At 35.8% G+C, this 260,558-nt stretch overlaps 10 protein-coding genes and 2 long non-coding RNA genes across 13 annotated transcripts in view; 6 read left to right on the forward strand and 6 right to left on the reverse strand.

Annotated features, from left to right (window-relative positions):
• Positions 1-7,589: 7,589 nt before the first annotated feature.
• LOC121429086 (28S ribosomal protein S28, mitochondrial-like) lies at positions 7,590-9,368 on the reverse strand. Its single transcript, XM_041625991.1, has 2 exons — positions 8,893-9,368; positions 7,590-7,887 (listed from the first exon to the last, which is right to left on the reverse strand). The coding sequence occupies exons 1-2, from the start codon at positions 9,330-9,332 to the stop codon at positions 7,755-7,757; spliced, it is 573 nt and encodes a 190-aa protein (XP_041481925.1). The 5' UTR covers positions 9,333-9,368; the 3' UTR covers positions 7,590-7,754.
• A 32-nt stretch (positions 9,369-9,400) lies between these two features.
• Positions 9,401-17,385, forward strand: LOC121429076 (5'-deoxynucleotidase HDDC2-like). Its single transcript, XM_041625982.1, has 6 exons — positions 9,401-9,527; positions 11,844-11,965; positions 13,786-13,888; positions 14,667-14,735; positions 15,921-16,059; positions 16,625-17,385. The coding sequence occupies exons 1-6, from the start codon at positions 9,471-9,473 to the stop codon at positions 16,720-16,722; spliced, it is 588 nt and encodes a 195-aa protein (XP_041481916.1). The 5' UTR covers positions 9,401-9,470; the 3' UTR covers positions 16,723-17,385.
• Positions 17,386-26,267: 8,882 nt separating this feature from the next.
• Positions 26,268-43,562, reverse strand: LOC121429094 (dolichyl-diphosphooligosaccharide--protein glycosyltransferase subunit 2-like). The gene is made up of 16 exons (XM_041626000.1): positions 43,460-43,562; positions 40,980-41,173; positions 39,412-39,507; positions 38,409-38,517; positions 37,945-38,008; positions 37,621-37,741; positions 36,049-36,135; positions 35,620-35,727; positions 34,653-34,846; positions 33,465-33,674; positions 32,944-33,055; positions 31,413-31,610; positions 30,976-31,158; positions 28,594-28,669; positions 27,536-27,676; positions 26,268-26,588 (listed from the first exon to the last, which is right to left on the reverse strand). Exons 1-15 carry the CDS (start codon positions 43,467-43,469, stop codon positions 27,540-27,542), a joined length of 1,899 nt encoding a protein of 632 aa, XP_041481934.1. The 5' UTR covers positions 43,470-43,562; the 3' UTR covers positions 26,268-26,588; positions 27,536-27,539.
• A 4,805-nt stretch (positions 43,563-48,367) lies between these two features.
• On the forward strand, positions 48,368-65,100 carry LOC121429104 (hyalin-like). Its single transcript, XM_041626011.1, has 10 exons — positions 48,368-49,060; positions 52,425-52,646; positions 53,061-53,330; positions 54,000-54,248; positions 55,073-55,345; positions 55,646-55,876; positions 57,741-57,770; positions 59,983-60,018; positions 61,258-61,436; positions 61,999-65,100. Exons 1-10 carry the CDS (start codon positions 48,967-48,969, stop codon positions 62,194-62,196), a joined length of 1,782 nt encoding a protein of 593 aa, XP_041481945.1. The 5' UTR covers positions 48,368-48,966; the 3' UTR covers positions 62,197-65,100.
• Positions 65,101-82,368: 17,268 nt separating this feature from the next.
• On the forward strand, positions 82,369-84,380 carry LOC121406595. Its single transcript, XR_005968831.1, has 3 exons — positions 82,369-82,786; positions 83,828-83,989; positions 84,275-84,380. It is a non-coding gene; the product is annotated as an uncharacterized LOC121406595 (long non-coding RNA).
• Positions 84,381-88,400: 4,020 nt separating this feature from the next.
• On the forward strand, positions 88,401-95,984 carry LOC121429110. Its single transcript, XM_041626022.1, has 3 exons — positions 88,401-88,857; positions 91,650-93,829; positions 94,933-95,984. Exons 1-3 carry the CDS (start codon positions 88,776-88,778, stop codon positions 95,191-95,193), a joined length of 2,523 nt encoding a protein of 840 aa, XP_041481956.1. The 5' UTR covers positions 88,401-88,775; the 3' UTR covers positions 95,194-95,984.
• Positions 95,985-113,394: 17,410 nt separating this feature from the next.
• Positions 113,395-127,850, reverse strand: LOC121429119. Its single transcript, XM_041626035.1, has 2 exons — positions 127,298-127,850; positions 113,395-114,727 (listed from the first exon to the last, which is right to left on the reverse strand). Exons 1-2 carry the CDS (start codon positions 127,597-127,599, stop codon positions 114,097-114,099), a joined length of 933 nt encoding a protein of 310 aa, XP_041481969.1. The 5' UTR covers positions 127,600-127,850; the 3' UTR covers positions 113,395-114,096.
• A 3,232-nt stretch (positions 127,851-131,082) lies between these two features.
• Positions 131,083-169,486, forward strand: LOC121429128 (germinal-center associated nuclear protein-like). Its single transcript, XM_041626047.1, has 32 exons — positions 131,083-131,274; positions 138,266-138,428; positions 139,469-140,335; positions 141,550-141,752; positions 145,876-145,984; positions 147,520-147,615; positions 148,655-148,732; positions 150,112-150,248; positions 151,174-151,248; positions 151,650-151,858; positions 152,383-152,589; positions 152,994-153,107; positions 153,518-153,680; positions 154,121-154,270; positions 155,150-155,258; positions 155,864-156,048; positions 156,401-156,618; positions 157,141-157,278; positions 157,855-158,058; positions 158,735-158,944; positions 159,490-159,799; positions 160,114-160,266; positions 160,618-160,848; positions 161,474-161,635; positions 162,364-162,487; positions 163,082-163,183; positions 165,445-165,529; positions 165,675-165,838; positions 166,608-166,734; positions 166,978-167,196; positions 167,780-167,894; positions 168,396-169,486. Exons 1-32 carry the CDS (start codon positions 131,242-131,244, stop codon positions 168,573-168,575), a joined length of 5,640 nt encoding a protein of 1,879 aa, XP_041481981.1. The 5' UTR covers positions 131,083-131,241; the 3' UTR covers positions 168,576-169,486.
• A 1,206-nt stretch (positions 169,487-170,692) lies between these two features.
• LOC121429137 lies at positions 170,693-175,497 on the reverse strand. The gene is made up of 2 exons (XR_005971872.1): positions 172,291-175,497; positions 170,693-172,147 (listed from the first exon to the last, which is right to left on the reverse strand). It is a non-coding gene; the product is annotated as an uncharacterized LOC121429137 (long non-coding RNA).
• A 993-nt stretch (positions 175,498-176,490) lies between these two features.
• On the reverse strand, positions 176,491-212,722 carry LOC121406596 (carbonic anhydrase 2-like). Its single transcript, XM_041597606.1, has 8 exons — positions 212,515-212,722; positions 191,060-191,098; positions 190,514-190,681; positions 188,596-188,756; positions 187,546-187,638; positions 184,579-184,645; positions 179,408-179,565; positions 176,491-176,847 (listed from the first exon to the last, which is right to left on the reverse strand). The coding sequence occupies exons 1-8, from the start codon at positions 212,627-212,629 to the stop codon at positions 176,599-176,601; spliced, it is 1,050 nt and encodes a 349-aa protein (XP_041453540.1). The 5' UTR covers positions 212,630-212,722; the 3' UTR covers positions 176,491-176,598.
• Positions 212,723-219,183: 6,461 nt separating this feature from the next.
• LOC121429140 (lysophospholipid acyltransferase 2-like) lies at positions 219,184-235,273 on the forward strand. Its single transcript, XM_041626067.1, has 12 exons — positions 219,184-219,386; positions 223,816-223,961; positions 225,218-225,388; positions 226,126-226,181; positions 227,280-227,334; positions 228,040-228,217; positions 229,027-229,117; positions 229,767-229,868; positions 230,185-230,288; positions 231,910-232,107; positions 232,932-233,083; positions 233,766-235,273. The coding sequence occupies exons 1-12, from the start codon at positions 219,330-219,332 to the stop codon at positions 233,944-233,946; spliced, it is 1,491 nt and encodes a 496-aa protein (XP_041482001.1). The 5' UTR covers positions 219,184-219,329; the 3' UTR covers positions 233,947-235,273.
• Positions 235,274-240,985: 5,712 nt separating this feature from the next.
• The window catches only part of LOC121429148 (alpha-2-macroglobulin-like), a 35,207-nt gene continuing 15,634 nt past the window's right edge, over positions 240,986-260,558 (reverse strand). For both annotated transcript variants that reach the window (XM_041626079.1, XM_041626087.1), the window contains 21 exons: positions 259,059-259,251; positions 258,483-258,664; positions 257,944-258,096; positions 257,070-257,186; positions 256,488-256,563; positions 254,689-254,938; positions 253,445-253,673; positions 252,940-253,081; positions 252,346-252,437; positions 251,562-251,613; positions 251,139-251,231; positions 250,261-250,437; positions 249,298-249,542; positions 248,829-248,903; positions 248,211-248,382; positions 247,088-247,323; positions 246,396-246,632; positions 244,853-244,992; positions 244,251-244,428; positions 243,179-243,281; positions 240,986-241,754 (listed from right to left, as the gene is read on the reverse strand). In XM_041626079.1, coding sequence (XP_041482013.1) covers positions 241,702-241,754; positions 243,179-243,281; positions 244,251-244,428; positions 244,853-244,992; positions 246,396-246,632; positions 247,088-247,323; positions 248,211-248,382; positions 248,829-248,903; positions 249,298-249,542; positions 250,261-250,437; positions 251,139-251,231; positions 251,562-251,613; positions 252,346-252,437; positions 252,940-253,081; positions 253,445-253,673; positions 254,689-254,938; positions 256,488-256,563; positions 257,070-257,186; positions 257,944-258,096; positions 258,483-258,664; positions 259,059-259,251 — 3,195 coding nt within the window. In that variant the 3' untranslated portion in view covers positions 240,986-241,701. The remainder of the gene's footprint in view (positions 241,755-243,178; positions 243,282-244,250; positions 244,429-244,852; positions 244,993-246,395; positions 246,633-247,087; positions 247,324-248,210; positions 248,383-248,828; positions 248,904-249,297; positions 249,543-250,260; positions 250,438-251,138; positions 251,232-251,561; positions 251,614-252,345; positions 252,438-252,939; positions 253,082-253,444; positions 253,674-254,688; positions 254,939-256,487; positions 256,564-257,069; positions 257,187-257,943; positions 258,097-258,482; positions 258,665-259,058; positions 259,252-260,558) is intronic.

Raw genomic sequence — 260,558 nt, forward strand, 5'->3', positions numbered from 1 at the left:
ACGTCTTCATGGCTAACTGCAAGCAGTCCTTAATCATGTTAACAGGTACCCTTTTGATTTCAAAACGTATATTGAAAATTTCTGCTCGCAGTAATTATTTTGTTGCATACACTTTCAACAACAATAAAAAATGGCTCGCACTTTTTTAAATAAGGAGGATAGGATTTATAAGAATAAAGCCAAGAAGTGACTATTAGGACTACCCCTCTAAAGAAACAATCGAAAATCAACTTCGAGCGGCCGATCGGGGAAAATATGGCTGAAAAAAAAATCCGCCCCCCCCCCCCCCTATTGGCGAAGGCTGGATCCACCCCTGTTCATTACATATCAACTATAGGATGTGTATATAAAACTGTTCTGAGAAAATATGCGAAATGTTAAATTGTTACATTTTTCTTATTTTAAAAATTTGATTTTGATGAAATTTGAGCGTTATGCTAGTTGGAGTTTCCTCTTTTTATGAAATCAAGTTAATAGTTGTGGGAGACATTCCCTATGAAAGCAATACTATTTTCTGTTGCAAATTCGATTCAAAGGTTTGGTAATCAATCCAAAATAATAATACACTCCCTACGTATAATTAAGATAGAGCCTAATGTAAAAACATAGTATAACTCATTTTATTTCGTCTTTACAATATCGATCATTAGTAAATCGTTAGGTATATAGTTTGCGGTAGCGCTCACTTCAGGCAGGATGTCAATAATGGTTGTTAACAAGTCATAATTATGAATGCTCTCTCAACCTTGGATGTTCATCTAAACCGTATCGCAATTCACAGAACACTCGCGTGTAGAAATATTGCTCATTGATTTCTAGTGACTGGTCTATGCCAATTTAACCTCATTTTTATTTGTCATCATGTCTTTGCAAACCACCAAAATTTATTTATCTTCCCACGATTTCAATCTCACATCATCTGCGATTATCATCCGTAAACATCATTCTTTACGATGTATGTACTCTGCTTGTATCTCTCCCTCACCTCCTCGCCTTTTTGACTCGTGGAACCCACGAACGAGATGTTGAAGGCATGTCTCCCCATCCTCGCTCGCCTACTCCAAGACAAAAGACTTGCTAACTTTCCCACGCTTCAGCCACGCGTCTGTGGCTATTCATTGGCCCCTTCGTAACGGCTTCCCTCAGCCAGTCCCGAGCCGTGAGAAAAACTCAACGTCCCCCATTGTTAGCACAACGGAAAAAAAATCATAGTTTCGCCTATACTGTTCATTTCATTTTTACACTTAATGCTCCGCTTAATTGTTTTATTTCTCCATGCTTTCCCACCGATCTACCGCTATGGACCCCCGTAAACCACATAGTTGGACAATGCAAATATGCATGAATTAAAAAACCAGTGATGGGAAAATTTGATCAATGGCAAAAGGAAAGAGAAAACAGAAAATAGACAAATAACGAGTTGGGATCACGTTATGATAAAACTACGAATGCATCGATCAGCTGTCTCCATCCAACCAGTCATGCATTGATTTAAAATTACACATATCAAACTTCACAGAAATATGTTGTTGTGGATTGCCATGGAAACAATGCTGATAATAGGTGCAGGTGCGTTCCAGGTCTGTCAAATAATGTGTGTGAAAATATGACGGGCGGGTATTCTTTTGACTTACAATGTCCCATTCCAATATGCAAAATATAAATATGGTTGGTAATAATAATTATCTTAAAGTATGTCTTGATGAATATCCATTTGATTTTCAACCGATTTTTTTTCTATGGATTTTTATTTTGGATCAGGCGGCGGTGGAGCGTTTATCTAAGTGGGAGACGCACTTATATCTTGATCACTCCAATCTTTTGTAAATAGTAAGATTCATCATTCATTTGCTTATGTAATCGTTTATAGTGAACTTTGATGTAAACGATTTGTAAAGTGACGATTTATTAATAAAAGCATAAATAAACAAAATCAAATGATACAGGGATAAATGGGGAACATTGCTATTTTAAGAACTACTGCAATTGATTTATTCATTATCGAAAATGATTTTCGATGCTTAGTTAAAGGTCAAGTCCACCTTAGAAAAATGTTGATTTGAATCAATAGAGAAAAATCAGACAAGCAAAATGCTGAAGATTTCATCAACATCGGATGTAAAAAAAGAAAGTTATGACATTTCAAAGTTTCGCTTATTTTTAACAAAATAGTTATATGAACGAGCCAGCTACATCCAGATGAGTGAGTTGATGATGTCACTCACTCACTATTTCTTTTGTTTTTTATTGTTTGAATTATACAATATTTCAATTTTTACGAATTTGACGATTAGGACCTCCTTGCCTGAAGCACAAAATGTTAAAATAATGGAATTCCACGTGTTCAGGGAGGAATGAAACTTCATTTCACATGACAATGACGAGAAAATCAAAATATTTCATATTTCAAACAATAAAAAACAAAAGAAATAGTGAGTGAATGACATCATCGACTCTCTCATTTGGATGTAGCTGGCTCGTTCATATAACTGTTTTTGTGAAATGAAGTGAAATTTTGAAATGTCATAACTTTCTTATTTTACATCCGATTTTGATGAAATTTTCAGTGTTATGCTTGTTGAATTTTTCTCTTTTTATTCAAATCAAGTTTTTGTTGGGGTGGACTTGTCCTTTAAATAACCTGCATGTTAACTGACTTATGTATCAAACAATAAAACTAATCCAAAAAGTGATTAGGGTAGGGGAGTGGCTAAACGAATAGTTACCTAGCCCCCCAACACTGGCGTAGCTATGGAGGGGGGCCTGGAGGCACGTGCCCCCCCTCCCCTGAGATTGGTGTGCCCCCCCCCCAGAAAAAAAAAATTGGCAGAGCAAAAAAAAAGGAGAAGAAAAAAAAGGAAAAGAAGAAAGACAGAAGAAAAAAAGAAGAGGAAAATAAGAGGAAGACGAGTGAATGAAATAATGTGAGGGGAAGACTTGCAAAAAAAAAAGAATTCTTTCATGTTACTATACATTTTTTTTTGCTTGCGCTTCGCGCCAGAATTGCCTGTTCGATGAGATTAATATCTTGCTCAATAGGCTGATATGGAGCAAGTTTTGAAGTCAATATACAAAACATATTTTAGCCCGGACATCGAGCTTTCATTTTTTTTTTCATTTACAAACTTAAGTGCTCTGTAAAATGTCTGTTTTATGGAATGACCAGATTCCAGGTCTAAATCTAAAACATGCGCGATAGCCTACATGTCCTTTATTTAAAATGTACTTAAATTATCCAGTTTCACATCAGAATATCAATTATTGTTTGCTCACGCTTCACGATCGCATTATTAATGATACCCAATTAACTATATCCTATTTATGATTTACAAAATATGAATAGAGTGTCCTGTTTTAGGTCTAAAATCTCAATTTTCTTCATCTCGCTCGCATCAATTGCTTCGTTACATACCTATCCCCTTTAATAATACAAAAAGTGCTTAGAATGACCATTTTTTAGGTCGGAATGTCAAAAAAAAACTTGCTCGCGCTTCGCGCTCGCATTATTGAAATATATACCGTCTTCGTGGGTAACTGTTAGCAGTCCTTAACAGGTCCCTTTTCGATAATGCTAGAACCGTTAATACAAAATTTTGCTCGTGCTTGGCGTTCGCAGTAACCATCTAGTTACATACGAATCTTGTTCAGGATCACACATAACATTGCCCAGAATATTAAATTTTCAGAACAAAATACATGAAAGTAAAAAAAAATAGCTCGCGCTTCGCGCTTGCACATTTTATAAGGCTTATGAGATTATTTCATGTTTATGTTGTTTTATAAGAATAGAACTAAGAAGTGACTGACCATGGAAAATATAGGTGAAGATAATTTCGGGCCCCGTTCCCTATTGGCGAAAGTGACACATACACACACACCGGAAAAAATGGCCGGTGCCCCCCCCCCCCTGATAAAGCAAGGACCCCCCAGTGCCCCCCAGGAAAAAAAATCATAGCTACGCCACTGCCCCCCCCAAAAAAAAAAAAACCCGGAAGGAAACAACAGGAGACGAGGAGGAGGCAGTAAAAGTAGTATAGTAGAAGAAGAAAAAGAAGAGAAAAAAAAAAATGAAGAAAGCGGAGTGAGCAAATGATAACAAGAAAATTTTCTCCGAAATATGATTCGTTTAAAACATAAATAAAATAGTAAACCTATATAATTCGTTACTTGAATTATTTCTATAACATGTATAATATGCATTTCAATGTATTATTTCTTTATGGTCAGGCCTTGATGCCCATGTATTGCTGATAATCAACAACTAGTTAGTACACCAACGGCTGCATGAAACTATCATGAAATAGCAAGCGAGATATTAATAGAATATCATGCTGCCTTCTATTGAATAATAATTGCTTTCGCAATTATTATTCAATAGATTAATTCAATTATTCTCTCAATTATTATGCTGACTTTGTACACTTTCATTTTGATTGTGGAAATACAATAAAGTCAATTCAATTCAATTCAAAACACTCCATAGAAAAGCGACTGGTAATTAGCGTGATTAGTGCAGAATTAAAAATCGAAAAGGGTGTTTCCTTTGTCTCTGGTTTAAGTCATATGGTACAACGAGCTCTTACATAGGTGAAATTTAAAAAGTTGTATTTTATTGAAAATTTTCACCAAATTCACCAAAAGTGTCCACAAAATCGTTCAATTTTCACTTACAAAGGTACCCATGACAAGAACAGGAAATAATTTCTGCGTACGGTCATCTACCGTCGTGCTCTGAGGAAATATTGATAAGCAAAGCTTTCCAAAATCAAGCCGTAAAAAAAATAAAAACTTTCTGTAGTGAAAAAGTGTCGTCTCACAATGAATATACTGGCAATACATATAGCTTGGTAAATCTGCCTGCTGTAAAGTGGAATACAAGTGAGCACAGCGAAGAAGGAAAAGCAAACAGAAAAAGACTACTAGTATTACTCTCACAAAACATTCCTCGTTTTTTACCATCCCCCCCTCATTTAGTTGTTGTTTTTGATTCCCTTGTTCCCATTTATCATCAAATCTCCTTTTCAAAGCTGCAGAGTCTGATATGAGAAAATGAAATGATATAAACAATATTATATTGATTTAGGAGATTGCGCCGTCCACACGACCCTTTTTCTTATTGTCATCTTGTATTGTCTCACTGTAGACTATTTACATTTGGAATAATATCATTGTGATCGTGCGTTCACTGAATAAACACAATAAACTATAAGGACAGTGCTTGTTCACCTGTGCACAAGCGTCAAATAAAACATTTTTAAGTTGTTTGCTAACAAGTTGTGTGTTTGAAAGATCTATTTGAAATCCGTATTACGTGGTGGAAATAGCAAAAACAAATTTTGAAAAATATGTTAAGGGGCTTTCACACCAAGTTCTGCTACGTCTCCTTCATCTGTCATCTTTCAATAAGTTTTTAACAATAGGTTCACAGCGAAAGATACATTAATTCATGCAGATTCTCATTCCTAAATAGTCTCAAAAGATTTGATGGCGATGTATGATGCAATGAGTTTCATGGGAAAACTGGAAAAAAATTCGAGTTGAAAATAGTTGATCGGGAATATTTCCTATTATTTTTTAGTACAAAACCTGGATATATTACCGTGACGAAATATATTTCACAGCTAAATTGTGATCTGAAATTCTGCTAAATATTGTATAACAATAAATAGTGAGGTGTTTGAAAATACCTTATAATTTGACAATAAAAAGTATTTTACGGAACTTCCAACAGATAAAAATTGAAGATTAGATTGTTGGAATACATGTCTTCATTTAAAATGCTATACCCTCGTTGCGGCCACATACAGCCAGTCGAGTATTTCAAGATATATTTATTTTTGCTTGCCCCTGTAAAAATGAGCAACGTGACAGCTCAAGTTATTCGACCTGGGGTATAGCGGAAAGTAATCATCATCTAAAACACATTTCCTTTGTAACTTATCATCAGGTCTGTAGTCAGGCAGGAACCTGCTGCTATCTCAAAATAAATGTGCAAGAAAAATCTATTGAAGCCTATCATGCCCAAGATACTTGCGGTATTAAACATGGTTTCGAAGTGAATGGGTTGTATGATAATCCATGATCTGTTACAATTATTTGGTTCTTTCTACTTTCTTCATACATGTATAGGCCTACACATTATCTTCTCCAGTCTTCCCGTTCCCGGGGAACATTTTCATCAAGATTTTGTATCAATTTCCCTTTCATCCTGTTTAAACACATTTCACTTCTTTTTTTCTAATACGGAGGGAAGACGATGGCACCTTCGCCCCACCCCCAGACCGCACCTGAAACCCATAGAGAATTTATCAATGGTACAACCATCGAATCCAGTGGAACATACAGATGGCGCCCTTTACACCCAGTAACTAGAGTACCTACATACCAGTGCCGTATTTACAGAAACTACACAGAGCTGCTGGACAGGAACTAACAATGAATAAGATTGGTTTACTTTCTGGTCCATCGCATCAATAAATTCAGAGTCAGAGTGGAAAGAGAATGTCAAACAGCAAGTTTACCTATTATGTTACTGTGATCATAAATGAAATTACCGCACTTTTCACAAGATTTTTCCTTTTCAAATTATGTGATGTTCATTTTATTTCATTACAACAATATAGGATATTGTTCACAGCACAAACGGATATTTTTTCCTTCTTTTCTAGTAATGATTCATCAACTGGTTACAGTATTGTGACACTATTTGTGTATTCTTACTGTACACATTGCATCAGTCTTTAGCACGGGCGAATGAAAAAATTGAAAATAATAGAATCATTTGGTTAATACACAGGACATAATACATTCATTTTAAGTAAAGTTTGAATCACCAGAACAACATCAAACAAACTGTTAGATTTTGTTGTTCCACCCTTCAAACCTCCAAGAAGTGGCATACATGTAGCCGCATATCTATCAGGAGGGAAGGGGAGGACACATATCCTGCATAGTCCTGGGTTGAACTTTCAGGGGGGGGGGACAAAGGGACCAGAAGTTTGATTAACACTTGTCTCATGACAAGTTTCTAGATCTGACAACTTTCTTGGTTACGATTGGCCGAGAAGCACTTGTGAGTAAAACCACATCTTTTTTCAATTTGATATCACACTCACAGTGCTCTCATTTTTTTTTCACAAGTCAAAAATAAAGGATACATATGTCCGTAAAGGGCCTGTTGCACATTTGTGCTACATAAACAGAGCCCTTATTGGATCATGTGCTTTATATTACAACAGGCTATCATTTTCAATCTGGGAACCATGCACAAAATAAATTCAATATACATGCACAGTATGTGGAAAAGATAATGGAAATACAGTCATGTTATTTGAGTACATTAAGTTCCACAAGAGAGAAAGGAAACAAAAATGTTACTTGCTATTCATATGAACTTATGCTCATATACTGTATAAACAGTATTTTATACTCCGTTTAAAATAACTTGTATTTAATATTTTGATATACCTTGTTTTGCCTTCTGTTTATTATCATATGATTCATATGTTTTATATTGTTTATATCTAAGTTTTAAACAGAAAATTGACAGGGTCAAAGACATTCAAATCAATTTAATCAAATTTAATTCATAATATATATATTTGCATCATAGGCAGAAATTGATTTTTTTTGTGAATGAACTTACAAAGATGTAGGCCTACATGAAACTTCAACTTCTGCTCTTAAATTTGACCCATATAAGTTTTAAAGCAAATAATTAACACTGAACATAGCAGGGGGAAAATTCACTTCAATTATTGCTTTGCCAGTCCTAAAAGCTCTGCATCAGCCTCAAGCAGTGTCAGATCTCTTGAAGCACCTACAAAATGATCAGTCAATTCCAAGTCTTTCAATCTCAATCGAACACGAGCACCCCTGTGATATTTTCTGTAAAGATTGAGAAAAGAAAACATAAATTATTCAAATGAGCTGGAGAGAGAAACTGTGTTATATAATACTTGGTTATTTTATCAAGTGATCATCTACACGTACATTGCCTATGTAGGCTTGTTACAATAAATTTTAGGCTTACATGCATGTACCAAACGACATGCAACTTAACATTGACATATTTTCTTTTGGCCTCCCTTTTCCCATTTTTTTTTCTCCTTTAATTTTAGATCTAGAATACTTGATTTCACTTTTCTTTTTTTCTCTCTCTTTCTCTTCTTCTTCTAGTCCAAGCTTTGCATGTGTCCAGACCATACTTCACGGATAGTCATTATCACAAAATAATTCAATATTTTTGGTTCATTTATTTATCAACAAGATTTAATATATAAACTTGGAAAGCCTGTAAGATTTGCTGTCTTCTCATTCTCTTATTTCCTTTCAATTTAGATCTAATTGTGCTATAAGCCACTTGATGTTATCAGTTATAAATATATTTATGCATGTACATGTACTGTACACTTGGTCTAACACGATGAAAATCCCATCCCTATCAGGGGCGGATCCAGGATTTTTTCCAAAGGGGGGGGCCACATTTTCCCGAGGAAAGATTTGACAAGCTTCTCCCCCACAAAACAAACAAGCATTTTAACAAAAAATTAAGGGGATTTTGTCTGTTTTAAAAGCATTTTTTATTACATTTTATTGTGCCTCTCAGAAGGGGGGGGCATGGGCCGGCTTAGACCAAAAGCTTTGGTCTCTGTTATATTGGAACTCCGTTGGCTCCGCAAATAAAAAAATCAAAATGTTTAAAAACTCCTTGATACAGATGACTGCCAGCTGTCTAGGCCTAGGGCCGGCTGGCTGAGCTGTGCCATGCCCCCCCCCCCCTGGATCCGCCAGTGATCTCTATATAGGGGTCTATCTAGATTTTTTTGAATGACTCCTGACTTTACTTTTTTAGCTCATTTTGCTTTGCTTTTTTTTAAATATCACACTCACTCTGAATTCTCTGCTGGCCTTTTACAAACACAATGGAATTTTCCTCCAAAGTCAATGTACAAATCGTCTTCAACAATGTGAAATACATTTCCATACACAATCTGATTGGGAGCGGCACCAAGATGAACATGTGTCGAGTTCCTGAATAATTCTTCAAAGGAGAGGTGGTCATCGTCCGGGAGCGTGCTGCGAACATCCCCCGAAGGTTCGGCGTCGCTCACATGCGCGTGTCTGACAAACGCCTCAGCAAAACCTGTGAGTTTGGAACCTCCTGGAGAGCTTTTGTCGGTCTCAGTTTCTACATTTTTTGAAATTTCTCCTTCAGTCGTGCACGGAGTATCAGAATAGTGTCTTCTTCGGCTTAATAAAATCCTTTGAGATCTGTAACTCAGCAATGAGAAGGCACGTTTACAAATCATTGCTGTCAAGGGCGCCGCCATCTTGAATTGCTCTATGCGCCAATGAAATCGCTCGTTTTAAGAGAGATTGGGTACTGATATCACTTAAGATTGTTTTCATTGGTTAATCAAGCTGGCTAAGTGCCGAGCTAGGGCACCGTGTTGCCCGCGTGAGACGAGATGTCCTCAATAACTCAAGACTCACTAAAATTTCTGCAAATTGTTAACGACATTAAGGTAAATTTATCTATCATCATGGGTGGTAAATGACCCGAACCATATTGCAAAATATTGCATAATTTATGTTACTATTACTTTGTTTCTTGATTATGATTGTCCGTGTTCAACTTCTCGATGTGGGACTGGAGCAGGGAGGGCCGAGGGGAGCCATCGGATCGCAGCATCGCGCCAGGCCTAGGCTAGGGGGTACCGGTGATCTCGGTCAACTCGTCGCCGTCGGCTGCGCAAGACTCTCGTTTTTTTTTAGCTCTGCAGCTGCATGCGAACCCTGACATGCGTGCACTTGCATATCAACGTGTAGCATGCATACAGTGGCTAGGCCAAGGCCAGGCATCAACAACAACCCTGGCCTATCGATCTGTCTGGCCTGTGAATGAATATGATGGCCTTGATCCCTTATCCTGAATACATGTAAGTCCCCTCTCGTGTGTGTCAGTGTGTGCGCGCTCATTGTGTACAAAGTAAATGGGAGAGAAAAGAAGACACCGCTGCTGACAAAATGAACGGCAGTGAATGGAGTGGTGACTTCAACAAGGAAAATGCACTTTTATTAAGTGTCTGATATTTGTGCACTTTACTCAATAACTTTTGAGAGGCAAATGAATAAGTTTAAGAGTCTAGAAGACAAGTGCCCAAATATCAGACACTTTAAAAGCGTAATAGCCTACATGTAAGGCCCCAAACAAAACTGCCATTGAATCAAATAAAAATCATATTTTCGTAGTACAAATGTTGAATATTTTATAATAATGTGATGCAGAGTGACCAGACATCGCATATTTCCTGGGATCGTCCCTCATTACCTCTGGCTCTGCTATTTTTACTTCTGCCATTTACATGTGCCATTTTTTACCTTCACCATTTTTCCTTTGCCACTTTACCTCTGCCATTGATTAATACTTCTGCCATTATTACCTCTGCCATTTTTACCTCTGCCATTATTACCTCTTCCATTTTTACCTGAAGGTTAAGTTTTTGAAATTACAGCATAACTTAGAAAGAATATGTACCTAGTTCATGAAACTTGGCCATAAGGTTAATCACGTATTACTTAACATCATGCCTGAGATTCAGGTCACATGACCGAGGTCAAAGTCAACAAACTTAGGCCATGTTGGGGGTTCAAAATCATAACCTGGGGTTAAGTTTTTGAAATGTCATAACTTTAAAAATATATGGACCTAGTTCATGAAACTGAGGGTATACATGTAAGGTTAATCAAGTATTACTGAACATCCTTCCAGAGTTTCAGGTCACATGACCAAGGTCATTTAGGGTCAATGAACTTAGACCATGTTGGGGAATCAACATAAAAAATCTTAACCTGAAGTTAAGTTTTTAAAATGTCATAACTTCAAAAAATATATGGAACTAGTTCATGAAACTTGTACATAAGCTTAATCAAGTATTACCGAACATCCTGCCTGAGTTTCAGGTCACATGACCAAGGTCAAAGGTCATTTAGGGTCAATGAACTTAGACCATGTTGGGGGAATCAAAATCATAACCTGGGGTTAAGTTTTTTAAATGTCATCATAACTTTAAAAATATATGGAGCTAGTTCATCGAAACTTAGACATAATAGCAATCAAATATCCTTGAACATCATGTGCTAGTTTCAGGTCACATGACCAAGGTCAAATATCATTTAGGGTCCACAAACTTTGATAATGTTGGGGGTATTTGTGGAATTGTCATAACTTTAAAAGTCCATGGATCTAGTTCATGAAACTTGGACATGAGAGCAGCAATGTATCCCTGAATGCCCTGTGTGCATTTCAGGAACATGTCCAAGATCAAAGGTCATTGAAGGTCAGTGAACTCTGGCCGTGTTGGGAGTATGTACATGTATGTGAAAATGGCATCATAACTTGGGAAGATCTAGCTCATGAAACAAACATCAACATAAGGGTAATCAAGTATGAATGATAGGTTACATTATCTTTTATTATCATATTAGTGTTTTCTTCTGTGAAAAAATAATTATTCATTAGCTGTTTTCAAAGAAAGCACTGCTGCAATATTGAATTGTGTAATGCATGTGAGACTGCCAGAGGCATTCCACTTGTTTCTTTTTGATTTGTACTTTTTTCTGTTAGAAAGTATTGGAGTTTTTTTCTCTTAGTTTCCTTTCTACTTTTTATAGATGAAACCGGTATTTTTTTCTTTATTTCTTTTCTTCCTCTTTCAGTCTTCTATGTAACTGGGCCCACCACATTGAAAATAAAATTTTATAGGATTGTTGTTGCTATCTTTCATGAAATTTCACTCCGTTTTACATGTTCATATCTCCCTTTAATTTGTTTAATGCAGAGTCAACCCCGTAGAGGATGGCAGTTAAGAGGATTGACCAATGTAGAGAGTGTATCAGATCACATGTATCAGATGGCTATTATGGCTATGATCATCACAGATAAGAGTTTGGATAAAAACAGGTAATTTTATGATAATTGTACTTGCTTATATAGCGCTTAATACTTTGTCAGAAGTCTCTAAGCGCTCTACAGTATATGCAGCATAATTACCCTGGCTTTAGCAGTGCAGCTGTTGCGCTGCGTAAACAAAGCTGAACTAAATACCAGAGCTGAAACTGTAAATAACTAAACTATAAAAGGAAACTAAATGTCAAAATAACAGTCCTATATGTACATGTATGTACACAAAAAACTCCCAGAGTACAGTATGCCAATTCATATGTTCGGTTGACATGCCTTAAAGACCCAGACCGGACCCAAATAAGAAATTGACAAATTATATACCAATCGAAAGCTTATAAGCTACTAAATACAGCAATGTATGCTTTATGCATTTTCACCGTTTCCCAGCTGAGTATTTTGCTTAAGAATATTCCAATTATCGGGCTTCGAATCCGGCTTAGAAAATAGGCTTTATTGTGCTTTTCACCTGCCTCAAGACCGTGACGTCACGTTGTGTAAGAAGCGTCGTGATTCCATTGGTTTGTACACAGAAAAACTGGGTGATTTTTTTGCTTTCCAGATAACGCATTTCATTCTCTTCAACTCTATCACAGAGGGATATCAGGTATATTTTTCCCACAATCTTGAATTTATGAAATCTACAGTTTAGAACTAGTTTTTGCCATATTTTATTTCCTGCTTATTTGGCGCAGATTTCAATTCTATCTGCATTTAGATTATGTATAACAACTTTTCCTGACATAGCAATTTAGGCCCAATAAGAGCCAAACACAAAAATTATAAAAAAAATGGTAGTGAATAGTTGTAGGTTTACATCAATTTGAACAGTGAATAATTTTGAGTGCCATTTTCATCTGAAAACGAAAACAAAATGGATTCATAAGATGGAAATGGAAGAAAATACCCAATGCTTTTGTACACAAACCTATGGAATCACAACCCTCCAGACACAACGTGACGTCATTTCCAGGCGACGTGGGGGTGCTCAATCGAAGCGTACTTTGGGGGAGAAGTTTCTTTGATTTTTATTTAATATTTTTAAGAAATGGAAGGAGATATGTGTAATATTTTTGGTGTATTTGTATTCTATGAGTCATTATCTTTCTTTTGATATATGATTGTTTTTATACCGGTCAGGGTCTTTAAATAATAGTGATAATAGCTGGATTATATAAAGGGCTTTTTCCAGAGGATACAAAGCGCTTCTATTATTACCCCGGCTTTAGCTCGAGCTACCATCACCGGCGCTCAGTGCATGCAAGGAATTACTCCTACCGGGTACCCTTTTACCTCACCTGGGTCGAGTGCAGTACAGTGTGGATAGATTTCTTGCTGAAGGAAAATACGCCATGGCTACGATTCGAACTCACGACCCTCTGTTTCAAAGGCAAGAGTCAGAACCACTAGACCACGACGCACCCACTTAAAGTGCCTATGTCAAATATCTTTGGACCACAGATTTTTTTACAAGGGCTACTTATCACAACATACTGCCCAAATGTGCTACATTGGATATAAAAGTTTTAACATGGCAGTAAATTGGGATTTTCTAGAGCTCTATTTTCATTTCCTGGACTGATTTTTTAAGCATTAAACTTCAATTAAATACTTTTTCCCTGGTTCAACATAGGTGAAATTTTGCTTAGGAGATGTTATGTTTTACATATGCTGGTCTGAAATAATACTTTAAATTAGCTGATTATTCTACTTACATGTATGAAAGGCTCGACTTTCTTTTGTGTGGTTGATCTAACTTTAAGTACAATTCTATCAATTTTGATATTCAAGTTGTCTGTTTCATATTCATGTACATGTAGGTGTGTACAAATTGCTCTTGTACACGACATGGCCGAGTGCATTGTTGGAGATATAACCCCTGTCGATGGAATAAGTAAGGAGGAAAAACATCGAAGAGAAAAAGTAAGTCTTACTATAAAGGCACCTTCTTTCTTTAGATTAAATCTTGAAGTTTTATTTCATTCTGTAGTTAAGCAAGTTAGAGACTGCAAATTCTTGTAATTCTACTCTATTGACAATGACTACTGGTTTTACTAGCTTTGGGGATTATCTTCAAGTAAAAAATCCACTCATCTCAATGATGTGAAGTGGTGTGGACCATGTAAATAAGAATGATTTGGTTAAATTGAGTTGTGATAATGTAGGCCTTCTCTTCCTTTTGATCTAACTTGTCATGTCTTCCTGTTGATGCCTTGCATATCAACAAATTGAATAAGGTAGACAAGACAAAAAATATCTTTTAAATTTTGAGGGGCTACTTTTCATAACTTACTGCCTAAATCTGCAACATTGGAATGAATAGGGATTTCCAGGGCCCCTTTTTTTAGTTTCCAGAGCTCTTTTGAGTATTTCAGGGGCTAAATCGCCCCCAGCTCCCATGTGATTTTTTCCCTCTGAGTTAGACCAGTGAAAACACACATCTGTCCAGCAATGTGTCACATTCAAGCCAGATCTCTTGCACTATCCTGCTTTTATTATTATTGTTGTCATCAATTTTGTCATCATTAGTATATTATTAATATTATAGTTTTTATGTCTGTCTGTTGCCAGAACAGATGGATATGCCTATTTTTTTAAGTTTAGAACTGATTGTGACAATTGCCTATTGTGTATATGATGCTCTTAGGAATAATTTCAAACTATTAGAAGAGTTAAGGTTTGAGAAATAATCTCTTTTCAGGAAACTATGGAGAAGTTATCAAAATTGGCTGGTCCTGAATCGGGTCATGATCTGTATCAATTATGGAAGGTGGGTAACACTGGTAGCTCTATAGGGGACAGTGATTTTTGCGATTGCGGAAAACGGACAAAATTTACGGAAACGGCCTTTCAATACAGAGAGTGGCTTTTCAATCGGAAAAAAAAACATGTTTTTCCTCAAAATGTACAGAACAGAAACAGAAGTACTCCAAAATCTCAACGAAATATGAATACAAGGGCCACAAAACACGATCTCACTTTGCTGCAGTCATGACAATCCACACATCGTGACTGCACTCGACTCCATCACTTGATAATATCGATAAACATTCACAAGGCAAGCTGAAATAACCAAATATCATTTGATAACAACCAACAAATGCAGAAGGCCGCAACACGGCCGTCTTTTGCTGCCCTCTATGTTCGATGATGTAACAGCATGATCGCAGTACTCCTCAAATCCAAAATGGAGGATAGGCGGAAGTCGTCGACTGATCAAAAAGTCCCCAAATTATCAAAATTTCATTCAACCCTAAAATAATGTGAAGGTTTAGGATATATTTATGTTAAATGTGTTTCTTAAAATATTTTGTGTGCTCATATAGATCTGATTAGAGTGGGTTCTAAAGCGTTGTTAGTACAGTGGCAGATACAAAATTGACCAAAGCGAGTATTATTGTGACATCGCTACTCCATGCGTATTGATTTTCTATGAAACTAAATTGTCATTTTTTCATGTACACAAATTCTATGGGGAAGCAGAACTTCCAATTTTCAGACATGCTGAAACCCAATTTAAGATTTTCTGAAATGGAAAAGGCCATTTTATAAAAATCATTGTCCCTACTCCGTAGAGGTACAAGGCTTTTCTGCAATATCTATTCTGCTTATCTTTCTTTTCACAAGTACTAAATTTACAAATATGCATGCTTGTCTACTTGTACACTGTATATCTTCTTGTGATTCAATCTCAAAATATCTCTTTAGAAAATCAAATCTACATGTATCTTTAGATTTTTGGTCTTGTTTGTCATCATAGAACTGCTTATTATAGTATCATTTTTGTTAGCAGTCCAAGATATATCATATATTACTTGTTCTGCCTCAATTTTTTGGTTCTAGTTATATTTACCAAAATGAGTAAATTTAAAATGGAAGCTTTTTATGGGATCATCTGACCTACCAAATGCTTTACAGATGAAAGATTGAAAACATATTTTTATCTGATATGCAGGAGTATGAAGAACAGTCATCAGCAGAGGCTAGGTTTGTAAAAGACCTTGACCGCTTTGAGATGATCTCACAGGCATTCCAATATGAAAAGAGGGAAAATAAACCAGGTCTTCTACAAGAGTTCTTTGATTCTACACAAGGTGAGTTCTGTCTCAAGTCTTTCCCTTTTCTTACCACCCCTACCCTCAAAAGGAGTACTGTTGCATGAAAAAATGGAAGGAAAATGTTCTCTGTTTTCATTCTCATCCAATATTAACAGTCATTCATGCAGACTCCTCTAGTAAATAGAGGCTTAACTTCCCTTGCCTCTTGTATGGCTGCCCCTAAGATTCCCTGAGTAAGACAAGCTCTCACTTTCATGTATGACAAGGTAACTTAATGACCACTTCTAGGAGAATTTTAGTTCAGTCACCTTTGCACAAAAATGTGAGGGTTAAGTGAGTGTTCATCGACTTCAGTTTTAATCCCTCTCTCAAAAATATTATATGGAAGTGAACATCCTTCTCTTTGTAATAAGGGATAGGATTATCCAACAGTAGCCTTAATCATTTTAATGTTGAGAGTCCCCTTTTCAGGAGGGATATTTAAATGACGTTTCATTTCTGGCGACTTTTTGTGAGTTTTGCCATGCATCGTGACATATTGTTATTGTACTTGAGGCCATCCCCAACATTAGATATTTTTTCTTTCCTTATCTTATTGCAGGCAAATTCAGCCATCCATTGGTGATAGAATGGGTAGAAGAACTGAATAAACAGAGAGACAACATGATCAAGGAACATCAAGATCAGAGCTCTAGTTGACATTAGCTGAACTCCCTGTCATACTCAGGTCTATAGCAAAGTATATTATAAAGATGGGTCATATTTCATAAAATCTGTCATCTGTTTTAAATACTAGAAGTACAAGAACTAGAACTGGTTCCTACAAGATTTCGCAAATACTGACAAAAGCGGTCATAATTGGCTCCTAGTGCGCAATGGCACTAGTAGAAATATGACCAAAATGTGATTCATGAGTTCTTTAAAGTACTCAAACACTGATTTGTTTGTATGTTATTTACTGGACTTTTTCTATCAGTGTGCAGTTTTGCTATTAAGTCGTTAATCAGATCCCAATAAAATTAAGGGTTCTCACTTTGAAGATTGTCTAGCTTGACAATTATATGATTTCTCTTGTTCCATAAAACTTCTCTTAACCTTCTTTTTAACCTTTTCCTCGGTGTAATATTGCTCGCTTTTCATTGCATTTATGGATCAGCATCCCAATACCATCAATCCTTACATACCAACTAGGTCTGTGCTTTTCAACATCTGGTTCACTTGTGGTTCCAAAAGATAAAACAAAACTAGGGGAAAAGATCCTTTGGTCATGCATGTCTCACTGTGGAATAGACTTCCTGAAGACATCCAAAATTGTATCTATGTTGACTCCTTCAAAAATGTTCTTTTTAAAACCTTTCTATTCTCCCAATTTCTTTATTTTTTTTTTTTTTTTCATTAAGTTTTTATTGATCGATAAAATGATTACACAAATATCAAAATACAATCGAAATCAAACACAATAATAATAAAAAAAAATAACATAATCATAATGAATCAAAACAAAGCAGTATTACATGGAATAAAGGAGCTCAGCTAGTAAACAAGTACATCTAATATACAAGCAGTTTCTTACACAAGTACAGTGTACATCAGAACACATATTTCCACTTCCTAAAGTGGAGTGCAAGAGTACCTTTCTTTTTGGCAATGCGATATTCTGTTTCCTTACAAGTTTTCAAATAGATTTTAAAACCCTGAAATGAAGGAATGTTATTTTTGAATTTACATAAGTAAATATAATATTTGAATATCAGGAAAATATAAGTGATAAATTTGTCATCTTTAACTCCAAAAATCTTTTCAAAGGGGGACGGATTAAAAACCTTCTTGGTATGTCGAGAAATTTCAAGAACTATTTCGTTCCAAATGATTTTCACAATGTCACAATCAATAAATACATGGATAATGGTTTCTGATAGGGAGTGACAGAATGTACAATTCGGAGAATCCTTCCTTTTAATTTTATGTAAGAAGTCGTTTAAGGAGATAGCTTTATGAAAGAGTTTAAAATAGAAAGAACGTATACGCGAGTCTATTGAACATTTGAAATTTCTCAAATGAATCTTATCCCACTCTTCAGAGTTTGGGGACAAAGACAGTTCTTCCCAGAAATCAGTGTGTTTTGTTGGACTAAAAATCCCGAGCAAGATAGGGTAAACATACTTTGGGACCTTCTTTGCTTGACATAGATTGTTTACTATTCTATGAAAAATTTCTTCATTGTCCCAATCTGACATATTTAACCAAGAATTTGGAATATTTTTCATTAGAAAGTTGAAGTTTTTCCTTCCCCTTGGAGAAATGTCAAAGTCAAGAATTAGTTCTTCAAAAAGCTTGCTTCCTGGGAGTGGGGGGTTCAATAAATCGCTAACAAAATTTATTCCGCATTCAAACCACTCTTGGTTAAAAAAATACTGCTTTGTCTTGGATCTAATATGTTTGTTATACCATAAACATTGGCATGACCCCATATGTGAAAATACTGTATTAAACTCCTTCTTCACTGCTTCCTCCCTGTAAATATACCATGTTCTAATACACTCTGACAGTTGAGAACAACGAAGACTTTTCAAAATGGAATCAGGAGCATGGGATTTCCACAAAATATCTTTGTTTTGATTAAAGTTTTCTAGTACTGACAATTCAATTGTCTTCCACAGACTAACATATTCTTTATCAAGAAGAAGTTTCACCCATGCCATTTTCTGAGACAAAGCAAAAACATAAGGGTCAATCATTCTCAATCCACCTGAACAATAATCATTATAAAAACATTTTCTTTTTACCCTATCTCTCCCACCACTCCAAATAAACTTAAAGAAAATCCTTTCTAATTCCTTGAACAGCTTGGTTGGAGTTTGTATACATAGCACAGAAAAAAGATACAATAGCTGAGGTAATAATAATGTTTTAACGACACAAACTTTACCAACTAAGGATAAGTTTCTACAACGCCAACAGTTAAGGGTTGCCTCTATAGACTTCAGTTTAGGTTTATAATTAAGATCAAACATTGTCCTGGTATCTAATGAAAAAACAATTCCAAGAGTTTTGAATGTATCGGTTTTCCAATTAAGACCGTTTTCAGAATAGGGATTCACTTGTGAGCCCCTTTTAGCCCCCACCCAAACAGCCTCAGATTTAGATATATTAAGTTTGCAACCAGAACAAGCTGCAAATTTCTTAAGCAAATCAAAAAGATTGTTAAAAGAGTCAAGTGAACCATCAAGAAAGCAGGTAGAATCATCAGCTAATAAGGATATTTTTACCTCTTGACCTTCTACAGGGATCCCTTTTATGTTTACATCTTGTCTTACACTAAGAGCCATTGTTTCAATAACTAATAAAAACAAATAGGGGGAGATTGGACATCCTTGGAAAATTCCTCTTTCCATCATAACAGCTTTAGTAAAAAATCCATTATTAGCAACATAACTCTTGCGGTTACAATATAGAGTTTTAATCCAACCAATGAACTTATCCCCAAAATTAAATTTTTTTAAAACTTTCAACAAAAATTCATGATCCACACTATCAAATGCTTTCTGAATGTCTAATAAAAGAATGGCACCTGGAATGTCATGAAGTTCTGTGTATTCTATCAAATCCATAATCAACCTTATATTATTCCCAATATTGCGACCCTTTAAAAAGCCAGACTGGTCTGGGTGAACAAGATCATTGAGACATTTCTTTAGTCTATTTGCCAGTGTTTTTGCTAAAATCTTATAATCCACAGTTAACAATGATATGGGCCTATAATTTTTCAAATAAAACTGGTCCTTATCTTTCTTGGGAAGTAAAGTAATAATACCATTTCTTTGTGATGTAGACAAAAGGCCATTTTCTAAAGAAAAATTGAATGAATCCAATAACAGATCAGATATATCTTTCCAAAAAACAATGTAAAACTCTACCGGTAAACCATCATACCCTGGGGTTTTGTTATGCTTCATAGAGGTGATTGTCTCATATAATTCTTTTTTAGTAAGAGGATGCTCCAAAAATGATTTGTCATTATCGTTTAATTTTGGCGTTTCAAAAGACTCCAAGAAGGTGTCTGTACTGTACAAATTTTGTGTATCTTGTTTTCTATACAAGTTTTGGTAAAAGTCATTAATTTCATCTAATATGGATTGGGGATTTGAAATTATTTCATCATCAACATTTTTGATTCTATGAATGGATTTTTTCTCACCGTGTCTTTTCTCTAAATTGCAAAAATATTTGGAGCTTTTTTCTCCTTCTTCTACCCAGCGCAATTTTGATCGAATAATTAAGCCTTGAGTTTCATATTCTAATATCTTGTCCAAATCACTATGCAAACTTTCTAGGTGCTCAATATGAATCACATTATCTGGGTCATTGTTTATTTGCATTTTTACATTGTCTATTTCTTTGAACAATTTATCTTTGGCAGCTTTCCTCTCTCTCTTCTTTCTGGAACTATACTCTATACAAGTACCTGTTATTGTACATTTGAGGGCATCCCACATAATATGTGGGTTGCACATACTGTTACAATTATCTGTTTTAAAATAATTAATTGTCTCTTTCATTGTTTTTACAAAATCAGCATCATTATGCAAATAATTACAGTTGAGTTTCCAAAACCCGGGTCCCTTCTGAGGATGAGCATCTTTAAAATTCAAGGTAACTACAGAATGATCTGATTGAATCCCAGGAATTATTTTTGATTGCAAGCAATTGTTAACAAAATTTTCAGAAACAAGAATAAAATCTAATCTGGAGAGAACCTTTGGGTTAATTTGATGCCTAGTGTATTGTTTTAAATGAGGATGAAAGTTTCTCCAAATATCACATAAATTGTATTCTTCCATCAATACTTGAATAATTTCACTAGCTTTTTCATTAGCATGTCTTTGTCTACCACCTCGGTAATCGAGAGGACCCAACACTGCATTGAAATCACCAGCACAGATTAATGAAGTATAATTAAACTGCTCTATTTTAGCAAAAACATCTAGAAAAAAATCTGGATCATCGTTATTGGGGCCGTAAATATTTGCAAGTAAAAGAGATAAACCGTTTATGGTTACAGAATAAATCAAAAATCTTCCATTTGGATCGGCGAACGAGGAGTGAATTACCAGCGAAACATGATTACGAATCAAAATAGCGACACCACGACTATTGGAAGTATGGCTTGAGAACCAAGCATGTTCCCCCCATTGCTGTTTCCAAAATGATTCGTCTTCTGGGGAGGAATGTATCTCCTGAAGAAAAATAATATCACTGTCAATTGACCTCAAGTAATGAAATATTTTTCTTCTTTTTACATAATCTTGGATACCCCGACAGTTAAATGTGCTAAGTTTTAATGACATAAATGAAATTCTACAATATCACTGGTTCCATACCACTCTTTGAAGTATCTGCATTGCACGATAAATTGAAATAAGAAAAAACACTGTAAAAGGCACATGACTGCTTGCCACCATGTAAAATCACAAGATACCATATCTAGCAAATAAGAGCTTGTATACAAACAAAGTGAGCAATTAACTGCTTTGAATTTAAACATATTACAAATAGGGGAGGGGGACAACAACAACAAATTAGGTAAAATCGAAAGGAGGGTGCAAATGGCACCAAGAATAGTGGCCAGTGACTTCAAATCAGTCTCAGCCCTGGTCCAAAGGTGCATACAACGAGAAATATGAAACAGCCTTGAGCAAAATCCACCGTGTAACCACAAAAACAAACAAAATGGACTCTCTGAATCACATATAAATCATGATCTACATAGGGGCATAATAAAAAAAAAAACACACAATATATCATCAGCAATAGTCAGTAGCCAATACAGAAATCAAAACACTCGTACATGTATGGTTTACAAGTAAATCGGAATAACAGAGTCAATATATAAAAAATGCTCACAAATGCCTAGAGTACATGTAGCTTTATGGGGGAAAAAACATCTCTTGGGAACACACTGTAAACAAAAAAGAAAACAGTGCAAAAAAAAAAAAAAAAACTCTTCAGATCCCCATCACAAAGGAGTAAAGCCAAGGGGTAGTAACTTGAAAATATATCAAAGTGTACATTAAAACATGTGCACATTAATTTCAAAAGATATGAAAAAATCATTACCTTATAAATGTAATAAAAAAATGTCACTATGGAAGGGAGATAAAAACTAGAATTAAGCTTCACTGATACACGTAGTATCTACACATGAGATAAAGAAGTGTCTGTACAGGTAAACTTCAAAAAATATATATCAATACAACAATAAAGTTCACTCCTGTGCACAGATAGATGAGAGATAATCAGTATCAAAAATAAGTCAGTTAAACAGCCTGTATTCAAAGACATAAACAAATAAGACGAGCCATAACAACAGCTGTTCTCACTCTACTTGTTAAAAGGTAAAAAATTATGAAATATCATACAAGATTAAACAATTTCAGAGTCCATAAATATCACTTAAAAAAGATAACGCATGTCCATTCAGTTCAACCTTTAAACATGTAGAACTACGTGGAAGAGTGTTCATGAGATCCATTAGTAGATGTTTTCATTTGAAAAAGACATTCTGTAATACAATAGGATCAATCTGCTGAAAACACTTTCCCAGTGGTTGGGTCTCTGTACCGAATTTTGTCTGGGTATGCGAAAAAAGGCTTTTTTCCTTCTGATCGTAGATGCTTGAACTTCTCCTGCTTCTTCTGGCGTAATTGAAGGACTCTCTTTGATAGATCCTCAGCAACGAAGACCTTTCGATCCCGATATTTGGAATTGGACTCCTTCAGCTTCTTCACGCACGCTTTCCTCACCCGTTCTTTGGTTGTGAAGGAAGAAAAGGCAATGTGGATTCTTCTCGGCTGCCTAGAGCTGGTCTCAGATCGATATGTGGGGGTACGGTGACACCTTTCTATCTGCGAACAATCATCCTTCGAGACATCGGCATGTTGTAAGAAATCGGTGACAGTTTTCAAACAATCTTCATGATCTTGGTTTGGATGTTCAGGAATCCCAAACAGAACAATGTTCTTTCTCCTTCCCCTATTCTCTAGGTCATCCAATTTGGCAATGAGCACCTCCTTCTCCTTCTCTAACTGCTTGACAGAATCCTTCAGGGACCCCATATCAAACTCAATGCTCTTGAATCTTTCATCATGATCAGACACCTTTAAAGAAATGTCGCTCAATTTTTTATCCAACAAAGCTTCAATGCGCGAGTCAAATCTTGATTCAAAGTCATTAAAAAAGGTGACAAACCAGGTAGGAGGAGCATCTGTGGACTCTAAACCAAGAGAACGCCTGGCGCTAGTGTTAGACGAAGCCAAATGCGTAGCCGAATCATTTCTGTACTGACCTTTGGGAACAGCGTCCGCGTTCGTTACCATACGGCTTTGGGAAGCGGTGGGACTAGAGTCAACAATTTTCGGCTTCTTGGAGAGCGGGGATGATTTGTTTGGAGTGTTTTCCAGCTGACGTGTACTCTTTGAAGGATCCATTGTTATATAAGGATAGTGTATATTATATCAAAAGAACATTCTGTAAATCCAGGAGATTCGATCACAAATCCACACGGCGAAATTTTGCTTCAAAGCAAGGGATACAAAAATTACATCTTGAAAGACATTGTACAAACAGCGCCCTCCTCCCAATTTCTTTATGTGGCTTGGGGTATGTTGCACAAAGAATTGTGTTTAAGTCCCAAATGCGCGCTGTTGATTGGTAGAAAATTAAGTTACGCATGATTTTTAGAGTTGCGACTGGTTGTGCAATGGGCCCCAGAACACTCTACAGAGTGGATTCAGCACTTTGTAAGTTACATGTATCATCTTTAAATAAAAAGATCTGTTCTTGGTGTATCATGTAAAGGTGGGTTCCTAATTGCCAAATTAATTTCCCTTGGATGGAAATCTCATGTTTGAGACTATTGTATCGTATTACATTCCTGGGCCCATCTTACAAAGAGTTACGATCGATCCGATCAATCCAATCAATAGTTTTATGGAAATCCATCAGTGTCATAATTTCTTCTACAGGAATTTGTAAAATGTCCTTTGTAAAGAAAGGAGAACACACCAAATTGTCAAGAAATCAATGAATTTATGGATATACATTCATATCTAGAAAAAATGTTGAACAAACAAGCATTTTTTATGTTGACGTTGCAGGCCTAAATCATGCATTTCTTTAGTTGGTTTTGATGACGTAAATGCTTATGTAATGATTGGTAAAAACTAATTTATCAGATGAAGCCTAGTAATGGTCCCCTGGTACCAATAGGTCAACATTTTCCTTGTGTAGGATATTAAAGACAATAAATTGTTATATTGTTTCATGGAGCTTGGTTGATTGTTTTCTCTGTGTAGTAACTAGTCTCTATCTCCTTTGCCTGGGCCCCGTTGTAAAAAGTTATCATTGTAACTTTGCCATCCAACATCCAATCAAAATCAAGGATTTCATGGAAGTTACCATTGCATGGCAAAGTTACCATAATAGTAACTTGTGCAACAGGGCCCTGATCCTATTAGAGATGAGAGGGGGGGGGGGGGGAGAGATTTGAAGAGAAAGGTTGAGGAGAGAGACCAATGTGATAGAGAGATAATGTGAATAGAAGTGCAATAAGAGATAGGTAGAATGGGTATACAGTTGGATTAGAATGTAACTGTCGATTCCCTCGTTTCTCACAGCCAGAGCCTCTCTGGATGTTTCTTACACTTTCTCTCACCATCCTCAACCTGTTCCCCCAGAAGGATTAAACTCACAGGTGTTTGGGGTCCATTCTCAATTCTATCCACCTTTCTATCCATCTTTTTCCCAGTCAGTCTGCAGTCCAAAGTTTTCAATCTATTTTGTCCCCATTGACTGGGATGGTCGGATTTACCTCGTACTCACAGCGATGACCCTTTCCTCTACTTTGCATGATTATTTGCATCTGTTATCCTGGACTCAATCTTCCCTCTCTCTTCCACTATGCTGCTGGCATGTCTTCTTTGTTCGTCCCCTCCTCTCACCACCTACCTTTAACTCAAAAGCTTTTCTCACACAATTTTCTTATAACCCTTATTCATACTCGTACACTACATACATACTGTCCTTGTCACTTGACAGACTCTGTCTCCAATCCCCAAATGTTCCTTAATCCAATCCAAATGATGTATCTGAAAAATTCTTGGTCAATCTTCCCACACTCTTGTATATCAGATCAGGTTTGGCCACACATAATAAAGATAAAATGGTTTAACAATAATTCATTATTTTTGTCATTTTTGTTCTAGTGAATGTTCAAGCACTGATAGTACACAGATAAAGTTATAACTTCATGTATCAGTACTGTACCAAAACACACAATGCATTGCTCAGAGACTCGTATTTGTGTAAAACTTTTAGTTTTTATTGCTGGAAAACAGCAGGATGGTGTCAAAATTTTCTTTTGGTAAAACATTTTTCAGTCAAAATAACAAACCACAAGTATTGAAGGAAAAAGAAATTGTACACTGAGGGCAGTTTATACTTGATTCATACTAGACATATTTTACAATCTTTTAAATGAAGAAGACATATTGTTTATACTTCAGTATCATTGCAATTAAAATATCAGCAAGATACATAATCATTACTTCCTGTGGTTTTGTATGGCAATTGGCTCCTAAATAACAATAAGATTCAGAAAAACTTGATGATAAATCTATGTGTTACGGCATATTTGAAACAGGACAGGTTTTATTTAGGTTTAAAAGAAATTCAAATTCCACATGATTTAATCATTTGGTCAAGAAAATAGCATGGAGAACAAACATTACACAATGGCACACAGCAATGTCCGCTGGACGAATCTGAATTTTCTTACATAAGACAGGCACAACTTTTGACTTATCAAATCAAAACATAAATAATACTACCTGGAAAACATTCCAACTTGAACATATGTGGTTTGAGAACAATCAACATACACAGACAGAAGCAAGGTATAAAGAGACACAAAATGGTAAGTACTAATATTAGTCATATTACCCATAGCTTCATCATACCAAGCATCAATGCCCCTGTACAGACCATAATGTAACAAATATTACAAAGTTCAAATAATTATAAATTGTGTAAATCCACGCAAATTGACAAATAAAGTTTGCAAAAATTGCAAAGATGTTGTATACTACAATAGTTCTAGTCTATGACAAAATCTAGTATCCTTCAATTAAAGTTCAGTGGCATCCTCTTTTTATTGTTCATAAAACTATGAATAAGAAACATGATTTTTCTACATTTCTATCTACATGAAACAGAAGTTCTTTAATACTATCCTCCGTGAAATGTCCAAAAGCGGAAGCTACAAAAAAATGCTGAGCCCTTCACCAGTAATTTAATAAAGATAAACTATGCTTAGATTCACTAATAAATTTAGTGATTTTCAAAAATTTACAAAAACAGTATATTTTAGTTGTAATGACAGAACCTTTGTATTTCAAATTCCCATTGAACGAACAACGAGGTAAATTATGGTTCCAATCAAATTGCATCATTCTCCTGTTTCTTGGTCGTAACATATTGATGACCTTCCATTCATGAATGTGTGAAACCTGCAGGGAGGGAAGAAAAACACAGAAAAAAAGGAGAAAACTTAGTTTGTATGATAATTCTAGTTGCAGATTGTACAAGAATAAATTATTTTACTCTCACTGTAACAGGGAAGGAGACCTCAAGAGGCCATCTTAACGTTTCACAGAACATGGTCACAGAATAATAGCATTTTACAAGGGTGTGTTTTTTTCCTTTGATTCTTCACAAAATCAACATTCGGGCTTCTGGTTACAAAGTTAAAAATCATTTCTTAATCGCCCTGAAGATCAAAGATTGTTCTGAAACAGTGATTCATGCACAAATATAATACAGAAAGATACCAGTGTATAGTCTCTATGGAGGTCAGCGCCAATCAGAACCTTACAACACTCAAAATGTCTAACCTTGATACAATATTGCACCCTCCAGACAGGTCCTATTTCCCCACTGATACTGAAGATGATAAAAACCGACCCCCCCCCTTGATCCTCAATGGCAGAGTATTGGGTGATTTTCCTCCCACCACTAAAAAGTGACCAGTTTTTTTAAGGCAAATTTCAAGAGATCTTTCTGTCTATATCTTTCAGTAGAAAATCTTCCATATTTTTTATTTCTAATTTTCGAGTTGCTTAGACAATGATAGAATGAAGGATTAGAAGGTTGGAGATACTGAGCACAATTCTTGCTGAGAGATATGGGCAACAATAGTCATAACCTTAATTTGTTGTGTCAATGCAAGAACACCCTTAATATCACACTTCCACGCATCACATGCGCAAAGAAACGCCCTTAGCAGCCTGCATAAGAACATTGCATAAGGGTGTTTCTGCACCGATGGGCGCACAAAAATATTTTGCTAATGGTGTTCTTGCACCAACATGACAAATGTGAGTGAAATAGTAGCAATGGGGCTGAAGACCATGGTAAAGAATGATAAAATGGAAGGGTATTGGAAAGTTTTACTCACTATGTTACTTTTTTTGCTTTGCGATGCCACTGAGAAGACGGTTACCAAAGAAGAATGTGATGCCCCCCAAGATGGTCAGATACTGAAGGGTAGCAAACATGTTGAGATGGGTCCAGTAGCAGTAGTACAAGGCAAAGATACCTTTATGAAGAGAATAGAAAAGGCAGGTTTTGTGAAGAATTGCTCTGAACCGCTGTCCACAAAAGGGGAATTCAAAGACAGCAAGACAGTTGAGATGAGACAAACACATTCATCATGTTGGGTTAATGCAAGTCATGTGATCTGAAGAGAATCACATGAGGAATCTTGCACATGGCTATCACTGATGTTCTTATTAACCAATAAGAATTTCACTGCAAGACAATTCATGACACACTCCTCTCAGGCTCATAAGTTTCCCAAAATATTATGTTGATATTCCAAATTACAGCTAGATGAAAATTCTTAGAAAATCTTTTTGCACAAAAGAATTCCAAGTAGGTTACATTTTTCTTTATAAATACTTTGGCCTGTATTCTGAAGTCGGGTTTAACTTAAACTCAGGTTTAAAGTTGTGGTTTAAGTATGGCGAGCCAATTGTTACATAAATCACTAACAGTAGAGATATCATACTCCAGCTCATTTGGCTCTCAAATCATTCATAATTGTCTAGGAAGTATAAAAAGATTATTACTTCACCATCGATGAATCAGGAAAGAGCACAGTAAACATAAGAAATATACAACTTAATAACAAATTTGATACTTTTGGCTTCCCACACTTAAACCACAACTTTAAACCTGAGTTCAACTTAAACCCAACATCAGAATACGGGCCTTAATAATCAGATACTTCAATTCATTGTTAAAAATTGTGCCAAAGGAAATAGTAAGAACAATAACCCAACTGAACAAATTCAACAAATAGGCTCTAAAACATGTATAAAGGACAAGAAATTAAAAACATTCACTTTGATGACCATAGTCTTAAGTTCACAAGTTTATTTATTTTTACTAAGTCAACATGAATTTTACAAGTATTTATGAACAAATGAATTTGAGCATAAGAATATAGCTTACCTCCTAAACCAAGATGAAAGCCCAAGGCACTGGGGGATGGTGAAAAGTTCTTCATGTTGGCTCCAAGCTTGGCCCACTACAATAACAAACATATAGAGACTAACAGTATAATAGGTATACAGGGAGATACCTAACAGTATGATGTAACAACTGCAGGCCTCTACAAAAATTTTTTTCATCACTTGCCCTGTTGGGCAAGTGATGAAAAAATTTGCTTGCCCGATAGAAAAAACTGCTTGCCCAATTTTTAAAATAATTTTTTCATTATGACGGCACTACTCTTATTTTTATTAAGGTATACAAAATAACAAATGAGAATCATGTCCAGTATAAAAGAACACACATTGAAAAGGATATTTTCAGCAACGTAGGCCTGAGTCTTTACGTTTATTTTGTAGATAAAAAAATCGATATTTTATGGGCATTTAAGGTTTTAAAAAACCCTTCAACAAAAGTTGCTAAAATTTCATATTTTGCATCTTTAAATCCACGAAATGGCTACCTGCTTAGCATATTTCCTTAGAATTGCATTCATTTACCGTAGTTGGAAACTATAAAGAAAGCCAGTGAAAAATGTTCAGCTCTTTATTGACTCGGAAAAAATTGTTTTATCATCAAAAGTGGAGTGGCTAAAATTTCACATTTTGCATCTTTAAATCCATGAAATGGTCATTTATTTTCCATATTTCCTTGATTTAAAAAAAAAAAAATTAGTTGGAAACCATCAAGTCTTTTCTTCATAATTTTATGATGTTGCACTCGGTCAATAATTTTTATCTACATGTTTTCACATGCTACTTTTTTTTCTATTTTGAGGAATACCTGTTCACTTATTAATGAATTATTACTAACATTGTTTGATATTGTATGATTTTTAAGTAATTTTTTTCACTATGCTTAGAATCTTGGGTGTGTGTGTGTGTGTGTGGGTGTGTTTGTGTGGGTGTGACTGTGAGTTGAACTTTGATATAAATGAATTCAATATCTAATTTCTACTTCGCCTATTCCAGTACAATAACCTGTACTCGGCCATGTAATAATGGCCCACATACCCTAACTTTTCCTGAAGTTCTTTGAAAACGCAGACTTCTACGAAAATTGCATTTCTCTATGGGGGAGTCTAAATTCGGTGAGAATGTATTCATTAATAACTTAAATATACATGACAATGAAGAAATCATCAAACTTTATTGGAAGTTTTGAATAATATACCCGAAATGTAAACTCTGTCTGAAACAGAAAATCACCATCATTGAGGCCTTTACTGAGCGAATTGTCCCCCAGAGCTCTGGCAGAGAGACAGAGCTCAGACTGGCTAGCTAGTATGCGCACGTGTGTGAGCCTTCCGCCGGCCTTGTAAAATAGATGGAGCTTTGTTTGATGATTTATTGTCTGATATTTACCTCATCCCCTCAAAAAGGGAAACAAATGAATTTTAAGTTATAATTAACAAATACGGCAAGTTATTTTGGATGTTAATAGGCCGTTTTGAAAAGCAAAGCCGAATGACAACTCACCAACGCGAGGTTACTAGACTCTGTGATTTATTTCCTGTGTAATTCTAATTATTTTATCACAGAATTGTGATATCGGAAGGGGGAAAATGTGCATTAGAAATTGCACATGGCGGTAGTCATAATGGACCCCTATACTACATTCAACTGTTTCCCGGCCATTGCGTTGATTTTTTTCATACCCGGTACCGTACCATGTATGGAAATACGTGGTACAGAAAAAATAACGCAATTTCGGAATTTGAAACTGCGCTACTCGCTATTTTTTAAGGCTTATTCATGATTTTGAGTGTGGATTTTGGATGATTTATGGAAAAACGAGGTACGGTACAGAAAAAAAGACGCAACAACCACTTGCCCGATCGGGCAATTGACTTTGAGAAGTGCTTGCCCGCACGTCATTTTCACTTGCCCCGGGCAAGCGGGTTTGTCGCGCCCTGCAACTGTATAACCTGCCTATCACAAATGAGTCAATCAGATTTCACTTCAACTCAATAACCATCTTAATGTAACATTCATAGTTTCAGAGAAATATCAAAGTTTCTTTGCCAGTTTTTTTTTGTAGTTTTTACAGATCATTAGTATTAATAATCACTCCAAAATTGTTTTGATCCAGCTCTTAAGGCTATACATCAGGTATATCAATTTAAAGAGACACCTGTCACAAAAAGTCTGTACCCCCCCCCATCTCCACCCCCCCCCCTCACACACACAAAAAAAGTTTTTTCCATAACTATTTTGAGGTACAAACTGGTAGTGATTAAAATAAACTCATTGAAATAATACATAGAAAAATTAGGCTAAAAAATAAAGATGGCTTGTGGGGCATACCTAAAAGTGCATGAAAAATGCATGATGGGTTTCTTACCAAGATGAATAGAAGTACGAGAGGAGCCAATACAAGGGCTGTGAAGGCATTAGAGACAATAGATGGAGGGCGCTTCTCAGCTACACGGAACATATGCTCAATCTCAGGTAACTGTTTGTACTGGCTTCCAGATGGAGAGGATGGCTTAGCTTCAGACTCAGGAAATTTCAAAGACACTACGGCCTATGGTAAAATACATGTATGAGAAAAAAAGACAATGTGTAATTCAAATGTGTATTATATATCAAATGAGTATTGAAAGATTCTAGCGTTTGGAGCATCCAATCAAATATAATGAAAAAAATTATTTCCAATCATATTTTTAGTCAACAGTGAAAGGTTTTATTCCACCCTCACCCCCCCCCCCAAAAAAAGAAAATGGGTTGAGAATTAACAAGTTTAAAATAACAACAATAAAAAAGAAAACAGAAACATACCAAGTTCCAGAAGAATGGATTCTGAATGACAGCATCTCCAATGATGAGGTCAACAGAGTAGCGACCAGAAAGATCCTTGAAATATTCCTTGCCGCTGTCCGCGACATCCAAGGTAAACTTGTAAGCCTTGCCGGAATCTGCCTCGGCAGTAAAGATGACTTCTTGCTTGGTCTTTACATTTGTGATGCGGACAAAGGTCTGAGAGAAAAAGAATGGGTGAAACTTGATAAACCAGGTAGAATATTGCATGAATTATGGAGGATCGTCATATCCACTCTAGTTAGGTATAGCATACCTTTAGAATCAATGGAAAATAAGTCACTGAAGAATAACCCAAGAAAATCAAACAGAATCTTCAAAGAATATATGAAATAAACTATAGACACGACTGGAGCTGTTATCACAATATGTTACAAAGTATCAAAAGCATATTGATGGATAGATAGTGTACCTCTTGCTCCCATAAACTCCCTCCAAGAGTTGGAAGTGGTTAGAATGAAGAACAGAAGGATTTTACTCTCCAATGTCATGGAAAAGACATACCCACAATGTCAGAGTAGTCTCATGGTTACATTGGCTAAGGCCGTGTTTATGCTTCCACTTTTCAGTCCAGAATCAGCGTTTCCAAACGTTATTAGTCCAAAACACGGTTGCGTCCATGCTTACTTTCATTTAAACGCTGTTTCAAAATGCCGATTGTAAACTCACAGAAAGGTGCGTTTGTAAATGTCGTTTGACCAGAATCAGGCTTTCTGGGGAAGTATAAACAGAACCACTATCGTAAACGTGTTTAAATGACGTCATTTCGTCCATGCTTCCGGTGAGATGAAAATCCGCGGGCAAATACAGTCGCATTGCTCCATGTTATCTCCACGTAATAACACTCGGAAAAAACTTTCGAAAAAAAGGCGCGCCCAATTTGACCTCGCTTTCCTGCGAAGCCAGCTGGAGATCGTGATTTAGCCTCTGAAAAGTAAGCATAAACAGCACTCCCAGAACCACGTTTACGATCGGCGTTTTGAATCGACGTTTGAAAACGCTGATTCTATCCTCGCAATGGAAGCATAAACACACCCTAATCTCTTTAAACCTCATTGTGTGGATGAAACCACTGCTGTCTTAATAACACTTGTAAATGTGTCACAAATGAGATGTTGGTCACATTGGTCAATTCTTATTAAACCTCTATGAGTGGATGAAACTATCAACCACTTCTGTCATATAAACACTTGTAAATGTATCGCAAATATGGGTTAGGAAAGAAAAACTAAGAAAAACAATTTTGTACGACCCCCCTGCCTGCTACATACAACATTAAACTTCCTAGTATATAAATGAATATATCTCTCATGCATTGTACAGTAATCTGATCACAAATGACTGGTTGTCAATCTCTTACAGTAACCTAAATAACATCCAGAAACATGTCATTCTCATCCAATCAAAACCAACAATCTCACTCATATTATCAGAGCTGACAATTCATTTCTGACAATGAAACATCCCTTAGATTACACCTGAGCATTCATACCTGATGAGCCTCAATGGGTTGTCCAGACTTGTCCTTGAGACTAAATTTGATGACCAGGTTCTGATGATGGTCAGCCTCTAGACCCTTCTCGACCTTCTCAGGGTACTTGACCCTACAAAAAGAAACAAATGAGTGAATTAATACAGACCATAACTCCATGAACAGCACATCAAAACCTGTAAATGGCTGGCATATAATTCAAAACAATAACTTTAATACTTTTTTCTTCTTTCCTTTTTTTTTTCATCTTATATGGAATACAGAAAAAGATTGAAATTATTTTACTGCAATGTCGCAATTTATAGCAACTTCTATGGAAATCTAAATACCATCGACTGCTGAATTTTGTAACCATGGTATTTTCAAATTATTGCACAGTTACAAAAAAAAAAGCAAGACAAAGAAAAAATAGAATGCTCCTTGACAAAATTGTTGTGAAATGTTGCAAATGAGAGGGCAACATAATACAGAACATAGAATAATTCTCCATCATCATCCTCATGAGCAGTTACTTCACTGACCTCATGGTCTTGGCTGTGATTGACTGGTCTTTATCAACCACATTGATCTCTGCAGCTTCAAGGGTGACCTGGGTAGTGACCTTGACAGTGACCTCACCCTCGGCCAGACCAATGAGGCGAGTGTCTTCCTGGGAGGGCGTGGCATCTAAGGTCACACGGTAGAAGTCAGGTGACAGCTTGGATTCCATCAGGTTTACTTGGTAGATTGCTCTAAAATATGTGAAAAATGACAAACCATAGATATGGAATGAAGTGATGGCACAAACAATGTGAATATTGAAAGACACATGAGAGTAGTGAATAATAACATTTTATCTTGCAACAAGTTACAACTATCAAAGCGAAGTGTTGAATGTAATAACAAAAACATGAAAACATGGAATTGGAAGCAGGTGTATAAAAAACTAATTTGAAAGATTTTAATAAATCTGCGTTATATTAAACTATTTAATGATCATATCATTAGAATCCTTTTGGGCCCTGTCTGACAATGAGTTGCAATTGATCCAATTAATTTCAACTACATAGATAGCTGAATGTGGAAATAGTGAAGTTCATACTGAAAGTACATTAAATCCTTTTGGAAACAATGAGCACACTGATTTGTTACAACAATACATGTATGACCATACTTTATATTTATAAAGTACCAGAGATGCCAACTTTTAGAAATCAGAATTAGGGAGGATTTGCAACCGACACCAAATTATGTGCGCATAGCGCACATGTCGAGCGCGGAGGGCTCGACCCTTCTGGCCAGGGCCCGCCTTAGGGCCCTGGAAGCTCTGGGTTTCTAGATGCTCTCTGGTGCAATCTGACCCTTATTTTGGAGCATTTCACATGTTTTTAAAAAAAACCTTGTTCCCACTTTTTTAACATAAAAATTAAAGAAAAATATGCATTTTTACATAAAAAAAAATGAGGGGACAATAGAAGAAAAGTACCTGTTCAACAATAATGAGGAATTATAATAATCCAGTAAAGAAAAGCTCAGCACGGGTAAATTGTAAGGGCGGGAGTTGGGATGAATTTTTGGGAGCCTCCCGATTTCATCGGGAGGGTTGGCATCTCTGAAGTACTTTGAATGGCTACGCCTTCTAGATACTGGCTTTCCATAGTTGTGAATGATCGGATAAATCACAACTTTTTGTAAGGGCGGGCCAACATGACAGAATGAATATATCTTACGGGTCACTGGTGGCGGAAAGGGGAAGGTTGCTAGCAGCGGTGTCGCCCTCGCTTTTGGATTCGACTGAAGTTGCCACAACAATCAGCTTTCCAAGGGTAGAGGAAAGAAGGTTGGATACTCGTACACGAATGCTAGGCTCTGCTGAGGTGACGGCCATGGGTCCAGCAAGGGAAAATGCTACTGGAATTTGGAACTGAAGAAAAGAGACACTGTCATTTAGAAGTAAAATATGACAAACAACAGAGGGGTAACATGTCAGGACATACGGCATGCATAATCAAAAGTCCATCACGCAGAAAATGTCGATTTGGACAAAAAGAGAAAATCAAGCAAGCATCGTGCTGGAAATTTCATAATAGAATGTTAGGTACAGACAAAAATTGTGCATTACACTAAAGCACTACTGTCATTTCATTTTCACTTAGTTATTTAGTTCTGAAATATTAATACATATTGAATATATTGGCCCGTATTCTGAAATCGGGTTTAACTTAAACTCAGGTTTAAAGTTGTGGTTTAAGTATGGCGAGCCAATTGTAACATAAATCACTAACAGCAGAGATATCATACTTCAGCTCATTTGGCACTCAAATCATTCATAATTGTCTAGGAAGTATAAAACGATTATTGGCTTCACCATCGATGAATCAGGAAAGAGCACAGTAAACATAAGAAACATACAACTTAATAACAAATTTGATACTTTTGGCTTCCCATACTTAAACCACAACTTTAAACCTGAGTTTAACTTAAACCCGACTTCAGAATACGGGCCATAGTGTCAATACAGAAATTGGCAGGTACATGTAGCTGATATCAGTGTGTATCAGACTATCACTATTTCTTAATTTCTTCTCCATGCAAGACAAACCTTGATTTACTAGAAAGCTAAACAACTCTCAGTAAGCATAAAATCACCTACGATCAATCACTAAGCTTCATATTAGGAGCCTGAAATCAACTTACCTTGTTGTCTGAGAGGGCTTTGGTCCCACTGAGGACGTAGTATGCATTACGGACACTCTGTGTTGATTGCCTGCTAACAATGTAATTTCCTAATAGCACTACTTGCTCCTAGAAATAAGGAAACAAAATAATTATCAGCAAGGTCATTTCAAGGATAACTGATATAAGAAACATTTTGCAATGACAGAACAAAGACACAAAACATCTGAAATAATGACAATCACAATATTAAGTAAATTTGTATGGCAAACTTGCCTCATTTCTTGAAAAGTATTATTAAAGTAATACGTTGGCTATTTGCTAATTCCCTCGTTGAAAAGGATCTACTTTAATCAAAATGCTGTATTGAACATTCCCAATATTATAAAATATTTAATGAGCAAAACTGGAAAACAGATCTTTGCTAAATGTGACAATTATAAAGTTTACCTCACTAATAACTGGTGCTTTATTGACTACTCCAGAAAGTTTATATGCTCCTTCTATGAAAATAGATGTCTGCTGTAATGAGTCAAACTGAAAGAAAAACAAAAACACAGAATCTTATTAACATCACAACAATCGTAATTAAATACAACTTCAAAACAAATTTAATCAAAATTTGAAGTTATTAAAACTTGGGTAATTTTACAGAAATGGGGAAAGAGATTAAAAAATAATTATGTACTGCACTAATGTATTATGTTTTAAAGGTAGAGCTACAAACTGACATGCAACAGTGTGGATTAGGCTATCACCCCCCCCCCCCCCCCTCCCTGCCACCTTTCTTCTCCTATACAAGTCAGAACTACCTGGGACAGAGCTATCTCTTCAAAATGTAGTATTATGATATATACTTGCTACAAAGATGAATAATTTCTTTCTAGTCTCACAACATTCATACAAAAAATACTTGCCAACAGATAAAACGTTTCTGGGCATTCCCATTTTTTAACAGAGGTCAAATGATCTTAATATCAAACCAAAATTAACATTTCGTCTTGTTTGATGAGAGGGTACATGTATATGTACAGTCCTGCCTCTCTTATCCGAATCTAGCTATTATCTGAAAGCACACTTGCCGAGATTTTTTTTTTTGCAATATAGTACTTATGGAAATGAGATATCAATCTAAAATCTATAATTCCTATGCGAACTCACTTTGATTACATACATTTTCCAATATAATGTACCTACAACCAAATTATTTTTTATGAAGACATCTTACCCAAATGACCAAAAAAAACTTAGACAGGATAATTTTCCAGTAAATCAGGGCACAGCACAACCATTTATCTTGTTCTCTCTTTTTTTTCTTGGGGGGGGACGTCTCGCGTGCTCAGGCCTCTTGCATTACGGACAGCGCAATCTATCATGTTTGAGCCTACAGCCATTCTAACAATGATCGTCTTTGAGAAGCTGTGATGATCCAATTTTTCAAAGTCAGTTTCATGAAGTCATTCTCGTTCTTTTGAGGTAAGCTCAATTTCAGCAGGTAAATTGTCCAAAAGATTTGGCAACCAATCTATTTCATTTCCGTAAAAAAATGCCTATGATTTGCAGACAGCAGTGAAATAATGTCTATGTGCGCCCACTACAATACATTACGTGTAGCTACCATTGGGGAGTCAGCTGCGTGTATTTAAGATGGGGTCTCCCAGATCCATATAAGTGTGTGTATTTGAGTTTTGTCAGACGTGTATCAATCAGATATGATTATTTACGTCTGGGACCGACCTTTAACGTCACCATCCGAAAAACGTGACCAGGGCTCGAACCTCTGCATCAATTTGTAACTTCCCCACAGCTTGGATTACAGGCGCACGCCACAATGCCCAGTTGTTGGGATTTATTGGTGCTAGTCTCAACATGTCCGGATAAGAGAGGTCGGACTGTATAAACAAAATACCCCAATAGGCAAATTGGAGGACATTAACTGGATTCTAAGTTCAATGACTCTAGATCTTGTTGGTGTCCAACAATTTATCATTGAACATATGAGTAAGAACAAGCAATCCTCACCTGCAAATATTTTTCTCCTACTTCATCAGCTTGTGCTACAATATCTTCTATAAGATCATGATATTTGTCTACATTGGTTTCATTTGAAAGCATGGATGCCACATGGAGAGCAAGACTGGAACTGCAACAAGAAAAAGATATTCAAAATAGTTTAAAGAAACTGCCCACTGATTAACAATAATTCACAAACAAAAATACAATGTAAGACTCTTAGGAAATTAAAGAGCAATATGAAACCACTTAGGACTAACATCTCATTCAGAAGAGATGAAAGGAAGAAATGAATTACATATGATGTATATATGAGACCCAAATATAAGTTACCTTAAAACACTGTCATCTTTCTTCAGTCCAGCATCCAAAGCCTTTACCACTTCAGCAGAATTAACTAGAGAGAGAGAGAAAGACACAAGAAGATGTAAATGTAGCACTTAGAAACAAAGTATGAAGCACTGCATAAATTGAATATTATTGTTATCATTATGACATAATGATAGAATGTCCAGAGAGTGAATTTGCCAAATCTATGCGGACATCATATTAACTTCTTACCAAATCCATGGTGTTTCTAATTTATAGATAATAATTTTCCTCTAAGCACTTTATACATATGTGAGATATTCATATTAATTTTCAAGCACATTTTTTTGTATTTTGGGGGTGCTTTGCGAAAAAGTTATTTAGCCAAATCACAAATGGAGGTCAAGCTGTTTAGAACGGAATAAAGATGTGGCGAATAGAGGTAGGTGAATAGAGGACATCAAAATACAAGGATTCCGTATACTTACTAGTGAGGCCAAGAGCAGTCAAGGCTGTGACAGCATAGAAAACTGTTGCTACATCTGAGCTATCAGTAACAGCAGCATTCAAAACTTGCTGTCCATTGCTCAATGGCACCTACAAGCAAAGTAAAGAAACATTCATGTCTGGTGATATTTAACTACACTAAGGCAGCTGGTACAACAAAACGACTCTACACACTCAAGAATATCTCCCTAACAGTTGTAAATTAAGTAAATTAAACATTGTACTTTTAACATAAATTAGTGCATCAGGGGCAGATCCAGGATTTTGCAAAAGGGGGGACATTTTTGTACAGGAAAACAATTGACGAGCAAAAAATAAGAATAATAAAAGAATAATTTCACTTCCAAATTGAGGTCATTTTGTTCCAAGAAAAATTTGACAAGCTACATCAATAAAAACCAGAGACATGTGGGGAGCATATGACTGACATTTTCCAACAATTTATTGCCATATGTAATTACCATGTCGACGCAGTAAGATTGGCAATGGATATATCAAACAACAATCTGTACACCTATTCCTATATGCCCACTTATAACTTTGTTCGACAGGGGTATACTAATTTGCATGATAAGATAAAAGTAATGCACATCTACAAGTACCTGGCTACACTAAAGTGATGCTCCAGGTTGAAAATATTTATAGTTAAATAGAGTGAAATTCACAGAGCTAAATGCTATAAATTTCATCAAAATGGGATAACAAAGAACAAAGTTATCAAATTTTAAAGATTTGCATTATTCCGGTGAAACAGTTCTAGGCATGTCCCATGAATATTCATTTTATTAGTTGGGCTGATGATGTCACATCCCCACTTTCCCTTTTCTTATGTTATTACATAAAATCATAACTGTTTTATTTTTCATAAATGTGTAAATGATGTGTCATCATTATTATTATTCTGAAATAAATTGCAGCAAGAAATAACAAATGCACTCAATCAGTTGTCAATCCAATTCTTTAAGTTCTTGGTAGGAAACTAACCTTGCAGTTGCCTAGTGCTTTGGCACCAGTAGTGGCATGGTAGATGGACTGGATACTATTCACATCCAGGTGCTCCTTCAAAAAGTTGCAGGCCTCCTGGGGGGGGGGGGGGGTCATGAGACAAATCAGTGCAGTTAGAACTGTGGCAGCAGTATCTCAGTGATACATAAAGGAAGCCATCTTACTGACTCGCATCGTATGCTAGTATTGGGGCATATTTCATTGCTCAGCTTGTCAGTGTTATCCAAACAAAACTTGGATGCAACACAGCAATCTACCTTGCCAATTTCCTTGTGGCAATGTCACACAAAAATGAGCAATGTGAGGCATTGAGGCAAAACCAATAAATTGATCTTAAGGCCTGCTCACACTGCCCGAGCGTTGTTGGAGCGGTCGTGGAGCGGAGAGAAAAAGTCATCACTGCTCACTACCGTTCACCATTTTCGATTTTGATTGTTTTTGTTTTGTTTTCGATTTTTTCCCCCAATTTTGTGTGCGAAATTCGACCCTCTCTCCCTACCGTTCCACGACCGCTCCAACAACGCTCGGGCGGTGTGACCAGGCCTTTACGGTCAGTAGGCAGGTCCCCAAAAAGTGGCTTCTTTTATCCAATTGATATTCATGACTCGAGAGATTTTGCATATTTACTGAGCTTGATGCGGACCAAAACACCTCCCCATGTGGTAAATTCCTCAAATTACCCTCACTTGATTTGAAGCCTTATCCAGCCAATCAGAACTCTAGATGTCATGCTACTCCAAAATCTTAGAAATCTTGTCTTGTACCTTGGTGGGAAAAGTGTGATCTTGACCCGATTAAAAGGTGCCACATATTAAGAGTGACATAGTGAAAAAGTACAGAAATTCAGCTTTCTGGTGCTATAGATATCTTTGAGGCTCAAAATAAAATATTTTGCACAATTTGCAAAAGAAAACAGAGGAAGAAACTTCAGCTTTGATGCACATTTCCAGGCTTGAAATTCACTTATTTATCAAAATATTTTATCCAAAATAATCACTCATATTAATGCAATATGAAAGAAACATTTACTCTGTCCAAATGTACAAAGATTTTTAATTTGACTTGAGGATAAAGTAGTTCTTAGAGAAAGAAAATCTCACGATTCACAAGATTTTGCAGGGAGGAGGATTCAGACATCAGAGGATTTGGATGAATCTGGCCTATTTGCTCATTAGCATAGGGACCTACGGTCTGACTTCTTAATGCAAATACACAAGTTCCTTCTAAGTCATATATTCAAGCAGTTAATGCATAAGCAGTTCACCATCAGGACTGTTGATTGCCATTCTTCTCGTCAACTTCCAATATTATTGGATTTCCACCAAACTTTTTACATACTTCAATAGCAGTAGTGACTTTACTTTGTGAATTATTCTTTAAGAGGTAGTATAAAAAATCAACAGTTATTGTTAAGATTACATATAACTTGTAATTTAGTTACAGACCAATCTTAGATAAATGTGTTTTCTAAAGTTTTTTGTTTGGGGAAAAATGCAAAATATGAAACCTTTCTAAAAATCCACTGTGAGGAAATGAAGTTGACTTACCTGGGCCTGAGGGATAGGAGCATCAAGAAGCTTCAGCCCCAAGATAGCATAGTGGGCTGTGCTCAAATCAGCATAGGGCCTGGCCTGTTCAAAGATGGTCTTGAACCTGGCTTGGCTGTCCCCTGATAGGGTAGATATAGGACTTAGGGCCTGTCCCACAACTGTGAAGACCAGCACCAGTAGAAATACCAAGCCTATAAAAAGGGGAAGGGGATTAAATTAATATTTGGTTTATGTATGGTATGTTTTAAGAAAGCAAGTAACTGTTGCGCAAATGTTGATGTACAGATGCATAAATGTTGAATGTGATTTATTTTCTTACAATTTGCAGGCCCATGCGATGGCCACACATGGAAAACTAATTTGACAGTTACACAAGTTCTCATAATTAATCAAAATGTATTATCACTGGAACACTGATAAACATGCACTAATTGATTTATCATTGATTTGTTCAATGATTATGAGTGATTTTAAACCAAACTAATGTAGTTGCAGCAAACGATAGACTCCTAACAAAAATCTTTCAAATCAACTTAAATTGTCACCATGTCATAACATAAATAAACCCAACTAAAAAACTTTGCGATATCAATGAAATCTAAGGTGAAAGTGACCAAACAGACGATCGGCATCATAAACACACATCACATGATAATCAAACTGGATTGAAGAATGTCAGGAGGGTCTCAATTTATGGTTGTTTTAAAATTGCATTCAGACTTCAGAACAAAGTCAAAGATTACAGCTCAAGTTCTTGACTTCACCTTAATAATAAATTGCATTGTTGTCCCAATTGTGTAAGGTGGAAGAAAGGTTAAATCGGGGAAGGGGAGGGGGCACTTCCATTGATGAGTGGATACCAGGTGTGACAATGTGGTTTCGAAAAGCACCCTAAACATGCATTTTTCATATTCTGAAAATGCACCCCTTAACAAGCATTGGCGTGCGCAAGCCTGGGCGTGTGAATCCCTACCCTTAACCACTCATTCAATGAACAAGGTTATAATATAACCTTGTTCTCAGTTATATCTCCATGTGTGACAAAATAAAGGTGGCAATGTTTGGCTTATTTTCTCTTTTTCTTTGGGGCAAATGCTTGATTTTTTTACACTGACAGTTTCTATTAGACCTTGTAATTCATACCGCTTGGCTCTTATTTAAATTTGATTCTTTATATCATTTTTTCTTAATTAAAAATAGAAATCAAAAAATGAAAATTTTCTTGCCATATTACTTTCCACCAAAAGAGGACATACACAAAAATATGCCCAAAATTCAAGTTTTTGAGCGCTCTGGTGAATACAAAAATCATTCCCACATTACTAATGATAAATAAATTAAAACTATATGGAAATTAGTAATTTTGGTCACAAAAGTGATATTTTAATGATTTTTTAAAGTGTGTGCTCTATACAGCATTGGCATACTGTACCATAGTCCTACCTGTAGATTCTCCACAGGCTAGATGGTAGCAGTGAACAAGTGCCCTTAACAAGTATTGGAGACCTCCGACAAGTATTCCCTGAATTGAACTCCTATACAGTGACATGATAAAAATTGTCGGCCTTACCTTTACTTACATGTACATACATTGGGTTTATTACCAACCAATCAGTCCTCCCACACCTTGCTCAAATTGGACCCTTAAGTAGGCCTTCATCCTGGCTTAAATAAGATCTTTTACATGTAAAGCATCTTTTTTTAAACCCTCGCAAAATTTGACTGTACATGTAGCTGTAAAGACATAGCTTTCCTTGCAAAATATACACCCTTTTTTTCAGTATTTTTGACACCCAATCTTGAAAAACAGATTCTGTATGCGCGTTTCTTTGGTCGCGCCTGGTATCCTTTCATCAATGGAAATGCCCCCCCCCCCCTTGATAAAGATTTCTAAATATTTGGGGTGATTTTTCAAAATGGATTGAATTATGCCGGGTTGAATACTAGTGCCCATACGGTATTGTAATAGTGTTACTGACAGTGGAATTAGAAAATCTCCAGTATACCGGTATAAGGCAGTACCATCTAATCAGCATCAGTGCAGTTTGTGTTTGATGTAGACTCTAAGGCTAAGCTATTTTCAATTCATCAATTACCAATCTTGAGAGATCAGTTAATAAGCACTAGGCAGTCTACAGAATACACAAACTTGAGTTGGTCGGGCTACGCTACGTGTCCACTGCTGCCTGAGCTGCGCTCGCCACCCGCGCCCCTTGGCTCTGCCGCTGTAAATCCTACACGTGGCAACACTTCCTTCACGTCACTCGCTCTCGCGTCCCGATATCTCTCGCACACAAATTAACTCGGTTCTAGGCAAAATACGCTCTAAAAATATATTAATTTTGAGATTTTCACAACCGATTTCTCTCTCATATTTAAACACAAGCATCCTGGGATCTATACTTATGTTACAAAAAATAAAAAAGGAGTACAAAATTCTTATTAAGATGAAATCAAATATTTTAGGCAAACTTTACCTCTTGCCATTTCGCCGCTCCTCTTGAACAAAATGTAAAGGTGCAATTACTCAAAATGGTCGATAAGGGACAGATGTCGAAATGACAGACCTGTATAATTCAAATATCTCGAGTGACAACAATTCGCTCTTTTTGGAATAGTTATACTTTCTGGTAAAGCCCACATCGAGGGTGAATTTAAATAAATATTATAAACAAAATGTTATTAGGGAATCTGATTATAATATTACTCCAGAAAAAATAGGAAACAGAGGCGTGGTGGAATATGGGAGGGGGTTTATTCGCAAGGTATGATGGACCTATTTTTTTTTAAATCCTTGACAGGGAAGTCCTCCAACGGGGTCCTTACTAGAAATTGATGACATATTATATCTACAAGCTACGTCATACAAATCTTTGCAATGAGCGCTAAATTAATAAGATAAAAAAAACTTATAGGAAAACAAGAAAGAGAGGAATATGTTTGAAATTAAAATGCAAAAATCCTAACCGATTTCATTGTACTTAAAAGAAAATGTCAGTTAAACCGACTATTGTTTTTTCAGTAGTCATGTCCAAGACACTTTTTTATGACGGAGTCATATTATTTGATATAGTTATCATGCCATCCGTTTCAGCTGTTTTTTAGACCCTGGGTTTGATAAGATGGTATTTCGTTCTCGTGAATAATTATAATTTTATTGTAATAAATCTCGCTTTAAAAATCAAATTTCACGTAGTCATGACGAGCATGGTATATTTGTCGATCGGACATTCTAAGAACTTTTTGCAACCGTAAATATGATGGGTAAACCTTTGTCTTTATTCATTTTTATTCACTGTTTTTATTTCTGTATATGTCATGCTTAATATGTATACTTGTAAAACCAGGCCAATTGGCTTGGACGGGACAAACCTGTCTAAATAAATATCTAAACAATTATTGATGAGAGCTGATTTTTTTTTTAATATTCTGACCTCGAATTTTGAAAACCTATAAGCACTTTTAGTAATCATGAAAAGGATGGGAGCTGATGGGTGTCTATCTAAATCAATGATGCGGCGCGAAGCGCGAGCTTAATTTTTTTATATTCAGACCCAAAACTGGATATTCTAAGCACAATAGAATGGGTATCTAGGCAATTGATGCAAGCGCATAGCGTGAGCTGAAAAAAATGGACATTCTGACTGAAAGAGCGCGAACTGAAAAAAATTGTTTTCTAACCTAAAATTTTGACATTCTAAGCACTTTTGGTAATCATGAACAGGATAGTCATTTAACTAAGCAAATAATGCCTTAAAATTTGGATATATAAGCACTTTATGTAATCATGAATAGGATGGGCATCTAATTAATCTATGTGAGCGCGAATTCGGCACCCAGCTATATTAAACATCAAGTTGTCACCCCCCTATGTCGAACATCAATTCGGCGCCCCTAGGTCGAACATCAATTCGGCACTCCCCTAGGTCGAACATCAGTTCGGCGCCGCTCTCCCCCTTCCCTCGTCTTCTTGTTCGCCTTTTTCTTAATTTCCCTCCTTTTTTCTCTATCTCTTCTTCTTTCCCTCCTTTTTTCTCCCCCTCTCTTTTATTACCCTTTTGGTGCGCCCTTTTTCGCCTACCCGACCCCCAGAATACGCGCTTGGAATCTACGACACTGAAGGCTGTTTTTAAATTCCTGAGAGTAATGAAACAGACTTGATTACCAGCGTTTTGTTCACTTTTATTGTATGAACATGGACATTGAATAAACTAACATTCTGCACGGATAAACAGAAGCATGCAAATTTAGTTGTGATCTTGACTTTTGGACAAGTTATAAATTGTTCAGTAAGATGAAAGATGCATGATATAAAAAAACACTTTTTTTCATTTTTTTACACCCACTCATACCCTCACATCCGAGAGGCTGACGTCACACACTATTTCTTTTGTATTCTCTTACATTCAATACATTCAATTCAATTCAATCTATTTATTTTCTCTTTCAATCTTTTTACATCTACATGATAGTTCAATTGACATATTTACAAAATATAATATATAAATCATTTCTATAATACAATAATGCTATGAAATCGAAAGAGAAGGAGACCAACTAAAAAGCAGAGCTTGTAGGGTGAATTCCCCCTTTCATAAGTACATTTTATGAATAAAAATAAGATAAAATAAAGAAAAATAAACCAAAATAAAAATAAAAATTAATGAATCAGTATACACTGTATACAGATATCATAAAACGATTAAACATATATACAAAGAGAAATTAACAAACACATTTACATATTAAGTTCTGAATTACATAACTTTGTGAAAAAAAACGATAATCTAATATGAATCCAGAAGATATTTTTTTCAGTTTTCCTTTGAAATTTTGTATTGAATTACATTGTATAATATCCTTTGAAAAAGAATTCCATAATTTTGGACCAGTAAAAAAACAAATGTCTTCTGTGCAAACGATAATCTATTCAAAGGTAAATGAAAGGAACTCGCCTGGCGAGTGAAGTGCTTTTGAATTGTATCATTTTTTAAAAGCATATTATTAAAAGGTAACGGTAATTGTTTATTAATAAACTTGTACATGAACTGTCCGAGTTGAAAAGAATATAAATCTTTAACCTTCAAGACTTTATTTTTCAAAAACAGAATATTTGTATGTGCCCTGAATTCTGCATGACTAATAATACGAATCGCTCTTTTTTGTAATATAAAAAGTCTATTAATTTGAGAATTCGCTGCGTTACCCCATGCAACAACTCCGTAATTCAGATAAGGTAAAATTAACGTTGAATATAATGATAACAAAATAAAATGGGGTAAGAAGTGACTTAATTTTCCAATATTGCGAGCAATTATTTTACAAATATTATCAATATGTGTTTTCCAAGAAAGTTTATCGTCAAGGAACAGTCCCAAAAATTTAGTAGATCGCACTCTTTGAATAACAGTATCATTTAAAATTACATCTTTTGGTACAGTCGTAATCTTGTTGCTAAATAGCATGTAGCTAGTTTTTGCTAGGTTAAGAGAGAGTTTGTTAGCTGTTATCCAATTAGAAACATTTTTAGTTCGTCAATGAATATTTGCGTCAATTGATCTGGGTCGGGGTGCAACAGAAATATATTAGAGTCATCAGCGAAAAGTATTAATTGAAGCAATCTTGATGACATATCAATATCATTTATATAAGTAATGAACAAAAGTGGGCCAAGAATGCTGCCCTGTGGAACTCCGCAAAGAACAGGCTTACGTTCAGAAATATTACCATCAAGTGAAACGAACTGGGAACGCCCGGTTAGATAATTCTTGAACCACTTTAGTGGTTCCCCTCCAATTCCATAATGAGAAAGTTTATAAAGGAGAATATTATGATCAACTGTATCGAATGCTTTTGAAAAATCTAAGAACATTCGAAGACTTGTCATAAGCTTTGGCAACTGTTTGAACTAAAGAAAGTATTGCATGGGAAGTGCTACTCTTTTCTCGGAACCAAATTGAGTATCGGATAGGATGTTGTGCTTTTCAAAAAAAACATATGGTTCGTATGTGAACCAATTTTTCAAGAATTTTAGATAAGTTTGTAAGCAATGAAATGGATCTGTAGTTACTTGCTAAAGAAATATCACCCTTTTTGAAGACTGGTATTATCTTAGAAATTTTCATTGATTTTGGAATATTTCCCGATGATAATGACAAATTGAATATATAAATAAGAGGGTCAATTATATAATTCATAGTTTTCTGTAGAAGGATGCTATCAATGTTATCGAATCTTGCACTTTTATTTAATTTTAGGCTAGATATAATTTTAATTATCACCTGTGCGTTCGTAGGAGAAAAAAACATAGAACTTTGATTTCTATCTCCCAGATATTGATGAAATGAATTGGAATTTGTTGGTATACTTCAAGAGAGCTCAAATCCAACTTGTGAAAATAATTATTGAAAATATTTGCCATCTCAGCTTTATCTTCAATAATAGAATCATTATGCATAAGCTTAGTTATTTTTGAAAACTTTGGTCCATTATTGATGATAGAATTGATCAATTTCCATGTTTTTTTAAGATCATTCTTGCATTGATTAAATTGATCATGGTAATATGCCTTTTTAGCAGTACGGATGACCCTTGTTAGTATATTCTTATAATTGGTGTATTGGCTCCGAGTATTTTCAGTTAGTCTTGATATATATTTATAGTATAATCGATTTTTTTATTTATCGAACGAAGAATTGAATTCGTTATCCAATGTAATCTAGGTGATCTTTTATAATTTTTTGACTTGGGCTTTGCAAAAGGAATATTTTCATTAACATGACTCATGAAGATATCAATAACTGTTTCGTAGGACTCGTCAACACATTCTGTACTAAATACATCATCCCAAGTTTCTTCTTCTAAACTCTGTTTCAAACGAGATATATTTAGATCACTATATACACGCCTCTTTGGTACATAATTGGGAAAGTTGTTTGGCTGATATTGATTAGAACAATACATGAAAATTGGGAAATGATCAGACATGTCTGAGATAATTATACCAGCTTTAAATTCTGAACGAATATTGGAGAAAAAATTGTCAATCAGAGTTGCGGAAGTATTAGTAATTCTAGTGGGTCTAGAAATAAGTGGCAAAAAGGAGGCAGAAAGGAATGTCTCTAAAAATATACATGAAATATATCAAAGATTTATGTGTTTAAAAATCATTATCACAATGAATTATGAATAAATTAATTCTTAAGCAGAATTCCTTGTCATCGAGTCTGAAAAACTAAATTATTTGATATTTTCAATATCATAAAATACAAAAGAAATAGTGAGTGGGTGGTGACGTCATCCCAATCTCTCCTCCATCTTTCAAGAATTATGGAGAATCAAGTTAATTTTTCCCGCTATATGATGTGAAGGCTTGCCCTTATTTGGATTAGAGATCACTCAAGTGTGAGTGTGGGTGGGCTGAATGATATGACTAGGAACACAATACATTGTAACAATAGGCATTTCTTTTTCCGAAATCAGAAGACAGGTGTGATATCTACCGACGATACATGTTTTCTTTCCATAGTCTACACCTATATTGTTTGAAACCATCGGGGAGTATATATACATCTTGAGCGATGATCTTGGAGTCAATAAGAACTGCAAGCTTCTCGTATCATAAAGTTATATTGGATTTCACTCGGACTTGGTTAAAGTATACCTGAGCTAGTTTCTGATTGATCCAGATTGGATATTTACAAAACAGTTCTACCAATTTCAACCTTAAAACATGCGAGTATAATTTTCTCCTTCCTTGTCTGTATAGTGGACGCTTTCTTCACTTCAGATAACAAATTTGAATTGTCAAACTTTGCACGGTGATCTATACAGAATACGTTTATATCCGCATTTAAGGATCTGCAATAAATAATATAGAAAGGAAACTTGATAACTTCTTTGTTTTTTGTTTGTTTGCGCTTTTGTGAATAAGGAACTTTGTGATTTTGGAATTTTGGTCAAGATTAGAAATATTGTTTTAATTATGGAGTTTCATCGCCATCTTTCAAGACCATCAATAATTAGAATTTTAAATTGTGTAATTTTCTTCATTTTATGCAGTGGGGCAAATAGTCAGGGTAAGTGAATTAAATTTATATTGTGAGTTGTGACAAAATTCATTCATTTTTATTATATTTGATTTGTTTAATTCATTCATTCATTAATTATAATAACCCTTTCCAATTACAAATGTATATTATTATTAGTTTATTATTCATGATTGGTAGAATACACATAATTGTGTTTTTTTTTTAGACTAAACAATTTGTAAATAAATTATTATATTACAAATTCAGATTTATTTAGATTCGTACTGATATTTTTATTGATTAAAACTAGTGAGAAATCAAAAGAGCATATGACATACTTTAACATTTGCGCATTAATTATTCCTTATAGTTATTACATTTTACTTCCGATGAAGATTGTACTTTTTCAATTATTTTCTCCTCTGGTTCAAGTGAAATGATCGTTTCATTTTCATAAACAATGATTGAGTGCAAATAAAACAGAACAAAACTATCAAAGTAAAAGCGAGAGGTGGTAAAGTTCACAATATTGATTGCAAATCTTTACAAGTTTGTGAATAATATAGTAAGGGGAAAGAAAAAATGGTATACACACACTTTCATTGTTACTATTTTTTTCATCCACAAAATAGACTTTAAAAAACCCGATGGAAGGCAATTCAAGGAAAGATCTTACCACTTCTTGATAAAGGTTTGAGGCATTTTACGTTTAGTGGAACCGACATTTTGATACACATTAATATATTTTCAATGAAATGATTAATATAAAGATACTGAACGAATATTATATTCTTCCTTTTCTGCCTTTTCAATCAGGTTCTTTCATTTTATTTTAGGCTTGTTAGATGAGTCAAATAAAATTATTCATTCTCAGGGCCATGGCAACCAAAACTATTCCAAAATAATTCAGAACCTGACAAATTACGTCACCAAATCAAACACTTGAGATGAGTTATAATTTCAATAGACCTATTCAATGATTTGTGTTATTCTTGGCTCACCACTGAAGGACTAAATTTTCTTTACTATTCATCCAATATTGCTAAAATAATACCACGGTCGATTGGTTTTCCTCTTTGAACAACATTCCTTTAGGTTTCATGTCCCTCTAAAGCATATCCTATTGGAACTTTGACAAGGTCAATGAATAAATTAAAGTAAAAGAAAATAACAAAGATGACGCGACATTGCTGGGATTCCATGAGAATTCCCAAATACAATGGTTAGGATCTACTTCCACCGGAAATTAAAATCTAGTCCTTAAGGTTTAATGTAAAGAATGTTATTCTTTCAATATGTGAACATAATTGATCTATAGTTTAAGGATTTGGAAAGTGAGATGTATATGAGGAGAAAATCATATTGTTGCAAAGCATCATCTGCACTTGTTCCCTTTTGATATCATTCTTTATGAACCCCAATAAGTGGCGTCCAAGTGCTATTCATTCTCAAAGAAGGTAACGCGTGCTGGCGATTAAGCAGATTCGTAAAGTGGACAACAAATAATTATCTGGACATAAGAGATAATTTTGTTTGAAGTGAACTTTCACAGTGTATTGTGTATGGAAATAAGAACATGGCAAATATTGAGAAAGTGTTAGTCATTAAATGGCACAAGGCAGTCATGTAATTTCGATTGACGACCATCCTTTTTTTCTATCATGCCCATGAACTTGCGAAGCCTTTAAACAAAATGAATAATACTTGTTTACAATGTATTTTTTTTGCATTGATTTGTATGGTTATTTTATATATGTGTAATCATTTCCTCTGTTTTATAATTGAGTTTAATTTTGATTTTAATTTAATTTGTTATTATCTTCAACAACTGTGGGGGGACCGGGGTTGGTTTGGGCGTGGGGTGGGTTGGAGCATTGTGATATTTCTTTGACGCCTGTGAAATAGATTTGTACGGTGCTGCCCTCATTTTGTTGCAATGATACTTTAACACTGTTGTATTGTTAATAGGGATAGATTGAGGGTAGTGTTGCATGAATTAGTGTTGCAGGCTTTGGAGGGGGTTGCAGTGTTTCGGCTTGCCCCATGTTCCAACTGGCCCCGGTCTCCCCTACAGTTGTATTTTACAATTTCTGTGTTACATGCATGTTGTCTTTGTAAAGTCACATGGATTGGAAAGGAAGACCTTCGGGTTATAGTTATTTAGTTAATCTTTTTCCTTTCCCGGCATCCATATGACTCTCCTTATCCTATTGTTTGTACATGTTGTATTATGTTTGATTATGCCGAATAAATAATAGTAATAGTTGACTCGAAATAAATTAAACCAAACTTAATATTGAACTTGAAAAATACATATTTTCATGATTATCATGCTAATTACAATAAATCATTCATTTCAAATCGAAATAAAAGCATAGAGGATTTAATAATTTACATGAAATATTACTGAAATCAAATAAAATGAATTTGTAAACCAACAAATGTAAAGAACTTGCATTGACCAAAACATTTTTTTTCATAGTTAGTTCTGGTCATGGTCGGAAACAACAAAGATCATTTATCTTGCGCAGTATATGGTTAAGAATACAGCACAGTTCGGATGGAAACAAACTTTCAAAATCACTTTTTTCTTTTGGTTTGAATTTTAAAGTGTATTCTCGTTAAGAAGAATGGGAAAAATAGAGGTGTGTCATAGCTATTTAGATAAACGAATTCGTCATAGGACATTGCATTTCACAAAAGATTAAATTTTATGACCATGATGACTATAAGATTATGAATGACCGCATCGTGATTATGTGAGACACAAAATGGATACTCATTTTACTCCATTCCTTCTAACACATGTAATTAAATTTTATATAGAAAATGTTATCATGGATATAGGCCTAATATACTAATCAGCAAAGTTTTCATGGAAATAATATTTCAATAGAAAGACTTTCAATCTTATCGATATTCACCATCATCGGATCATTAGTGAGTCAATTTATAGGGAAATGGGAGAGCAACCAAAGAGTAATTACTGTACAATTTATTCTAAGTAAAAAAAAAAAATCGCCAACTTTTCAGAGTCATCTCGCTGATGAATTATCATTGAATCACGTGTTGACATTCGTTTCATTCGTTCGTACTGTATTATTGATTTTGGGGTACTGAAGTACCTCAAGATTTTCCCTGCATGGGTTTGTTGCGTGTATTCTTCTCCATAGGCAGTAGGTGTAAAAAAAATTAAGAAATTTATATGAATTGACTTATATTTTGCAGTGGACCCCCTTTTTTTTGCTTGACAAATTTTCGGAGTCCAATAACCTTTATTTTTGTCGAAAAACTAGAATTTTTCAAAGTTTCAACATTTTGTTCACACAATGTTTTTGTTTCTTCAATTCAAGTAGCATAAAATCATGGTGATTTTTTTAAGTAAAGCTTTTCTATTTTATTTAAATTACAGATGTGATCTGCAATTCTGCGGATTCGGCTACATCCAACACCTTTAACACATACAACGTTACTGTTCCTGGGACTGACAGCCCAATATTGATCTATGACCCCGCAAAATACGGTCCAAACATGAGGTTACCGGTTGGAACTACCGAGGTTACAGTGACCGCTTACATGACGTCATCGTTATCGACTCCTATTGGAAACTGTACATTTAACGTTACTGTTAGCTGTAAGTAATATCATCTTTAGTCACACCTACGCTTTGGCCTGTATGGGCATATTTTTCAGTAGTAAGTATCTTGACCATTAGATTTAGATTCAAGTAACTTTCTACGCAGGAAAAGGCATTCAGTTTCTTAAAGGTTAGCGTGATGACAAAATGGATGTTCCGTCGAGTCAGTGAAGAAAAAGAATTTACAGCTTTTAAGATAAGTTTTGAAGTTTTGATAACAAATTTGTAGAACAGGTATGCTCCCTTTGCCATACAAACACAATAAATGTTCGCCCTAATCACTTCTGGTATTTTGAATTACAACATATAATGCTATTCAAAATCGTCCATATTTAGTCCTTGAATAATCAAAAGGCTTCAATACTTTTGACCAATGTATATTTCATTCTATATATTTGATGAATATGACAGTGGATGAGCTTCCTATTGCTTGTCCTTCAACAAATGACATCGAGAAAACGGATCCAGGCGAATCAACTTTTCAGTTCCAGATCAACTCTCTAGACACTCTTCCGGGTTTCGACTACGGTTCCATTTCGCCAAATTTTGTACAAAAACAACTATCGACGAACACGAGCGGAGTGGTCAATGACCGTTTTCCTGTCGGCATCCACGCTGTCAGCTTACTCTTCTTTGATAATTACCTAACTAAACAGTGCAACTTTACTCTTTCAGTCGTCGGTGAGTATTAAAATATATCTTTCCTTTTATTTTTCTTTCTCCTTTCTCACGCCCTCACGCATTGTCGATTAAAGTGCTCAAGGGCATAGGTGCCGCGGCCGGGGATCGAACTCTGGACTTTCCATGTATAGCCAGGCGCCTTAGACCACTCGGCCACGGCACCTCCACTTTTGACTACACCGATCATGATCGATCTTTCTATTCCGCAATCCGTGGCTCCTTGCCTTCTATGAAAGCCACACCCAATTCTTTCATTCATCTCCCTCTTCGATTTCTGAGAACTATCCATCGAAAGACTCGTTCCTCTCTCTTTCTTTACCTGGAGAACCTTACTTTGATTGAGGGAAGGAAGAAAAAGAGAATTGTATTCTAGATTAGAAAATAGCAGCGGGAGAAGAATAAGAAATTTATATTAAAAATATAATTTAAAGACTTCCTCGTTGCTTCAGTCCAAGGGATCTTCATCATTCTTTCTTTCCGTGTTTCGCTACTTTCAAAAGACCTTTTTTTAGTGTCAGATACTAAAGTCTACGTTTCACTAACACTACCAGGTCCTATATGAATCATTGGTTATTAGGAATTTGCCAAAATTAAGATGCAGACTTAGCCATAGCAATCCTTCTCCTTCAAATATCTTACCGTTCATTAATTTTCTTTGACTAAAACCAGATGTAGAACCACCAACAGTCACTTGTCCAGACGATATCTTAGCTAACACCACGAACGTCATCACGTACACACCTAGAGGAATAACAGACAACGTTCCCGATCCCGATACTCTACAGAGCTCCATCACCTTTAGTCCCGTCACTCTATCACCTGGCTCCCGATTCCCGATCGGGAATTCTACCGTTACTATTTCCGTTACCGATGGAGCTGGTAATCGGGGCAATTGCAGTTTCAACGTCAATGTAGCATGTGAGTGAAAGCTCTGTCAAATATCAGATATGTATTATCAGATATGTATTTTTGAAGCCTCTAAAGTGAAAGTAATATCGATATTCAGTGGTGACAATGATTAGATATTCACAAAAAAGTATGCATTCCCCTTCCAAATGGTTCATAATTTTTCAAATCCATTCTATCATACCAGAATAGACTTATATAAATTCCTCCATATTGTATAGGGCCTAAATGATAATCCCCATTCTCGATCGTTAAAGTTATGCTTTGTACTGTTAACCAAACGCTTTTGGCATTAGATAGTCACACAAACTGTTGAGTAATTAAAGAAATAATATTACAACCAAAGTATTACTGAACAAGCAAGAACCAGAACAAACTGGATTATTTTTTCGAGCTCATGTTCAACGATCAGGCATATATCACCCTTTCATGCAGTTTATTAGAAACGTTTGATTTGGTTGCATGAACTAAATTGATTGAAAGGGGGGGGGGCGACCCGAGACGCAACTTTAATCTCAATTTACATCCGTATTACAACTTCCAATCCATAGTTTGGCACATTAATTGATGTTTTATCACAATCAAAGTTCACATCTGTTTGGTGTTAAACATGTTAAAGTGTTTTTATAAAGATATTTTTTTCTCAAGAAAAGAAAACTTTCAGATACTAACTGATATACAACTTTGTATTTTCTCTGCCTCTTGCAGGTGTTTGAAATATAAATTCTAAATCTAGTATATTTAAAAGCTCTTTAAGACATAGCCCTGCTTACTGTGTGTCAAATACTTTATCAGTAATATTTAAAGTTCTTTTAAAACTACTTTATGTTTTTCAGTAAAAGAGCTACCAATCACCTGTCCTGCTCAATTGGATCTAACAGTGGAGACTGATCCAGGTCAATCTTACTTCACATACCATGATCCACAATTCAACATATCTTATTCTACTACCTATATACCATATGAGAATATTACCATGGTCAGAAATTACGGTGGAAGTGTGAACAGTCCTCAGCTGGCCATCTCAACTCAAGATCAATATGTCTTTCTTACGATATCAGACGGGATGTTATCAAAGACTTGTATAGAAGCAAGGGTTCAGGTGGAAGGTAACATTTCAAATAAAATTGAATTAAAGTCGTACAAAAAAAGAAATCAGTCAAAGTACTAATTCCAAGAAGAAAATTAGCATAATAAATACAGGTATGTTTTAAAATGGATTGAAACAGTAACAAGAAATCTAGGACTGTACTATAACATGGGCTTATTGAAAAAAATATCGGTGTATAGATGTTTTTATTTTAACAAATTGACAAGCAATACGCATATCATCACTGCGTGATCAGTTTTGATTTAGGTAAAAATTTATCGGTTGTAATGAGATTTCTTTGATGCTTTCTTCCTCACAGATCGAGAACCTCCTGTGATTGTTTGTCCGGATGACATCTACCAAACTAACACTTCAATTGGTTCTAATTTCCAACCAACCATTTTTGATAATTCTGGTAGTTCTTTAGATATTGCGATCATTCCCTTACCACAAAGCATATTTTCAGTGGGAACAACAAACTATACCTTTATTGTATCCGATAGAAGTGGAAACAATGCGTCATGTTCGTTCAACGTTACTGTCGAAATAGGTAAGAGTTTTTTTTTTCTTTTTGAAGATGGGTGCTCATGAATTCATTAGTCAGGCGCGGATCCAGGAGGGGGCCGAGCCGGCCCCCCCCCATTTTTGACAACCTGCAGAAAAAAGTGTACTCTTTACCTTGATAGAAACTACGAAAAACAGAAAGAAAAGTAAGAAAGAGGTATTTTACCCATGTTGTGTAATTTACAGCCTCGTAACGACCGGCCCGATCCCGAAAGGAAACCAAAAAAAAAGGTGAGGGGAAGAATTGGAAAATAGACTTTATATAAAAAATTTCGCTCGCGCTTCGCGCTCGCATTGCCTGTGTAATGAATCCCATTCAAGAGGGTTAAATGACACTAATATATAACCAGTATATATACAATATATCCAGTTCTGATATCAATTTGCACACAATTCTCTAGCACATCATGCATTTATTATTTTGTTTGATTTACACAAATTGTTAATGTGTATCAAAATGTTCGGCTCGCGCTGCGCGCTCGCATTGTTTAATTTGTGAGATACCTATGCTCTTTGGAAATTCTTACCAAAATTTGTCAAAATGCTCCTTTATCATGTCAGTATATAAAAAAAATTAAGCTCATGCTTCGCGCTCGCATTTAATTGCTTGAGCACAGCTTGTTTATTTAAATAAAAACGCGCTTAGACTGTTCATTTTTTTTCAGGTCGGAATATCAGAAATTTTGAGCTCGCGCTTCGCACTCTCATTATTTATTTGGTGATACTTGTATCCTCTTCAATAATCACTAAAAACAGTCCTAATTGAGTCACTTTTCACGTTACTATATGATAAAATTTCGGCTCGCGCTTCGCGCTCGCATTGTTTAGTTGGATACTTATCTTTGTTCATGATTATAAAGACTGCTCTGAATCTTCAGTTCTAAGGACATAAAATATCAAAGATTTTTAGCTCGCGCTTCTCGCTCGCATTATATATTAAGACCACATGAGATACCTAATATTTATAGCAATAAAAACTAACATATACTTAAAACTTCAGTCTTTAGTTAGGACTACCCCGTAAAAAACCAACAAAAAAAAGGCAGATTTTAGCGGCCAATCGAGAAAAATGTTGATCAAAATATTTTTCGGCCCCCCCCCCCCCTATTGGCGGAAGCTGGATCCGCCCCTGTTAGTATAGCAGTGCAATATCTATCTGAAACCAAGGAAGATTCGGTTGAATAAATAATGTTTATAATGTTTAGTCTATACTCCTTATAACATTGGAAAAATACTTTTTGGACATTTTGATCTTCGCTATACATTATATAGCACTGGCGTAAAGATAGGAAAGGCTTGGGACCATAGCTCCTAAAAAGTTTCACGACACAAACACGAACAAAAAAACGGAAGGCAGAAAGGGAAAGGTGAAATGTAAGGTTTTTGGATTATATTGGTCTAAATTTTTGCTAGCTCACAGCCTTTAATTTGTTTGTCACATACGCCATGTCTGCATGCCCCCTATTTGTTTTAATCACCCTACTGCGCTGTAATTCACCCTTTAATGTAGGGCTATCGTGTTATGTATTCATTTTTCTTCTGTCAGACTCCTCTATTTGCAAAAAAATATATATATTCACAAACATTATAATGATGATAATAATAATAATAGCTGGATTTATAAAGCGCTTTTTGCCAGAGGATACAAGGCGCTGCTATTATTACCCCGGCTTTAGTTCGAGCTACCATCACCGGCGCTCAGTGCATGCAAGGAATCATGTTAATCTATTTATCAGTGTTATTGCATTCAGCATTTCTGTTTCGAATCTTCATGGATGAAATGAACACAAATTTCAAATATATGAAAAAATAGGACTATAAATGTGTTTTTTATTTCTCTTCAATTATAGTCCCGGATCCAACGACTGTCTCAACTGAAGGTAAGGAACTTTCTTGCCTAATTATACACTGCAAATACTGCGGTGTATATCATTAATGATTTGCATCAGGACGAAGAACGCTTTCATGAACATATACAAATTTATTGGAAATGCCAGTCAAATGACAATGAACAGCAGGAAGATCTTTGTCGAAAATTGATAAACTGGAACAGTAGTTTTGTTCTAAGTTTGGGAGTTACAGAAAAATTGCAAATAATATGTCGTTTGTCCAGAGTCCAGGAGGAAACTGTTGTTTTGATTTACCAATTTTCGACAAAGACTTTTTAGGTTGATCTTTGTCACGAAGGGTTCTGCGTCCTTGTGCGAAAAGTCTCTAGTTGCATGCAATAATTAAGAACTGCACCATTTTCCACTTGGGGATATCAAACAGTGTCCTATCATTTTAATGATGTTTTCATTTCTGTATGTATTTATTCGTTTATTTATTAATCAATGTATTTATTTATTCATTTATTTTCCTGCAAATCACAATAATGTTATTAACCGTGTATTCAGCGATAAAATCTATCTATCATTCCGACATGTTATAATCACTTTCATTATGCCAGTACAATCGGCTTTCAGCGTTAATACAAAAAAAATGCTGTCATCTTAAATACTTTAAGGACAACTATTGTTAAGACAAAAAGGGACACTGATTCACATAAGACGTTAGCATTGACAAAATTGTCAGTCCCGAGTCTCTCTTCAGAAATACTTTGTAATTGGCTTAGAAGCACCGATATAGCTGGTCAATGATGACAACTTTTATGAAATGGTGTCCAGACTTTCCTCAAGGAGAGTGGACTGGTTGATCGTTCTTGACCTTATAGTCACGGACAGAACTAACCCTCTTTTAACACTTCTATCGTCGTGAAAACCATTATTCTATTTTCCACAGCTAGTGCATCATCACCTTCCATTTCTGTTGCCATGGTTTCATCAATGACTTCCATCTCATCATCTTCTATAACACCATCACCTATGACATCCATATCTTCCACTCCTACCTCAACTCCTTCCATCCCAATCTCATCCCGGGTCTCATCAATCACATCAGCACCTACTATGATTACATCATCATCTTCATCCTTCATAAGACCTACGAGCTCGAATCCTACCATGGTTACGGTAACGAATCCTGTTGCAATAAATCCCTCACCGGTCACTTCCATGAGCGCCAATCCAGTCACGTCAGTGTCTTCAACTGAAACAACATCACAGCCTGGAACTGTGAGCTCTGGTAAATTATGACCTTGTGATAAGTTCCATCCTTTAGGTGTGTTCCATGTCACAATATTAACTGCGCATGATTCAAAGAATGAATGTATGCGCTCATATACCACACAAATTAACATTTTACGGATTTAAAACAAAGTATGGACGTAAGTTTATTATGTACGTTCGAACATAATAATAATAATAATAATGAGACTTGTAAAGCGCCAAATCCTCTCTGTAGAGTGCTCAAGGCGCATAAAGAGCTAAGAATTAAATAGCAAAGTTTTTAGAAGATTTTTGAAAGTTTCGACAGAGGTACATATTTTTATGTCTTCAGGAAGGCTATTCCACAAAGTGGGGCATGCAAAAGCAAATGATCTTTCCCCCCAATTGCGAATTGTTTAACAGTATAGGCCTATATTGTCATTGTTCTGTTTTCTTTTTCATTATCCAACTTTCTGCTCTTTTTATTTGGGTCCATCCAAGAAACTAATCAATGCATCACATTTATTGTAAAAAAAAATGACTTACACACTGATGTAATATTAAATTTAATCATTTCATTCTCATACATTTTAATTTTCATGGCAGACGTGACTGTGCGTCGATATCTAAAATATTATTCTCATTTTTCATTTAACAATTGATGATTTGATATTAATGTTTTATTGCAATATCTCTTATTTATATTACTTATCCCTCCACTTTGTCAATATTTGATCATGACACGTCCAACATTAGAGATATCTATTTATAATTCTTTTGAGGATGTTCTAAACTCCTTAAGCACGATTCCGTTATTCATTATTTTTAACTAAATACGAAACTTTTAATAAAAATATTCTAGGAATTCTTCATCAATCACTTTTAAATGTTGAAGATAACTTTTCTTGACGCTTTCATTGGTTTAAGTGCTTTCAAGTAGACGATAGAATGTTGTTTGGAAATAAAATATCTTTATATCATGGCGTGTTTTATTTTTGTATTTCAGGGTCTACTAATGGGATGGAAACAACAGTCGGTAACGGTAAAAATCTAACTATAGGCCCTACATCAAATTAAAGAAAGTTCCCCCTCAATTAGAAAAGTAAATTGTGTCACTTAAATAACAAAAAAAGTGTTGATAACGAAAAACCCGTTAAGAGTATTCCTAAATAAACATATTGACTTACTTATGGATACAAAATAAGGACCCGTCAATACATAAAAGTAAGTGAGCATGCACTACAAAAAAACCTGTCTTACTATTCAAAGTTCATAGGAACCAGTTTAATACCATTACAAATGTTACATTAGGATAACATTATAGGGATTTGAAAATTTTCGAGTTTTTGTCAATAATCCGTGTGGTTTTAGTCAATGTAATGCAGGAGGGATAAACATGTGAAATATTATCATCAAGTGATGGATAATAAAAAAACCCACTTGGATATGAACTTGAAGAAAAAGAAATGACAAGGTGAAGAAAGGAAATGACTTGTGATTAAAAAAAGTGTTACTAGGAATGCTTATTCAGGAGTGACTAATTGGATAAATCTAAGTTTTACATAAAAGTAAGAGCGGAAAAACTCTGATTTATAGATTTTTCCCAAAGGTCTTTCAGTTTAAAAATTCTGAATCTGGAGAATTACCTGTTTGTATTAGTTGTCTTATATACTGTTATAAGTGACTCGCATATCTTGTTTCTAGTCGATTTATTTATTGGTTGGTTTGTTAGTTGCAATGTAACAACCTTTTTTTTCAAATACTTACACACTTTTAATCATGATAATAAATAAGATTGAAATAAAGTTGCTCGATTGTGATTAGCTTATTAATGTCACACAAATATATCATAACATCATTTAAAATATTGAAAATTAATACAAATTAGTAGAGAAATGAAATTTAAAGCATTGTAGCAACTCTCTTCCTTAATCAGTGCCATATCCATGAGATTTCGAGCCTGGAGCAAACACTAAAATTTCGTCTCGTTCAAACTTTTGACACCAGTATTTCCTTTAGTTTTTCATCAGATATACCGCTTTCATTGTCACCTTTTTGTACGCCCCCTGACAGTGCCCCCCCCCCTCCCCGGGTGCATGTCCCATGCACTTCCTAGATACGTCACTGCAAACTGAAAGCAATATTACTTCATCTTTACTGGAAGCGCTTGTAAGATGCTTAGTATTATTAATTCATTGCATCCAAGGTGTTTTGTCTTATTACGACTACGGTACATGTCCAGTGCTCTCTAAATGTCAAATATGTATTACGTATCATTCAGATGACCAGAGGATGACCAATTATTTACCCATTATCATCGGGTGCTCCGTAGCAGCTGGTGTCATTCTCATCATCATCATCATTCTAGGTGTCATCTGCAGTACTCCAAGTAGACGAAGAATATTTGGGATTGGACCTAAGGAACCCAGTAAGATAAAACACGTTGGGGCGAGCAGACATGTAAGTAATAATGAAAAAATATATAACAAATAAGACAACGATGTATATCTTATAATGCTAAAGGGTTGGTAGTGAATGGAATGAGGATCTCGTCAATAGTTTAACCTTTGGACATGTAATTTTATAATTATAATTACCATTCGACCTCAATATCTAAACGTATCTGTAAAGCAAGTTGTTATACGGCATAAATATTTAACGTCGTGTTGCCAATCGAATTACAAGAAGATGCATTAATTCTGCGCAGAAACGATGTCCTCTTGACATTCCTGTTATATTTCGATTTACAAACAATGTAAATATTTCATTTTGTGTTATGAGTGAACCGATTACATGACGTTACAACGTCATGTTACAAATCGAATCATAATGCGACTTACATGTTGACGTCATTTCGTGATTATAATTGCAACACGAACAAACAAACGATATAAATAACATTAATTAACAACAGCCTGGCCAGTACAATGTTTGTGATCGTATAATTGTTTCGTTGATAATATTGAACCCCCCAAAAAATGAGGTGAACATTTCTTTTCAATTTGTGCTTGATGTACTGCAGGGTGTCGCGACTGATTCTGTTCTATTAAATGATCACCTCGAGCGAAGTAAAAGTAACATCTATGAAAGCACTGATATCGATGTCGAAATGGTAGATACTCCAAATGGAGATGGATTGCAAGAAATGACCGAAACCAATGGAACACACCTCAACCACGCTTACATGACGGACGAGATGATGGGGAGGTCGAGCTTATGAGTCTTGGACATCGAAGACGATATCATCCTCCCCATAGTCCATTCAATTAGCATTTATTGTCCAAAGAGCATTCGGCCCGAAAGACGTGATGATATATATAGAGTGACCATTTAGCAAGATATTGTCGTGATAATATATATCTATTTATTAATTTATTATTACTTTACAGAATGGCACATCATCACTAGATTTTTCTTATTAAGCATGCATGATAATTTTCATAATTACCATTGAGGTACGAGCTTGACAAAAAAAGATCGATAAAACCTTAAAACAATAACAATATAGTCTTGACTACAAAATACAATTTGTGATTTGAACATTAAATCCGCAGATAGCATAATTTTTAGAGTGTTTTGTCGATTGTTGGTAGAACATTCTGTAATTCCATAATTTAAAGGATTGTACCTCCGTTCTAATAATTGCATGTAACTATTAATTTAGGACGGACGCATACAAATCCCTTAAACATTTATGTCTTGCATTGCGATCGTGCAGTGAGCTGACATAAATCTTGTTTATGTCAAGCATTGATCATCACTGCACATCCAAACTGGAGACCTGTCTAAATGGACATCCAACCTAACTTATTATTTTATACAACAAATATCCCGAATGCAATCGCAGCTTCTTCTTCTTCTTTAAATCTTAATTATAATTTAATTGTTTTTCTTTAAAATCCCACAGAAGAAACTATATGGTATTACAAAAGAGATTTAACCATCAAGGATACTCATGATACTGCCAAACAAAGGGAAAGGGGTCTGCCCACATAAAGTTCCACGGCCAAGAAAAAAAAATGGAAGAAATGGGGGAAAGGAGATGAAATAGTTGTTGAACATTATATAAAAATCTATTATAAAATTGAATTTTCATTTTCACATATGTTGTGTGTCCCTAAAATTGTTGGCTCAAATACGGCACTGATGTAGGTGAAACGTGAAATTTCGCTACATGGCATGTTTTTGAGCGATCACCAATTCCATACGTTCCATCCATCGCAACTCCCCTTCAGTCATGAATCCAATGTACTTAGCCACTTCAGCTCTTTTTAGACGACTGTCATTTAGTGTGACAAATGAAAACCTTTCCTCCATTAAGGATTAATTGATAAACCCCACAAAAGTCCATTTCACTATTCTAATTCATTACTAGATTATAATAATGGTCTGCCTTGTTATGATGGGAAGAAAATAAAATAAAAATGTGTTTTATTTGATGAATGAACAGACTTTACTATCAAAATTAATTTTGATCGTGTGCCAGTGTATTTTTCTGTTGTTTATATAACATCCCTTTTAAAAATAGGGAGGACTTAAAATATTAGGATCCTTGACAATATATTTCTCATAATTAAAAAAAAATTGTTTAGAAGGTTATTTTTTAATTTAAAAAAAGCATTACCGAGAGAGGGTACCAGATACCAATTTTTTAGTATAACGGCTGAAAAACATATTGATCACTATATATTCTAAGATGGGAATATTAGATAATATCAAATTTATTTCTTGATACTCTAATCTAAAGAACTACATGATCCTTTGTAATATGTTTAGGCAGGGTTTTAACCTTAAACATTGCAATCTAGCTCAACTCATCTTCTATTGTCATAACAGTACGTGTTTACAGCTAGGTTTTGTTTTACCACTCTCAGTGTAGCTCCTATATTTGTATATCGTTCGTACAAGTTTATGAACAAAAATGTATGACTGCAAAGACTCGGGATGAATGCATTTATGTCAATGTTCCTGATGGTCGTGATGTGTGTACAAATCAAAACAGAAAATGTCTGTTTGTAAAATTCTGTTTTCATATTTTATTTTCAAACCTTTCTGCTCAATGCTTAGTCCAGTCGGCATGTACAATCTATATCATCCATTTAATTAGTATTTTGTTGATCAATATATATATTTTTTTCAAACATATAGTCAATGATAAATAAATTGTATGATAAATAATTCGACGTGTACTATAGTAATGTATGTTATTTTTTTATTCATTGTATATTATCATGATTATAATACCAGACTAACATGAGAGAGAGAGAGAGAGAGAGGGGGGGGGGAGTACCAAGAAAGTGATATTGTAGAAGATATGAGCCTGAAGTTGATGATTGTTTTCGCCTACCATTCGTATTCATACTCCTTCTTCATACGTCATTGTACAGTAGGTCCATGGTTTAAACATTGTCATTTTACTAATAAAGTATGCACGCCAATCCTTTGGTTTCAAATGACGTTGTCTGTTCAGGGGATTTTTTTAAACTGCGGTCTGGCTTGAAATGCATGCAATTAACTCTTTGCTATTGAAAGTTACAAAATAATGTCTTTTTCTATTTACTGAAAGGCTATGACTATCAATTCTTTATTCAAGTACAAAAAGGTTAACCTATTATTTTGTTGCTATAATTATTGAAATTTTGATGCTGTTTTCGTTTCCTTAATATATCCAGATAAATGTGATATGTATAATCCTGGCTATGACTCTTCCCTGATTCCATATTTTCTTTGTTGCCTCCGATGCTTTTTGTTTGTATAATTTTATTCTGGAACTTATGATATCTGTAATCCAAAGTTTATCTGTGAGTTATTTATATTGATCGTCATGCATCTAAATAATTTGAACATGATTAACTGCATTAAAGTGTAAAATTTTTAAATTCTACTCATTATTATATTTGATATCGATTCGATTTATAATTGGCAGCTGTAAAATTTTGTATGTTTTTTATTTTTTGATATATAGGATATATAGGCCTACATGTATATTGAGGTATGTGCATGCATATTTTAGCCCTAGATGCTAACAATGTGAATTCTTAATAAAATATTACTCTTTGTATACCTTTCTTTTATGTTTATATCTCTTTTTTATTGATATGATCAAAACATGTTTGTTATGGTGTAGGCCTAATATGCAAGCAAGAACGTATATTAGGTGTATAAAAGAGATAATTTTCATAACATAGTTCAGTATTAAAATGTCATGCCCGTACTCTATTCACATGGATACTACCCCTCGGATCTTGCTCGGATATAACCCGTACACATAAAAAACTGTGGTGTTAACCGGTGTTCATAGAGGACCACACCAGTTATTTTACACCGGTGTTAAATTGGTGGTGTTAGTTTTACACCTATAGGTGTTATTACAACACCTTTTGTTACATTTACACTCTTTGGTGTTATGTTTAATCTCTAGGGGTGTAATTTTAACACCTCAGGGTGTGGTCCTCTATTAACCCCAATTGGTGTCAGTTTTAACACCACAGTTTTTACAGTGTATAAAAGAGATAATTTTCATAATATAGTTCAGTATTAAAATGTCATGCCCCTTCACCTGGATACTATCCCTCGGATATAACCCGTCATGCCCGTGGATATCCACTTTCTTGTGCAATATACTCGATACTCTCCCGCCCGAGCGTTGTTGGAGCGGTCGTGGAGCGGAGAGAAAAAATCATCACCGCTCGTTACCGTTCACCATTTTCGATTTCGATGTTTTTTTTTCGATTTATGTTTTTGATTCTTTCCCCAATTTTGTGAGCGAAATTCGGCCCTCTTTCCCTACCGCTCCACGACCGCTCCAACATGCCTTAAGGAACAATCATTAAGATCAACCTCCAAGGAGATGACCCCCATACGTCATAAGTACCCATATTGTAGCAGTGTCAATATAAATAAATATATATATATATTATCATACAAGATCTCTCCATTTTACCCTTCTTCCTCCTTTTCTCACTGGTTACTCTAATTTTCCGTTTCCCCTTTTTTAAAAACTATTTGAAATTCATAAAGGAAGCGGTCGCCAAACTGCACCACCCATCCACCGTTCCACCTCCTCTTCTTCAATGAGAATACATAAAGTATTGATAAGAACTTAGTACTTGAAGATTGAGGAAAAACAGTGAGGCGACAACCTCGCCATCTGTATTTTCTTTACTCTTTTCCTAATGACACCTTTCCAGTAAATTACACAGTATTTCACAACTACAGGGGCGGATCCAGCCTTCGCCAATAGGGGAAGGGCCGTATTTTTTATCAGCCACATTTTCCCCAATCAACCGCTCGAACTTGAGTATTGTTTGTTTCTTTGAAGGAGTAGTCCTAAAGAATCCATGACACATGCTCCGGCGACGATTGCTCCGGTAACAAATGCTCCCCAAAATGCGACATTTGCTCCTCGACATTTGCTCCGCCGACAATTGCTCCGCCGATATTTGCTCCGCCGATATTTGCTCCGCCGACTATTGCTCCGCCGAAATTTGCTCCGCCGACTGTTGCTCCGCCGACAGTTACTCCGCCGACAGTTGCTCCACCGACAATTGCTCCACATTTAGCGACAAATGCTCCGGCGACAAATGCTACCCGAATGACACATGCTCCGGCGACAATTGCTCCGCCAATATTTGCCCCGCATGTACCGTTGCTCCACCGACATTTGCTCCGCATGTAGGGACAAATGCTCCGCCAATAATTGTTCCGTCCACAATTGCTCCATCGACAGTTTCTCGGCATGTTGCTTTAAAAAAATAAATATAAGACCTAAATAAAATACCTGCGACAAATGCTCCTCGAATAACAATAATTGCTCTGCTCACGATTGTTCTACCGACAGTTACTAGGCCTAAAGGAAGACAAGACACTTGCTCTGGCGAGAATATTTGTTACATCCTTTTGCGTTACATACTTTTTTTGTATTGTTTTGTTTTACCATTCAAGTTGTTGTGCCACTTTATATCATAGGCGGATCCAGCTAGGGGGCGAGGGGCCCGGGTACCCTCTATTGGCGGAGCAAAAAAAAGAGAAAAAGAAGATGAGGAAGTCAAGTGAAAGACTTGGAAAATAAAAAGAATCTTTCATATTTCACTATATAAAATTTTCGCTCGCACTTCGTGCTCGCATTGCCTGTTAGTTGATTTACATATCTTGTTCAATATGGAGCTTAAATACAGGGGCGTAGATAGCGGGGGGGATGGGGGGATGCATCCCCCCAGAATTTTAGGTGGGGGTGGTGTGTACAATCATCCCCCCAGGTTTCTGTGGGGGAAGAAGCAAAACTATACAGTAATAAAGCAATGAATGCTAGTTAAAATCAATCAATAATAATAGCAGTAATAATCATAACGTACAGCAATGACAAACGTGATCAAATTTGGACTTTTATTCAGAGTCAATCATCTTATATGCATTTACAACTTGCAAGTTTTAAGTAATAACAACTGTCTTGCGTCGTCATATACATTTAAGGATCGTTATTCAGAGTTTCACCAAGTACATTTCCTTATAATAATTATGTATTTGCAAAGGAGATAAGTTCAAAATATTTCATTACAGATTTAAGAAAGTGTCGCTTAATCACTCCCTTTCAGAGCAATTGCTTTCATAACACATTAACACTGTTCAAACGAATTAATAAGAAATTACCTATACACATACACTGACCCTTTCCCTGTTTGCCATGTCCTCAACCCTTACTTTGCAAAGGATTGATTGATTGATTGATTAGGGTTTAACGACACTACCAACACAATGTGTCATATAAGTGTCAAGCTAGATATTACTTTAATGCGTATACTGAGTTAAGGTGAACATTTTCATGAGGAGCGAAAATGAATGATTTTGGAATGAAATAACCCTTTACTGTTAAGGACTGTTTTGCATAACTATATTGGGTGAAAATAAACGTCTTCCAGTTTCAAGAAGAAGTAAGTCGAGGCGCAATGTATTTTGGAATTACTTATACCAGTGATTTACTTATACCGTGCGCAGTCTTCTAGGTTTGAAGGTTATAAACTGTTACATTTCCTTACCTATGTTTTTATCATAATCATCATAACAAGGTACATAATAAGAAATGAATCGAAATTATAACAAGTTACTATCTATACAGTTTACTTCCGACAACCCGGTGAGGTTTATTTCATTTCCATACTCAATTCAATCAAGCCTTTGTAATCATGGTAATTTTAAACAGAGTGTGCTTATCATTTTAGTGTCCGCATATCTGCACGTGGATAAGAAATATAATGTTGAGCTTTTATTTTACCCCTATTACTATAATTGTAATTGATATTTTTTTTAGTTATTTGGCTGTTTATTTGTTTATTCCCTTAGTTGTTGATTCATTCGTTTGATCATTAACAATATCGCTACTTTTAAAAAAGTATACTACTATACTAGTAAAATAAGGAATACTAGTTATTCCAGATCATGTTTAGCAGGACTGTCATGACCAAGATGATAACTAGACATCCGACAAATGACATTTCTCTTATGATCATCTTTACTCATTGTCATTAATCAAGCAAAAGATTACTGCCATGAAAAATGTGCAAGGAAGTTTGTTTATTACTGGATGCCCTGTTTATTGCTGAAAGCAAAGTGATTAAAAGAAACACGAGATAATCCATGAGGCAGATCGTGTTATTTTGTTATCTTTAACTCGTCTGCTTTGGCCCATGATATTTTGTTTTTATCGAGTACGTTATCTCCTTCATTCTTTATATTTATATATTAAGTATATATAAAGTATGACCCAGCTAGGGATCATCCCCCCCCCCCGGTCTAAGGACCTGTCTACGCCACTGCTTAAATATCAAGTTTGGAAGTTAATATGCAAAAAATATTTCGCCGCGGAAATCGAACTTTCATTATTTTGTTTGATTTACAAATTGATTGTTTTAAAGTGATTTTTAAAAATGTTAGTTTTACGATCTGAACATTAATATTTTCTGCTCGTGCTGCACGCTTGCAAATGTTAACTTATCAGTTACCTTTATTATTTTCGTGTATTCAATAAGTTTTCAAAATATCCATTTGCAGATCCCGGGGGGTACTTCCATTGACGAGTGGATGCGCGACCATGATGGGGTCTCGAAAAGCACCCTAAACACGCATTTCAATGTAAGTGGCCCCCCGGGTTGCAGATCTGATTGTCAAAACGTATCAGCTAGCGCTGCACGCTCGCATTTTGATTGGCAAGTAATGTATGTCTCAATATTGATAATACAACAAACTTCTTAAAATCCACATTTCGTGACAGTCTATCAAAAGTTTCGGCTCGCGATTTGCGCTTGCATTAATTGTTAAAAATGTATTTACTCATGCATCTTATTCATAATTACCAAACTTCTTGAAATGTCCAGTTTTCAGGCCATGATTTCGTGCCCTACTTAGGCATATTAGCTTAATAAATAAGATAAATAATTTTATAATTAAATTGTCCCTTTTGTTTCATCTCGCACTTAGCAAGAGGAATAGGAAGATCATGTGATGACTTGTCCTAATGATGTCCTGGTCTCTTGTCAAAACCTAAATAATAATAATGAAAAGTATTAGCTGGTTTTTAAGTACGATCCATATCCACCTCACAATTTTCCTAAAAATTGCTTGAAATATAGAGCTGAAATACACCTTTTTTATTGATTTTCATGATAAAAGATATTTTTAGAATGCCTAGTTTCTAGGTCTAAATATGAAACACACGCGAGCATATTTCATCAGATACGCAACTTGTTCTCTATATAAAAATCATTATCGAGTTTCAGATTACAATATCAACAATTTTCTGCTCTTGCTCTGTTCTTGCATTATTAATATACAAAGATCCCCTATTACTCATCCTATTCATGATTTACAAAACATGAATAGAGTGTCCCGTTTTTAGGACTAAATTTCGAATTTTGTCGCTCGCGCTTCGCGCTCGCATCAATCGTTTAGTTATATAGCTATCCTGTTCACGATTAAAGAAATTGATTGAATTTTTTTTTCATTCTTTATGTGGAAAGGTAAAAATGTTCAGCTCGCGCTTCGCGCTCGCATTATTTGATTGTTAAATTGAGTCGAACTATTTCTTTCCGCTGAGCAATTCAAATTAGGAATGTTAAAAATATATAGAATAATGATAATGACCATACAGCTTTGGAGAAGAAGCGTTGTTAGTTTAACAAAAAAGAAAAACAATAATTTTTCGGTGGATGGCATTTTTGGCGGAGCTCTTATCAGCGGAGCATTTGTCGTTACATGCGGCGCAAATTTCGGCGGAGCAACTATCCCTACATGCGGAGCAAATATTGGCGGAGCAATTGTCGCCGGAGCATGTGTCGTTCGGGTAGCATTTGTCGCTAAATGTGGAGCAATTGTCGGTGGAGCAACTGTCGGCGGAGTAACTTTCGGCGGAGCAATTGTCGGCGGAGCAACTGTCGGTGGAGCAACAGTCGGTGGAGCAAATATCGGTGGAGCAAATGTCGGCGGAGTAAATGTCGGCGGAGCAAATGTCGAGGAGCAAATGTCGCGGAGCAAATGTCGCATTTTGGGAAGCATTTGTCACCGGAGTAATCGTCGCTGGAGCATGTGTCGGGTTACCGTCCTAATAGGCACTTCTAAGCTTCATTCTTTTAAATCAGCATAAACATATAATAATCCCATAAGCCTTATTTTGATAGTGTGTGCGCGAAGCGCGAGCTATTCTTTTATTTCATGTATCTTGTTCTAAAATTTAACCATTCTGGGCAATGTTTGTGACCCTAAACGAGATGTGTATCCAACTAAATAATTACTGCGATCTGAAATCTTTAATATACGTTTTGATCTGATCAAAGAGGGATATGTTAACGGCTGCTTGCTGTTAGCCGTGAAGACGTTACATATTTCAACAATCAAATAATTCGAGCGCGAAGCGTGAGTTGAAAATTTTGACATTTCTACCTAAAGAATTGAAATTCTAAGCAATTTTTGTAATCGTGAAAAGGATAATTAAATAACTAGACAACTGATGCGAGCGGAAAAATTCAAAATTCACAGCTAAAAATGGGACACCGGCTATTCATGTTTTGTAAATCATGAAAAGATGTGTAATTGGAAATCTTCCTGCATTAATAACCATGATAACGTGAGCACAAAGCGCCAACAGAAAATGTTTGAAATTGTGATCTGAAACTGGATATTGAGTTGGATAGAGAACAAGCTGCGTATCAGAATAAACATGAGCGCGCGTGTTTCAGATTTCGACGTAGAATCTGGGCATTCTACAAATACATTATTTATCATGAAAATCAATAAAGCGAAGCGCGAGCTTAAAATATTTGATATTTGAAACCCTAAAAATAGGGATATTTTGATATACAGGAAAATAATAGGTACCTGACAATTCAAATTTTGCGAGGGGCAGCGCTAGCAGAAAATTTTAATATTTAGACCATAAAACATACATTTTTACAGAACACTTTTTTCAAAATCAATTTGTAAATCAAACAAAATAATGAAAGTTCGATTTTCGAGCTGAAATATGTTGTCTATATTGACTTCAAAAATTTGATATGTTAAGCTTTGTATCAGGCAAGATATGTAAATCTCCTCTTACATGTATGTTTCCCTTTTTTCACTTCCCTCTTTCCCCTTCTTTTTCTTTCTTTCTATCCCTCTCAATAGGGGTGGGGGGCAGCCCCTCGGCCCCCTGGATCCGCCTATGCAACTATACTTAATTTTCAAAGAATATACAGTATTCGATAAAAACATCCGAACGCATTAAAATCTTCTTGACTAAAGCCATTGAATTAGTCAGAATGGCAGTGCGTGGGTGACGGTGTAATGAGTTTCATCATGTTCATGTTAGTCTAGACATCTCCATTCACGACTTGTGATTTTGTAGTCTCATTGTCTGAGTAAATTGCTAATTTAAAAAAATGGACAATACTTGATACAACATCCACGCGTTTATTTATTAATGATAATGACATGAGCTGGAATCGGTGATGGTGATGTTTCCACGATTTTCTTATCAGTCCAGACACGCTATAAAAGTGCCCGTTTTTAATAATTTATGTTCATTGCATTTGATGGAAGTTTCGATCAATTTATAATGGAAACTAGTTCCAACTAATCCGATTAAAATGATACGTACAGTATGCGATCAAATTTTATTGTTTATTTTTATTAAAACTTAATTAGTGTACAGACATCATTTTGATGGAAGATCCATTTTTGGTGTTTAATTCGTTGAACGAGAATGAAACTTTTCTGTAAAGATGTTTTTAAAGTGCCGATTTAAATTGATTCAAGCCTGGTCGATTACGATGAAGACGTTATGATGAAGATATTGTGACTTGTTATGATTTTTATATCAGCTGAATGACCAAACATTAATATCATGGGTTTAATGAATCAAATATTGTTAAATGAGCGAAAAATCTTTACTTTCAAGAGCGACATTTCATTTTTTTAAAGATCTTGCAATGTAATACGGTATATGATAGAATATGGCAAGGAATGAGATTTAGGTAAAAATTACGAAGGTTCTTTATTCCAAACTAAGGTTCTTTATTCCAAACTAAGGTTCTTTATTCCAAAGGTTTAGTAATCCAAATCAAGGTTCTTTATCCCGACGCTTCGCAATTCCGAAACACGTATATTGCCCATACCTCGATGTTCGTTAATCTGAAAACGAAAAAGGGTTCATTAATCCGAAAATTTGTGGCGTTATTCCGAAGGGTCGTAATTCCGAATGTTCATTTATCCAAAAACAAAACTGGGTTCGTTATTCCGAAAACGAAATAAGGTTCGTTGTTCCAACTGGTTCGTTAGTCCGAAAACGAAATAAGGTTGTTATTCCAACGGTGGTTAAAGGACAAGTCCGTCCAAACTAAGAGTTTATTTGAATAAAAAGAGGAAAATCCAACAAGCATAACGGTGAAAAGTTCATCAAAATCGGATGTGAAATAAGAAAGTTATGACATATTATAGTTTCGCTTAATTTCACAAAACAGTACTTTGCGGTTTGTATGCAAATGAGGAGACTGATGATGTCATCAACTCACTATTTTGTGTTTTATTAAATGAAATATGAAATATTCTAATTTCCTCCTCATTGTCAAGTGAAATAACAGTTACTGTTCATTTTCTTTATGAGGATGGGAAGGCAGGGGCGGTGGAACGATTTTTGTTTAGGGGACAAAGCCAAAAAGGGCACTATGTCAAAATGGGCATTTCGGTGCAAACGGGTATTTTCAACATGAAATTATCATCTGCGTGAAATCGTTATGTGTTTGGTAGTAATTAATTTTAGCAAAGCTGGTGGATATTTTACCCCGCCCCAGACAAAAAAGGGATCAATGTCCGTGTTTGAGGTCTTGATCACTCCTATTCTGGTCCAAATAGTCCCCATCCCCACCCCCATGCACCTACCGACAAGACGTCCTTTCATAAAAGGCTCCACAGATATACTATTAAGCGCGCTATCGTGGTCGATACTCGTCACGCGCTGTTCAACGGGGGGGGGGGGGTCGAGTCCCCAAAGCCCCCCCCCCTTTCTTCCAAAAAGCCCAACGAAGCTTTCGATCACAAAAAAGGAATATAAATAGATAATTATCTCGGCCCTATATACGAAATGTAGATGAAGCGCTCCCCTGTTTGAATAAAACAGGCTATAGTTTAATTCCAAATGCGATTCATTAATCACATTGAATTATTAATCTCTAATCATGATAAGAGGTTGTTTGAGTATCGTTTTATATTTGAGGCATGTATTTTCCGGTTAACCGTGCAATGTAACCATGATAATTATGGATTCTAATATTCTAAAATACTCTTATACCTGATCTCAATTATACTTAGACAAATACTAATAGTTCGCCTCCATTATCTAATTGAATACTTAAAACTATTCACTTTTAATAGAACATTTATCGGCCCTATAAAACACAAAACAAATTATCGATGCAGATAGTAATTATTTTGCATTGTTGGTGTTTTTAACTCAGTGTCACGTGGGAAGTGACTTTTTTTTAAAATTATTTATCTACTGCTGCTTGACACCAAAGAAGGAATACGTAAAAAACTGAGGATTACAGTTATGAAAGATTTAATCAAACCTTTTTAATATTTCTTTTGATTTCTTTGACAATGATTGTACAAGAAAATATACATAGATGTGGATTATGGATAACAGAATATAACTTAACTTAAACGGTATTCGTTGATGTGAGCCCCCATCATCCTATCTGGTCTGACACGCCCCACTTGGCCCTGGTGGTCGGTCCAGTTCCTGGCCTCCGCAGGTTGCGATGTCTCCTCGATGAGTAGCCCCCAGATAAGAGATATGTGGCTTCAACGAATTAGTGGACGGGATCGAGCCCCCAATGATGACATGATTTTTGACCAGTCATGTCGGTGGAGAACCGGCGGCAGCTGGGGTCGTTATCTCGTCACCGACGTAGTCCTCAGTTATAACTTAGACTGCGTACACAAACATCTGTAGTCTATTCTAGCTCACATGGCTTAGGTGGTTCTCCCCGAATTACCGAAATTAACCTCCTAATATACCCTACCGTTACTAGGTCTGACTGTAAAATTTATATAAAGTAATTCAAAGGATTTCGATAACAGATGAGTGCATAAAGCAACACATTCTCATTAATAAAAGACACTTCCTGTGTATTCTATACACTTACATTCATCAATACTAGAGCACTGTTTGCTATGCATGACACCTGTATGAAAATGTTTACATAGAATAAAATATGACATCAACCTGGTACAAAAAGGGGGTATCAAGCGTTTCCAATGCTTGCTTTTAAAATATTCAAAACATATGTTCCTACTTGTCTACAAGACAACCCTCACTTGGATGAAGTAAAAGAATGTTAACTGAAACATTCTATAATTAAATTTCTTTCCTGACACTCAGTCATTTGAATTAACCATATCATCATTAACAGGATTAAAGTTGATATAAGCCCTTTGTTGTGATTATGCCGATTGGCCCCTACAATCAGAATTTGTTTGATTAGCTACAAGTAGATGATAAAATACTTCAATGCAGAGTTGTAATTAAAAAAAAGACAAAAACATTTTTATTTTTTTCAAACTTAACAAAAACTTTTTTAAAGGATTAATGCAATTTCCTTTATTCGTTTAAGCTATACTCATTTTTGTTTTGTTGTTTGTTCAATTTTCATTTCTGCGTTGAAAATAATACATTATCAAAAGTATTTAAATTGTTTGCAATATACAAAATAATCCATAACTGATACAATAAAACCATGATGTACAATCAGAACAAAAAACAATGATGTGAGCATATACTTCACTTTTTTAATAAAAATCAACATTAATGAACGCAGGATACGGCCATTGTGAGCGGTTAAGCTTAGAATTGATGGCTGCCTCATAAAGAAGGGTTCGTGACCAAGTTTGATATTTACTGATCAAGTAGGTGCAATACAGGTGCATGTGCGGGTGCTGTAGACAGCAGTAGAATTAATTCTAATAAATCAAATTCTTGTTCCAATTTGAACTAAGACTTTATTTTTCTAAGTGAAAAATTCTTGAAAAATTTCCATGGACTAAATTTTATTAGCACCGGTAACAAAGGTTTAACCGATAAAAAAGCTGTTAAATTTTATGAGAGCCAAAAGAAAAAATATTCGTGAGGAGAAGCGAAGCGACCAAACTCAAGAAAATTGTGGTATTTTAAGTCCTCACAGGCTTATTTGTATTGTAGTTATCTATTATAAAACCCCTCAAAAAAAGTTTTGCAACTCAGTTTTGGGGGATGATATCTCTTTGGTTAATGAAGTATAAAAGATGAAATTGGTTTCATTGGAAAGCTGAATTATTCCTCTTTACAATGACATGCCATTTGCTGTGATTATGTAATCATGGAATATGCAGTCACCATGAACATTGAGAAAAGTCAGAAGTGAAATGTTGCAAAGTGCATTGATTTCTAACAAGAGTCTCCATTTCTATAGAATTTCCACCATGCTGGCGCTGGCCGGCCGGCGACAGTGAATGCACTCGGTCCATCCTCAAAACAATTGGAAATTCGCTATTGGAAACGACGCATTTTGCAACATTTCATTTCTAACATTGCTGCGTATTATCATGTCTGTGTATTACATGATAACACTAGCATTACAAATGACACATGATTGTAAAGGAGAATAATCATGCTTTCTAAAGATATCACTTTTACACATGATGATGGCACATTAAGAAATTTATTGGCACTCAAACTTGCAGTTTGAGTTGCAGAACTCAAACATGAAATGGCAACGAATTTGCAACATTTCATTTTTTACATTGCTGCATATTTATCATGTCTTGTGTATTTCATGATAACACTAGCATTACAAATGACACATGATTGTAAAGAGGAATAATCATGCTTTCCATTGATACCACTTTAACATATGATGATGGCACACTAAGAAATTTATTAGCACTCAAACTTGAGTTGCGGAACTTTTTTTGAGGGGTTTTATATATATAGGCCTATCTAGTATTTATAAACATTCCGATTTATCTTCGTTTCCTCCCGTTTCTCTTTCTCTTTTTTCATTTTCTGCGCCCCTAAAATTGGCGCTTAAAGAGGGTAGACTTTTTTATGTCATGCCTACATTATAGGTGTGTAAAGAAACTATGAAAGGGGCGCGAAATAATCCGATTCTGAGAGGAATAATGCGAGGAATCAAAACGACTGAGCTTTGATCTATTTTGATGCACTCCTCGTCTCTCTCTTTTTTTTTGGTCTTTTACGTTTTAACACCACCTCAAAATACTGTATACATGCTGCTAGTTGGATGGTTTTCACATTCTCATTAATCATGTTTATTTACTAGTTTTGTTTTCATCTACACTCGAGTGTTTAATTCACACCAACGAAACCGAATCAGACCGATGCTAATATCATTCGAAATATCTTTAATCTGGGTCAGTTTCGTCGGAGTGAAAGCGGAAGCATTATGGACGTAGCAACATAAAAATACACACCTCGTCAAGACTAATTGCATCATTTGCATTTTTGTATGAACCTAACGACCTAACACTGAACAGATGATATCATGGCGCCTGGATCAAGTACATAATGACCTTAAAAAAACAATTTAATATTAGCGGGTTACCTTGAAATCGTTGTGGGGGGCATTTAAATTTATGGTACAAAGAGGCAAAGCGGCACTTGTACTGTATATACAACAACAGAAGTAAAAAAAAAAATTAAAAAAAGTAAGTACCCCTAACTCAAAATGCTGTAACTTTTGAACGGAATAATTTTGAGATATAATATGTCATAGTTGTTTTTTACACTCATTATGCAACCCCTGGGGGAAAACGAGATTGATCGGTTGAGTCATGCAAGAGTAATCAAAGATTGAATAAAAAAATGACCATTTTTAAAGTCACAAGAGAGTCCATGAAATGAGTCTGTGATATTGAAAATGCCCCTTTCCCCCCTTTGAATGCGTGCTCACTGGTCCATAAAAAACAAATCGATTTAATTTTTGCACAGAATTTTCTGTCCATAGGTGGATTTCAATATGGTGGAACTTTTTTTTCAAACCTGTCTTTAGCAATGATTGCTAAAGACAGGTTTGAAAAAAGTTCCACCATATTGAAGGGTTATTTATTCTTAAACTTATATTGAAGGGTTATTTATTCTTAAAGGACAAGTCCACCCCAACAAAAAATTGATTTGAATAAAAAGAGAAAAAATCAACAAGAATAACACTGAAAATTTCATCAAAATCGGATGTAAAATAAGAAAGTTATGGCATTTTAAAGTTTCGCTTCATTTCACAAAACAGTTATATACGCACATCTCGGTCGGTATGCAAATGAGGAACTGATGACATCACTCACTCACTATTTCTTTTGTATTTTATTATATGAAATATGAAATATTTTGATTTTCTCGTCATTATCATGTGAAATGAAGTTTCATTCCAAAACGTGGAATTCCATTATTTTAATATTTTGTGCTTCAGGCAAGGAGGTCCTAATCGTCAAATTCGTAAAAATTGAAATATTGTATAATTCAAACAATAAAAAACAAAAGAAATAGTGAGTGAGTGACATCATCGACTCTTTCATTTGGATGTAACTGGCTAGTTCATATAACTATTTTGTTAAAAATAAGCGAAACTTTGAAATGTCATAACTTATTTTACATCCGATTTGGATGAAATTTTCAGCATTGTGCTTGTCTGATTTTTCTCTAATGATTCAAATCAACATTTTTCTGAGGTGGACTTGACCTTTAAACATATCCACCAGTAGTGTAACTGTAACACGATGTCTATAGGAGAGGAAATCAAACGTAAAATGAGGGTTTGTTTCATGGACGGTTTTTCTTACTTCTGCCAACAGTTTTTTCATGAATCTTCGCACATGGCTTCAGAGTGACACTACCCAAAATGAAACAATACTTGCCTATATTTGAAAATCATATTTTTTGTTTTCATTCAATGTTCATTGAACCGTGAAATGATGAATGTTGTTTGATAATGTTTATCGATAGATATGTGTGAAAAAAAGATCCTATTACAGGAAGCACATTTTGACTTAATTTTATTCAACCGTGAAATTTAGCAAAATAAAAGTTATATCGTCTTTTAGAAAATAATTTTCAAAAATTAAAAAATAAAAATGTTGTGTATGGATGAAAATTACATTTTCAAGAAAAAGGGAAGAGAACTATGTTACATGTATATCAAAACCAGAAAATGAGAATGAAACTATCTGACCATGGAAAGCTCCATGATGATATTGACAGTCATTTACTAATTAACAGCGAGATGAATCGTTATATCAATATTTTGCATTTTCATAGAATTATTATCATTATAATAATGTGTGGGTTATTATTTTGTACATGACTTTTGTATGTGTGTGTTGGGGATATTATTCCTGGAAATTATCCGCCCACGTGCGTGTGTATATTGTTTAACATTTCTGTGTATATGCTATTTGTCACAACAACTAGGACCGGAATCTCGATCTGTTTATGGAATACGTTCATTTAAGCATTGAGCTATTATAGCTCCATGGTTTAAGTGGTCAAATTTGTTAAAAGCATGCCTGTGAAGTAAAATACGTTCCAATCGAATATCATAGCAAAAAATATGGAACAATTCAAAAATCTATTTCCAAGTAGCCATGGTTAGATGTTGAATGCGATTTAAGACAATATTATCTGAATTGAATAATTGAATTGGATTATAGATGGTTTCATTTTTTCAAAAGAGCAAAAGAAAAATGATTCTCTTTTCATCTGTCTTTTATTTTTCTATTTCACGTTCACTTTGTTGTAATCATTATTTTTATACCCTCTTCCATTTGGATGAAAAACTAAGAATGGTATTTGTAGATATGAATATCATGTATATTAACCTATTTACGCGATAATAACAGAAATACGTAAGGCCCACACATACATATGACATTCATTTTTCATAAATGACGATCGAACTTCAATAATCATTTCAATCATACTATCATGAATTACAGCCAAATCGCATATTGAAAATTCATTGATTTCATTATAGCGCAATTGACTTGGTGAAAGCCGGTCCATACTTGACTGGATTCGACTTTACCCCTATAGGCAATCTTGGACGACAAAATAATTTTTTTCAATTTCTTTTTCAGACATGTTATTATGACGATTTTTGGTTGCATGTGGTAAGAGTGTGAATGTGTGGGTGTGTGTGTTTCTCGGTAGTTCACATACTCATAAAGTTAATATTATAATCCGTTCCTCAAATATATTCTATTGTAGTTGATTATTTAGCATTGACGAATCTAATATCAACAATAGGCCAAATATGGAATGATAATAACATTCCACGGGGGAGGCACTTCCATTGACGATTGGATACCATGCACGACCATGGGATCTCGAAAAGCATCCTAAACAAGTATTTTCCATATTCTGAAAATACACCCCTTAACCCTTGAAGTATTGGCATGTGAAACCCTACCTTAACAAAAATTGAAAGCAAAACGTTACCCTCGGCAAGTATTCTTTGAATTGAACCCCTAAACAAGTACAGCGATATATTAATTGTTATACATGTGTATATAATTTTTTCACGGACTTCCGCGGTCGACGGTTTTACCTTGTACTTAAACCATTGGGTTTAGTACGGCCGAACATCCCACTCCTCGCGAAAATAGGGCTCTAAACACGACCGTAGTGTTGACTGTTGGGGCAAAACGTACATCCTTTATAAAATATTGATGTCTTGTATACCCTCGCAAATCTGACCCTTAACACGTAGCTTTCCGAGCAAAATAAATATCTTTTTTTTAAATTATTTTAGTGGTTCTAACACCCTTATTACGTTACGTACGTAACGTGCCCTATCATGAAAAATACATCCTTTTTACGTGTTTTTTTTTGTCGCGCATGGTATCCACTCGTCAATGCAAGTGCCCCCCCCCCGGGTAACATTCACGTCATACTTTGCAGAGATCAAAGCACCGCGAAAGGAAAGTAGCAACGCAAATAACGATCACTAACGATTCCCTGTCCTACATCAATAGAATCAAACACCATGAACACCAGCTCTTTCTCAGTGGGGGTGTGCATATCAGACAGGGGGTATTATCTCACTCATAATAAACACAAATGCCATAAAATACTGAACTTCTGCGCCCTTCCATTTTAACTCCATACTCCCTGATTTTATTGAACTTCAAGCACATTACTTTCAAGGAGTAGTAAAGCATGTGTAGCGAAATTGCCAAAATGTTCATTCTTTATCATCTTAACATTTCGAATGTTTGCACTGTTGTTGCATAATTAAAGGGATGGTCCGGGCTGAAAATATTTATAGCTTGATATAGGGTAGAATTCACTGAGCAAAATGCCGAAAATTTCATCAAAATCGGTTAGCAAATAACAAAGTTATTGAATTTTAAAGTTTAGCAATATTTTGTGAAAACAGTCGTCATGAATATTCAATAGGAGTGCGGATGATGTCACATCTCCACTTGTTCTTTTGCATTCTATTATATGAAATTAGATTTATTCATTTTTTTCCTCCAAGAACTGGAAAACTGGAACTGGATTGACAACTGATTTAGTGCATTACATATTTATTGCTGCAACTTATTTCATTATAAGGGAGACATATTATTCACACAAGTATGAAATAATGAAAAAATATATGACTTTATGTAATAACATAAGAAAACGGAAAGTGGGGGTGTGACATCATCAGCCCACCCAATGAATATTCATGGCGATTTTTTTTCACAAAATATTGCTAAACTTTAAACTTCAATAACTTTATTATTTGTTATCCGATTTTGAAGAAAATTTTCGGCATTTTGCCAAGTAGAATTCTACTCTATGTCTTAAGACATAAATATTTTCAGCCCGGACCATCCGTTTAAGTTAAGTGTATTTGTGTGTGTTTTCGGGTGCTTAGAAGTACACTGAAAACCTAAACTAGTCCAGCGGAGGCTCGACTAGGCTTTAACTAGTCTGGCATGTTAGTCGAGGCTGCTGGACTAGGAAAAACCTGCATTTTAAACTAGTCCAGCCTCTAAGACAAGCTTTCGGCCTGCTGGACTAGCTTGAAATTAGTCGAAATTGCTCGACTAATGTCCTTTTCTGTGCTGGACTAGTTTAGGGACGGACTAGCTTCTGGTTTGTCAAGCAGGACGGACTAGTTTATCGCTTGTCAATCGAGACAGACTAGCTTTAAGCTTGTCAGACAGGACGAACTAGCGTGTAACTTGTCAAGCCAGATTGACTAGCTTCTGACTTGTCAAGCAGGACTGACTAGTTCAAGGCTTGTCATTCGAGACAGACTAGCATTTAGCTTGTCAAACAGGACGGACTAGCTTGTAGCTTGTCAAGCCAGACTGACTAGCTTCGGGCTTGTCAAGCAGGGAGGACTAGTTTATGACTTGTCAATCTAGACAGACTAGCTTTTAGCTTGTCAAGCAGTACAGTCTAGTTTGAGTTATGTAAATCGAGATAGGTTGTCAGGCAAGGTTTCCTGCTTGTCTTAATAGTGAATCCAGCCTGGGTTGTCGAATTTGAGGCAAGGCAAGTCAGATGCTGAAAATAAAATAGCTTTTACATTTTTTTAAACTAAAGTATGTTTGGCTCCACCACAAAAAAAGAAGAAAGCTCTTGGATATACCATTGTCCTCTATTGTAATTTATGTATTATGATTAGTACGCCTAAAAAAATATTTATTAGAAAAGATTAGGTATTTTAGCACTTTCACAGAATCATGATTATAGTGAATAACCTGCGGCTCAAAGTACGACACGGATCTTGATTCAAGACATCTGTTGAATAATGAAGAAAGTTCTAACAAAAATCAATGATTATCATGAAGTGCATGAAAGCAAAAAAAAAAAAAAGATCGGATGAAAGATGAGCAACATGCAATTAATGTTCTGATTCTTTCAAGATGTTGCCTATAGGCACATTTAACCCATGTCCCACAATCAGTGTTTACAGGTAGGCCTAACTGGAATCTGAGCCTGTGCATTGAATAACCCGAAAAGCAAACACATGCATTACTGTCAACATGCAGTAGCACTGAGCACTACAAAGAAGTTGCTTATTTGGATACAAAGACCAATCCTAAGCCAGCTTTTGTTTCAGTTGGAAATTGCCCGCTCAAATTAACGCTTTCACAAACAATGCATCATTTGGGTCATCATTTCGCTGTGTGATTCGTGTGTGATACGATCAGGGAAGCAAGTCTGAAGTTCTTCTACTGAAAGCCTGTATCTTTTGCCTGTTTTCTAGAATCAGTCGAACCATATCGAAAAATTCAAAGTAAGTACAATTTTCCTCCTTTTTAAAGATTAAAATCGATATAATGCATGCATGATCCTAAAGAGACAAATCTGGGAGAGGACGAAGAGCATATTTCACACAGCAACGGCACAAATATGTCACTGCATGCCCGTTAAGTGTTTCCAATAATTATAAGTGAAGTGTGTGAGAGGAGTGTGAGAATTTTCGTATTCTTATATAGGAGAGTATAGTGCCGATAACTTCGGCTGGGGGTTTTCGGTTATATTTTTTGACTCTTCACTAGCAAATACGCATTAAATTGATTTGTGGAACTTTTGAAATTAACTAAAGTATCAGAAATGCATCTTTTTTGAAGGAAATTCAAAAATATGTCATACATACTCGTAGCCCAAGTTATTTGAGATTGTTGTCTTTTCTACATGCATGTAGGAAAGGAAATTCTTTGTGTTTCTTTCTGAATTTTGTAAGATTAGATATGGTATTGTGAAAATAATTATAATTGTTCAGTAGCTATCATTAGTTTTATATTTTATTTGTGATATCTGGAATATTAGGTAGGCTTATATAATTTTTTATTAAGTTTCCATTAGCTGGATCTTTGTATTTGGAAAGCAGTCTTTGAATGGAATGTTTTACGCGTTCCCCCATTGTCAGTTGGATTGTGTTGGGTTTGATACTTTTATACTTGTACCACTTATGGAAAGGAAAGAAAAATTCTTTATTCAGAATCTCACCAAAAAAAATTGAAATTGGAGCCTACTGTAGGCAGTTTTTAGAATAATCTATGTCCATTATTAGGCAAATGTTCACGAAGAAGTGGCTTATATAAATGAACTGATGCAAGTAGATGAAAATCGATAGGTTTATCCCTTTTTACATAACCCACGAGTGATTTAAAAGACCCATAAGCATAAAATCAATGTTTATATGTTACAAATGACGATGGCGAACTGCAGGAGCTAGTTAATTATTTTGTTTATCACATAAGAAACAACAACCCAATGAGACGCACTGATTCTGTAGTAAAACGATGATGATGATTTTTTTTCTTTTACACAGTTATCTACAGAGATGGGTCGTCTACAGAATAAAGAAATATCGTATATGCCGATCATTGAAAATGGGTTCGCAAAAACGTCTAACTCATCAATTAAATTTGGGAATGGCAAGAAGAAGCATACCAATCATCTATAGACGATAGAGGTCTGGGAGGAAGAGAAGGTGAGGAAGCACTTCTATGCTTATCTGCTGCTTACAAACGATTTACATTTTAAAAGAATAGGCAGAATAAAAAAAACATTATAAATGATTAATTACTGACAAGTTGACCATCATCATATACCACTGAAGATACTGTACAAAACAATGTTTCACTGTTGTTCTTAATGGTGTAAAGGAGTTGTCATGAAATGTTTTTATTGTTTATTGTACCTGACATATTCTGCGTCGATTGATAAAAAGAAATAAAATGAATATAATAATTGAACATCTGTTCTTCGTTTTCAGTTAAGCATTCTAGAAGCAATGACATAAGCAGTGGACCCATCCTTGGCAACAACATGACTTCTTCAGCATGTTCATGGAAATTTAATGATCTCTTTGTGTCACTAGAACTGAGGTTAGTTAAATTTCTATGTGTAATGTTTTGCTTTCCTTCACATTTCCTTAATATTGATATGATTTAACGAAAATGAAACATTGTGAAATTTCTGATGAAGTTCCTTCCACATTTAACATCTAACTCCCATGTTCTCTTCAATTTTAATAAACACATTCTTATGGAAACATTAGTTACATTAGTCTTTAGGATTTGGTATGTTTATAATGTGATAGCTAGCTATGAGGCAATTGTTTTAAGGGGATTTCTGCACAAGTATCAGACTGTATGAAAACTATTCATAGTCCATGTAATTATGACGTAAGATACAGGGGTCATCTCTTTCTATATATGACAATTGCGATTTTTTATGACAAAAAAGATACATGTATATACTATTACTATGATTTTCGTAGTGGTGCCTTCCTCGTCAGCACATGCTGCTAACTCTGAATAATATCGATTTCATCTTTCTGATTTTCCAATTGTTTCTATCACTCTAATTGTCATTTCCATCGTCTGTTATATCATTTATCTGAACAGTCACAGAATCCCTTACACCTCCAGACGGACACGGAACACAATCCTCACAATCACCAAATCGCTCGACCTTCTGTCAGAGGCCACGATGTCGATCTGTTCGTTTTATATCGTCTATTTTCAATATCCCACTTGCCTAAGTAAGACTCTCATATTTATGCAAAGATCTTATTAGATATTCAGGATGGAGACAACAGTCCACGGCCCATATTTACATTAACAATAAATCAATCATGCAGTGAGTTAAGATAATTAACCTTCTATATCTATTTGTGTTAATTCTTTATTGCTGAAATCTAGTATAATCAAACACTCTAGTGTCCTAATAATTTTGGTTAAGGTTTATACCATACAATAATAATAATTTAAGATAAATCTGATATTCCAAACAATATCAGATTTATTTTAAATCTGTATTATAAAATGTTGGTTTTCACAAATTCAAATCTAAATAGTGTTTTCTTAATCAGACGCCAAGTTTATTGTGGGATGCTCTGGGTATATGACTAAGTTTGAAAAGGTTTACTTTTGCGTAATAAACAAATGCAAATGTTTGTGTTATGACATTACAGAGCAAAACATTAGTTCTTTTTTATTTATTTGGACAGCAACAGTTTGTACATACCAAATTCTGTAATTTGTATTATCTACATTTTATCACCCTTTTCACAAAGGAATTCATCTGACTATTAATTTGTATTATGTATTTTTTCATAATTCTGTCACTCGAGTACAAAACCAAAATTGTCCTTCTATACCTTGAATTTGTATCAAAATTATTTTGTTGATATTTTCATGAGGAGCATGATAACATACTGCAATGTACAAAACTCATGTTTACAGAAACACATCGAACAAAAGTAAGCAAGTAAACTTCCAGAAATAATAAAGTTTTCATATGTATATTTTCATATTTGAAGTCCTTCAATTGAATATCAACCTTTGAGTCATTTTCCTACTGCCATATTTTTCAACAATATATACATATTCCCTGTATCGAGACTGAAATCTAATTAATGATTATAATTACAACTTTACAAATTTTATTTGATTTTTTATTCGAATTCATTTTGATTTACTTTTTTTTGCAATGATTGTATTTAATGTATATAAATATGCAATATTTTTAACGCTTTTCTAATGTTTTCAAGTTTACGCCTGTCTAGAGTGGGGATTCCACTAATGTACATGCAAACTATGCTCGGTGTATCGATTTTGAATATTTAGTATTTAATACTTTATTTATTTCTTTCCTCTGTTACGTTTTTACCGTGTTTTTTTTAATCTACGATTAATTCTACAATATGTACATTTTATTTTACTTTCTTTTGCTATATATTTTGTAAAGATTTTTTCAATCTCATTATTTAAATTGAAAGAAAGAATTTGAATATGATGGTTTACATAACCTTGTTAAAAGAAAAACAAATCGTCAAATAATCGTAGTATGTAGTGCGCATTAAACTGCACGTCCTAATAATATATGTTTAAATCTAGAAGGAACATCTTCATTTGGAAAAGTAAATAGGTTAGATTTTGCATATATGTTTGGAAGTTTAATTTCATTGGCAGTCAGATGATATGGGGTTGATATTATTTTCTTGTGAACAAATAACAAATTCAAAAGAATTTATTGTAAAGAATGCATTGATTAATTAATACTGTCAAGGAGGTATTTTTTCTACTTTAATAGTGAGAAATAATTTGTCTAAAATATGGTATATGCTCTAGCCCATCTGGATGCCATTATTTTGATGATGTGATATTACTTTAATGTCTTGGAAATATATGATATTTGGATAATAAAACTGTATTGTTACTGTAAATAAATTTACAAATTTTCTTGATTTCTTATTTTGTTCCTCGAAAATATTTTCATTCTTATTTTAGCGATGTCTAGCAACGTGGTGGGAACGTCTGAAGGCGCGGCTAGGTTTTCTGGCTCATTCATGGCTAGTCCGTCAAGTTAGTCCGTCATGCTAGTAATGCAACCTAGTCCAGCTTGACGCATCGAAACATGCTAGTTCAGCAACCTAGTCCAGCTTGGTGGACTAACATCATGTTAGTCCAGCAGCAAGACTAACTTGAAGTTAGTCCAAGTGGGCACCATTTGGACCAACTTAAAACTAGTCAATAACTAGTCGAGCGACTAGCTGTATGTTAGTCCAGCTCGCTGGACTAACCAATAACTAGTCGCTGGACTAGCATCAAACTAGTCAGGCTTGCATGACTAACGTTAAACTGGTCGCTTGACTAGGAACATGCTAGTCAACCGACTAATGAAAGGCTAGTCTAGCAAGATGGACTAAGCAAAACTAGTCCATCATGCTAGTCCAGCAAAGCAGACTAACTTATAGCTAGTCCAGGTGGGCACCATCTGGACTAACTTTAAACTAGTCTGGCGACCAATTTTGGTTTTCAGTGTAAGTTACAAAGATATTAATGTTAAGAACAACCAATACTTTGAAAAAAAAGGAAACTACCCAACAAATTAGTTCAAAGAGACAGACCAGATGCGAGGGATGATGACGAGTGGTGTGGGCCCCCATGCAAGCGTCAGATAGTCAGAGCATGTCAGAGGGTGTCCCTGCAACATCCGTAACTGTCCGTACGGCGGACTTGTGGAAAATCGCCGTGAATGTTTATGATCTCCATCCAAGCTACGAATAATCTAGTTTTGTAATGGTTAGGCCTGCTTGCATAAGTCTGTTTTCGTCACGACTCCCAGCAGAAGTCTTGGTAGCGTATTGTTTTTTTTTTTTTTTTTTTTTTTTGGGGGGAGGGGTTCACTACGGATCAGTTACGGATAGTTATTGCTATTAACGACCCAGGTTCTGTGGATACTTGTGTCTGTCCATCAACTTTCTGTCCGTATGGTGGTGGATGTAACTCAAGATGTGACTGTTGCTTAAGTCGATTAAGTATAGTAGCTCTAAAACAGATTTTTTTAAATCTATTTTAGTTAACCGTTTGTCTGTTTGTCTCATTCACTAGTAAAGCAAAATATTTTATATTGGAGTGAGCAAGAATTATAAGCAGAAATATGGGAGAGGCTGTGTATCAATTTCCGGTGGAAAGACGATATAGCTTTTATATAGCATGGTGTTGGTTGATTTCACAGACAAATTTGCTCTAAGCCAACCATTTGCAAGATTTCAATAGCTTATAACAGATAGCTCGAGAAAATCGCCAACCATTTCTTTCATGAAACGCACCCACTATTTATTTCATGAATTGCTTCCAAGGTTTCTGATTGGCTTAAAGCGAGACTGTTTCCAAATGCAATTTGAAGTAGCCCTACCTGCTCAGCGCATTTCTCCGCATTTACTGGCAGTACTTTTAGTAAAGGTTCGGCTTCCTCGCGTTCAGTTGTATTATCATAGTGAACGCACAATCAAATGCCTTTGTCATGTTTATTATCGTTCGCAGGTCTCTGGTCTTAGACCCTTTCAAGATCAAGGCTATGACCTCCTTCCTCTGAAATCCGCGTGTATATACGTATTGATTACTTATACATTCGATCATTCTGAGTTGGACCATGGACCTATCCAGATGGAGGAAGTGGTGATGATGTACGTCATAGTATAAACAGATGCTTCTGATCAGCAAAGGGAAATAAGACAGACTTTTACTACACATTATACTTCATCTATTAAAGCAGTTACTTGTTTTCTATAGCCTAAATTATTTATCCGGCCATATTGAGAGGCACCCTTACGAACAAAATTGTTTCAACATCCCATGCACGCAGCGTATCATCGAGTATTGCGAGAACGGTGAACAATTTCCAGTTTAATCGATACGCGTATTTTCTGTGCTGGATATGATTTATTAAAAGGTCTGGCCAAACTTTTACATCATATTGCAAGAATGGAACATTATTTTATGCTTATTGTGGGCCTGATTGCTTCAACGGGTATACCAACATTTGCAGAGACCCTGGAATTTCAAGGTAAAATAATTTTAAAATGTATTTTTACAATCATGCAGGGCCGGGCCTTTAATATCATCCAATAGGCATTGATTAGTAACGCGTCCATGATTAACCTAAAATGATGGATTATTGTGAATGAAAATTCATTCTGAACCTTGATCAATTTTCGTGGGATATTACTGATAAGCCACTCAACTACTGAAGTGAAAGATTGATTGATTGAAGGGGTATGATGTGCTCCTTTTCCAGATAGATAGATGAAAAGGTCAAGAAACTTAAGTGAATATTCAAGAAAATTAGGATATTGAATTAGATTTTTTTTAATCTTGAGCATACATTTAGATTCATAAAATATTCTCAGATAAAATTATGAAGTATTGATGGTACGCATTCATTTTCTTTATAGGCCATGTATTTTGTTAAATTGGATGTCGAACCGGTTCAATTTCAAACAGATAATAATCTTAATCTCTTGCTTTTTAGTTCTTTTATAACATTATTGAAGACGGTAAACAGCAATAGCGAATACCTAGCTCCATTGTTGTTGTTGTGTGCTTTTCTTTGTCAACTTTTAGCATCATTTTCTCCTATAATATAAACCATTACATGTCATTACACTTCATGATTTTTATGTAAATTATCACTAAGTGAAAAGGAAAAAAAATGGGTTATGGTTATTTAGTTCATTTTTTTTCTCGGCATTAAGTGACTTCCCTTTATTTCTTGAATTTTCTAATTGCGTCTGTTGATTAATAATGGGTCCAAATTTAAAGGCCAAGTCCACCTCAGAAAAATGTTGATTTGAATCAAAAGAGAGAAATCAGACAAGCACAATGTTGAAGATTTCATCAAAATCGGATGTAAAATAAGAAAGTTACGACATTTCAAAAATTCGCTTATTTTTTTAACAAAATAGTTAAATGAACGAGCCAGTTACATCAAAATGAGAGAGTTGATGATGTCACTCATTCACTATTTCTTTTGTTTTTTATTGTTTGAATTATACAATATTTCAATTTTTACGAATTTGACGATTAGGACCTCCTTGCCTGAAGCACAAAATGTTAAAATAATGGAATTCCACGTGTTCAGGGAAGAATGAAACTTCATTTCACATGACAATGACGAGAAAATCAAAATATTTCATATTTCAAACAATAAAAAACAAAAGAAATAGTGAGTGAATGAAATCATCGACTTTCTCATTTGGATGTAGATGGCTCGTTCATAATTATAACTGATTTTGTGAAATGAAGCGAAATTTTGAAATGTCATAACTTTCTTATTTTACATCCGATTTTGATGAAATTTTCAGTGTTATGCTTGTTGAATTTTTCTCTTTTTATTCAAATCAAGTTTTTGTTGGGGTGGACTTGTCCTTTAAACGAATAATATAAATCACAATAATATTCATATGCTGTAATCAGCTGCTGCAGTTATTTAGTTAATCCTTTTCATTTCTCTACATTAAGTGACTCTCGATCCTCATATTGCTTGCATTTTGATAAGTCTGTTGATTATGCAGAATAAAAGCACAGTAATGTCTCCATTCCCAATCCATGTTACTTAATATAACAAAATATTTGATAAAAACAACTTCACAATGGTTAAAGATCATCTGATCACAGGAGAACGGAATCAAATGATAACATGCAAGATATGTTCCTTATTGCAAGGTGTATTTGCCCAAGGTGTCAGATATTTTGGAAATGTAATTATGTATAATATGATTTATCAGCTGATTACTTTGGCAATTTTTATTCCTACATGTCACTGAAGTACACGAAAACAATGCTATGCAAGACGTAATCTTGCACTTGTCTTCAAAGTGTAGGATTGAATACCGTATCATAAGCATGCATTTTGTTATGACGGCCCTTCTGGCGGCCCGGATGAGCTTATGCCGTAGCGTGGCCTCCATTGCCCGTCGTCTGTCATCCGTCCACAATTTCAAAATGCTTCTTCTTCGTCAATTCAAGTCCGATTTTAATTCTGTTTGCTTTATACCGATTATACCGATTTTGATTTATTCTTCCATCTGGTAGAGCTTCATGAGGTTCACCAAACTTCTACACAGGATTTTGAAATCTTGACTTGAAAACTATTTATGCTAATGTATGCGAATTTTAACCATAATCACAAAAAAATGCTTCTTCTTTATTTGTTGACCAATTTGTTTTATCTATCTGGTATAGAGGTGCATGAGGATCACCAAACTTCCACACAGAATTTTGAATTTTTGTCTAGAAAATTATTTATGCTAGTTTATGCAAAAATATATTCATTAATCACAAAAAAATGAAAATGTAATGTGTTTTTAATTATACACGGACGTTCTGGAGAACAGCCATTGGGTGATATACGTGCATCGTGTCTAAATAAATTAAATTAAATGAAATTACATAAATATGCATATGCTATGAGATTATTAAATCGATAATCGTTTGTGTATTTTCACGATAATACCCACTTCCGTGTATAGACATCCGCGTCGCCTGTCTGAATATGGTGCGTACAAAAAAGCAAGACTGTGACAAAATATGTAACGCTGTCAGTCACTTTTACGTGTATACATGCTGATCTGTTATTTGAAACATGCCAGTGTACCGGCAGTACCTGATATACATAAATTGAATTAAGCTTCTCTTATGTGTAAAGCATAAAATGCATAATACAGAGCTGGATGGTTCTTATTTTTTTAATAAATCAATACATGTACCTTGATTGATATCCAACATGCAGCTATCTTTGGGAAAGTTGTATGCCTACGTGTATATTTTGAATATTTCGTTTAAATTATCCCCCCACAGATATCTTAACTTGTGAGCATGGAGACGGGAATCACACCTCACCCCTCGACCTGACATGTCCGAATCGTGATCATCCCTTCAGCTGCAAGACGGAGGAGAAGACTTGCCGATGCGATTCAAACTGTTTCTTCTTTGAAGATTGTTGTCCAGACATTGAAGGAAACGCCCCTATAAGTAACCGTAGTAACTTGTTCAACAAATTATTCAAGCCTTATATAACATGCAGTGGTGTAATTGTAACATACTACAGTGATGTACCTCCAACTAACTCATCATATATGTATTACTTAATCTCAAAATGCCCTGAATACGTTTCATCGGAAAGTACGGTTAAACAGAACTGCGAATTGTCATCTGATGCAGGTTCTGATGTCATGATCACCCCAATATACGTGAGAGGCGTTGGTCACTTTAAGAATATATATTGTGTTGTATGCCATGGAATTAAACCTCAACCTAGTGATTTACATGTATGGAGGTGGAATTGGGATTGTGAGCGCGATGTTATTGTTGGAGACGGAAGTGAATACAGTACGACCGATACTGAGTTTGATGAACCTGAGATTCCACCCAACTTTGACTTCAAAGGGGCAGGATGCAAACATTATTTGAAATACACGGAAAACTTTTCTGCGCAAGAATGTGTAAGAGTTGATGTTTCCATGTGTTCATCTAGCTTTTCCTCCAAGTACAGAGCGCAAGTCAAATGTCCACCTTATCTTGCTCCCATCAAATATCATGGTACTACATACAAGAACTTAGCATGCCTCTATTGCAATGTCAAAGAAGATGAGGTGGATATATGTACAGAGAAAGAACTTTTATGTAGGTCAGTAGAACCACCTCAAAGAGTGTCAGGTGAGAAGACTGGAATAGGAAGTTTATCAGATTATTTCGTATTCGGAAACAATGCTGCCTTTCGAAGATGTTTGTGCAAACCAGATCAATTTTTCAATGAAGAAACAAGGCAATGTCAGGATATCCACTGTCCGCACCCCTTTTCTGAGTACAGCACTAAAAGTAAGGTTTGTGAAGATTTGGCCCAAGGATTTAATACACGTTTGTCATTTAATGCATGTGGTAACCCTCAAACAAGCTTACTTTCATTGGAAGATACAACAGTCCTCTGGGAGATAGTAGACTCTCTCATTCTGGATGTTCCATATAACACACTATCCGTTATCCGCCATGATCGGAGCAGAATTTACTGCAACAATATCGATGGACACATCGACAGTATTGGTTGTATTAGTGGTGCAAAGGAGATCGAGTGTCGTGTCTATTTTCAGTATGAAAAGGACTCTTTACCTGATACGAAAATAAACCACAGTGAACATTGTTCTTCTGACGGACTATTGATCGGCAATTCATCCTACCAACATTTACCATCATTTGGCAACATCTGTGTGACAAGTATAGCTTTAAGAGTAGAACTAGGCTGTGAGATTATGTTTTCTACCGAGAACGAATGTTCTTCAGAACTTTTTCAAAGAACGAACGCTACCCGGGACTCTACCATGTCTAGTGAAATACTTAGTATCGTATCATTGATAGGAAGTATTTTCTCAATGATTGCTTTGCTCTTTGTCATCATCACGTATTCTATGTTTTCGAAACTCCGCACCCTAGCAGGAAAATCACTCCTTTGCCTGTGTTCCGCACTCTTCGTATCATATTTATTGATAGCTTTAGGAAATGTTAGCAGGAACATCCGTACCCTCTGCATCGTCGTGGCCGTCTTCAATCACTTCTTCTTGCTCTCATTTTTCTTCTGGATGAACGCTCTTGCTCTCGACTTCTGCCGGACTTTTGGCACATGCGCCACATTAAAAAGGAGGAGTTACTCCCAAAAGTCGTTCATCAAATTTTCTCTTTATGCCTGGGGCACGCCAGCAGCTATTGTTGGTGTTGGCCTCTTCATCGATAAGTTTACCAGCCTTGACTATGCGTACGGAAGCAGCAACCATGGTGGTGGTGAAATATGTTGGTTGAACGCTAATTGGTATTCAGTTTTATTTGGCGTTGGCCTACCTATGGCAGGACTCTTAATCATGAATGTGGCTTTGTTCATTGATACTGTAATAGGAATAAAACAACAAAAGAAGGCAGGTGAGATGGCAAGGAAGTCAGAAAGTTCTGCTGTACAGAAAACTGCCAAGGAGGTTTTGCTTTTCATTAAGGTAGGCAAACACAATTTTTCTGGTTTTATACACCTTTTGATAGCTTTGTACATTATTAAATATAATTTAAACAATGCTGTTATTGTGTGAATCGCACAGTAGTTCACATTTTAAACAAGAGTTTAAAATCTTAAACAACAAAGTTTAAATTCAAATATTTAATTATCAATAATTTAAGTATGGTTGTTTAAGATTTGAAAAACTTGTTTAAACTGTTTAAACAATTACTGTGCAATTCATATAGTAAACAGCGTTGTTTAAATCTGAATTATTCTTAACAGTGTAATAGTGCATGTGATCATTAAAGGACAAGTCCAGCCCAACAAAACGTTGATTTGAATAAAAAGAAAAATCGAAAAAAAATAACACTGAAAATGTAATCAAAATCATGCAGTTGAAAAATAAGAGAGTTGGGAACAATTTCAAGTTTTGCTTAATTTCACAGAACAGTTATATGCTCATCCTGGTCGGTATGCAAATAAGATGACTGTTGGCATCATCCCGACACTCACTATTTCTTTTGTATTTTGTTATATGAAATATGAAATTTTCTCCTCATTATCAAATGAAACAATGATTACTTCCTCCCTGAACCTGTGGAATTAGATTGTTTAATACTACACTGTAAAAATGAATTGCTAATTTAGCACTTACAGTGCAGTCACTATAAAAATGGATTGAAAAAGATTAAATGCATAAGATATACCCATTAACATGCGTCCTTAGTGTCCAAATCTGCAACTTAATTTTGTTGCAAGAGAGACGCGTCATACACGCAATATCATAACAAAAAGGAAAGTGAGGAAAATGACATCATCAACTCACCTACTGAATTATTCATGACGGCATTGATGTAACTCTTCACAAAATGAATAATGCTAACCTTCAAAATTAAGTAAATTCGTTATTTGTTATCCTATATTGATGGAATTTTCAGCGTTTTGCTCAGTGAATTTTACCCTATTTTTTGTAGGTATAGGAGTTCACATTTAAAAAGTGCTTACCATGCAAGGCGTTTTTAAAAGTGCATAATGTGGAATTGTGGATAAATTTTTACTTGTTTTCTGATTAATTTTGTCTTGTTTGTATCTTTCCATTTTCAGATTTGTAGCGTGATGGGACTGACCTGGCTTTTAGTCTTTATTAAAGGCTTTGTTGATAATATCTGGCTCTCTTATTTCTTTGTTGTCGTCAACTCTCTTCAGGGTGTCTACATACTAATAACGTTCGGTCGGAGTAGAAAAATCAACACCCTTTGGAAAGAAAAATTGGGTATTAAAACATGCAGCCCCAAATCAAGTAACCGGACAACTAACTATACAAGGTTCTTTAAATCTAGTTCAAGCAAGGATGAAAGCTTATGAAATGGGGGAAAATTTTGGTGAAAAAGTAACCTGGGCCATATTTGCCTGATTTAAATTTGCAACGATCATCGTAATAATTTTCAGCCTATGAAGTACACATTAAAGTGCTTAATTCCTTTGATTTTTGGTAGGGAATGTTAATATCCCCCTAGGCTTCTTATTATGATAATATTGTAATGTAATAAGTGCTATATTGTATATAAAGCGCATTGAAATATTAATGGAATGCGCTATATAAATCTTACTTGTATTGTATTGAAGGGACATTGTAAATATATATAAGAATATAAAAGTGTTATTTATTTGTCCATGAAATGGAAATTCGTATTGTTTACATGTGGTTGTTAGAAACATAATTAGATGCAATTTATTGTATGGAATTATAGAAATGCAAAAACAAAAATAAACATGTATATTATATGATTATAAGAGAATAATTATAGCCTTCAAAAATATGCTTCATAAGAATATTTGACAAAATGATTTGATTGCAATTATGGGGATATTTTGGTCTTTATTAGATTGATTTAATTATAAAGGTGATATAGATAACATTTCAATAAATCCCTATCGTTTCAGATTTTGAATTATGATTTCAATTTGATTCGTAAATTATCTAATTCGAAATTGCTACGGACAGAGCGCTTACGCATACGATGGTGTATGTTAGATGTCGTAGAGGGACCAGAAATCGCAATTACACTGTCATGACTGTCCTGGTCGTACATCTGTCTTTAAGGTGAACCTTAAAGGACAAGTCCACCCCAACAAAAACTTGATTTGAATAAAAAGAGAAAAATTCAACAAACATAACACTGAAAATTTCATCAAAATCGGATGTAAAATAAGAAAGTTATGGCATTTTAAACTTTCGCTTCATTTCACAAAACAGTTATATGCACATCTCGGTCGGTATGCAAATGAGGAACTGATGACATCGCTCACTCACTATTTCTTTTGTATTTTATTACTTGAAATGTGAAATATTTTTATTTTCTCGTCATTGGCATGTGAAATGAAGTTTAATTCCTCTTGAACACGTGGAATTCCATTTTTTAAACATTTTGTGCTTCAGGCAAAGAGGTCCTAATCATCAAATTCGTAAAAACAAAAGAAAAAGTGAGTGACACCATCGACTCTCTCATTTGGATGCAACTGGCTCGTTCACATAACTATTTTGTTAAAAACAAGCGAAACTTTGAAATGTCATAACTTTCTTATTTTACATCCGACTTTGATGAAATTTTCAGCATTGTGCTTGCCTGATTTTTCTCTATTGATTCAACTCAACAGTTTTCTGAGTTGGACTTGACCTTTAATATGATTTGTAAAAAATTGTATTACTCCACGCTTAACAAAATTGTAGAGGCTACGAAATAATTTCCGTACGATAATCAGCACACAGGTACCGGGATGTTATAGCGGTTTTTGTCTCACCTGCGAAGCAAAGTGAGACTATAGGCGCCGCTTTTCCGACGGCGACGGCGGCGGCGGTGGCGGCGGCGGCGTCAACATCAAATCTTTACCTGAGGTTAAGTTTTTGAAATGACGTCATAACTTAGAAAGTATATGGACCTAGTTAATAAAACTTGGCCATAAGGTTAATCAAGTATCACTGAACATCCTGCATGAGTTTCACGTCACATGACCAAGGTCAAAGGTCATTTAGGGTCAATGAACTTTGGCCGAATTGGGGATATCTGTTGAATTCCCATCATAACTTTGAAAGTTTATGGATCTGATTCATGAAACTTGGACATAATAGTAATCAAGCATCACTGAAAATTTTGTGCAAGTTTCAGGTCTCATGATTAAGGTCAAAGGTCATTTAGGGTCAATGAACTTTGGGCGAATCGGGGTATTTGTTGAATTACCATCATAACTTTGAAAGTTTATTGGTCTAGTTCATTAAACTTGGACATTAGAGTAATCAAGTATCACTGAACATCCTGTGCGCGTTTCAGGTCACATGACCAAGGTCAAAGGTCAATGAACTTTGGCCGAATTGGGTGTATCTGTTGAATTACCATCATAACTTTGAAAGTTTATGGATCTGATTCATGAAACGTGTACATAAGAGTAATCAAGTATCACTGAACATCCTGTTCGAGTTTCAGGTCACATGATCAAGGTCAAAGGTCATGTAAGGTCAATGAACTTTGGCCATGTTGGGTTTTTTTGTTGAATAACCATCATATCTCTGTAAGTTTATTGGTCTAGTTCATAAAAAGTGGACATAAGAGTACCATGTATCACTGAACATCTTGTGCGAGTTAGAGTAGTATTCAAAGTCAGCACTGCTGCTATATTGAACCGCGTGATGCAGGTGAGACGGCCAGAGGCATTCCACTTGTTTTTTTACTGAACGATTCATAAGGTAATAAAATATGCTAATGTATGCGTACATTTTATTGATTGATTGATTGATTTTATTTCTTCATTCAATGCATGAGATGTAAGCTTACAAGGTGATATGTACAAACAATGTAATATATAACGAATTGATTGTAGTTGTAGTATAGACATTAATACCGTGTTCACACTTCATCGGCTTTTGAATCGGCTCGCGGTTCAGAACCGCGACATGCGCGAGCTGTAACAACGTGTAAACGCAAACCAAAAGCCAATTTTGCATCGGCTTTTGGTTCTGAACCAATTGCCGATTAAGTGTAAACACGGTATAATTTGATCAATAGTATTTTTTAATGTATTACTCATTCAACAAAAAGACAGCTTAAAAGAGACTGCCATCGTAAGTGATTAGGCTTGATATTGATGACATCCTCGGATATAAGATACATGTATTTCTTCATTGATCAAGTGGATGCAATGCAGGCGCAGTACTTAGGGAGCATTAACCTAAGAGAGTGATGCATAAGATTAAATGGTGTTTATTTTAAGATAAGCTTTCAAGGAGTATATTGTTGAGAATGATTCAAAATTGTTTGGAAAATTGTTCAAAATATCAGGACCAGTTTTATGGGTTATATGCAGGTTGGATAGGGGTGGACAGATCTGTTAAACCTAAACTTGATTACCAAAGAATGAAGGGAGTTGATTATTGATGTACTTGAAGATATAGATTGATATTTTTTATTTTAATCTATTTTTATGAAAAAAATAAAGATACTCTTTTTAACTTGATGAAACAGGGGATCAATGTTAGCTGAGTAATGTGACCCTGTACACAAACGGATAGCTCTCTTTTGTAGTTTTAAGATAGAATTGAGTTTAAAAGAACCACAATTTATAGCCCAAACGGTATCAAGGGGGGACTAAATAATTATTGTAAAATGAAAATAATGTTTAATAATACATGAGGTTTGTATAGCGCACTTTCCATCTTGATTAGATGTTCACGGCGCTTCAGAACAAGAACAACAAAAAATGAACAATAAGTCAATGTCATTCAAAAAGCACTATACAGGTATGTTTTCAGGTTGCCTTTGAAGGTGGTCACTGAAGTTTGGGTTTTCACACTCTAATGAGGAAGAAGGAATTTTAACTTGGAAATTATCCCAGTACTTTTTGAAACACACCTTCTAACATGATGTATGTTTTCCAGGTCAAAAATTCATCTATGATTACACCTAAAAAATGTATTTATCTGCTCTAACGGTGTGCCGTCAAATGCTAATGTAAATCGATGTATTATTGTAATTATGTATAAAAAAATAAATATGCCTTGTATTCAGGGGAAGTTTATTGGTTTTGAACCAATTTGATACGTTGTTGATTTGTCATATTTTTTATAATTTGTTTTATAATGAATTAAGGTCTTTGTGAGAATAAGATATATGTGTGTCGTCAGTAAATGGGCCGGGGAAAGGGACAAGTGAGAGGAGGTTTAGATAATGTAATTAACATGGAGTAGAAATAAAAGCGGGCATAAAATGAAACCCTGAGGAACACCGCAACGAATAAAAAGGAATCAGAGGCATAATTGTTAAAAATTACATATTGACTTCGATTATTCAAGTAATCTTGAAACTATGAAAGAGATTTACCACTTATTCCATAATTGAGTTCATCGTGGTGAAGGGTTAACCAAGTACCCAATATTAAAATGTTACCTTTTATCCTCTGTATATCCGTATGTTATGGAGTTGCAATATAAATTTCTGCTATATCATATACTATTTTCAATTTCGTGTCAATGACTATTGTGTGAATATTTTTTATTTATATATTTGATGTAAATATTTCTTAAGGGAATACAGGGCTCTCTGTCAGAGCTTGGGCTCCGTTTGCCAATATGGCGACGACTAACGGACATCAGCAGCCAATCACAATCAAGGCTTTCACGGCAAAGTTTCCATAGATTGGCCGTAATCGAACTGACGCTACTCTGTTCAAATAAAAGTGAAATATTAAAAAGCAAACAGATTTGCATTAAAATTTCATTTATCGTTTTATTCTTCATCTTTATCTTTTTTTCTGTTTTTCTCTCCTGTCCTTCCTTTTCTTCTTTTACCCCCCCCCCTTTAGTACCGCGAAGAGGGGGGTTCGCGGTCCCTTCGGCAACCCTCCTTGGGTCCATAGGATCAAACGAGCATAACAATTCCATAAAATAAGATATTAAATAAACAGGCTAATGAAATTTTAATTTTGCATTATTTCGGTGATACAAATCCATGTTTGTAAATCCCAGCCATTACCTGTTTTCCTTCAGCAAGAAATTTACCGTTATTGTGCTGCACTATGGATGGGTACCCGGTAGTATATATTCCTTGAATGCTTTTTAGCCCTATCATGGTAATGTTACCAAGTATCAATAGCTGCGTTGTATAAATGGACCAAAGGACCCCCTTGGAAATAAGCCATCTCGACTTATATGGGCTATCCTGTCAAGGTAATTTTTTTATACTTCGCATTATTCATGTAATTGTTATCTTTTACCTGACAAAATCAATCAAATTATTACAATAAAGTCACTCGCAAATCGCCCAATCTACTCTGTAGTGCAAAAGGCAGAGCTACCTGAGAAGGCATCGATGCCACTTTGATTTTTTCGGACAGGCTTTTCCACAGATTTGGACTTGCAAAGTGAAAAGGATCACCAAGTTATTTTTTCACTTTTGGAATTACAGGGACCCCCAAAGGTCGGTAGTGATATTGACAAATAGAAATGCATTGCGGTGCTGTTACCTGATGAAAAAGCGCATCGAAAGTGGGTGCTATAGAGAAAATTTGAAAAAGGCGTACGAGCACATTTATCGACATGATTGGCAATGTGATTATACCAGCAGCAGCATTTTGAAGAATTTGAAGCTAATGGACTGATTCCGGGGTAAAATGCAAAATGAGAAAATTACACCATCACGTAAATTAACTTGTCATTTTTTTAAGCTTTCGCTTTGTCAGACCGTGCGTTTTTCTCATGTCTACACACCAATCAGATAAACCTTTTTAGAAATAAATACTTAAACAGCGTGAAAGATCATGTGTAAGGGGGTCGTATCGCAATATAATTAGGTATAACTTTCAAAGTAACTAGATAAATAAGCAACAACATAATTGATCCTCCACCTCCCCCCCCCCCCCCCCCCTCCCAGGCTCAAGTAAGGGGTGACGCCCAGGTATTAATGTATAGTAAAGAAGAATGAGTAAAGATATTTAGAAACAATAGACAAGCAGAGCGCCGTGAGAGGCTATCCATCCATCACCAGGCGAGCGCATCCACAAAAAGTGATTATAACTTACACCTTAAATTGGTAGTTAGTCATATTTCTTGGAATAGAAGGGCAATTTAAGGGGAATAATATTTTGTTGTTGCTAAATTGTATTTTTGATTTTAAAAAACTTGGCATTTTGCATCCTTACATTTCATGCATAGAAATAACTGTTAAACGATAATGCAAAAATACCATAACTTTGATATTTTGATCCAATTTAGATGAATTTTCAGTGCTTTGATAGTTTTTTTATTTTGATCCATACAATGAAAGACGGGTGACAGATACACAGAACAGAAAAACTGAATGATATTCCACTAAATGATAACATCGGCATTTATATGCCCTTCGCGATTCCATGTATGGTTGTTTTGACCCTCTTTTTGTATAGCTGTACATATTTCAAATCCACTCTTGAGTTCTTAGAATATTGTTAATGGAGTTTCACTTAAAGCTCCAAAGGAAGCTGATAACCATGACAATTATTACGCCAGGGGCGGATCGAGGATTTTTTCAGATGAAAATTTTGACTAGCCAAAAATAGGGGTTTTCAACCACAAATTAAGGGCAGTTCGTACCAAAAAAATTGACAAGCCCCCCCTCCAAAAAAAGAAAGGTTTTCAATCTCACAAATAAAGGATATTTCGTACCCGAAAATATTTGACAAGCAAAAAAAAGCCCCCCCCCCCTCTGGATCCGCGGCTGTATATATTACGCTATAATCACATCATCGATATCAACGCCAGGGCCCTGTCTTACAAAGAGTTATGAGTGATGCGATCAACCTCAACTATTATACATGGCAATCCACCAATGTCATAACTTTTTTTCTTCAGGAAATTTGCACTTTTTAAAGAAAAAAATGTCCTATGTACAAAAGGAAAAGCACACTAAATTATCAAGAAAACGATGAATGTATGAATATACATGTCTAGATTTTTTTTGGAAGAAATTAACATGCAATTTAGAAGTTGATGTTCCATCGTAGTGGCGGATCTAGGTAGCACAGCCTATCCGTGCCTCCCCCCTTAAGAGGGACAATTAAAATTAGTAATGTAAAAATGTCGTTAAAACAGAAGTGTGTCCCCCCCCCCTTCGAAAGTGAAGACTTTTTTTCTATGCTTGTCAATTTATTTCGTGGATGAAATCTCCTTAATTCCCCTTTCCTCGGAAAAAAAGTGCCCCCTTTCGAAAAATCATGGATCCGCCCCTAAGAACAATGTTTTTTGGTTCTGTATAAAAAGACATTATGTACACTCAAAATTGTCATTTGAAAGACTAAATACATAATAACTTTCAATCAAGGATGGATCTTATCGTAGATTTAAAAATATACAGCGTAAATCTATTAAGAAATTGAAGCAACCGAAGAATTATAACTACAATCAAAACATAACGAATATCGATGAAACGTTAACACAAAAACCCCAAGAATATTCAACTAAAGTTTCATGTGGGCAAAATAAAACACCGAATACTATAAAGTAAAAATGGAATATATTATAACCATGGCAGGCATTGAAAAACAATCAAAGCATAGAAGTATGCTGTGCTTTATGAATTAAAAATTACTACTATCCCGTCCTCTAGTTGTACTATAATATCTTGTGCAAATACTATCATATATCTTTAGATACCACAGTATACTATTATTGATATGCCATTTGTAAAGACTATTCGATATAACCAAATCTCAAGCTTAAAGAATTCTTCTAGTTCTTTGATGTGGTAATAAAGTAGAACCCTGTTTTTTTTTTAACAAAATATTATCAAAGGGAAAATGTTTGATTGTGCAAAATGACACTGACCTAGGGTGAAGCATGAAAATAACTTTGACACGAGTAATAATTCATCGACAGTAGTGCACACGGAATTCATAAAAGAATAAAATTTTGTCAGAGGGGCATCGAATAGAATATTATTCAAATAAAGAATACTAGATTCGTATGAAAATGAATGGAATCTCTCAAACATAACGATATTCTTTTTCAAATGCCAATATTCTTGTCAAAATAACAAAAAGCTTTACTTTTCTTAATGGACAATCTATTCAGAGCCCCTTATGATAAAGTGTCTTTTAAAATTGGAGTAGATCGTTTGATATTTCAGTGTACCTTCATATTGCCAATCTGATCAAATTTAATCCTCAATGTGGATGTAATAAACATTTTTAAAGAAGTGTGGCGGAAGAACCTCAATATAAATTATATATAATACCTCAAAGCCAGGCTACCGTATGCAGCGGGAGACACCCCCCCCCCTCTTTCTCTCTCTCTCAGACAAATTACATATGCTGAGGGCTGAAAAAAGACCATAAATGTGTTTAGAACAGTTGCTATTAAATCATTGGGGTATTAGTTAAAACAACATATATGCACTTTTATGTAAAAGCTTTAAATTTCAAATAAATTTAGGTTTAAAAAATATCATAAGATTAATATAACGCCTTTTTTCATCATAGCATGCTCATTGAAATCGGCCTAAAATTTACATCATATGGACGACTTTCTTTAGCATCTTCGTGATCAAAATTATCTTCATCGCTTTATATTTGGATAAACCAAAGTTGTATGGCATGATAGAAATCATCAATCATTACAGCGATACCACCAAGCTCCATCTCCAGTCTATTGGGTCACAGTTATCTGACCTCCGCCCCCCCCCCCAAAAAAAAAAAATGTTCCGTGAACTTTGCCTTTAAGATAAACACTTCAGATGCGGAGGTATAGGGGATGATTTTCACTATACATGTAAATGTTGTGAAAAAGAGGAAAGGAAAACCGAAGAAATATGCGGATCGACAGTATAATATCAAAAAGACAGGTAGGCCTATACATGTAGTATTCATCAGATAGAAGTATGTCTTATGATTTACATGTGTACACTTATACCTTTTTTTCGAATTTGGACAGAGAATAGATAGATAAATTCTCCCGATGACGACAAGATACTTTTCCAGACCAACATAATATGCCCACGAAAGAATGGTGCACCGTGAAACCACCATAGAAACCGTCATGAGTTACAACAACACAACGAGTTTGGTTATTCATTTGGCCTATTTCACGAGGAGAATGAATAAGTCTTCCTCTTTTATTCATTTAATTGAATAGAGGAACTGACAAGGAACAAATCCATGGATATAAACCTACTACCCGATACAGCAAACAGCAACAGGATTGCCAATGTTTGCAAAATAAAATTTAAAAAAAGAGGAAAACTTGAGTATAATTATTCATCTCCACAAAGCTGCCTGGATGAAGAAGGTTCTATAAACTTAATTACAGTAGTATTTGTTTTCATAGATGAGCATCAATTCGTTATCGGAGATGACATCAAATATGTATAGGGTAATAAGGCATAGTAGAGGTTTATGCTGTCTAGAGGCAAATCAATTACCGACCCCATACGAACAGGATGGTGATTATAATGATGTGTACCAAGTGTACCAAATATTCTTATATAAGGGGAGCGAGTAAGCCATTATGTTGTGAAATAGGTGTCTTTTTTATCCAGGATATAACCTTCGATGACTCAGTATACATGTATTGAATATTAAAGGTCATGTCCATCTCAGAAAAATGTTGACTTGAATCAATAGAGAAAAAGCAGCCAAGCACAATGCTGAAAATTTCATCAAAATCGGATGTAAAATAAGTTATGACATTTCAAAGTTTCGCTTATTTTTATCAAAATAGTTATATGAACGAGCCAGTTACATCCAAATGAGAGAGTCGATGCTGTCACTCACTATTTTTTTGTTTTTTATTGTTTGAATTATACAATATTTCAATGTTTACGAATTTGACGATTAGGACCTCCTTGCCTGAAGCACAAAATGTTAAAATAATGAATTCCACGTGTTCAGGGAGGAATGAAACTTCATTTCACATGACAATGACGAGAAAATTAAAATATTTCATATTTCATATAATAAAATACAAAAGAAATAGTGAGTGAGTTATGTCATCAGTTCCTCATTTGCGTACCGACCGAGATGTGCATATAATTGTTTTGTGAAATGAAGCGAAACTTTCAAATGCCACAACTTTCTTATTTTACATCCGATTTTGATGAAATTTTCAGCGTTATGCTTGTAGAATTTTTCTCTTTTATTCAAATCAAGTTTGTGTTGGGGTGGACTTGTCCTTTAAGAGCATATGAGAAACTGAACCAAATTAACAACAAGAATGAGGGTAAATCCTCAATAAATTGAAAGTATTTCCAGATTGCTTGGGAATGGTGGCCAACCGAGCGCTGGATTTAGATGAAATGCGTATAGATATTTGAATTTAAGTTAAGAATAGAAATTCTTTGAGATTTGAAAATGAATCTTGAATAAAAGATTCATATCATAAATATCCAGGGCTACACTGGACACTATTTCTATCCATGAAATTTAAATCTAGAGCTGTTATATTGTCATCAATATACAAAATAATTCAAACACAATAAACTGATTAGAGGTATGGTATCATTATTAATTCGTCAGCTTTGCGAGCGTTCAAAGCATTCGAACGAGATTATTAAACACAAAAAATTATTTGCCAGGACAGTAATGATAGAAAAATACAAAATATAGGTACATTTGCATAATTTACAAGACAGAGAATATTAAAAAATACATGCAAATGACAGATAATAGACTTCCCTTTTACCTGTCTTGTCTCCTGCACTGACTATCAAAATAAGTCCGCGTGATTATTAATTATTCAAACCTTCACTTAAAATCATCTCTGATCATAAATCTCTCTATATAAAACCATTTCAATACATGGAAATGAGATGATCCTTCTATCTATTCGGTGTATTGACCAATGCTACCGATTATATCCATTCATCTATCTTCATTAGTTGTGGGGGTTATACAAAATTTTACGAGTTATTTAATTACACTGAAGCTGAGGTGGAAGCGATCTTTAAATGATTGTGACAGCATTAAACAAAGCTGATTAACCAAAAAAGGGAGTGGAAAAACGCTCGGAGCAAAGAATTGCATTTAAATTGAGCAGTGTCATAATTAGGGGGTTCTCATAAACTTTGAAGCAGCAAACTTTTCATCAGGTTTTTAGATATGGGCCTATATAATATTTTGCCGATATTGTTGTTGTCGAACAAGTCCATATTGTCAATTGATTTTACACAAGTCATCAAATGGGGAAAAATCGGAGATGAGTTTGATAATCCTTAGTTACACCATGTGCACATTATTGATGGTATGAAAATGAAGCAACTGATGTTTCACATATATTTCTCTTTTTACATCCATGCAGATTTTCATATTACAATTCAAGGAAATATTGTAAGCAAAATTGTCAGCTCCGCATTGAATAGAAATGTCATTATTTTTCTTACTTATTTACCGTATAACTTAAAACATATCGCTTTTTACTCATCGCACATTATAACAAGAATTCCAGATATTGAGACACACAAGGCAAGCATGGCAAGTTAAAGAGTGTTTCATCATGAGCTTACTGCATGTCACTGTTTACTGACACATTATTTTAAATGAAATAATGAATGGTATGCTTCCTTATCACCTTCGATTTTTCTCTCTTTATTCTAAAAGGACAAGTCCATCCCAACAAAACAAATTATTTGAATAAAAGGAGAAAAATCCAACTAGCATAACACTGAAAATTTCATCAAAATCGGATGTAAAATAAGAAAGTTATGACATTTTGAAGTTTCGCTTAATTTCACAAAATAGTTATATGCACATCCTGGTCGGTATGCAAATGAGGAGACTGATGACATGACATCATCCACTCACTATTTCTTTTGTATTTTATTATATAAAATATAAAGTATTCAATTTTTCTCCTCATTGTCAAGTGAAACAGTGATTAATTCCTCCCTATACATGTGGAATTTGCATTGTTTAATACTATATGGTTCAGTCAAGTCGGTCCCTATGGTCAAATCTGTAAAAAAATGAAATATTGTATAATTCAAACAATAAAAAACAAAAGAAATAGTGAGTAATCAACATCATCACGTGACTCATTTGCATGTCACTGAGTTGTGCATATTACTGTTTTGTGAAAAATAAGCGAAACTTTAAAATGCCATAACTTTCTTATTTTACATCCGATTTTGATGAAATTTTCAGTGTTATGCTAGTTTGATTTTCTCTATTCATTCAAATCAACATTTTGCTGGGGTGGACTTGACCTTAAATAATTGATGGTGGCTTTGTCTCTAAAATAATCAGGACGGAAAACTGCATTCTAGGAATCTCTGCTTGCTAATCAATCGATTCTATTACTAAAATATGATTTTCAGCACTGGTTTCAACACACGAGTAAGACTTACATGCATAATAAAGTACTACATACCAAGTTTTGTCATTTTGCAAATTTTAATTTTACCAATTTCAATTTCTATTCAGGCTTCTATCGTTAGATTATTGTAGAAAACACAATTTACCTGGAAATGATTTAGGGTTAATAACGTTAACAGGTTAGTGATGATTAATATGAGGGGGAAGATAGCGGTAAGGTAAACATGTATGAAGATGCCGAAAGAAGACGGTTTTCTGATGAACTCATTATATTCAAATTATACATGAAAGAGATAACCATCCCATTGGCCTTACCAAGTCATTGAAAATAACATCGAAGTCTCAAAGGGTGAAAGATAGCAGGCAGTATTGTGAATTCATGATTATTTAATTCTTAATGTTAATTTCTGTGACGAATTCACCTAATATCTACTGTATTTTAATCGTTTGACTTGAAATAAGATTGAAATGGAAACCGATCATGTTCCCTTTGTAGGAAATTTCTTTCGCATTTTAGTTGCTGCATGATTCCAAGTCATTTGTATAAAGTAGTAGTAGTAGTAGTAGTTGTAGTAGTAGTAGTAGTAGTAGTAGTAGTAGTAGTAGTAGTAGTAGTAGTAGTAGTAGTAGTAGTAGTAGTAGTAGTAGTAGTAGTAGTAGTAGTAGTAGTAGTAGTAGTAGTAGTAGTAGTAGTAGTAGTAGTAGTAGTAGTAGTAGTAGTAGTAGTAGTAGTAGTAGTAATAGTAGAAGTAGTAGCAGCAGCAGCATGCAATAGCAGCATTAGTTGTAGTAGAAGAAGTAGTAGTAGTGGTAGTGGTGGTAGTAGTAGTAGTAGTAAGTAGTAGTAGTAGTGGTGGTAGTAGTAGTAGTAGTAGTAGTAGTAGTAGTAGTAATAGTAGAAGTAGTAGCAGCAGCAGCATGCAATAGCAGCATTAGTTGTAGTAGAAGTAGTAGTAGTAGTAGTAGTAGTAGTAGTAGTAGTAGTAGTATTAATAGTGGAAGTAGTAACAGCAGCAGTAGTAGTAGTAGTAGTAGCATAGGCGGCGGAAGCGGGGGGATGGGGGGACAGATCCCCCTAAATTTGAGGTGGGGGGACGATCCCCCTCTAAAATTTTAGTTGATAAGCTTTTTCTATTTTTTTTTGCTTGTCAATTTTGTTTCCTGCGTCCCCCCTAAATTCATATGGACCCTCCCAAAATGTGTTTGCCCCCTAAAATTCTAAAATTTAGGTTGATGACCTTTTTTTTTTTTTTGCTTGTCAAATTTTTTACCTGTGTCCATCACAAAATTTTAGGTGGACTCCTCCTAATTTTTTTGGCTTCCGCCGCCAATGAGTAGTAGAAGTAGTAGTAGTATCATCAGCAGTTGTGGCATTATTGGGGGAAAAGTCATTTTATAAGCTCTTTTGCATTTCTAAAAGAGAAATTGAAGGATTTCGGCTGGGGGGCTGATTTATACGGCTTGGTGGATAAATTAAACCTGGAAACTTAAAAAAAATTGATTTACTCTTTGGCAAGATGTGACTTCTACTAAACTTGAATTATCAAAATCTCTCATCAAATACAATCATTAATTCTCCCAATAAATACAATATCTCGAATATCCTCAGATTTATATTCTCTTCAAGTATAGCCTGACTCAAAATGATGATGTTTATGCTAATTATTCATGCCTTTTTAAATCGAAATCATTGTGAGAATAGCACCTGCCACCACTTGAATAAATGAATAATCGAATAAACGAATAATCGAAATGAATGAATGCATGAATAAATATACAAATACAATAATTAATATAATCAATATCTGAATAAATGAATGAAAATAAATAAGTAAAAAACAATAATAAGGAATCACTTAATAAGTAAATAAACAAAAGGTAGGTAGGTAGGTAAGTAGGTAGATAGATAGATAGATAGATAGATAGATAGATAGATGGATAAGTAAATAGATAAATAAGTAGACAAATGCATAAATTAATTAATAAATAGAATAAAATGAAATGAAATGAAAATAAAGTGAAAATGAAAAGGGGTGATATGTGATATAATCTTTTTAAACTTTTCAGAAGAGTCGCCCCACGTGGTATATGCATCGTTTAACACCCATGTTTCATTACGTTTGACTGTCCTCCTTACAATAATTCAAATTGATTATATCAATTCAATTCGGCGTATTATGTGAAAGAGATTGTAAAAGCAGTCCAGAGACTGGTACATACAAATACATTCAATGAATATAATAATGTACGAGATGAAACACAAAGAATGGTGCATAACAGGAGCAATTAACCCAAATTTGTCTATATTCGTCATCAATTCACATCTTTTTTCTTTTGGGCATGAACATTCTACATCTACATCCATCATGCTTTCATAGTGATTGTTTTATTCAGTTTTGCATGGAATCGAGTGTCATGCATATTCCATGCATTTCAAACTGTCAAACCGGTTTCTTAAGTTTTCGTGTCTAACGAATAGATCACGAGATGGCAGTACACTAGTATGCCAGTTAGAAATATTAATTTCATGCGTCTCAAATTTGACAGATCTTTAAGAGAAATCTACAATGTGCGAGCTGAAATTGTTAATTAAAATGACCTAAAATTAGTCAAAATAAGACCCGTTTGTAGGAACTCTAACATAAAAATTAGAGATTAATCGTTAATTTGACAGAACAATTCTGACTGGTTCCCGGTCAGTTTACTAAGCAAATGTGCATGCACCGATGATTGTGATAGGTTATTTCATTCAGAAATTAATCGCTAACCCTTTGTGTTACGGACCATGAACCCTAGCATTAAGAACCATGAAAGTTCAAGTCCACCCCATAAAATGTTGATTTAAATGAATAGAGGAAAATCAAACTAGCATAATACTGAAAATTTCATCAAAATCGGAGGTAGAGTAAGAAAACTTAAAAACAGTTATTTATGTACAGCTCAGTGAATTGCAAACGGGACAGTCGATGATGTCCCTCACTATTTTTTTTTAATTGTTTGAATTATGGAATATTTAATTTTTTATAGATTTGACAATAAGGGCCAACTTGACTTGAACCATACAGTATCAAAATAACGCTACATAATTCCACATGTTCAGGAAGGAATTAATCTTTGTTTCATTAGACAATAAGGAGAAAATTTGACTTTTTCATATTTCATATAATGAAATACAAAAGAAATAGAGAGTGGATGACGTCACCAGTCTCCTTATTTGCATACCGACCAGGATATGTATATAACAGTTTTATGAAATTGTGGGAAATTTCAATATGTCATAACTTTCTTAGTTTACATCCGATTTTTCATTAAATTTTGTGTGTTGTGCTCGTTGATTATTCAAATCAACTTTTTGTTGGGGGTAAACTTGCCCTTTAGTAAAGAGAGTTCAGCTAACTCAGTTTCAAGGGGCTACCAACATGCATGGCGCAATTCAAAAGAAGTTGTGCAATATTGGTAACCCATTGAAACCGGGTTGGCCGAACTCTCTCTATTAATGGCTCTGCTAGAGCATTTTGTATTTTAGAGCACCACCTATTAACAAAAATAAGCACAGCAGAGGCGTCAATCCGGGGGGGGGCAGGGGGGCGATCACCCCACCAATGAAAATGTTGGGGGCAAACATATCATTTTGTCCCCCCAATAATTCCAAATGTGTGCAAAAATAAAATAAGATTGTATTGTTTCACAGAAATCAGCAAGTGAGATTGATATACACAACTTGTTCTTTATTTAAAATCGTCCGCTTTTTAGATTGAAATATAAAAATTTTCAGCTCGCGCTTCGCGCTCGCATGATATCTATAGCAAAAATCCATACTTTTCTGATTAAATAGGTGAATACAATGTCTAATTCTCAGTTCTAAACCACAAAAGAACTCCCACTTCGATTTGCAATAATCTTTTGATGGATATTTATCTTGTTCTTTATTAAAAACCTCCATAAACTGTCAATTTGTTTTAGATCGAAATATCAAAATTTTCAGCTCGCGCTTCGCGCTCCCATATATTGCTATTTTAGACACCCATCTTAATCATTGGTACCAAATATGCTTAGAATATCAAGCTTTCAGGTCAGAATATAAAGACATTTCATCTCGCTCTCGGCACTCGCATTATCTGTGATGTGAGATATGTATCCTCCTCATGAGTTACTACAAAACAGGTTTTCAGTTCAGTATACTAAAAGATTTAGGGGGGAGGGGAGGTGCAAAATCATGACTCACCCACACACACACACACACACACACACACATATGGGTGTGTGTGTGTGAGGGTGTGATGGTGTGTGTGTGGGTGAGTCATGATTTTGCACCTCCCCCCAATCTGGAAAATGGATCGACACCCCTGAAGCACAGGGGTACCTAAAGTCGGGATTATTCCCCCTCCAAAATAAAGAGGGAAGAGAAATGACAAGGAAAATGCTTCCCTTGTCTCGCTTCGTTTCTTCAAAGTTCTAAGGCAGGGTACTTTGGGATCCCATGACATTTTTTTTAACGAATTAAAAAAGGGTTCTTTTTCGTGGGGACGCTTCCCATATGAATCGAATCAAATCTTTTCGTCTCTTAAAGCCAGGGTTATACCAAAACCGAATTCGGACTGAATCTGGTGAATTTGGTGGCTCGTATGAAAGTTGTTGTCGGGAGTTTTCTATTCTCCCTCCGCGAATGTGAGAAAATTCGGTAAGGAATCAGGAGCATTCCCGAAGGAATTCGACTCGTTTTGAAATGTGCAAAACCAGCTGCTGAATACCCTCAAAAATACTCCCGAATGTGGTCACACACTGGATGTATTCGGATGAGATTCGGTTGGATTAAGGGTGGCATTTGGGGTATTCTGTGCTGAATCAGGACCTACTCGAGACCAATTCGTCTCTATTCGGGGAGCTCCCCGAACCAGCTACGAATATGTTCCTAATCCACCAGATCTATTCGGATCAGGCCGTCTTCGGGCAAAATCGGTACGAATTTATTCGGGAGAATTCGGAACTAGTGTGACTCTACATAGTTTTATCTGTAATCGTATCTATTACTGTAATTGAATTAAATTCTCATCTCAAATCGAATCTGTATATTTGAATTGCATTAATATTCAATCACAGGTCAAAGAGTAGATTTATGAATAAAATACATAATTCGTTATAGTAATAAATTTGTTAACGGATAAAAGTCGAAAGAAACCATTAATTTTAATTTTAGGTATTCCTCTCTCAGACAAAGAAAAATGTTCTATTTGCATGCTTTTTAAAATTATCATTAAACGAATATAGAAATCTACTATTAATCATTCCAATCTGCTTTTTTTTATAATATCAACCGTGAGCATATAGTAATTTCACTTATCATGATTAAAGTGTTTCGAAACGCCTTTTTGGCAGCCCCAAGGTCTTATTGCCGCTAATATCACAGAGTGAATCAAATCTTAAGAGACACACATAATCATCTTCCAATTTGAATAAAATTTTGTTTACAATACCGCATTTAATGAAATAGGAATCAATTAGCGCGAACAAAAAAGTCGCAAAAATTACAATTTAAAACATAATTCATATATACATATATATATATACACATATGCTTTTTCTTGTATATTGATTTCATTAAAACAATATGATAAAACGATATACAGACAAAAAACAAGAACAAATAAAACATATCACTGGAAAATTATTAAAAATTAAACAAGTTATAATAATAGTTGAGTTGGTATATATTTATAGCACTACGGTCGAAAGAGAAATAACAGAAATAAAACACACACTAAAAGGCTATAAAAGTAGGCGTGAAGCACCGACCATTTTTTACATTTTGCAAATTCAATTAAATTTAATTTGATCGATAGTTTAAAAAAGAATTATTGGCCTATAGGTCTTATATACACATCAACAAACGCAGTTCAGAATAAAATATTATCCCTTACGGGCATACAATAATAATAATAGTAATGATAATAATAATAGTATAATCCTTATACTAAGCTTTATACTCAGCACAAATTACATCTTAGTATGTAAGCTTTCTAAGAGTAATAATAGATACTTATAGCGCCCAGGTCTACCTTTCGGCGCTCATAGTTTCTGGCACTTCAATATAATATACATGAACAGTAATTGAAATAAGAAGAAAAAGAAGAGAATAGAACTTTTAATTCTCCTGAACACAACACACTATCTCATATTAATGGGAGAGGAACAAATTAAGTTTTTTGTTTGACCTTGAATGTTTTTATTTTTAATTTGACGTAATTTGATATTGTCAGTTGATTCCATAGCTTGGTCCTATGACTAAAGGCGACCGCATACCTTGCGATTGGTCTGCGACCCGATTTCAGAATAAATTATAGTAGAATTTGATGCCAATATTCAGACTTGGAATATATTAATGTGTATGTTCTAAATCATCGTACGAATACCTATGTAGAAATCTGTGACTAAGCTATCAACCTTCTTGGAATAAAAGCGAATTTAAAATCTAGTCGTAATGACGTCATAGCAGTCGTACGATTGGCAACGATTTTAAACTAATTTGGCATTTACTCCAAAATAAAGGCTTGCAATCTTTCAAAATGGTTATTTTAGTATTCTTTTAATTTTAACCTCAAATAAAATGATATGTTCCATTCACATTTTCAGAAAATGAGCAAAATGCGATTTTCAGAAAATGAGCAAAATGGGGGGTCATGCGAAAGCATGATCCCCCCCATCGGTGTTTTCTTCTGGGTGTCCAGAGCAGTCAATTGGCAGCCAGTGTGAGGAATGAAGGATCGGGAAGATGGAGTCGTATTTTGTTACTTTACATGGCGTAAATAAATAGATAACAAACGTGATTTTATTATCATCACCATAGCCTAGGATAAGGCAATTGAGAAAAACACAAAAATCGAGGTCACAATCTAAAGAAAACATCCTTGACTAATACACCAAATTTCAGAAACAAGCCTAAGTTTATTCAGGTACAAAACGATGTGGGTACATTTCATTATAGCTATCCACACACTGAGCTATTATACGGAAGACATCTTGGGTTAGATTTTGAGGAAGCGGTTTAGGGTCTGTCTGTGCAAATCCTGAGCTCTCATAAGCTCGCTTGAATGTCTGAGACTGTGACATCCTTTCGCTAGTGTATGCATCGGGGCAGCCATTTTTCCAGGTCTTGATAACGTCTGTGGATGCATCCCATTCTAGGAGTCCATCTCGATACTCGACATCCATTACCTCACAGATCTTCTTGATGAATGGTTTTGGGTTGGCCAAGAAGTCTTCAGTATCAATGATCAATGGGTTTATTCCGACTTTGGTGAAGTGCTTCCACAGGGCATGCATCTCCCCAAACCAGTGATGAGTTGGATACGTAGGATGGACCTTCTCAAGGTCGGCGTCGGGTGGTAGATCGATTCTATTTTTCATGACCATTTTCCTAAACGACGATATCACCCTTGTTGGATCCCTGATCACTAAGATATGTCGGTATCCCTTAGGAATGTAATCGTAAGAATCATAGCTTGCCACAGCCATCTCTTTAACAACCACAGTACGTCTTTCAGACTCGTCAAGGGCATCCCTCACACCTCCATATCTGCAAAGTAACCAGAAGAAGAATAGCATTTTAAACATCGTATTCCAATTTTTAATGTTTCGATTTCAAATTTATCTATGGTATTAAACGGACAACAAGAGTTTCGCTAAGGCGAGCACAATCATAATACGCCCGCCAGTAACGCGGAAAATGGAGTTATTGGTCAAGGGTGGTCAAGTAAAAAAAGTGGAAGGAGGCGACTTCACCTTTGACTTTCTGGCCTCAAAATCAAAAGAATTCCTGGGATCCGTGCTAGTATCATACACAAATTGAGCTTAGGTTATGTTAAACTAAAGTTATCGCGTTTAGAAGGACTTCAGAAGGGTAAGATGAAAACATGTCACTGTGACCTGGACCTTTGACCCTTTGACCTCAAAATCGATAGAATACCTGGAATTCATGCTAGTATCTTAAACCCCAAATCTTATATATATGAGCCTAGGTTAAGTTAAACTGAAGTTATCGTGTTTAGAAGGAAAAGTTAACGGACGGACGGACACCGAGCGTGATACCATCAAAATACGTCCCGTATACGTCTCGTCAGGGACGGGCGTACTGCAAGCCGTTTTAACATTTATTAACACTTTCTGATAACAAGAATTAGATTTCAATTATTGATGTTAAATAATCCATTTATTAAACACATAAAATCATTTTTTTATGTCAAGAATTCAATTCTTGATATCAAGAATTCATTTCTTGATATCAAGAATTCATTTTCTTGATATCAAGAAATGAATTCTTGATATCAAGAAATGAATTTTTGATATCAAGAAATGAATTCTTGACATCAAGAAATCTAATTCCTGATATCAGAAAATGTGAATAAATGTTAAAACGGCTTGCCATACGGGCATATAAAAAGTAAATCATTGCAAAGACCTAACTTGTAAGTTCAAAATAAGAAGTGTCACGGTTAAATAGGTTTTCACGTTTGATCGCAACGCTTTCTCGGAAATTCTCGATATTTCTGGGATGCTATCACATTCATTCTGGCTCTTTTTCTCATCTCATTAGTCTAATAATAATTTCACATGACAAAATAGGTGCAGGGCTCAAATTTTCGTTCACTAAATAGGAACTTTGCCCTAGCTTATAGAACATGTAGCAGAACAAATAAAAAGAAACATTATTACAGATTACAGAAGGAATTTTATGCCAGTTGTGATAAAGATTTCAAAATGACTTCGTACAGGATCAAAATTACCACCCAAGAGCCCCCCCTCCCAATTCGAGATATCTTCATCATAATAGATGCATTATTTTGTAAAGAACAATATACAAGTCTATATAGCTGCCTTATTTCATTTCCCATCAGTAAGAAATTGATTTAGGATTAAGTAACCTACTTGCAAAATACAACACCTATACTGAACGAAAATATTTGAGCTCTTGATCGATATTCATTAGACTGAACTACACGCAGCCTGACTGTCTGCGTACGGCCAAACTGTTAAATTCATTATATTACGGGTCTTTGATAATTATTTTCAGTTGAACACCTATGAGGAAATCATTTTTCATTCTTTCATTTTTTATGATACTGAGTGTTGCTGGGTTACTATTCTCTGAAAACAATACGCAAGATATTTTATAGGGCCATGTGTATTTGTTTTTTGTAAGCGTGTTATTTTGATTGGGTCTGCAGCTTTGGTCTGCAGTCAACCCAACTCCCTTGTATTGCGTTTGTACCTCAATAGGCGGGGGTGTTTTTTCTGTTTTCTTCTTTTTCCAATCACCGCGTCGCACATTTCACTTCTTCATATTATTCTTCATCAGTTTATTTTTATCTAAAATAAAATATTTTTATCTGAAATAAACTCGTTAACTAGCTGTGAAGTCCCTGTTTCGAAAACACATTCCACTGTTTGATTTACAAGATTGTACTGTCATGCCTTATTTAAAATCATAATAAAATTTAAGGTTGATTGATATACGTGTATATAATAAGGCAATGTTATATTACATAGACTTCCTTTGCTATAAACAAAATGCGATGTCTCTTTGTACACACAAGGAGGGGCATATTACGTAACAGTTTTCGTGCATCGTGTTTGCACTGCCTTTATTCATCACCCTCGACATAATTTGTTCATCTTCTTTTGTATGGCATCTTGTTGAGTTGTGCTCCTGTGGGCTTTGGACAGTATGAGCTGAATCATGCTCGTTATTTTTTTAGCTAGTGCAGGTCATTTGAATGGGGGGGGGCAAAAGTCCCAAAGTTCAATATTGCATAATCCGAACGCCCTTCCCCTTATAGTCTAAAAATTAAATATCTAACGATGCTGCATTTCTGCGAGAGGTCAGCTTGCGCTTCGCGATTATTTACATAGCAGTTTTCCAAAGGCATTTTATTTTTACAGAACATGCATATCGATTCGTTGTTCGGGTGCATAGGGGTGGGGGACTGTCATGACATCCCTTTATGAAACTCAATTTCAGTTGCGGCTTATTGCGAGGGATCGAGCATTGATTCCAAGCGAGAGGATTTTTGTCTTCCACTCCCGTTTCTACAATATAGCCTCATTGCCCCACATGCATCTACTTACCTAAGTATAAAGATAGATACTTCCTTTTAAAGAAGGGGATCAATAAAGATTTAAGTCATCCTTGCAGATTACAGATTCGTAAAATTCAAATTTACAAGAGTATAATTTTTGGCCTATATGACGCTTCTCCATAGTATCTAAACCATCCACACAGTAAAAACGCTGTTCAAGATTTTTGCAACGCAATTTACTATATGAACCTTACAGTATTTGTTTAACCGTTTAAACAATCATGTTTAATTTCATTGAAAATTAGATATTGAGGATTAAACTTTGTTGCTTAAACAATTACGGTAAGGTTCATATAGTAAACAGCGTTGTAATTTTGTTTTACTGTGCAGGCCCGGGAAGGGGGGGGGGAGCAGTCAAATGTATTACAGTACAAATGCGTGACCAAATTATTTCCAAACAAACCCTAAACGAGTTTTGTTTTTCTGTGTGCAAAATAACCCCGGGGGGGGGCCACTTCCATTCACGAATGGATACCATGCGCGACCATGGGGTCTCGAAAAGCACCCTAAACACGTAATTTTCATATTCTGAAAATGCACCCCTTAACAAGTATTGGCGTGTGAAACCCTACCCTTAACAAGTCTTGGAAACAAAACAATACTCTAGGCAAATATTCCCTGAAACGAACCCCTAAACAAGTACAGGAATGTTTTATTGTTACGGGTCCTTCGGTCGTCGGCTTTACCTTATTTGGTTTAGTACGACCCCACCTTCTATACCTCGCGCTAATCGGACTCTAAACACGTAGTGTTGGGGCAGAAAGGACATCCTTTATAATTATAAAACATTTAATTTTGTTTTATCATCCCCGCAAAGTCGACCCTAAACACGTAATTTTCCTAGCGAAATAGATACCCTTTTTTCATTATTTTTGTGTTTTTGACACCCTTATCACGTTACGTACGTAACGTGCCCTATCGTGAAAAAGACATCCTTTTTACGTGTTTTTTTGGTCGCGCATGGTATCCACTCGTCAATGTAAGTGGCCCCCCCGGGAAAATAACCCCCTAAACAAGTTTTTCCGCGCTTTATTTACACATTTTTGCTCCTAAACAAGCTGTCGCCAGACCCCGGGGAAAAAACATACCCTAAACACGTTTGGCTGGTCTAACTTTTTTTTTGGGGGGGGAATGCGGATTCATTCGTAATTCCGAAGCTTCGTTATTCCGAAGGTTCGGATATTCCGAAGGTTCGATATTCCGAAGGTTCGTAATTCCGAAAGTTCGTTAGTCCGAAAACGAAATGATTAACGAACCTTATTTCGTTTTCGGATTAACGAACCTTCGGAACAACGAACCTAATTTCGTTTTCGGAATACCGAACCTTCGGAATAACGCCACAAATGTTCGGATTAACGAACATCGAGGTATAGGCAATTTACGTGTTTCGGAATAAAGAACCTTCGGAATTACGAAGTGTAACAAAAAAATGAATACGCTTGACCCCGCGGCTGACCATTTTTTTTATTGGGGGTCGGGGTCATGTAATGTGTACAGCAATATATTTGACTGTCCCCCCCCCCCCCGATCCAGGGAAGTCAGCCAGTTGGGCTGGAGGGGGGGGGGGGTGAGATTCAATACTGGCGGTGTACTATATCCCATGGCACCGCTGAGAGAAGGACACGGGAAACATACAGGAAACAGTAGGCTACAGGAAACCCACATGATAAATAATCAGTCAGGTTAAAAAAATTATTGTAGACCGCGGCAGAACGGATAATAATGATGGCGCGGTTTCTTATCACATGGCCCTGAACTAGATCATGACAGTAATCAATATACATATTTCTAACCTAAGTACGGTACTATACTTCTCATGACAGGACCAAAGTGGTGGAAAGGGCCATGGAGCTATAGGCCAAGCCCGGAGGCCAAGGAGTGACAGTCCATACCATGGGCCTACAACTGCACGGACTCCTCGCCTCGGATATTTCAAGCTTGATTTACCCCTTTCCAAACTGTATGTATTACTGAGTCTATTACCGAATGAAATACCTCCCAAACATAATTCTTTCAGTTTACCCTGGCCTTTTCTATTCTAAAATTGTGAAATACCTCACAGTACAACTGAGAACTTGACCGAAAGAGACGTTTTTTGCCAAATCATGGAATGATAATCATTACGAGGTGAGAAAGGATCCCCTGACCATTTCTCAAATATTAGCTATAAAGATTACTTCTTCGTCACTGAGTTGTTTGCTCAAATCAAATCCTTTTCTTACATTGATTCCCAGAGGGGCCACTTCCATTGACGAGTGGATACCATGCGCGAACACGGGGTCTTGAAAAGCACCCTAAACACGTATTTTCCATATTCTGAAAATGCACCCCTTAACAAGTATTGGCGTGTGAAACCCTACCTTTAACAAGTATTGAAAACAAATACTATTGGCAAGTATTCCAAGAACTGAGCCCCTAAACAAGTACAGCGATGTATTTTCCATATTCTGAAAATGCACCCCTTAACAAGTATTGGAAACAAAACGATACTCTTGGCAAGTATTCCCTAAAATGAACTCCTAAACAAGTACAGCGATACTTTGTTATGTCAGGGTCCGTCGGTCGTCGGTTTTACTTTGACACACCATTATTTTGGTATAGTACGGCCCCACCTTCCACACCTCGCGCAAACATGGCAAATCAGACTCTAAACAGGGCAAAAAGGACATCCTTTATAAAACATTTTTATTTTGTTTTATCATTCCCGCATATTTGACCCTAAACACGTATATTTTTCCGAGCGAAATAGATACCCTTTTTTCAATATTTTTGTGTTTTTGACACCCTTATCACGTTACGTACGTAACGTGCCCTATCTTGAAAAAGACATCCTTCTTACGTGTTTTTTGGTCGCGCATGGTATCCACTCGTCAATGTAAGTGGCCCCCGGGCATTAATTGCCATAAAAGGCGTCGCTGATCCTTGAAAATGCATCTTCTTGAGGATCGTTTTACTTTGACGAGATTCGTTGAAATTTCGATGTCTATAATAAGAGTGACGATTATGGGCTGTTTCTTATGTTGAGTTTTTAATGAAATAGTTTTGATCAGGATGAGAGCATTTTACAGGAAAAAGGAAAGGTTTTGATCGTTCCCTTAAAGTTTGGGACATGATTCACCGCAAAAATGACATGTGCAAAGTTTTATCACGAAATTATTTGTGTCTTGCAAATATGCATTTATTGCCAATTAAGGCAACATGATGAGAACATCGAGCGCAATAGAGAAAGAGAGAGAGAGAGAGGGGTGGGGCTTGTGGGGAGAAAGATCATGGGTCACATGACCCTCGATCTCAGAAATCCCCTGAATTTATGTACATATTGGCTTGTATACCTGGCAACCTTTACGGAGAGAACGGTGGTTGTATTATTTCATGGAGTTATTATGGAACCCTACATGGTTATTTATACGTAGGTCCATGTTTTAATATAATCAAACGTTTCAACAAGCCTTTTTATTTATGCTTTGTTTAATTCATGCCCCAATTTCATTCATTTGATTCAACTCTCTTGTCATAACTATTCATCGTTACTTCTGTTTGTATTGTTCTGTTGAAATGCTTAATCTTTTCAATGAGTTTTTTGCTTGAATACACTTTTTGTTCATGTTGTGTTTCTTAATGAATTTGGAAATAAACCCTTAAATGGAATTAAATCGACTTATATTAAATTAAATTTAATATGAACATGTCTGTACAGAACTGATTTTATTACAAGACCATTAAGCTTATAATATATCAAGTAATTTCAAATTGAGAAGCAAAGGTTTAGTGGGGTTATGGAAATCAGATAATTACTCTCTGTTTGTCTAACTTTGATGGATATACAGGTCTATTTCCACAGTGTTTCCACAGACAATATATCCATCAACTTTGCAAAAAACAAGACAAGTGTATCATAATAATATAACTCAGGAACAGAGTTATTTTGTGAGTAAATAAAAATTAACACCTCACAAGTCCCCAATTAAAGAACAAAGTATGACATGAGCACATTATTATGACCGGAAAGAGTATAATTCTTTGGTACCATTATGTGAATTAACTTCACGCTTGGATAATCGTAATTATTTGCAGTGATGTAAATTTTGATTTGCGCCAAGTTGAGGCATGAATCCAGAAGTCAATGATGCCAATTATTATCATCATCAGATCATCATTATCATCATCACCATCATCGTCATCATCATCATCATTATTATTATTATCATCATCATCGTTATCAAAGTTATCATCATTATAGTAGTAGTAGTTGTGATGTGACGAGCACAATAAAAGATACGTCTTGACTCCAAGAGATACGGTTGCAGAGTGACTTTATTAAGGTGCCAATTAACAAACACAAATGTATTACATCTCAACAGTAGATGGCGCTATACAAGTATCCAGTATACGTACATACATTACATCCCCCTTCCCCTGGTTTAAAAGACAGTGTTACAATAATTATATCAAAACGTATCAAAAGCGATTTATAAGCACAAAAAGACAGTCAATGTAAATCTTGCTTTGTTCGTATAGTAAACATAAACAATAATATTACACTTTCACTTGAAGTTTGAAGACATGACAAAACTGTTGTTATGCAGTAAGATTTGTTGCCCTCTTTACCCATAACTGTAAAGAATTATGGTCCTCTTAATTCGTTTATCTATTTATTTACTAGTATAATTTATCCGCATAATATTGGAAGATATGGCTCTATCAATTGCTGCTGTCAAATATGATACTTAAAATGGTATACTTATACACATGCTACTAATACTAAATTGTTGAGCAAGTTACATGAACACAACTTATCATACATATATACATTAGGCTGGTTCCGCAAGGAGGGAAGAGAGAGATTGAGAATGTGTGTATATAGAGAAAAAATGAGAAATCTCAAAGGAAACAATACATTGCTGGTCGTACTGATATAATTAATCATGTTCGAGATAATCACAGACAAGGGAAATAACAGCATTAATTTGCCTTGCATAAAAAAGTAACAGTAGGCATTAACGTGAACAGTTTATCAAGTGAATATTTAACTCTTCAGCCCAACTCATTTATCTACATTTTATTTACATAGTCAAGCGATCGGGAGGCCTAGATACCCGGCCACTCCTAGTAGTGTATGGTTCGGTGTGGGTGTGAGTTGGATTTGGGTGTGGACGAGCTTCGCTTGGGATTGGCTGCGGTTGGTGGGCAGATAACGCTTCCGCGATTGGTCTTGCCCGACGCTCCATATTTTCGCGCTCTTTCGAGATTCGGATATCTCGCCTGTTCCTCCGAAACTCGCCACGTGGTGAGTTGATGAGGTAGCTCCTCGGTGACTCATGAGCATCGATAACGCGACCCTGGATCCACTCGCTTGGGCGCGCCTTAAATCGTACCAGCTGGTCTGGCTCGAGATGTGGGAGGTCTTTGTTTCTCGACTTGGCATCATGATACATCGCCTGTTTACGCTGTCTTTCGGCCAGCAGCTGTCCCGCCGGAGGGACAGTGTGAGGCTTTAGCAGCTCGATGGGACATGGGAGCTTGCTCTGCAATAGCCGACTGTTTAACAGCTGTGCGGGAGCATGGCCGTCAGTCCCATCGATGGGCGTGTTCCTATACTCAAGTATGGAGTAGAACGGGTCTTGTTTGCCTAGCTTTGCTTTTTTCATGAGGTTCTTCACTGTCTGAACGGTTCTTTCCGCTTGGCCATTGCTTTGCGGGTACATTGGACTTGATGTAATATGGGTAAATTCCCACTGGCGTTCGAACTCTTTGAATTCTGAGCATTTGAATTGCCGCGCATTGTCAGTCATCAAGATGTCGGGAATACCATTTCTAGAGAATATTGCCTTCATCTCTTGAACGACTTTATGCGCTGTCAGATCCTGAATTGGTTGTACTTCCGGAAACTTCGAGTAATAATCAACTACCAGTAAAAAATTCTTTCCGGCCAGATGGAATATGTCAGCCCCTAACTTAGCCCACGGACGATTTGGGATTTCATGTGGCTTTAAGGGCTCGCTGCTTTGTGCATTCCGATTGGCCTGGCATACCGAGCACATTGCTACAGCCTCCTCTATTTGCGCGTTCATACCAGGCCACGCAAACAAATTTCTCGCTCTTTGCTTTATCTTCACTATGCCCAGATGGGATTCATGAAGAGCCCCCAATATCTCCCTACGCATGCTTGATGGAACCACGATTCTATTGCTTCTAAGAATTACGTCATCTATGATAACCAGCTCATCGTGATAGGCATGGTATGGCGCAATTTCTGCAGGGAGATCGCGCTTGTCATTGGGCCACCCGCGTAGAATGTATCTACCTAGTGTTTGAAGGGTGGTATCCCCCTTTGTTTCTTCTTTCAGACGTTGCAGTTTTTCTGCTGACATGTGCAGAACACCTTCGATCAAATACACTTCCTCAAGCACCTTTTCCGAAGGCGCGTTCACACTCGGCAAGCGACTGAGTGCGTCGGGTATGAACATTTCACGTCCCGGTTTCCAAGATAGCTCAATGTCATAGCGCAGAAGATGCATTCTCATGCGCTGGATTCGCGGACTCAGCTTGTACAGTGGCTTCGCGAATATTCCGATCAGTGGTTTATGATCGGTGTAGATTTTTGTTTTCTGGCCCACTATGTAATCATGGAATTTCCGACAAGCATAAAGTATGGCGCATAGCTCCTTCTCAATCGGGGCGTAGTTCCGTTCGGCACTTGTTACGCGGCGCAATGCATATGCTATTGGTTTCTCCCTTTGGGTGAGAACAGCCCCAAAGCCCTGATTTGATGCATCTGTTGCTAGGACCACTTCCTCGCGAGGATTATATAATCCTAGAACAGGCGCCGCTGTGATAACACTTTTCAGTTTGTTTATGGCCTGGGTGTGTATCTCGTCCCAGTGCCAAACAATATCTTTCTCAGTTAACTGCCTGAGGGGGGCTGTTATTTGAGAGAGATTGGGAATGAATTTTCCCATGTATGTTATCATCCCCAAGAATGTTTCGACTTCCTTCCGACAGCTGGGGTTTGGCATGTCCACCACTGATTTGACACGGTCTGGGCTGGGCACTATTCCCGCGCCAGATATCACATGTCCTACATACTCGATGCGGCGCGTTCCCACTACCGACTTATTCTTGTTCAGTTTAAGGCCAGATTCTCTAACTTTGTCATAGAACGCATTTAGTCTCTTATCATGTTGTTGTTTGTTCTCTCCCCATACCAGAATATCATCCGCTACCACCTCTACCCCTTCTAATTCCCCAAATTCATCAATCATGGCTCTCTGCCAGATTTCGCTAGCAGAAGAGATGCCAAAAGGGAGGACTTTATAACGATACCTGCCAAAAGGGGTGTTGAAAGTGGTCAGAAAAGAACTTCTATCTGTTAAGGGTAACTGCCAATAGCCACTGGTTGCGTCAAACTTCGAAAACATGCACGCATTAGGCATTCTAGCTGAGACTTGCTCAAATGTTGGCATTGGGTAATGTTCTCGCTGTATAGCTTCGTTTAGGTTACGGGGGTCTAGGCATATGCGAACAGCGCCGTTGGGCTTCCTAACATAAGTCATACTGTTAACCCAGTCTGTGGGCTCGTCCACACGGGTGATAACACCTAGCCCTTCCATGCGCTCTAGCTCTCTCTTTATTTCGTCTCGCAGCTTATGGGGAACTGTGCGCGGCGGATTACGCACAGGCTGAACATCGCTCCTAATCTTAATGTCATACTCATGTGAACGCAGCCTACCAAGACCAAACAAATCATCGTTTTTCGCACTACCCTTGTTGTTAGTGTTAGCGTTATCAGCCTCGCGCTTATCCACACCGCCATCAATCACATCCACACTTTTCCGTTCAATTAAACCTAAACTCGTACATGATTCTCTACCTAAAATAGCTTTAACGTTCCCTCTCACAACTTGAAACTTAGCTACATGGGTATTCTTACCAGCCTTGACTCTGGTTGTTATTTCTCCTAATGGGACCATCCTATGTCCTGAAAATGAGCATAACACATACCTGCTACATTTCAATTGATTTCTAATGGCAGGTTCAAGCTTATTAAACACATACTCTGGAATGATATCTACTTGAGATCCACAATCTAGCTTAAAGTCAATGTCAATATCTCCAATCTGACATGATTGCGTCCATTTGTCATCTTTTTCTTCTCCGATCGATATCTCATCGATATATAGTGTCTCAAAATCCTCATTAAGGCGTTCAGTCTCTTGATCTTGCACCTGATACGAGTTCTCATACATCTCCGCTCTCACTTCGCGAACGTCCGCGTCTCGGCGTTGTCGTTGTCTTCTCCCGGTGGGGCGGTCATCGTCACGGCGGCGATCGTCGTCGCGGCGGCTGTCATTCCGTCTGTGTTGATTGTTCTGGCACAACATGGATCGTGAAAAGTGTCCTTCTCGTCCACAGGATTTGCACTTTTCAAATTCGGCTGGACATCTGTCGGCATCTGCGTGTCGATATGTGCAATATTTACAGTTTGCCTGTGTCGGGCGTTTATCTTCAGGATAACGTCGACCACGTTCATGACGTTGATCTCGCCTGAATGATTTCGAGCTGTGGTCTCCGTCCCTTCCATTTCCATTTCGCTGCCCTCCTCTAGCGCTTTCACGTCCTCGGCGCCTTGCGTCGATGGCATCCACGGCTCCTTTCTCGACGCCGTCGGTGTGCGAGGAAAGCTGTCTCACTTGCTCGGCGCTGGCTTCCGCCAAAGTACACATATCTGTGCACTGCTTTAAAGTTAAGTTCTCTATCTGTAGGAGTTTCTCCCGGAGCGCTTGATCCCTTATTCCGCAGACGATGCGATCCTTCAGAAGGGATTCTTCAAGTTGCTCAAACTCACAGTCGTTTGCGAGTCTTTTGATCTCCGTCAGGAACTTAGCAAAAGGCTCACCGTCATGCTGCTTGCGGGTATTGAACAAATACCTGTTCACTGTTGTGTTCTTTTTAGGTTCACAATAGTTTCTGAATTTCTGCTTCAAGACATTTATCCTGTTCCTCTCATCATCCGCGAATTGGAAAGTTTGGCATATAGCCTGAGCATGTGGCCCTGCCACGTGGAGAAAAGTTGCACACCGGACAATCTCCGGCTTCTCCGTCAGTTGAGTAGCAATCTCATAGACGTTAAATTCCCGTATCCAATCATTGAAATTCTTGGACAAGTTCCCTTCAAAGGACAGTTGTCCAGGAGGTCGCAGACCCGACATAGTTAGAAATATTCAAGAAAGCGCTGGTTCGTAAAAACCTTCTGACACCATGTGATGTGACGAGCACAATAAAAGATACGTCTTGACTCCAAGAGATACGGTTGCAGAGTGACTTTATTAAGGTGCCAATTAACTAACACAAATGTATTACATCTCAACAGTAGATGGCGCTATACAAGTATCCAGTATACGTACATACATTACAGTAGTAGTAGTAGTAGTAGTAGTAGTAGTAGTAGTAGTAGTAGTAGTACTAGTACTATACTACTACTACTACTACTACTACTACTACGACTTGTGGTAGAAGTGGTGGTGGTGGTAGTAGTAGTAGTAGTAGTAATAGTAGTAGTAGTAGTACTACTACTACTACTACTACTACTACTACTACTACTACGACTAGTGGTAGAAGTGGTGGTGGTGGTAGTAGAAGTAGTAGTAGTAGTAGTAGTAGTAGTAGTAGTAGTAGAAGAAGTAGTAGTAGTAGTAGTAGTAGTAGTAGTAGCAGTAGTAGCAGTAGTAGCAGTAGCAGTAGTAGCAGTAGTAGTAGTAGTAGTAGTAGTAGTAGTAGTAGTAGTAGTAGTAGTAGTAGTAGTAGTAGTAGTAGTAGTAGTAGTAGTAATAGTAGTAGTAGTAGTAGTAGTAGTAGTAGTAGTAGTAGTAGTAGTAGTAGTAGTAGTAGTAGTAGTAGTAGTAGTAGTAGTAGTAGTAGTAGTAGTAGTAGTAGTAGTAGTAGTAGTAGTAGTAGTAGTAGTAGTAGTAGTGGTAGTATCATCATTATAATTATCCTTTAATTTTACTTACGTGAGGAGCTTTGGATCTACTTTCATCGGTGGGGAGTCATTTTTCTGTTCTGAACTTTCATTCTGTATCTTCTTCAAGAGTTCTTCATTGGGCTCCTTAGGCATGGCATGACCAGTTTCTTTCTTAACCTTAATACTGGCCAAACGACAGAGGTTGTAAGGTTCAAACCATACTTGGGTATCTTCATCAAGGAAACTAAGACATTTGGCTAAGACAGTTGATCCAGTTCGAGGGAGACACCATAGTATCAATCTCCTTGGCCTACCCTGCATCACATCACTGCTATTTGTTGACGAAGTCATGTTGTAAGAGGTTTTCTTCACTGAGTCGAGCCAGTACAACTGCTTCCCGAAGAGCTTGTGCGTTTGTACACTGATGCCTTCAAGTTCAGTTGTACAAGTAACGGTTTGAGTATGGAGCTATATATAGAGGGATGACTGATCGAGATAAGGTATCAGAGCGTGAATTGTGTCCTATTGATCGACCAATAATAGGCGTTTCAAACCAAGGGCGTGCGTGTTCGGATGGATAGGAACGTATGCTTGCACAGGGTGTTTATTTGGCGACAGTTTCTAGGGGCGTAGCTCCAGGTGGCCCGACCCCCAGATCTGGTGTACCCCCTCCCCAGGTGCCCCCTGAAAAAAAAAAATTCTGCTGGGAAAAGAAAATGGTAGGGCCTTAGTTACATCGCATCATTTACATTTTCATTATGAAAAATACGAGACATTTGACTTCCTCCTGCTCGTACGCACGGGCGTGCGTCGATATAGTGATATTTTTATGAAAATATGCACCTTTTTTCTTAAAAGTTAATGGAGAGGGGGAAAAATTAATCGTATCAAGTCGGGGTATTCAGTAATGAGTACAGGAGAAACTATATTTCACTGATTTTCATGATTCATCCCATTTGATTAACTCATCTATTCGTGTTTTGGGGCTAATCTTTCCCTTACGCCCCGGGGAGGGGGCACTCGACCAAAAAAAAGTGGTGGGGGTGTGCCGCGGGCGAGACAAAAAACGGGGGCCTTGGAGCGGGCTTATTGTAAAAAGGAGGGTCCTCGGAACGGGCTTCGGAACGACAAATGTTTGTAAAAACGGGGGTCCTAGGCCTTGGAACGGATCGCCAGCGTGTGAGCGCGTCTGCATCCCTACGGAACGGTCATGCGTGCATGATGCAGCTAGCGCGGCCTCCGCCGGGGAGCTCTGCGGCCGCTTTTCACCAAAATTGCAGCTCATTCAACGCGATCGGAGCGGCGTAACGAAAAATATGCGAAGCTTTGGAGCGGATTTCTCTCTTCTTTTTTCTCGATAAGAAGAAAATGCTATGCCTTGGAGCGGCTTCTTTGTTCTTTTTCTCAACAAGGCAAAAATGCTATGCCTTGGAACGGAAATTTGAGTGTAAAAATGGGGGTCCCCTCCGCGGCACATACCCACTATGCATTATATACTGAGTGCCCCCCCCCCCCCCGGGCCTTACGCATTGCTCTTTGGCAGAAGTTCTATGGAAAATGCACCTTTTTTCACACAAACTTTGAGACACTCTGTATTCATTCCCCCAATGCTCGAGAATGAATGGGCAGTTAACGACGGGGTTAAAGATTTATTGAAGAATGGAATGTATATTTTTAATGAAAATGAAAGCCATTTCCCCATTGGATGTTATCTTCAATACGTGTTTTTTTAGATGAAGTTAGTTATCGAATAGGCTCTCCTGGCATTTGAGGTCTCTATTGGTGACGTCACTCAGGATCGTCATCATGCCTGGACCATCGGTCAGGCAGGGGTCGCAATGGTATATGATTTATGCATATAATGCACTCGATATATACAATAATCTTGTCCTCCCGTTCAAATGAATGTGAAACTCATATAATTTTCATCAGAGCATTCAACAGGAGTACTGTAGTACACATTTCTTTGTTATAAGTGAATTAAAGTCCCTCCAGTGAGTTTGATCACCCCTATTGTGAAAATGCACCCCTAAGTTGTAACACAGTCAGCTGTTTGCACTTAGGGTCACTCCGTGACCTGTGTGTGCGTTCAAGAGTTGTACACGATTTTCTGTCTCATTTAGGCAGAAATCTTTCATAATGGGTTAAGTATTATCATAGAGCTACTACAGTAATAGCTCTGCTAATTTCTCTGACAATGAGAGCACAGATTTGAAACGAAAAAATCATACAATCACTATACCTATATCATGCTTTATCACACATAGGCGGATCCAGGGGGTCGAGGGGCCCAGCCCCCCTCTATTGGCGGAGCAACAAAAAAGGGGGAAATAATTAAGAAAAGGGGGGAGAGAGAAGAGGAAAATGAGAGGAGGAAGACGAGTGAATGAAATAAGATGAGGGGAAGACGTGCCCCCCCCAAAAAAAAAAAAAATCTTTCATGCTTGTTCGATGATACATATCTTCTTTATACGCTGATATTGACCTTGAAATTAGTTTGAAGTCAATATACAAAACATGTATTCACCTCGGACATCGAACAAATTTACAAAATTTATGTCTTAAATAAGTTCGTTTTGTGGTCTGAATATCAAACTTTCAGCTCACGCTGCGAGTTCGTATTATCATTTACCAAATTCCTGTTGTCTTTGTGTATTCCATTAATCTTTCATATCCCTTTTTAGATCGGAATTCGGAAGTATTTTTCAGCTCGCGCTTTGCGTTCGGATTCATGATTTTCAAGAATGCCAAGATAAATCTCGCGCACACATGTTTATTGTTCTTTTTGTTTAAAACATGCTTATTGCCCAATTTTAGATCAGAATATTAAAAGAATAAAATCTGCTCGCACTTCGAGCTGGCATATCAATGTAAGAACATACCCAAATTACCAGTCCTTTTCTTGATTTATAAAACATGAGTGTCCCGCTCCCCCCCCCCCTCGCGCTTCGTGCTCGTATTGTTTAGTTATATACCTATCCTGTTCATGATAGCAAAAAACAATTGCTTAGAATGTCCATTCTTTTAATTCGGGATGTCAAAAATTTTCAGCTCGCGCTTCGCGCTCACATTATTTGATTGTTCAAATAAGTATCGTATTCATGGCTGACTGCTAACAGTCCTTAACTGGTCCCTTTTCGATCAGACCAGAACGTATATGAGAAATTTCTGCTCGGCTCTTCGCGCTCGCAGTAATTATATAGTTACATACATATCTTGCTCAGGATCATAAGCATTGCCAAGAATGTTCAATTTTTAGGAAAAAATACATGAAATTAAAAAAAATAAAATAGCACTTCGCGCTCGCATACCGGTAGGGCTCATAAGATTATTATATATTATGCTATTTTATATTGCTAAGAAGTGGCTGTTAGGACTACGACTTACGAGCCAAACAAAACCCAACTTTGAGTCGCCAATCTGGGAAAATATGGGTAAAATGTTCCCCCCCCCCCTCCATTGGCGAAAGCTGGATCTGCCCCTGCGAGTATGAGTCATGTTCATGTTGTTCGTCCGTAAATCATTGGGAATGATAACACAGGACATTGATCCTCCCACTTCACACATATTGGGAGGGGGGGTAATGAGCATGAGATGAGTACACCCCCCACACCCACACACACACACAGCCTCAAGAGCTAACTTTGTTTTGGACTTTGGTCAGACTATAAATCCTAGACTTGTATTATTTCATTCTTGCCTCAATATCTGATATGAATAATTAATAATTCAAATTAATAACCATTTATGCCAATGATAAAATACACCCCCTCCCCATCCCCACCCATGTTTCTAATACTTTTCTGCCCTCTACGTTTGTTGTCGGTTAACTATATTTTATCACAATTCCCGCAACGCAAATTTTGCTCTCGTCAGGGTCACGTCGCCTCGAAATCTTGCTTTTTGCATGGTGTTTTGAATTATTTGACTTGGACAATTAAGTTTTCAATGGCTCAATATTTAACGTACCGTACATTTTGAAACGGAATCGCCATGAGCAGCAGGGGGAGCTACAGTCAGAAAAAGGTGAGGACTTTCTCATTTTCCCCCAAACACACAGTCACTACCGTACCGCCAGTACAAATCTCGCCAGCAGTTCCGGGGCTCGCGGCGGCCAGGGCCGGGTTAGCCAGGTGGCTTCTTGAGACTCATGAGAGTAACTAAAAATCATATAGGGGGGGGGCCTAGGCCTACCGGTACTGACGTAGGCTTACTCTCAATGAAGCCAGGGGCCCGTTTCTCAACACCGTCATAAGTCTAACTTCTTGAGTACTTGACTAAATCGGAGATAGTGATTAGTGAGCTACTTGTCCGCTAACCGTTTCACGAAAGCCCTCTTTACCACTCCTAGACCTAGTACCAATGAGGTCCAAACATTACATGTATGGACCTCATAGGCGACATCAGTGCTAAAATTGGGTTAGAGATTTATGTGGATCTAAATTTATTGTAATTTCAACAAAAGTACTAGCTAAATTTGAGGCTTTTGTTGAAATTTTGCTTTAATGATACATTTATGCTTCAATAAGTAACAAAAAATTGAAAGAAATGAAGGGGAACTTACATTTTGACGACTTTTTCCTGATTTTCTTGGCAGTTGTCCTTCACTTCTGACTCTCGATCGGACCTGATATGCAGATCACGTATACGCGTTCTCGTCAGGTGATCGGTCGGTTATTCTTTTCGCCAGATGTTGATAATTATATATTTCATAACGCAGCGTTCATCGCAAATTTAGCTGAAAGAGATTGAAGTTGAACAGCGCAAGCTTTAATTTATTCAGAAATAACGTTTGATTGCACAAGTTTCGCCTCGGACATTTAGGATCATTTGGTCCCATATTGGCGTAACTACGGGGGGGGGGGTGTCCCTACCACCGTCCACACCGGGCGTCCACAAGCCAGCAATTATCTTTTTTCTCTCTTTTTAACCAAAATGCTTCCCCCCAGAAAAAAAAGAACCAGGGTTAAAGAGAAAGACAATTATGATAGAGGAACACAAAATACTTTATTTTTTCAGCTTTTAATGCATCGACTTATAATCAAATATTAAATGGGGCTTAGAACATTTTTTTAAAAAGTCAATTAATAAAAATATTCCGCTCTTCGGGATTTGAGCTTTCATGAAATATCAATCTTTTTCATGATTACCGAAAATACTTCAAATGTCCAAAAAAAAATTATCGGTGTATTAGCTGATACCTTGCGCCCGCCTTAATTATTTTAATGTTGAGATACTTTGCTTTAATTTAATGAATTCCTAAAAGCATTAATTCTCAGATCATTTGTCGCAATCGAATGATTCGATTGGTAAGCTAGTTGTATAATTATTATGATTCATGAATTGTTTAAAATGTGTCTCTCTATCAGTTTTGAATATTTAAAAAAATGTCAGCACGTGCTTTTTGCTCGCAATATTTTGATTAGTAAGAAATTCTTGTGTATGCGAGTTTGATACATAAATAACTAGAGAGAGAGAGGGGGGGGGGGGGTGTCCCTCAGCTACTTGTCCTTGCTTATTCCATATTTTTTTATTATGCTCGTGTTGTGAGTATTTCAAAGTCTTTTCTTTTTCTCACCCTTTTTATTGTCTCGGAGCTTCCCTCTATTTCTTTGCTACGATGTATAGCCCATCTTACTTGTTTCATTTTTTTATGTTCTCATTTCATTGAAAACATAATTATTAAACTGACGTAGAAGACTTTACAACAAAATTTTGATATTGTTTTTTCTTGTTTGTTTGGCTTTCTTTTTTCTTCTTCTCAGTCCTTTTTCTAATTAGTTTCCCTTTCCTTATTTTATATTATTTCATTTCATGAGGCATCCGCCAACTTATATACAACAACAAACGTTAGAGGCGGATATCCAGTAAGGGGGTGTGGTGGTGTGCCCTCTAAAAAGAGGAAAATAGGAAGGAAAAAAAGCAGGAAGGAGAAAAAATAAGAAAAAAAGACGATGATGGCAATGATGATAATGATGATGAAAATTATCTTGGTGAAGATGATAGTGGTGGTGATGGTGGCGGTGATGATGATGATGATGATGATAATAATGATGGTGGTAGTGGTGATAAAGATGAGAATGAAGTTGGTGACGATGATATGATGATGATGTAATTTTGTCTTTAAAAAAATAATAGTGCAAAGGCGAAATCATTTAAAGTTTATTATGAAAATAGCAGAAAAAAATAATTTGAAAAATTGTACGTATGCGTATGGAAAATCTATCCCCCACCAAAAAAGAAAAAAAGTGAGATTTTGTTTTGTTATTTGTGACGGCGTAGGCCTATGCGAACAGCTGTGTGATATAATTATGGTAAAAAAAGTAAATGAAATGCCAAGAAATACATGATAATGACTTTTATTGTACATTCAGTATATCAGTAGATAAATTCATACTCGTTCCAAAAAAGAAGAAAGTGGGTATATTATGGACCATTAAAAATGGGCAGTTGCTCTATATATTATATTACATAGAATATATAGAGCAACTGCTCGTGTGTAGCGGTAAGTTATTCACCTGATCTACATAATTCATGCGGCGCACGGCGCGTGCGCAATGTTTAATAATTATTGTTGTGAATACAATGAATGTCATCAAAAACATAATAACACAGATCAAATAGTGCCAGCTCGACGCGCAAAATGAGAAAAAAATATATATGTTCTGCCCTGATAATTTGATAACCCTAACCTAACCCAATTTCTAAGTATTTTTATCATAAACAGGATAACTATATACAATGATTGAAATTAACTTTATATTCTTTTGCGAACAAAATGAATATGAAAGACAGCTTTTTGATAAAGAACACAGTTTTAGAGCGTTAGAGCGCGATTTATACCTACAACCGCTAACATAGGCGGATCCAGGGGGGCCGAGGGGCCCGGGCCCCCCTATTGGCGGAGCAAAAAAAGAAAAAAAAAGAAAGGAAAAAAGAAAAGGAAGGGAAAAGAGAGGAAAAAAGAAGAAAGGCAAACATAAGAGGAGGAACATGATTAAATGAAATAACATTAGGGGAAGACTCTGAAAATAATTTTTTTTTAAATCTATTTGTTAGGATAAAAAATTTTCGCTCGCGCTTCGCGCCTTATTGTCTTTTAGGGTATTTGCATATCTTGCTCAATATGGAGCTTGAAAAATCAAACTTTGAAGTCATTATACAAAACATATTTCAGCTGGGAAATTGAACTTTCATTATTTTGTTTCATTTACAAATTGATTTTTAAAAAGTGCTCTGTAAAAATGTCTGTGTTATCATCTGAACATTATCATTTTCTGCTTGCGCTGCGCGCTCGCAAAATTTGAATTTTCAGGTACGTATTATTTTCCTGTATTCCATAAAGTTCTCAAAAAGTTCCCTATTCAGGTCAGATTGTTAAAACGTATCAGCTAGCGCCGCACGCTATAGCATTTGGATTAGTCGGTTATGTATATCCCAATATTAATTCTAAATCAAACTAATTTGATGACAGTTTATCAAAAAATTCGACTCGCGATTTCTGCTCGCATTGATAGATATATAATGCCTCTTATGCATAATTACAAAGTGCTTTAAATGTCCAGTTTTCAGGCCATAAAATTAACACATTTCGCGCTCCCATGCGAGAGAAATAGGAAGATGGTCATCAATTTCATATGATGACATAATGCCCTCATAGCATGTTCCGGTCCTATGTAAAAACTCAAAGTAATAAAAATAAAATACATCAGCTCTTTTTTAACTGTGATCCATCACAATTCACAATTTTCCCACAAAGTGTTTGCATTACAGAGCTTAAATTCACCCTTTGTTATATCATATATTTTTAGCTCGCGCTTTGCGCTCTCTTTATTGATTTTCATGATAAGAAAGTTACTTAGAATACCCAAATTCTAGGTCGAAATCTAAAACACACGTTAATTCAGATACGCAGATTGTTCTCTATTTAAATCATTATCCAGTTTCAGATCACAATATCAAAAAGTGTCTGCTCGCGGATAAATAACTTATCCTTTTCATGATAAAACATGAATAGTGCGTCCAGAATCTTTCCCCATAATTTTGTTAACCCATCACATTTCTCCTATTTTCTCCTCCCTTTTATTTTCCATTAATTTTTCTTTCGTTCACTTTTTTTCTGTCCTCTTTTCCCATAATTTATTTTACCCATCACATTTCTCCCTATTTACTCTTCCCTTTTATTTTCCATTAATTTTTCTTTCGTTCACTTTTTTTCTGTCGCCTTTTCCCTTCTAAGTTCTATTTTTTTTCTCGTCTCACCGCTTTTCCTCATCCCCAGCCCTCGATCGACGCCCGTGCAGATTCGCAAACAATATCAAGAGTATGTCTACTTGCAAGGGCGGAAATCTCTCCCCAAAGGTAGGGGGACCAGGGGCTGGAAAATTTGACAAGTAAAAAACAAACAAAAAAAGAAGGTTTATCACCCTCTAAAGAAGGTCATCTTGACCAAAAGAAATTTGACAAGCAAACAAGCAAAAAAAAGGGGGCATGCCAAAAGTAAGATCGTCTCTTCCAAAATACATTTCGAATTTGAACGACATGACCAAAAATAGTAGGGGGACATTTCATAATGTGCCCCCTACTATTTTGGGTGAGGGGACATGTCCCCCGGCCCTGGGGTTTGCGCCCATGTGGGTGGGGGTGTTGCGCCTCCCTATCGGGATCATATCACAGCGAGTATACACTCTTCCATATTGGAAGAGTGTATACTCGCTGAGATTTCGATCTCACACATAATTTTATAAAAAAATAGAACAGCTACGCCTTGAACACAGGCCAAAATGCCTAACGATTTCTCCGCGGCATTAACAACTCTCGTAAAGGGCGCTCCATTTATAAATAACGTTGCATGAACAGCTCTCTATGGCGACAAAATTTACCGCGGAATTGCAGCCAGCAGCGTGGGAAATTGGCAGAAAATTCAAGAAGAGAACCGGTGAGTACCGATTTAACAGTATTCATGTATTAATTAATATTTATTTAATCATAAGAATAATTTTTTTTTACGGAAAGAAAGCTTAGTTCTAAGCTAGGGCGGCCCAAATGCGCGTGAGTGGAGTCCCAGTTTCTTAACACGGGTAAGTATTGCGGTGTCGCCTAGAGTGCTCTTTACCAAGATCGGGCACAACAACCTCACTAAATTATATTTATGACACCTCCGAACCTGTCATAACTTCTTTCTTAATGACGTAGTGGCATCACGTGGGTAGACTATGACATGCAAAAGTGCCGAGAAATTTGAAAATTATAATCTTACGTAATCAATCATAGAGGTGATCCCAAAATATGAAAGTGGGATAATGCATTCAATGATCATTGTAATACAAAGTAACCATGAAAACTGTTGGTAAAACGCCACAAAACCATTCATTTTGAAATAGTAAAATAATCTAATCGATTAAAATTCTACCACGTCAGGCCATCCATAACTGGACTTGTATTTGTCGTTTTCAGACCCATTGACATTTGGATAAATTCTAATCTCTAATTTATGCATAGAATTTGTCAAATCGTAAGATCGGTATCAAGGATTTATAAAAAAAAAAGAATGTTAAACTATATTTCGATGATGTTTGGAATCGTAAAACATTGTATAATTATCATAATTTTACGAAAAAAACATTTTGGTTTACTTTCGTAAACTATCAAAATTGGATATCCCGGGGGTACCCATCTCAACGTAAACATGTGATTTTTTAGTCATGAAATAAATTATTCATAATTCCATTTTTCAGCAATTGAATGCCCCAGTCTTCATGGTATAAGTATGTATGATGCATAATTTACCTGTGCTATTATTTTTAAAAGATGTAATTCCCAATTCATCACAATATTTGCAATTTCTTCATAATCTTTCTTTTTGAAAATTATGCTATTTTGTGACTAAGGCTACGTCTCGTCTGCTCTTTTTACCGATAGTACCGATATCAAGGTATTTTAGTGAGAAGCCTTTCGTGAAACAGGTTTAGTAAGATTGGAACTAACTCCGTGGTTTGTGGATAAAGATATGACTAACTTGTCCAGGTGTTGAGAAACGGGCCCCAGGTGTTCCTTCCCATTCATGTGCGTCAGTCCTTCACGTTTATAATTTCGCTCTCCTTATTTTTTTTTGAGGAGCTCAACCTCAATTGAGCTCCTCAGAATCGCTCACCGTGAGCTCCATAAAAGGCTTGGCAAGGGTCATAACAATCATTGGAAGACAAAATTATGGATTTTACTCTGGATTTAAACCCTGGAATATTTTTTTTGAGCTGCAACCTAGATCTAGATCTACTGCTTGTGCAATTCAATAGCAGGTATGATGGTGGGCCCCAAGTCTGCGCGCCAATTTGAGTTAAGATTTAACATGAATTTCTTCTTATTTCACATAATTTTTTGGTTAATAGTGTTCCTTATATCATTAAGAGTAAGTGTACCAAATTTTCATTAAAAAATGAAAGAAAGTATAAGATTTTCTTGAAAAAACTTTCGGGCAGTCATTTTCAGATTGAAAAAAAATGGTACCCCATGTCTTCGCACTCATTCACTTTGCACACGATTTGGGGATTTTGATGAGAAAGGCTGCATTTTGAGGCCGTCACATGAAGTGCCCTGAATTCATTATTTTTCCACCATTTTGAGTCGAATTTTTTATTAATACCTGTTTATGTATTGCATGTGTAAAGTTCGTGCTCGTTGCGTATCTTCTTTTACTAGAATCGCGCAGATACGCGGGTGCGCAGACTTGGGAGACCGCACAGACATGGGGGAACTGACCATATATTATCTCATGCATGCAAGTCCCCTGCCATTGCGGGTTCCTGTAGTTGTGGGGAGGCAGATGAAGTCATTTTCATCAGATATTTTGAACCGTCCAATGTTTTGGGTTTTTTTCTCTAGATCTATGTATATTCTAACATGGTCATTTACTCTGGTTATATTATTTTTAAGATTAAAAAGTCATATTTGAAACTCTGACAGTTTGCACTTCTCGTTTGTCATAAATATTGTTGGGATGGTTCAAACTTAATTATAGAAAAAGGAAGCAGTTCGTCGACTCAGCCAGCAGCATTCCCGTCATGCATCTAGAGCAGGACCTTCTAGTGGACTCCATGATGCTGAAAGGAGGAGGAGGAGTCTGGAGAAGAGACGAAGGTCAGATGAAGATCCTGATCACAGTGATCGGCTTAGAAAAAGAGGTACATACATCAACTTTTTTAAAGGGCATGAAAAATTAATATAGGGAAGAAAAATAATTTTTTCATCTCACAAAGAAGAATCTGTCCTGTAAAGTAGATCAAATAGAAATAGATTAATTGCAACCTCATGTTATAAAGGTGAAACTGTGTGATTCCTTTACTCAAACTTACCAGAAAGGGGGGGGGGGGCTGGAAAGGTCAATACTTTTCATGATAGATCTGCCACATAAAAATTCAATACTGTACCAAATAATAATAATAATAATAATATTCCGCATTTATATAGCGCTTAATACATCGGAACGATGTCTCTAAGCGCTTTACAGACATATTATTACCCCGGTCATCGGATCCTTGCATGCCCGCATACAATGTATGCACCTTCTCCACTCCCTGGGGAGCATTCAAACAAGAGTTCCAAGACTCAATTGCTAGGCATACTACATATAGGCTTTCACATCCTACCGGGTACCCATTTAACACCTAGGTCGAGAGTGGCAAATTGTGGATTAACGCCTTGCCAAAGGACGCTAGGCCATGGTGGGATTCAAACACACGACCCTCTGATTATAAGGCGAGAGTCAGAACCGCTACACCACGGCGCTTCCAAATATTTGACACCTGGGTGCTCTTTTTAGAAATTAATCGGCATTATGTATTAAGTGTATGTCAGATGGCTCAAATAGCACAGAAATATGGTTTCATCTACAAAGACAATACAAAATGTGTTTCAGCTAAAATTCATTAATTTGTGATCGTTTTTACTTTCATTTATGGCATTCATATGATTTGTTGCTATTTATGACCCCAAAATATGTGCAAATTTTTATCCAAAAACAACAATAAAAGTAAAAAGGAAGAATACAAAGAAATGAATAGATTTTATAAAAAAGATTACAAAAGAAAGGTTTAATGACCTAATATCTAGTAAATTTACCTGTGTAAAACCGATTAAAGAATGGAAGTCAATATCCCATGCTAATATTTTACAAAGCTCTGCTACCTGAAATGCATCATTTGTTTTATTGTTGTGAATTCAGATCCTGGAAAGCGATTTATCAGTCCAATGAACAACCCAGACCTGGCTCCAACTACTTCAGTTTCAGACACTTCAAAGGATGGACTGTTTGGAAAGTCAAGCAGCATTCCCTCTGACTCTGTGACATCAGATCTTGCCACAGAGGGAAACATTGAATCCATGCCTGGATCTTCTCTTTTTTCTCAAGCATCGTCTTCTGGAACTTCCCTGTTTGGTCAAGACTCCTCCTCTGGGAGTGCGCCATCTGGCTTGTTTGGTAAACCAAGTGTCTCCACATCACCTTCTGTGTTTGGATCTCAGTCAAGCACATTTGGATCTTTTGGTACAGAACTAAAACCATCCATCTTTGGACAGGGTATTGATTCCGATTCTTCCATTGAGGATGTAGGAATCAAACAACCCTCTTTCCAGGTAGTATTTGGTTCTGTTGGTGATGATGAAGCTGGTACTGGTAGAACTGTTGAGGCCCAAGATGCTCCTTTATCGAACCGACGTGTTCTCTCCAGAGATTCAGCTTCAAAGGAGACTACAAGAACCAGTGGTTCCTTTGGACATGTATCCCCTCTCAAGAATGAAGGTGTCTTTCAGCAGTCTAGGAGAACCTCTCTCAAGAGAGACCTCTCACCTTCCAAACCATCTTCGGTATCTCAGCGTCCGCTTACTTCTCATGATGATGTCTTTGGGTCGGACATATCAGATATGGAAAGCTTTGGATCGGCGCCCTCAAAGCCGAAGATTGAAAAGGAGAGCATGCAGGGGAGGGCATCAGTCAAGAGGAGTGGTCTGTTTGGCAGGGCTATAGAGGATGCAAGTGGACACAGGGAGACTGATTCCAAGAAACAAAGAAATCAAGAAACATCACCAAAAGGTAAGAGTATAAGGTTTTTATCTATTGGTACATACGATACCAACATTAATCTTGCAGAAATTTAGTTTGGGCGTCGTGGTCTAATGTTTAAGACTCTCTTCTTTCAATCTTAGGGACGTGGGTTCAATTCCCAACAGCGGCGTGTTGTCCTTCAGCAAGAAATTTACACACGTTCTGATGCATTCAACCCAGGTTAGGTGAATTTGCCTGTGTTAGTGGATTGTTGAATTGGCATCATAACTTTATGTTTATGGATCTAGTTCATGAAAAATAGACATAAGGGTAATCAAGTATGAGTGATTGTCTTGCACACATCTTTAGGTCAAATGATCATGGTCAAAGGTCAGTTTGGGTCAATGGACATATTTCATTATCGTATTAGTGATTTATTTTGTGAATAATTATTTAATAGCTGTTTTCAAAGGCAGCACTGTTGCTTTATCGAATTGCGTAATGCAGGCAATGCTGCATTCAAAATTTTTATTTTGAGATGCTGCTGGGTTTGTGCACCTGGCCAAGTGCACTGGGCTGTGAGCTCTTGTCTATGATTAAAATCTGTGCTTAGGAACTGACTCAAATACTACACAAACAGGAATCCATTTGACCCTGGCCTTATTTACCCCACTCTCCCCTATTGGTTTTGCAAGATAAGCTGGATTTTATTGCCTTGATTTCAATTGCTCTGCGTAGATATGAAGGGTTTCTTCATGTTTGGATGATAAAATGTTGATAATTCTTTTGAGTAAAAAAAAACCTCCACAAAAAAAAGTCATTAATCATTTGTACATGTTTCAATGGAAGTGATTTAAATAGTTGATTAAAAAAATATAGTAATTTAAATCGCAATTAATATCAACATTGGCCAACCCTGTGTTCTAAGGAAGTGATCTTGATATTGATAGCCATAGATTTCATCATACTGTAGTTTTTTTTATGATTAGCAATTTGCCAACTACATGTACATGTACTATTGTAAGTGAGTGAAATGGTGCAAGTTGATAGCTGAGAGCAAACCTCGAATATCATAAAGAGATAACTTAAGTTTAGTTGATAGCATGCCATTCACATCTCGAGGGACTCTCTATTTGGACAGTCAAGTTTCCGGTCATTTTTTACCCAAACCATTTTGTTTGCAAGCAGTAGCATTGTAAAAACCTTTCTTCTTTTTCATTGTTATTCTTATTAACTTTTTTTTTTGCTGCTCCCATTTTCAGATTCTTTGACAAAGAGGAAAGAGACTTCAGTGTTTGTGAGTAGCAGAGATATCAAACATCTTAATACCATCATTGTTAAAGACGTACCAGATGAGCTGAACAATCGTATTTACATCAACAATTTCTTCTCCATGTTTGGGAAGGTAAAGAAAGTTCTTGTGAACCCTAGGAAGACAATGGCCACAGTCTACTTTGAAGACCATGTGAGTTTTTTTTAATTATATAACCAGAGAATTCAAAGTGATTTTATCCTCTTTTTCAGTTGATTTCTTTTTGTCTTGCCCACCAGAAGTGAAACTCTTTAAATAACATCATCTGTTGATGCATGAATTGTCTAAAAAACTCTAACACTATTGATGGGGATAAAGAAATGATTAAAGGAACTAGAATTTTAATTCGTCATGAGGACGAATTAGGTGATCTGTCTCTGATTCTCTTGATCATGAATATTACCACCAATATGATAATCATGATGAAAATCAAAATATGTTGATAGCTCTTGCAATTCAGGAAATGAGGTGAAGCGGGGGTTGGTTATAATTATGAAATGGTAATAAGCCAAGGTAATAATCTCAACTTACCGACAGACATCATCCAATATATCAAGTGTTTCAATTATTGTATGATCCCAATACTTGACACAATATATGCAAAATCGCACAGATATTATTACAAACCTAATTTGGCTAGCACAAACGGTATCTTGGATTTTCTCTAGGTGATATGACAGAGAAATGGGGTAGTACGGACTTAAATATGAGATGACGTAGAAGACACAATGTATGAAGTTTGCTTCAGGTGAGATGATACCAGCCCACATAAGTAGTCATTTGAAGACGTTCTCAAAACATGTGCCTCCTACATGTAGAGTAGAAAACTTTGATAAGTGTGTCAGAAAGTCTTGTGATGATGTAAAATAAAAAAAGAGATAGGGCAGAGAGGGAGAGAGAGAGGTAGAGAGAGAGCTAGTACCAAATCGGAGACTTTATATATAGTGAGTCACAGGTCAAAGGTGAGTGTGCTGTCTTAGATCAAATACTGACCACTTTGACATATATTGCCAAGGACTCTTTACACATAAGCAAATTAAGAGGATCTCTAATCCAATTTTGCAAGTGAAATTAAGGCATAACGCTGGCATCTGATCGGAAAATAAAGACAACTTAGCGATAGCTTAGAATCTCAGTTACATTATACTCAAAGCTCAGAGAAAACAACCAACAAATAGTGGAGATATGGCTCGCGAAATAGAGGAATGTAAAATCCGGTTTTGAGAAAAAGTCATTTCCCATAGAGATTGCACACAAAATGAGCGAAAATGACATGCCTCTATAACTTGCCATTTTTCAGGATGATCCATTCCTTTAAAAGTGAATAAAGGCAGCAAATTAGAAAGAGTGTGTCCTTAGCTACAACATATTGAAAACTAAGCGAAAATTGACCAATATTTACAGAGTTAAAGTCAAATTTGCATAATTATAATGACGTCATAAGTAGCAAAATGGGAATTTTTAGTTCCGACGCCATTTTGATGACGTCATGATAAAATTTTGGGTCAAATGTGACATGAAATCACATCTCCCATCCATACTCTATTCGAATATGAAAACAAAACTGGGGGTCAACGGACTACTTTAAGAGCTATAATGAATTTTGTATAGGCATGTTTTTGCACATATATTGTCTATGTTTAGTGCGCGCGCGCGCGCGTGCTGTAAACTTTGATGGAGGCTAATTCCTTTATTACTTGTCGTAGAAGGTTGATCAAGGTATCAAATTGTTCAGAATTATATTACGGATGCATTGATATGAAAAAAATGGTGATCCTATGTTGTATAGTGCCGTTATGCGCGGAAACGCGCGCGGAACCGTGCGCGCGCGCAAATTTTTGAAATGCTTAAAATGACCTGATTCATACTCTACTTTGGTCAAAAAGTGATTTTGAGCATTTTAAAATTTTGACGCGCGCGTACGCGCACGTCATGACCTTTACATGACCTTTGATGACATGGACAGTTGACCCTTGACCTGAAGTTAATGTGATGTAAATATTGTTAATTTTCGATAATTGATAATGAAGATATGATTGATAATGTGATTTTACAAAATGGCGTCTAGATGACGTCATGATGACCTTTTGACCTTGAACTTGCTTTATACACATCACATGATAAGTCCCCATATCTGATGATATTTTGAAGATAATTGATAATGTAGATTTTGAGATTTAGTACTAACAAGAAAAGGGCGGAAAAATAAAATTAAAACTAGAATTTTAATTCGTCTTACGGACGAATTAGGTGATCTGTCTGTGAATCTCATGATTATGATCTATTTTTTTATAATGATCACCATGTCAATGCAGATCAATATGAGCATCATGATATTAAGCGCAGTTTTATTAATGAAAGGACATGTTGAATACTGTTGAAAGACATTATTTGAAAGAAAAAGTTGTAAAAAAAACTTGCTTTTCTAAAGAATGACAATTCAAATTTAGCAAGTGATAACACGAAATATTGAGCAGTGGTGATGAAAGCAAGAATCCAGTTTTGAAAAATTTAAATCAGTATCCATAGACTAGATTTTTGGTTACCTCATGAACAATCATGACCAAATGACCTTTCATTTCTTACATTACGATAGGTAGATTTCATTGCAAGATATTATGCAAGCATGTCTTACATAGCAGGATGGAGAAATTGCATAGACCAAGTGAATAGAAAGCAAAGCAATGAACACTGATGGAGGTATTTGGAATGCGTTCAGCATGTTCTTATAACAATACTTGGCCAACTCTGAAATACCAGTTGCTAGTACACGCATTGTTGTTTTTATGCGTGTATTGAAACGCACAATTCAAAAGAAAAATCAAGACATCAAGGTTGTTGCTAATATCTCATTAAATATAAAACAATCATGTCACTTTAGTACGAATGAACTTCTTATCATGCGCAGAATGGAACCACAAACGGGCTTATGCGGGTTACACGCAAAATGAGACAAAATTTAATAAATAAAAAAAATAGATCCTGATGGGTTTCGATCCAGGGACCCTCGCATTGCAAGGCAGATGCACTAACCATTCGACCACAGTAACTGCCATACACTTTCAAGGCAACGATGAAATATAACCTCAAATTGAATTTTTCAAGTGCAAGTTTTATCATAATGATATACTTTTATACATTGTTAATATTTATGATGATGTCTTGCTTAAAATGATAAGATTGTAAAATAATTTGGAAGAATATAAAACCAGCTACAATATGTAGAAAACTGGGCCAAAAACGACCAATGATTACGGAGTTATAGTCATATTTCCAAAATTATTAAAACGTCATAAAACAAAAATGGAAAACTTTAGTTCTGACGCAAATTTGATGACGTTATGATAAAATTTATTGTCAAATGTGACATGAAATCACATCTACAAGTCCTATTCTATCCGAATATAAAAGAAAATTTGGGGGTTAACGGACTATCTGAAGAGTTATATAGAATTTTGTAAAAGCATGTTTTTGCACATTTTTGGCCTATTGTGAACGCGCGCTTGCGCGCGTAATTCAAACTTTGACGGAGGCGCATTCCTTTATTACTGGTCGTAGAAGGTCGGTTAAGGTATCAAATTATTGGGAATTTCATAAAGAATGCATTGATGTAAAATAAAGTGCAGTTGTGCGTTGCGTAAGGACGTTACGCGCGTAAACGCGCGCGAAAATCCTTGAGCGCGCAAATTCCTGAAATGCTTAGAATGACCCGAAACGTACTCTACTTTGATCAAAAAGTGATTTTGAGCATTTTAAAATTTTGACGCGCGCGTACATGCGCGTCGTGACCTGTACATGACCTTTGATGACATGGACAGTTGACCCTTGATCTGAAGTTAATTTGATGTTAATATTGTTAATTTTTGATGATTGATAATGGAGATATTGTTGATAATGTGATTTTACAAAATGGCGCGTAGATGACGTCACGATGACCATTTGACGTTGAACTTGTTTCGTACACATTGTATGATAACTGTCCATAATTGATTATATTTTGATGAAAATTGATTGAATAGTTTTGATGATTTTGGTGGAACAAGAAAAGGGTGGAAAAAGAAAAATAAATAAAAAGAATAAATAAAGAAATAAATAAAAAAGAAAATTCGTAGAAACATAAGAGGTGATCTGTCAAACTTGACAGATCACCTAATTAATTTCAAAGTTTTATATATTAATACAATATGTATTAGTAATAGAAGTCTTGATATTTGCATTCCTTTTCTTTCATTACTTTCTCCAATATTTTGACTGTTTATTATTTTATTTTCTCCAGGAATCAGCAGCGAAAGCAAAGCGTCGTGTCAAAACTTTGAAGGATGGAACCAGACCAGTTGCAATCTTTTGGACACAGAAAGATAAAGGCAAAGAAAAGAGAAAGAGTGGTGAGTTTTGTGATTTTGTTAAATCTTCTTGGTCATGATATGGCTGCTTCAATTTAACCCTAAAAAGACTGGGCTATTTTGGAGGCTAGAAAAACCTTTTGGGCCCCCCCCCTAAGATCTCGGCCGTTGGTCGTCCGATCGCAACCAAATTTGGCACACACATCCTTTGTCATGTCCTCTAAAAGAAAACATAGTCAAAATACTGATATTCATTGTATTTTTTAATATATGCATAATTAATTATGCGAATATGCAAATTTTTATCAAAAAATTGAATTTTTCATACTTTGGTACCTATTGCGGTCCATAAATTCCCGTTTCAAGGTTTTCAGCTGTAAGAAGAGGTTGTTTATCATGGAATTGTGTTATTTCGTGCTTGAATTATTAGATATGCTTATGCAAATTAGTAATTACTAAATATGCAAATAAGTACTCTGCATGCGTTATGTAGAGAAATACAATAATTGGCATGTTTTATTGCATTACACTCTCTTGCAATGAGACAAAGCAATCTTGGAAGATACACAAGTGATGTGTTACATGTACACTAGCTGGTGAAAACAAAGCATAGGAGATATCACATAATTTATGCAAATTATATTCATAATTAATTATGCGAATATGCAAATTTTTATCAAAAAATTGAATTTTTCATATTTTGGTACCTATTGTGGTCCATAAATTCCTGTTTGCAAATTCTTGAGTATTCTAGATATATTTTGGGTTTGTGTAATATATAACTTCTTCAATATCAATTATAGCATAATCAACTAAAGTGTGACATTACTTGTCTATTCAGTGTTTCCTGCACCCAAGAATATAGTTGTGCAAGCAATTCTGGTATTTTGCACTACTTTTCTTATGTTTTTCTTTGATTTTAATTTCTTATGTATTTCTTTATTTTGCATTTCTTATGTATTTCTTTATTTTTTTATGCAATGTTTTTCATTATTTTCATATCCTAGAACTGCTACTTGAATTCACAAGTGACATAATATAGGAAGAAACAAATAAAAATGTAGTTAGAAAACAATGTGTATAACATTCATTCAAATACCATACACTTTACACACAAACGAATACAAATTTCAATTTCTTACGTGACATGTGATACGAAAATGTTACGTAACTCCGCAACCGCGGCATGGGGGTATACAAATTTGGTATCAAAAGTTGCGCAAAACTCAAGAGAAAAAAGTCATGAAATGGCGGCGTGAATGCTTCATGCACAAAAAAAGTTATCGCGATTTATGTACAGGGGGGGGCCTAAAAGGCCCCCCCCCCCAGTCTTTTTAGGGTTAAAGAAAGAGGCCTTTTCAAGAGCATTTTCCTAATGTGTATACCTACATCTGTTGCTTGCTTTGGATCATTTACCAGGTCATATAGGTTAATTTCTTCTCAAATCTCCAGAAAAAAAATGAAAGAAATGTGAAAGCCAGTCAAATAGAAGTTTAACTGACACACTTCTGAGTGGAAGGTATTTATCCAGTTCAAGACATCATTGCTATTTTATTGTCAATATTCAATTTTCCTAGATGAAAATGTACCTCCGTCAACTATTGAGATAAAGAGAGAGACTGAGCCGGTACAGAAGAGAGAAAAGCCTCCTCCTCCTCGTCCATCAGTCATTGGTTAGTATACAAATTTATATAAATGATTGATACAGTATAGTCATTTTCAAACAGTGTACTCAGTTTTTAAATTGTGATGATAACATGGTGTTAATCTGATATAGATGCACTCAATATCTTTACAAGAAGTTTGAGAATTTGGACTTGATATTGACAAATGAAAAAGTTAGTTTCACAGTGCAACCTAGACTTATTTATACTGGGATCATTGTGGTTGTGTAATAATCATCAAGTGAGATTTCTTGCTTTAAAGTCAAATTTCTAGGAAAACATGTTAGGAATTATTATAGTTGACGGGGTAGGGTTGTATCCATCCAACAAGGTAAGCCAAATTAAAAAGAACTTTCGCTTTCACTGAATGCCAAATTCTACCACTTCAGGGTTGTGCTGTAAACAGCCTTTGATTTTTGGATGTGTCATAACAGTCAGGAAAAATATGACTTGCAATGCTCTTTACCTAATCCAAGGTTCGAATTTAGCAGTAACCTGGAGGCCTGGGGCTTCCAACAGTTTACGTCAGGCAACCACTATTGCAAAGTGCTAAGTTTTGCTGGCATGAACTAGGCAACCAGTTTTATTTCAGGTGTGCTTCCCCCCCCTGCACTCATTTTACCAACTTTTTTCACCAAACTCACATTTTAAACTTCACAGAAGGTCTCACCCTTGTAAAACTAACCACCAAGTAACACAAAAGACACTAATACAATGCAACTGACCGTGGAATTGCCATGCATACTTTTAGCACAAAGCACTGAATATGGAGCAATCTTATTTTTGGATTTATTTTTGTCTATTTTATATCAGTAAATTTTATATTGCATTGTAAAGATAAAGATTAATATTGTTTCTTTTATTTTGGGATTAAGCTGTGCATATGGATGTAATGATTACTTCAAAATTTCTTTTTGTGACAGTCTTATATTTTAGAGTTAAGATTGTGAAGTCAGCCATGAAAGGTATTTGACTTTGTATTCATTGCATGGCAGTACTGGTATATCACTCAATAATATATTGAAATATTTCCTTTTCTATTGAACAGGAAGAAGCATTAAAGGATACCATACTGCCTCTGAGAGATATGAAGCTTTGGAAGAAAGAGATAAACAGAGCAGAAAAGGTAAGACTTAAACAGGATGTATGCTTACACCTTGATTACAAATGCACTTACAGTTTCATATATGGTGTTGGTTTTGCGACTGGTAAATACGTCTGTAAGAATGATGACGTCATCCAAGATGGCAACTTACGTTGACCGACGGAAGGATCGAAGATGACGATGTTTCGATCATCATTTGAAAGGAATTAGCAGTAACTGCGGTCTAAGGTACGATATTTCTGAATTTCATACATTTTTCCGTAAATATGGATGCAATTTCTTTTTCATAATGTGACATTTTATGATTTTATGTGCAAAAAACGATCAGAAAAAAAATCAGGTTTCCGTCGAATGTTAGATCTAACATTACTGCTAATATGTTTTCTGTACGTACGGGCCTCCAAATTCTTCAGTCTATCATTGGTGAGTGAGCCAACGCAGTTCAGCGGAACAACCAAAATCTAGACTGAAGCTTTTGGTCTCGTGTGCGACGGTGTGGGGTGCAAAATAATGTAAGAAGTGATCGAACTTTGCCATTATGCATGCATATTTATCTCAATGTAAAAATACGGACTCTTTTGTCAAAAAACTGATTTTGGGGGATAAGAATACTGAAAATGCAAAATACAACTTGGCAGCTGTGCACTAGATAATCACCAATGAAGATTTAATGGTATCACTTACCACAAGAAACGATCACCAGTCATTCTTAAAGTCGCTTTTAACTTATGAACAGCCTTGTGAAACATTTCCCTGGGAGATGAAAAGCAAATAGAGGAAAGTTCACAAAATATTTGATCTTTTTTGTTCCTCCAACCCCCATTTTTCTCCTTTCTTACTTCACTTTATAAACTGCTCAAACCATGGCTATTTGAGATCATAACAGCTTTTCATATGAACTACAAAATGGAGACAAATTCTTTCAGGATGGTCCTGTCAGGGGAAGAAACATCCATATTTTATGGATTTAGCCCTAGGTATAATTGGGGATGGACCACTACACTGGGTTTCTCCTGCCTTCATGTGTATAGTATGGTGGGTTGTTAACATGGAAAGATGGTGAATCTCCTCTACAAAAACAGAGCTGCCAACAAGTACTGATCTTCAGTACTGAGTACTGAAAAATGAGGAGAATACTGATGGTTTCATATAAAATAATGTTTTTTTTTAGTATCAGTGTTATGTGTTATTTGTTATTTCTTTGAAAATAATGATTTCCTCACCTAAAGACTGTTCTCCTTCTAATTTGCAGGTCTGTAAAATGACCTCCATTTATTAACGTCCGAATGGCAATTGCCAGTCATGTCTGCTTATTACACATATTAAAATGAACTGTTTGTTCTCTCCTGCTAACAGGGCTATTTTCATGTTCACATGTTTTGTTTTTGTTTTTCTTACAGGATTGACCAAACAAAGTGACCTGGCTACAGCCAAGAAGATGACCGGTACATGTCCAGACATGTGTCCAGAGAAAGAAAGATACATGAGAGAGGTTCAGAGAAGACTCAGTCCGTTTGAGATATTACATGGGGATAAGGTGAGTGAGTGACATTTGACCTACAGTCATATAGTTACAGTTGGATTCACATTGAGTATAACATCTGCAATTTTTCATCTTTTAGGGGAAGGAACTTTTAGATCCCATAGTATATATTTTAAACATTATTTTTCTTCCTTACCTTGTATGTCATTATTGTTGTCGATACATAACCATGCAATGTTTGGTTGACCCAGTGTAGAGAATGAATGAGATTCATGTCTCTGCTTACCCTAGGTGATTAATGGAGACCTTTTTTCTGGTTGTTTGTCTGTCAAATTTTCATTCTATCAATGATATAGCGAACAAGATAATTGATCAATTTCTTATCTGGTCCCAATATGAATATAGGAGTGTATGACCATGATCTGTTTTGGGTATCTATGTCAGAGATCTTTGGTCACAGAGGTCATTACATTCCTTGAGATACCTTATTTTCACTATAACCGATGAAGTGTTTGAGGGATCAACTTCCAACTTTGGTCATGTGTGCATTTGAGAGTAGCTGTGATCTGATTTGATTTTGGGTAACAGAAGTCAATGGTTACAGAGTTTGGGTCATCACAATAACTAATAGATCCAATAAATAAATCAGAATTATAAAATGTTCATGAACTGGTATGATGATGATGATCTTATGAGATTATTAAACTCTGAAGATTTTGGAAGTTAAAGTGTGCAAATATTTCAGGTCTGGCATAGGAGGAGACATAATTATTGACTGGAGAAGTTGAGAATCCATCTAGTTTTCAAACTGAAAAATAATAAATTGCAATATGTATTTATTGTTGGGGAAACAGTTTGTTGCAATGATTGATTTTTCCTGGCTGGTAAGATTGTCAAGGAATGTTTTTCACATATATTTTATTTCTGGTGATAGACTTTAATGATTAGTCCTGTTTTCCCATTTATCTTTCATGTACAGATTGAGAAAGGAGAGAATCCTCATGTTTGCCATGAGAGGGCGGTAAAGGAATACAGCAGATCATCTGCAGACCAGGTAAAGTAGAATCATGTATAGTAGTAATGGAATAACATCTACCAGTGTATAAGCTTCAAAAAGAATTATACGCTATAACCCAAGCTTAAGCCTTGCAGCCTTTTACAGCACACAGGCATTTCAAGGAACTGATAAAGTTTGTGACAGTAATTATGTACATTCACCAGAAATTACAAATATATGGACATTTTTACATGTATTATTGCTACCAAAAACAATGTGTGCATGTGTTGGAAAAACATGTGTATAGGATGTTTATTTTGCAGAAATGTACTGTTTGGGGGCTTTCTAAATAATAAATTTGTGTTTTGAAATGCTAGTATTTTTTAAATGTTACTAGAAATCTTAGTAGTAGATAATATTTGTTACACTGTAACACAATCTTGATACCTTATTAACAGGAAGAGCCATTGCCCTCTGAACTTCGACCTCCGGCTGTTCTTGACCTGACCATGAATTATCTAATGAGAGAGATCATGAATAGAGATCCAAGGAGCTGGGCTGACTGGTTTGATTTCTTATGGAACAGGACAAGGAGTATCCGCAAGGAGATTACACAACAGCAGCTGTGTGGGACTACAGCTGTTAGTCTAATGGAGAAATGTGCAAGGTATTGAAAAGAACAGGAGATATCTAATGAAATTGAAAGAGTAATCTATGTACCTGCGCATGCTGTGGTTCTTAAGATGTATAAAGATTTCAGGTTCAACTTGTAACTGCTTCTATACTCTAGTGTATAAAACTAGAAACATGTTCAAATTTCACAAATCTTTCTTGTATTTTTTCTTGTGAAAACATCATCATGTTTTATTGTAGCACATAGCTGTCAAAAAGTAGAATGTCATATGAAATGTTTATTCATTAGGGTCCCATATTACAATCACAATCTAGGAACTGGTCTTAGGATTTATTTTACATGTACATTTATGATCAATGCCATAGTAAAACATTCTTCTATGACCTGTTGCTAAGGGTTGTGTTACATTCCCCAGATGATTATTTGATGATGTGGGAATTATAATATAAAAATTTGATTTAAATAAGTACATATTATGCTGTTTGATATCAAGAATTTCACAAAATACAAAGGATTTTTTATGATTAACCTCAAGTATTATATAAATGTAATTTCAGGTTTCACATATACTGCTCATATCGACTGTGTGAAGAAGGCCACATGGCCTTTGATCCTAAGATCAACAACGAGAACTTGACAAAGTGCCTTCAGAGTTTGAAGCAGTTTTACCATGATCTAGCTAATGAGGGTGTCTTCTGTCCTAACGAAGCAGAGTTCAGAGCATATGAGGTCTTGCTCAACCTCACCGGTGGAGATATCTTAAGGTCAGTGTGGAGGGAAAATCTTTCTTTTAAGTCAATTCAAAAGTAAGCAATCTACTCTTATCAAAATGCATTATTTTCTTACTCCTTACCTTCCTTTAAAAGAAATTTGATTCCCCTTTCTTTCAGATGGGAAAATATTTTCCCCATTGTCTATCAGGGATTTTTGTTAGTTTTTAAATGTGCTAAGCCTGTCAAGAATAATGGGAACAACCTACATGTAAGACCATTGATAGTACCTTTGCTCAACTTTCTATACTATCATAAAAAAATGACTTCAGTGCAAGTCTCATCCAGTTTTCTAGTGAGAGGTGCCATTGAATGAAAGGTATGATTGGTGATAGGTAAGATTTCAGCAACACATTTGAAATTTTATTTTGTCATGTGTTGTTTGTCTTTGTTTTCAGAGAGGTCCAGCAGTATCGACCTGAAGTAAGAAACTCTGAGGCTGTGGTTTTTGCTATCAAGGTCTCTGCAGCTTTCAGTAGTAACAACTATTGCAGATTCTTCAAACTCATCAGGTAATCTCATTTAGCATTTCAGTAGAAACAACTATTGCAGATTTTATAAACTTATCAGGAAATCCGGAATCTGCCCCCTCCCCCCAGCCATTTGGTGTTTAGGTAGATTCACTTTAGCATTTCAGTTGTACCAACTACTGGAGATTCTTCAAACTTATCAGGAAGCGTTTCAATTGTGCAACAAATCTGGGAGAAAACATGAATGAATATGAATGATGTACAATGTATGGATATAACAAGGAATGGTTGCCTTGAGTGACCATTTTTCATTTGAATAATTGCACAAGTATTTCAAGAGGTTGTTGGGTAGCCTACTATATTTGCTATGATCACAGACAACTGTTGCAGTGGTTTCTTATTCTTTACAACCCATTCTCATAATCTTATCTTGCCTTCTTATTTGAGTACAGGGTGGCTTCATTCTTAAACGCATGTATCCTCCATCGCTACTTCGTCCAGCTTCGATGTCTGGCTTTAGAGACGATGAACAAAGCCTTCACCACACCCAAGGGTACCTCAATGTTTCCTACCGCTGAACTCGTCCATCTTCTGGCCTTTGAAGATGATGAACAGGTGAGGGGTGTTCTTGTTCCTATACCATTACCTGTAATACTAAATCTGATGAATATTGTGATATAATAGCAAAGATGTGAGGATTAATTTTCCAAACCATTGCATGGTCATAGGTTAATCTGCCTTGTTTTCTTCTTGAGCGAGTAAGGTGTGTTAAGTGCAAAAATACTAATTTGTTATGGGTGTCAATTCATTGGTAGTCAGCCCTGAAATGCTCCATTGCATTAGCTACTGGTGGTCTGGAGAGAGAATTGCCAAAAAAATAAGCTGCATGCTTGATAATCTTGGTTGCTGGGTGCCTAGCAAGTACCCTCAGATCATGATTTATCGAACTGAATGTGTATACAGTTATTAGCAGTTTAGAAGTCTAGTAATTGATTTTTTTTTATTGTGAAGTTTATGGCATCTTTTACAAGAAGTACTATTATTACGTTTTATAGGCTTCGGTGTTCTGTGAGTGTCATGGTTTGAGTAATGCAGACGGTTGCATCCAACTTAGCAGAGGTGGGTTCATCTACCCGGAGGAGGCCATCACATCACAAAGAGCGCCCTCTGTAATTGAAGCTAAGAATGATCAATCAGTCGGAGAGGTAAAATAAAGCAGTTTAAATTTCCATGTAATTATTTTTCAGCCTAATGGCTCATATTTTGAGTTCTGGTTAAATAAGGCCACATTCTATGCCTGTAATGAAATATGGGAAGCCAGAAATGTTTGAATTATACGGATCATGGATCTAATGTTTCCTCATTCTATAGTGTTGATGAAAATGTTTTTTATTCCTAGACAGATATTATTTATTTGAATGCCAAATATGTTAATAAACTGAACCTCTGGTGTCAAAGATTTGTTAAAGAGAAATGCCAGTAATTGCAGTAAACACTGATTTTTTGAGAAAGTCTGTAAAACCAGGCTTAATTGTCAGTATATCATCAAGGATCTAGATCTGGTACAGTCACATAAACTGAACTTTGTGAAATCTTGAAATCTACGATGAAAAATATTCACACTGAAGATCACCAACACAGACAAGCGCACATGGGACAGTGTATGATTATTGCTTTGAATGTCGTGCCTGACGCTTGACCCGAATCCTGTGCTTATTTACTAATTTCTCAGCAATTACACAATTTCTTCCAGAATCTTACGGCACATATTCTTTATTTATACAAACAGTATATAGTGGTCATTTCATTGGATTCTGTATGAACTCATTTTGATATTGTTACCAAAACTGGCATTTACGTTTAAACCATATATGTTAAGGCCAAAGCTTAAATTGAATTGGAGATAAGAATAAGAGCCTAAATATCTGCATTTTCATGGTATTCATGAACATGCTTCCTTTATACATTTGATCCAAATACCCAAACTATGTTACTGTAGAATTACGAGCATTGACTTGCAGGTCTAGCTTTCTTCAATGTTATTGCTATTTATATATATGTGGATTGTTTGATATATCCCATAGGTAGTAAACAATGGCCCTCTTCCTTTAGCTCCACCGCATACTCCTATATCAAGCTTTGATGAGAGTGGAAGACTTCTAGACAGAGGTGTGGAAGATAAAACCGGTCAAGGTATGGATAGTTTGACAAAAGTAGGGTTCTTAAAGTTGGATGAATAATATTGATTTGTGTTACATGTATATGAATTTATTCTGCTATTCAAGCTGTCTAATTTGATCTCATCTTATTGATATTTATAAGTGCCTTTCCACTGTGTGTGTATTTGTCAATCATATTCTTATAACCAAGTCAATGATTTAAAATTGACTCTTGGAGCTTGGTTTCCTATCCCGTAACAGCTGATATTGGTGTTGTGTGACTTTGATATTCAATTAACCAATTTGAAAATGTTCTGATTTCTGTTTGTTTGCATTTAAATGTTCATTTTTATGTAATACATTCAACAGGACAGTAATCTAAAGTACAGTAGTTTCTTTCAAACTTCAATATAGAACAGATTATTATTTTTTCGTAACTCATAGTGAAGATGAGTCACCAATTTTGACATTTCTCCAAATGAATGCCAACAAAATTTTAGATATCAAAAGAATAGTTCCACACACCCTGTTTAGGTAGAATAATTCTTATAAGTAAATTAGGCTCAATTTCAATCTTTATCATCCACTTTCAAATTTTCAAAGAAAGGATTTTTTTTTCAAACTTCCATTTTTCTTCAGAAATGGCACAACCAGAAAGGAAGATTGAGAAAGCAGCACTACAGGAACGCCTGCAAATCCAACAAGTGATCCAGTTCCAGGAACCACAAACACAGGAGGTTATTCCAGAAGTTACTCAATATCCACTTCAACCGGCTGTTTTACCAGCTAGGGTGGAGGAAACTAAACCCATTATAAACCAAGAGGTAGAGTATAAGGTTTTAAGTGCAAACAGCAGAGTAATTAAGCTTGTGTAATGCAATGTAAGAGTGAATGAGGAATTTGATTGTGTATGTTTGAAGAAATATGGTACAGTGAAGCAATTCTTTGCAGTCAGATATTGGATGACAATACTTGTCCATACATGTTACTTAAATGATGTGTAGAATTTCAAAATAATGAGGCAAATGACCTTGGCATTGTCCATATCCTTGTCCCAAATGAGACGAAGAGAGTGTGTGATTGATTAAAATACATAATATTGTAGCTATGCTATAAGAAATGTCTCCTTTATCTTTTTTAAATCAGTCTTACATTTGTTTCTTTTCCACCATTTAGGTTGTTAAAGACATTACTAAGGAGCTCTTTTTAGATGTAATTGATGAGATGATAAGAGACCTATCTTTAAAGTTTATGGATACCCTAGCTCTCATCCAAGCAACACCTGGTGTTCTCACTGACCTCATAGATGCTGAACTACGTGCATTGAGCCATTGTGTTGCCATGGAGACTTTAGAAGAGGAACGCTATGCTGAGGCTGTGAGAATAGAACAAAAGTAAGAATTGAAAGTTCATTCCTAATAAGGAAGATACTTAGCAATTCTTTGTATGTTGCATCGCACCGTTCAGTTTCTGTGACTGAGTGATGAGAATGCAATGAGAGATAGAAGGAAGTCAAAGGAGGAAATGTCATTTTGGCATGAGAGTCGGTTACCCTTCACAAAAGGGAATCGCTAACTTAAATAGACATGTATGATTATGTGATTATTTCCTGGCCAGTGATTATTTGGCTTGAAAAATGATCTCTTGTTTGTAACTATACTACTTTTGTTTGTAATCTGCTTTTGTATTCTGGTTGGGGAGCCATCAATATGGCCATCAAGACGGATGCAGTGTGTATCTTTACCTAAATGATGTATTTTGACAGGACAAATCACGTGGTCAATTAGTTTAATATCTTAAGAATGAAACAAAAGTCCATGTATAATTTCTTATTGTTAGTACCCTTGCTTGTGTCATTGCAGATACTATTACCTGTGCTTTGCTTGTATTACTTATCACTGTTTTTTTTTTCACAGGAGGGCAGCGGAAGAAGCATCAAGAAAAGAGAAAGAATTGAATGCTTTGAAAGAAGAGGCCTGTAGACAGATAACAGAGGAGATCTTGGATGAGATCGTGGAGAGAACTCTTGAAGGCATTATTGAGAAGGAAATCAGGTAAGACCATCTTCTCACATAGTATAATATCTGTAGAACTACACTTTGTAATTGGACAATTATAGATGATCGATGCAATCTGATATCACTCTTTGTTTGCCTGTATTATACCTTGCCTTCCTTCTTAATAATTCAAACAACAAAGTGAGGCCTCTCCATCATTCAACCTAACAATCTTCTGAAAACAATGATCTTTCAACATTCTTGATGTTATGATATTCAACTATACTGGCAAAATCTCAAAAAAATCAAGCAAATTTTCAAAAGACATAAGTGCCATTTGATTGTGCTAACAATAACCTTTTCTAAATAGATAAAATGTGTTTTTCAAAGAAACAAAAAGCAGTAACAATCCAAGAGGACTTGAATTATATATACAAAAGCAAAAGTAAATTTGAAATAGAAAATGAATGTTGAGAGTCAAACCTGATTGGCTGTTGATTTTGTATATTCCCAATACTGCCATTCTTTCACAGGATGAATTTTAATCACTTTCAAAGAAGAAAACAAAACACGAGATGCTTTATTGCTGAAAATGTTACTATAAATATCAACCATTTCAAACTTGTTATGCAGTGAGTATGAAGCTGAGCTTAGGAGACAAGCCATTGAGCGCTGCAGCTTCATCACGTCAGAAGAGATATTACTTGACCTTGTCATGTCTGAGGTCAGTGCCATATCAAATGAGGTCATTACTATAGCAACAGCCGAGAGAGACAAGAGACTCGCAGAGATTGCAGAGGCTTATCGACTTAGGCAACTCAATTTCCTTTACCAAAAGTAAGTCATATTCATGTTTTATAGTCCAGAATTAGAATATCAATTTGACTGTGCCTTTAAATAAAAATGATAGTGTGTTTAAATATCTGTTCCATTGCAATAGACCTGTCCACTTAACAACTCAAATTTATGTTGGGCCATAATAATTAGGCATTCCTTTCACCTGCTAGTAATGAGTACATTCTCATCTTGGAATTTAGTTTGCATATTTATTGTTGCTGTCTGTCAAGCTTTCTCATTGTCTAGACAACTTTTGTCCAAGAAGTATGCATGAAATATGAATATTGTAGTAAGGAGTTCTGATCCCTGCATACATTCCATGATTCCATCATGAATAAGCATCAACTGAAGTATATTGATTAGATTCCAAGTGTTTAGGCCACAGTGCAGACATCCACTCTTGGTTTCCTGAAATGATATTCTGAAGGGTCAGTAAATCAAAACTTGTGATACTGCATTGTAAACACTTGATTTCATGGTACAACTCAAATGATGTCTGCAGATACAGGTTAAAATACCTTCTCAGGTATACACCAGAACCTGTGATTCTTCCCTCCCTCACTCACTTTGCTGCCTCGCACGTGAATTCCAGTAAATTTGCAAATGCATCCTGTGGCATCTCTGTATAAAGAAGTTTTGCCTCCCAATACGATTGGTGTCATTGTGTGTTTACTAGATGGTGTCGTGCTCATGCAAAGAGGGTAAAGATACGTCGAGCTTTGGAGACCTTTCCTGCTGGACCACCCAATCAGAACACAGCCGAGCAGCTTGAGGTCCTCTGGCCAAAGCGAAGGGAACACTTTGGTGAAGCGCCCTCTCCTGATGACCAAGACACAATGTTGAGGTTGAGAGAACCTTTACCCATGTCTCTGAGCACTCCTTATGGGTAAGTAAACCATATTGGCATAGAGGTCAAATCTCACTTCAAACCTGCTTACATCAGTTCTGACCATCAATTTAAAGGAGATATTAATTGCTGAAGCAAGTTTCCTTCATTTAAATGAGCATTTAGCAGAAAGTCATCCACCTTCGATTCCAAAACACTTGTGTTGCTAAGCAATAATCTTAAGAGTACAAATCGACCTGTATTTTGCATCTCAACAGTGTTCTAGTGTCAACGAAAGTTCCTTACATTTTGCATTCAGCGGACATTATGTAGTGCTCAAGCACATAGACTACAAAGCATACACTACTGCTCTTATTGTATTTACTCAAATTCTGAGGTTAATCATGTCCAAGCCACAAATATTTGTTACCACAATGCAGCGATTTTTATTTGAAATCCTCTTATTTTTATTATAGTATTTTCAATGCCTTACTGAGTCATTGTAAGATTAACTAACATTGCCTTCCTAGTTTTTCTTGTTTGCTGAAAATCTCAATCTTCTTTAGAGAGATTGTAATTAGCATTGTATTCTTGTTGATATACAGTGTGGTGAGTGAGCGGGAATCTCTAGCTAAACACATCATGCAGCATCACTACCTTACCTACGTCAGACAACAGAGGGCGTGGCAACCTTTAGACCTTCCTGTCATTTATAAGGAAAACACCTGTCCTTCCCAGCATGCATTAAACCTAACACGGATGGATGGGGCAGCATGCAGATACTGGAAAGTGGTTTCCTCTCTGCCACGAGGGTCATGTGTGGACAGGAGCCCATGTAGTTGGCTAATGGCTAAACTGAGGCGTGGCCAGATTTCAAAGGAGCTTAGGAGAAGTAGACTCAGAGATAATGAGAATGTAAGTTTACTTCACCTGATTTGTTTGTTGAGTAGATCATCCTTTAATTTGAAGATGTGTGTATCCTGGGTATTCTTATGTCACATTTATGATAGTCCCTTCATTTATAGGAATTTGACCTGTAAAACAGATATTGTATTAAGAACTTACATGTTAAACTCTTGCTGATGAATGAGAGCTCTATGGGATATATGTCTATTATTGGGCGTAAGTTTGTGACAATGGCATGTTAAGCTACATACAGTGGGCTATTCTTGTTTTCTATTCTATACCTTTCTGTTCTGTGACCAATGAAGCTATTCTTGTTATCTTAGGTGGAGACTTTGAGTCTGTTCAATCAGAGATGTGGTTCCAATCCATTGGGTATCTGTACTAGAGCACTCATGGGACTTCCTGAGGGCAAGGATACCAGATACCAACTGATAGGATCTTCAGGGATCATTCTCATTGTAGAGGGTGAATCACAGGTGAGATTAAAGTGAAAGAGGGTGATGATGATGATGGTGGTGGTGGTGGTGTTGGTAGTGGTGGAGGTGGTGGTGGTGGTGATGATGATAATGATGATGATGATGGTGGTGGTGCTGTTGGAGATGGTGATGCTGCTGATGATGATATTGATGATGGTGATGAATATGAATTTGAAGATTAATAAATAAATTTTGTTATGATAATTCAATTTTTGAACCAAAACAAATTATGTAGCATTCTGACCAACAGTCTTACAACTGGTCCTTCAGTTTGATATTTTGTCATGCTTTTCACACCTTTCACTTCTATGAACACAAATTGTTAACCCCCCTCTTCCAATTCTTTTCCAGGCTTGTCTCAGAGATGCCCAAGAGAGACTGAACGCTATCCTATCTTACATACCTAAGAGCCCATCTCTCCCCGTGCTTGTATGTGTAATAAGTGATGAAGATGTGACATCATTCCAAAGCAGTGTGTCAGAAAGTCTCAAGTTACCTCAGCTGACACATGAAGAAGTGCTTTCATCTTGGAGAATGATTAGTATACCATGGAATATTGTCAAACTAGAAGCTTCTCAGCAGGTTAGCGAGTCATTTGTATTGAGCCTGATCAGTTTGTAGAGCATTGATGTTGAAATGTGTCGACAGGGGTTAGAAATCTAATCCATGTGGTTGTACACATAAAGAGCACAAATATTTTATGAATTTGCTGTGCTTTATTGTAATCATTTACTTTATAACATAGATGAAGATGCTCTAGTTTTGGTAGATGAATGCACATTCGCTCTTTAGATTACTGCTGTTGGACTTACTCCATACATGTACACTTCATTCAGAATAGCACAATATTGAATAGTATTACGGTTTTCTGAGGCATGACTGAACTTGTGCATCAGTAATATTACCGCATCATTGCAGTTTTAATGCATATGACCATGATATCTGCTATGCAACCGGTAATTTATTGTATCCCCGAACAGAGTCAACAATTTGGGTACCCAGAGGCAAAATGTGGGCAGGGTCATTGTTGCCGTGATAAATTGTACTTAGTTGTCAAATTTCTGTGTGAGCTCTATATATATATGTATATATATATCGCAATGATGGATGGTGCGGTGGGTTCGGGGGATACATGTGCTCGGTCGTGCAACCAGCCGAGCATTTCTAGTTATTATTGAACTTCATTCTATTTTTTTTCTTTGATTAGCTGGAGGAAGGTATAGGATGGCTTGCCTCTCATCATCCTAGACCACCAGCTGTGATGTGTGAGATGATCAAGGAGTATCTAGATAATGGTTTGTCACAGTTCTTTAGCATCAATGTCAATCAGCTCTCTAAGCAGAGGAAAGAAAGCGGACTGTTTCCATTGGTTAGTACTGAATATATGCTCTAAATTTATTCCAAAATATTTTCATCATGGATCCTCCGTTTATTGTATAGTATCCTGTGGAAACCTGACAAGCGGTCTTTGGTCCACATTTCTCTTAAACTAGTTCGATTATGTTTCCTCAATGCTTAAAGAATATTACGGTTGCAAGCAGTCTTTTTTTAATACCATGGTTCCTTTTCATAAAGACCGGTTATAGTAATAGCAAATGCACAATTTCAATAACAAATATACTGTTAGCCCATCAGATTGAAAGATTTCATGACCTTTTAAACTGTTAAGCTGCAAATTTGTTATAACAAGTTTATGAAGTGGGCCTTGGGATAATTATGTGGCATTATTATTCAGATGTCAGGTGGGTGTTTCATAAAGTTGTTCGTAAAGTTACGAACGACTATACGCACAACTAGAACATGTTCTTAGGTCATAACTCAATTACGTAGGGATATCACGCAGCACAAGAAAAGATCACCAGTCGTGCGTAAAGTCATTCGTATTTTACGAACAACTTTATGAAACACCCACCTGGTTTTTTAAGTAACTGTAAATTGGGAAGTCTTTCTCAGTCATCTAGAGAGGCATAGGGATTGATTATTTGACTGTGTAAAGAAAGTATTTGATTGTATTTATGAATGATTTATTAGCAATATGGTTATTGAAAAAACATGTTCAAGCATGTACTATTACATCATATTTCTTGTTTATTTCAGTCACCTCAGTCGATAGTAAGTCTGTATAACTGTGTGATCAGTCATCTATCGTCTGTAGTCAGTTCATCATCTCTCTCTGATATCTCATGGCCTCCGACAGAGTTTACAGGTCCACAACATCCAGGTATGTTGTACTCTTCAAAGCCTTGTCTTACAAAGAGTTGCGATTGATCTGATCAACCTCAACTGCTGTGATCAACCTCAACTGCTGTCCGTCCATAGTTGTGATTGATAGGATATTACAACTCTTTGTAAGACGGGGCCCAGGTGGATGTTTCATGAAAGTTGTCAGCACTGACTAAATTGTCGGCGCTGACAATTTCAGTAAAATCCTTGGTTTTGATTGGCTGAGAGGCACTGGCCTCTGACTGTTACTATAGTAACTGTTGAAGAAAGACAACTTGTCAGTGCTGACAACTTTTATGAAACGGCCCCCTGATCTCACAAGAGAAAATGGAATGCAGTGAAGTTATTTATTAATAATTATTCAATGGCTCCAAAATAAATGAATGTGATTTATAACTTGCTGATGAATGTGATGCTGGCAAGGACAAATATAAACCTTTTCATCTTGATATTCATATGTATCAATAAATGTGAGTTAAAGAGGATGCACATATGCAATTTATTATTTTCTACATGACCTAAGTTCATTATTTAAAAGCAATTACTATTGATATTCTGTATTTTTTGTTTGTTTTTTTATTTTTTTCTTCAGATCTTCCTACCTCAGACTGGAATAGCCCAAGCACTCTTAGTCATCTTCATACAATCATTAACAACCTCAAGCTACATGATGCACCTTCCTTAGAAGACAGTGGTAAGGATTCCATTATAATTACTCCAGCAACAGTCACTCCTAAATCTGCACTTAATGTCAAAGAACATAAACTAAATTCTTAATCCTCATAAGTATTCTGAATCAAAACTCTATCCTAACCCTATGTCTTTTGAGACTTGGAGAGAGAAATGATTGTCACAGAAGTCCAGTTACCATGTGAAATACATTCTCAAATCTAGAAAGCAATCAACTTGATTTTTTATTGATAATGGAAGACAAGTTATTGACAAGTAGTATAAATATCTATGTAAACTTATTGAAAGTTTGTCTTCCAAAACCTTCATACTTAAGACTTAATTGGAAATGATAATGATTGGGCTTCGCAAAATAAGGATTAGCTCATTTCATCGATGGACGAATTCTATGCAAGGTTTAGATTTTGCAGCTAAAGGTTGAATCTGTTTTGATCAGCATTGTTGAAGCTTATGGCTCTGATGTCTGTAACAAATTATCTATTCATTTTTATTTTATTGTTATTTTTATGGAATCTATACCACATTGATCGCCCATTTTTGTCTCGCCTGCATAGCAGAACGAGACTATAGGCGGCGCTTTTCCTATGGCGGAGGCGTCATCAACATTGAAATCTAAGCAAGGTTAAGTTTTTGAAATGTCATATCCTGTAAAGTATATGTACCTAGTAAATTAAGAGGCTTTTATAGGAGGAGATTATAATTTGTTTAACAAATTTTCGGCGTTACTCCTATTTGTTTAAGATCAGTATGCTCGATCTGTAATGAAAATCATAAGATCAGTATGCTCGATCTGTATGAAAATCATAAATCATAAGTCAGAAAAAAATTGGAACCAGTGGGATTCAAACCTGCCATCTACTGCTTTCCGGGCAGCGACTCAACCACCAGGCTATTCTGGTTCACGGTAAAGCCACGATGAACTGGAATTCAAATACCCTCGATCCTCTTCTTTCTGACTCATTACTATTCAAATGCCGTCCGCCGTGGACAATAGATGGTGAATTAAGAGGCTTTTATAGGAGGAGATTATAATTTGTTTAACAAATTTTCGGCGTTACTCCTATTTGTTTAAGATCAGTATGCTTGATCTGTAATGAAAATCATAAGATCAGTATGCTCGATCCGTATGAAAATCATAAATCATAAGTCAGAAAAAATTGGAACCAGTGGGATTCGAACCTGCCATCTACTGCTTTTCTGACTTATGATTTATGATTTTCATACAGATCGAGCATACTGATCTTATGATTTTCATTACAGATCGAGCATACTGATCTTAAACAAATAGGAGTAACGCCGAAAATTTGTTAAACAAATTATATGTACCTAGTTCATGAAACTGGGACATAAGAGTATTAATCAAGTATTACTGAATATCCTGCCTGAGTATCAGGTCACATGACCAGGTCAAAGGACATTTAGGGTCAATGAACTTTGACTATGTTTTGGGAATCAATAACAATTTTTTTTAATCAAGATCAAGTTTTGGAACTGTTGTCATAACTTAGAAAGTATATTGACCTAGTTCATGAAACTTAGAGATAAGGGTAATAGTGAATTACTGAATATTTTGTGCGTTTCAGGTCACATGACTAAGACCAAAGGTCATTTAAGGTCAATGAACGTTGGCCGTGTTGGGGGTATTTAGTAAATTGGCATCATCACTTAGAAAGTTTAAGGATCGAAACATAGACATGAGGGTAATCAAGTATGTTTTGTATATGTCTTACGTCAAATGATCATGGGCAAAGGTCATGTTGAGTCAATGGACATAGTATTTCATTATCATATGAGTATTTTCTTTTGTGAATAACTATTCAATAGCTGTTTTCAATGTCAGCACTGCTGCTATATCAAATCATGTAATGCAGACAAGACTGCCAGAGGCATTCCACTTGTTATTAGAATAAATCAATGAATATTATGATTCATTCATTAAACTTGAGTAGTGAGTTTCAACTCTACAATTTTTACAAATTTCCAGTAAAAGATTTAGAACTGTTCAACATTCTTATTGGAAGATCAGAATTTAGTTGAATATTTATAGCATTCCTATTGTGTCATATTACTCAACCAAGCAAAATTGTTTATATTCTATTTTAGAAGTATAATAGTTATTTTTCCTTTATATAAAAAATAAGTATGATATTTATCTCTACTTTGGAAAAAGTAATGAGCATGATATCAGTTTACATACTAGTATTCCATTTTGTACAGGTGCTGTCGAAATTGTTACTCTTATTTATTCTTTCGCTTTCCCTTTAGATTGGTTATCAGTGTCTGAAGCATGTACCAAATACGTAAATGATCTTCCAGGCAGAGACAGTGATAAGGCACCTCTCTTATCCAGGTAACCTCTTTTTTATTTTGTCTCAATTTCTTAAGTTTTATGCCCCATAGTTTTCCATCTGCATATAACCTATCCATCATTCTATTTGCATTATATATATCCTCATCATATAGTGATTAAAGAAGTTTCATTTGTTTTAATACAGGGTGAGATGGTTGTTGGACAAGAGTAGACGAACCTTTGAAGATACATGCTTCATGACCTTTGACACGGAAGGATGTGAACCGTCTTCCCAGCATGCACCATGGGCAGACATCTTAGAGGAATGTGTGACGTATATGATGACAACCCTGTCCCTTGGAATGGAAGGTAAGGATGGTTTGGCTTCCTTTGAAAATTATGAAATGCGGCATGATTTTATTACATAGTGAACAATTACACTTTAATATCCACCACATGTATGTTACAAACACTTTAATGATAGCATTTATCAGGCGCCGATTAGCTACATAGTTGCCTTTTAAATGGCGCACTATATAATACCCCAGCTTAGCTCCAATTGTTAAAGGGGCTTGGTGCATTCAAAGAATCGATCCTACCAAGTACCCATTCACCTCTCTTGGGTTGAGTTGAGTGTAACACAATTTGAATCGATTTCTTGTTGAAGTAGATTACGCCATGGCTTGGATTTGAACCCATGACCCTCTGTTTTAAAGTCTGGAGAATCCGCTGGGCCATAATGCTCCACATGTAATTTGTTTTAAATGTTTGGTATCTAGTTTGTATTGGACATCGTAATTAAAACTTGCATATTTCTTTTTTCGCCTTGAATGTATGAGGTTATCATCATTATTTTTCCTTTATGATAATCAGACCGCTCCCCAATATTAATTGTGCATTTCCCTGCAGTTATTGCATGTATGACTCCATACTATCTAGAAGTATTTTCTGTCCTAATACACATCAGGGTTTGTAAATCCTTGATTTCAACTGATCTAATGTCCTTTATTTATCAGCACACTTTCTTGCTCCACTTCCCTATCTTATTTATTTGGTCTTTTTTATTTCCATTGTAAACTTCAATTTCATTTCAATGTTTCTCGTATTCTTTATTGGTTTTTTTCTTTCCTCTTATTAGAGAGCCAATCTTCAGGCAATCAACTAGTGTATTTCCACCAGTCTGAACTGGGTCAGTTTGAATTTCCAATCCAGTGGAAACAAGAAATGAATGAGACTTTAGAAGAATCGGTGGTGCAACATGAAAGGTGAGTTATCGTGAAAAACTATGATGCTGAAAGTGGTGGTGATGATTGCGGAGATGATGATGCGGATGATGATGGTGATGATGGAGATGATGAGGATGATGATGGTGATGGTGGTGATGATGATGATGATGATGATGGTGATGATGACAACAACTGAGGATGATAATATATTTACTGTGATATTTTGTTTTCAAATTACAGTATCATTTATAACCAACAAATGAATTTCTCATATAATTCTAGCATGTTTGAGTCCATCGTTGAGGCAGTGTCAACACGTCGATCAAGCTTGGCAGAGGAGGAGTTGAATAAGAAAGAAGAGAGAAGAAAGAGAAGAGAGGAAGAACAAAGTCATAAGGATCCTAGCTTCCTTCTTCCAGAAGATGTTACTATGACGATAAGTCGTACCTCAAGGGGACTCTTAAGGAGGATGCTTGATAAGGAACGAGAAGAGAGCAACAGGTATTTTATACTTTATTTAATTAAATTTGATTCTAAATCAAAATTTTATTGTTCAACAGATTAAAGGTAAAAGAAAGTAGTTGCAGCAATCAATTAACTCATGAGAAAATCTTTAAAAGCAAGATTAAATGCTGCAATATTTTCATAGATCTAGTTCTGGTACATTGAAATAACTTTTTGAAATCATGAAATCTGAGCTTAAAACCAATAATGCTGATAATCACTAACACAGAAAGGCATATGTGGGTCAGTGCATTGATATTGTTTAGAAAAATACCCAATATTTTTTGGAATTCTGTGCATACTTTGCTCATTTCTCAGCGTTTACACCTTTTTTTTTCATTGAGCCATTTGGCACATATTTTTTTTTATTTATGCATACAAACACTTAAATGGTTATTTCATTGGATTCTGTTCGAACTCATTTTGAGATTGTTACCACAACTGTTATTCGTCTTTAATACTTGTCTAAATTATCAGATCAGATTGAAAGAGGGATAATTTCCAGTACATTCCTTGGTCAAATGAGTCAATTTGGTAAAATAGAAGGAGTAAATCCATTTTCTTTTGTATTTTGTGAAAGGTTTGAAGCCATGCTGACCAGCTTCCTAGAAGAGCCTGATGAAGTCCTCCAGCAGAGTTTACAGACTAACAAACCAGAGTCAGAATTTAGACTTCAGCTTCCACCCTTCCCAAAGGTGAGCAGTTTATTTTATTTATCTATTATCATTTTGTTATGTTCTTGTCATTGGACTAGAATCTTTCTTTGATGGAAATTGTCTTTATAAATCAATATAACTGTAATGGTTCATGATAGAGTATGAGAATCAAGAGCAGTAGTCGATTAGTATTTATTAGTACAACACTTTAGACATCAATATTACTTCTTTGCATTGGTCGGATGTATTATTTTGCTGCATATCATTGAAACAAATTCTTTCTATCCACACATCTCTCCTAACTTTCTCATTTCTCTTTCCCCCTTTTATTCCCTCTCCATCTTCAAAAATTTATATTGTTTATATTCCTACCCATCTTCTTCATGTCCTTCCTTTGCTTTTTCTCTTTTAACTTTCTTTATCTCTTTCCTGCCTCTCCCTCCCCCCTAAAAAAAATTGTGCTCTTCCTTGTCCTATTCTTCCTGTCGCCTTTGCCACCTCTAAATGTTTTGTCTATCTCACCATTCTCGTCTTCTCAAGGCATCTCTATCAAAGTCTGTAGAGGATCACCATCCCACGACCGATGCACCTATCATCACCCTGGAAGAATCAGACGACTCCCTCTCTGATCAAATCAACAGCCTGAAAGAGAGACTAGCATCTGAGAAACAAGAAGCCTTGATGGCTGAAATGAGACTAAATGCTCTACTTGGACTATAGTAGCTAGCATGCATCCTTAGTAGTGACTGAATGACCTAGCCTTTCAAGATCTCTAGCAGTTGTTGCGAACCCCTTGTGGTTCATGACACAGCACTTTGGAGAATTTAATATATTGGATTGAAAGTACTTCAAGTGCAAAGGTAATGGCTGATCTTGAGTTAAACCAAAACTAAATGCCCTCCTTGATATTTTCAACAAGCACAGAAAGAACTCTCTCCATGCCAGACTGCTAAGACTATAGCATGAAGTATTCAGATAAATTCATAGACTGTGTTTCTCTAGTTGTAGTCTGCAGGCATACAGCTCTGTCCTTTGTGGAGTATTTTATTACTGATCTTAACTTTCAGTCCTTACATGCTACCGAAATCTCTAAGAGCTAATAATTCAAATCTCTTCATATTAAATGATGTAATATCAGGATATGAAGGAAAGACTGATCCCCAGGAAAATTGAAGGACTCCTCTTAAATGAATCAGTTACACAATAGTTAGTCTTGATGGGAATGTATAAGGCTGTAGACAATTGAAACATTGTTTTCAAAGATTTAAAAAAATCAAGGTTGTATTGAATTGATTAAACTTGTTAAAATATACATACTCTATTTGGAAATGCTAACATAAACACACAAGTAGGGTGTGTCTATAGGCAAGGCAACAGATCTTGCTGAAATGAAATGGAGATATTAATCATTATTCTTTGTGATGTCCATGCAATGGCCTGTTGGATTGCATATATTGTGGGTGGGCTTGAATGAGGGTAAATCAGCTATCACTTGAATGCTATGTGATTAATGAATCATGTTCATGATTCTATCTACAGAAGGTCATTTTAACACAGACCTTTAACCCTATCTAGGCCGGGGTATTTTGGGAGTTCATATGGCCGGGGGGCCTCCCAGGGCCCCCCCCTAAGATCTCGGCCGTCGACCCCGCGATTGCGGTGAAAATTGGCACGCGGGTTGCCTGTGACATAATCTACAAGATTTTATAGTAATTTATTACATGCGAATCGCTATTAAGTGATTATACTAATTTATGCATGATTAGTATGCGAATTCATACTTTTTCCTCTAACTCCCTAAATAAAGCTCCAAATGTACTAATTTTTGGTATAGAAACTCATTGGGGTGTTCTTAGCAAGTGTACATGAAAATTGAGATATCAAATCATTTTCTTATGTATTTTATTGTTTTTTGCAATTTCTTATGTATTTCCTTGTTTTTTGACCTTTTGTTTTTCTTTTTTTTTCAATGAAATTTGTTGGGGACTCTTCTGTGATCATAAAAAGCATAAAATAAATACATTTAGACCAGCAAAACTAAAAATAATCATACATTTATGAATTTTTGTTGAAATCACAATTTGCATTGACTTTGTACACGAAATCACGTTTTTGAGCAATTTTCGGTCTGACATCCACTTACATAATGTTGCGTAATTTCGGAACCACGTACCCGGGTGATTCAAAGTTGGTCTCAAAAGTTGTGCAAGACTTGAAAGTAAAAATTCGGCGAGCGGCGCGGTCAAAAAATTTCGCGCGGCGAAAATATTGCGCGATTCGTTGAGGGGGGCCTTTGAGGCCCCCCGGCCTAGATAGGGTTAAATAAGGCTTACAATGAATGACTGTCAAGAGACTGTACAAATCCAAGACTTTCCTAACATGACTTGGCTGTGGTGTAAATCCATGCATTGAACCAATTGTTTGGGGTGGGGTAATCTATTGTCTCACCCCCCCCCCCCCCACTTGAATAGTGTTTTGTAGGACACATTTTGTGAAATTAAATGAAAACTTTGTTATGATTGGATACCTGATCCAGATAAAATATCTGCATGTTTTTGGTTCTCTATCTATATTTACCAAAGCAAGAAATTGGCTGAGAATCTTGATGTAATCTTTGTAGGTTTTTGATATCTTATCACTAAAATTGCAAGATACTACTAAAAGAACTGTATTGAAAGAAAAATACAACACGGCCAAGCGAGGGTGCTAGATACCCAAGATATAAATGTTTGACATTTTCCCAGAAAAATGGCAGATGAAAAAAGGATCTATCGTCTTTTAAAAGATAGGCATATCAGATGATACTTTATTACAAGTCAAGTTGTTAACACTTTACCAAAGTTTTAGTTGGGCTTTAAACATATGCTGTTAGAGACCACAGTCATTGGACCAGAGTTTACACCTTCGGTTTACACTTAACACAGGTTCTGAATATGGGTCGCCTTTGTTTCATTTCCTTGTTTAAACTTATTCCAATCTTGTCAGACCAGTAAGATGTATGTCAGGATATGTAAGGACAAGTAAAATGTCTCAATTTTTTTTGCTGTATTACAAATGTATCATGGCAGTTAAAACCAAATTATGCCATTTTTTTGTTTGTATTTATATATTTTGTAATAAAGATGTCTTCATATTAAAAATGAAAAAGCCTGTATGTCTTGTAGTTTGAAAAGTAATTATAGTCTAGTTTTTCTGTATACTCTTCCCCTCCATCTACCATTTATGACAAAAGACCAATAAAAAAGTAGGCTATTTTACACATATAGGAGGAACAATCTAATTAGATTTTTGGTATCAAAAGGTCAAAGGTCATGTACTTACAAATATCTTGTTCTCACAATAAATTAAGAAATGCTTGATAGATTACCTCCAAACATTGGTTATTATTTCTATTTTCTATATGCAAAATAATTAAATAAAAACAATTGTACATTTCAAAGAGCTTTCTATGTATGACTAGAAAAGAAATTAAAATATGACTGTAGTGACAATGGTAAAATGGAGTGGTGAAATTTATATGCATATGAAGGCAAAGATTATCTAATCCAACTGGGAAATCACAAGATTTCATGGTATCAAATTTGCAATATATACTTCTGATCTGACAATGGTGGAGACATTAATTTTACCGTGTATAGTTTAGATTCCATCTGGACACGACCAAAAGTAATTATCCCCTTTTATAAATTACCACAATTTCATAACGGAACCATTTTGATGAAGATAAATTTGACAGGAGTGTTTCTAAACTTACTGGCTAATTTCTGTGACAGACTATTATTTATCCCCAGTCATGCATGAGTAAACCAATTGTCACTTTTCTTATCATTTTGAACCAAAATGAGAGTAATTGGTGAAATCTACCCCTTTATTTTAATGTGAAGTGTGCTCACTTGGCCATGTTAGTTACAACATATCTTTATAACCTGTGCACATTTATTTTACTGATCAATGTATGAGTAATTTTGAACAAATTCATATTTAGACTTTGCTCACAGACTTGTAAAAACATGTGTAAAAGTGTGAGGGGACATCAAAGGTTAGATGATTTGAAATCAATGGTATTTCCAAAAATTATCAGAATTCAGGATCATAAATCCTTCAAAATGGCCCCTGTGACTTTTGAATTGTCATTTTAGCCATTTACTCACTCATGCATGACTTGACAGGTCAATCTCATTTCCACACGAAAGGTAGTAAATGAGCATTTCTTTAAAAATTCATGTTACTAAAACCATTTTTTTAAACGTTGAATCTAAAAATGTTGCCCTAAATGGGTAGTCTTCATTGACCTAGAAATACTAAGGCCTGGTCACACCGCCCGAGCGTTGTTGGAGCGGTCGTGGAGCGGAGAGAAAAAATCATCACCGCTTGCTACCGTTCACCATTTTCGATTTCGATCCCTACCGCTCCAACAACGCTCGGGCGGTGTGACCAGGCCTTTAGGCCTGCTTTATACCTGAGGCAAACCTTTGACTGTGTGACAATGTATATAAATAATGTGCTAAAGTGCTAAGTGCATCTGACTTGGGGTTAAAGAACATTTTGAACTGACAGGAATATTGTATCTGAATTATGGTGGCCCTGGCTTTCCATAATCAAGCTTGATGTCAAGGACCTGTCTCATCTCTTTGTTAGACTTTCTTTTATTCTAGCTATAAAGGCAAATTGTCATGCCCCCACAGACATAATTATCTCATCACCACAATCCTTCTCTTCAGTATCTTTTATTCGTGACTTACATGACTCTAAACAAAAATATGAACATCCAAATGTCTTTCAATTTACCATTTTTATTGTCAATCCATATTTGATTTCATTATTGATTCTCAATTGCACTCTAATCTTCATTAATATCAAACATACAATTGATACAGTTACACTGCTAAACCATAATAAAATAATATTTGAACATATTAATGCATGTATTTAAGTGTACATATCACAAAAATAATCTAAATCAACCCATTACTGACACATTTGAAGTAAAGATTCCAATATTATTTAAAATGCTCAACACCAAAAGTAATACATCAATAGTACATTCATCAATAGTGAACACTTGAATACATACAATGAAATCAATTATAATGTTCTGATTTATGGAATAATATTACAGTGATTTCAAAAGGGTGTTATAGTTTAAAACAATTTTTGTTTTACCTTCCTTGGAACATGAATTAGAATGAATGAAATGCCATACTGCAAATGTGACAACAAAATTATGCCAGATGCGTGTTTGGTCCTGAATTATTGTTCTGGGTGCAGTGCTACTTTATTATTACTTATTTATTTATTTTTTTTTTGGGGGGGGGTTGATAAATATCCTACCTCATCAATGATTCTCAAATCTCACACAAGACGATTGTTTAAAGTTGTGTACAGCTATAACATTTTGACTTCTTTTCTAGCGTAAGAATTTGTTCTGGTCGTAAATTAATATTCAGAAACAATGAAAATTGAAGGCACGTCCTTAAATTAAACCACTTTAACACACTGAAAAATATGTTATTGTGTGTTAAGTTTCTTATACCAATAGTATTGTACGGTTACATATTTCTGGAACATCCTTATCACGTTTTTTTTATAATGCTTCAAACTGACGATTTGAAATAATGTGAATTTTATACTGATGTATATTTTCATCCTTACGAATTGTCATCATGTTGTGATGCCTACAAATAAGCAATTTTCTCTGTGAATAGGTAGGTTCAAGGAACAGCTTTTCATCAAGGGAATGTAGTTGGATCCAAGTCTGTTTGAGATAATGACGTTAATATGGCAACTTTAGTAATTGTTAAACTTCTCTCATTAGATTGGTTACCTACTTCATGCCCTTGATTATAATTACAAATGTAGATTAATAAGAATCATAACAGTAGGTCTTTCATAGTAAGCAGAGCCCACTGGGAGAACAGGCATTATTATTAGAATTATTTGTATTATTATCATATACAACTTGTCATAAACTCCATGGCCAAACACTTTGAGAAAAAAAATAATTGATTGGTGTCTTTTTTAATTCCAAACTGAGGGCGCCCCTCCCCCGCCCCCAGGATTTTGACACGAGTACTGAAAAAGCGTGTTTCTAATTTCATAGCTCCATAAATTGTGTCTTGCCGAATATAGGCTATCGAAAAATATTTCAAAATGAAATGAAACAAAACAGCGAAACCGGACTTGCTGACTTTACATGACGACTAAGAAAGTTTTAGAACTAAAAACCAGGAACAACTCGACTCTCCTGAAGGGTCTACATCAATACTTGCATACATTCATATTGTGACACCAATCAGTGATTTTTTTAAAAGTAATGCTCAGCTGCAAGTGGTTATTACTGAAAAGTTCATTCCTTGGTGCGATGCTTTTACTGACAAGTTTGTTTACTAGAAAACACTCAACAGTTCCACAGTACCGTTATATCATTACATTCCTAATAACCCTATAACATCTGATATCGTAAAATCTGATTTTTGAACTTTGGAAGTGACTCCATTTAGTATTATATTAAATAAGTAGTATATTTGCTTAGTTTTCTAGGCAACCTGTGAGAACATTAGAGACTATTCATATGTCCCATTTTAGTTAATAAACATTCAAAGTACAAGATGTTAGGGCAGTGAATTATCTCTACTTCAAACTCTCAAAAACTATTACACGAAAGCAATGATTTATAGCTTAGCAAATGAAACTGTCCTACTGTGGACCTTTAATCAAAAGCTCTTAATCTCGTTAGCAGAGGAAAGTTGATTTTCTAGTATACATCTTGTTTCAATCATATAAATATAAACATGCGCATTAAGATTTTTGATCGAAATTTGTTTTCTCATTCTAGATGTATATTATTTAATCCCAAAACCTTCACCTTTAATTCAGTTATGACTGGATATGAGCTCAGTGTTTTAACATAATAGTTACGTACTTACAAAACACGTTGGGGCCCGGGTTGGGGCCCAGTAAGACTGAATTTATGATGTGTCCATTTCGTTGTAATCCATTTTGTGGTTTACATATCGCTAAGGAGTGCGTTCATGTTTAAGTGTTTAAGTTCATTAATTTAACTTAAATCAACTGAAAGTTAGTATCATATACGTATTTCTTATGCATCTTTGAGGCAGTCCATGAATTGATGAAAACAACAGAGTAGCAATTATATATATATATATTCATGTATATATATATATATATATATATATATATATATATATATATATATATATATATTAGATGAGGTCAACTCAAAAGATGACACAGGATTCTTAGCTTTAGCTTTTTTAAGACTTCGTCAGAAGCGTCTGAAAAATATAAGGAGATACAACATCCAAGTTTGTCTTGCACATCAATGAATTACGGTATCATTAAGTTGAATATATTCCGTAATCTCATTAGATAGATGAATGAATGGATTGAATGAATACATTAATTGATTAATAACAAATAATCAATTCGATTAAATTAATAATTATATTAATGGTGAAGACATACCTAAAATTACAGACTATTGTGGAAGTAAAGTAGGATGCCAACCGTATTCTATCTCGTTCTTGAGGAAAAAGTGTTACGAATTGCAAAATAAACGTTGCTTGCTATTTGTGACACTTTTTAAAGAACGAGATAGAATACGGTAGGCATCCTACTCTATTACCATATTCGTCTGTAATTACAGGTATGTATTCTTCATTTATATAATTGTTATTTTAATCGAATTAATTATTTGTTATTAAGTAATTAATTGATTAATTATTTTATTCATTCATTCACTTGACTAATGAGATTAATGAATACATGCAACTTAATAATACCGTAATTCATTGATGTGCAAGACAAACCTGGATGTTGTATCTCCATATATTTTGCAGACACTTCTGACGAAGTCTTAATATAAAGACGAAAGCTAAAGCTATAAGAATGGTGTCCTGCGTCATCTTTTGATTTGGCCTCATCTCATATGTTTCATACTCACACCAATAGTGTTAAGTACAAGTAAACTTGTCATCACATATATTATCTTTCATAATACAGCAGCAAATATGCCTACCATTTAAAATTTCATGATATGAATAAATGTATTTTCCCAACTGGAAAGGGATTTGTCTTTCATCTGATATAGACAGATATTGAAGTTCAAATTTGATAAATTTCTCATACGTTTATGAGCATTTTTTAAACTTATTTTATTGTTTAAAAAAAATGAATATGTAACTGTTCCTTGAAGGAATATTAAATGGGAATGAAACTCTGAAACCAGTTGAAATTCATATAAAAGAGAAAAATCAAATCAATGAAGGGTTGAGGAAGACAAAATGAATAATAAAAAAAGTTATGAAAATTTGAATATTAATTACAATTACTAATGATCCTCATCACTCATTACTTTCTTATTATTCATTCAATCTTCCTCAAACTTTCACTAACATTTCTTTCATATTCCTCTTTCACAATATGAAACCAGCTAATTTCAAGGTTTTATTCCCCTTTCAAAAATGGGGCCTTGTAAGTTTTCTTTTACTATTTCAAAAAAAATCATGTTATATTTTATCATAAAATCAGATAATGAAATTCACCAGATTACAGAATGCAGTTAAAATTCGGAATTTGAAAAGGTTAGAAAAAAGGTGAATTTGTTCTGCTTCCATTTCAGGATAAGTCATTTCAGATTTTTTTTTATTTGTAAAGCGAGATAGAAAGATGCCGCCTCTGAGATTGTTATGTCAGAATACCAGTGATGAATAATAATAACGAATCAAAGCCTGAAAACGAATGTTGTAAGGAATGCAGCCATTATCACGGTCACCATTCCAGGGGATGGTCTCGCTGCACCATCAGTGGGTGATGGATGAATGTGACCATCATCGCCTTCATCGTCATCAGTGACCACGGAATAGATGGTGCGCAAATTACGGTCCTGAATATCACGGTAATTATCGTACATATGCATTTCATTGCCGTCTCCATCTACCGCTTCACTCATCAGTTGGCGCATGGTTTGCAGCTATTAATGAAAAGAAAAGAAGAAGAAAAGTGTGAGACAAAAATTATCTCATTCGTTGGCCTTATTACTCCGTTTGCATTTCTTTCCTTCATGGTCCCATTTGTTTATTTGATATATTTTTTATCATTGATCTACCTTTTTTACCGCCATTCACTCATTTCTTCATTCATTATGTCCTTATTTATTATATATTGGTTTGTCTTGTGATGAATTTAATGAAAGAATGAATGAATGGATGGATAAATGGATGGATGAATTAATCAATTAATTAATTGATTTTCATCCAAATCAGTAGTTGTGAATACATGTCTAGAAAACAAGGATAATTAAGAAACAGAAAATTCCATTTATGCAAGTCATTTCTGGTCCCTTGTAGTTTGACAAATTAAACATCTAATCTTGGTAGTTACAAGTGGACAATAATTGATATTGTATATGATATCTAACATATGAATATAGTCTGTAACAAAGACTAAAAGTAGTATCGAAGATATGTAACTGATAACGAAATCCCATGCCTTCACTTCTTACACAGATATGTTCCAAGACAGCTTTACGAGAAGTTGTCCTTAATGGTTTCTTTCTTATTCTGATTAGTAACAGGGGCGTAACGGGTGGCTAGGGGGGGGGGTGGGTCAAGAGTCACACATTTCCTGGTCATATCTGGCGTAATGAGGCAAACATTTAGAGGGGGCAAATATGCATGGTGTATCGGGGGGGGGGGGGTGAAAAGTTGTGAGCGAAGCGAGCGTGCAAAATTTCGACATTTTTACTGCAAAAATCCAATTTGGTAATAGATTTTGACATATTATATGACATCATATTTCACCGGTCTCTCTTTCTTTTTTTTTCTTGGTCTGTACGCCAATGTGAACGTATTCATTTTTCTTGTTTTTATGATTGTGCGTGAGCACTAAACCTTATTGTTTTTAAACCTTACAGACATAGGCGGCGGGGGGGACATGTCCCCCCGAAATTTAACGTGGGGGGACGACCCCCTAATTTTTTGTTGATAACCCTTTTTTTGTTGTCCCGCCGAAAATTGTTGGCTTCCTCCACCGATGCTTACAGATGACCGCTATTATTCAAATTGCGTGTTTACATGATAGCTTTCACACAACGCAGTTGGGTAATAATCCCAATGCTTTTATATGGGAAAATTACAACAACAACAAAGTTAGCGAGCGAAGCGAGCCAGAAAGAAAAATGGCCTATTGAAATGAAGTTCTAATTATGTGACCGATTTCCACATCATATCAAATAACCAAATTGATATTTCATTGTCTCCTTCATTTGATTTCCCTTGGCTTTGGAACCCCCCCCCCTGTACACCAGTGCTTCAACGTAAAGTTTAATGCAGGAAGGGTCCATAAACAAGAGCCAGTTATAATGTCCTTTGAAGGTTAAAGAATGAAGAGCCCCCACTGCACGCCGGGTCTTAGGGAGAGCCTCCGGTAGCTTTGGAGGTTTAACAAGCTTATGATTTTTTTTATGATAGACATTATACATAATTTTATGTGCCATCTACCGTTCCCCCGTTCTTTATTTTCAATCATTGGCAACCCAGTCGTGTAATCCTGTCACTTTCCTTTATTTTCAAATTTAACTTTTGACTCATTCCATTCTACATTCATTCCCCGCTTTTATAAGCCCCTTTTGCCATCTTTTAATTCATTTCCCTCTACTCTTTCTAATCATTTAGTTTTTTTGTCATTTCTCACCTGTCTATCTTGAATTCTTTCTTTTCCCGTTTTCCTTCCAGTCAGTCCCATCTGTATTTTTTAAAGTTTGTTTTTCACGCCCCCCCCCCGTTTATTATTTTTCTTCCTTTTCTTTCCATCGCGCCTTTTTTCTTTCTTTTCCCCTTTTCTCATTCCCCCCCCCCCCCGGTGAAATCCGAAACTTAGGGCAACTTTCCCCCTGCCCCCCGTCTGTTACGCTATTGACTATGATTGAAAAGTGTATACATCCATGAAAGAAAGTGATAAATTGCAACAGACTATAGTGATTATACTTGGCAAAGTAGAAAGTGAAATAAGAATAGAAATGAAATTGTGAAAGAACACATCAGAGAAGAAAATCAATTGGCCCACATTTATAAATTTTTAATGAATTATTTTCGAGTTTGATAAGTTCATAACTCGTATTTCAGAACCTATCGAAATAAACAAAACCGGAAACAATGATGTAAATATAAGTAAATAAATTTATCTACAATACAAAAATGACAGCCAAGCCACGATCGTTCAAGCATGAACCATTTCCAGTTATTTGCCGTTGACCAAAGGAATGAATTTAAATAGCTTCAATGTACTTAACGGACCGAATTTGTTCAATCATGAATAATCATGATTCGTACGATGTTGAATCATATCAAATCAAATTCAACTACAATGATTTCAAACTATATATAATTTAGTTTATAATAGTGAACATTTTAAACTTGGAATGTGAATGCCACTTTAGCCTTTCTACTGTATTTCTTGAGCTTTTGTACAATGATACTATACAGTGAATATTTTTCATCCAATAAGCGCAATGTTTCATGCATATCTCTTACCTGACTCTTTGAAATTTTGATGGTATCTTCAAAAAGCGTCCACGTCACGACTTCGTTGCACAGAGGTGTAGTCAGAGAACCGTCATATCGCCAGAATTTATCCAGTGATGAGGGTAGTAATTCAGAGAGGGTGAAGTCATGTATCTCTTCTTCAGTATCTGAAAAGGGATATTTCATTCAGATCAATAATGTTGTTTTATGCAGTTTGAAACTCGATTGAAAATCTGGTCACAGTATAGCATATTACAGGGGCATCGCTACAGAGGGGTGGGGGCGCCTTTCCCATCCATTTTTAAGTAGAAAAACAAAATAGGAGAGGATAAAAAACTAAAAATAGTGAAAGAGGGAGGAATTAAGACGAGTATAAAAAGAGAGGTATGTGTCGTGTATTAAAGCTGATAACCGACGTCAATATTGATAGGACGTCACCTTTAAACCGCCCCAACCATCAAATATCCCGGCGCCTAGCGCAAAAAATAAGCTGTATGATAATGTCCAAGCTTTACTATATCTTCCAACTCACTGCATGGAAACCCCAGGTTTGTCTTCCTTCGGTGCTTCGCCCCCTCCCCCTTAACATTATGTCGTCCACCTAAAATAATTCGTTTGTTTATTCTATTTTGTTGGGGGACTCTAATTCTGTAAATCATAAACAAAAGGCGATGATCTCCGTAGTGCATGGTATATGGAACATGACAAAGAATTAGTCTGGATACTAAGCGGCATGTTTTCACCTCAGTACTCTATGGATAGGGACGCGACACTGCCTCATCTAATTTCACCTCCCACTTGTCGACTGATGCGGCCTTCTTGACTGCCAATCAGTGTCTGTGCCTACAGACTAAGATTATTCCTAGTGGCGTGCCTATACGCGCCATTAATAGTCTAGTTATGGAATCTTGACTGTATTCGTAATACAGCATTCGCCGACCGTAACGCAAACACCGCCAACTTCCAGCAACGTCACCACGAGCAGGACTGAACATAGCTCGCCTGCCTGCACCGACCGTCAACAAAAGAGCACTCGTCAAATTAAATCTACGAATAGAACAAAATCACCAACTGTCAGAATTAATAAAGGGGAAGTTCACCCTGACAAAAAGTTTATTGTAAAAATAGCAGAAAAAATAACAAAAAATAGTGACGAAGGTTTGAGAAAAATTCATCAAATAATTAAAAAGTTATTAGAATTTCAATTATTTGATTTGTGACGTCACATGCGAGCAGCATTCCTACATAGCGAATGGTAAAAAATCAGTGAAATGTTATTTTCTCAGAAAATTGAAAATGGTTTTTACTGTACCTTTTGTATATCAATAGACAAATCATTTCACACCCGATCATGAATAGAAAACAAAATTAAGTCATCAGCAACCATATAAAATTTGAAATTCATGCATTTTATGTTACATAACACATGGGGCAGCTGCTCGTTTATGACGTCACAAATCCAAAACTTTGAACTCTAATAACTTTCTTATTCTTTAACGGATTTTCCTCAAACCTTCACCAATATGTTTTTACTATTTTTTCTGCTATTTTTACAACAAAGTTTTCTTTAGGGTGAACTTCCCCTTTAAATGCGTATGGGCTTCCACGTATATCCTTTCATTGGAAAGCAAGGAGAAAAGCAAGCTTGGATACCAGTGAGTGGTGATGGTGGTGGTGCAGGGGGAGGGGGGGGGGGGTTGATGGATATTGAGTTCAAGTTTCCAAATTATAACAATATCCCCAGTTCAAGGGGTATATTTCAAGGTGGTATTAGAGCGAGAGGGCGTTGCAAGCGAGTACAGTTTCATTCATTGGTTGAAAGACCAGTGTACAATAATTTCTTTCAATATAGGAGAATATGAGAAATTTGATTCTCATATTACGAGAGAACGCATAGGCGGATCCAGGGGGGGGGCCCGAGGGGCCCGGGCCCCCCCCCCTATTGGCGGAGCAAAAAAAAAGAAAAAAGGGGAAAAAGAAAGGAAAAAAGAAAAAGGGAAAAGAGAGGAGAAAAGAAGGAAGGCAAGCATAAGAGGAGGAAGATGAGTGAATAAAATAAGATAAGGGGAAGACTTGGAAATTAATTTTTTTTTAATCTTTCATGTCGGGATATAAAATTTTCGCTCGCGCTTTGCGCTCGCATTGCCTTTTAGGTGATATCTTGCTCAATATGGACCTTAAAATATCAAATTCTGAAGTCAAAATACAAAAAACTTTCATTATTTTGCTTTATTTACAAATTGATTATTTAAAAGTGTAAAAATTTCTGTTTTATGGTCTGAACATTAACAATTTCTGCCATTATGAAAAATACGAGACATTTGACTTCCTCCTGCTCGTACGTACGGGCGTCCGTCGATATAACACATAATGTTTTTATGAAAATATGCACCTTTTTTCTTAAAAGTTGATGGAGAGGGGGAAAAATTAATCGTATCAAGTCGGGGTATTCAGTAATGAGTACAGGAGAAACTATATTTCACTGATTTTCATGATTCATCCCATTTGATTAACTCATCTATTCGTGTTTTGGGGCTAATCTTTCCCTTACGCATTGCTTTTTGGCAGAAGTTCTATGGAAAATGCACCTTTTTTCACACAAACTTTGAGACACTCTGTATTCATTCCCCCCATTGCTCGAGAATGAATGGGCAGTTAACGACGGGGTTAAAGATTTATTGAAGAATGGAATGTATATTTCATGAAAATGAAAGCCATTTTCCCATTGGATGTTATCTTCAATACGTGTTTTTTAGATGAAGTCAGTTATCGAATAGGCTCTCCTGGCATTTGAGGTCTCTATCGGTGACGTCACTCAGGATCGTCATGCCTGGACCATCGGCCAGGCAGGGGTCGCAATGGTATATGATTTATGCATAATGCACTCGATATATACAATAATCTTGTCCTCCCGTTCAAATGAATGTGAAACTCATATAATTTCCATCAGAGCATTCAACAGGAGTACTGTAGTACACATTTCTTTGTTATAAGTGAATTAAAGTCCCTCCAGTGAGTTTGCCTCACCCCTATTGTGAAAATGTATCACCCCTAAGTTGTAACACAGTCAGCTGTTTGCACTCAGGGTCACTCCGTGACCTGTGTGTGCGTTCAAGAGTTGTACACGATTTTCTGTCTCATTTAGGTAGAAATCTTTCATAATAATGTGCGCTGCGCGCTCGCAAAATTTGATTTGTCAGGTACCTATTATTTTCCTGTATTCCATGAAGTTCTCAAAATATCCCTGTTTAGGTCAGATTGTCAAAACGTATCAGCTAGCGCTGCACGCTCGCGTTTTTGATAAGTGAGTTATGTATATCTCAATATTAATTCTAAAACAAACTACTTAAAATCACCATTTGATGACAATTAATCATAAAATTTTCCTCGCGATTTGCGCTCGCATTGAAAAATGTGAAGCTCATGCATCTTATTCATAAATTAGTGCTTTAAATGTCCAGTTTTCATGCCATATATTTGCGCTCTCATGCTTAGGAAGAGAAATAGGAAGATAGTCATCATTTTCTTATGATGACATAATGTCCTTATAGAATATCCCGGTCCTATGTCAAAACTCAAAGTAATTGAAAGTATCATCTCTGTTTTAACTGTGATCCTTTTTCACCTCACAATTTTTCCACAAAGTGCTTGCAATACAGAGCTTAAAGTGACCCCTTTTCAGATCTGAATATCATATATTTTTAGCTCGCGCTTTGCGCTCGCTTTATTGATTTTCATGATAAAAAAAGGTATTTAGAATACCCAAATTCTAGGTCGATATCTCAAACACACGTTTATTCAGATACGCAGCTTGTTCTCCATTTAAATAATTATCCAGTTTCAGATAAAAATATAAAAAAAAATTGTCTGCTCGCGCTTTGTGCTCGCATTATTAATGTATGAAAATTTCCAATAGCTTAACCTTTTCATGATTTACAAAACATGAATAGAGTGTCCCGAATTTTTCCGCTCGCACTTCGCGCTCGCATCAATGATGTTCAGTTTTTGTCTTATCCTTTCCACGATTACAAAAAGTGCTTAAAATTTCCATTATTCAGGTAGAAATGTCAAAAATTTTCAGCTCGCGCTTCGCGCTCGCAATATTTGAATGTTGAAATATGTTATGTCTTCATGGCTAAGTTCAAGCAGTCCATAACAAATACGTTTTCGATCAGCTCAAAACGTATATAAAAATTTTCTGCTCGCGCTCTGCGCTCGCATTATTAATGTAAGGAAGATCCCCACTTCCTCATCCTTCTCATGATTTACAAAACTTGAATAGAGTGTCTCGTTCAGTAGGTCTAAATCACGAATTTTTTTGCTCACGTTTTGCGCTCGCACCAATCGTTTAGTTATATACCTATTCTGTTAAGTTACAAAAAGTGCTTAGAATTTCCATTCCTTATAGGTAAAAATGTCAAAAAATTTCAGCTCGCGCTTCGCGCTCGCATTATTTGATTTTTTAAATATGTAACGTCTTCCTGGCTAACTGCAAGCAAGTCCTTAACAGTACCTTTTTCCATCAGTTCATTTCTGCTCGCGCTTCACGTTCGTATTCACTTGCATACACATCTTTTTTTCAGGATTGCCCAGAATGTTCAAAACTTTTAGAAAAAAGTACATAAGATTCCCAAAAAAAATAGCTCGCGCTTCGCGCTCGCATTATATAAATAATGATTATGGTATTATATATTTATGTTTATTCATAAGAATAAAGCTAAGAAGTGACTAATAGGACTACCCCTTTAAAGAAACCAAAAATCCCGGCAAATATCATATTCGAGTGGCCGATCGGGGAAAATATGGCTGAAAAAAAATTCCGGGCCCCCCCTATTGGCGAAGGCTGGATCCGCCCCTGGAACGTAGTGATCGACCATAAAAGGTAGTTTCCGTTGTAGAATAACATGAGCATAAATTTCAAAGGAAATTAAGGGGCCATAATGAAATGACATTATAAAAAGAATATGAATGTATATCACTAAACAATTAAACGATAGAATAGTCGATGAGAATGAGAAGTTCCACTTGCCAAATTTCAGCATTTTAACAACATTTAAAGATGATAAATTTACACGCCTTACATAATTTTGATGATAGAAGCAATATGATTTTTAATCGAAAATTGTGTGCGGGATTTTTGTACAAGGCACCCCCTCCCCATCCGAAAAGTGAATACTTACGAGGTTGCACAATATGACTAACTTGATCCAGTATATTGTCAAGTGCCTCGTTATCTTCGTCGTCTTCCTACAGAAAGAACGGGAGAAAAAATATGATTTATTGCATCGTCGATGTTTCCAATAATCAGCCATAAACTTTAGAATTATAATCTAAAATTGTTATAATAATGAATGACTGTCAAGTTTAGGGTAACTATAATTGCGGCAATATTAATTAGTTGTTGTCGTCATTACCACCCGCGCGGATTTTGATAATTTAACAATGAAATAATGAGGTTTGTATTATGACGCTCATATCTGCCATATAATCAATCCCTCTTTGTCACAACGTGTAGAAAAAAGAACGGAAAGAATAAAAGTGAGAAAATGCCGAATGATGACGTGTGAGCACCTGCTTTGACATCCCCTCCCTTCCTTTTGATGTTCAAATTTTGAAGGTCATGTCCACCCCAGAAAGTAAAAATAAAGAAAATCAAAATGAGCACAACACTGAAAATTTAATCAAGATCGGATGTAAAATAAGTAAGTTATGACATTTAATAAAGTTTCGCTTATTTTTCACAAAACAGTTTTATATGCACAACACCGTGATATGTAAATGAGAGAGTCAATGATGTCCCTCACTCACTAATCTTTCGTTTTTTATTGTTTGAATTATACAATAACTTATCAATAAGGATCAACTTGACCAACATATATATACAATATTTTATGATGGTTTCTTTTTAATTCCTTGATGTTCAGATCATGGTTACCACAGACCACTAACATAATCAGATTCAGTGGCGTACTTTCCACACGGGAGGGGGGGGCAAAAACGTCTGCCAAAAAAATTTGACAAGCAAAAAAAAAAGGTCTTCAATCACAAATAAAGGATTTCGTACCAGAAAAAAAGACAAGATAAAAAAGGCTTTAAGCTCGTCAGGGGGGCATAAAAGGTCTTCAAGCTCGTCGGGGGGGGGGGGGCAAAAAAAGGTCTTTCAAGCTCTTCGGGGGGGGGGGCAGGGATACGTCCTTTGCATGGGTTGTGGTTCGTCAGGGGGGGGCAGACTGCCCCCCTGGACCCCCCCCGTAGGTACGCTAGTGCTCAGATTAAGCAGAACATAATTTTCACAAGAGTGAGCACTATATAATTTTAATGCATGTAATTTTGATCTATATAAGCTACTATATGAAAACAATCATTGCCATCAACGAAATATAAATTATCATATACCTACATCATGTTTGTTAAAAAAAGCTGTATTTTAATATTCCAAACGGCAGTCAAACGTCCCTCTAATTATATTAAGAACAATATGAATGGGATATAATTTTGAAAACATTTGGCTTTGCTTTACTACAAAATTCCTATGATGTAAGAATGAAATATATTCTCTAACATATTTTTCTAACGAGATATATAATTTCTTTTGCCATATAAGTGATGAATGCTGTATTTTTGAAATCCAAAATAACCGCCGCGAAAGGGGAAACTATACTTTTTCGATTAAGATTATAAGAACCGTATGTTTTACCCTTTTATATTGTGCACAGGGTCTGTGGTGGCCATGTTGAATATGAGAACTGACAAAAGAAAGCATGTTTCCAGACACTTCTTTACTCCTGCTTCACAATTGCAGACATATTTTGATATTCAAATTTTTGCAATTTCCATATGTAATTTTCATATTTTGGCAGCCATAATGGATTTTGCTAATATGCGGAAAATGCTCAAGGTTACGAGAGTGGCATATCATTCAGATTTGGAATTAACACCCCCAAACCATAAAAACATTTATATCGAAAAACAAGATTTGGTCCATTATATATGGGAACTAATAGCCTGGACAATTTTAATTCAAAGTGAAATGTTGCATGTCGTTGGTTTCTCGTTTTCCCATGTTTAAGGCTAAACGCAGTCAAGTGTAAATCGGATGTGCAATACTGGTTATTCATTCAGCTCCGTTGCATCTGTTGTTGATTATCTGAGAGCAACCCCCCCCTCCCCCTCTTTGAAATGAATGTAACAGATAACAAATTAAAGAGGATTAAAAGGTGTTGAAAGGGGCGCTGGTTAAAGCCTAGGGCCTATACACTAATGCTAATGTATGCATGTATAAGTCCAAATGGGAATGAGAATAATCATGATAATTCTTATTTTAATAGAATTATAATAATGATCGTTATTATTATTCATTACTGGTAGTAATTTGAGATATGATGATGGTAATGTTTCACCAAAAAGTAATAATCACATAGCAGTAACACCCCTTCCCTTCTCAAATAATTCATTGTAATTTGAGGGTTGAGGATGATGCAAATTAGTACATTATCTACGCTTTCGTACATAATACGGCTGACCAACAGATAGTGGCGTACCTAGGATTTTTCATAGGGGGGGGGGGGCAAATTCGAAATTCGTCCGCCCAAAAATTTGACAAGCAAAAAAAAGGGCTTCAATGAAAAAGGTCTTCAATCGTACCAGAAAAAAAATTGACAAGCAAAAAAAGAATAAAAAAGGTCATCAAGCTCATGGGGGGGGGGGGCAAAATAGGTAATCAAGCTTGTCAGGGGGGGCAAAAATGTTTTCAAGCTCGTCAGGGGGGCAGGGATACGTCCTTTGCATGGGTTGTGACTCGTCAGGGGGGCAGAATGCCCCCTGCTCCCCCCGTAGATACGCTAGTGCCAACAGAGTTTTTACAGGGGCGGATCGAACTACAGGAGAAGGGCTGACTGGGTTACTCAAAATACTCCAAAGGACATCACCTGTGTATGGTCTTGCCTGCCGCCCCCCACCCACCCCATCAAAACACACTGATACCGCCCCTGAATGAGTGTATACAACTTGCTAATCTACCTTGACAAGACCATGAACATCATAATCATTGAAATATGAAACGTGCATATTGGATGGTGGGTTGCAGGTCTACATGAAATCAAGACGTTATGACTGTCAACAAACATAAGTAATTGAATATTACAAACCTCTAGAAAGAATCCGAGTACTGCAATACCCCCCTTATGCTGGATAGCACTACCGGGTGCGTCATATGCTGTATCATAATGGACGATGTGCATCTGTAGAAAAAGGGGACACAACTTAAAAATAATCATTCATACTTCTTTCTTATGTTTCGTAAATCGAGGAATGATTAAATTTCATGGTTTTTACACCATACCGAAAATTTATGAACAACCAACATGAACAAGCAAAAAAAAAATACTTTTGGTATCATGGTATATATACACATCTTCAACATCAATTTGAGATGATGCCCATTACATTAGCAGGTATAGCCACGGGGGGGGCGGCATGTGTCCATTAAACAAATCCAAATGTGTGTTGGAATCTATTACTTTAAAAGCCTTCGTACCATTCACTATTATACACATATTCCTCATAGCTTTATTTGAATTCTGCCTCGATCTAACGTCATTTCTCTTACTCTAACATTAATAAACCATTTGTCAGAATTTGTAATCTGTAATCATCAAAGGTGCGTGAAAGGTCCCCCTTTCAGATCAATAAAACACAGCTCACGCTTCGCGCTGTCATATTGTGTTCATCATTTTTTTTAAGCTCGCTGGCTTCGTTTATTCGAAAACCAATACCCCACTATTTCGTACATTTAATGTTCAGAGAAGGGTTGGAAAATTAAATAACAGTATATTTATAGATATAGTTTATTATATTTACATGTACAGTGATTACATTTACACTGCATGGAGTGATTGTAAATGTTGACAGGAAGGTGATCATTCACGTAATTTGAGGGTCAAAACATGGCACACGGGGGGGGGGGGGGGTTCTGAATAGGCGCACATGAACAAAGCGAACAAGAAACAAATCAGCCTTTTAAACTTTTATGAAAGATTTGACAAAATATCCAGGGGAAAAAAATGATATTTTACCCTAACATATCTAAAATGTGTTGTTTTTCTTCATCATGTTCATCGAGAGGGGGTAAGGGCCCAAATGCCCCCATCTGTACGCTAGTGTATGTTTGGGCCCTGAATAAATATCGACTTCCGTACCTCAGCGGGATAACGCTCCCCATCAATAGTATGCTCAGACCCTTGCCTTCCGGTGGAACCAAAATGAAAATGGAACTGGTATGCTCTGAACGTTCCAGTCAGTCCGCCACCAGTTATATCATAATAACCTGTATCGTCACTTCCAGAGATTTCCACTTCGACTAACAGATTAAAAAAAAGGTATCATGAATTAATTTAAGTTCGACGTCATAATAAAAAGGTTCATTAAATTGAAAAGTACAACAAACGATGCTTAAATTATTGTTTTTATCTTTTCTGCAAACGTATACAACGGAAAACGAGAGAAAATATTCAGATAAATAAAACAGTGTATTATCAAAACAGATTTCATTAATACAAATCAAACCCATTATACATATATGATTGTGAGCTTAATGAAATAATTCAGAGATTTACTAATCAGAAATCGTTAGGAGTCTTTCAAAATTATCTTGAATCGCAAAGTTTTTATTCCCTTTTATCTACTTCTATTTGTTATAAAGGTTAATGGGGATGAGTATCGAAACTTTCGTAAAGTTATTTATCATAATTATGAGGTTGATGTTAACATGTTATGACCGGTAGAGTTAAGATTGAAATTATGATTAACTAAACTGTTTTGGGTGTAAAAATAATTATATCTATATATTTTCTATGATTTGTCAATGTTATATTCACTTGCGAATCCAGGGAAGCCGGCCCGTGCTCCCCCCTCCCCTTCCTTGAGAGGCACAATTAACTTTTATTTTAATTGCTTGTCATTTTTTCGTAAACGAATGTCCTTATTCTTGGTTTGAAAACTTTTATTTTTACTAAATTTTTTCCTCGGGAAAATGTGCCCCTTTGGAAAATCCTGGACCCGCCCCTGGTTATACTGTTATAGTTGATAAAGTAATCTTGTCATCTTGAAGAATGAAAATATAGACCTACCATTTTCTTACCAGAGAGCTTTGGATAGACAAACCAAGATTTTCACTCCAAAATGAAGGTGATTAAGCATAGGCGGCGGAAGCGGGGGGGGGGGGGACGTGTCCCTCCTAAATTTTAGGTGGAGGGACCGCCCCCCTAAATCTTTTTTTGATACGTCCAGCGTCCCCCCTAAAGTGACGTGGACCCCCCCTGAAACGTGTGTTGTCCCCCCCCCTAAAATTTAGGTTGATGACTTTTTTTTTTTTTTTTGCTTGTCAAAAAATTGTTATTAGCCACTCCTAAAATTTAGGTTGATAACCTTTTTTGGGGGCGCTGTCCAATTTTTTACCTGTGTCCATCCAAAATTTCAGGTGGACACCCCCTAGATTTTTGGGCTTCCGCCGCCAATGTGATTATGATAAAATATCTACGTTTTAACACATACGTAGCAAACTCATTTCCAGGGGCGCTACCTATGCATGGTGGCATATGGTGTATAACATACGCAGCACCCCTAGAAAAATATTGAGGGTACCCCCGGTACCCCCGCTTTTCAGGACCACGTTGTCATGCAGATACAGCTTGGAAGACACATTCTATACACAGCCAATCATTATGTTTGGTGGCAAAGTTTTTCACTTATGCACAGTTTTGCTGCAATTGATTTTCCTTTTATTTTCATTATTCAAACTTTACTTTTCCTATTTACATTTTCGGACGGCTGAAAATAAAAGTTTGTTAAATTCAATGAATTTCGTGTTCTTTCTACTATCCGTAATTTTTTTTCCGTTTTCCGTATCGCATAAAATTGGGAACTCTACCTTTGAATAATAGCAACTTATGCAACTTATGTGACGTAGCTAATTTATTTCTCAAAAATATGCTTGCGCAGAATTGCTAATCTCTGTCTTGCGCACGTGCATCCCCTTATCATGGTACTCATGATATGTAATTGGGCCAATCAATATCCTGACAGAAGTTGCGTGGCACATCTTATATCTAGACTCACGTGCATGGCCGTTGTTTTCTACAGTCGCGTCCATGGTGACATCTTCATAAGACTCTAGATTGAATGGGGTATATTCGATATCTCGAGTCCACTTTGTGACGATATTGATAGGTGATTGAGATGAGCCATCGCAGAAGGATCCAGGAATGTCTTTCCAAAAAGATTGATCTGGATAAAAGAGATTAAATATAGGTCTAAAGGTCTTTGGTTTCTGTGTACATCCTGATATACCACCATCACCACCACCACCACCATCACCACCACCACCATCATCATCATCACCACAACATTACCCTCAGATCATCATCAATAAGGCCTATCACCATGTCGTCATCATCATTACATTCATCATCATCATCATTATCATCATCATCATCATCGTCGTCATCTTCATTTTCATCACCATCATTATCATCATTATCATCATCATTGCCATCAACATGACCAAGACTACCACCGCCATCACACTGTCTTCTTCTTCTTCATCTATTTCAGTTCTTCTTAAATTTTGTTTCCATAATTTTGTAGCTGGTTAGGTATACTTACCGGTATCACCAGCTCCTGCATAAGTCCAAGTGGAACTTGCTGAAAGAAAAAAGTAAATTGATAATAAGACAATTAATTTCATTACTTGTTCAAACTTACAACCTCTTTCTATTTTCCCTATCCCCCTCCTCTCTCTCTCTCTCTCTCTCTCACATACGTTCTCTCACTCCTTTCCCTCTCTCTCTCTTACACAAGTCTCTTTTCTTTTCTTTCTTTCCTACTCACGCACCTGTAAAGTACGGAGCAGCAAAACATGAATTCCATATTTTCACCCATTTCACGGATTGAATTTATTGATTTTTTTTCTACAGGTGTTGATTCCCTTAAAGGTGTGTGTGATGTGTTGTGAATTGAATGTCACCAGTTCTCCCAATCTTCATTCTTCATTTCGTTTTTTTTCCATTTCACACAATTACCAAAGTCATAATTGATTTAAAAAAAAGTATACGTACAACACAGACAAGAACATGTTTTTAACGGGGGCGGCGATTCCTCGGGACCGGGGCACAGTTCCCCCACCCACCACTTTCTAAAGCACTGAGAAAGTTTTTTTTACGCAAGAAAGGTACCCCCCCCCCATGAACGTGTTCTGTGCCACTTTCATCTAAGAAGGACCTGTCGTGTGTTAACAGCACCCCTTTGCCTTCTCATAGATGCCTGTTCTTGGCATTTTGGTGCAAACGGATATTTTCACCATGAGATTATCATCTGCGTGAACTAGTTGCGTGCTTCGTAGTAACTAAATTGAACGAAGCCTTTTAGAAATTATTTATGGTAGATAAGATATATATTCAGTTTTTTTTGAAAAATGGTTAAATCTGAAGTTGTGAATTTCGTTTTTTGGTCAATTATGGCACTAATTGCTGTTGAAAGGGCATCCTTGCGAGATGTTGCAAGCGCGAATCGCAAGCTCAAACTTTTGGACATTTCATTTAATATGACATGAAATTTAAACAACCCAAGCATTTTTTGATATCATGAAAAAGTTGTGTATCTAACTAATGAATTGACGAGAGCGTGAAGCGCGAGCTGAAATTTTCAATATACTGACCAAAGAGGGACCTGATAAGGACTGTATTCAGTGACTGATTAAAAGGATACATATCTCACAAATCGAATAATGCGAGCGCGTAGCGCGAGCTAAAAATTTGTCATTTTCAATCTGAAAACTGGACATTCTAAGCACTTTTTGTAACCAAGAACAAAATAGTACATTAAAACAATAATTAATGCGAGCGCAAAACGCGAGCCAAAATAATGTGATATTCTATCCAAAAAATTGACATTCTAAGGATTTTTGTAACCAAGGACAGAATGAGTACCTTACTAAACAATAATTGATGCGAGTGCGAAGCGTGAGCCAAAAACAATTGTGATTAACCTGAAATAAAATGTTTTACTTTAAAACGGTATTTCATTTAGAAAAAGGGCACATTGCATTTTGAAAAAGAGCATTTTTCCTACGAGGAATTTAGGGGGGGCAAGTGCCCCCTGCTCCCCCCCCTCCCCCTGCAAACCTGGATTATAATCACCTTCACATTTTTTTTACAGACGTTTCTAAAATAGTTGAGTTAGAAATAGCCGGTTTCCGGTGTATCATTACATTTTAACCACTAAAAATATATAACCTAAAGTGTCTAGCGAATTAATTTATACGTTTTCATTGCAGATGACCATTAAGAATTTGCTACTATGACGGCCATCTTTGAAGTTTTATGGAAAAAGTAACTTTTTAACAAATTACCAATATAATGTCAATATACATTACTCGATATTGCTCTAAAATGATACCAGTGTGCCTGTGACAAGAAATATCTCTTGTCACGGGCACACTACCGAATTGCATCTTGAATTTTACTTGTTGGAATATCAATGCCTTGCTCTACCGTATATACTGCAATTACTTAATTGCAATTCTCAATCTTGGGAAAACTGAACAATTGCAGGACTCTTTGCTCTGATTGTAAGCTCAGACACCAATGATGACATAATGTTTCGCTGTGAACTTTTGAATTTTGGGTGCATTGTACTGTTGATATTTATAAAACGTGGATTTAATCGAATTGGTTTTCACAATTATCTAGGACTTTGTTTACAACCACTTTCTGTTCTTCAGATTTTGAGTGTTGTCAATCATGAGCATACGGCCACAACAAGAATTATTTGTTTTAAAAAAGTTTTAAATTACAAAATTGCGCTCAATTGAATTCATAAATAAATGAATAAAACAATAAATTAGCAAACAAAAATACACATTTCTATCTAGTTTTTAAAGTAATATGAGCAAGACCCTCATATTGGAGTTCGAGATAGCGAGAAGCGAGATAAACAACAGAGGGCTGGAGAAGCAAAATCGACAAGCGAGACAATCCGCTGACACCCTCCCAACTCTCTCCATTCTTTTCCTTCTGTTGTTCTATGTCTTTTCTTGAAACTGGTTGGGGCAAGTTTCCCCCTTCCCCCTCACTTCCATGCATCTTTATCAAAAGGCCTACGTCAGTGTCCATAGCCCAATTTCCTGATTTTAGAAGGCATCTAGAAGGCATTGTTTCATGCAACTACGGTCTCTTTTAATTGATCAGCTCTGTAAAAAATATTGGGTAAAATTTTTACCACCACGAGAATAATTATGTGTCCAACCAATTTGGGACAGTATTTTACCCAATACGGGAATATTGCAATTACTTTAGAATGGGAATTTTTTTCAACACATTGGATAAATAAAAATGCCCCAAAGAAATGCCCAATATTGGTTGGACACATAATTACCCTCACTTTTACCCAATATTTTTTAGAGCGAGTTCATTAGACCAGCAATAATAGATAGATCGGTCTATAACCATTTGAATGAGCTTAAGGTTTCATATGTGGAGAAAGATGTTTGAAATACCAAAAGAGTAGGCTCTTAGAGTTCACATTTTAATTATTTTTTTCTTCTTTCAAATCTCATTTCTTCATATGCATTGTCATGTTGGGAAATGCAGTCATATGACCATCATAACAAACGAATCTAGAGGCTAATGACCAGAGTCCAGCGCAGATATTGTAATATAGATTGAATGTATAATTTTAGTGTTTATAATTTGTTTACAACCACTTTCTGTTCTTCAGATTTTGAATGTTATCAATCATACGCATACGGCCACAACAAGAATTATTTGTTTGTGTTTTTTTCCAAAAACAGTAATGTTAAAACAACACCGTTGGTTTAAAGAGGATGATCATAACATGGAGTAGTTCCATGATCATACCATGGACTACCACCATGACCACTAGGTCTATGATCATACCAAGCATTGTACACTACAGCGTTTCCCTAAAATATGTTAATGGCACTTTAACTGAGCCGAGTATGATGTGAAATTACTAAATCCTATTGTATATAATTTATGTAATCATAAATTAGCATTTTTTATACAACTGGCTTGAATTTCATGCGATATTATTCAATAAACAAAGATAATGGGTTGGTGGTAGTGGTGGTGGTGATGATGATGATAATGGGTTGGTGGTAGTGGTGGTGATGATGATAATGATAATGGGTTGGTGGTAGTGGTGATGATGATGATGATGATGATGATAATGATGATGATAATGGTTGATGGTCGTGGTGGTGATGATGATAATGATAATGGGTTGATGGTCGTGGTGGTGATGTTGATAATGATAATGGGTTGGTGGTAGTGGTGATGATGATGATAATGATAATGGGTTGGTGGTAGTGGTGGTGATGATGATAATGATAATGGGTTGGTGGTAGTGGTGATGATGATGATGATAATGGGTTGATGGTCGTGGTGGTGATGATGATAATGATAATGGGTTGATGGTCGTGGTGGTGATGTTGATAATGATAATGGGTTGGTGGTAGTGGTGATGATGATGATAATGATAATGGGTTGGTGGTAGTGGTGGTGGTGATGATAATGATGATAGGTTGGTGGTAGTGGTGATGATGATGATGATGATGATGATGATGATGATGATGATGATGATAATGATAATGGGTTGGTGGTAGTGGTGGTGATAATGATAATGGGTTGGTGGTAGTGGTGATGATGATAATGATAATGGGTTGGTGGTAGTGGTGGTGGTGATAATGATAATGGATTGGTGGTAGTGGTGGTGGTGATGATGATGATAATGGGTTGGTGGTGGTGATAATGATAATGGATTGGTGGTAGTGGTGGTGGTGGTGATGATGATAATGATGATAGGTTGGTGTTAGTGGTGGTGAGGATAATGATACTGGGTTGGTGGTAGTGGTGGTGGTGGTGATAATGATAATGGGTTGGTGGTAGTGGTGGTGGTGGTGATAATGATAATGGGTTGGCGGTAGTGGTGGTGGTGATGATAATGATAATGGGTTGGTGGTAGTGATGGTGGTGATAATGATAATGGGTTGGTGGTAGTGGTGGTGGTGATAATGATAATGGGTTGGTGGTTGTGTTGGTGAGGATGATCATGATGATAGGTTGGCGGTACTGATGGTGATGGTACGTCATAAAAAATATCGTCGACAATTTTGTTTCTTCGAGTTCATACGCATTGAGGGGTTGGCAATAGCCTAAACATCCCACCCACATCCTACTTTCACCCTATTCGTGGGAATATTGTGTTCTGGAGAGACACCTGCACGTATCAAAACTCGATGAAAACATCTGCTCTCTATATTAAAGATTTTGCATCTCTATTGTTTTAGGATCTGTGTCCAATTTAGTTTTTGAAAGGTCATGTCAATATGTTCACCCATCAATTCAACCTGTGAGAAAAATCGTGCTGGTCCGTTTTCTATTCTTCAATTTTGAATGTTTGGCAACTGTTAATAAATGAAAACATTCACGTGAATTTGGTGTTAGTATGTTCTTCGTGTGAATCGATGTTGTATGCCCGTTAACAAAATCCATAAAACAACAATAACAATAGCTTGCTAGTTAGGCCTGATTGATGTTCTCTTCACTTCATTATGAAACAAATATCAATTAATATAACTATTTATCATGATTAAGCTATCAAATATGGGAAGCACATGCAGGTTTACTACATATACTGACTGTATTTTGGCGAAACGAAAAACAATGGTTTCTCGATTTTTGTTTTCGTTATAAAACGGAATGTGCCAAATGACAAAGAGTTTGATATAGATAATGTTAGCGATATGGTGTAGAACTGAAATGGTTACACTCCTCTACCTCACACATACCAATGTAATGATCAATATTTCTTTTGTCAATACAGACAGTACTTGATTGAATAGGTAGCGACGAGTTGAGATCATTCAGATAAAATTCAGACATCGATAGTGACGTGACCGTGACGGGATCTAGATCAACGAGGTATAGGCCTATACCATGCACGGATTGTTGAAACGGCGACAGGTCGTTCATAATTTTTAGTAAATGCGCTAGTATAATCTCACACTCTACAACACTCCACACAATACCAGAATGACGATACAGTCATACTTCTTGAAAGCCCCCCACCCCCCCCCCACGGAAAATACAATATCTGACAAATTTGACAATAACAATTACAAGAAATATATATTCAAATTTTTTGCTGTAGATAATCTAAGCGTGTACTATGTAGGCCTATCGGTGAAGAGTATAATGCATTTTGAGTTTGCAAATGATTGCATGGGAATATGATACTTATAATTATATAAAAAAAATGGTTTCACATAGAAGTAATGCCGAAAATTTGTTTTCAAATTATAATTTCTCCTATTAAGTTGCTGCCCGGTAAGCAGTAGATGACAGGTTCGAATCCCACTGGTTGCATTTTTTTTTTGCTGTCTTATGATTTTCATTACAAATTGAGCACGCAATCTTAAACACATAGGAGTAATGCCGAAATTGATTGGTTTCATACAACAATAAAAATAAAATAGCAAATCTGAAAGAAAAATGAAATAATAGTCGCAGTGCCGTATAGAAGAATGTCTATACACAGAAAAAAAATATATATATATACAACGCTGTTTACTATATGAACCTTACAGTAATTGTTTAAACAGTGTTTAAATCTTAAGCAACAAAGTTTGATTTTCAATATCTAATCTTCAATAAATTAAACATGATTGTCTACACAGTTAAACAAATACTGTAAGGTTCATATAGTAAACAGCGTTGTGTAAACTCTTAAACAGCGTTTTTACTGTATACTCCAAAGCATTTTGAGATCATTCGAATATAACATGCGATATTAAGCATCTCGTGGGTATTGATAAGAACTGCATGCACGAATGTCCTTAGAAAACTCTAGGAAGCTTGAATTGTTTCAAAGACAGTGATCATTTGATAAGGCTCTGTGTCACAATTCTATAACAATGATTAATGGCGACATGTACGAAGACCTAATTTGTCATTATTGCAAATCCATAACTAGATTAACTTTGAGATGATCTTCTATTGTATCATTTACATACCCTCATTCTTGTCATTAACGAGATATCACTTATCATCATCTTTGATATGATATAATTATAGTCTTCTTAATTTATTTGTTAGTGACGGCAAAAAACTTTTCATCACTAGTTCTTTTCCAGACTTCATGGAGAAGGTTCGAGCCTTGGTCACGTCTTCATGATGACGTTAAAGGTTGTTCCCCGATGTAAATACTCATAACTGATTGAAGCACGTTTGTAAATTACGCAATCACGCACTTAGCATTATTATACCTTTTTCTTCCTTTACTCTGTCATCATTTTGCTCAATTTCAAAATTTAAAATATTGAATAAAACATCTTTTTTCTATTAATTCTCTTGAAATAAACAATACTAAGGAGAAAAGATTGATTTGTGTATTGTATTTACGTTGTAAGTCAAAACATCAGAACACAGTACATCTACATGCCTATAAAACAACGTTTGCAAAAATAGGAATATATTGGCATTCCATCATGACGACTTCTGTCAACGAAGATTTATCTGGCTTCATCCCCAAAGGGAATTGCTGAGTTCCAAACAAGACATTACACCTCCACACCAAAACAAAATATTACATCAATATAAAACATATTATACCCACATACAATCATCAATGATAATATTGATGTTGTGATGTAAGTAGCTCGCTAATAGGCTTTCAACTAAATGCATTCGTTGTCTATTCAAGGACAAAGTTAATACCAAGTTGAGTGATATTATTATACGGGTGAGAAAGAAGTGGGCAGAGATACAGGGGGTAGGGGCGTATGAGGGCCGAGGTACAAATGGTGCCCTATTTATTATTTTCTGCAACTGAGCGAAGGGAGCGAGCCAAAAAATATACGATTTATTTTGTTGGTATTGTGTGTGTTTTTTTCTCGCTGGTATTAATACACTTATTTTTTCCAAATCAAAGTCCTATTTCGGGGAGGGGGGCGTTGTATAAAAACGATTAATTATAATTTGAGGGAATTGGGTATCTGAATATAAAAACGGCCAAAAAGTCCCATATTTGGCGATATTGAGTTAAATATTGGAAAATGTTCCTTATACAATGACTCATCTTGTGTATAAATGATAAATCTGAAATCATCTCAGAAATTCCCTAAATGAAGGAGGAAACTGTAATATGAGTATAAGAAAAGTTCAAGTCCAGGACTTGGGCTTTTCTTATGTTCATACCATAGCTCCCTCTCCCTTTACTTGTACTACTTACTACAAACGTTTACCATGAATGTAAGAATGTCCCAAATCCATATGATTCTAAAAACGACCCAAGTCCATGCACCGGACAAAAGGCCCCCCCCCAAAAAAAAAATGTACACTTAAAATTGTTTTATAATGTTCTCTGATGTTTTTCAGCCAATTTTTAATTGCCCAAATTTAAAAAGTATCAATTTTTCGATTTTATTATATTGATACATACTCAATTTTGTCTTTAATCATTTCATTGGTAGCATCAAAACGAATCTCCGATACAATGATGGCAAAGTAACCTTCATTTGGAAGTTGAAAAGTGACCCCGGAATAAGTCTTCTGATACGCTAAGGGGGATTCATCCAGGGGAAGGGCTGGGCTTGGCCTTCCATAGATCCATTTGACCCGTGTGATATAATTTGTCAAAAATAGTTTGGCGACCTTTGACCTATATTTTTTTCTTGGCATGACCTCTGCACACCACCCCCATCACGTAACCCCTTCACTGTTCGATTCTGCCCTTGCCCTCTGCAGGCCTGGCTCACCATCTGCATCTGCCTGGTAAAGCAGTTTATAGATAATGACACGGATGATACCAGCGATGAGTACATAACGACTTTACAAGATGTCCTGCATATGAACTTCAATTGAACTTGAATACACTCAATAAGACGGGAGCCATCATCTTTTAAAAACCCAGACGGATAACGATGACATACAATAGAGTCAAAAATGTTATTATCCATTCATGATAATCTACTTTCTGATGATCGATAGCTGTATCCAATATTGTACCATCAATTATTGTCAGTTAGTTCTGAATACTGATGAATAAGAATTTACACATGTTACAAGTGGTGGGAACCATTCATGATATCTGGACATGCATATCTAATTTATTTTGCTCGTGGATCTACTGGTGGTATGAGTAATCAACAAAACAATTACTTTGAGTGTGAGAGGCTCAAACCCAATACATTCATTATTTCTTGTTCTTCCCTGAGCGCACACGCCGGGACATTTCACATTATTGTGCAAGCGATCCAGGGCACTGCATGGGAACGATTTTTTTTTACTGGGGGTGCTGATGCAAATTTGACAATAAAAAGGGGGGGGGGTTCACTACAAAAAAGGTCATTTTGGTTATATTTCTCCATTATATAACACCTAGAATAATACAGGCAGTACCCCCCCCCCCCCCCGCTTCTCAGGGTCATGAAGCATACCATGCTTTCGATCAACATTAATCGAATCATTGTATTAAATTTAAGTTCAAATTTAATTTCAAACTTTTTATAAAAATCCACCTTTATTATGAAAACAAAACGATTACAATATCAAAAGACCAGCATGCTGCGAGTATGAAGTACAGCTACGATGGTAAATACTGTCATAGACAACGAAAGAAAGTCATCGGTATCATGCCAAAATGTACTTTCCTGATTTATGTGCGCATTCCAAACAATGCATTTTTGTTCTTCACCCAAAACGACCTTTAATTTCGCTTCCAATGTTCCAGAAGTCACCTATATTTCTGACAGGGGTAACTGATGTGATCGATTTTTTATCTTATCACAAAACCAAAACAAACACTAAACACCAAGCAATAAAGGTGAATAAAACGATTTGTTCTGAATTGTTTAGAAACTCTAATTAGTCTGAAGAATAAAGCACACAGATTAGACTCTGAAGCATTTGATCAACAAAGGTTACGATACTGTTAATCTCGTAGACAATTATTAATATTCAGAAGGCTATTTGATGTTTGGGTTCGATTTGAGTTCGAGGAGTCAGTTAAAGTTTAAAGACGCTATGGAGTAATAATCTAAGACGTGTGAGTGGTGCTTTGATTATACCCCTATCAATAAAGTAAAACACCTGCTCTCAATAAAATATCGTAGGTGTAATAAAAAGTGTTTGCTAGTCAAACAGAGAGAGCTACTTCAGTTATAATGGAAGCAAGAAGAATACCTGCTAAAAAAATATCAAGCTTCCATGAAATATGTCTCTTTCTCTATCTTTGAAAATACTCTGCTTTTTCATTAATAATCTTTACTGGTATTATTATTTTTTTCATTGTGGTGAAATGATGTGACACGATATTATTTTACAAGAGCGCTATACAAAAAACATCGATTCAAACTATTACATTTTTTTCTTTATATTTTCATAATATGCATTGATCTATAATAAACATACACTAGGTGTCATCACTTCTACAGTTCTTTGAAGGCAAATATTGCTCGAAAAAAAAATGTAAGAAATCAGTCATTTTAAGAATGGGGCTTGTAAGATACTATACAAAATTAATGTACGTATATTAAATTGGACTAACACAGCTACGATATAAAAGTTACTTCATACGTGCGAACGCATCGTTTTTTTCTTATTGCATTACTATACTGTGTGGCATATAACCACGTGATTGAGTGATATATAGTCACGTGGTAAAGTGACAGTGGGAGATGATGATGGACATACTAAAGCTACACATAATAGATGATGTATGCTTGTCAATGACAAAGCCACCAGCGCATTTTTGAAAGGGCACTTATTAGAGTATGCCTTCTGTTTCTTATCAAAATGATCCTGTCGCAGATCATAGTCAGTATGATCATTATCAAAATATACACTTCAAATCTATAAATGTTCTATAAATGTTAAGATTATACAGATCCTAACCCTACCGGTGCGGCAGGCCCAAATATGAAGCCAAGGATACAACAATCTGGAAAACGACAACCCGTAACTGAAGGAAGACATTTCAGAGAAGTAAAACAAAGGAAGATGAGTATTGTTTGGTTTATTTAGAAGGTATATAATAGGTTCTCCAATTCAGCTAGCAAATCCGCCATAACACAAACATAACCTTTATATTTCATTAAAATCAAGGAAAAATCATTGATGTCATATCTTTCTTATTCTCATCGGATTTGGATAATATTTTCATTGTGTTGCTCTTTTTATTTTAATCACTGCATTGAGTACTCCTTTAATCAGTGATACAATAACAATGGAGCCATTAGCTCTTTGCAATATCCTACGTAATGTCTACGACACTGTCCTTCGAGGCCTAGAAGTACATACCCCCCCCCCCTTGCCCCATGCGCCAATCCTTGTAAAAGATAAATCTAGAACTAGCAGCAGAAGAAATAAGAAGTAATATATTAGATTTCAAGTTTCCTTAATTCATTTCGACTATACCATACAAATCAATACAAAAGAAAATACTATACGCAATAAGACAATACAAAAGAAATAGAATAAAATGAAAGTTGGGAGAAATGGAGGTTTTACTGTCAGGGCTTGTTGAAAGTGGATTTTGAAAAAAGTAATCCAAAGAGGATACTAAGTGTGGATGAAAGAGGAAGAGAGGGGGTGGGGAGAGAGGGGGGAGAGAGAGTGGGAGGGGGAGGGAGGAGGGAGGGGAAACCAACATCACAAGGGAAGAAAGGAAGTTGGGTACCGATCGCCCAATTGGAATACGCTCTAAATGATTCGAGATTTTTGGGGGGTTTCAATTGGATTTTAAAACGATACAAACTAAATTAAATTCGATTTAATTCAATTTAATAGAAAAAGAGTCAAGCGTCAGCGAATATGACCATATGCAATGTCAATGTACTACCCTAATAGCCCGTTTCCATGAACGTGAAACTGAAACTGACATATACTTATATATGGAAGGAAGCCAAGCTCATAGAAAGAGAGAAGTGTGCCACTTGTAGCCCCATCTCAAAGACTCGTATTACAAACTGCATTCCAAGTAGCTTTGAATGATATATCCATGGAAAGAGCAAATGGATTGGATCCGAATGAAACCATTCCTAAGATTGATTGAAATCCCTCTGGCTTCTTAAAACCTCATTTTAGATTCTGTTTTCGATCTCAAAGTACTTTTTGCGAAAAGTTCAAGTTTACATTCTGCGAGAGGGATATTTAAAGGACAAGTCCACCACAACAAAATAAATAAGCGAAACTTTAAATTGCCATAACTTTCTTATTTTACATCTGATTCTGATGAAATTTTCAGTGTTCTACTAGTTTGATTTTTCTCTATTTATTGAAATCAACATTTTGCAGGGGTGGACTTGACCTTTAAAGCTAGGGTTACACCAGAACCGAATCAGCTGCAAATTCATCCAAAAACACGTAATCGAGTGGTTTCAAAAGAATTCTGTTCTACTCCCCGTGAATGCAAGAAAATTTAAAAGGGATTGGGGAACTTTCGAATCCATTCACCGAAACCATCTGGATCAGGCCGTATTCGGGCAGGATCAGTCTGCATTTATTCGGGAGACTTTTGTTTTGGTATAACCCTAGCTTTAAGGAGTGTATTCATCCTTATTTTTCATATCTTGCAAATCTTGCAAGAAAAGGTATAGCAACAGTTGAATTGTGTGATGAATGAAAATGTGGCTGATTGTACAATGAGGTCGACGTACATGAATAATTCAAAGACCGATCTACTCACAGTAAACCCCCAACAACATTACGTAGATTGGACTGTGTTGTACAAAATTGTAATAGCAGAGAGAACATGATGATGAATTTTTAAAACGTAAAGGCCCGGTCCCACTGCACCTACGGATGCAAAGCGGATGTAAAACGTAAAAAAAAATCTGGCCATCCGTTGGAAAACGCTATGCATCCGTTGTGTACTCATTATACGCTCTAGCCATTGAGCATCCGTCCACTGTGATTTCATCCTCGCGCAAAAAAAAGCTGCACAAAACTTATAGAACGGATGAACTATCCGCTGGTGCGATATAAATCCGCAACATATACGAGCAATAAACGTTCCATGTCCGTTATCATCCGTTAAACGTCCGCTGTATCCTCTCTGCATCCTCTGGGTATCCTCGCAACTCAGATCCACTGAAGCTGAACCGGGAGCTTAATAACGGAAACAGGGGGGAAGGTACATGGAATGTCTATGTATCGTTAGAAATAGAAAGGATGTAAGCGTATGCATCTCGTCAATAAAGTATTCAAAACCCCAGGTAACCCCTTCGGAGCTGTAATCTAAATTCCATCGGTTTTCATCCGCAAGGTTTCCGATGAACAACCGTTTGACATCCGGGCTACATACTAACCAGGTCCCTTCTTTTCCGTTATGTTTTCGCTAATTTTGCCCGTTTATGAAGCGTATGAAAACGGATGGAGCCACCTCCGAAATTTTGCTGTGTCCTTTATGAATATGTTTTGTATCCGTCGGCCAGTGGGACCAGGCCTTTCTTTACCTTTAATGAAAGTGCTATCATCAATTCCATTCTCTCATGTCTCAATCAAATCAATTACCAAAAAATATATTCTTCTATTCATGCGTGTCATTCTTTTCTCTGCATCGGATGTTTTAATCAGGAGATATACATTATTCAGTTAGTACATCAAGATAGGCCCCTGGGAACGATCTTTTTTGCTGGGGTGCTGATGTAAATTTCAAGAGGGGGGGGGGTTCACCACACAATTTAGGTCAAATTGGTCCCGAGAAATTTGAAAAGCAAAACAAAAAGTATCGATGCAAAATAAAGGTCATTTTGGGTTACATTTTTCAATTTTCTTATAAAATACCTTGCGGTGGTGCCTATGGAGAATGCAGCATCACCAAGGAAATTTTTGGGGATGCTTTAACGCCCCCCTTTTTATAGGGCCATGCGTCCAGGTGAATGCAGGAGACGGAAATTGAGAGCAAAAAAAAACTACAATCGACTTCACTAGTAAAAATTAAAGAAAATACTTTATAGTTGATTCTTCTTTTAACTTACAACAATTGAATAACACGTTGTTGAATGAAATATAGCACCAACCCATGCCTTTTAATAAGCCAGTTGCTTACAACAATGAATCAGTGAGCGTGTGTACATTGACACGGTTACACTTCGTAATTCCGAAACACGCAAATTACCTATACCTCGATGTTCGTTAATCCGAAAACATAAAAGGATTCGTTAATCCGAACATTTGTCGTGTTATTCCGAAGGTTTGATAATCCGAAAACGAAATAAGGTTCGATGTTCCGAAGGTTCGTTAATCCGAAAACGAAATAAGGTTCGTTGTTCCGAAAGTTCGTTGATTCGAAAACGAATTAAGGTTCGTTGCTCCGAAGGTTCGTTAGTCCGAAAACGAAATAAGGTTAGTATAGTTAATAATTTAGTTTTCGGACTAACGAACCTTCGGAATTACGAACCCCATTTCTTTCTCTGATTAACGATCCTTCGGAATTACGAACCTCACTTCGTTTTCGGACTAACGAACCTTCGGAATTACGAACCTCACTTCGTTTTCGGACTAACGAACCTTCGGAATTACGAACCTCACTTCGTTTTCGGACTAACGAACCTTCGGAATTACGAACCTTCGGAATATCCGAACCTTCGGAATAAGGAAGCTTCGGAATTACGAATGTATGCGCATTGACAAGGGCTTGGTAGAGCCCCCAAAGCCGAATCCCCTAATATGAAAGTCAGTGAGATTTTACAGCAAGATATTTGACTGCCCCCTCCCCCCGGGAGTATAAGCGCGAATTTGTCTTCGTGTTTATACCGAAAATCAAAATCCAAGCTCCAAAATAATAAAAGCATAGTCTACTTCGGGAGGTGGAAAACAAGATGCACTGGTTTTGCGTTGATTTTGAGTCATAAGCTATTTCTGCTGCTAAACAGTCGGTAGCTAAGTCCAAAGTAGCCATGAAAAAAGCTCCAGAGAGCTTAAACATGTACATGATTTCCATACCCTGGCAAATAAACTAGAAACAAAAATCACAGAAAAGATGAATGAGGTACGTTGGGTCAGAATAAAGAGGGGAATTTCGATCTTATGCATTTGAATGACAGAATTTTATGTGAAAATATTGATGATCTGTTACATTTACTGTCATGCTTAAAACATGATGATTGCTCAGTAATAGGTGTATCAAAAACTTGGTTTAAAGATGCTGATATTCGACTATTTTCAGATACCTTGCTATTCTTTTGTTAATGTAGGGCATGAATTAAAGAACGGGGGTGGGACGTGCTTGTGTGTCAAAGATGAATTAGGTTTTGAATTACGTGAGGATTTATCTGGTTCTAAAACAGGGTATGAAGTAGTCTTTGTTGAAATAACGATTCACCAAAAAAAAAAGATTATTATTGGTTGTGTGTATATAGGGCACCAAACTATGATAGTATGCCTTTTATTGAAGATTTTGAGCATCAGCTACAGGTTGTGAGTAGACAGAACAAGGAGATCTATTTGATGGGTATCATGGATTATGAAACTTAAGATCATTTTCATACTTCCAAAGACAGGGATTAAGCATGATTTTCATTTAATAGAAACAATTTATAAAACTATTTCAGTCAGCTGGAAACGAAACATGAAAATAGATAACAAAGAGGCTTCTCTAAGGGAAGAAATATCGTTTATATGTGGGAAAAAAATTATCAATAGATGAGTTAGTATCTAAAAATATTTTTGCAAATTTTATGAAATGTAACTTTGCAATACCTGATGTGTTCGAAAGGTTTAAAAACAAATTTAGTTTCACTTATGAAAAGATTGAAACACACTTTATGACACCAAGACAATGTACTCTGAACAGCAGATTAAGAGAGTTTTAATGTAATATGTTGCACTGCATTGATTATAATAATCACCACTTGTTCCGCTTTGTAGTTATTGTTAAAAAAAGGGAGGAAAGTTATCGCCATCTATATTTGGAATGTGAATATGTTTGTTTAATGTTTGGTTAGGAATAACTGTAAGAAGATGTTGGTTATATAATCTATGAGTAATTTAAGCTGGGTGTAAATTCTTGTAAGTGTAGAGTTAAGGATGAAGGAAAGGAACGTTTAGTCAACTTTATAAAATCTTTGTAAAATTTTTAATTTTCAAAGGGAGGGAAAAGGCCGCACTCATAACCATGGATGAAATTAAAAGGAAATTTAAAGAAGAAGAATGGGAATAAAAAAAGGCTGGTGTTAGGTAAAGGCCAGATGTCTCTACATTTAAGGAAATGGGAAAATCTAAATTTAAGGAATATGAAGGGAGAGAGAGGCAGAGGTATATATACAGCGAGATACAAAACCACAAAAAAAACAATTAAACAAAAACATTTTTTCTTCTTGCAGAAGGGACTCCAATTCGGGGAATTGGAGTCCCTTCCATGTATAGTAGACACAAAGGGGAGGGTGCTATGTACATGGGGAGGGGGGTAGAACATTACTTTTTTTATCATTTTTTTTCTCTATTGAATCTTGTTAATATTTCATTTTGGAATTGTTGAAACGCATCAGTATTAATTTCCCGGTTTCTTTGAAGTTTGATGTATAATTTATTTTGGAATATAGATTTATTGTATAATTTATAATCATGTATCAAATAATTTGTACAACTTGTTCATGAAATATAAATGTCAATTTTATTTAAGAGAATACAATAAAAACAACCTTTACAAAATTATAGGTCGATAGCATTGTTACCAAACTTTTCAAAGATTCTTGAAAGAATGATTTATGAACATTTAAATTAGTTTTTATCTTTTAAGGACCAGTAAAATAATATCGAAGGAAGAATCGGAAGCACTACAGGATAATTAACTTCTTCCGTACAACCAGGCGCGGCTTTAGGGGGTAGCTTTTGGGACTGTAGCCCCCTAAAAATCGCTCATGCCCTCCCCGCCCCCCGAAAGAAAAATATAGGTCCTATATATGTCGTCAAGTGCAGCGGCGTAACAGGGGTCGGTGGCCGGGGGGGGGGGAGATCAAAAAATTACCCGGTCATATCATGGTATGAACAGGCGTAATGATGTAATGAGGCGACTATTTTGAGAAGGCCAGATATTGCGTATCGGCAGAATTTATCTTTAAAAAAAAAGTTGCGAGTGAGCGAAGCGAAGCAAATTTTTTTTAAAATACAAAATCCAATTTGTGATAGAGTTTGACGTGATATCCAGAGAATAATGTACTTCACTCTTCTATCTTTAGATTCCCTTTTTATGATCTGTACGCCACTGTGAACAGGATTCTTTGCGGCAGTAGCGTGAAGAGTAAAAATAAAAGCGAGGGGCGCAGTATAGCACATGTGCGAAAAGAGGCTTTATACAAGTCCCGAGCGAGCGAAGCGAGCGAGAAAAGAAATCACTTTTTTATGGAAATCTAACTTTGAGCTATTTTTTTACATCATATTCAGTAAATAAAATCATATACTACATTTTCCTTTGCTTTTCTTTCCTCCTTTTTTTGTTCTTGTTTGTAGAACTTTTTGGGGCCTTAGCCCAACCCTTCCATACGCAGTACTTCTTGATAACAAAGCCATTAAACCTCGCAGATTACCGCTATTATAATCAAATCGCTGGCATATACAATATATAGCTTTTTCAAAACACATTTATTCAACCCAGTTGAGTAATGAACGAAATATTTTGAGGAGGCAAAACATAGCAATGTGGGAAAAATTTGTAAAAAGTCGCCAGCGTGCGAAACGAGCTGGAAAAAAATGCCTATTGAAATTCAATTTTAATTATGTGATAGATTTTTCCATTACATTCAGCAAAAAACACATTTTATTGTTTCCATTCATTTCATTATACGTTGTCTCCTATAATTTTCTTATTGGATGTGAAACCAAGACCCCCCCCCCCTCCCCCGCGCATGTATGCAAGTGATTGAACGGGGAGGGGGCGTAATAGAACCATTTGAAAGTTATAATGATGAAGAGCGCCTACTGTGTGTGGTCTGGGTCAAAGCCCTGGTCATGCCGGTAGCTTATTTGCATAAAATTTACCAAACTTTATATAGCACAATGTTGTATGCAGTCCATCTTTCTTCCCACTCTTTAATTTCAATCATCGGCAGCTTGGTCTTGTCTTTGTTTTCCAATTTAGATTTTGATTAATTACATTCTACCTCCGTTTCCCGCTATTGTTTGTCATTTTGTCATCTTTTGATTTATTTCCCACCGTGCTATTGCACTACATAGGCCTATTTCGGAATGGTTCTTTCTCAAATGTTCTTCTTTCGCACATATTCCTGCTTTCCTTCCTTTATCATGAAAAAAAGTCTTTTTTTCTTCGTCTTCTTTTCACTTTTCCCTTTCCTTTTCTTCCTTTCCTTTCCCCTTTCCTTCCCCTCTCCCTTTATTTCTCCCTCCTTTTTGTCTTTTTTCTGTTTTTCTTTTATTTTCCCGGTGAAATCCGCCAGGGGGGCAGCTTGCCCCCTGCCTACTACGCCACTGGTCAAGTGCCCTAAAATCAAAGTTTTAATATTCACATTTTCTCAATATCATCTAGATAAAGAATACATAAATTCTCTCTTCTTAAAGTGCAAGTACAGGAAATCAATAATCTATTACAATAGGCTATAGTAAACTGCCTTGCAGCTTTTTCCTCAAAATTAATCTCCCTCTGTATACTTCACCCACCACGAAATGCCATAAAATTGAAGTTTAAATTCTAAGCCTGTCGTATTTTGTCAAAAGTTCCCCGGCGAAATTTTGTCATGTCATTCTTTATTCTTTAGGATATTTTTCTTTAGAAAATATCTCTGTCGCTGTATACTCCCTTAAGACGCTAAAGTTATTGAAAACATATATAGTTTAGAGTCAGTAGTGCTGATCCATGTTTTGGATGGCGAGAGGGGATAAAAACAATGTCCAAATATTTTAGCGCGCTCTGTGCGCCAAATTATAATGAAGAATTTTGCACGTGAAGCTCATCGAAAAGTTTATAATTTTATATGTTTGACGGTATTTTTATGTCAAGTCGGATGGTTTTATAGCGGTTTCAGATGTTTGTCAAACACATTTTTGCAATGGATTCTTAAATTGTTTAATATGTCAAAATTGGGCAGCGCACATCGCTGTTTGCCGCATCCCCAAAACTTTCATGGCGATCGCCCCCTACCCCATGATAGAAACAAGATGTATAATGATTTGACTCTACTCTCTGCGATAGGCCTTACGGGTATACTTTTGTGTTTAACAAAGAAGAAGTGATCATTGGACCGTTTTTTGCAATGTTGAATGATTCTCCCGTTCAGTAATTTAATGATGTTGCAGGTGTAGGCCTACATGTATTTGTAAAGATCATAAAGTGCTCCAAATGCTAGGTTTCACTTCAAGCATTTCTCCCTGGTCACTACATTCCCGTAATATTTTTAAGGGGTGAGTGTCATTGATATCAAAACCCCATCTCCTGCCATGTTCTATTATACGGCTTTTACGTCGGGAGAGAGTAACAATTGACACAAACACATTTCCTGATAACCAGTCCTACCCCCCCCCTTTTTTTAACGTTAAATGCCCCTTTTACATCTGTAACACAAATCAGGCCCTGATGGATAAAATAGCTAACAAAACCTCAAGCATTTTTGAAATGTGATTTTTTTTCTCGCTCAGTTGCTACCCTCTCTCGCACGATATTAGAGATATTTTTATAGGAGGGGGGCTAGCTGCTTGGTGTGTATAAGTCTATCTGGCCGCAATAGGCTAGTTTCATTGCATTGAAGAAAAAAAACATAGTCGAAAAAATTTGAGCCCCCCCAAAAAAAAAAAAAGAAAGAAAAAAAAAAAAAAAAATATATATATATATATATAGTCTAGAACCGCGCCTGCGTACAACGATGATGATGATGGTGGTGGACTGGTGGTGATGTTGGACGTTATGTCGCTACAGAAGCAAAATTCAAAAGTTCCTGTCGAATCCTCAGGAGTGCGCTCAAATATAAACGCAAAGAATTGCGTCGGACGCAATTGCGTAATTGTATCTCCAAACCCCCCCCCCCAAAAAAAAAAGTGGAAAAATCAACCCAGATTCTGATTCTAACCTTTAATTAATTCAGTGTAGTTTTATTTCTTTTTAGTTTTCGTTAAGATACTTGATTATTCACCAATGCAGTGGTTATTTTGACCAGCTATTTTTTTTATATATAAGAGTGTATAGTGAAGACCATTTGAGCTATGTGAATAAAAACATTTTGCTGTAAATACGTTGTTTAAAATCTTATGCACGTTGTTTAAGACCGTCACTTTAACAACTACTGTTTAAAGGGGAAGTTCACCCTCATTTTTTGTAAAGATAGCATAAAATTATGTAAAAAAAATTGGTGAAGGTTTGAGGAAATCCGTTAAAGATTAAGAAAGTTATTTGCATTTTTAGTTTTGGATTTGTGACGTCATAAACGAGCAGCTAGCTGTCCCATATGTTATGTAATATAAAACGCATGAATTTAATGTTTAATGGTTCCTTATGGCTGTTTTTTTTCATTTCATGGTTGTATGTGAAATGATTTGTCTATTGATATACAAAAGGTACAGTAACAGCTATTTTCTGAGTAAATGACATTTTATTGATATTTTACAATTCGCTATGTTCGAATGGTGCTCGCATATGACGTCACAAATCAAATAATTAAAATTGTAATAACTTGTTTATTCTTGGATGGATTTTTCTCAAACCTCTGGCAATATTTTATATATTATCATTTGGTTATTTTTACAATAAAGTGTTTGTCAGGGTGAATTTCCCCTTTAAGCATTTTTTAACTTGTTTAAACTATTTAAACAAGTTGTTTAAAAGGTTTGAACAATTACAAAAAAAGTTTGAACAACTTGTTGGAGTGACGGGCTTAAACATCGTGCTACTTTTTTAAACTGTGTATCGGGTGTATAAGTGATAGCTTGCATTCCAGCAAATAGATGGGAAAGGTTGTCAAAAAGCGAAACCGATTTGAGTTAAGATAACTGACAAATGACATAGCATTGTTTATAAAGTCTCTATTTCATCTTTATGGTGTAAGTCATACATGCTACACGTACGAGTTATAGTAAAACAATTTTATGAAAGGCTATGATCTAAATTTAAAAAAAAAATCACATGCATGTCTACAAAATTCAAAATCTGCTCTTTATACCTCAATCACAAAAAATAACCAAGGAATTTTTTCTATCAAGCTTGCTTTTCATAATTTCATAATAAAAAAACAAAGTTTGTTTAAAGGATGGCCTACCGTAGTTATGGCCTTGTTGACAGAAAAATTTACGCGTAGCTGATCGTCAACAACACGCAGTCTTGAGCTAACAGCTATAGATTGTGAAAACAAATATCATTTCAAATAATGTAAATTTAAGCATTAAAGTAAATGAATGAAAGAAATCAGAAGATAATGAATGCCAATCATCACAAAGATGATACATAACCCCTTTCAAAAGGATCTAATGGTGCTATCTGTTTTCAAGTCGATATACAACAAATATTTTCCTCGTGCTTCGAGCTTTACTCTAGTGATATAATAATATAGGCATTTAGTCACACTCCCATTATTTGCTTAGTGAAACACGTACTTAGCATGATCACAAAAAGTTATAAAAATTTGCTTACAATGTACCGTTTTAAGGGATTAAGTATAAATATATATACATATATATTTAGAAAAAAACGAAGTAGAGGCTCGCGCTCGCGTATTCGATTAATGAGATTTATGTATCCTTTTCATGAATTCCTAGCAAACTTCCTTAAATTTCCAGATAGGTATACGTAGCTATTAAGTGCGCTTCGCGCGCTCAGTATTTTTTTTTGCTTATGTTCCCCCATGCGTTGCCCCACGGGACGCCACGGATTTTGCTTAAATCTATATGATTAAAAAAAAAGTATTAAAGAGTTTAAAAAATCAAGCGAATTATTGTTTTTAATCTTAACTAAAAGTGTTGAAACATCAATATTCATCATTTTTATGCTGTTTGATTTTTATTGAGTCTTGGGTACTCATAATAGATTTAACACAAGTGATGTTCAATTATCATTATTCTTATTTTATCGATATCACTATTAATATTCTGATTTGTGCTTACTGATATCAGCTAGAGCTGGTCCGACACAAAGAATACAGAAGACTGTGAGACAGATGACAGAAGACTTCATGTTGTCGATTCCTTGGATCAGAAGAAAAAAATTGAATCGGTGCATTAGATGATCATCTAGCAAAGAACAAGTTGAAAGTGGCACTCCTAGATCGGATCGTGCATGAGTCAAGAGAGATACACCAACCGTCACAAGCGAATCACAAAGTGATGCGAGCAGTCGAGTGGTAGTAGATTTATAGCTCCATGTTATACAACAGAACCTTGATCGAGTATGTCATCTCAGTAAACATGGACTTTAAAAATGGTAGTAAAAGAAAATGCACTTGGGGTTAGGGGCGCTGACAGATAAAATTTCTATTTACAAGAGAATTAGGGTAGTGTAAGATTTGACAAGGATTGACCATAAAGGGGTGTATCGAAAAAGGAGAGGATGGGGGCGTCGAACAAATTGGGTTAATGTCTACATCTCTCTATCCCATCCTCATCCCATCGTATTACTACTTGAATGTCCATCTAGTTATTCCCCCTTTTTATGTTTTAAGTATATTTATTTTTAAAAAAGTATTTGAGAGGGTGACATTTCAACAACACGGCGATACCGAAATTCAGAATATTCCGCCATTGTATCGCAAGTTTCACATGTTTTTATGGTAAATAGCTCGCCCATATCCACGGAAAACGGCTTGCCTTTCTCCTCTCACTGTGGCTAGTTTCCCCATGCACTTAAAATGTATACTGCGCGCATTGGCTTCCGCGTCTAACCGGGTATCTTCTACCACCTGGGTGAAGAGTGGCAAAATGTTGATTAACACCTTGCCAAAGGACGCTAACACAACAACTCTAACAACGAGGCACAGTTATTTTTTAATCATTATTAATACTAATTAATAACAATAGCTAGATTTATAAAGCGCTTTTCGCATGAGGATACCAAGCATGAATGCTATTATTACCCCGGCTTATAGCGCTGCCCATATTGGCGCTCAAGTATTCAAGGATTTTTTTTCCTGCCGGGTACCCATTCACCTCACCTGGGTCTATTGAAGCACAATATGGGTAAATTTATTGCTGAAGTAAAACACGCCATGGTTGGGAATCGAACCTACGTCCCTCATATTGAAGGACGGGAGTCATAACCAGTAGTCAACGACGCCCCCATATGGCGGCCTGCATTGGCACACATAGGTTTAGTGTACTTTTTTATATTCATTTATCAAACTTTCATTTTGCAACAGAACTCCATTTACTTATTTGATAAGCTTTTCTTACAGAAGAAGCTGACAGTAAGCTGATGAAGGAGTTGAATGTGGAATTGTCGATTCCATATGGTAATACTTTTTAATGGATGAAAGCGAAAATAATATGATGAATATATTTTCTTTATAGAATTTTTCGAGATTCCGACACAATGCAAACTCATTTCCTGCCGTCAAGATTATTGCTGGTGGGGTATAAAAAGAATTCGATTGCATTAACCTCTCCCCCAACGTAAATAACTTGGTCCGGACTTGTGTTTTTTTTTGTACTGCATAAAAATACAGCGCACCGTTTGGAAGAAAATATATAACTATATCGTTTATACCCGGTCACTTTCAACTTCTTTAAAAGCCGGTAAATTAAGACACGTGAGATTTTCACGATTTGAGGGAAAGTATACAGTGCATCCCAGATAAAACGAAACCGAGATATAGTGATGATTTATCATAACGTAATCATAAATACAATAGAAAAATGGCTTATTAACGTATAAAGCTTAGAATCTTCTCTTTCATCTGGTATTACTTACATTATTCCTCATTCACGCATGAGTGAGCAAAAACAATTCGAAGAAAGGGTGCCAAAAAATCATTTGGCGAGGGGTATCTGAATTTCAAAAAGAAAATCACATGACTAAAAAGTTCAATATCTTTTGATACATTAATCACAGAAAATGGTCAAGAAGTAAAAAAGTTATGATCCCTGGAAACAATGCTTGTATTTCCATAATTTCATTAAATAAACGTGTTTTCACCGGTTTCCCACAGCAGCTATCGCACGGTAACAAAAGACTTAATGCATGGCTGATCGTCAACAAAACGGAATGTCGAGTGAGTTTGAACGCTAGCCTGTAAAACATCTTCATTTTATCAAATTATTGAAATGCAAGCTTTATTTCAAATAACCAGAACTTTGTTATTTCTCAACCATTTTCTGTAATTGAGGTATCAAATCAAAGAGCAGATATTGAACTTTTTAAAAATGTGGTTTTCTTTTTAAAACCCAGATACGGCCCGCCAAGTGACTTGTTGTATCCCCTGTTCAAATTGTTTTTGCTCACTCATGCGTGAATGGGAAATAATCTAAGTAGTGTCAGATGAAAGAAGAGATTCTAAGCTTTAAAATGATAGGTCATTTGTCTATTGTATTTGTGATTAAGAATCATCGATAAATCTCGGTTTCGTTTTTTTGTGGGACGCACTGTATAACACTCATGTGTAATCAATGCATTGTGTATGTGCGCTATCATGATATCATGAATGCCAACAGGAATATGGCTTTTGTAAGAGAGTATTGTGATTTACTTTATTTTCTTGTAAAAAGTGAAGAAGCCCAGTCTAGGATCCTATTGAAAAACATCGTAAAGTTTTTATGTGATATGTGTCCATCTAAATATCAAAATGATATCATTCAACAGAGTATACTCGTACAGAGCAAACTTTGCAAAGATACTTATCAACACAGCCAACAAAATGCGTGATTTATTAAAAACAATTGTGCATTGGGCGTCTTACCCCGTCTTACGCACGCTGGAGGGTGTTGAGGGTGGATGGGTACAGATATTTCTTGTATAATTGTAATTTTCATTACAAAAAATCACGTTTAGGAGTACAAAACATTATTCCTTTCATCTGTAAAATGAAAAAATGACAAATATAAACACCTTTATCGGTCTTTATGAGAAGCTCGATCATGACTTCACATGACTTGTATTCTTGCCCCTAATACTATTCTGATTCGCTTATTTACAGAGGTGGCGCTATACATCATCATCTGCTGTAATCTTCAGCATATCTCGAAGATGAGATAGATGCATGGGGGCAGAGAAAGAGAACAAGAAGAACAAAGAAGAGAAAAGGAAAAAAAGAATAAAAAGCAAGGGAGAAGGAGTAATACTATTACAAAAAGAGAGGCCTTGATAAAAAAAAACCTCCGAAAAAAATAACATAATTATGCACAATGCAGGTACGCCACCACCCCCCCCCCCTTCCCCAGAAAATACCCAGGCACCGCACCTGACAACATCGATAGAGCAAAAAATATAAGAACACTATTACCAAGAATATTACAAACACATTACGAGAGAAGAGTGGAATAAGCAAGCACTGATCATAAAAATATAGGGAAAACAAAACGGTTTCCTGTAAAGTATTTTGAAGCACCTTGTTAGGGCGGGGATGTTATCCATTCATATACTTTTCATGATTCAACCCTTTAACTTAAGCTTCATCACATTAATGAGCCGAATGATCTCGAAAACAAAAACAACAACAACAACAACAACAACCAAAAAATGGTCAAAAGTTGGTGTTCCTCACCTGTTAAAAAGTATAATTTGACTTTAAGGAGATGAATTGTTGTTACGGTGCAACAATACCGTCACAAGATGTCGCTATATATGTAGCAATGTAAAAGGACAAAATAAACAACCGATGTGGAAATTTTCTTGAACAATATTATGCTTCATTATAAGCATACTCTTCGGTCAGATAATGATTGTTTTTAACCCATGCAAGTATGTTATTATGAGGTCTACGCGTCACCACGAAATATCATTATGAGGTAATAATGAAAACATCAGCGAACTCCAGCGAACCTAGCAACTCCGATAGCAACTTTATGAATTTCTTTCGGTTTGTTGGGGTTATATTAAAGTGTCGTTTTAATATAGTTAGAACGATCCCAATGATTAAGTCTTCAGGCTTCCCATACTGGACTTAAAGGGATACCCTGCATGGGCAGAAAATGATAACAAAAAAAATGTTATAGTGGCGCCTGTGATTGAATCCAGCTCACTTAGGGTGCATTCAATTATTCTCACGATGCAGTCCACATAATATGTAACAAAAGTGCCCCCCCCCCATTGTCTACATCCATTCCATCTTCAAGAGTCTATATAATTCATCTGGCAACTTGCGCTCAAGAATCACTCTTCTGCCACCAATATACCCAGCTATATATAGTCTTTTATATGGGCTTATGGTTCACGATCTTTTTATTCCGCATCCCCTCATCTCTTGGATCAATTTATCATGCACAAAGTATAAAACAGCAGATTCAACAGACAGAGAATTTCGAATCCATGGTAAAAACCTACTTTTTTGTTAAACAGCCTTTGACTTCGCATGTGAAGCCCCTAAATTAGCCTACTGCGAGCTGTACAAATATCTACTTTAATACTTTTGCTGAAATTCATTTTCTCTTTCTATCCTACTCCTTTATATTATAGAGACATGTTTTGTGATAAGTGCAATGCAAATTATGTTTTTATTATTACCCAAAAATGGTTTGAATATTTTATTGGCCGTATTATCGGACCTTAAAGGTCAAGTCCACCCCAGAAAAATGTTGATTTGAATAAATAGAAAAAAATCCAAATAAGCATAACCTGAAAATTTCATCGAAAACGGATGTACAATAAGAAAGTTATGACATTTTAAAGTTTTGCTTATTTTTCACAAAATAGTGATATGCACAACTCAAGTGAGATGTAGAAGATGTCACTCACTCAATATTTCTTTTGTTTTTTATTGTTTGAAGTGAACTATACATTATTTCATTTGTTATAGATTTGACAACAAGGACCAACCTGAGTGAACCATATATGTTCAGGAGGAATTAATCGTTACTTCACTTGACAATGAGGAGAAAAATAAAATAGAATATTCCCTATTTCATATAATAAAATAATTTTTTTAAAAGGTGAGTGGATGACGTCATCAGTCTCCTCATTTGCATACCCACCAGATGTGCATATAACTGTTTTTCGAAATTAAGCAAAAATTTGAAATGTCATTTCTTTTTTCTTTTTTTCATCCGATTTTGATGAAATTTTCATAATGCAGTGTTATGCTTGTTGGATTTTTTTTCTTTTTATTCAAATCAACTTTTGTTGGGGTGGACTTGTCCTCAAGAACACAGAAAATGCATTGAAATAAAAATAAACATCTATACTAGCTAGCTGGGAGGTCTTTAATTGTCAAAAATTGGTGAACCATGACAGCATGCAGTTTTGTCGTGATAAGTTTCGGAGCTGACAAAAAATGAGAACATGTCGTTTGTATATTATGTCGTGTTGGGATCGGTAATTATAATTCAGGAGAGAAGCGTAATGAAGAAACTTTAGAAAAAGTTATACGGTTAAAAATCACAAGATATTTATAATCAATAATCAGCTACAGTTTACAATTCGAAGTACATGAAGATATCAATAAAGATTCAGATAAAACAGGAGACGATGAATATAATTATTTCGAAGTATTAGATTAAGATTCTGAAGTTAAAAAAAAATATTGGATGGACGTCTAAGTCTTGAAGTCATGGATGAGTGTGGGTCTAGTATTCTCTCTCTAATAATCAAGAAGTCTTATTTATATAATTAGTTTTGGAGGTATAACAACTTGGTAGGATCGAGGGATCTAAACTTATTCTTATTGGTCTACAGGTATAACTGTCTATCAAACTTTCTCTGTGATAAGGGGTGTGGTGATGCTCTGTGCATGGACCTATTATGCTCTGTGCAAGTGACTGGGGCTGGAAGTGTGAGCATCAGGCTTAGAACTATTGTTCCTTGATAGACTGTGGTAGAAGTTCGTCGACAAAAACGGTTGAATCTTCTTAATACTTTGTGGTAGACTCTCGACAAGCATTTGGCAATATAGTTTTGAAAGACAGGTCAATAGTCAATCGCGCGGTCCATTTTACGTATTTAGGGGATTTGGTTACCGGTATTATAGTTTTTTTTCCCAGAGCTTTAATTGCTTTCCCCGGGGCTTTTCCTCCTCGCCCGTTTTTTCTGAAAAGTTCGGGTTCTTCCCGATTATGGTAACTGCACTGGGGGCATGCAATAGGCCTACCCGTGAATATAGTTTTGTCTATTTAAGCTCATTGTTAGCAATTAGACAAAATTATAGGGGTCATATTCTGGCCATTATATGGGGCCAATTGTGTAATGGATGTAGCCCGCGAAAAACTTGTTTAGAGGTTATTTTGCACGCAGAGAAAAAACTCGTTTAGGGGGTGTTCGGAAATGATTTGGTCACACATGTGTACAGCAATACATTTGACTGCCCCCCCCCCCATAGAAACTAACAAAAGGCTGTATAGTGCACCCACGTCATATAGATATTGTTTGGTATAAATATCAGACCCCCACGTCCACTCCAGTATGCCGATATTATGATGCGCCATATGTGCCTTGTGAAGACTTATCAATGTGTCTTTAAAATATTTCCAATTATCCATTAAAGTGAACGGAAACCGTTGTTTTTTTTAAATCATTTAATATTTCATGCTTTATATAAAATCTAATATTTTCAAAGTGAGCTAAATAGTTTAAATAGTTTATAATGAATTTTAAAAAAATACCTCATATAGAGGAATCTAGCGCTTCATAAGAAATGGTCAATCGATTCGGTGCACACATCGGCTGATCATTGGGGCTCATTAATGGGGAAAGCTTGTTCTTGATTTATATCTTGAATATCATTACTCATTCATCTAACTTGGAGACAAGAGGAAGAAGGAATCGCTGAAAACGGAAGAATATGGAGTTTGAATTTCTACATCAATTTTGTGACAAAATTGGATTGCGTTATCGTGAGGTGAGGAGCCGCCCTAAATAGTGGCTAAACGACCAACGTAACGTAACATCACGAGATACCGGGAGCTCGGCTTCCGTAATCGCCCTCAGCTCGGCCTCGCATGTATGATGGGGGGACCTAGCCTTGAGGACCCCATGACATACATGATGTCGATATTTTTAAATATTTCTACATATACTTCTTCATCATAGAGCCTTGGACCGCCTCCCATACAGTGGTATGTATATTAAAGGGGAAGTTCACCCTGAAGAAAACTTTGTTGTAAAAATAGCAGAAAAAATAGTAAAAAATATTGGTGAAGGTTTGAACTTTGAGGAAAATCTGTTAAAGAGTAAAAAAGTTTAATAACTTGCTCAAAATTTTGGATTTGTGACGTCATAAACGAGCAGCTGCCCCATGTGTTATGTAATATAAAATGTATGAATTTCAAATTTTGTATGGTTCCTGATGACTTAATTTTGTTTTCTTTTCATGATCAGGTGTGAAATGATTTGTCTATTGATATACAAAAGTTACAGTGAAAACCATTTTCAATTTTCTGAGAAAATGACATTTCATTGATTTTTTACCATTCGCTATGTAGGAATGCTGCTCGCATGTGATGTCACAAATCAAATAATTGAAATTCTAATAACTTTTTAATTATTTGATGAATTTTTCTCAAACCTTCGGCAATATTTTTTATTATTTTTTCTGCTATTTTTACAATAAACTTTTTGTCAGGGTGAACTTCCCCTTTAATATAAGAGACACATCATTGTAAACAAAGATGGATTTCCCTAGGAAATCCATCTTTGAGAAATTACGTAAATGTTAGGCCTAGTGATTTTATTTATTTTTACACCTTCATTCGCCTAATACGTATAAAGGTTTCAAAAATTGTTAATAAAAAGATCAAATATTGAAGGTTTCTTACCAGACCGATCTCGTGTAGATCTGTCGATCCGTTTGTCAACATAGCAAATACATAGGTCTGAACCTTGAACCGCTTGGTTATGAGTTTGACGTACCTTTTTATTAGGTCTCGCGATTTTACAATGTTGCCGTTTTGAAGAACAATTTATATATAAAATTATTATTTAACAAATAATGAAATTTAATACATAATTATAAATGTTATATAATAATAATTATAAGAATACTGAAATTTAATATGTAGGCCTAATTATAAATAATTATATACTGGTAATAGATTTTCTAATATAATAATTTGTAATCACATATTAAAAATTAGTATTTGTTAAATAATAATTTTTATCATAAATTGCTCTTCAAAACAGTATTTTGTAAGCTTACATCGCTAATTGAAGGTACGTCATAACGAAGTGGTTCAAGGGTCAGACCTATTGTATTTGCTTTGTTGACAAACGGATCGAGGGATCTATATGAGATCGGTCTGGTAAGAAACCTTCAATTTTTCATCTTTTTATTAACCAATTTTTGAAACCTTTATATGCATTAGGCGAATGAAGGTGTAAAAATAAATAAAATCACAAACATTTACGTGATTTCTATCTTCAAAGATGGATGTCCTAGGGAAATCCATCTTTGTAATACATGTGTCTCTTATACATATATGGGAGGCAGTTCAAGGCTCCATGATGAAGAAGTATATGTCAAAATATTTAAAAATATCATCATGGAGTCCTCAAGGCGAGGGGGGACCTAAAGCTACGCACGTCGTTTACTAACTATAAAAACTATTGCCCCAATTTAACATTTGAACACATGGCATTATCCTGATTAAGTTACCACTCCATTCACTACCATTTATTTCGTAAGCGGCGGTGACTTCTTTCCTTTCCCATTGACTTTGTACACGACAAGTGCACACACACTGACGCACATGAGAAGAGAGGTGACTTAATTCAGGATAAGGCCAAAAACATCTTTCACTAATTTATGGTAAATATTCTAAAGATCCTTAACCAAGAAGAAAGTATCAATTCAAACTCACTAACAACACTGACACTGACAACAAGTTGGTTTAATACATGTAAAAGCAGATAAATTGGAGAAAATATCAGTAAAGGTTTGATGAAAATCTGTCAAGACAATCATGGACCTACTACAACAGGACATTCAACAGAGCTGCCAAGTAGTACTGATTTTCAGTATTTAGTACTGAAAAGTGAGAAGAATACTGATAGTTTCATGTAAAATACTGATTTCTAAAGTTCCAGTTGTATGTGTGGTCCTATGGTATTTTTGGAAAATACTGATTTCCTCACTGAAATACTGATTTTCTACTTCCAAAATACTGAAATGTTCCTTTTCAGGTTGGCAGCTCTGATTCAACGAATCCCCTCCTTTGGGCCAATGATGGTCGCCGCTAATCATTTTCTAAACAGAGCGAAACAGCTGACGCTCATCAAGCAGGCCGTAAAACAGGCTGTCACTGACAGGCAGCAGAAATCAATTGTGTGATGCTCCCACACAATGTGATGTTGCTCATTCACTTCCCAAAGCAATACACACAGCAGCGAACACTAGCGCTGTCAAAATGATTTGAGAAACAAGAAATCAGCCTTGCATTTACATATTTTTACGTACATCGCTCGCAACCGGTCACAGAATGCATTGCTTTCACTGTGAAGATCAGAATATTTACAACAAAATGCAGCGAAAATTCGTCAGAAAGATGTATGGAAAGTCGTTAACAATCCCTCATTTTGAAAGACTCTTACCTAGAAAGTCACGCTTACCTTTGCTCAAAAGGTGATATAGATATGGCATAAAGTTTCACAGGATTGACGAAATTTAAATTAATTTTTTGTGATCATTGACGGTCACTCGATATTAGTAGCGTAATATCATGCACTGAAAACTGGAGCACATTGCATTGAAGGTAACATGAAGCAGGGGTTTTCCTGTGAACAAAACACTCAGAGCTGGAGCAATGATTGTCTGTGGCCGAAAGAGGGCCGGTGATTTTTCGGTGACGATCAGCTGGTTCAAAAGAACGTTGTATAAACACGCGCCATGGGCAAGGTTACAAAAACAGAGTAAAGAGAAAGTTATCTGTGTGGCAGCAATTTTTATTGCTAAAAACAGGTGGTGGTTATAAAATTTGCTTGTTGAATATTCTGTTATAGTAGGTCCATGATTTTGTGACGTCAGAGGACAGATGAGCTGCTGCAGCTCCTCCTTAATACCGGTACTCCATTTGATATCAATTTATAAAAATGTAATTTTCAAGGAAAAAAATTAAAGCGATTTCATTTCTGGCATTGAAATATATTAGATACATCCATCTATGAGTATAAGGAAATTTTTTTTTTATATTTTTCATATTCTAGTAAAAATTGAATTTTTATTACAATATATATGATATATGGGGGAGCTGTCTAGCTGCTAGCATATGCCATCACAAATCAAAATTTTTTTTAAATTTCATAACTCTTATTACATGTATTTGATGGATTTTCATAAAATATTCACTTTTCTCTAATTTTTCTGCTTTTATGAAAACAAAATTATTGACCAAGTAAACTTCCCCTTTAAATAGAGACAGGACTTGAGAGGCACTTATATGCTTCACGTTTAAAAATGCAATGAACGTTAAAACTTTAAAAAGATGTAGGCCTACATGTACATCATGTGAAACAACGAATTTAACTAACAATTTTCTTGAATTTCTTATAAAAGGTGGTCCTCTGGAAAATAGCTTATTTATAAAGCAAGTATGATAACTCAAGTAGCTCCGTCAAAGCGCCAACAATGTTTTAATGGAGCTCCTTTGTGGGAAAGTTGTGAATGTTGATTGAAAACACATCTCATTTTATATTGATATGAGATATTGGTGAAACATATATATGATTCTTTTTCATATTTCCTTTATGATTTACATGTATTATTTTATCTCAGATTTGGTCAACTGATTGTGTAAAGTAGAGTGGGTATATGTCATCAACATTACTCATGCAAGGTCAGTTAATGATATAGGGCCAGTTAGTGTCTTATCCAGGTCAAACAGTGCAACAATCATTGAAAAACATGGAAGAATCGGCAGATTTTAGGGGAAAGAAAATCATCAAACTTCCAGAGAATCCTGGAAACCTAGTTATGTATTTTAATGAATCAAGGAAGCAAATAGTTTTCACAGAGCTTTGATGTTTGATATGACGAGTCAAGATGAGATGAATCAAGAATGTTTTATAGCTTCTATAGATACCTTTGTTTGTATTTAATTCAGTCTTGAATGCTGTCACAAGGGTGCAAGGTAAATGCATACAAATCTCCAAGGAGTAAGAGCTTACCTTACCTCAATAAAAGACCATAAATGTACTGAAAATAGAAACAGAAACATTTGGTCTTATTTGTGTGAGGCCCTCAAAGATTTCTATCAATATCCTGTTTGTAATCACTCTGATATCTCTTCCTTCAATTACTCTCATCAATGTTGGTTTATTTTTATCATCCATTCCAGGCCAATTTTGTGATGTGCCAGTGTCTGACGACGGTCTTTTCGTTTGTTTTCCGTGCCTACTGTGGACCATCTAAGGCTTCACCAACCACTCGCCATGCTGTATTTGCTGTGTTTGGTCTACTTTTGGCAGTGCAGGCTATAGGATGGTAAGAAATAATAATGACAACTAGTCAACAGACTTAAAGCTTGCTGTTTTTGTCACGCCTGCATAGCAGAGCGAGACTACAGGCACCGCTTTTCCGATGGTGGCGGCATCGTTAACACTCAAATCTTAACCATGCTTAAGTTTTTTGTTTTTTTTTAACTTAGAAAGTATATGGACCTGGTTCATGAAACTTAAGAGATAAGGGTAATAAGTATTAATGAACATCCTGCCTGAATTTCAGGCTGCATGACTAAGGTCGAAGGTCACTTAGGGTCAATGAACTTTAGCCATGTTGGGGGTATTTGTGGAATTGGCATCATAACTTTGAAATATGGATCTAGTTCATGAAACTTGGACATAAGAGCAATCAAGTATCCCTGGGGATCCTGTGTGAATTTCAGATCACATGACCAAGGTCAAAGGTCATTTAGGGTAAACGAACTTTGGTAATGTTGGGGGTGTTTGGAATTATCATAAATTAGAAAATGGATCTACATGTTGTTCCTGAAACAGGTAAGGATAATCAATTGCTCACGTCTTAGGTCACATGATCGTGGTCAAAGGCCATTTTGGGTCAATAGACATAGTATTGTATTATCATGTGAATATTTTCTTTTGTGAATAATTATTCAATAGCTGTTTTCAAAGTCGGCACTGTTGCTATATCAAACCGCTTAATGCAGGCGAGACTGCCAGAGGTGTTCCACCTGTAAGTTCATTGTAAGAATATTAGAAACCACATTCTTTTGATTTTGTCATTCCCTCTCAATGCCATTATGTAAAAGTCAATGAGTCCATATAGAAATGATATGGCTGTCAGATCAAACACATTCAACCACCAGTTAATGGCAGAAATAACAAGTCTGGAATTTAGTAGGGTAGGGGGGATAGGGATAAGGGTACACTCTAGGAAGGCAATAGGGGCTTTCCTCCTAATTTTTTTTGTAATTATGCTACAAACATCTCTATTATGTTTTGAAGAGAAGAGAAGTCAAATTCTCTTTAACAGAGTGAGATTGGTTTCTCGATAGTTTGGACCAGGGGGAAGGAGGGGGGTGTTTAGACTGGGAGAGGGACCTTAATGTAACATCATTTTTTTTTCTTTATTCTAAAATAATTGTGTTACAGAGTTACAAGTCAAAGGTTGAAAATAATTTAGAAAGAAAAGTTGATGATCATCTGAGAGGTGCCACCCCTAATGGGAGAGAGTGCATTTAAAAATAAAATGTAATTCCATGATTTTGTTGTATCTACCAGGGAGATCTTACACCTGTTACTGGTATCTACAGTTGGTTACCTGATTATGAACTTGATGAGTCCTCACATCATGCAGTACTATGCTTCTGGTTTTGCTATTCTATACCTATCAGGAATTCACATATGGTTTATGATCATTGGTAAAGGTGTCAATAACTTTGATATTGTTGGGTAAGCTACATAACTTTAATATTTTCTTTTCTTTTCTTGAAAACAACTTTCCATTTGGGTTGGCTCCCATTAGAGTTGAATAAAGCCAATGCATACATTCTAAACTACGCCTGGGTTAAGAATGACAAATGACATGCCTAACGCTTTCAGTATATTAGTACAGGATAGAAGTTTTGAACATGCATGCATTTTCATAAATTTTTAATAACATTTTCTTTAGAAGACCTTAACACTCATTTCATCCAAAAGACGTGATTGTATTGATTAATTTGTTTTTGTCAATTTTCTTTGTCAAGGATAAAATATCACTAAGATTTTGGGATATACTGTATCCTATAAATCTATATAAACACAAGAATTAGGGATGTTTTATAATTTATAATCACATTCACACTATTTGATGTTATAAAGAGCATGAAATGAACTGCCACGAAATGTAATTTTTCTCCTTGGTAATTCGAATACTGTTGGCCAAATTGACTTTTTTGCTTCAATTTGTCTCATGATTTAAGTTAGGATAATAGATTTTCTAGGACACTACAGTAGAGTGAGGTATTAAGACTATTTGCACTATAATGATTGCACAAAGTGCATTCAAATTCAACCAGAATATGCTGTTATGCTTTTGTTTCTGAAATTTGAGGGTCAATTGAAGCATGTAGTTCAGGAGTCTTTGTGTCACTTCAAATCATTTACATTGATTGATTTATTATTATTTGAATTTCTTACCATATCAGACCTCTAATGGTTTTGACAGAGAAAGTAGGATGCCTTGCTTGGTCTGTACATGATGGTAAGAGTTCACTTCTTCATTACCATACATAGTACAATTACTGGTTACACTTCGTAATTCCAAAGGTTCTTCATTCTGAAGGTTTGTAATTCCGAAACACGTAAATTGCCTATACCTCGATGTTCGTTAATCCGAAAAACGTAAAAGGGTTCGTTAATCCGAACATTTGTGGCGTTATTGCGAAAGTTCGATAATCCGAAAATGAAATAAGGTTCGATGTTCCGAAGGTTCCTTAGTCCGAAAACGAAATAAGGTTCGTAATTCCGAAGGGTTCGTTAATCTGAAAATGAAATAAGGTTCGTTAATCATTACATTTTCAGACTAACAAACCCTTCGGAATTACGAACCTTATTTCATTGTTGGATTAACGAACCTCACTTTTTTTTCGGACTAACGAACCTTCGGAATTACGAACCTCATTTCGTTTTCGGACTTATGAACCTTCGGAATTATGAACCTTTGGAAATACGAACCTTCGGAATAATGAACCTTCGGAATTACGAATGTTACTATGGCAAAATGGAAAGTAATAAACATATTGGCCTGTATTCTGAAGTCGGCTTTAACTTAAACTCAGGTTTAAACTTGTGGTTTAAGTATGGATTGCTAATTGTTACATAAATCACTTACAGAAGAGATATATATAATTGCCTAGGAAGTATAATAAGATGTTTGTCTTCACCATCGATGAATCAGGAAAGAGCACAGTTAACGTAAAAAACATACTTGTAACTAAATAAAAATTTCGACACTTTTGGCATCCCATAATTTCAGCACAGAATTAGACCATGGTCTAAGTTAAACCTAACTTCAGAATACGGGCCATTGAATCTAGAGGAGACAAATGATATTACATGATAATATATTCTATTTTTCAGTGTAAAAATTTTGCTGATTAAGTTGTGATGTGCGATTCATACAAGTAATATACACTATATCAAGAATGATCATCTTTCTCCCTTCATCCAGTTGCTTAATTTGTGCAAGTAAGCTTTTAAAAATGTTTTTGATTATGCAATCAGTGGTATTTGCACGCTAGATTTAATGTCATAATTTTCCATTCAATTATTTTGAGTATTTGTACCATCCATGACACAGGTATATCAAGAAAAGAGTCAGACATGAATGCCATGCAGAAGAAAATGGTTGTCAGGTAATGGAATAAAAACTTCAAGCACATATTTGGTTTCAGTTATATGATAACATTAATAGAAAGATGATAACATTATTGATAAGTACGCTAATGATATAATAACCATAACAATTAATCATATTTAATAAATATCAAAACCATGATGATCACAATGATCATTCTGTTAGGAATACCCAAGGTAAAGAAGAAAATGGTTGAAAGGGTAATGTAAATGACAAAAATTGTATTATTTTGTTTTGTTTGGTTTTATTTTTGTGCAAATGATAATACATGTATAATGATTATATTGTTGAAAAAATGATAATGATCATAGTGCCTCAAAAGATAGCTGCATGTATTAGTAAAATGATGATGGTGATGATCGTAGAAAATAGAAGGAGTGTAAAGAAAAAAAGAAGGATATGAAGAGGAAGGGGAGGGGAGAAGAAGAAGAGAAGGGAGGAGACCATCTTCAAGAGAAGAATATGGTGGGGAAAATAAGGAGTAAAAATTAAAGAATGAAAGAAAAAGAAAACAAGTAGGAGAACTGGAAAAAAAATGAAGAAGGAAGAGGAGGGTGAGGAGAAGGAAAATGAGAAGGGAATGAGAAAAGAAGAAGGGAGAGGGGAAAGGAGAAGGGAGGGGGGAGAAGAAGAAGAAGATAAAATGGGTTAAATTTTATAGAATAATAAGACATAGTTATGTTTTCCTCTTTGTTTCTTATAGGAGTATACCAAGTATACTAGAGTACATGAGTTTTATGTTCTACCCTCAAGGTTTACTTGTTGGTCCTATCGTATACTATGCCGACTACAGTGTCTTTATACATGGTACCAAACATAAAGTTACACAGGTCAATTCAGACGGGAAGACAGTTATTATTTACCGGGAACCATCTGCTGCTGTAAGTATCTACCTTTATTTCATTCGCTAAGGTCATTCTAGGGAAATAATTTTCCTTGTATTGCATCGCAGTTTGCTCAAAAAGTCTTTTCCGTAGCAGATCTTTTCTCTTTATGACCCGCAGAAATGCTAATCAAATTTGGTATGCAAAGTTATTCCCTGAAACTGATATTTTCTTGACTGTTTTTTGTCTCGCCCACCAGAGGTTAAGGCGAGCCAAAAAGATACAAATGGCACCAGTCTGTCAGTTGTCCACTTGTCACAAATGTTAAAGTTTACTTGCAAGACTCGCTTATGAAACATGTGTTGGCGATTGTTGCTGTAGTGGTAATTGGGAAATAGATGCACTTCGGGAAGCTAAGTAGATGTTGTAGCAGTAGGTCGTACATTTTCTACACGTATATTGGTTGTAGAGCTCCACTATACATTGGCAGTGACTAGAGCAATATTTTCAGATGAAGGATGGGGGCGCCGAGACAGATCATGCTGACCCGCCTTACTCCTACATGTAGTATCTTTGGTCTGCCAATGGAGTATTCCTGTTAGTTTCTGTCATCTTGACACCTACACTAACATTAGCTGTCCATAGATTGCAACCCATCACACAGCTGAATACGGTATATGTTGAATTTTCATAATGCCCTTGCCGTTTGCCATGATCTACTCATAATCATGACATAACCAGGTCTCATTTTTAAGCTTTTACATAACAATGTTTTTATTCCGATTTGATTGAATTTGATATTGTGACTGTGAATTTTTCTACTTTTCTAATTTCCACATTTTGTACTCTTTTATCATTTTTTCCAGGTGGCAATAATGAAGAAATTGATCTTCACAATATTTTGTGCGGTGGTATTGCTGTTTCTAGTACCCAAGTACCCAATAATGGCCAATGTTGGTGAGTCTTGCGTTATAATGCAGTATGTTCAAAGATATTGTGAATAATACAGTGTGAGAGGTTTTATTATCAGTTTTACATACCAAAAGCTAGCAAACAATATCTCTCTTGCAAGTTAGAAGTATGATAATACAGATGTGAATAAAAGTTTTTCTCATGTTAGAAATTTAGATGACATTTGCTAGTCCTTATCTACACATTCACTTATAGATTGTGAGGGATCAACTTCAAAGTTGGCTGATCATTTGTGCATGTAATAGTGACAATGATCTGATAACTTTCAGAGTTGAAATAAAAGTTTAATATAAGGTAATTTATACATGAACAAATTGATCTTGTGAATAACCATTATATGGATTTCATTTTAAATATGAACTTGGGGGTCATGTATGCATATTACAGTGAAGCTAACTTGGTATGATTTTGGGATCACTATCACAACAGTTGTAGATTGAGTGGCTGATGGACACAATTTCCAATCTATCCAATAGATTAATTAGAATTCATCTTGTGTTATTGATGTAATTGATAAAAAGTAACTATCTGATTTGATCAAGAAGGTTTTTTAAAATAAAAAATCTGGATATGACGTAGCCATATGTTGACTGAGCAGTCTTGTATCCATCTCATTTTTTCTTTTCTTTTTCAGATAATGATCACTTGGCAAATAGTTCATTCTGGTATAAGATGTTCTATATGATGATTTCAGTAGAATTTGCCAAATCCAGGTACTTCTTTGGATGGGTGTGGGGTAAGTTTCTCGTTTCAAATCAGCACAAAGCCTATAGAATGATGAAATTGTGTATTAATGAAGGTGTTTATTGATAATAGGATAAATGTAAACCATTTTAAATGTATGGAATCAGCAGGATTTGAACCAGTGACCTGGCAGTTTGTGACTCAAAGATATTTCTGGTTTGGAATTTTAGACAGATAGTCAGGGACTCTGAAGTTCTGAACACCCTATACACCATCTTCCTCCTTTAGTTGTTTGCTTTTAGGCATTCAATATTCAAACCAATCTATTTCTAAATGTAATGATGATTGTTGTCATTGATTTTTCTCAGCTGATGCTATTCATAATGCTGCCGGTATGGGGTTCAATGGTTATGATGACAAAGGAAATCCAAAATGGGATGCTGCCTCTAATGTTAATGTATGGAACTTTGAAGTGAGTATTAGAGTATGATTTCAAACATGCATTATAATTTAATAATCCTCAAAATGAGTTCAAAGAAACCACAATTTATTGATGTCATAGTTGCTTTTATATTGAAAAGAAAAATAAGTGTCTGATTAATTTGGTAGAAAATATGAAATTGCTGATTAAGCAAATTAAGCATGGCATCTCAGTCAGGTGTATAGTCCTTACCAAGTAATGTCCCACATGGGTATATCTGTGTAAGCATCACAAGTGATAATTTTTCAGCTGAAGTTTCATGATTTCACAAAATTTTGTGTATTTAAACTTACAAAGATATGATGACAATTAACCTTGATTTTAAAGACTCATGAAATAATTATTGCTGTAACTCCATTAGTTTAGCTTTAACCCTAAAAAGACTGGGCTATTCCAATTCCTAAGGAGACTGGTGGGGGGTGGGCGCTGATTCAGCCCCTTATGTTCTTGTGCGATCACTATAAAATTGGCTCCCGCATTACCCTTGGCATAATCTACAAAATAGTAAAATCAAACTCTTAAAAAATTCTCATTTCTAATCAATCATGCAAATTTACTCATAAAATCACAATTTTTCTCTAAAATGCCTATTATTATTCACAAAATCTTTATAGGATTCTGATCAAATGTTCTTTAAAAAAATTCAATATCACAATTATTTTTACATGTATTTTATCGTTTTGGAAATTTCTTGGTTATTTCTTTGTTTTTTCGATTTGTTGTTTCTTAGAATTTGATGAAAATCGTCAAGGACCTTATTCTGACCATAACAACTTGAAATTAATTGAGTTTAATCAGTAAAGGACAAATAATAATACATTTATGAATTTGGGGTAAAAACACTATTTGCATTGGATTTGTACACTAATTCACATTTTTGACCAATTTTTGGTCTGCATATTGCATAATGTTGTAACCGCGTACCTAGGGGTGGCTAATTAGGTCTCAAAATTGCTTGAGACTTGAAAATGAAAATTCAGTAAGTGGTGCAGTAGAAAAAAATTGTGCTGTGGGTTTGTGGCAAAAATGCTGAGGGGGGGGGCTATTCAGCCCCCCAGTCTTATTAGGGTTAATAATCATGCCCCTTATTTGGAAGATGTAACAGTTGATTTATGTATCAACCACCCCCCCCCCCCCCCCCCCCGACACTGTTGACCTAAAAAAGTAGGTCCACTCTGGAAAATTTAGATGTAAAATTAGATGTGATATAAGCAGATAAGTTAAAAATTGTTGATGAAGGTTTGATGAAAATCCACCAAATGATGAATAGTATAATAATTTTAAAAACTTAATAGCCTGGTAAAATAAAATAACATATAATCAAACCCAGGTGGATGTATGATAAAGCTGTTTTACGCACAACTGGTGATCCTTTCTCGTACTATGTGATATCCCTGTATAATGGATTTATGACCTAAGATAGTAAGAACATGTTTCAATCTTTCGTGAAGTTAGGCTTATCTTTATAGTGAACAGCTTTATGAAACCCCCGCCTGGTGTGGAGAAATATTAAAGTCTATTGATGAAATATTGCAATGATCATTTACCCTGACAGTCCCATATATTCTTATGTTGATAATCGATTTATTCACCTTTTCCATTTTCGCTGTAGTTTCCTACGAGCCTGAAAGTGTTGTTGGATAGTTGGAACCGAAGCACCCTTGTTTGGTTACGATACACCTGCTACGATAGAGTGACTTTTCAACCTGCCCTTGTGACCTTCTTGCTCTCATCAATCTGGCATGGTTTCTTCCCTGGATTATTTGTAACATTTCTATCAGGTCATCTCTTGTTAATGGCTTCTAAAAAGGTAACATTTCTATCAGGTCATCTCTTGTTAATGGCTTCTAAAAAGGTAACATTTCTATCAGGTCATCTCTTGTTAATGGCTTCTAAGAAGGTAACATTTCTATCAGGTCATCTCTTGTTAATGGCTTCTAAAAAGGTAACATTTCTATCAGGTCATCTCTTGTTAATGGCTTCTAAGAAGGTAACATTTCTATCAGGTCATCTCTTGTTAATGGCTTCTAAGAAGGTAACATTTCTATCCGGTCATCTCATGTTGATGGCTTCTAAAAAGGTAACATTTCTATCAGGTCATCTCATGTTCATGGCTTCTAAAAAGGTAACATTTCCATCAGGTCATTTCATGTTAATGGCTTCTAAAAAGGTAACATTTCTATCCGGTCATCTCATGTTGATGGCTTCTAAAAAGGTAACATTTCTATCAGGTCATCTCATGTTAATGGCTTCTAAAAAGGTAAAATTTCTATCAGGTCATCTCATGTTAATGGCTTCTAAAAAGGTAACATTTCTATCATGTCATCTCATGTTGATGGCTTCTAAAAAGGTAACATTTCTATCAGGTCATCTCATGTTAATGGCTTCTAAAAAGGTAACATTTCTATCAGGTCATCTCATGTTAATGGCTTCTAAAAAGCTAAAAAAGTTTTTTTCACTTTGATATAACCTGTTTTTGTGCATAATATCCATTTATTAATATTTCGCTGAAATTATCCACATCCCTATGAAGTGAGTGTTGTCTCTTAAAAAACAAAATATATTATATGGCTTTTCTCAAGTTTAATTTAATGATGTCTTCTTTTTTTTTGCTTCTTTTTGTCACTATTTCAGGTTCGGGCAAATGTCAGGCCTCTTTTCCAGGGGTCATACCAGAGTAGTGCTTTTTACGATGTCTTAACTTGGGCAACAACTTATGTTACTTTAGCCTACATCATCACACCTTTCACCTACCTAAGGCTTGATCTGTCTATCAAATTCTTTAAGTAAGTATCTATGATTTTATGGAAATATGTTCAGAACAGAAAATAGTTTTCTTCTGATCAAAATTGATAGAAAAAAAATTAACAAGGGCAAAAATTAGAAGTACACAAAGAAATTTGTAGTATTTAGGGTTAACCCCCAATTATATGTACAATATGGGTGGTACAGGTATGCACAACTGAGGGATGAATGACTTTATACAGTATTTGAGTTGATTCCATCTTGAACATGTGGAGTTTCTATCATCATAATTTGATTATGGTTCAATAAAGAACTTTTTTAATCAAATCTATTTTGAAAATTGACAATGTACAAAATAAATGGTATTAAATATTAGTGAGTTTGTGACATCAACTCATTTGCATAACATATTATTTGTGCATTTTACTGTCTTACTATTGAAATTAAGTGCAAATTAAAAATGTAATAACTATTGTTGATAAAATTATCAGGGTTATGAATGATTGGTATTTATCTTTTCTCTCAATTTAACTTACTATTTGGTTGAATATGACCTATTGTACATGTATGTTCCCTGATCTTTTGTTTGATATATTTCACATTCTTGTCTCATTGTCTAATTTCAATCTTCAAATTTTTGATATGCCTATATAATGAAAGTGGGCTCTCTGTAAGCATGTAACTGTTTTGCCTGAAAGGTATCTATTTGTTCTCTTTGTTCAGTTCCATTTACTGGTGGCTTCACATCGTAGCTATAATCACCCTCCTAGTCCTACCTGCTCGTAAAAGGTTAACCACCAAGATAAATGACGACAACAAAGTGAATGGTGCCAAGGATTCATCCTCCTCCATAGTTACGGGTCAAAGTAGGGGCGGAGTGGAAGAGGTCAAAAAGGATTTGTAGAAAATTTTGAATTTCATGATACATGCATATATGTTTGGTTTTTATATCATGTTCTTGTATATATGTCATTGTGCAGTGAGTGCAAAGTCAAGTCATCACTATTATAAAGATAATAGTAAAGAAAATAAGCTTCCATGCTACAAGGAGTGAGAGAGAGAGAGTGCTAGAGTGGGAAGGAGGGAAGGGGGGGATGAGAGGTAGAGGGAAGGATAGAAGGGAGTATGAGCATCATGGTCATGGATTCCGATGAGATAGAATATCTTGTGAAGTAAAAACAAAATTGATGTGCAGTTTTGGTAAATGCTTTGTATTCTTTTGCAGTTAAACTGTAAATATATGTTGTTCTTTACAAAAGGACATACCAGACAGCTCCAAGATATGTGTGTATATTTTTACATTTGAAATTGAAATTACACTTGAATTTGTTTCTGTGCATCAGCACTGTTTATATTTACCGAATTTTATTTGTTTTGTTCCGAAGTTAACTGTGTGTGGAATTATGATACAGACAGCTAATGCATTATACATAGTATACAATATTTCTTTCTATCTTCTTTTAAAGAAGAAGAGAAAGTCTGTAAATATTTCCATGAAAAGTAGGTTTGCCCCCCCCCCCTGGTATACACATGGGGGGGGGGCAGGGGCTAAGCACCGGCTGTGACTCGCTTATTCAAGGGATCCCAGCTGTCTTGAATTTCAGGTCAAGTCTCAGGCCGCCTACGCATTGCATGATGGGAAGGTGCAGTGCATATTAGTCAAATTGTAGCAGCATGTGGAATCGTTAAGTACATGCTTTTGGTTAAATTGACATCCAAAAGGCCCTTTTTACATCGACTACCTGTATTAAGCTGGTTGACAGACAATTTATTTTGAATTGATAAAGGGACAAGAATATCATACTCTACCCTTTTACCATCTTACCACTTTAATAGGTTGTCAATGTGTAATTACATTGTTGGTTTGAATGTTGTCAATTTTTTTGTCTTGCATGTACATATTTGAATATGTATTACCACAAAGTGCACTTTTTATGTTTTCACCATTGGAAGCTTGGTTGTTACTACCTCAACATACACAAAGATATTGGAAGTGGGTGTATCCATTAAGTTTTTTTTGTATGATTGGTTGTATCACAATTTAACTGTCCCCATTGTTGCTAATAATACTTGCTACCACTATGAACTCATTACCATGTGAAGTAAGTAATAAAGGCTAGTGATAAAGTTAAAAACACAAAATGGCAGAGGCTGTATTGTTAACCCTATCTAGGCCGGGGTATTTTGGGAGTTCCTATGGCCGGGGGGGGCCTCCCAGGCCCCCCCTAAGATCTCGGCCGTCGACCGCGCGATCGCGCCGAAAATTGGCACACGGGTTGCCTGGGACATAATCTACAAGATTGTATAGTAATTTATTTCATGCGAATTGCTATTAAGTGATTATGCTAATATATGCGTAATTAGTATGCGAAATCATACTTTTTCCTCTAACTCCCTAAATAAAGCTCCAAATGTACTAATTTTTGGTATAGAAACTCTTTGTGGTGTCCTAAGCAAGAGTACATGAAAAAAAATGTGATATCAAATCATTTTCTTATGTATTATATTGTTTTTTGCAATTTTTTATGTATTTCTTTTTTTTTGACCTTTTGTTTTTCATTGTTTTTTTCAATGAAATTTGTTGGGGACTCTTCTGTGATCATAAAAAGCATAAAATGAATACATTTAGACTAGCAAAACTAAAAATAATCATACATTTATGAAATTTGGTTGAAAACACAATTTGCATTGACTTTGTACACGAAATCACGTTTTTGAGCAATTTTCGGTCTGACATGCACTTACATAATGTTGCGTAATTTCGGAACCACGTACCCGGGTGACGCAAAATTGGTCTCAAAAGTTGCGCAAGACTTGAAAGTAAAAACTCAGCGAGCGGCGCGGTCAAAAAATTTCGCACGGCGAAAATATCGCGCGATTCGTTGAGGGGGGGGGCCTCCGAGGCCCCCCCCCCCCCGGCCTAGATAGGGTTAAAGCTTGTGATTTATACAGTGTGAGATGCAAGCTCAATAAAATACAAGTACAACTGAAATGTTTTTTTTTCTATTTCTATAAACTAGATAAGCAGGTACTTGGCCTTTGATCAGATTTCACCACTTAAACTCTTTAATCAATTTCAACCTCTCTTCATAAATTATTTCTATTCATTTCTGTTCACCTTTTAGTGTACAATGATGATTTTTTGTGTGTGTTGAATTTTACTTGTAGTCATTTTTTTGATTTTCATCTATATTTTTTTAATATAAATAATAGTTCATATTGAACTTGGCACCTCTCATATGATTCATTGAAGTGTTGAAATTTATTTTACGATACATAAGATTATTTTTCATACAAGTACTATCTACATTTTTTAAATAATTTTTTTTTAAAGAAGAAAGTGTATAATCAACATCTGATCATAACATACCTTATTGTTACATGTATATCTAGCACATCTCATTTGTAAAATCAAGTCCAACTAACAGAACAATGCTTTTACACACAATACTGTAGATTATTTAGATTTTAGGTTTGAGTGCTGTGTAGTGTGTACAGATTTACAAATTTTGATGGATTTTGATCAGTTTTGTCTCCAACATTATGCTATTTGGCGCTTTTTCTAAGAAATAAAAAATGTCTTAAATTGTTTAAAGGTAAACAGATATTTTATTTAATAGGCATTGTTAGTACTAGTATGAAATTCAATTTGAAAGACTATTTTTTGCTGTGAATACAATGGTATTTGTGTAGTAGAAGTGTCCAAGAATAACCTTGTACTCTGTTACTGAAATTGTTCTTTTCATGTAGCTTTGAGAAGAGGCTGATAATCATCGATATAAGACTATCCTGAGTTTATAAAAGCATTTTATAAAGGCCAGGTTGCCGCTTCATGAAGCTGTTCGTAAGTTAAGAGCGAATTTAAGAACGACTGGTGAAGCGTTCTTACGCGCTAAATCATTGCCGCCAATGAACATTTTGGTGTATACCATTTACCACAAGAAAGGATCACCAGTCATTCTTAAAGTTGCTGTTAACTTACGAACAGGTTTATGAAACACACACCAGGACAAATCATTTAATTGATATACCAATGGAGACCCAGGTTTGTTATAAGGAATATTATTTTGGGAAATAATAAAATTTTTGGTCAGAGTTCACTTTTCTGTTTGGGTTACGTATGTTATAGAAATATTTTCTTTCACCGTCATTGTTGTCACTGTAATACCTGTAATATTTTTGTATAACAGCTCTATTTGATTAAAAATAATAAAGTACAATGAAGATTAAGTCCAGGTCACTCAAACCTATTCAGATGATCAACTGGTTTATTTTGCTTAGACAATTAAATAGTATACAAATAGTAAAAAGGCATAAGTGCAATGGTGCAAAATTTCCCGAGGTTAAAGAAAGATGCTCTGTTCAACGGGGCATTAGCCGAGTTGAATAGAGCGTCTCTTTCTTTCATCGAATGCGAAATCTTGCACCATTGCACGAATAAGAAATATTCACTATTTGTGTTGTACAAAGCCTCAGAATTTAGCAAAAATATAAAAAAACAAAGAGTCTTTCCCTGCAGTAATTGAAAGCGAAAAGCAAAATCCAACAAGCACCCATGACTTTGGGCAGTAGGCTTATACGCGTTCAGTTTTACTGAGCGCAATGAATTAAATTAAATTGTATTGTGACGTCACCTCCTAAAGCCGTGCAACGGTACATTTTGGATGGTACGTCTTGTTTGCAACGGTACAAATGTTTGACATTCAGCCTCCCATTTGCTTGCGTACAACAAGCTAATTAGGTGTTGTACAATAAATTATGGCCAGTCAGTATATGTCCACTTATAGCACTGTGGGAGCCTGAATAGATTGATTTTTAAAAATGTGTTCCTCTCCTATTATCACAAAGTGTGTGCACCCTAATGAACATTGCTTGTTGAGTAATAATATGTAGATCTTTGTACTAGAAGGGCATGATGCATGCACATTATTGATGAACTTTGTCTTCACATATTTGCAATGGAATTTTAATAAGTTTAAAATGGAATTTAAATCATGCAAAGTGACTTAAATATTTCTGTTGCTGGTGTGTAGCTCGGTAGTGTTAACTGAAATATGGAAGTAAAATAGTATATGAATACACCATTTTACTGAACAGAAATGTTGAGATGCATGTATACTCTATCATGAAGTTGGGTGTGAATAGAATGAGGTTAGGAATGAAAGAGTGAAGAAAGGAGTAGAGGGAATGAAAAGGAGAAAGGGGAGTGAAGGAGAAGTAAGCAGGGGGAGGAGAGGAGTGAAGGAGGAAGAGAAAGGAGGAGTAAGCGGGGGAGGAGGGGAGTGAAGGAGTAGTAAGCAGGGGGAGGAGAGGAATGAAATAGAAAGCAAAGGAGGAATAAGAAGAGGGAAGGAGAGGAATGAAGGAGGGAAAGTGAAAAGGAAGAGGGGAGTGGAGAAGTAAGCGATGGGAGGAGGGAGTGTAGAAGTAAGTGGGGGAGGAGAGGAATGAAGAAGGGAGTGGAGAAGCGGGGGGAGGAGAGGAATGAACGAAGGAAAAAGGAGGAGGGGAGTGGAGAAGCGGGGGAGGAGAGGAGGGAAAAGTGAAAAGGAGGGGATGGAGAAGTAATCGGGGGAGGAGAGGAATGAACGAGGGAAAAGGATCGAGGAGGGGAGTGAAGAAGGAGTAAGCGGGGGGAGGAGTGGAGTGAAGTGGGCAGAGGAGGAGGAAGAGAAAAGGCGGAGTAGCAGGGGAAGGAGGAGAGGAGAAGGCTATGAATAAAGGAGAAAGATGAAAAGAAAAAAAAGATAAGATAAGATCACCATTGATCATCACTGAGTGACTTCAAGTACAGTATTGGTTTTTTTGGTGTGAAGAGGTTTACTGGACTGAGCTCAATACTAATCACATTATTCATTGCTCAACGCCCAGTGGTAACAGTATTAATACAGAAAACTTGCATCTTGGAGACTGAAATCAATGAAAAATTAAAAAGATATATTACCACAGAAAACATAAAGCTCGTGATTTAGATTTGTAATCATGAGGTTCTTCAAGTGACAAAATGCTTCTTGGACTTATGGGACATTGCAAGAAACTTGCGATCAATTGCAAGTCTATTTTCTTTCCTGAAATCAAGCATATGCCATGCAATAAATTGCAAATTTGCGATTGATTGCTAATCTGCTTCATGAAAAAATGTAATCTGATTTGCTATAGTTAAAAGTGACCAAACAATTGTAAAATTACAGCAGAATATTTGCGATTGATTGCAAATATTTTCTTGCAACGCCCCCTTAGTCTCATCTTCATTTGGCTTCAACCAGTTCAGTTAGCATTTGGTCTAGCTGAGCCCATATATTCTTTGTCATATTTCCATCTAGTCTATACCCATTTAATCTAAAACTTGGTCGAGCACTACTACAAGGTTAGATGAACTGATTACGAACCAAATTTTATATGACAAAGTAATAAGTAGACAAACTGAGAATTATATTTAAAGGACAAGTCCACCCCATGATAAAACTGATTTGAATAAAAACAGAAAAATCAAACAAGCACAACACTGAAAATTTCATAAAAATCGGATGTAAAATAAGAAAGTTATGACATTTTAAAGTTTGCTTAATTTCACAAAATAGTTATATGCACATCCCGGTCAGTATGCTAAATGAGGGAACTGATGACATCACTATTTCTTTTTTGATGAAATTTTCAGCATTATGCTTGTCTGATTTTTTTTCTATTGATTCAAATCAACATTTTTTTGAGGTGGACTTGACCTTTAATGAGAATCAGAAAGCTTCTGATAGACCAAGTATAATGTAGACCAAATGACAATTGGACCAAATCGATTGCAAACCAAATGGATTTAGCCCATGTGTTTGTTCTGTTTAGATCAGTCCAAATCAGCAAATAGTTAATACAATAAAATGAGAAAAGAGAAAACTGAGAAATAAGAATATCTTTTTAATGATTTATTTGGATAGGACAAATAAATGTTCAAGACACTGTTGCATGTAAGGCACTAGCATCATTTATGTTTCAACAAATAATCAAAGTCATAACAAATATTGGGTATATAGTTCATATAAAAATTATTGGCTATAAAAATAAGTATAAAAATATTTTACCATTTATTAATTTTGGCAAGATCAATTCTTAATCAAGATTAGTTGGTTTTGTTCAATATAGAAAAGTAGTCATCTTACAATAAAAACAAAAAATGTAGGTAAAATAGTCACTATAAATTTACAAATAAAGCACCACTGGTGCATAGTACACACACTGAACCTATTAACCTTCTATTTTGTTTTCAAATCACATCAGTTATTACTCTACTTCATAATTATATACCATTGTTTGTTTTAAGAATTATATCTTATGTTACAGCTAAAAGTAAATCTGTTACTATAAATGCTAGTGAAATCAATGTAAAGATGAGATGGCCTATGAGAACTAAAGCCTTGTCCTCAGGCAACATAATCAGATTAACATGAATTAAAAAACCCTACTATGGAAAGACTTTCAAATATCAACTAATTACAATATACTTTCTTTTTTTACATCAGAAAAAACCCATCCAAAACCCAAACATACACAAACAATAGTGATAATCACACTTGTACTTGCTTATATAACACTTAAAGGTATTGTTTAACTTTGTGAGCAGCCAATTTAAAAAATTCTCAAACCAAGATGAAACATGTGTACAAGTGCATGTATTAGAATAAACCCTGAAAACAACCATTATTGAGAATGAAAAGCTAAAACTACAAGACAAACCCCAATTTTGTAAATAGGCATCTTATAGACACCTAAATAGTACACATACGTGTATGGGATAAAATTAAGATGGTGTTTTTGGTCACTTTATATTTCAATTTTTGAAGCACTTAATAATTATTTTCGAACGCAATTTTTTCTGGGCTTCATTTTTGTAATATATCACAGATACAGGTGACAAGTGTGACCTTCTAGCTCAGATTTTTTTAAAGTCAAACCAATGTTAACCAATCACTTTAACGCTTACTTTATCTCTTGGCGCTCTACAGTAATCCAACTTAATTACAGGTGTACCCTGGCTTTAGCAGAGCAGCTGTTATGCACGCTGCATTTCAAGGAATAAATTCCTAACAGGTACCCATTCAGCTCACCTTTCTTGGGTTTTTTTTTAAAGAACATACATGTAGAGTAGAAAAATTAGAATACACAAATGTAAAAATAAATTGTTTTCAATTATAAAAGCACAAACATTTTACAGTTGATATAGAAATACCTATTCTTGCATCTCTCCTTATCCAAAACTATCGTTGAGACTTAAGTTCCCTACCAAAACATGTTCACATACATACAATTAATACAATAAAATGTCAGTACAAACCTTGTTTATGAGTACTTTTAGAATTCTTCCACATATAGAGTAACATTGAGTTCTAGACTACTCAAAATGGATTTTGAGGAATTTTCATTTTGATTCTATTGAAATTTTTATGAAGCTTCAGAATATTTAGCACCAAATTAAAACATAATGTGCACTGAAAATAAACATGTGCATGATGTATGGAATCAAACTAATAAAAGTATCAAAATTTGGTCCATAAGTTGTGGGCTATTTACATACACAATTATTTGTGATTTTGTATATATAGTAAGCCAAACCATTGTCTTTTGCATAGATTAATGAGCTATTGCAATGATAAGTCTAGTGCCGCAGTCTTCAATTTAGGTCTTCAGCTTCACATGTATTGTAGCTCTTGAAGCCAACCACAGCTGCAAGAAAAATAAAAGGAAAGGTATCTGGTTAATATGAGAATCTAGGTACCTCCTTATATACAAATACATGTAACCTCAAAATAAATACAAAGGATTCACATCCAGATATTTTTATTGTCCAATTGTAATCGAGTACAAAAGGAAATTCAATTTTTTCGCACAAAATAATTCATAATAATACATGATATACACAGAAGATTACACGATACATAGTAGAATAACCTACATTAAACATTATACAAATCAACAAGCAAAGATAAGAGAAATTAAGATAAAGGCAGAGGGTAACATAATTTCAAGCATGGCTATTAAATGCATGGATTGAAGCTGGAACGAAAGAATTTACAAAGCGTGAGGTTCTACCAGGAAGGGATCTCAGACGTTTACCTGACCTCATCAAATTATAATATTTATGAAGGGCATGGTTCTCATTGGTCAGGATCTCTTTGGCTTTTCCGAAGACTCTACCTTCATTCTCGCTTACAAAGCACCATTTTTCTTTTGTTATTTTAGGGGCTTGCTTTTCAACTCTTTCTAGTTTCTGTATGTCCTCTTTCCTACTTGCATGAATCCATACAATTGAATTAAAAACAAGTGCACTTTCCACCATTGCTTTATCTACAGTAAGTCAATTTAAAATTCATCATAAATATTTTAAGAGACGGGTCAAATTTCATTATTTTTTTAAATCCCAGAGGTCAATTCCATGTGTTAGATTTTTGTATTTAATGACAAATTTTATCTCTTCATAACTCAAAATGACAGATTCTTGATTAGCTAGATAACAACATTTATTGAATGGTCACATTATTAGGTTGACAATTTCCAATGTTGATTTCTCAGGCCTTACATTTTTTGGACATGGAGAGAGTTTATCAACAATTTCGTCTGACAAGTTGTCAGATCTGACAACTTCCCTTAATTTTGATTGGCTGAGAAGCACTGTTCCTATCTTGGTATCTGTCAGAATAAAATGGGACATCCGACAAGTCCTGAAATGCTCCCCCGGTTACTTTTCTAAATTGCAGCACAAACGGTAGAAATCAAGCAAGGTTCAACATAAGGCCAACCAGTGGACAATGACAATGGGCATCTAAATACATGACCTTGGTAGCCTTGGATTAATTTGAGCCCTGTTATTTCGCATGATAGATCTTGTGAAGAACAGTCACCTAACAAATTTATTTCTGAAAACTGCCATCAAGATAGAAGTTAATTTGCACACATGGACAAGTTTTGGTCAACTTGCAGGCCTTTTTCAATATAATTTGACATTGCAGAGTTCATAATAGACATCATGTCACACAACACAAACAAGTTTTGGTCTAATTGCAGGCTTTTTCCATGGAGATAATCAGAAGACATCATGTTGGTCATCTTTTGACTTTGACCTCATTTCTAAATATATTACTTGACCTTACCTGGTTTGTAATAGTCATAGACTTTGATAACTGCATCCTTAGTATCCTTGACAAACATCTCTTGCTTCAGTTTAATGGGTATGCAGCGTACAACATTATCAAACTGAAAAGATTAAATGATACATACAATGTAGGGACCATGTAGGAGGGAAATAAGGAAAACAGAATTTATCAGAAGAATGAATTGTCATTCTTTATTAATATTATCAATAGGACAGGTCAGGGGTAATTCCATTGGACAGTTGATGAAACAATACAAGTTTCTCTGTAACTATATGTGATTACATGCGATTTCTGCATTTTGTTCTTGGAAAACTCAAAAGTGATCTTTCAATTCCTCTATAAAAGATTTCTTAAAAAATGTTTCAGAACAAGCCATAAAATATCTCAAAATCTGAGTTTGATTTACGATACCTGTTCAAGCCACTTTTTCCAGGCTATTTATCTCACAATCAAATAAGAACTAAATACAACATAAACAAAAGTTTAACACATTTCCTGGATGGTAAATTTATCCTTGGAGCCATTGCTTAATTTGTCATTAAAATTGCTCTCATGAAAGTGATGAACAATGTAAAATATACAATGATTATTTTTAATGGTAAGAAGTTTATCATATTATGGATCTAGAGAATAACACCAGTTTCTGACTTTGTAGGAAGTTGTCTCTTCTATACAGGTTGGGGCGTTATACAGCTGTTCACAAGTTGTGTTGTATGAAAGGAACATGTACTTAGATGCTAAGTAAGGGAGATTTAGCATAAGATCAGGGGGGGGGGGGTGTTTCACAAAGATTTCAGTATGACTTAGAGTCGCACTTAAATGTCTAGTTGCGCGCTGTATAAAAGGCATGACAGTATTGGTCAGATCATGCCAAGAAGACGGGCACTACTGCGTATTGATCAATAAGATTGCACGTTGCATATCATGCACACGTCAGCATTTCAGTCATAGTTGACTGAAGTCATACTTAAAAAACACCCTCGAGGTCACCCATCGTGTGTAACTCACAAACAGCTTTATGACATGGTGCCAATTGATAGCTTTATAAAGCAGTTTTAACCATACTAACCTTATCAAAGTAAAGCGAAAGAGGTTCTCCAGGCTTGTATTTGTCAAAGCGCTTGAAGCCGATAGCATGACCTAAGTCACGCTGTAATTCATTCAGAAATTGTTCATGAGGGACGTAACCAGACACCATCTTGACCTCCATTGTGGCCATTCCAGTCTCGTTATCACTCCCAACATACCTAAAAAGAATAACAAAATTATTGATCATATTCTAATGAGAACCAATTTGACTTATCCCGCACTGGTGGATCTGGCCTGATTTGATACAATACCACGTCACAGGCTATACGTTTGTACACAATGGTTGGCCAGTCCCGGGAACTTTGTCTAAATCCCGCTAGATTTGCACTTTGCTCAGAAATCTTCTAATTGATCAGGGTTTTCCATGGAGCATCATATACAAAACTGTTTTACCTTTATACCTTAATAAGCTTTTAATTTCTTGAAAAAAATACATTCATTTACAAAGTTTAGGTGATGTACACACAATTCAAGTAATTCCTCACAATATATCTCAAGCACATGTATGATGAAATCAATGTCCTTGCTTAAAAGCTAAAAGGTTGTTAATTCATCTTTAAGAAGAGTTGATCTCTAGCTTACCTGACACAGATGTCTAGGATCTTATCTCCACACACTCCAGGCTCAGTGACAGCATTGGTCTCCCAATCTCTAACCGTTGTGGTAATGTCAAAGAGGAGACGATTGGGACTTGAAACTGGTACATTGTACATCATTTCAGCCTGAAAAATAACAAATTCATAAGTTAATTCCTTGAACTGATAATACTCAACATAGGCCTACATTGCAAAAATAAAACAGAATTACGATTGCTATCACACATGATAAATAGAGAATTAACAATGTTACATAATTGCCATTCAGATTGTAGCTCACCCATTTTTCACAAATATTTGGGGAAATATTGCAATTTAGTAAGAATTTAAAGACTTAAACATATTACAATCACATGTTCAATTTAGCTCCATATTGAAAAACAGTTCTTTCCCATTTTGGTAGTAGATATGTGTCCATTCTACCTGAGATGGATCACAACTAAAAAACAGAAATAATCAAAATAATCACTCTATTTTCAGTGATATGACTCATGTGCACACTTATAAAAGTTCTATAGAAAGGTGTTACATTTCTCAATTTTTTGACCAAGTATATTATTGTATTTGTGCATAAAATGTACATGACCATACCTTAATTGTAAAGATATAGCTGCTAATATAGAAAACAATAAACCAGAGATGCCAAGTTCAAAGACCAGCTATGCGTGAGATTTTCTGTGAATCTGAGTGAGATCACAGACATTGTGTACAATGTATATGGGGATAGGCTGTGATAGTTGCGTGAGACAGAGATTTGAGGGGATGAACAAGAGTCCAAAATGCTTGAGTCTCACGCATAATGCGTGAGACTTGATAGCTCTGATAAACTAGTCTATGGTGAAGCTCATATCTGAGATGACTTCAAATATCCATTGATGTGTTGTGTGTGTTCACATAAAAACAATGTATTACAAAGTGAAAGGGATGTGGCTTTTAGTTTCCTTTTTAATGTAATAAAAGGATTCTTACACTAGGGTATCACATTGGGTGCCTTGAGACAACATTAAACTGCTTTTTATAATCAATGAACCACAATGCTTAGAATCAACTGCTTGTTGCTATGTCATGCAATCCTCTAGCAGTTTTATGTCATTGGACTTTTATTTGGTCTGCAACGATCTTTATCTTTACCAGTTCAGATTGTATTCAGATCAAATATGAAGTACAACACAGTGAAATCTGATAACTAGAATAAACATGGCAGATGTAAAGTTAGCTGGTTCTGAACACATCAAAACAAATCGGTTGAGTGTAAGTCAGGTTTGTGTTCTTACACCATGATCAATTGATCTTGTCCGAAGGTAAATTATTGTTGTGAAGAAGGAAGCACCCAAATGCAAGGATACCGTTTGTCCCAATACGATTAGTAAGGCTTTAAGAAAGTCAGACTCTCACTTAGCACATGACCAGATCACAAGTAATGCATGGATGCATAAAGCCAGGCATAACAGTATCATGAAACATTCCCCCGACGTAAATCAATGTACCATACATCTGTAAAATAACAAAATAACATTCATACATCATACCTGGAATAGAACACATCCCCTGCCTGTAGCTGTCAATGTCAGTTCAGTTGGTACCTCCTCAAGCTCTTCCCTCTGTAACACCAGACTGTTGTGATGATCAACAGTAAAACTAAGCTCCTGAGGGTTATTGGGGGAAGCCCTCGTAGCAGAGACATCTATGGTTACATCCAACGGTACCTCAGGGTCGTAGGCAAGTTCTGCAAATTCAGACAATGCTTGGAGTCCAAGTACGGTATCCTGTTTTCATGATGAAATGATTAACAACAAAAATATTTAGATGGAGTAAGGGGAGGAGAGCAGAAGGAGCAAAAAGGGGAGGAGGAGGGGAGAAGAAGGAAGAAAAGGAGGAGAGTAGGATGATGAGGAATACATGAAAGACTGAAGAAAACTTAAAGTAACAACAATTAAGATGATATTTATAAATATAAATATACAAAATAGTAAGTAGCCGCTAGTCTTCATGACATTTCAAATAGTTCCACTCTGTCGACTAAGATCTTCAATGGTTCTGTAGCTATTTATCAAATCATTCAATACAATGGAAATCTTTTGAACTACAGAACCTCAAGAATGGTTTATTAGATTTTGACAGTAGACAGAGTGTGACATTTAAGTGCAAAAGTATTTCAGATTATATTCATTAATCTATTCTTAGTTATCTAAGACGATGGAGGTAACAAACAATAACTCACCTGAGTTGATGAAAAGCCACCGTTGCCATTGCGTTGTGTGTTGAGCCATTTAACCATTGGCATGGTTTGTATCAGAACATCACTAACAGGCATATTACGGTGCATGTAAGCCAGAAGGATATAAGAAGTTATTTCCACAGCAGAGGAGTCAGACTTACAGAAACTATGACAATGTGGGTGATCATCTTCTTCATCCATGCTTGGTAGTTCTGATCTCTTCCAATATCTCCCAGCAGCTAAAAAGAAAACAAGAATGAAAATAAGGTTGCAGCTTACTGTATTAAAGGGATGGTCCGGGCTGAGAGTATTTCTAGCTTAATAAATAGACTAAAATTCACTGAGCAAAATGCCAAAAATTTCATCAAAACCAGACGACAAATAACAAAGTTATGAATTTTTAAAGTTTAGCAATATTTTGTGAAAACAGTCGTCATGAATATTCATTGGGTGAGATAATGATGTCACATCCCCACTTGTTCTTTTGTATTTTATTATATGAAATTAGGTTTATTCAATTTTTTCCTCAAGAACTAGAAAAATTGGATAGACAACTGATTTAGTGTATTAGATATTTATTGCTGCAACTTATTCATTATAAGGGAGACATATTATTCACACAAGTATGAAATAATGAAAAGAATTATGAAATTATGTAATAGCTCTATGGTAATTGCATAAGAAAACAGAAGGTGGGGATGTGACATCATCAGCCCATCTCATGAATACTCATGACAACTGTTTTCACAAAATATTGCTAAACTTTAAACTCATATAACTTTATCATTTGCAATCCGATTTTGATGAAATTCTCTGCATGTTGCTCGGTGAATTCTACTCAATATAATAAGACATAAATATTTTCAGCCTGGGCCATGACTTTAATACTCCATCATAGAACTACAGACATAGTTCATACATATTCAATCCATTTATTGATATCATTGATGCATACTTTACAGCATTGTTTTTACAAATTAATATCATTCAACAACTAAACATACATGTATGCACACCAAAATCAATTATGTAAAAACCTCAAAATTGCATAAAATTTAATTTGTTTTGGCAAATTACATGCAATGAGGGCATTGAATAAATGTTTAGTTATAAAAGCAGATCTCACCATTTCCATGGGCCCTGCCATTCAGTAAGTTGAGGGCTATGGCTTGAGTGACGTAGTCTCCACCAAGACCTAGAGCGTAACTACTGATAGCTAGAGTGTATGTATCCATGGTTGCTCCATTATCCTCAATGTTAGATCGAAGGCAGTCAAAAGCAGATGCCAGGGAATGTTCCTAAAAAGATTGGGGCAGAAGTGAGAACAAGAAAAATATTGTCACACAAGGTTGATAGAAGTTCAACATCTTATTCGATCATCTCAAATCGATGACATTTTTCATTTATTTACAACTTGTTCAAAATCTTGCAGAAATCATTCCCCCAGCAATAAACGTGTCCAAATTGCCCAATACTTGAATCCAGGTGAGGTGAATGGGTTTCACACTTATTAATTCCCTTGAATGCACTCAGCACTGGAAATAGCAGTTCGAGCTAAGCCAGAGAAATGATAATATTGCATCTGTCCTTCATAGACAGATCCTATAACATATATTCCTTTGAAATGGGACACAACTTTGATTTCCACTATTAAAACCTAACAGTTTTTACTGTAGCCAGGTTGCTGCTGAAACAGGTTTGACAGTAAATATTAGTTATTGCCAATTTGAAGAGCTGTTTATACCTGAGGATCACCACCAGCCTCCATTAAGGATATGAGAACAAATGCTGTCATCGTTACTGGACTTGTTACTGCACCCTGAAGAAATAACAACAGAAATACAATAATCATTAAAGCAGTTGACAAACACAACCATGTAAACATGCATGTATACACAGATGCATTATTACTATTTTTACAGAATACTCAATAGAGAAAATCTTTATGAAATTTAAATTACATTTATATAAATTTTCTTTTTTTTTGTAATACCAGATATGATATGACAAGTTCATACATAGATAAGCAAGAAGAATTTTCACAGGAAAATTGGTCAAGATACATTAATGTGATATGTGCAATGTTTCTTTCACTAAATCTCTAAATCTTCATAAGTTTCTTGGCAAATCATCACTGCTACCAAAACCTCTATAACCACCACTACCACTTCTACCACCACCACCACTACCATCACCATGATCTTCTAACTCACCTGCATCTCTCTGTGGATGACACGTCCTCTCGTGACAAGGCAGCCATTGTCATGATCTTGAGGATTGCTTATCAGCCATCGTTTTGTCCTGGCCAAGTCTCTCTCATCAATATCCATGAAATCTCTTGCTTGGCTGAAGCACTTCAGAACAAACGCTGTCAACCATGTACTTCCTACCCCATCACTTTGTCCAAAGGCACTGTAGGAGTGATCCATTAGCTGGTATCCAAGTTCTCTCTGATATCCTAATTAAGAAACCAGATCATCCAACAATCAGAATTCAAACTATGAAGCGATGATTAGGATTTGAACCAAATGATCATTCATACATGGTGTAACACAGCCAAGCAACATAACTCAATGTTCTATATAATTCAATTCAATTCAATTTATTCAAATTCCATTCAATAAAAAACACGAGATACAATATCAGAAAAATACATAATTGATAAGAAAGCAATTAAACATACATGAATACAAAATGAAATTTGGGAGACTGCAAAAGACCGAAAGGTCTTGACGAGGCAGACCCGAGTGCCATCATGGCGATACATATATTGACATATTAAAAATGAGGACATGAACACAATCACATTAGTGATTTACAACCAGGTAAATAAAAATAGATGCAAATTGATTTGGTTTCTGTTTTAAACTAATTCAAAAATACAATGTAAATGAAAGTGATCATCATACCTCAGTCACATTTCTCCTACGGCGGCCACACTGCCAGTAGGCGAAAACAGTCGTTTTATTCATTTCTATTCAAACCACCTATATATAGCTAGTACAAAATGCTAAAACCGCTGTTTTTTTATTTGCCGTACGGCTGCCATAGGGTAAGTGTGACTGAGGTATAACTCACAGGTGGAAAAGCATTTGAAGGAAAGCAATCAACGTAAGAAGTGGACACTACCTATTCTCTATGAAAGATTCTACCTACAAGGAATGACTAGCCCTTACCACTTGCCATGAACTTGAGAGCTTTCTCTTTAATTTCTGACGTAAGCTGGTTGGTGAGAGAGAGATACTGCATGACATAGATGTTAGGAGCCATGAAAATCATATTCTGCTCTCCACATCCAAACGGCATCCTCAACAGACTATCAAGGTTTGACATCACTGGTCCCATGATGTCACCTGACAGAGAGACAAAGAAAAAAAGTCAGACAGAGAAGTATTTAGATAGACCTTTGACCTTGATCATGTGACCTGCAACTCATGCTGCCAGATGACGAGTGTTACTTGTTTACCCTTGAGTTCAAGTTTCATAAAAAAGATCCATATACTTACCAAGTTATGACATTTCAAAAGCTTACATGGTTAAGAATTCAATGTTCACACCTCCCAACATTGTCTAAGTTCATTGACCCTAAATGACCTTTGATCTTGGTCCTGTGACCTACAATTCATGGAAAATGATCCGTGATAATTGACTACCCTTTTGTCCAATGTTTCATGAACTAGATCCATACATTTTTGAAGTTATGACATTCCAAAAACTTAACCTTGGTTAAGATTCCAATGTTTCTGTTTCTGTTAATTCCCGTAGGAACTCGGCAGGACAGCACTTTGCTGGTAAATGCCAAGCTGGTATATAACCAATTACCTATGAAACATTTTACGTCTAAAATGATCAGTCATAGTGGCTGACATTATAGACAGATATCACTCTCGGGCACTTTATCAAAGTGGAGACAATGGCAGAGTTGGGATTCGAACTCACAACCTTGCGATTATGAGTCCAATGCTCTAACCACTGGACCACACGTTGATGACGCTACCTACATGTACAAGTCTCACTTTCCTATGCAGGCAGGAAAAAATCAGAGATAACTCACCTATAACCTGTACTCTTCCACGTGTAGATCCTTCTACTACCACCGATGGTAGATCTAGAGAGATGGTCTGCTCAAAAACTCCATTACTTTCATCTATATATGAGGAAATATGATGGTACATTATTAGCGATATTCATGAAAATAACATTTGAGCTACAGCATGAAGTATATCTTTTGCTCTCAGCTGGATATCCAGGAATGTTCCAAGATATGGTACATAAAAATTATAGTGCGGAATAGTTTATATTCTACAAGAAAATAAGAATTATTTGGGAACAGAATTACCACACTGATAAAAAGAAGAATCGGTTTGTAGAGTACCAAAGACAAATTTGTAATCAGTAAACAACACATATTTTTCATTTTTTAATCATGAAGTACTTGTTTTTTTTTAACAAAGTATAAAAACAATAATATCCTTACCATGAGGGCAGATCAACTCACTAAAGGTCTCCTCTCGTTCTGCACCCTCAGGCTGAAAAAAAATAAATTGAACTGAACTAGCATTCACAGAAAGCACATGAAAGAGGTGTTGCTGACATTCACAAAGCATCAATCATGAATTATCATAAGGATATGATTTAAATATGACCATGGGGGTGTTTCCCAAAGATTTAAGTATGACTTAGAGTCACACTTAAATGCCAACGCACCCATGATATGCAACGCGTAATCTGATTGATGGATACGCAGTAGTGCGAATAATCTGACCAATGCGGTGATGTCTTCTATACTGTACACAACTGGGAATATAAGTGCGACTCTAAGTCACACTTTAATCTTTGTGGAACATCAACCTGGGGCCTGTTGCATATAACTTTTTACCTGAGAAAACTCTGGTAAAAACTGAAAACTAAGGTTAGTCTGATTTTTGCCGTTGAATTTAACACAGGGCAAAAACTCCGGTAAAAACAACCTGAGTTTTTTCAGGTAAAAAGTTTTATGCAACAGGCCCCTGGAGTGTGAAGCACAAATACATTTTGGTAGTCACAGGATTTTGCAAATATCTGTTTCTACGACAGGCTGAAGAACTTGACTAGATTGAAACAATAATGCGATAACATGCTGTAAAGCCATTTCAATGGGAGGTAAAATGCTGTAATAATACATTTCTTCTTAGTTTATCATAAAGGTTTTACCGAATTATAAAATAATATGAATTTGACTCATTTATAAATGTGTGTAGGTTTGATGATGAATACCATACCTCAACAAGAATCGTATCCTCCAGAGCATCAGTGAAGGTAGCATCGTTTGGAAGATCACCACGATCAGAACTTGGTTCACCGACCGCAGTAACTATGAACAAAGGACACAGAAACTGAATAAGACATTCCAAGAAACTTGGCGAAAGATGGAATGAGTTATATTCCACAAACTCTAACAGTGATATGTCGATATGAAATAATATTAATAGCTGGATTAACGCTTTTATCCAGGGGATACAAAGTGCTGCTATAATTACCCCCGCTTTAGCCGTGCTGCTATATAGATGAATTTCTTTCTACCTGGTACCCATTCACCTCACCAGGGTTGAGTGCAGTACAATGTGGGTAAATTTCTTGATGAAGAAAAACATGCCACGGCTGGGAATGAAACCCAAAGTCAGATTAAAAGACCAAAGTGTTAACCACTAGACCACAATGCCCCCATGTGTACCGAATTACAAAACTTAACCAGGTACACCTCCCCCACCAATGGCACAATGGCTTGACCACAATTAATTGTATCATCTTCATAGAATAGATAGCAGAAGATTGATGTAAAAAGATGAAGATATAAGCGTAAAATTGTTGCTAACCTCTGATTGGGATGTCACCAAGAGCTGTAGGTATGATCTCATATTCCAAAGTGTCAGCAGAGTTACCACAAACCTCTACAGTCTCTGATTCTGGGCGGGTCTCAATTGTGAAATTTGAAGACTCAGTCATGGACAGTCGGATCTATAGAGCAAAAATAAACAAAATCCTCCTGACTAGTCAAAATCGAAGTCCTTAATGATACAAAACTACTAATGAAACTAGTTATTGACAAATTTTGACTTCATCAAAAGCTGAAATATCAGTCCATTTTATCATATGAATATAGAAGTCCATGAAAGAAATATAAAACTGACACTATAAGTACAATTTCGCTACGCACAAAGCAAATCAACATCTTGACTATGCTTCAAGTTTTTTATATATTTTTGTAATATCATTTTTTATGAAGTAATGCTTGTTTAATCTTCAGTTATATTAAACCAATGCTTTTTGTTGCTGTTGCTAAAGTTAAATTACAATTACATGAAAGCATGGTTGACTCACATTGAGGCACTGACTGAGGTAGTTGAAGACAGTCACTTTGACCGGTGCCTTCTCACCCCGGATGATGGAGTATGGAATAGTATAGGAAAGAAAGAAAGGTTGGAATGCTCTGATGGATGTAGTCTCTGCTACTCCTATTCCATACTGAGATGAGAGACAGAAGGCATTAGCAACCCACTCAGTAATGGTGTGTGGGATCTCTTCTTCTATCACATGTTGACCAGTGGATCTAAATCAGAAATGTCAGAATCCATCAATTTATCTCCTAAAGATGGACAGCCTTCCCAATAGATGTGTAAGCTTAAGCAGTGGAGAGTACTGACACATATTCCTCTTGTAAACTACTGTAAAAGTGTTATGTATTCTGATATGAAATCTTGGGCAAACATTGACAGCATGGAGACAACCAGTTTAAAAACAGTTACATCAAAACCAGTTATCAACTAAGAAAGTATAGCTAGTGTGAAAAGGCTAAACCCTAATAGGACAGGAGCATGCCCCCCCTCATTGATTCACACTATTTTTCCAGAACGCAAAAAGATAGCACTGTAAAATTTCTTGACATTTTTCTTTGAAGTCTCGCAAAACTTTTGAGACCTACTTCGTGACGAACCAGTATATCATCGCAACGCTATGTAACTTTTTAGTAGACAATGTCATGCCAAAAATGGTTCAATTCTTATACTTTGTGTACAAAGACTATGGGAGATGCAATTCAGTGATTATTTTTCATTCCAATTGGTCTGCTTAATGAATTTATGGTTTAATTTAGTTGTTTAATGGTTTGTAATAATTTCCATTGAAAAACAAATGAAAAAGAAGAGATGAAAAAACGAAGAATTGCCAAAGAACTTCTAAAAACAAAGAAATACATGTCAATATTTGGCTTTTGAAATTTTTTGTAAAAACCTTTAAACAAGATTACAAAAATGATTTCTGGAAAAAAAATGAAAATCTAAAGTGAAATTTGGTGTTTAACTGCATAGATGAACCCTTCCTTTTCAATTCTTACTCCTGCCGACTTAAGCCACTGATGGGTGTCCTTCTGGTCTACGAACTCCCGATGTTGTTATTGTTTTTATTATTATCATAAATATTATCATTATTATTATAATTCTTATTTTCTTTTAACTTTTTTTTATTGATTAATCGTGTTTATTACTTCATATTTATATTTTCGCTATTTATTTTCTGGAGAAGGATCTAAAAATTCACCATTATTATTTATCACTTCCATTACCTACCCTATTCTATTGAGTTTCCAAAGCCATGTTTCTGGGAAGTAATTACGCAGTTCAGTGATCGGTGTTTCTTCTTGCCCTGGAGTATCTTGTACTACATTTACTTCCGCAACCATATCCATATCAAATTGCATTGCTACAGGAGCATTAAAGCGAATTTCTGCATCAGGCATTGGACCCGGTAGTCCTGGCATCCTATGTTGTGGCATCATTGCAAGGATCCTTGGAGAATCTCTGAAGCAACGCCAATAAGCTGTATCAACAGAAAATCATCAAACAAAAGGAACATAAATTATGCAAAAACAAGATGAGTTTGTTTCAACACAGCATAAAGTCAATGTCGGTCAGTCTTTTTTTTTTTTTTGCTTTTCTCAAATTTTTTTCACCCATTAGTGCACATATCGAACCTTCTCAGTTTCTTAATCTACATGCTACCTCAAGGGTAATATACACATAAAAATTGACATAAGCCGTGGTTCAAACCTCCTCCTGGGTTAAGGCCATTGATATTGCATAATATTCAATATTTTGATATTTTATCATTGCCAAATGTAAAAAAAAAAACCTAAAAAAACCCCCCAGAATATTAAAATAAAAGTCCCCAATGAATAAATGTCGAACAGAGAAGGGGGGTTGAAATGTTGGTTATTGATATTAATGTTACATGTTTATCATTTTTCTCCCAATTTGTGTGTTTCATGATACAATTAGTGCCCTTAATGTGATGTCCCTTATTTTAATTTATAATGAAAACTTGGTTAAAAAAGTGTTCTCAACACCATACATTACTCATAGTATTTCTATTTCCAAGTGATTACAAACCTTATTTTACACAACACAATTTTACACTGCTATCCCAATTATAGTTTCTTATTCTTCCCTACATTTGGGAATCATTCAATAAAGATTCATTTTCTATTTTAATTCTCACTCGGGCTTCAAGACCCCCGTTACATCTGACAAACTGCTGGCCCGGGCCGGCCCAAGACAGAAATTGAAATGGATTAGCTTCACGAACAAACCTAGGCCCTGTTGCATAAAAGTATGGTAACTTGCGCGTAATCCTTGAATTTAATTGGCTGTTGATCATCGTTACCATGATAGTAACCATTGGATGACAAAGTTACAATTACAAAAGTAACTTTTATGCAACAGCATTCATTCAAGTGCAGACACTTTGACAGTGAGGGGTCTGTGCTACAAACTACTACAGTCTGACCGAGATGGGTTTGAGGTAGGTTTGCAATTACCGGTACAGCTACTAATAAAATGTCTGGGGCTAGCCCGAGTCCTCTCTGAGACTACCTCTGGAGGTGCTATTAATTAGGCTTATTAAAAGGTGGCCAGAGGATCATTGGACATGTTAATTAACATCTGTTTTCTTTCCTACCAGAGGCAGTACCCGGGCCGGCAATTTTTCAGACGTGACAGAGATCTATGACACATGAAAAAATTGTTGACCAATAAGCATCTCATGATAATGTTTGTGGATTAGTGGCAAATATATTACTTGTTCATCTTCATCAATCTGGCTCACTCCTGCTGCAGTGAAGATGGCCTCCTCTGTTGAACAATTCAAGAAGGCCATTAAATCCCATCTATTCTGCGAAGTGGACATTTAATTGCAAGGACTAAACTGATCATTCCGAGGTGTAGAACAGTTGTTTTAGTGGCCAAAACAAATATGGAGTAGTGTGTGTGCAGCGCTTTGTAACCGATAGGAAAAGGCGCTATATCAAATGACTTTTGGATTGGATTGGATGTATCATGCAACAGTCAAATCATTCTATAGAATCACTTACTACAGGGAATTGTCCTTCTCTCCCAACACGGTCTGGTTTCTAACTTAAGGTCACTGTAGAAACCAACATCAGCTTTCTGAAAGAGAAAAAGTACAATTGATATTCATATTCATTCATTACTTAATCAAAACCTTTTTTAAACATAACGAAAATATACAGTATTGAGAAGTTAGAAGATCATTTGCAGTAAAATATTTCAAATACATGCATCTACAAACATGATTGCATCGCCTCATGGATCTTCCAGGTTTACATACCTGTAGTTCATCCTGAAAAGGAACAAATAAGTTTCAGTAAGCATTATCTTTCTTTCTTTCTTTATTTCTTCAGGGTAGACCACTGACATACCTCACCATTGATAGCAAAAACATTTGAAGTTCTTAAGTTATTATTTAGACACAAACATAAAAAGAAATTGGGTATTTTACATACAGATATTCTTGTTGATATGTGTAAATGTAAATAATCAGATTAGCTCCTGTAACTTAACTGATATCAATCTTTTATAGTCAAAGTCAAGAGCCAAGATCAGTAGCGATGTGTGCCATTACAAGCCTCTGAAATAAGATGGATGTAACTTACCCTAAATCCTTCTGCACTATCAGCATGCTTGCTTGAGGATGAGCGTGAAGAGTCTGTAGGGCAGCTACTGTTGAATGAACCTTGGACTGGATTCAAACTATTCAAAGGATTCATCACCTGCGGAACAGAAATTATAGTTATATTCTAACAAAGGAAAAAAACGCAGCAATCATCTTTTATAGCAGTAATCTCGCTAGATCCAAATAACTTACCTTTTCAAAGTTTCAATTTAAGTATAATTCACTACTATTCTCTTTTTTCTCAGAACTCTATTCTGAATTTCAAAAAAACTTGAAACAGTCAATATTGCAGATGTTATCAGCAACAACTTTTCAACAAACGGAGTGCTAACAGCAAGCCCAGTCACATCTTTTGGTTTGTGAAGTCAAAACATTATTTCAATGTGTAGGTAATGCACTGTTGTGACATGAGGTATCGCTGCCATATTACCAGTTGCAACAGGCCTCTGTGTGCATTGTTAGCGTTAACAATGTTTCTGTGTGATCAGTACAAGTTGCTAGTTTCAACCGAGTGGTGCATCTTTTAATCCATACTAATAGAGATAATTATACTTGCTTATATAGCGCTTAATACTTACTTTGTAAGAAGTCTCTAAGCGCTCTACAGTATATGCAGCATAATTACCCTGGCTTTAGCAGTGCAGCTGTTACGCGCGCTGCGTTTCAAGGAATAAATTCCTGCCAGGTACCCATTTACCTCACCTGGGTTGAGTGCAGCACATTGTGGATCAATTTCTTCCTGAAGGAAATTACGCCATGGTTGGGATTCGAACCCACGACCCTCTGTTTCAGAGTCCGGAGACTTATCTACTGGGCCACAACGTTCCACCAAATATGATAGAACTCCAACAAACCTTTTCTTTAGAAAGTTGATTGTCTCCACCTAGGATATGCACACTTCTATCGACAACACCCAAAGCACAAAGTGAGCCATTTCTAGCATTGAGAGCTATAGAAGCAGTTTGACCTGGTCGGATCACCCTCTCATTGACAAACTCAACCGATACCTGGTAAAAAGATCAAGAAGATACATGTGAAGTATATTATACAGTAGAATTACTGGTATTGATTTCAAAAACCTCATAAAACAATGCTAAGTATTTGATCTTATAATTTGTATTAAAGTCAAATCATTTAAAAATATCAATTAAAGAAACGCAAGAGGCCATTTTGAGAGGTAACAAGATATTAAAATAAATTTCAGAGGAAGGCAACAAATAGAATATTTCTCCCGACAAAACAAGAATGCTGAAATTTAGGGGCTTAACAGGTATATCGCTCATTACTCCTTTCTTTATAATTCACCAAACAGCTCTCCTTGTCTAAATACATGTATATACCTGTACAAGCTGCTCTTGGTGTTTAATTCAAGAAGAAAAATTTAAAACGGTACCTGATTCTTAAAAGCAGCTGCCATTTTGAAGTTAGTACTTGCACTGACCACTTCATTATCCTTCCGGATATAATAGACAAGGATTTTACTACTTGGAGACATTTCAGATATTGCATTGAAGAAAAAGACTGCACTGGCTTTGGTGCCGTTCCTATGATAGTTTGGTAACTCAGGGGCAATATCTGCAGAAAGACACAAAAAGAAAGGTTAAACCAATTTTATATAGAATAATAAAGAAATGCAATTGGAACCAGGGGAGAAAAAAACGACTAATTAGTGCAATTCAACTCGAATTAGTTTAATTAATTAATTTATTCATTTATCTGTTTTATCATTTATTTATTTATTTATTCATTTATATATTTATTCATTTATATATTTATTCATTTATTTATTGATTTGTTTTTCCATTTATTTTTTATCATTATTTTTTTGGGGGGAGAGGGGAGTCACATTTACATGGCTGGCAGAGAGCAAATAGGCTATTATGGCCAATTAACTTCATATCATTGACAGAAGGGAACATTTTCACCTTTGTTTATAATATCAAATAAGTTATCCAGAATCATAATGTACCTTCATATCCTGGCCAAAAAGGAGAGGAACGACGTCTGAGTTGACGTCTAGATCGTGAAGAGGCTGAGCTAGAGGCTGCGATTCGAGAGACGATCTCAGACTGAATAATGGGTAGATCTCTATCAGCTGTGCTTTCAGCGTTGTTGGTCCAGCTGTAATTACCACTAGCTGTGATTCTTCCTCCAGAAATAATCTTTACGAAGAAAAAAAAAAGTCAGCCAGTAAGCTTGTAAAACTGGCATCTCAAAAAAATATATATACAGTGCGTCCCATAACAAACAAATCCTAGATTTATCATAACTTAATCATATATACAATAGACAAATGACCTATCATTGTAAAGCATAGTCTCCTCTTTCATTTCAAATAACTAAGAGTATTCATCATTCATGCATTAGTGAGCAAAAACAATTTGAAGAAAGAAAACCAAAAAGTCACTTGGCGAGAGGTATCTGAGTTACAATAAGAAATTCACATTTTTAAAATGTTCAATATCTGCTCTTTAATTTGCTGCCTCAATTACAGAAAACGGTCAAGCAAAAAAGAAAGTTCTGTTTATTTGAAATAAGGCTTGAATTTCAATAGTTTCATAAAATGAAGAGGTATTACAGCATAGCTTTCAGACTTACTTGACGCTCTGTTTTGTTGACAATCAGCCATGAATAAAGTCTTTTGTTAACCGTGCGATAGCTCAGGCGAGAAACCGGTGAAAACATGTATGTTTCATGAAATTATGGAAAACAAGTATTGTCATGAAAAAGCATAGCTTTGTTATTTTTAAAACCATTTTCTGCGATTTAGCTATCAAATTAAAGAGAAGATATTGAACCTTTTAGGCATGTGATTTTCTTTTCAATATTTTGATACCCCCGTCAAATGACTTCTTGCTATCCTTTCTTCAAATTGTTTTTACTCACTCAAGGGTAGATAAAAAATCTTGTATGTTATATTATCTGAAAGAGGAGATTCTAAGCTTTAAAATGATAGGTCATTTGTCTATTGTATTTGTGATTAAGATATGATAAATCATCGCTAAACCTTAGTTTCGTTTTTTTTGGGGGACACACTGTACATATACCAAAAAGACATTAAAGAAAATTGGTCCTAGAAAGTTGATGAACCTATGCAACTCAAATCATCCCTTGTTTTTGTTTTTAATATAAACACATTAATTGTGTGCATGTTCGTTAACATGAACAAATACTCATGTACGCCCTCACATTTGATAATTATATGCACATCTGCACCGAAACCCACACACAGAGACGTAACTCATACACACTCACACTTAGCTAAAGAAGACTCTGAAACATACTATCCTGGAAAAAAAATCTCTTGGACAGATTCCTTCTATTCTTATCTAATTCACTCACCCCACCCCCCCCCCCCCCATTCCTCATCTACATGTATGTCTTGCATGATGCTCAAAACATAAGTGAAACAGAGCTAGATTAAACTCATAGGCCTGTATTCTGAAGTCAGGTTTAACTTAGACCATGG

The sequence above is a fragment of the Lytechinus variegatus genome, chromosome 1 (genome assembly GCF_018143015.1).
Source record: "Lytechinus variegatus isolate NC3 chromosome 1, Lvar_3.0, whole genome shotgun sequence".
NCBI lineage: Eukaryota > Metazoa > Echinodermata > Echinoidea > Temnopleuroida > Toxopneustidae > Lytechinus > Lytechinus variegatus.

What these genes read in the sequence shown, in the direction of transcription:
- LOC121429086 (XM_041625991.1), bottom strand. Translation starts at nt 9,332, where the DNA reads ATGGCGGCGCCCTTGACAGCAATGATTTGTAAACGTGCCTTCTCATTG. An exon ending in AGGCCAGCAGAGAATTCAGA is followed by an intron (nt 7,888 to 8,892) that starts GTGAGTGTGATA and finishes CAATCTTTACAG; the next exon opens with AAAATATCACAGGGGTGCTC.
- LOC121429076 (XM_041625982.1), top strand. Translation starts at nt 9,471, where the DNA reads ATGTCCTCAATAACTCAAGACTCACTAAAATTTCTGCAAATTGTTAAC. An exon ending in AAGAGTTTGGATAAAAACAG is followed by an intron (nt 11,966 to 13,785) that starts GTAATTTTATGA and finishes ATGTACATGTAG; the next exon opens with GTGTGTACAAATTGCTCTTG. An exon ending in ATCTGTATCAATTATGGAAG is followed by an intron (nt 14,736 to 15,920) that starts GTGGGTAACACT and finishes TCTGATATGCAG; the next exon opens with GAGTATGAAGAACAGTCATC.
- LOC121429094 (XM_041626000.1), bottom strand. An exon ending in ATCACAGCCAAGACCATGAG is followed by an intron (nt 33,056 to 33,464) that starts GTCAGTGAAGTA and finishes TTCTTTTTGTAG; the next exon opens with GGTCAAGTACCCTGAGAAGG. An exon ending in TCGTACTTCTATTCATCTTG is followed by an intron (nt 28,670 to 30,975) that starts GTAAGAAACCCA and finishes TTGTTATTGTAG; the next exon opens with TGGGCCAAGCTTGGAGCCAA.
- LOC121429104 (XM_041626011.1), top strand. Translation starts at nt 48,967, where the DNA reads ATGGAGTTTCATCGCCATCTTTCAAGACCATCAATAATTAGAATTTTA. An exon ending in ATTTAACGTTACTGTTAGCT is followed by an intron (nt 52,647 to 53,060) that starts GTAAGTAATATC and finishes TGAATATGACAG; the next exon opens with TGGATGAGCTTCCTATTGCT. An exon ending in AACGACTGTCTCAACTGAAG is followed by an intron (nt 57,771 to 59,982) that starts GTAAGGAACTTT and finishes TTTGTATTTCAG; the next exon opens with GGTCTACTAATGGGATGGAA.
- LOC121429110 (XM_041626022.1), top strand. Translation starts at nt 88,776, where the DNA reads ATGGAACATTATTTTATGCTTATTGTGGGCCTGATTGCTTCAACGGGT. An exon ending in AGAGACCCTGGAATTTCAAG is followed by an intron (nt 88,858 to 91,649) that starts GTAAAATAATTT and finishes ATCCCCCCACAG; the next exon opens with ATATCTTAACTTGTGAGCAT. An exon ending in AGGTTTTGCTTTTCATTAAG is followed by an intron (nt 93,830 to 94,932) that starts GTAGGCAAACAC and finishes TTCCATTTTCAG; the next exon opens with ATTTGTAGCGTGATGGGACT.
- LOC121429119 (XM_041626035.1), bottom strand. Translation starts at nt 127,599, where the DNA reads ATGACTTCGTCAACAAATAGCAGTGATGTGATGCAGGGTAGGCCAAGG. An exon ending in GTAGATCCAAAGCTCCTCAC is followed by an intron (nt 114,728 to 127,297) that starts GTAAGTAAAATT and finishes GTTACTTTGCAG; the next exon opens with ATATGGAGGTGTGAGGGATG.
- LOC121429128 (XM_041626047.1), top strand. Translation starts at nt 131,242, where the DNA reads ATGAGCAGCAGGGGGAGCTACAGTCAGAAAAAG. An exon ending in CAGTCTACTTTGAAGACCAT is followed by an intron (nt 141,753 to 145,875) that starts GTGAGTTTTTTT and finishes TATTTTCTCCAG; the next exon opens with GAATCAGCAGCGAAAGCAAA. An exon ending in AGATTCTTCAAACTCATCAG is followed by an intron (nt 153,108 to 153,517) that starts GTAATCTCATTT and finishes ATTTGAGTACAG; the next exon opens with GGTGGCTTCATTCTTAAACG.
- LOC121406596 (XM_041597606.1), bottom strand. Translation starts at nt 212,629, where the DNA reads ATGCACCGATTCAATTTTTTTCTTCTGATCCAAGGAATCGACAACATG. An exon ending in GGGAGCGTTATCCCGCTGAG is followed by an intron (nt 187,639 to 188,595) that starts GTACGGAAGTCG and finishes CTTTTTCTACAG; the next exon opens with ATGCACATCGTCCATTATGA. An exon ending in TAGTCATATTGTGCAACCTC is followed by an intron (nt 179,566 to 184,578) that starts GTAAGTATTCAC and finishes ATCCCTTTTCAG; the next exon opens with ATACTGAAGAAGAGATACAT.
- LOC121429140 (XM_041626067.1), top strand. Translation starts at nt 219,330, where the DNA reads ATGGAGTTTGAATTTCTACATCAATTTTGTGACAAAATTGGATTGCGT. An exon ending in ACCGGGAACCATCTGCTGCT is followed by an intron (nt 228,218 to 229,026) that starts GTAAGTATCTAC and finishes CATTTTTTCCAG; the next exon opens with GTGGCAATAATGAAGAAATT. An exon ending in CCCAATAATGGCCAATGTTG is followed by an intron (nt 229,118 to 229,766) that starts GTGAGTCTTGCG and finishes TTTCTTTTTCAG; the next exon opens with ATAATGATCACTTGGCAAAT.